The sequence below is a fragment of the Oncorhynchus mykiss genome, chromosome 30 (assembly GCF_013265735.2).
Source record: "Oncorhynchus mykiss isolate Arlee chromosome 30, USDA_OmykA_1.1, whole genome shotgun sequence".
NCBI classification, from domain to species: domain Eukaryota; kingdom Metazoa; phylum Chordata; class Actinopteri; order Salmoniformes; family Salmonidae; genus Oncorhynchus; species Oncorhynchus mykiss.
In genome coordinates, this window is record NC_050570.1 from 12,794,666 (window position 1) to 13,076,644 (window position 281,979).

General features: G+C 42.2%; 5 protein-coding genes across 15 annotated transcripts in view; 4 read left to right on the top strand and 1 right to left on the bottom strand.

Moving 5' to 3' along the window:
* Nucleotides 1-95,732, top strand: part of cadps2 (Ca++-dependent secretion activator 2) — a 268,064-nt gene extending 172,332 nt beyond the window's left edge. Inside the window, exons 14-30 of one of the 9 annotated variants that reach the window (XM_036969262.1) lie at nt 69-170; nt 3,930-3,993; nt 4,167-4,290; nt 4,497-4,597; nt 16,222-16,230; nt 22,898-23,054; nt 29,638-29,779; nt 30,070-30,174; nt 31,970-32,125; nt 32,323-32,470; nt 41,907-41,921; nt 43,734-43,808; nt 44,823-44,906; nt 45,036-45,068; nt 52,050-52,157; nt 91,243-91,347; nt 94,638-95,732. In XM_036969262.1, the coding sequence (XP_036825157.1) occupies nt 69-170; nt 3,930-3,993; nt 4,167-4,290; nt 4,497-4,597; nt 16,222-16,230; nt 22,898-23,054; nt 29,638-29,779; nt 30,070-30,174; nt 31,970-32,125; nt 32,323-32,470; nt 41,907-41,921; nt 43,734-43,808; nt 44,823-44,906; nt 45,036-45,068; nt 52,050-52,157; nt 91,243-91,347; nt 94,638-94,808 (1,699 nt within the window). In that variant the 3' untranslated portion in view covers nt 94,809-95,732. Of the gene's footprint in view, nt 1-68; nt 171-3,929; nt 3,994-4,166; nt 4,291-4,496; nt 4,598-16,221; nt 16,231-22,897; nt 23,055-29,637; nt 29,780-30,069; nt 30,304-31,969; nt 32,126-32,322; nt 32,471-41,906; nt 41,922-43,733; nt 43,809-44,822; nt 44,907-45,035; nt 45,069-52,049; nt 52,158-91,242; nt 91,348-94,637 lie in introns of all 9 variants that reach the window. The other 8 variants (XM_036969263.1, XM_036969265.1, XM_036969260.1 and 5 more) reach the window with 8 other exon arrangements.
* A 2,922-nt stretch (nt 95,733-98,654) lies between these two features.
* On the top strand, nt 98,655-102,132 carry LOC110521342 (fez family zinc finger protein 1-like). Its single transcript, XM_021598838.2, has 4 exons — nt 98,655-99,847; nt 99,952-100,086; nt 100,424-100,556; nt 100,843-102,132. The coding sequence occupies exons 1-4, from the start codon at nt 99,053-99,055 to the stop codon at nt 101,094-101,096; spliced, it is 1,317 nt and encodes a 438-aa protein (XP_021454513.1). The 5' UTR covers nt 98,655-99,052; the 3' UTR covers nt 101,097-102,132.
* A 9,351-nt stretch (nt 102,133-111,483) lies between these two features.
* Nucleotides 111,484-126,651, top strand: aass (aminoadipate-semialdehyde synthase; the record flags this gene model as incomplete). Its single annotated transcript, NM_001124530.1, is given in 24 exon segments — nt 111,484-111,554; nt 112,355-112,585; nt 113,016-113,192; nt 113,707-113,791; nt 114,154-114,221; nt 114,302-114,448; nt 114,611-114,689; nt 114,828-114,955; nt 115,448-115,596; nt 115,847-115,969; nt 116,360-116,471; nt 116,952-117,011; nt 117,429-117,496; nt 119,705-119,826; nt 120,081-120,210; nt 120,326-120,436; nt 120,740-120,848; nt 121,123-121,263; nt 121,385-121,552; nt 121,687-121,782; nt 121,872-121,987; nt 124,760-124,848; nt 125,070-125,246; nt 125,407-126,651. Coding segments are annotated over 23 exon segments (2,793 nt in total). The 3' UTR covers nt 125,526-126,651.
* Nucleotides 126,652-133,658: 7,007 nt separating this feature from the next.
* Nucleotides 133,659-227,991, bottom strand: LOC110521343 (receptor-type tyrosine-protein phosphatase zeta). Of its 2 annotated transcripts, XM_021598842.2 has the most exons (30): nt 227,745-227,991; nt 205,416-205,496; nt 184,690-184,869; nt 184,061-184,212; nt 172,500-172,595; nt 171,259-171,325; nt 169,316-169,473; nt 166,275-166,425; nt 162,246-162,430; nt 161,635-161,761; nt 159,977-160,017; nt 159,203-159,803; nt 156,564-156,702; nt 151,539-151,630; nt 150,740-150,825; nt 149,589-149,609; nt 149,340-149,436; nt 149,171-149,253; nt 148,859-148,993; nt 148,577-148,711; nt 148,193-148,356; nt 147,710-147,845; nt 147,324-147,470; nt 145,197-145,290; nt 144,676-144,752; nt 144,386-144,514; nt 144,132-144,284; nt 139,487-139,629; nt 135,189-135,324; nt 133,659-135,079 (listed from the first exon to the last, which is right to left on the bottom strand). In XM_021598842.2, exons 1-30 carry the CDS (start codon nt 227,806-227,808, stop codon nt 134,936-134,938), a joined length of 4,014 nt encoding a protein of 1,337 aa, XP_021454517.2. In that variant the 5' UTR covers nt 227,809-227,991; the 3' UTR covers nt 133,659-134,935. The 2 variants fall into 2 exon arrangements, with proteins under 2 accessions (XP_021454517.2, XP_021454518.2); XM_021598843.2 differs by lacking the exon at nt 149,589-149,609.
* A 34,373-nt stretch (nt 227,992-262,364) lies between these two features.
* On the top strand, nt 262,365-279,219 carry LOC110521345 (dihydrolipoyl dehydrogenase, mitochondrial). Of its 2 annotated transcripts, XM_036968933.1 has the most exons (15): nt 262,365-262,609; nt 262,840-262,991; nt 266,453-266,525; nt 267,177-267,256; nt 269,544-269,612; nt 269,733-269,802; nt 269,940-270,040; nt 270,652-270,795; nt 270,900-271,001; nt 272,193-272,383; nt 276,613-276,783; nt 277,666-277,855; nt 278,130-278,267; nt 278,360-278,449; nt 278,567-279,219. In XM_036968933.1, exons 2-15 carry the CDS (start codon nt 262,953-262,955, stop codon nt 278,630-278,632), a joined length of 1,524 nt encoding a protein of 507 aa, XP_036824828.1. In that variant the 5' UTR covers nt 262,365-262,609; nt 262,840-262,952; the 3' UTR covers nt 278,633-279,219. The 2 variants fall into 2 exon arrangements, with proteins under 2 accessions (XP_036824828.1, XP_021454519.1); XM_021598844.2 differs by lacking the exon at nt 262,365-262,609 and having other exon boundaries at nt 262,678-262,991.
* The last annotated feature ends 2,760 nt before the right edge of the window (nt 279,220-281,979 follow it).

The window sequence follows — 281,979 nt, forward strand, 5'->3', positions numbered from 1 at the left end:
TGTTGTTTGAACTGCAGATTTCCCCTATAATGAAATGCTCATCAAATATTTGCGTGGTTTTTTTTCAGGCCGGATGGGATAGGCACAGTCACTGAGGAAGAGAGAGAACAGTTTGAGGACATAAGAAGCCGTCTCCTGAGTCTATTGGACAACCAGATCATCCATTTTAGGTACTACTTCCTCTACAATTGACATGATTACAAACAATGGTATGTAGGCTTCATTTGTCAGTAATACACTAGTAACTGAGTATAATAAAAACCTTCCAAACATTTAACCCCCTAAGGTCTAATTAGCATAATAAAGAATCCCTATAAATATGTCAGTTTAAGCTAGAGATATGTTTTTTCACAAAATCACAATCGTCTCTAGCGTCCGAATGGTTTAGTCTATAAACCATTCTGACCCCTCTATGGAAAGCGTCTTGGGACTTGTCTGAAGTTGGTGCAGCCGATCTGCCAACTTCTGTCTGTAGCGTCCAAACAATTTGGGCTACACACTACAGTACATGTCGGTTGTTTTGCTCTAGAACGCCCACAGGCCTCAACACTTGTCTGAAGGTCCCTTGGTACCAGTTGAAAAGATTTATGGAAGTATATATGGAGACTGTTTAGTGTCAAAAATAAGGGGTTAAATACACATCAAAAATAATGTTTCCTGATCTTATATCTAAGCTATATAGTACCAGTCAAAAGTTTGGACACACCTACTCATTAAAGGGTTTTTCTTTATCTTTACTATTTTCTACATTGTAGAATAATAGTGAAGACATCAAAACTATGACAATAACACATATGGAATCATGTAGTAACCAAAAAAGCGTTAAACAAAGCAAAATATGTATTATATTTGAGATTCTTCAAAGTAGCCACCATTTGCGTTGACAGCTTTGCACACTCTTAGCATTCTCTCAACCAGCTTCATGAGGTAGTCACCTGGAATGCATTTCATTAACAGCTGTGCCTTGTTAAAAGTTCATTTGTGGAGTTTCTTTCATTAATGCATTTGAATCAGTTGTGTTGTGACAGGGTAGGGGTGGTATACAGAAGATATCCCTATTTGGTAAAAGACCATATTAGGGCAAGAACAGCTCAAGAACAGCTCAAAAAAGCAAAAAGAAACAACAATCCATCATAACTTTAAGACATGAAGGTCAGTCAATGCGGAATATTTAAAGAACTTTGAAAGTTTCTTCAAGTGCAGTCGTGAAAATCATCAAGTGCTATGATGAAGCTGGCTCTCATGAGGACCGCCACAGGAAAGGAAGACCCAGAGTTACCTCTGCTGTCGAGGATAAGTTCATTAGAGTTACCAGCCTCAGCAATTGCAGCCCAAAAAAATGCTTCACAGAGTTCAAGTAACAGACACATCTCAACATCAACTGTTCAGAGGAGACTGCGTGAATCAGGCCTTCATGGTTGAATTGCTGCAAAGAAATGACTACTAAAGGACACCAGTAAGAAGAAAAGACTTGCTTGGGCCAAGAAACATGAGCAATGGACATTAGACTGGTGGAATCTGTCCTCTGGTCTGATCAGTACAAATTTGAGATTTTTGGTTTCCAACTGCTGTGTCTTTGTGAGATGCAGAGTAGGTGAACAAATGATCTCTGCATGTGTGGTTCCCATCGTGAAGCATGGAGGAGGCGGTGTGATGGTGTGGGGTGCTTTTCTGTTGACACTGTCAGGGATTTATTTAGAATTCAAGGCACACGTAACCAGCATGGCTACTACAGCATTCTGCAACAATATGCCATCCCATCTGGTTTGAGCTTAGTGGGACTGTCATTTTGTTTTTCAACAGGACAATGACCCAACACACCTCCAGGCTGTATAAGGCTATTTGACCAAGAAGGGGAGTGATGGAGTGCTGCATCAGATGACCTGGACTCCACAATCTCCCGACCTCAACCCAATTGAGATGGTTTGGGATGAGTTGGATTGCAGAGTGAAGGAAAAGCAGTCAAGACAGTTGGAAAAGCATTCCAGGTGAAGCTGGTTGAGAGAATGCCAAGAGTGTGCAAAGCTGTTATCAAGGCAAAGGGTGGCTACTTTGAAGAATCTCAAATATAAACAATATTTTGATTTGTTTAACACTTTTTTGACTACATGATTCCATATGTGTTATTTCATAGTTTTGATGCTTTCACTATTATTCTACAATGTAGAACATTTTTGTTTTAAATAAAGAAAAATCCTTCAATGAGTAGGTGTGTCCAAACTTTTGACTGGATGTGTAGGACAGACACTTCAGAACAAACTTCCTTAATATGTTTTTATGTGGGACTATCTGTTATTCAATGCGTTTGTAAGTGCTAATAGCAGTAAGGCTAAATAAACATTTCAATCTAATAATTTTGTTCTATATTTTAATGGGGTTCTTCATGGAGTCTTACAATTCTAAATCGAACTGCAAAATGACCCTTGGTATGACCTTAAAACATTTCCAATTAGCTTAGTAGAACCCCTCCAGGGCTTAGACTGTTTAGTGCCAAAAATAAGGGGTAAAATACAACAACAACAAATGTTTCCTCATCTTTCTTATTTCTCTAAGATATAGGACAGACACTTCAGAACAAACTTCCTTTAGATGTTTTGGGGGGACTACCTATTGTTGCCATGTAGTGAATCATTATTCAATGTGTTTGTATGGGCTAATAGCAGTAAGGCCAAAAATAATTTTTCATCAAATAACCCCTCCCCTGGCTTAGACATTGCTTAGACTCTTATGGGTTAAACAGGTGCAAAATGGTGTATATTGGATTCTTGGTCCTCCCTACATCTGTGAGCTGCTATTCACCATTATTGCCTTGTATGGCCTTATTGTCAGGGCCATTGACACAGATCCAGACCTTGAAGGATGGTTTTTTTCAATGAACTTGCCCCATTCATATCCCTGAACTTTGGCATTTCAAACCCCTTCATCCCTGTGAAGGGCCCTCCATCTGGCCCCAAGGAGGAGAGAGGGTGAATGGGGACACGGAGTCTGTAGAGGGCTGTTGAAAGCAGCGGGAGTCATTAACAACACTCCTCAACGAGAGGCTAATGGCAGTAAACAATAGCCAAGACAATTTTGGGATTATGCTGATCAGCAGCAAACAGGAGCAGGGTGCGTGTAGTTTGTTCAGGATTAAAGGGGAACACAGCGAAGTTGTATAAGGGCTATAAGAGTTGTTTGGTAATTCCTCACCGTGTACTAAGAAGAGACATGTTTGACGGCGAACACCTCAAATCCACTTAAAATATGATATCAAATAAAATGTTCAAATCAAATTTATGTATATAGCCCTTCTTACATCAGCTGATATCTCAAAAGTGTTGTACAGAAACCCAGCCTAAAACTCCAAACAGCAAGCCATGCAGGTGTAGAAGCATATCCACATTTAGGAGAGATGTTGTCCGGTAGTTCAGCTTGTTACCAGTCAAGAGGACCAGAGTCCCCAGAGAATGTGTGGTCATGGGCATGGGGTATTTATTGGTAATGTATGTATTGGCTGGTGCAATCAAATTTAATTTCCCTCTCGGGGTTAATAAAACACTATCTTCATTTATCCTATTTGCTTCCCACTTCTGACCTCTACTTTGTTGAGGCTTCATCACCCACAGTTTAATCTATATATTTGTGCCGATCAGTGTTTTATCTGTAGTCAATAGATGGCTGTCCTGCATTATGAAGTGCAATGGCTTCCTTTCATACATTAAAGGACAAATCCACCCAAAAACTATATTTTGCTATTTGTTTCATTAGTTCATTGTTGACATAGCCCCAACATATTTTGCTTGTCAGCAATCAAGTTTTCAAAATACAGAAATCATCCCCGGATGATGCATCATTTGATGCAAAACACAGTTAAGCATTCCCACAGAATCATCCTTGTTCTTAAAAAATGATGGTGTAGATGCACTGTCCGATCACACTTGTGTCCACAGGTACTGTTTTCCTTTTGGCCGACCAGATGGTGCACTCAAAGCCACACTCTCCCTGCTAGAAAGGGTATGTTTTGCTGAAAAAGTTGGGCTATTGTTATTCTTTGAGTCTACAAGTCTCTGCATTCCATTATTCATACTGCAGACAATAATGTGTTGGGTTATCCTTGTGGTCTTCCACTAAAATCAGGTTTTGAGTCACTCTTATGAGGAACAAGAAGTCTGTTTTCTGGATTCTAGGTGTTGATGAAGGACATTACCACTCCGATTCCTCCTGAGGAGATGAAGAAGATGGTCAAAAAATGTCTGGAGAAAGCTGCCCTTATCAACTACTCCCAGCTGACCCAATACGCTCAGATCGAGGGTGTGTGCAAGCCTGGCTCACACGTGGTGATATTACTGTGTCGTATTTCACTGTCATGTCTCTGTGTCTGGGCTTTGTTCAAGTATATGCACATGATGTTGGTTTGTCAGTGTTCTTAATAGAATATACTGGGTGGCGGTAGTGTTTTAGTGTATCTGTGTGCTGGTGTCACAGTGCTGGCATGTTTGTGTGTGCTAATATTACAGCAGATGCTCAGGCTGCCCCGGAGAAGAGATTGGAGGACATGATGCGACTGGGAGAACTTTGTATTGAGGTCCTGCAGCAGAATGATGAGCACCATTCCGAGGTAGGACCATTCTGCCATACCAATGGTGTCACCCCTACCACACACACACACACACTATCACCGTTACAAACTCAATGTGTACTAGGGTTGGGATCGATTCTGAATTGAGTTGCGAATTTTTCAGTATTCTAATTCAGGTCTTGAATTTGAAATTAATTGGCCACATCTCATAGGACACGTACTTTGAATTAAAGGAGGTAGAATCTTATTTAATTCAATTCTAATGGCATATTTATTCTATCAGCATAGTAATGTTTTTGACATTGTGTATGTTTACCACCACCATGTAGCATAAGGTTGAAACATTTCATTTTCATGAAACACTCATTATCTTCATGATTCTCTCATTCTCCTAATTTTAAATAATGACAGTGATCTGGAAATATTCTAAGATCATGTTGTGGGTTGTCATTAATAGTTAATATACCACAGCATTGTTAAATACTTGTTTCTGATTGGCTAGAAGGGCATCCTGAGTGACACAGCGGTCTAAGGCACTGTATCTCAGTGCAAGAGGCATCACTATAGTCCCTGGTTCAATTCCAGGCTGTATCACATCCGGCCGTGAGTGGGAGCCTCATAGGGCGGCGCACAATTGGCCCAGCTTCGTCCGGGTTTGGCCGAGGTAGGCCGTCATTGTAAATAGGAATTTGTTCTTAATTGACTTACCTAGTTAAATAATAGTTACATTTTAAAAATACAAAATAATTCTAGAGTTTGCATTACATTTAGGTATGTTTTTAAATCAGATGTATTTATTTTTTCCTAGAATGCTTTAGATCAAACACTGCAGTATGGAAGGGAACAATCGAACATCTCATGATGAAGTAAAAATACTGTTTGACATCTTTGAGTTATAATCAAACTAATATTTGAAATGGTATGTGTATGATGTGACATATCCTTTTGATAAAATATTTGTCAAATGAATGAGACTCAGTTGAATTCTACTTCAGTTCCAATTCTGCTTCCTATGAGATGTGGTCAATTAAAATGTTAAATTCAGAAATTCCGAATTGACTCCAACCCTGATGTGCACAGAGCTGTTACATCACAACACTTCGAATACTGTGATTGAGTACAGTGTTCTAAGTCACAAAACATATACAGATCAGAAATAAAGTATTTTAAGAATAGTTGCAGTATTTCCTTCATGAAAACTGTCACTAATCATGCAAATGTCACTAATCTTAGCAAAGCGTGCCTTTCAAGATTTCAGAATACCTTTATTGCTGTCAGTATATTCAGTATATTCCTCCTCAAAACCACAACTTAACTCTTGTCATAGATAAATATTTCACTTTAAAGTTTTTTTCGTTTTTTTTAAATCAAATAAAAAATGTCACATGCGCCGAATACAATTAGTGTAGACGTTACTGTGAAATACTTACTTACAAGCCCTTAACCAACAATGCAGTTCAAGAAAGAGTTAAGAAAATATTTACAAAATAAACTAAAGTAAAAAATAATAAAAAGTAACACAGTAAAATAACAATAGCGAGGCTATATACTAGGAGTGCCGGTACAATGTGCGGGGGTACAGGATAGTCGAAGTCATTTGTAGGTATGGGTAAAGTGACTGCGTAGATAATAGACAGTGCGTGGCAGCAGTGAAGAAACTAATTGGGAGGGTGGGGGACATTGTAAGTAGTCCGGGTGGCCATTTGATTAATTGTTCAGCCGTCTTATGGATTGGGGGTAGAAGCTGTTAAGGAGCCTTTTGGTCCTGGACTTGGCGCTCCGGTACTGCTTGCCGTGCTGTAGCAGAGAGAACAGTCTATGACTTGGGTGACTGGAGTCTTTGACAATTCTTTGGGCCTTTCTCTGACACCACCTATTATATAGGTCCTGGATGGCTGGAAGCTTGACCCCAGTGATGCACTGGGCTGTACGCACTTCCCTCTGTAGTGCCTTACGGTCAGATGCCGAGCAGTTACAATACCAGGCGGTGATGCAACCGGTCAGGATGCTCTCAATGGTGCAGCTGTAGACATTTTTGAGGATCTGGGGACCCATGCCAAATATTTTTCCTGAGGGGAAAAAAAGTGTTGTCGTGCCCTCTTCACAACTGTGTTGGTGTGTTTGGACCATGATAGTTAATTGGTGAAACAGCCTATAGGCCTATACTGTTGTATCGTCAGCAAACTTAATGATGTTGTTGTAGTCGCGTTTGACCACACAGTCGTGGGTTAACAGGGAGTACAGGAGGGGACTAAGCACTCACCCCTGAGGTTGCCCCAGTGTTGAGGATCATCGTGGCAGATGTGTTGTTGCAGAGGGATGTGTTTAGTCCCAGGGTCCTTAGCTTAGTGATGAGCTTTGTGGGCACTGGGCACTATGGTGTTGAACGCTGAGCTGTGTCAATGAACAGCATTCTCACATAGGTGTTCCTTTTGTCCAGTTGGGAAAGGGCAGTGTGGATTGAGATTGCATCGTCTGTGGATCTGTTGGGGTGGTATGCGAATTGGTGTGGGTTTAGGCTTTCCGGGATGATGGTGTTGTGAGCCATGACCAGCCTTTCAAAGCACTTCATGGCTACCGATGTGAGTGCTATGGCGCGGTAATCATTTTGGCAGGTTACCTTCGCTTCCTTGGGCACAGGGACTATGGTCCCCATTGACTACAGAGAGTGTGATCACATAGTTGTCGGGGAACAGCTGGTGCTCTCATGCATGCTTCAGTGTTGCTTGCATCGAAGCGAGCAAAAAAAGCATTTAGCTGGTCTGGTAGACTCGTGTCACTGGGCAGCTTGCGGCTGGGTTTCCCTTTGTAGTCCGTAATCGTTTTCAAACACTGCCACATCCGACGAGCGCCAGAGCCGGTGTAGTAGGATTAAATCTTTATCCTATATTGACACCTTGCCTGTTTGATGGTTCCTCTGATGGCATAGCGGGATTTCTTATAAGCGTCCGGAATAGTGTCCAGCTCCTTGGAAGCTGCAGCGCAAGCCTTTAGCTAGATGCGGCTGTTGCCTGTAATCCATGGCTTCTGGTTGGGATATGTACGTATGGTCACTGAGGGAACGATGCACTTATTGAAGAAGCCAGTGACTGAGATGGTATACTCCTCAATGCCATTGGATGAATTCCTGAACATATTCCAGTCTGTGCCTACAAAACAGTCCTGTAGCGTAGCATCCACGTCATCTCACCACCTCCATATTAAGCTGGTCTAGAGTTTTTTTTCCTCTGGTTGGTAATGTGACATGCTGATAGAAATGAGGTAAAACGGATTTAAGTTTGCCTGCATTAAAGTCCCCAGCCACTAGGAGTGCCGCATCTGGATGATCATTTTCTTATTTGCTTATGGCCTTATACAGCTTGTTGAGTGCGGTCTTAGTGCCAGCATTGGTTTGTGGTGGTAAATAGACAGCTACGAATAATGTGGATGAGAACTCTTGGTAGATCTACAGTTTATCATTAGGTACTCTTCCTCAGGCGAGCAATACCTCGAGACTTCTTTAATATTAGACATTGCACACCCGCTGTTATTGACAAATAGACACATATCCCCGCCCCTCGTCTTACTAGACGTAGGAATGATGATTCCTGCCTGTGCCACACAAGAAGGCGTTGATCTAATAACTTTAAACCACTTTATTTATTTTGTACCTTTATTTGACTAGGCAAGACAGTTCAGAACAAATTCTTATTTACAATGATGACAAAAGGCAAAAGGCCACCTGCGGGGACGGGGGATGAGATTAAAAATATTGGACAAAACACTCATCACGACATGTGACACCACAACACTACATAAAAAGAGACCTAAGACGACAACAACAGCATGGCAGCAATGCAACATCACAACAATATGGTAGCAGCACAACATGTTAGCAGCACAAAACATGGCTCAAACATTATTAGGCACAGACAACAGCACAAAGGGCAATAAGGTAGAGACAACAATACATCATGTGAAGCAGCCACAACTGGCTGTAAGAGTGGTCATGATTGAGTCTTTGAATGAAGAGATGTCGATAAAACCAGTTTGAGTGTTTGTTGCAGCTCGTTCCAGTCACTAGCTGCAGCGAACTGAGAAGAGGAGTGACCTAGGGATGTGTGTGCTTTGGGGACCTTTAACAGAATGTGACTGGCAGAACGGGTGTTGAATGTGGAGGATGAGGGCTGCAGCAGGCATCTCAGATAGGGGGGAGTGAGGCCTAAGAGGGTTTTATAAATAAGCATCCACCTGTGGGTCTTGAATTGGGTATATAGAGATGACCAGTTTACAGAGTATAGAGTGCAGTGATGTGGCCTGTAAGGAGCATTAGTGGCAAATCTGATGGCCGAATGGTAAAGAACATCTAGTTGCTCAAGAGCGATCTATAAATTACGTCTCCATAATCTAGCATGGGTAGGATGGTCATCTGAATCAGGGTTACTTTGGCAGCTGGGGTGAAAGAGGAACGATTACAATAGAGGAAACCAAGTCTAGATCTAACTTTGATATGTGCTGGGAGAAGGATGTTGTACCGTCTAGCCGTACTTGTATCAGGTGACTACCTCAAGCTCTAGACCCTCAGAAGTAGTAATCACACCGGTGGGGAGAGGGTCATTCTTCTTACCAAACCACATTAACTTTGTTTTGGAGGTGTTCAGAACAATGTTAAGGGCAGAGAAAGCTTGTTGGACACTAAGAAAGTTTTGCTGTAGAGCTTTTAACACAAAATCCAGGGTGGGGTCAGCTGAGTATGAAATTGTATCATCTGCATATAAATGGATGAGAGAGCTTCCTACTGCCTGAGATATGTTGTTGATGTAATTTGAGAAGCGCGTGGGGCCTAGGATCAAGCCTTGGGGTACTCCCTTGGTGATAGGCAGTGGCTGAAACAGCAGATGTTCTGAATTTATACACTGCACTCTTTGAGAGGGTAGAGCTGTTTGTTTCTATCCTGGGTCTGTGTTGGCAGCTGTGCTCCAAAATGGAAGATGACACATCAAGTGCCAACACTGTAGTAAAGTCTTGGCGGGCAGAGATGAAAACAACGCCCACAGCTCATACGCACAGGTCGCTCTTATGGTACAGTGTAAAACTGCTCAATCGTAGGTGTTGAAGACATCCACAAACAACACATATACAGTGCATTCAGGAAGTATTCAGACCCCTTGACTTTTTCCACCATTTGTTTACGTTACAGACCTATTCTAAAATGTATTAAATTAATTGTTTCCCTCATCAATCTACACACAATACCCCCAAAATGACAAAGCAAAAATGAGCTCAGTTGCATCCTGTTTCCATTGATCATCCTTGAGATGTTTATACAACTTGAATTTACCACGGGTGCGCTCTAATCAATTGATCTGACATGACTTGGAAAGGCACACACCTGTCTATATAAGGTCCCACAGTTGACAGTGCATGTCTATAGAATAACTATCTTCAAAGTAATGACTCGGGATGTCGGGTTTGAATTGACAGCTTCTTTTAGTAATAATACTTGTTCACGTTACATTTAACAACTTTAGATTCTACAGAACAATAAAAGTAAGTTGTTAGCGAAAAGTCCTCTCTACTTCCTGTCGCAAGGCATTCTGGAACTTGCAGTCAAAAGCGTAATTCAATACTAACCAATACAACAAAATATGTATGTAGTTCTCTCAATCTCCAACACACAAATTCTAAGACAATTACATATGTAAATAACTGTAAAGAAAATATCTTTAGATACAGCTCAATGAATTAACTTAAACATCAACTCTGTAACCCATTAAAGTTACAACATCCTCCCCCTCCGATGAACAACTGTGTTCATCTAAATCTCTAGGCAGTATATCAACTGAATAGGTCTCCTCAACAAAGTCCGTGAAGCAGTACCAACTGAACATGACCTAACTAGGCCATCTCGGTCTGGAAACAGTTCCTCAGTCTTTCCTAGTTTCCAGGTTTGTCTGGGTGTGTTATCTTCTCCAATGAGTACAAAGTCACTCGCTTTCAGTTGGGTGGGCTGTGGTGTGTCACAGCGGTGTGCTGACTTTAGATCCAGCAAATAGTCTCTTCGACAACTGTTCCAGAAGCTGGTCACAAGTCTCTGCCTGTACTTCCATCTGCGTGTCAGTTCCTCCTTGTTTAGCGTTGGGTGCTGAGTGTCAGCTGGAAATGGCTTTGGAGGCAAAGAGTTTAGTCTTTTACCCACCAGGAAGTGTGCTATAGTCAGGGGTTGTGGTTTATCCACTTCATTGTGCATGAAGGTCAGAGGCCTAGAATTTAGGATAGCTTCAACCTCTGTCAGGACCGTGCACATTTCTTCAAAGTTGAGTGAAGCTCTCCCAAGAACCTTTCGCAGGCATGTTTTCACTGACCTGACAAGTCTTTCCCAGAATCCGCCTCACCAGGCTGCTCGCTTGACAATTAACCTCCAGGTGATGCCCCTTTCTGAGAAGAATGCCAAGATTTGGGGCTCTTCGATTGCCTTCCACAGCTCTTTCAAGTCCTGATCAGCTCTCGTGAACGTTTTTGCATTGTCTAAGTAGATTACCTTGCATAATCTTCTCCTTGAGATGAATCTTTTTTAGAGCTAACAGGAATGTCTCTGTTGACTGATCTGAGACCAGTTCCAAATGCACTGCTCTGGTTACAGCACAAGTGAACAGTGCAATGTATGACTTCTTCACAGAACCATTGTCTTTCACATAGAGCGGTCCTGCAAAATCCACACCTGTTACTTCGAATGGTGGCGATTCAGTTATTCTGTCTTTTGGTAAAGGCACAGTGACCTGCTGTCCGGCCCTTGCCTTGAATTTCTTGCACCCTATACATCTTGCCACTGTGCTCTTGACTAGCTGCCTAGAACGCAAGATCCAGTATCGCTCTCTGATTTGTACTAGAGTGTCTCTTGCTCCAGAATGCATCACCTTCTCATGGTGGTACTGTATCAGCATTTCTGAGTATCTGTTTTTGTTGGGCAGAACCCATGGGTGCTGCTCTCTGAATGTGAAGTTGGACTGTTGCAGTCTTCCTCCTACACTGAGTAGTTTGTGTTCGTCCAGGAACGGTTTCAGTTCTCTGATTTTAGTCATTGTTTAGGCTTTTTCCTGCCTTCAGTAGTTTAATCTCCTGTCCAAAACTCTGATGTTGTGTTACCTTAATCCAGTACCTTTCTGCATCGAACAGTTCGTCAGCAGTCAGTTCACCTTGCATCTTTATGGTTGTACGAGCATTGGCTTTGAATCTCTTTATCCAGGCGGTGACTCTGAACACTTTTCAGTTTGCTGTACCTTTCAAGCTCCAACACAGATTACAGTACAGTAACCTGGCAACTGGACTTGAGTTCTGTATTTACCTCTTCTGGAACCTTGTTATCATCAGTCTCCTCGGACTGATTGGGTGATGTCAGAATTCTGGGTCCATTCCACCATAGCTCGCTCTGTGTCAAGTTTCGAACAGTTTGTCCTCTTGTAGGGAGGTCAGCTGGATTAGTTTTCCCTTCAATATGTGACCATGACTCTGGATTGGTCAAGGACTGGATCTCCGTCACTCTGTTCGCAACAAACTGTTTCCGTTTCTGAGCTGAGCTGCAAATCCAATGCAGCACGATCATCGAGTCTGTCCACATTTTGATCTGTTTTTCTTCCATTTTCAGTGTGGTCATCAGGTTGTTTGCTAGTCTCGCTCCAATCACAGCTCCCATGAGCTCCAGGCGTGGCAGCGTTCTTTTCTTGAGTGGGGCTACCCTGACTTGGATGCGACTAGACTTGTTGTTTCCCTGTCTTGTGATTCACCTTGCAAGTAAGCTACTGCACTGTAAGCCCTTTCACTTGCCACACAGAACACATGTAGTTTCAGGGTGTGGCTATTCTGTGGCCGTATGTCTGTTCTGTACCACCTTGGTATGATGAGCTGGTGTAACTGGGGTAGTTCTAAAAACCACTGTTGCCATTCTCGTGTCAAATCTGGTGGTAATCCTTCATCCCAGCTGAGTCCCCTCTCCCACATTTCCTGGAACATGCACTTGATCCTGATGGTGAAGGGGGTCAGGAAACCAAGAGGGTCGAAGATACGTGCAGACGACTGCAGAACACTTCTCTTTGTGTTTTCCTTTTGCTTTAGAATGCTCAGTAGCGGCCTGAGGTCAAACACAAAGTCATCTGTTTCCGGTCTCCATACTAAACCGAAAACATTCAGAACTTATCCTTGTGTTTCTAGCGTCAACGGTGGTCAGTTGTCGTACTCTCCTCCCATTTTGTTTTCAATTCAGGAGAATTGGTCATCCACTTGCAGAGGTCCATGCCTGCAATTGACAGCATTCACTTTGCAGTTGTTGTCACAAGGTAAGCCTCTTCAACATTGCGTGAACTTGCAATGAAGTCATCTCCATAGAGTGACTCTCTCAGTATCTCTACAACTTCTGGTTGTTCTGTTTTCATATTGTTTCAGGTGCTTCCTGATTGTAGCTGCCAGCAAGAATGGACTTGGGGAAGCTCCAAATACCACCCTTTTCATCCTCAGCACACGCAGCGCCTCTTCATTTTCTCCCCTTGGTGGGCCTGTGAGCCATAGAAATCTCATGGCGTCGCTGTCTCTCTCTGCTAGGGATATCTGCAGGAAAGCTTTCTTGATGTCTGCCATGAATGCGATCTCATGTAGTCCGAACTTTATCAGAACGCTGAGCAGATCCGGATTCAGGTTCGTTCCTATGAGTTGACAGTCATTGAGGGATGGACATCCATCTTCATGGGACGAGGCATCAAACACCACACTGTTTTGTTGTCACCATATTTTCTCAGAGTACTGCATGGTGAGGTAAGTAGTATTTTACGTTGTCTGCGCTTGATGCGTTGTCCTTTGGCACGTCCTCTGCCATATCCTGTAGTAAGTAGTCCTCTACTACTTCATTGTATCTGCTGTACAATGTCACATCCTTCTTCAGTCTTTTCTTCAGACCTTCAAACCGTTTCTTGGCGATTCTATAGTTGTCTTGGAGTTCTGGCATTTCTCGTTTCCATGGCAACTCCACGTATCGCCCATCTTTGAAGGTGGTTGTTTCCTCGAACCTCTGTAGAGCCTCGTTTTCCTCTGGGTTCTGTGTTTTCTTGCTTATAATACCCAGAGACTCAAGCTCCCAGAATGCACACAGTTGTTTGGATTGAGCTCATGTTGAATCTGTTCACCAGGAACCTTCATCACAGCTGTGCACACTTGTGGGGTTTTAATGGCCTCTATCTCTATTCTCTGCTGTTTTTCCCAGACATTCTCCAAGATGACTTTCACTGTGTTGCGTTGGGACGTTGCTGGGGCAGAGGAGCCAAACGTGTGAAGAGTGAGTGCCTCTTGTCTGATTACTGGTAGCTTCAAGCCCTTCACAAGTTTTTCATGTATGAAGCTTCTCTGACTGCCTCCATCTAGTAAGCAACAAGCTATCTTTCTGCCCGATGGGCCTTCTAGCCATGCCTTTGCCTTTTGTAGCAACAGTGTTCTATCCATCTGGTTTCATCTTCACTGAATGGGGAATAACTGAGGAAACAACAGCATCCGCAGAAACAGTAGGGGGTTGCACCTCACTCTTACCGGTACACACAGCAATGTGATGTCTGCTTCCACATGTTGCACATGTGGTCTGCATCTTTGACTTTGACTTTTGCTATGTGTTTCTGTCCTAAACATACAAAGAAAGCATCTTCCCATTTTCTTTAGTTTCTCTTTGCGTGTAGAAGTATTGTGGTCAGGGCAGTTTTCTGATTTGTGGTCTGCACTGTCACAGAATAGACCGTTTTGTTCCTACTGGCTGGCTGTATGCAGTGCAGCAGCAGATGGCATGTTGGGTCTTCTTGTTTTCATTTCATTGGAGGAGTATGACTTGTTCCATGGTTTGCTCTCTTTCTGTTGGTTGCATGATCTTGTCATTTGTAGTGCTCTCTCCCTGCTCTGAACCTCCTTCTGTAGGAAACTGACGATCTCAGTCACTTTCCATTCATCAAGGCATTCTGGAACTTGCAGTCAAAAGCATAATTCAATACTAACCAATACAACAAAATATGTATGTAGTTCTCTCAATCTCCAACACACAAATGCAAATACAATTACATATGTAAATAACTGTAAAGAAAATAACTTTAGATACAGCTCAATGAATTAACTTAAACATTAACTCTGTAACCCATTAAAGTTACAACAATGTCAGAGCAAAAACCAAGCCATGAGGTCGAAGGAATTGTCCGTAGAGCTCAGACAGGATTGTATCGAGGCACACATGTGGGGAAGGGTACCAAAAATGTCTGCAGCATTGAAGGTCCCCAAGAACACAGTGGCCTCCATCTGTCTTAAATGGAAGAAGTTTGGAACCACCAAGACTCTTCCTAGAGCTGGCCGCCTGGCCAAACTGAGCAATCAGAGGAGAAGGGCCTTGGTCAGGGAGGTGACCAAGAACCCCATGGTCACTCTGACAGAGCTCCAGAGTTCCTCTGTGGAGATGGGAGAACCTTCCAGATGGACAACCATCTCTACAGCACTCCACCAATCAGGCATTTATGGTAGTGGCCAAACGGAAGCCACTCTTCAGTAAAATGCACATGACAGCCCGCTTGGAGTTTGCCAAAACGCACCTAAAGTCTCTCAGACCATGAAAAACAAGATTCTCTGGTCTGATGAAACCAAGATTAAACTCTTTGCCTTGAATGCCAAGCGTCATGTCTGGAAGGAAACCTGGCACCATCCCTACATTGAAGCATGGTGGTGGCAGCATCATGCTGTGGGGATGTTTTTCAGCAGCAGGGCCTGGGAGACTATTCAGTATCGAGGGAAAGATGAACGGAGCAAAGTACAGAGAGATTCTTGATGAAAACCTGCTCCAGAGCACTCTGGACCTCAGACTGGGGCGAAGGTTCAACTTCCAACTGGACAATGACCCTAAGCACACAGCCAAGACAACGCAGGAGTGGCTTTGGGACAAGTCTCTGAATGTCCTTGAGTGGCCCAGCCAGAGCCCGGACTTATACCCAATCTAACATATCTGGAGGGACCTGAAAATAGCTGTGCAGCGACGCTCCCCATCTAACCTGACAGAGCTTGAGAGGATCTGCAGAGAAGAATTGTAGAAACTCCCCAAATACAGGTGTGTCCAGCTTGTGGTGTCATACCCAAGAAGACTTGATGCTGTAATTGCTGCCGAAGGTAAAGGGTCTGAATAGTTATGTAAAATTTGAAAAAATGTGTAAAAGCCTGTTTTTGCCATGTCGTTATGGGGATTGTGTGTAGATTGATTTGGGGGGAAAATACACTTTAATCAATTTGAGAATCAGGCTGTAACATAACAAAATGTGGAAAAAGTCAAGGAGTCTGAAAACTATCCGCATGCACTGTACTTGTCTAATAAGTGGCTTCAGACATTTGTTTCTAGGTGACAGCGTTATTTATAAGTGGCTGAAAATCTTTGGCTGTCATCACCACAAATGAGACATGGTCCTTTTGTAGTTGGAGGCTGGCGCTGGAGTTTTAGCGGGAGGACGGTCACATTAGCGCATCCAACACGCTGTCAAATGTATAATGTTTCCATGTTTTCAGCATGTGTGGAAATCAAATGACCCTTTTTAGTATTTTATACCAAGTGAAAAATGTTAAGAGACCCTCACTTTCTCTATTTTCTGTCTTTCACTTTCCCTCTTCTTCTGATATGAATTGGAAAGGGAAGAGAGGTAAGTGTTTATTTCGGAAACTCTAGCTGTGTGTCTGTCATGTCCATCAAATAGTGTTACGTCCCAAAGCCTGTCAATATCAATCTTGACTCATACCCTGTCAAGCTCTGTTCATGGTTTTCATTGAGGAGATGGTTAATACTGAGCCATCAACAGTTATTAAGGTGCAATGTGGTGGATCCACGACAGGTTGTGGTCCTGGTGGACTGCTGAAAATTTGTTTCCCATGATACCAAATTATGCCCTTTGGGTATCTAAGGATTCAGGTTTTGGAGGGATTATTGTACCCAGTTGTTGCTACAATTCAGTGTTTCTTGACATGCATTTGTATCGTTTGCCCTTGCAAAGTCATACACCTTACATTTGTATTCCTCCATCTTTCTCTGAATCTCACTTAGAGACAGCATTTTATGAGTTCATTCATGCAGTTATGTGAGGACGCCTGTTGGTGTGAATTGAGGGGGTTGGCGATAGGTAACGAATCGTGTGGCGCAAAGGCACTATTTTTAATTGTGTTGATTTGCACAGGGAGCTGAAAAGGCACATCTGAAAAGGATGATGACAACGGCCCTCAAGGCCAGGTATAGCGATGGGACATACACCTTCTCTGACCGCCAGACTAGTGTTTTATCTGCCGCAAGTGCCCACTAACACACACAGACGGACACACACACACAGACAGATGGACTCACACGGACACGCACACAGGAACAACGACCTTCAATCAATCCGTCACCCCCCCCCCCCCCCCCATGCTTCATTGGGCTCTTTGCACTTTTCTCTCTCCTCACATGGCGACCACTGAGTAGGGTAGAAGCATCTCTTTTGGGTGGGCACGTAGACAATGGAGTCATGAAAAGCAACTGCAGCCCTGCTAAATGTCCCATTGACTTAGAACCAAGAACATGACTTTGTCAATCTCCTATACTAACCTCCTGGATATGACCTCAAATCTCCTATACTAACTTCGTAGATATGACCTAAAATCTCCTATACTAACTTCCTTTATAGATGGTGTCGTACACAATATTGACACCAACAAACATACCGTATGTAGTCACATTGTAGTCACATTGACACACACATTGACACATAGTCAAGGACCAGTCAGAACTTTAAGCAAATATTTTACTCAATAATCACTGTAAATGATTGGGTTTGTAACTACAGCACATGTACAGTGCCTTGCAAAAGTATTCGGCCCCCTTGAACTTTGCGACCTTTTGCCACTTTTCAGGCTTCAAACATAAAGATATAAAACTGTATTTTTTTGTGAAGAATCAACAACAAGTGGGACACAATCATGAAGTGGAACAACATTTATTGGATATTTCAAACTTTTTTAACAAATCAAAAACTGAAAAATTGGGCGTGCAAAATTATTCAGCCCCCTTAAGTTAATACTTTGTAGCGCCACCTTTTGCTGCGATTACAGCTGTAAGTCGCTTGGGGTATGTCTCTATCAGTTTTGCACATCGAGAGACTGACATTTTTTCCCATTCCTCCTTGCAAAACAGCTCGAGCTCAGTGAGGTTGGAGGGAGAGCATTGGTGAACAGCAGTTTTCAGTTCTTTCCACAGATTCTCGATTGGATTCAGGTCTGGACTTTGACTTGGCCATTCTAACACCTGGATATGTTTATTTTTGAACCATTCCATTGTAGATTTTGCTTTATGTTTTGGATCATTGTCTTGTTGGAAGACAAATCTCCGTCCCAGTCTCAGGTCTTTTGCAGACTCCATCAGGTTTTCTTCCAGAATGGTCCTGTATTTGGCTCCATCCATCTTCCCATCAATTTTAACCATCTTCCCTGTCCCTGCTGAAGAAAAGCAGGCCCAAACCATGATGCTGCCACCACCATGTTTGACAGTGGGGATGGTGTGTTCAGCTGTGTTGCTTTTACGCCAAACATAACATTTTGCATGGTTGCCAAGAAGTTCAATTTTGGTTTCATCTAACCAGAGCACCTTCTTCCACATGTTTGGTGTGTCCTCCAGGTGGCTTGTGGCAAACTTTAACCAACACTTTTTATGGATATCTTTAAGAAATGGCTTTCTTCTTGCCACTCTTCCATAAAGGCCAGATTTGTGCAATATACGACTGATTGTTGTCCTATGGACAGAGTCTCCCACCTCAGCTGTAGATCTCTGCAGTTCATCCAGAGTGATCATGGGCCTCTTGGCTGCATCTCTGATCAGTCTTCTCCTTGTATGAGCTGAAAGTTTAGAGGGACGGCCAGGTCTTGGTAGATTTGCAGTGGTCTGATACTCCTTCCATTTCAATATTATCGCTTGCACAGTGCTCCTTGGGATGTTTAAAGCTTGGGAAATCTTTTTGTATCCAAATCCGGCTTTAAACTTCTTCACAACAGTATCTCGGACCTGCCTGGTGTGTTCCTTGTTCTTCATGATGCTCTCTGCGCTTTTAACGGACCTCTGAGACTATCACAGTGCAGGTGCATTTATACGGAGACTTGATTACACACAGGTGGATTGTATTTATCATCATTAGTCATTTAGGTCAACATTGGATCATTCAGAGATCCTCACTCACCAATAAATGTCGTTCCACTTCATGAATGTGTCCCACTTGTTGTTGATTCTTCACAAAAAAATACAGTTTTATATCTTTATGTTTGAAGCCTGAAATGTGGCAAAAGGTCGCAAAGTTCAAGGGGGCCGAATACTTTCGCAAGGCACTGTATAATGGCTAGTCCCAAGACATGAAAAGAGAGTTTGAGTGCACATCCATCTGTTCAACCTTTTCTTCTTTTGTGTACACTGAACAAATATGTAAAGGCAACATGTAAAGTGTTGGACCCTGTTTCATGAGCTGAAATAAAACAACCCAGAAGTTTCCATACACACAAAAAGCTTATTTCTCAAAAATGTTGTGCAGAAATGTGTTTACATCCCTGTTAGTGAGCATTTATTTTTTTGCCAAGATAATCCATTCACCTGGCAGGTGTGGCATATGAATAAGCTGATTAAACATCATGATCCTTACACAGGTTCAACTTGTACAGGGGACAAGAAAGAACACTCTAAAATGTGCTGTTTTGTCAGACAACACAATGCCACAGATGTCTCAAGTTTTGAGGGAGTGTGTAATTGGCATGCTGACTGCAGGAATGTCCACCAGAGCTGTTGCCAGAGAATTGAACGTTAAGCTGCCTCCAATGTCGTTATAGAGAATTTGACAGTACGTCCAACCGACCTCACAACCCCAGACCAGGTATAACCATGCCAGACCAGGTCCTCCACATCTGGCTTCTTCACCTGCGGGATCATCCGAGAACAGCCACCTGGACAGCTGATGAAACTGTGGGTTTGCACAACCAAAGAGTTTCTGCACAAACTGTCAGATACCGTCTCAGGGAAGCTCATCTGCGTGGTTGTCGTCCTCACCAGGGTCTTGACCTGACTGCAGTTTGGTGTCGTAACAGACTTCAGTGGGAAAATGCTCACCTTTGATGGCCACTGGCAAGCTGGAGAAGTGTGCTCTTCATGGATGAATCCCAGTTCCAACTGTACCGGGCAGATGGCAGACAGCATGTATGGCGTTGTGTGGGCGAGCGGATTGCTGATGTCGGCGTTGTGAACAGAGTGCCTGCTCCGTGGGGGTGGGGTTAACTTATTGGGCAGGCGTAATCTAGGGACAATGAACACAATTGCATTTTATAGATGACAATTTGAATGCACAGAGATATCCTGAGGCCCATTGTTGTGCCATTCATCTGCCGCCATCACCTCATGTTTCAGCATGATAATGCACGGCACCATGCCGCAAGGATCTGTACCCAATTCCTGGAATCTGAAAATGTCCCAGTTCTTCCATGGCCTGCATACTTACCAGACATGTCACAATTGAGCATGTTTGGAATGCTCTGGATTGAAGTGTGCGACAGCATGTTCCAGTTCCTGGAAATATCCAGCAACTTCGCACAGCCATTGAAGAGGAGTGGGACAACATTCTACAGACCACAATCAACAGCTTGATCAACTCTGTGAAGTAGATGTCACACTGCATGATGCAAATGGTGGTCACAACAGATACGGGCTGGTTTTTTGATCCAATGTATCTGTCACCAACTGATGCATATCTGTATTCCCTATCATGTGCAATCCATAGATTTAGGGCCCTAATACCTTTATACTGAACAAATATTCAACGATTTTACAGAGTTACATTTCATATAAGGAAATCTGTCAATTTAAATAAATCAATTAGACCCTAATCTATAGATTTCACATAATTGGGCGGGGGCGCAGCCATGGGTGGGCCTGGGAGGTCATAGGCCCACCACTGGCGAGCCAGGCCCAGCCAATCAGAATGAGTTTTTCCCCACCAAAGGGCCTTATTACAGACATAAATACTACAGTTTCATCAGCTTGTCCCAGATGTTCCTGCAGGTAAAGAAGCCAGATGTGGAGGCCATGGGTTGGCGTAGTCACACATGATTTGCTGTTGTGAGGCTTGGTTGGACGTACGGCCTAATTCTCTAAAACGATGTTGGAGGTGGCTTATGGTAGAGAAATGAGCATTCAATTATCTGACAGTTCTGGTGGACATTCCTGCATCCAGCATGCCAATTGCACGCTCCCTCAAAACGTGAGACATCTGTGGCATTGTGACAAAACTGCACATTTTAGTGGCATTTTATTGTCCCCAGCACAAGGTGCACCGGTGTAATGATCATACTGTTTAATCAGCTTCTTGATATATGCCACACCTGTCAGATGGATTAATTATCTGGGCAAAGGAGAAATGCTCACCAACAGGGATGTAAACAAATTTGTGCACAAAATTTGAGAGAAATAAAACTTTTTGTGCTTATGGAACATTTTTGGGATATTTTATTCCAGCTGATGAAACATGGGACCAACACTTTACATGTTGCGTTTATATTTTTGTTCAGTATATTTCAATTGGCGGATTTCCTTATGAACTGTAACTCAGTAAAATCTTGGAAATTGTTTCATGTTGCGTTTATTTTTGTTCAGTGTAGATCAAACCTCTAGTGCAAATGACGTGTGTCCTATGCAGGAAAAGTATATTTTATTATTTGAAGGGAATGGACAGGCAGCTGACTGGCATTAGAGACCATCCAACAATTCCAGTATTGGGTTCAATTCCAGTCAATTCAGGAATTTAATCACATTGCTTTGGAGAAATTCCATGTCTAATTGGAATTGACCTCTATTCTTGATAACTCACCAACATATGCAGACATACTGTACTATAGTTTATTAGGTACACCATCCCGGTTCATGAAAAATATTTGTTCCTACAGTGAGTCACATGGCTGTGGCTTGCTATATAAATCAGGCAGACTGGCATCGAGGCATTCAGTTACTATTCGCTTGAACGTTGGAATGGGCAAAACAAGTGACCTAAGAGACTTTAAGCGTGGCAGTGTCAGGTGTGCCTGTTCCAGTATCTCAAAGGTTAGGCCTTCTGGGCTTTTACCGAGAATTGTGCGACAATCCAAAAAACATCCAGTCAGCGGCAGTCCTGTTTTGGCGAAAACAGCTCGTTGATGAGAGGTCGAAGGAGAATGTCAAGAAGCATGGTCGAAGGAGAATGGCAAGAATTGTGTAAGCTAGCAGGCGGGCCACAAACTGGCAAATAACGGCGCAATACAACAGTGGTGTGCAGAACGGCATCTCAGAACGCACAACTCATTGGTCCTTGTCATAGATGGACTTTTGCAGCAGACGACCACACCGAGTTTCACTCCTATCAGGTAAAAACAAGAGGAAGCAGCTCCAGTGGACACGCGATCACCAACACTGGACAATTGAGGAGTGGAAAAACATTGCCTCGTCTGACGAATCCCGTTTCCAGAGTCAGGATTTGGCTTAAGCAGCATGAGTCCATGGCCCCACCCTGCCTGGTGTCAACCGTACAGGCTGGTGATATTATGGTGTGGGAATGTTCAATGGCACGCATTAGGTCCCTTGATACCAATTGAGCAATGTTCCCATGCCCCAAGGAATTCAGTCTCTTCTGGGGGCAATGGGGTTTCCGACCGGGTACTAGATGGGTGTACCTAATAAACTGGCCATATAGTCACACTATTACTTTTTGGGGGGCTTTTATAGATGCTGTTTCTGATAGTATGACCTCTAAATAATAAGTTATTGCTGTTCTCAGATGAGCTTTGTATTTATTCCGCTCTGAACATTGCAGGTTAAAAACACATATCTGTCTGTGCCTTTTTAATAACTTTTTATAGCCTCACCTTGGAGATTGAAGCGCCACATTGGAAGCATAATGTAATAACCAATATGTGATTCATATTTTTTAGTGTTGGAGTCCATTGTGCGCTCAAGGTCCCTTCTTTATGCTACCCATCACCCATTTGGCTGTTTCTCTCTTGGTTTCATTCATTAGATTGTTTTGATTTTTTTTTTAATCTTATTTTTCAGAGCAGTCTTTTCTCTATCCATCTGTCACTACTTTCCATCTTGCTCTGATTGTGTCATTTTACATTGTATGTCCAACTATTCTTCACCAGAGTAAACTAGAGATAGTGGTTTGTGATGACTTGACCTTTTTTAATGTATTATTTTATTTATTTTGCCTTCTCCCCCTTTGTTTATTTTTTGTTCTCTTTCTCGCTATCTCCTTCCCTCTGCTCTCTCTCCTTCCCGCTCTTTTCTAGGCATTCTCGTGGTGGCCGGAGATGATGGCGGAGCACGCAGAGACCTTCCTGTCTCTCTACACCGTCGACATGGATGGTGCTCTACAAGTCCAGCCCGTTGACTCATGGGATAGCTTTCCCTTATTCCAGCTGCTTAACAACTTCCTGCGTTGTGACCGTGAGTTCTCAGTTCTCTCTGTGTCCCCCTTCTTCTACCTCTGACCCTATGCTTAACCTCCCAAAACTGATTTAAAGTGTAGCCTACAACGCATCACTGATTCATGAGCACAGTTCAACAACTTCCAGTTCAGTAACTGTGAGTGGCGTATTTCCCTGTAGTGTTCCCTCTAGTTCTTTTGTCACCTGACACTCCATTTTGTCCCTGTCCCTATTTAAAGCATGGCCTACGGCACCTCCACGTCCTGAGCTGTCTTCAAAACACATCCCGTATTTATCGTAGCATGTTCATGCCACTAAGAGTCCTAATTAACACCAGCGGTGCAAAACAAGACTCGTTAGGAGAAGTTATTAACTGTGCTTAGAGCTCCCGCCCTTGCGTGGGCTTCACAATAATTAACGTCACTGAGGTAACGGTGAGAAATGAATAGCAGATAAAACAATCGTAACGGATGTCGAAACACGATCGTAAAGTCAGGGGGCTGTCATCTGTCAGCTAAAGACTCTACCTGTCACCTCCTGTAGAGCGAGGAGCAGTATCACACAGACAGGAGAGTATTAGTACGGTTTGAGGCACCTGTCTCACCAGGCTGTCCTCCATTTGGATTTCTTTGCTCACTGATCAGGGAACAAAGGTTTGTAGTTTTCCCTTTTTTCCAACATACCTGGCCACTCGTAAACATGCAATGGTTACTCTGATAACATTTGTCTCATTTAGTTCTAATTATTTGCCCAGTAGTGCTGAGCAATTAGTGCTTTTTGAGGTCATTCCGGTTCAATTATACATTTTTTATAATGGATTTACATTTCAATTATTTTTTTAAACATTAAATGCACTATGCATTATTTGGGTTGAATGCTGATACAACACAGAATAAAACAATTAATGAAAGTCCCATGATGGTAGTGACTGCCCATTACTATTGACCATAATTTATTCACTTTACTTTAATAAAATATTGAAGTTGTTGGGTATAATACATTTGTTTTATTTGATGACTTTATTTGTCAAGTCATCGTCTCATCTCTATAGAGCTGCTGTTTATGCTGTATTACAAAATCACTATTTTAATAGTTCTTCAAAGTTAATAAGGCATACTTTTATGACTGCTGAATGCCAACTATCAATCACGTTGATCATGTATTTTCAGGTAGATATACCTTTGCGAAGCAACTGCTCACTATCCCTCTGGATCGTGTGTCTTCTGTCTTTTCTCTCCTGTCTTTTCTCTCCATGTCGACCCACACAGACCGGACAAATAGGCGCACAATGGATTATGGTCACTGTAGTTAATTAACACGTTTTCTACGCTAAATTATGTATAATTCTGGCCTGTTACAACTCCCTATTACATTGCACAGTTTGGGTTTGATCTAATTTCTCTCTAGAGAAACTGCTCATTGAGCTCATAGGAAAAACGAACAAAATGGAATTATACAAATTTAACTGACATGTTTTGTTAATCGCTCAGTACTATTGACCTGCTTCCACCATGTGTAATACTTATTTTAATTCCATGAGTGTAAAGTCCATGTGGCATCCAGGTGTTTGCCCTTGTGTGTACTATCAAACTCTCTCTCTCTCCCACTTTCTCTCTCTCATACTTTCTCCCTCTCTCTTCTCCCTTATCCACTCTTAGCTCTGAGCCTTTGTTTCATTGCCAAGTGAGAGTTGGCTACATCTGAAGTGTTGTTTTACATTGTCTATGTAAGCCTCACCTAGAGCAGAAAGACAGGCAGCTCAAGGGCAATTACATTGAAAAATAAAATTCAAATTATGTAAGGAGTAGGCAAAATATCATTTGTGTTTTTCCTCCTCCATTTTCTGTTATTACCATTCTCCATTAATCTTGCAATTATTTCAACTGTCATAACAATTACTGGATTTGAAGAGTAACGTAATGAGGAACATTTTCGTTTTGACTTAATGCAGATGAGGACCCTGTTTTTGAGTAATGATGCCTTTCGTGAATGAGATAAAATAGTTGTAAAATGTCTAAGCTGATGATATTGTTAGGATAAAAGAAAAAAGGCTGAAATTCCACTTGTGAGTTTTTATTTTTTCATAGTTGCTTAGCTATAGACCTGCAAGGTCAAGTCTGCCTTTTAGGATTTGTCCCCCGACAGTTCCGACATCATTCAGGATCTCCTGTTGTCAATGTTGTCAAATGCTGTTGTCTGATACTTGCCTCAAACACAAATATATATATTTTTACATATGCGAATAATAATACACATGTACAGAAAGGTGAAAAGAGGCTATGTTGATACTGTGTGATAAATGAACAAATACATAGTCAGAATTGAAGCATTATTGTTTGTAATACCACGTTTTAATGATTGTTTTGTGGTGTGAACAAAACATATTTCATTTATCACACCAGGTCTTTATATCCACGTGTACTAAGGATTAACTAAATGCTCACTTTAGTGTCTGCATGTGTTGCGTGATGCAGGAACTTGTTGGGAGAAGAGCCGTGGGCTCTCAGGAGGGTAAAAAGGCAAGTGTTAATCATGAAGGAACAGAATAATGGGAAATGAAGGAACAGAGTGATGGGAAATTAGGACTAATGAAGCCCTGAGAGACCAACAGGAGTCCTATGTGCTCTCTTCCTTTGTCTCCTCTCCTCTCTCCTCTCTCCTCTCTCTCTCTCTCTCTCTCTCGCTCTCTCTCTCTCTCTCTCTCTCTCTCTCTCTCTCTCTCTCTCTCTCTCTCTCTCTCTCTCTCTCTCTCTCTCTCTCTCTCTCTCTCTCTCTCTCTCTCTCTCTCTCTCTCTCTCTCTCTCTCTCTCTCTCTCTCTCTCTCTCTCTCTCTCTCTCTCTCTCTCTCTCTGAATCTCTCTCTCTCTGAATCTCTCTCTCTCTGAATCTCTCTCTCTCTGAATCTCTCTCTCTCTCTCTGAATCTCTCTCTCTCTCTCTCTCTCTCTGAATCTCTCTCTCTCTGGGCTCTATTTTCGGCTGGCGCCAAGGTGGCGCAAGTGTCAAACGCAAAAAAAAAAAGCTCGCTTGCGCTGAGGTGTGTCCTTAAAAACCAGCGCAAAAGTGACAATTTAATTCCGCACAAAGGAGGTCTTAGCGGTAATGCGGTTGGTTATAGCATTGATTTTGACACCGGAACCACAGCCTATCCAGCTGCAGCTCAGTGCACATGGAACAAGAGAGATGTACTTTTTGTGCCTGCAAACCTCATATTTAGCAACATATAAAAAACAAATGTTTTTTCCCATTAAGTTTTATTTGATTAAAGACCAAGCACAGCCTCCCCTCTTCTCAATAAAGGCTGTTTTTTTTTGTCCTGCCCAATAGATTTGCTAAGTAGCCAAGACTGTCCATAAAGGTTTGAGCTCGTGACTTTTGAAATAATTTTTTAATTACCAAAGCTTTTATGAAACATGTTATTAAAAATAAAAATAAATCTTTATTAAAATATCACTTTTTGGAGCAGCAAAACAGTGAGTCCCTTTTTCATCAGTGTGTTGTACATTATTTTAGCCAGCGCCTGTTATTTTGGATGTGTGTAAAACCCCCTCCATACAGTGCATTTGGAAAGTATTCAGACCCCTTGACTTTTTCCACATTTTGTTACACTACGGCCTTGTTCTAAAATGTATTAAATAGTTTTTTCCCTCATCAATCTACACACAATACCCTACAATGACAAAGCAGAAACAGGTTTTTAATGATGCAGAGATGGTTGTCCAGCAGAGACCGTTCCAATCAAGTTGTAGAAACATCTCAAGGATGATCAATGGAAACAGGATGCTCCTGAGCTCAATTTTGAGTCTCATAGCAGGATTTGAATAGTTATGTAAATAAGCTATTTCTGTTTATTTTTTAATACACTTGTAAAAATGTCAAAAACCTGTTTTCACTTTGTCATGTGGTATATTGTGTGTAGATTGAGTTTTTTTTTAAATGCATTTTAGAATAAGGCTGTAACGTAACAAAATATGGAAAAAGTGAAGGGGTATGGAGGCTACATATCTAAATGCCCATAATGGAACAAGAGATGAGATGATGCCAGAGACCCTTGTATATTCCTCTAACAATTGATTGTTTTCCATTTCATTTGATTAAAAACAAATCCCTCAGTAGGCTACCCTTACCCTACCTACTCTAACGAACGTGGGTTCAACACCAATGTCTTTCTTATCCTGGCCATGCATTAGCCAACTACCATGTCAAATCAAAATGTCTAATAAAATGTTATTTGTCACATGCTTCGTAAACAACAGGTGTAGACTAACAGTAAAATGCTTACGGGTCAATTTCCAACCGTGCAGTATTAAAGGTGATAAGATATGAAATAAATACAAAAAAATATATATTTTTTATCAATAGCAGGTTTTTAAATGGTGTACTCATGAGACTTACCGTCATGCTTTTCACAATTTACATGGTCCTATAATATTCAAATTACTCAGTCCTAGAATGCTCCTCTGAACATATCTAAATGATTCAGTCCTATAATGCTCCTCTTAACACATTCAAATTACTCAGTCCTATAATGCTCCTCTGAACACATTCAAATTACTCAGTCCTATAATGCTCCTCTGAACACATTCAAATTACTCAGTCCTATAATGCTCCTCTGAACACATTCAAATTACTCAGTCCTATAATGCTCCTCTTAACACATTCAAATTATTCAGTCCTATAATGCTCCTCTGAACATATTCAAATGACTCAGTCCATCCTGTTACTGATGATGCGAATTCTCGCAGCTTTTCGCAACTTTTTGTTAAAAATCGTGCAACATTTCAACGTCCTGCTACTCATGCCAGGAATATAATATATGCATATGATAAGTATGTGTGTATAGAAAACACTCTGAAGTTTCTAAAACTGGTTAAATCATGTCTGTGGCTATAACAGAACGTGTTCAGGAGTAAAAATCCCAGGGAGAACTGTTCACCAAAAACACAAAAAAAATATTCATCCGCCAGTCTTTGAATTGTCTAAGGCAATAGAAAATAGATGAGGTTCCGTTTACAACTCCTACAGCTTCCACACGATGTCGCCAATTCTGGCATTTCATTGCAAGTTTATCCTTGGTGGGATGACGTATAGGCACTTCCTGTCTTGGGGTGCACCCAGGAAATTATGAAAGTGAAAAAAATGGACGATGATTTCAAGACGTGCTGCTATTGAATACAGATCGCCCCGTGATCAATTTGATCGATTATTAACGTTTATTAATACCTAAAGTTGATTTACAAAAGTAGTTTGAAGTGATTTGTAAAAGTTTATAGGCAACTTTTTTAATTTTAAAAAGTGACGTTGCGTCTTGTAAAGGTGAATTTTCCTTGGATCAGACGGCCTTCATAAATGGACATTTTGGGCATACTTTGACGTATTTAATCGGGAAAAAGACCCAATTGTGATGTTTATGGGACATATAGGAGTGCCAACAAAGAAGCTCGTCAAAGGTAATGAATGTTTTATATTTTATTTCTGCGTTTTGTGTAGCGCCGGCTACCGCTAAATCTTTTGTTTAGGTCTCGTTCAGGTATTTTGGGGGGTGCATGCTATCAGATAATAGCTTCTCATGCTTTCGCCGAAAAGCATTTTACAAATCTGACATGTTGGCTAGATTTACAATGAGTGTAGCTTTAATTGAGTATCTTGCGTGTGTGTTTTAATGAAAGTTTGAGTTTTATCGAGTACTATAGGTGGCGCTCTGAAATTTCCGCTGATTTGGTTCCTGTGCAGGAACCAACATCCGTAACAGGTTTTAATGCTCCTCTGAACATATTCAAATGACTCAGTCCTATAATGCTCCTCTGAACACATTCAAATGACTCAGTCCTATAATGCTCCTCTGAATGGTACATAGGCCTATATCTTCCTTATTATGAACATGCCTCACACACATTTTAAAGGGGGGCTAGTATACATTTTTTTTAGGACAAATGCATAAAGACATGTATGGCCTTTAAGCCTACTCATTGAAACCAACACTCCAAATATATTACAAAAACTGGATGCATTTTCCTGTTGCTATTATTCATTACTGTAACCTATGCTATTTAATAAACGGTATCAATATATAATGGACTAGGGTGAGAATATTCTGTGCCCCCCAGCCAAATTGGAGTTGATGATAATGCAAACACTGTCAATAACATACACAACTTGAGATAACCACATGCAGTATTAAGCCATCGAACATGTTGATTGGCCTGTGAATGGTCAAGCCCTCATCACACCTACAACTTATTTATTAATCAAAACCCAGCCCTTTCGCGACACAGACAGCTATTGCGCCCATAATTCCCCCTGTGAAAATATCAAAACACCCCTGGACATAAGATTTACAATCGCATTAGGTTTGTTCAAATAGAGTTCTTTGTCTTGACTTTCTGAGCATCTTTCTCTTCTATCTTTCCTCTTCTTTCTCCTACTTCCTTTGCATATCAGGATTGTGAAAAGATGGAATTTGTATGCAAATATCATAATGTGGACTGTGGGAGGGAAGGGCCGTGATTTAACTAGTCTAGGATTTGAACTGTATAAAGACATTCAAGCTGACATTCAAAACCTTTGAATTTATTTTGTACTTCCTTCCTCATTCCCCCCCAGCTCACCTGTGCAATGGCATGTTCCACAAGCACCTGCAGGACCTGTTCATCCCGCTGGTGGTGCGTTACATAGACCTTATGGAGTCCTCCATCGCCCAGTCCATCCACCGCGGCTTCCAGCAGGAAACCTGGCAGTCCGTCAAGTAAGAACCCCCCCCCCAATGTTGTCATTAGTTGCATTCTGTTGTGCTATTTAAAGCTCAGAGATGTGCTTTACATCAGGAACAGTAGCAAGCCTAGAATACTTCTGTCTGCATTTTTATGTCTACAGAAAAGTGTGTGTAGTGTAGGTTAGAATACATCCACCGACCAGGCACAAAACCACATGGAATCTGGAGCATCAACACTCAGTGGGATCTCTCTGTTGTCTTTTGTCTCTGTCGCATCTTTCTTTGTTGTCGTTTGGTTTGGTTTGCCGTTCATTTCTTTTCAGGACAATAACCAACAACCTACCGAGCGTGCCTCTGCCCAAAGTCAATCTCCCACAGATGCCGAGCTTCTCAGCACCCTCCTGGATGGGCCCGCTGTGTGACAGCACGTGTGTATGGGCTGCCGCAAGACCTAGTGGGGCACTGTGGCATGGACTGTGCTGTGGTTGTCTTGTCATTGTCAAACTTCTCCAATTCAAGAACACTATTTCGCATTCTATTACTTCCCTTTGCCAATGGTATGCCATTAACTATTGAACCAGCTTAAAGCATTTTGTAGAAGTGTGAAACTTGAAAATCTGCCCTCACATTTAAATGTTAATAGTAAGACCAGTATGTCTACTACTACTACTGAGGCTTTTAACTGTGCAATTCACGTGGCCCAGATATTCCTGGGATTGGTTGCCCCTTTTGATGACCTCAGACTGATACCTTCTTTGGTATCAAGATAAAAGCATGTTTTTGTTGTCTTGTGAGTGTTGTGTTATGTGGTGCAGCATGGCAAATGTTTTGTGGCACAGCAGCATCTCTTTTTTGAAATGTATGTTGTGGCTCCTTGATCAGGAACAGCTGTGGCATGTTTTTTGTGCACACATCCAACATATTTCAGGTATTTTTATTGTATATTGGATAGTATCAGAGACACTTGTTTAACTGTGATGTTACTGTATGCTGGTCAATTCTCAGCTCAGTTAAGCACTGAGTTGTGAAGTATATCATGCCAAATGAATGTTAAATAAGAAATGGGATTCTTATTTCAGCTTGCAAGGAATTAATTTACCGGACATTTTGTAAGTAGGCATAGCCATTTTGCAGATTTCAGTGAATATGTTTCTTCGAAACCTCAATGCTGGTCTTTGGGACTGTTATGAAACTGTTTTCAGCACTTGTCAAGTGACCATTTTCTCCTCAAACCTTTGTCATAAATGAGCAGTCAAGATCCCCCACAAGCAAAATTATTAAGGGCTTTTCACGTATGGAATTCGGTACCCTGGTTCGATTTCCTGAAGCGTTTGTGAGAATTCTACAGACTACGTAGACCTGAAAATAAAAATGTCAGGGTCTGATTAGCACATTCTACATGATGTAAACAACCTAGCTCGTTAACAACAGGCAAAAAAGTTCCACGCAACTCTGCCTTATCACAATACAAGTTGACTTCTGAGGGCCCAGTAGAAACAGTGGAGACTCAAACCACCCACCCACCTACCCTTGCCTCACTAAAGAAAAAAAAAACTGGCACTTCGTTAGCGAGCACAGACGGGCGTGGGGGATCGTTCCATTCCCCCGGGAGAGGGGACGTTCGGAGAAGAGATCCTAATTAGTCATGAGGGGGGGATATGAGCGAGCATTTAATTGCAACACGGATTTCGCTCAAATGATTTATTCCCACTTGTGAAGGTAAGTCTTTTAAAGGCGAAGTGAGAAAAGTGAGTGAGTGTGCTTCACCACCGCTCACCCTCTGTCTCTCTCCCTCGCTCGCTCTGGTTCCCTGTACACTTCGATGCTGGTTACAGCCACCGGTTGCCATGTGTTGCGGTGTAGACACCGGAGAGAAGGTGGCGATGGAGACCCATCTGTCTATGTGCTGAGAGTCTCCTTAGTAACAGTCAGTTTGACAGCAGGGTGTGTTCAGTCACTGTAGAACATGTTCAGGAACTGTTGGGTGTGTCTTAAGAACATGTCATATGCAACTCTGACATGTTAAACTGTGATCCATGTAAATTGGCAAACGTGTTCAGTTATTGAGCAGTAATACAAAAAACATCCGTACTTCACTTAAAACCCTCGAGCACAACACTCCAGACTTTGTAACTCAGTTTTCATTTGTTCATGTTTAACTGACAGAAGTTCCATGAAGCTTGGCAAAGATAATCTTTGGCTTCTTCCCTCCCCGACCCCTAGTAACGGCTCAGCAACCTCAGAGGACCTCTTCTGGAAGTTGGACGCACTCCAGATGTTTGTCCTGGACCTGCACTGGCCCGAGCCAGAGTTTGCCAAACACCTGGAGCAGAGGCTGAAGCTCATGGCCAGCGACATGATGGAGGCTTGCGTCAAAAGGTCAGAGGTCAGGAGGACGTCACCACCTGTGATGGGTTGGGGGTTAAGCATTTACCACTGCATACCTGGTTTATAACTGAGATATTACTGAGGATAATGAGGAAGAGTTTAGTGATGTGGTTTTGAACAGTGTTTTCCATAGCCCCTAGGAATTAACCATATCATAACACCTTTCAATTGTCTTTTTATACCCAAAGAACGAAAGCCGCCTTTGACTCCAAGATGCAGAAGGCCAGCAAGGCAACGGACTTCCGGGTGTCGCTGTCGGTGTGCACCATGTTCAACATGCTAATGGACGCCAAGAAGCAGTGCGCCAAACTCTGTGTGCTGGACTCCGGTCAAGAGGTACGACCACACCCAACCTCTATTGTCTGTTCTTTGACCGCACAAACTGATCACAAATTTCCAGTATTGCATGCAAAACCATCACGTACTTGACTAACGTAAATCCAGGATGTTTCGTTATTTAACTAACTAGTGTAGCGAACAATGGATATACTGTAGTTAACAGAATGGTCAGAGCCTCATTCATATGTTTAAACCTACAAGCCTACATGCCCTCAGCAGTTATAAGCAATGATCCCTCTAAGCTCCCCCGGGCCTGCTGTGCAGAAGAAATATCAGCCCACAGAGAGCAGCATGAGATTGAACTTCACTCACAACTTTCTAGTTTTCCCTGTTAGTTAACACTATCAACATTTCCCTTTACTGTGGCAATTGTGGTTGAATCAACACAATATTAGACACTTTCAATGCAACATACCAAAACAAAGTGAACTATGCAAGATTTAGTATGCAAAACTAACTATGCAAAAGATTTTATTGAAGGCAGAATGCATTGGAGTAGGATTGTATAGCATTGACCAGCATGACTCAGCCCGTACTCTACACAGACCGGTTCGCATAACCAATCAGTAGGCCTACATGAAAATAGACCATTGCCATATATGGATCTGTGCCATTCACTTTGAACTGGACTGTGTTTACAGCATGAGTGGTCGTGAGTAGATGCGCTTGTTTTGAGATCAAAGCGGGAGCTGCATGTAGCCACGTGTGCACATTTTGTTCCAATCCTTTGCTAGTTAATGAGTTTTTTCACCCCTTTTTTCTCCCCAATTTCGTGGTATCCAATTGGTAGTAGTTAAAGTCTTGTCTCATCGCTGCAACTCCCGTATGGACTCGGGAGAGACGAAGGTCGAGAGCCATGCATCCTCCCAAACACAACCCAACCAAGCCTCACTGCTTCTAGACACAATGCCCATCCAACTCGGAAGCCAGCCGCACTAATGTGTTGGAGGAAACACTGTACACCAGGCGACCGTGTCAGCGTGCCTCTTAAAGAGGCAGTGTGGTATTTTGACAGGCTTGAATAAGCTAAGTAGCCAATAGGCAGAGGATAACATCATTTGTCTGATTCTGTAATAGTGGTATGGGAATGATAATGCATTTTGTTTTGTAAAGTGGGTTCTTGCATCAAACACAACAACATTTTGGATGAACAGGTTAAAGTCTAGCCCTGCATGTTTTTTTCAAAAGTCTAATCGAATGTAGGCCTACATTGAACACCCCACATTGGCTGCTACTCTAGGCTGAACAGCAATTTCCATGTAAAAATGTTATGGGATGCATTTTCTCCATTTTTGTTTATGGTAGGCCACTCTGATAGGCCTACATTATAATCAAATAGCCACAGCAGCCTACTTGGCCACTGGTAAACCTCTTACTTAAAGCGGGTACAGCCTCAGTGTTCAAAGAAAACACACACTGGAAGTTGCACATAATTTTCACAACATTCAAGTTTGCGCTCAGCAGACCTCAAATTTGCTCTGTGCCCCCCCCCCCCTCCCAAATTGAGGGAACATTAGTGCAATGTACCACCACAACAGTATCAAATATTGTTCCCTACCTTACCTGAGTTTCCCTCAAGAGCACAAGAACTAAAGTTTCCTTTGGTCTGTAACAGATTCAGTAATCTTCATATCACCTTGACTGCCTTGCAGCCAAAACATTCATTGCAATGGGCGCATTTATATCACGTCCAGATCAGTGGTAACGTGCAGCAGCTGCTCTAAATCGATGTGGATGAATGAGCTCTCGATCTCTCCATTACAGCATTTCACCCTGCTAAAGGCTAACCCTCCGCTACCCGGCAACTATTTACACAGTGTCTCTACAGAGAGCTAAGCTCACTGTCCCCTTAACCTTCAGCTCCATTCTCCTCAAGTCCCTGAGGATGTTGATTCATAGCTGAACAGATGCACTCAGGTTTGTACACTCAGTGTACACTACTGATTCCAATTTAGATTCCAACTCCATGGTCATTATTGCCCTAATTGAATGAATGTATTAATTATGGAGGTGATTATGATATGGCAAGATGTTGTTTCACCTGTGCTAAATACTGTCCAAGATCATTATCTATACAGTGTCTGAACCATTGATGATTTACGGGTGTGGGATCTTAATTTGACCAGTTCCATTACAGGAGTAAAATAATCCTACAGCAGGAGGATTTGATTATTCATAAAATATGCATGTATGTATGTATGTATGTACAGTGGGGCAAAAAAGTATTTACTCAGCCACCAATTGTGCAAGTTCTCCCACTTAAAAATATGAGAGAGGCCTGTAATTTTCATCATAGGTACACTTAAACTATGACAGACAAAATGAGAAAAAAAATCCAGAGAATTACATTGTAGGATTTTTAATGAATGTATTTGCAAATTATGGTGGAAAATACGTATTTGGTCAATAACAAAAGTTTATCTCAATACTTTGTTATATACCCTTTGTTGGCAATGACAGAGGTCAAACGTTTTCTGTAAGTCTTCAAAAGGTTTTCACACACTGTTGCTGGTATTTTGGCCCATTCCTCCATGCAGATCTCCTCTAGAGCAGTGATGTTTTGGGGCTGTTGCTGGGCAACACGGACTTTCAACTCCCTCCAAAGATTTTCTATGGGGTTGAGATCTGGAGACTGGCTAGGCCACTCCAGGACCTTGAAATGCTTCTTATGAAGCCACTCCTTCGTTGCCCGAGCGGTGTGTTTGGGATCATTTTCATGCTGAAAGACCCAGCCACGTTTCATCTTCAATGCCCTTGCTGATGGAAGAAGGTTTTCACTCAAAATCTCACGATATATGGCCCCCCATTCATTCTTTCCTTTACACGGATCAGTCGTCATGGTCCCTTTGCAGAAAAACAGCCCCAAAGCATGATGTTTCCACCCCCATGCTTCACAGTAGGTATGGTGTTCTTTGTCCTCCATACACAACGAGTTGAGTTTTTACCAAAAAGTTATATTTTGGTCTCCTGGGTGGCGCAGTGGTTAAGGGCGCTGTACTGCAGCGCCAGCTGTGCCATCAGAGTCCCTGGGTTGCTCTGTCGTAACCGGCAGCGACCGGGAGGTCCGTGGGGCGACGCACAATTGGCCTAGCGTCGTCCGGGTTAGGGAGGGCTTGGTCGGTAGGGATGTCCTTGTCTCATCGTGCACCAGTGACTCCTGTGGCGGGCTGGGCGCAGTGTGCGCTAACCAAGGTGGCCAGGTGCATGGTGTTTCCTCCGACGCATTGGTGCGGCTGGCTTCCAGGTTGGATGCGCGCTGTGTTAAGAAGCAGTGCGGCTTGGTTGGGTTGTGTATCGGAGGACGTATGACTTTCAACCTTCGTCTCTCCCGAGCCCGTACGGGAGTTGTAGCGATGAGACAAGATAGTAGCTACTACAACAATTGGATACCACGAAATATGGGAGAAAATGGGGTAAAAAAAAAAAAAAAGTTATATTTTGGTTTCATCAGACCATATGACATTCTCTCAATCTTCTTCTGGATCATCCAAATGCTCTCTAGCAAACTTCAGATGGGCCTGGACATGTACTGGCTTAAGCAGGGGGACACGTCTGGCACTGCAGGATTTGAGTCCCTGGTGGAGTAGTGTGTTACTGATGGTAGGCTTTGTTACTTTGGTCCCAGCTCTCTGCAGGTCATTCACTAGGTCCCCCCGTGTGGTTCTGGGATTTTTGCTCACCATTCTTGTGATCATTTTGACCCCACGGGGTGAGATCTTGCGTGGGAGCCCCATATCGAGGGAGATTATCAGTGGTCTTGTATGTCTTCTATTTCCTAATAATTGCTCCCACAGTTGATTTCTTCAAACCAAGCTGCTTACCTATTGCAGATTCAGTCTTCCCAGCCTGGTGCAGGTCTACAATTTTGTTTTTGGTGTCCTTTGACAGCTCTTTGGTCTTGGCCATAGTGGAGTTTGGAGTGTGACTGTTTGAGGTTGTGGACAGGTGTCTTTTATACTGATAACAAGTTCAAACAGGTGCCATTAATACAGGTAACGAGTGGAGGACAGAGGAGCCTCTTAAAGAAGAAGTTACAGGTCTGTGAGAGCCAGAAATCTTGCTTGTTTGTAGGTGACCAAATAAATTGCAAATAAATTCATTAAAAATCCTACAATGTGATTTTCTGGATTTTTTGTCATAGTTGAAGTGTACCTATGATGAAAATTACAGGCCTCTCTCATATTTTTAAGTGGGAGAACTTGCACAATTGGTGGCTGACTAAATACTTTTTGCCCCACTATGTATGTATGTATGTATGTATGTTTTTGTGGATTCTGCTATTTTTGCCACACTCTTTGCTGACAGGTGTATTAAATCGAGCACACAGCCATGCAAAATCCATAGATAAACATTAGCAGTTGAATGGCCTTACTGAAGAGCTCAGTGACTTTCAACATGGCACAGTCATAGGACGCCACCTTTCCAACAAGTCAGTTTGTGAGATTTTTGCCCTGCTAGAGCTGCCCTGGTCAACTGTAAGTGCTATTATTGTGGAAACGTCTAAGTGCAACAACTGCTCAGCCACGAAGTGGTAGACTACACAAGCTCACAGAACGGGACTGTTGAGTGCTGAAGCGCGTAGCGTTTTAAAATTGTCTGTCCTCAGTTGCAACTCTCACTACCGAGTTCCAAACAGCCTCTGGAAGCAATGACAGCACAATAACTGTTCGTCGGGAGATTAATTAAATGGGTTTCCATGGCTGTGCAGCCGCACACAAGCCCAAGATTACCATGCGCAATGCCAAGCATTGGTTGGTGTGATGTAAAGCTCGCCGCAATTGGACTCTGGAACAATGGAAACAAGTTCTCTGGAGTGGTAAATCACACTTCACCATCTGGCAGTCCAGCGGATGAATCTTTTTTTTTTTGCGGAAGCCAGGAAAACGCTACCTGCCCCAATGCATAGTTTGGTGGAAGAGGGAAAATAGTTCATGGTTTTCATGGTTCGGTCTAGGCCCCTTAGTTCCAGTGAAGGGAAACCTTAACGCTACAGCATACGATCGCAATGTTCCAACATCTAGCTTTCCCAGAAAAGTGGAGGCTGTTATCGCAGCAAAGGGGGACCAACTCCATATTAATGCCAGTGATTTTGGAATGAGATGTTCGACGAGCAGGTGTCCACATACTTTTGGCCATATAGTGTATGTAGCTTAGCAAATAAACATTGTATTTCTGATCTACTTATGGTATGCAAAATAGGATATAACCATTCACCTTGGATAATTAACAAGAAATGTGTTCAATTCTTCTTGTTTCTCGGATTACTGTTTTTTGAAGATTGTTTGCACATTGAAAGCATTATATTTCACAGTAAAATTATTTTGAGGATATTCTTTTTTCATTGCCTTTTGCTAGGATGTTGCGAAACTCCTCAAGGTAAAGATATATACATTATTCTGCTTTTATTATTTTCATAGGAAATCATTTATTTTTCAAATTATGCCTTTGTGATGTTCTAAGTGCTTTTAACACACAGTGCTGTTGTTTTTAACCGGTGTGCCTCGGGACACTAGTGTGTCCTGAGGGACTCATAAGTGTGCCGTGAAACTTTTTACGAATCTTTATATCTTTTGGATATATTCACTTATAAACATGACCTGTGGAATGAACATGGAATATAATTCAGTGCAGTCAAAGTATTCTGACCCCTTCACTTTTTCCACATTTTGTGACATTATAGCGTTATTCTAAAATTGTAAATTGGTCAGTTAGTGACGCTAGAGGCGTTCGAATCCAGGCTGTATCACAACCCGGCCGTGATTGGTAGTCCCATAGGGCGGCACACAATTGGCCCAGCATCGTCCGGGTTTGACCGGTGTAGGCCGTCATTGTAAATAAGAATTTGTTCTTTACTGACTTGCCTAGTTAAATAAAAAATAGAAATAAGAGCCATCTGGTCACAATAAGTGACCATCGGGTCACTCTGACAGGGCTCCAGAGTTCCTCTGTCGAGATTGGAGAAACATCAAGAAAGACAACCATCTCTGCAGCACTCCACCAATCAGGCCTTCATGGTAAAATGGCCAGACGGAAGCCAATCTTCAGTAAAGAGCACATGACAGCCCGCTTGAAGTTTTCCAAAAGGATTCTCAGACCTTGACAAACAAGAACACTTTGGCCTGAATGCCAAGCGTCACGTCTGGAGGAAACCTGGCACCATCCCTACAGTGAAGCGTGGTGGCAGCATCATGCTGTGAGGATGTTTTTCAACGGCTGGGACTGGGAGACAGAGAGAACCTTGATGAAAACCTGCTCCAGAGAGCTCAGGACCTCAGACTGCAGTGAAGGTTCACCTTCCAACAGGACAACGACCCTAAGCACACAGCCAAGACAATGCAGCAGTGGCTTTGGGACAAGTCTCTGAATGTCCTTGAGTGGCCCAGCCAGAGCCCGGACTTGAACCCGATCCAAAATCTCTGGAGAGACCTGAAAAGAGCTCTGCAGCGACGCTCCCCATCCAACCTGACAGAGCTTAAGAGGATCTGCAGAGAAGAATGGAAGAAACTCCCCAAATACAGGTGTGCCAGACTTGTTGCGTCGTACCCAAGAAGACCCCAGGCTGTAATCTCTGCCAAAGGTGCTTCAACAAAGTACTGGGTAAACAGTCTGAATACTTATGTAAATGTGATAGTTCAGTTGTTGTTTTTTTGACATTTGCAAAAATGTCTAAAAGCCTGTTTTTGCTTTGTCATTATGGGGTATTATGTGTAGATTGATGAAGGAAAAACAACAATTTAATCCATTTTAATCCAAAATGTATTTAGTCAATTTCAAAATAACGCTGTAACGTAACAACATTTGAAAAAGTGAAGGGGTCTGAATACTTTCCGAATGCACTCTAAATCTGTATCATTGTTTCAAGTCCGATGAGCTGGAGCTACTCTTACTTTTGTGTCATTTGAGGGGAGAGCATCACTAGCAAAGTAATTTGTGTAATTGTGACCGACCGCCTTACCTTTTTTACATTGGATAAAATGGCACTCCTGTGAAGTAGTGACCCGCCTAGTTTCCTGAAACGAGTCACAATTTTACTTTGCGTGTGAGAACCATTAGCACAGGCAAGTCTGATTGGGCTTTGCAGTACAACAGCTTCTGCTATAGAACAAACTGAGCATGGCTTTATGTCTGTGGTTTACGATGCAAAAAAAACGCTAATCTCTAGACCTTTACGCTTAAAAATAAAAACCTGTACCCATTGGAGATTGACTGCCCCCTCTTATTGAAGCCACGGAAGTTCAAGGCCGACAGCGTTATTGCAGGCGTTGTTTGCAGAAAATAGGATCCCCAATTTAGTGAATGTAAAAATGGCACTTTTCGTGGTGAATCTTTGTGGAAATAAAAACATTTTTGAAAGACAATCATGGCACCAATAATTGCTTCTAATACTCCAAATGTATGTTCTTGAACCGATCATTTTTAAATCGCACACAAAAGAACTGAAAGGATAATTGAGTTGCTAATGGCAGCCTGCAGTACCCCGGTCAGCCTTCAACTTGATTTATTCAATGAGAGGGGGCAACATTGAGCTAGCCTGCAACATCACTTCCTGGAGTAGTTCACATTGTGCATGCACTATTGAGTCTTCACATTGGAATGAATGGTGTCAAGGGATTGATAGATTTGTCCATTCATATACAGTCATTGATTTTACCGGAGCTACATTTATTTTTATTTTTAATAAACACTATTTAATCTACGACATCTCTGTCAGAAAAAAAATTATGATTTCCAGTTTGGTTCAGATGAGATGGAGGTCATTGCCACTAAATCAACTGTTAGTAAGAGAATGTGTTCCGCAGAAGAAAAAAAATATCCAGTCAATGTGTGCCACGGTTCAAAAAAGGTTGGGAATCACTGTGTTAATGGACATCTTCACTGCAAATTGCATACTTATCAATCCTTTTTCCACTTTCTACAGAAATGTATGTTAATAGTTAAAATTGACATGTACATGTATCAAACAATGTAGTTATACCTGACACAGATTAAGTATTCGGCCATAAATAACTTTCAATGGCGATTCTCCATTTAGCATTATTTTCAGTTCGGTAGTAAATTAAGTCTAATCCAGGTTCGGCAAACCAGCCCATTATGTACAGTACCAGTCAAATGTTTGGACACACCTACTCATTCAAGAGTTTTCCTTTATTTTTACTATTTTCTACATTGTACAATAATAGTGAAGACATCAAAACTATGAAATAACACATATGTAGTAACCGAAAAAGTGTTAAACAAATCTAAATATATTTTATATTATTCAATGTCGCCACCCTTTGCCGAGATGACAGCTTTGCGCACTCTTGGCATTCTCTCAACCAGCTTCACCTGGAATGCTTTTCCAACAGTCTTGAAGGAGTTCCCACATATGCTGAGCTCTTGTTGGCTGCTTTTCCTTCCCTCTGCGTTCCAACTCATCCCAAATCAGATGGGATGGTGTATCGCTGCAGAATGCTGTGGTAGACATGCTTGTTAAGTGTGCCTTGAATTCTAAATTAATCACAGATGGCGTCACCAGCAAAGCACCATCACACCACCTCATCCATGCTTCACAGTGGAAGCCACACATGCAGAGATCATCCGTTCACCTATTCTGCGTCTCACAAAGACACGCCGGGTTGGAACCAAAAATCTCACATTGATTGGATTCATGTTTCTAGTGGTCTAGTGTCCATTGCTCATGCTTCTTGGTCCAAGCAAGTATCTTCTTCTTATTGATGTCCTTTAGTAGTTGTTTATTTGCAGCAATTGGACCATGAAGGCCTGGTTCACGCAGTCTCCTCTGAACAGATGATGTTGAGATGTGTCTGTTAGTTGAACTCCGAAGCGTTTATTTGGGCTGCAATCTGAGGTTGAGTTAACTCTAAATAACTTATCCTCTGCAGCAGAGGTAACTCTGGGTCTTCCCTTCCTGTGGCGGTCCTCATGAGAGCCACTTACATCTTAGCACTTGATGGTTTTTGAGACTACACTTAAAGAAACTTTCAAAGTTCTTGAAATTTTCCGCATTGACTATCCTTCATGTCTTACAGTAATGATGGACTGTCGTTTCTCTTTGCTTAATTGAAAATATTTAGTTACTACATGATTCCATATGTGTTATTTCATAGTTTTGATATCTTCACTGTTATTCTGCAATGTAGAAAATTGTAAAAATAAAGAAAAACCCTTGAATGAGTAGGTGTGTCCAAACTTTTGACTGGTACTTTAAATGCAGAGATATTAAACATTTCCTGGGAGTGTTAAATTGTTTTTATTTTGTATCATACACGCATACTGCATAATCAAATAATTAAATGAAATGATTGTGTGCAAGCTGTTTACTGTAATCATCTAATGCTATTGAATTTCAGGTGATGATTTTGCTTGTTTCTTTCTTTCATTTCCTTGGTTTCATTTTCATACATCCTGCACGTCATTGTTTGAATCCAAGATTGACAAACAATGGGTAAGTGTTTTTCATCCCTTTTGTAGAATCTTAAACCACCTTCAGCTTTCTTTGTTAGTCCCCTCCTTATCACCCTCACACCTACTGAAAACATTTGCATTTTAATTAGCAGAAGCTCTTATCCAGAGCGACTTACAGGAGCGATTAGGGGTAGATGCCTTGTTCAAGGGCACATCGGCAGATTTAATCACCTAGTCATCTTGGGGATTCGACTGGCTCAACGCTCTTAACCACTAGGCTACCTGCCGCTACAGATCTTTTTATTATATTCGTTTTTTTAATGGAATGGAACAATGGTGGAACAGAGCACATTCATATATGCAAACAAATGTAACTTCCTCTGGTCCTTGTCTCAAAGGGACCTCAATTTGAACTAAATCCAAACACTATGTTTCACATTCACCAGAGAATGTCTTTGTGCATAGCGGTCTATGCCAGAGTGCTCGCTTCTGATCGACACAAAAGAGATCCTGGCATTTCAGATGTTTGTGCGCTGAATGGCGTCTGCCATTGCCAGCTCATCATACTTCCTATTCAAACTGCTGAATGGAGAAGTCGTCTAAACTTTTAGGAGATCAGAAATGATTTTTTTTCTCAAAGTACAGGTTGGCTGAGGTAGGAGACTTCAATAGAACGGAGGAATGTCCCCCTTTGTGATTTTCCACTTCATAGATAGCTCTGCCCCGAAATCATTCCCCAGCGAATGCTTAATCGAATATCTTCATCAAAAGCGTCTCTGCAAATTGGGACTGTCTTGCTGTACACCAATATATCACCAGGATCATCATGTCTAAAGAAATGATCAGTTAACTATGTTGTTGTTATTGTCATTGGAATGGGAAGCTTACATTTGGAAATGCCAGTTGCACCTTAGAATAAGAAAACTCGGGCTCTTAACAGTTTTCTACCAGATAAGTTTTAAAAATAAATTGTTATTTTGCATGTGGTGCACACATTTTAAAAGACCTCACAATTTAATATTCTCTAATGTGGCCTCCTCTGTAAAATAAAAAGCAAACACAGCAGTGTTATTTGAGGTAAAAAAATAAAAAGTCCTTAAGATTCGCTTGAAATTCTGTTTATGAAAGAAGCTGCCATTTCGTGGGATGAAGAAAAAGGTGAAAAGAAAATGAGGGCTGCCGATGGTGACCTCCATGCACCCTCAATTTGTCACCGATCTGCAGGCTTTGTTGATTGAAATTTTTAATTTGGGTGTTCTTTAGACGCGTCATGAAAGGGCATTGTCGCCAAGAGATGAACTCCCTGGCTGCCGTGCGAGCTTCGAAGGCAGCCATTCAACACCGCAAATGGAGGCTCTCCCGCCCTCTTCTATCCCCCATCTCACTCTTCTCTCTCTCTCTCTCACTCCTTTCTATCCCTCCCTCTTTTTGGCTGTGACGTGTTTTTTTTGGGAGGGTAAAAAATACTCATGAATATAGGGGTTATGAGACATGAAATGGCGGATTAATTGAATCTAGTGTGAGCCTTTGGTCTCCGCAGCTGGACCGGTGCTTTAGAGGAACACAAGGCTGCTCTAATTGTGGGGAAGCACAAAAAGTATCCTTCGAATTCCTTTGCCTTCCAATGAGAGCGGGAATGCCATTCAGCCACATAATGGCCCTATTAGCTGCTTAACTCACCGGTGCTACATGGGAAGATTTTCTCTGCTGAATGTTTTGGGTAGGGAGTCAGGATAGAGAGAGAGTGTGTGCGTGCGTGCGCGTTTGTGCATGCCAAAATGAAGGAATCATTTTTACCTTATCTCCCTCATCATAGATCTTAAAACTGTTTGTCTCCCTACCCCCTCCTCAGCAACAGTACCATTCGAAAATCGATGTCCTGATCGATGATGCGTTTAAAGACATGATTTCCTCCATGGTCACAAAGGTATGTTACTGCACATCCTCCACAGACCCAATGACTACATCCTGCATAGTGTTGCAAAGCTACCAGTAATTTACCAAATTACTGGAATCTTCAGTCATTTTGGAGTATAACCTGAAAATCTATGGCAATCTACCTTAACTGTTGGTAATTTAAACTTGAATAACATTATTATATATTTGTTTTATATAGTATTCATTTATCATATTTGTGTCCATATTGTCCATGGGTTTCTAGTAGATATGGTTCAATAGAAAATAGCCTAATTAATGAGAAAAAAAAAACATCTTATCAACAATTGCATTATTTTCAATTAACTCTTCAAAAATGTAATTTTTTCACAAATGCCACCAGTTTGGCATTAAAACATTAAAAACAAATAGATATTGACATAGTAATATAAATAAAGGTTTGTGCAGAAAAGAAGAAAAAAATAGATATATCAATAAAGTATATTTCATGCTGAAACCCTCATATTAAACACCAATGGTATTCACTAAATTGCTGGTTTATATTTGGGTTAATAATCTCTTGCCCACACCGAGGTTATTACAGACATCTGTGATTCTCTGAAGTATCTAAAAGGGCCACTAGATGTATTGTGATAGATTTCATAAAATCCTTGAAAGATACCAAAATAGATACCTGGTAGTTTACTGGTTTCCAGTAATATACCGTCCCTTTGCAACCCTAATCCTGCATATAGATACTGTATGTTTCAGCCCTTCGCCACCTCAAATCCAATGCCGATTTTATTAAGAAACACTTTCTTAGTTCTATTTTAATAAGGTGTGATATAACCCAGTTATATCACACCTGTTAATTGTTCTCATATTCTATGCAAAATATGATAGAATATGTTATAACCAAAAGAAGAGCGGAAAGCATACACAAAAAAATGTGAAGAGAAGAAAGTCATTCAGGCAGTACATTCATACCCCCCCCCCCCCCCCCCCCCCCCCCCTTCTTTTTACAAATGGCAACTAACATGTCGGATTTTCTTGTTTCCCCTGGCAGTTTGCTGGAGTTTTAGACGGTGTTCTCTCCAAACTCTCCAGATATGACGAAGGGACATTCTTTTCTTCTATCCTATCTTTCACGGTAAGCTTTTCTGTTCCACTCCAGAGAATGCGGACCCTTTGCGTTCAGTCCTTAGAAAAGCAACATGTCATTTGTTGTAACCGAATCTGCTCAATTGAACTTTTTTTGTATCTTTTCTTTGCCTCAAAGGTGAAAGCAGCTGCCAAGTATGTGGATGTGCCTGTGAGTATTATTTCTCCTTCATTTCTAACAATGTCATACTTGCTCATATGAACATGTTTGTTTGCACACACACATATTTCTGTCTCAAAAAGAAAAGCTTTCTGAGGAAAGACGACATTGAGCAAAGATCATATTTGTTAGATGTTTATCATCAGACTCTGATGTTAAATGTGGGTGAAATATTTTAACATTTTGCCTCGAAGCACCGTTGTGTCAGAGTATTTGAGGTTGTGATGGCATGCAGGACTAATTATTGGCACCGTTGGCTAATGAAAATGTTTTTTTGAGCGATTTGCCAAGGTGTTGGTCATGGGCGGTCACTACATGCCGCATCAACACTATTGAGCGACAGCACCATGGCAGGAAGCAGGAGCTCAATCAGCCGACAGAAAGATGGCAAATACAGCGATGAGGAAGCCCTCTAATTACCCAAAGAGAGACGCAGTGACACATCCTGAATTATGGGGGGCCCAGGGGGGATCTCAGACCCCCTAAATGCAACAAAGTCAAACTTTGGGGGGGGGGTGACTTGAAATAATGCTAATTTAATAATTCTCCTATTTGTTTAAAATGCCATTTGTACTGAGTGGTAAATATGTTTTGTGTGTGGCAGCACTTGTCATCCCGGGACAGTCTCGTATCTCAGCCCCTTTTCAGGTGTCCCAGCTTGTCTTACTACAAAAAAGCTAAAAGTGTAGACCCAATGACAATTACAAAATTTTGTTTTGTAACAGATGTCTCTTTTCATTCATCCAATGGCGCGAGTGCACAGTACACTGTTTGGGTGCTGGAAATTATTCATTAATTTTAAAATGTCACGGTATAATTTGCATTCTGGGCAGGCACATTCCGCCGACTCTCCATTGGTCAGGGATTGCAAGGCTAAGTCTCTGATTCACTAAATGTGAAAGCAGGGCCAGGGTGTTATTACTTGGTCAGTTTAGCCACTTCATTGTGACATACTCTTGTTCTTAAGCCATCAAAAGATTTGCCCTGGTGGTCTAGTGGTAAGGGTTCAGTCCACTCACCAGTAGGCAGCGCTCCATTTATGGTTAGGGAGGCCTGTTTCGACCCACAAATCCAACTTTTAACCCAAAGCAAGAGGTGGTTTCACTCTATCGTAACCAAGCACACTCTGACACCCTTTTCAGCATCCATGAGTGGGACTGTTGATAAAGCCAGCCAAGCCTTTGTCCTTCTCTTCAAACCTCCCCCTCCCGCCTGTCCTTGACTCAGCGAATCCCACGTGTCCCATTGACACTGGTTCCCAGAGCTCTGAGCCTGCCAAATCTGCTCTCCTCCTCCTCCCTTCACCTGAAATTATAATGTAACCACCTTGCGCTTTTGTGTGGAGGGAACCGAAAGCTGTTAAGCCCCTCTTACAGGTGAGCTAAAGAGATGGGAGAGTGGAGGAGGGTTGTGTCGCTGGGGCATTTAGCAGAAAACTCTTTTGGGTCCTTGTCACGAAAGGTTAAGATCCCTCCCACACACACACACACACACACACACACACACACACACACACACACACACACACACACACACACACACACACACACACACACACACACACACAACTAGCTGCACCTGGGGGAAACAGATCCGGGCCAGGAAACCAGACTGGCAGCAGTGTATAATTAGCAGCAATCCCTCTCTCTCTTGCTCTTCCTTTCTCTATCTCCACAGCTTTCAGCGCTTATCCCCCTCAGGTTAACCAGTCATTGCTGCCCCACACCACCTACACCAACACCACTACGCCACCACCATTACGCCACCACCACTACGCCACCACACCACCAACACCACTACACCACCAACACCACTACACCACCACCACCACTATACCACCACCACCACTATACCACCAACACCACCTACACCAACACCACCTACACCACCACCACTACTACACCACCAACACCACTACACCAACACCAACACCACCACCACCACTACACCACCACCACCACCACCACTACACCACCACCACCACTACACCACCAACACCACTACACCACCAACACCACTACACCACCAACACCACTACACCACCACTACACCACCACCACCACTACACCACCACCACCACATTTCTACATTTTAGTCATTTAGCAGACACTCTTATCCAGAGCACCTTACAGTTATTGCATTCATCTTAAGATAGCTAGGTGAGACAACCACATATCACAGTCAAAGCAAGTACATTTTTGCTCAAAGTAGTTATCAGTAGAGTCAACTCCACCACCACCTCTGGCAATTCCACCACCAACTCCACCACCACACACCTTTTTTCCATCTGCCTCCTTTTGACATGATTTGATTTCACACTAGATTGTTGACAGTCTGGAATAGCCTCTGTGTGTGGTTGTGTGTCTAGCATGTTTGGCTACAAGTCAAGTACAGAACTGAGGCTCATTCTTTGAAAGAGGGCAGAGCGTGACAGAGGGCGGCCCGTGTGTATTCTGTTTTGGCCCCAATCTAGAGTGTAGTTATGTTGGAACCTGGTCCATGCCTCCGTCTCTTTCGCCATCTCCTCCTCCATGTCTCCATCTCTTTCTCTATCGTTCTCTATGCCTTCCTCTCTTTCTCCATCTCATTCTCTATGCCTTCATCTCTTTCTCTATTTCTCCATCTCTTTCTCCATCTATTTCTCCATCTCTTTCTCTATCTCCTCCATGCCTCCATCTAAACTCAGCAAAAAAAGAAGTCCCTTTTTCAGGACCCTGTCTTTCAAAGATAAGTCGTAAAAATCCAAATAACTTCACAGATCTTCATTGTAAAGGTTTTAAACACTGTCTCCCATGCTTGTCCAATGAACCATAAGCAATTAATGAACATGCACCTGTGGAACGGTCGTTATGGGGCGGCAGGATAGTCTAGTGGTTAGAGTGTTCAAACCCCCGAGCTGACAAGGTACAAATCTGTCGTTCTGCCCCTGAACAGGCAGTTAACCCACTGTTCCTAGGCCGTCATTGAAAATAAGAATTTGTTAAAAAAAATGTAAACCTTTAAAAAAGACACTAAAAGCCTACAGACGGTAGGCAGAATAGGTCACAGTTATGTAAACTTAGGGCACTAAAGAGGCCTTTCTACTGAAAAACACCAAAGAAAGATACCCAGGGTCCCTGCTCATCTGTGTGAACGTGCCTTAGGCATGAGGACTGCAGATGTGGCCAGGGCAATAAATTGCAATGTCCATAGTGTGAGACGCCTTAGACAGCACTACAGGGAGACAGGATGGACAGCTGCATTGGCAGACCATGTGTAACAACACCTGCACAGAATCGGTACATCCGAACATCACACTTAAGGGACAGGTACAGGATGGCAACATCAACTGCCCGAGTTACACCAGGAATGCACAATCCCTCCATCAGTGCTCAGACTGTCTGCAATAGGCTGAGAGAGGCTGGACTGAGGGCTTGTAGGCCTGTTGTAAAGGCAGGTCCTCGCCAGAGGTGGTGTGGTGGGGGGATTGATTCCCTTGTGACAACAGGGACAGTGATACAGTGCCTTGCGAAAGTATTCGGCCCCCTTGAACTTTGCGACCTTTTGCCACTTTTCAGGCTTCAAACATAAAGATATAAAACTGTATTTTTTTGTGAAGAATCAACAACAAGTGGGACACAATCATGAAGTGGAACGACATTTATTGGATATTTCAAACTTTTTTAACAAATCAAAAACTGAAAAATTGGGCGTGCAAAATTATTCAGCCCCCTTAAGTTAATACTTTGTAGCGCCACCTTTTGCTGCGATTACAGCTGTAAGTCGCTTGGGGTATGTCTCTATCAGTTTTGCACATCGAGAGACTGACATTTTTTCCCATTCCTCCTTGCAAAACAGCTCGAGCTCAGTGAGGTTGGATGGAGAGCATTTGTGAACAGCAGTTTTCAGTTCTTTCCACAGATTTTCGATTGGATTCAGGTCTGGACTTTGACTTGGCCATTCTAACACCTGGATATGTTTATTTTTGAACCATTCCATTGTAGATTTTGCTTTATGTTTTGGATCATTGTCTTGTTGGAAGACAAATCTCTGTCCCAGTCTCAGGTCTTTTGCAGACTCCATCAGGTTTTCTTCCAGAATGGTCCTGTATTTGGCTCCATCCATCTTCCCTGTCCCTGCTGAAGAAAAGCAGGCCCAAACCATGATGCTGCCACCACCATGTTTGACAGTGGGGATGGTGTGTTCAGCTGTGTTGCTTTTACGCCAAACATAACGTTTTGCATTGTTGCCAAAAAGTTCAATTTTGGTTTCATCTGACCAGAGCACCTTCTTCCACATGTGTGGTGTGTCTCCCAGGTGGCTTGTGGCAAACTTTAAACAACACTTTTTATGGATATCTTTAAGAAATGGCTTTCTTCTTGCCACTCTTCCATAAAGGCCAGATTTATGCAATATACGACTGATTGTTGTCCTATGGACAGAGTCTCCCACATCAGCTGTAGATCTCTGCAGTTCATCCAGAGTGATCATGGGCCTCTTGGCTGCATCTCTGATCAGTCTTCTCCTTGTATGAGCTGAAAGTTTATAGGGACGGCCAGGTCTTGGTAGATTTGCAGTGGTCTGATACTCCTTCCATTTCAATATTATCGCTTGCACAGTGCTCCTTGGGATGTTTAAAGCTTGGGAAATCTTTTTGTATCCAAATCCGGCTTTAAACTTCTTCACAACAGTATCTCGGACCTGCCTGGTGTGTTCCTTGTTCTTCATGATGCTCTCTGCGCTTTTAACGGACCTCTGAGACTATCACAGTGCAGGTGCATTTATACGGAGACTTGATTACACACAGGTGGATTGTATTTATCATCATTAGTCATTTAGGTCAACATTGGATCATTCAGAGATCCTCACTGAACTTCTGGAGAGAGTTTGCTGCACTGAAAGTAAATGGGCTGAATAATTTTTGCACGCCCAATTTTTCAGTTTTTGATTTGTTAAAAAAGTTTGAAATATCCAATAAATGTCGTTCCACTTCATGATTGTGTCCCACTTGTTGTTGATTCTTCACAAAAAAACACAGTTTTATATCTTTATGTTTGAAGCCTGAAATGTGGCAAAAGGTTGCAAAGTTCAAGGGGGCCGAATACTTTCGCAAGGCACTGTATATTGCCAATGATCCTGACATATACACACACATACACACAAACGCCCCCCGCCCTCCCACACACACGGACACACACAAACACACCACCCCCCATACACACACCACCCTACACACACACACACGCACGCACGCACACACACCACCCCACACCTGTCCAATCCATACTGTCACTCACTGCAGCTCAGGAAGTGGTGGATTAAACGTCTGCACCCACTGGATTACAGTTTTCTGACAGGCCTGTCAATCATCGGACACAACCCCCCTGACCCTAACCCCACAGCTCACCCCCCTCGCCCTTACATCCCTGTAGCAGGGTCCCCCTTACTGTACTTTAACCCCATGACACTGAGGTGCAGGTCATCAAACGTCCATATGAATTATTGGGAACTGCATGTCACCTTCGATTAAATACATTCATGTCACTTTGTATTATATCATTTTATTTTAAATGTCTTTATGAGAAACACATTTCTACACTTTGTATTAATGCGGTATTTTATGCATTAAGGAACAGCATGGATAAAAAATATATATTTTTGCTGCATGAACTATAAAGAAGTTCTACCCATCGTTCCAGGTTTATTTCGGTAGTATTTGTACAATAGAGGTAATATTTTGAGGGGAAATATGAGAGTCAGAGTTTATTTTGAACACATTTTAGAATGGCTGTTATGCTGCTAGGCAACTAACATTCAGCCATTCAGTCAAGCACAATGAGTTCAGTTGTGGCAATGAGTGAACAACATCTTTCTTTGAAATATACAGGATATGATGCTTTCCTGGTTTGAAATGAGATGTGTTTGTGCATCGTTTGATCTAAGTTTTTATTGATTGTCTCATAATATGTGATTATTTTACATTGGTTATGGCTTATCAGTGTAGGGCCATGGAATTAATTAGAATTACCTCTTATGAAGTTCACACACATCCCGACTGTGACCTAGACAGTGGGTGACGACTACGCCAAGTTTGAAATGTGTTATTTTTAGAGTAATTACACGACAGTGATTCAGGGTCACAACCACTTCTGACTCATCAGGGTCATTTCCATCATGTCAGAGTCACCTCCGTTATGGCAGCGTCACCTCCGTTACGTCAATGCACCTGTTTACATGCTCCCAGCTCTAGTGACTACCTCAACCTAAGGTAAGGAAGGCCACACACACACAAAGGCCTATCACACCAGTGTGTCAGTTACCCACCTTCCTCTTCAGTTGCTATAATGACAGTTTGTAATCACAGTCCTCTCTTCCGTCTCTCTGGAAAAACATCAGGAGAAGGGGTTTTCCGCGTCAATTTTTTTAAATCGGCACATAGCTCTGTTTCCTTGTTTTCCACAGGGGAGTTGGCGTGCCATGTTCAGAACTGTAGCAGGACATCGGGCCCTGGGGGCCATCTAAGGCCCTGTGAAATGGGTGTGAAAGATGTCAAAGCAATTACAATAGCATTACAGTGTAATCTCCCACTGACACAGAGAGTGTGAATGGAAGAGGACTAACCCTCCTTTCTGCCTCTGGCCTCTCTCCTCTGGCGAAACGATTGCTTTGACATTGCCTAAATGTTTAGCTGTTAACAGCTCCACCACTTGTTATTCTGACAGTGATTGTGGTGTGCGTTTTGTGTTTTTATTTATTATTTTTTACATGTCTCGAAGAGAAGGGGATTTGTTAGCATGCAACAGTTAAAATTCAGTGTCCATCGAAAATAAAACTTAAGTCAGTGAATATGGACCTTCTCTGATGAATTGTTATGGACTAATACTGTCTTTCTCAACTGAACTTACCTATTACACTTCCCTGTGTTTAATCCTATCTCCCTCCTTGTGTTTTTCCATCTCTCCCCTTCTCCTCCCTCTCTCTCTTTGCTCTCAGAAGCCAGGGATGGACCTGGCTGATACCTATATCACGTTTGTGCGGCAGAACCAGGACATTCTGCGAGATCGCGTCAACGAGGAGATGTACATTGAGAAGCTGTTTGACGTGAGTGTGTCGACCTTGACGTGGACTCACACGTGCACCTTGTGTGTGTTCACTTTTTCCAGCAGCTTTTGTCATACAATCACATAGAATAGGTAGATATCTGTCACTTTTACAACACTATGATAAAATCTATAACTGATTCATTGGATTGAAAACAATAGGAATGGGAACCAGTGGACAATATCTCTGTGGGTTGTGATGCCAGTACAGTACAGATATAGTATCTTAATTTGATCACCCTGTTGCAGGAGAACTTTCCTGCAATGTAGGAAATGTTTAACTTGTAGTGTATTGGACATTTTGAAAAAGCTTCTGAAGATTGTAGGATCCAGAATGAATTTTAAATTTTCCCTTACCAAAAATCTTATCAACCCCTACAAAAATTGCCATTAATTATAATCCACATGATAACTTTCATGTCCTGTTGCTGCAGGATTATTTTCCTGCTGTAGCAAACTGGCTCAAAATAAGATCCTACGCCTGTATATGAAGGTGTTGCATGAAGGTCACAGCATGAAGAAGAAAAAAGACCCACCCACTGTAACTCTGTATTTCTCCTATTCTGAGATTAATGATTGTGAGGTCAAACAGTGTATCTGTGAGAGGTCACAATGATCTCAGCCTCCTCCCAATAAGGTGACCCTGGAGTTTGTCAGAGATTCAATCAAAACCAAAATGTGCAAGTGAACACAGACTCTATCTTTCTCCCTCTCGCAGTTCAATTCAAGGTGCTTTATTGGCATGGGAAACATATGCACACCATTGCCAAAGCAAGGGAAGTAGATAATATACAAAAATGAAATAAACAATAAAAATGAACAGTAAACATTACACTCACAGAAGTTCCAAAAGAATAAAGACATTTCAAATGTCCTATTATGTGTGTGTGTGTGTGTGTGTATATATACAGTGGGGCAAAAAAGTATTTAGTCAGCCACCTATTGTGCAAGTTCTCCCACTTAAAAAGATGAGAGGCCTGTAATTTTCATCATAGGTACACTTCAACTAGAAAATCACATTGTAGGATTGTTAATGAATTTATTTGCAAATCATGGTGGAAAATACGTATTTGGTCAATAACAAAAGTTTATCTCAATACTTTGTTATATACCCTTTGTTGGCAATGACAGAGGTCAAACGTGGTATTTTGGCCCATTCCTCCATGCAGATCTCCTCTAGAGTAGTGATGTTTTGGGGCTGTTGCTGGGCAACACGGACTTTCAACTCCCTCCAAAGATTTTCTATGGGGTTGAGATCTGGAGACTGGCTAGGCCACTCCAGGACCTTGAAATACTTCTTACGAAGCCACTCCTTCGTTGCCCGGGCAGTGTGTTTGGGATCATTGTCATGCTGAAAGACCCAGCCACGTTTCATCTTCAATGCCCTTGCTGATGGAAGGAGGTTTTCAGTCAAAATCTCACGATACATGGCCCCATTCATTTTTTTCCTTTACACGGATCAGTCGTCCTGGTCCCTTTGCAGAAAAACAGCCCCAAAGCATGATGTTTCCACCCCCATGCTTCACAGTAGGTATGGTGTTCTTTGGATGCAACTCAGCATTCTTTGTCCTCCAAACACAACGAGTTGAGTTTTTACCAAAAAGTTATATTTTGGTTTCATCTGACCATATGACATTCTCCCAAACTTCTTCTGGATCATCCAAATGCTCTCTAGCAAACTTCAGACTGGCCTGGACATGTACTGGCTTAAGCAGGGGGACACGTCTGGCACTGCAGGATTTGAGTCCCTGGCGGCGTAGTGTGTTACTGATGGTAGGCTTTGTTACTTTGGTTCCAGCTCTCTGCAGGTCATTCACTAGGTCCCCCTGTGTGGTTCTGGGATTTTTGCTCACCGTTCTTGTGATCATTTTGACCCCACAGGGTGAGGTCTTGCATGGAGCCCCAGATCGAGGGAGATTATCAGTGGTCTTGTATGTCTTCCATTTCCTAATAATTGCTCCCACAGTTGATTTCTTCAAACCAAGCTGCTTACCTATTGCAGATTCAGTCTTCCCAGCCTGGTGCAGGTCTACAATTTTGTTTCTGGTGTCCTTTGACAGCTCGTTGGTCTTGGCCATAGTGGAGTTTGGAGTGTGACTGTTTGAGGTTGTGGACAGGTGTCTTTTATACTGATAACAAGTTCAAACAGGTGCCATTAATACAGGTAACGAGTGGAGGACAGAGGAGCCTCTTAAAGAAGTTACAGGTCTGTGAGAGCCAGAAATCTTGCTTTTTTGTAGGTGACCAAATACTTATTTTCCACCATAATTTGCAAATAAATAAATTAAAAATCCTACAATGTGATTTTCTGGATTTTTTTCTCATTTTGTCTGTCATAGTTGATTGAAGTGTACCTATGATGGCAATTACAGGCCTCTTTAATCTTTTTAAGTGGGAGAACTTGCCCAATTGGTGGCTGACTAAATACTTTTTTGTCCCACTGTATAGACACAAAGTGTTGTAACTATGTGCAAATGGTTCAAGTACAAAAGGGAAAATAAATAAACAAAAATATGGGTTGTATTTACAATGGTGTTTGTTCTTCACTGGTTGCCCTTTTCTTATGGCAACAGGCCACAAATATTGCTGCTGTGATGGCACACTGGTATTTCACCCAGTGGTTTGTTTTTTAAATCTTTGTCGATCTGTGTAATCTGAGGGAAATATGTGTCTCTAATATGGTCATACATTTGGCAGAAGATTAGAAAGTGCAACTCAGTTTCCACCTCAGTTTGTGGGCAGTGTGCACATAGCCTGTCTTCTCTTGAGAGCAAGGTCTGCCTACAGCGGCCTTTCTCAATAGCAAGGCTGTGCACAATGAGTCTGTACATAGTCAAAGCTTTCCTTACGTTTGAGTCAGTCACAGTGGTCAGGTATTCTGCCACTGTGTACTCTCTGTTTAGGGCCAAATAGCATTCTAGTTTCTCTGTTTTTTTTTTTGTTAATTACTTGACACATTGGAAATAATTATATTTTTGTTTTCTCATGATTTGGTTGGGTGTAATTGTGTTTCTGTCCTGGGGCTCTGTGGGGTCTATTTGTGAACAGAGCCCCAGGATCAGCTTGCTTAGGGTGTTCTTCTCCAGGTTCATCTCTCTGTAGCTGATGGATTTGTTATAGAAGGTTTGGGAATCGCTTCCTTTTAGGTGGTTGTAGAATTTAGCAGCTCTCTTCTGGATTTTGATAATTAGCGGGTATCGGCCTAATTCTGCTTTGCATTTCCTTTTGAATTTCGAGCCAAATGTAACATGTTCCTGTTTTGGTTAATTTAATAGAGTGAGTTAGGTCTGCTCTATAACAAATTAGCATAACCCCTGAGTCCCTTCCCTGTTTCACACCTGGTAGTTTGGTGGATGGTACTACCAGCTCTCTGTAACCTAGAGGGCAACCAGTGGGTCCGTCTCCTCCATGTTTCTTGTTGGATGACGATGTCTGTATTTCTGGTACCTGCTCTTTAGGCCATAGGCAGATGACCTCAGGCCTTAGATATTCCAGGATGAGATATATATAAGGCTTTCTGTTCCATAGAGTGTCCAATGTTGTTGGTCCTGTGGTTTGGCCTCAGGCCAGTAAGTGTAAGCAGAGCCTGCTGAGCATCTGGTACATTCCATTGGCTTGGGTTAGTGTAAGAGTGGGGATTGGGCATGTTTGCCTGCTCACGGCCTGGGCCCATGTGTGACTTCCATGTTGAGGCCCTCTTTGTGGGAGTGGAGGGGCATGGGGTGGGCAGGAGGGGCATACGTCTGATCTGAGGGGGCCTAAATGGGGTGTGGGCATGGTTGACTTGGGGGGTTGTCGATTGGTTGGGGTGGGGGTGTAGATGTGGTGTTGTGGTCTGGATGTAGGTCATCTCGGCGTGGGTCCTCTATGTATAGGTCCCGGGGTCCCGCAGGTCTGGGAGTGTGTCTTGCTGGTCTGGGCGGGGTGTCTATTAATCTGTAGCTCCTGTGTGAAGTGTTGGGACTGCGTTTGAGAGCGTTGTCCTTTAGGGTCCGGGCGAAGGTTAGCACTGCTGCCTTGTATAGGTGGACCTGGTCGTAAAGGCTGTTCAATTCCAGGGTGGAGTGGTGGGCCAGGAAAACATTTGGTTTTGAGGCACAGTCACGGGAAATACTTGCGTTTACCCATTGCATGGTAGCAGGGTGGAAGTCTTCGTGGTATCATGGTGGGGAAAGTAGAATAACTTTTTCAATCACTCATTTGAGTGCTGTGGCCACCCTATCCTGCTGTGCACTCAGGTCGTTTGTGCCTGTGTGTGTTATTATGTGGCTGGATGACCCTAGTTGGTCCTGTTTTTTTTTTCTTGTATATATATTTCCCGTTTGAGTCTATAAGGAGTACAATCTGTGTCTTGTGTATGTCCTCAGTGGGTGTGGGGGGGTTGTAAGAAGGGCTATCAGGGTGGCTTAGAGGGGTTGGGATCCCCTGGGTTTGGGCTTCATTTGTCTGTCCCGCTGTGATGTCGACGCTACGGTCAAGGCCTGGGGTAGACTGCTGTGGTATCGAGACTTTTGTCGGGAGCTGAGGTGGGCTGTTCTGCTGGCTTCTCTGCTGGGGTGGCCACCTCTCTAGTGGGTTGTTCTCTGTCACACGCCATCCCCCTCACCCTCTCCTCCGTCCCCCTCACGCTCTCCTCCACCAGCAGTCTGATCCTCTCCTCTAGTGCTTTGTTCTTCTCCTGCTCTTTCTCCTGTAGATGTTGTCTCACTACAGTCCAGAATGCAGATGTGTCTTTCTCCACTTCCAGCTCTCCAGGTCTAGTTAAGGGGGTGTTGTTGTGCTGGACTGTTGTCTGGGTCTGTGCTGACTGGGGTGTAATCACCTGCTGTTCCAGCTCCACCTGCCTTACCTCCAGCTGGGTGAATTTATCCCTCATTTCAATGAGGGTGTAGTATTCTGTGCTGGGAGGTTGACTTTCCGCTTGGGGTTGCTCGTCTGTGGGTTTATGTAATGAAGAGGTCTGGTCTGACCTGCTTGGGGAGGGGGTATCTTTCTCAAGGAAGAGCTTCTCCTGCTGAGCTATTTCTTTGATTAGGTGAAAGTGAAAGTTTGCGGTGGCCCTGTACCAATACTGTTGTAGACTTCTAGAGATTTATATTAGCTGACTCAGAGTCCTCGTTGTCTAGTATTGTGAGTGTCCACCCATCGGTAACACCCCCCCCCCCTTACCAGAGGGGTAGTGTGTTAATATAGCACTGTGCCATGCCAGGGGATGGTCTGTGTGGAAGATGAGGTTGCTGATGTTCCCATTTTTATTATAATCAGCAAAAAGTGTCTCTTGATTTTCCATAAGGAGCTTCATTTTGTACTCTTTTTGTGTCTTATTATTCTTTACATACAGAGGCTACTGTATTTTAATTACCTCTGAACAGCGGGAGGGTGCTTCTAAGGCCTCTCCATTTGGTTGGGGCTCTCCTGCCATTGTTGGGATTAAGGGCTTTGACACCTCTCACTTGACACATCAGTGTTAATTGAAGTTGTATCAAGCTTGGTAGCTTTAATTTAGCATTCAGTCCTTATAAATAAAAACAATATATCATTGTAAAGTATTTTTCTTCTTGGCTTTTGGAAATAAAATATAGCTTCAAACTAAACATTACTCACTCAGTTCCAGGTTGGATGGTGTTTTCAGGTCTCTGTTTGTTTACCAGAGTTTGGGAATAATAATCTTTGGTAGTTGTAAGCCTTCTAGGTAATTCCGTCCAAAATCAGGTTGTAGGTTTTGATTTTTAATTTGGAGTGAAGGTTATGTTGTGGAGGGTTGTATCCTGTATATGTTCTTGCTGAAAAATCCAAGTTTACATAACTCTAAATCTATCTTTTTTAAAGAACATGCTGAAAAATATAGGAGCTCATCTGCTCGTGACCACTCTCTCTATTTCTCTCTCTCTCTCTCTCTATCTCTCTCTCTCTCTCTCTCTCTCTCTCTCTCTCTCTCTCTCTCTCTCTCTCTCTCTCTCTCTCTCTCTCTCTCTCTCTCTCTCTCTCTCTCTCTCTCTCTCTCTCTCTCTCTCTCTCCCCCCTCTCTCTCTCCCCTCTCTCTTTCCCTCTTTTTCCCTCTTTTTCCCTTTCACTCATAGATTTATACGTATGTTGAAGAGTGTGGGGCTCAAACTGCATCCCTGTCTTACCCCATGGCCATCAGGAAAGAAATCTGTGTTTTTTGACCATTTTAACTACACACCACTCACTCACTCACTCACTCACTCACTCATACACTACCGGTCACTTAGAAATATCCTTGTTTTTTTTAAATAATGCTTTTTTTACCATTAAAATAACATCAAATTGACCAGAAATACAGTGTAGACCTTGTTAATGTTGTAAATTACTATTGTAACTGGAAACTGCATTTTTTTAAATGTAATATCTACATAGGCGTACAGAGGCCCATTATCAGCAACCATCACGCCTGTGTGCGAATGGTGCCATGTTAGCTAATCCAAGTTTATCATTTTAAAAGGCTAATTGATCATAAGAAAACCCTTTTGTTGTTCTGATTTAAAGAAGCAATAAAACTGTCCTTATTTAGACTAGTTGAGCATGTGGAGCATCATCATTTGTGGTTTCCATTATAGGCTCAAAATGGCCAGAAACAAACACCTTTCTTCTGAAATTCGTCAGTCTATTCTTTTTCTGAGAAATGAAGGCTATTCCTTGTGAGAAAATGCCAAGAAACTGAAGATCTGGTACAACACTGTGTACTACTCCCTTCACAGAAAGGCACAAACTGGCTCTGACCAGAATAGAAAGAGGGGTGGGAGGCCACAGTGCACAACTGAGCAAGAGGACAAGTACATTCGAGTGTCTAGTTCGAGAAACAGACGCCTCACAAGTCCTCAACTGGCAGCTTCATTTAATAGTACCCGCAAAACACCAGTCTCAACATCAACAGCGAAGAGGAGACGCTTCACTGTTGGGAAGATGCTGGCCTTCTAGGCAGAGTTCCTCTGTCCAGTGTCTGTTTTCTTTTGCCCATCTTAATCTTATTTTTATTGTCCAGTCCGAGATATGGCTTTTTCTTTGCAACTCTGCCTAGAAGGCCATAATCCCGGAGTCGCCTCTTCACTGTTGATGTTGAGACTGCGCATCTGTTGGCCCAAGCAAGTCTCTTCTTATTGGTGTCCTTAAGTAGTGGTATCTTTGCAGCAATTCGACCAAGGCCTGTTTCACGCAGTCGTCTTTTACTTGAAATCTGTGAAGCATTTATTTGTGCTGCAATCGGAGGCTGGTAACTCTAATGAACTTATCCTCTGCAGCAGAGGTAACTCTGGGTCTTCCTTTCCTGTGGCGGTGCTCATGAGAGACAGTTTCATCATAGAGCTTGAAGAAACTGCACTTGAAGAAACTTTCACAGTTCTTGAAATGTTCTGCATTGACTGGCCTGCATGTCTTAAAGTAATGGACTGTCTCTTTGCTTATTTGAGCTGTTCTTGACATAATATGGACTTGGTCTTTTACCAAATAGGGCTATCTTCTGTATACCAACCCTACCTTGTCACAACACAACTGATTGTCTCAAATGCAAGAAATACATTCCACAAATTAACTTTTAACAAGGCACACCTGTTAATTGAAATGCATTCCAGGTGACTACCTCATGAAGCTGGTTGAGAGAATGCCAAGCATGTGCAAAGCTGTCATCAAGGCAAAGGGTGGCTACTTTGAAGAATCTCAAACATGAAATATATTTGGATTAGTTTAACACTTTTTTGTTTACTACATGATTCCATGTGTGTTATTTCATACTGTGTCTTCCCTATTATTCTACAATGTAGAAAATGGTACAAATAAATAAAAACCCTGGAATGAGTAGGTGTGTGCAAACTTTTGATAGATATATATATACATTAAAAATTAGGCTGTAATGAAAGAGGGTGGAAAATGTCAAGGAGTCTGAATAATTTCCAAAAGCACTGTATGTCAATGAATTGGCGAGATTACTAAAACAGTCTACAGCACCCGGCCTCACCCTACTGGACTCTGAAATCAAATGTCTGCTGTTTGCAGATGATCTGATGCTTCTGTCCCTAACCAAGGAGGGCCTACAGCAGCACCTAGATCTTCTGCACAGATTCTGTCAGACTTGGGCCCTGACAGTGAATCCAAGTAAGACAAAAATAATGGTGTTCCAAAAAAGGTCCAGTAGCCAATTCAACAAATTATTTCTTGACACTGTTGCCCTAGAGTACAAGAACAATTATACCTACCTCTGCGTTAACATCAACACCTCAAGTAACTTCCTGTGAACGATCTAAGAGACAAGGCAAGAAGGGCCTTCTATAAAACTTCCCAATTAGGATTTTGCTAAAAATTCACAAAATCGGACAAACACCTAATTCAGACTGCATGCAGAATTCTGCAAAAATACACTTTGTGTACAACGCAAAACCCCAAACAATGCATGCAGAGCAGAATTAGGACCATACACACTAGTTATCAAAATCCAGAAAATAGTTGTTAAATTCTACAACCGCCTAAAAGGAAGTGATGCCCAGATATTCCACCACAAAGCCGTCACCTACAGAGAGATGAACCTAGAGAAGAGTCCCCTCAGCTAGCTGGTTCTGGGGCTCTGTTCACAAATACAAACACACCCCACAGAGCCCCAGGACCGAAACATTTACAATTGTCTCATTCATCCCCCTCCTCTCCCCTGTAACTATTCCCCAGGTCGTTGCTGCAAATGAGAATGTATTCTCAGTCAACTTCTCTGGTAAAGTAACTGTAAAAAATAAAAATAAAAAAATAATTTAGACCCAACAAAATCCTTGAATATGTACTGACTCAGTGAGCATAGACTTTCTATTGAGAGAGGCTGCCATAGGCAGACCTGGCTCTTGAGAGAAGACAGGCTATGTGCCCACTGCCCACAAAATGAGGTAGAAACTGAGCTGCACTTCCTAACCTCCTGGCAAATGTATGACCACATTAGAGAGACATATTTTTCCCACAGATCACACAGACCCACAAATAATTTGAAAACAAATCAAACATTGATAAACTCCCATATCTCTTAGGCAAAATGCAGCAGCGTGCAAACACAGCGGCAAGATGTGTGGCCTGTTGCCATGAGAAAAGCGCAACCCATAAACAGCATTGTAAATCTAACCTATACATTTATATTTATTTATACTTAAACTATTTGCACATTGTTACAACACTGTACATAGCCAATATAATAACATTTGAAATGTCAATTTTTTTTAAACTTTTGTGAGTGTAATGTTTACTGATTTGTTTATTCCTTCTTGTTTATTTCCCTTTTGTTTGTTGTCTATTCCACTCGCTTTGGCAATGTAAATATATATGTTTCCCATGCCAATAAAGCACTTTGGAGAGAGGAAGAGGTAATCCCATTGTGACTACTTCCAGGGCCCAAGCTACCCCCCTCTGGGTTTTGGTTGACCTGTTTTCTATTGCCGAGAGGTGTTGTGTCTCCCTGTTTGCCCCCCTACTTCCTCTATCTATCCTGCAGTCGCAGTGTGTCACTGAGTACCTTCAGACACGAGATGAGACGCATACACACAGGGGGCACATACACATTTCCACGCATGCAGTGAGGAACACATACATACACAATCCATATTATGCAATGTGCACACACACACACACACACACACACACATATATATATATATATATATATATATATATATATATATATATATATATATATATATATATAAACACACCCCTCTTCATTGCTTCCCTCTAAGATTGGGTTTGTAAACTTGAGGTGGAAGCTGAGATTGGAGTAAATCAGTGTTGATTTGTTGGGCCTTCGCTGGTGCTGGGGAGACTGGGAGGGGGTTAGATGGGAGAAGGAGGAGGCAGGCACAGCTCTAATGGACCCGACACACCCATAGTCATGCACCAGGAGGAGAGACAACGGCAGGGTCTCACCATGTCACCACACACACACAGTTATGCACCGCCGCCTGTGGTTGTTTGTGTTGGGAAATGTCATTATCTTTGCATATGTGTTCATGTGCACAAATCTGTCTGTTTATGTGTGAGTGTAAGCGTATGTACTATGTAAATATACAGCATGTGTGTGCTTGCATCGCCAGCAGCTTGTATTGGTCAGCGTGTGTGTGTGTGTGCGCGCATGCGGAGCAGCCAAGATAGGGTTGAGCCTTCTGTGTTGATGTAGAGGCTAATGCATGCCCTTGCAGGCGGCCAGTCCTTCTCGTCCTCCACATTAGTGGACAAATCACCCTGATTAAGCCACTGATAAAGCCTTCCGACAGGGACCACACAACCTAGCCCTCCCTTTCAGCCAGCCCCCAAGTGTGGCCCTGCTTTCTCCACTCTGCCCTTAACCATATCAATCGAGGTACACTTAAGTATGTCATTACCGTCACGCCGTCAGAAATGCCACAAAGACATGCTCAGCTCCGAAACCACATTAACAATGTTCCAAGAGAACTAATGACAACAAACGACCTGACGTTCACTCATTTTCACTTGTCTAGGTAACGCTTTCTCGTCCCCTCCATCTGTTTTCCCCTTCTTCCGCTAATCGGCTCAATTAAAGAGCATCTCCATTTTCAATTTCCTGCTCGTTCTGTTGAGTGCCAGGGGGCGGCTAGCCTATTATCGAGTAGGCTGGCTCCCGTTGTAGGTATTCATGTTTCTATTGGCTGTTGTGGAGCCAAGGCTGGCGATATTCAAAGTGAACGGAGATAGAATTTTCTCCTTTAATATATCCAAGAGGACGGGCTGTCCACTGGTGTTCCGTCCAATTAATGTCTCATGCTCTTTGTCAGAAGTCCTCACTTGAGAAGACATTGATAGAAAATCAGGTGCTTTCTGGAAACAACATCCCACTAGTGATTTCTTTACTGTTCGATGAGAAGGGATCTCAATGTAGGGTATTGCAGGGTAATGTAGTGTATTGTGGGGAAATGCATGGTAATGTAGTGTGTTGCATCTTCAAATGGAGTGAGGCACATTTGCTCCAAATAGGCACTGACACGCTGTACTGTAATGTTCCTGAACTCAGTTGTTTTTTGTTCCCTAAACTACCAAGCCTCATGACATCAAAAAGTACATCTAACTTCTAAGTCAACATTCTATACTATCTATACACCTATACTATCTGTTCTATACACCTATACTATCTGCTCTGTACACCTATACTATCTGCTCTGTACACCTATACTATCTGTTCTATACACCTATACTATCTGCTCTGTACACCTATACTATCTGCTCTGTACACCTATACTATCTGCTCTGTACACCTATACTATCTGCTCTATACACCTATACTATCTGCTTTGTACACATATACTATCTATACACCTATACTATCTATACACCTATACTATCTGCTCTGTACAACTATACTATCTGCTCTGTACACCTATACTATCTGCTCTATACACCTATACTATCTGCTCTGTGCACCTATACTATCTGCTCTATACACCTATACTATCTGCTCTGTACACCTATACTATCTGCTCTGTACACCTATACTATCTATACACCTATACTATCTGCTCTGTACACCTATACTATCTGCTCTGTACACCTATACTATCTGCTCTGTACACCTATACTATCTGCTCTGTACGCCTGTACTATCTACTATCTATACGCCTGTACTACCTACTATCTGTACTACCTACTATCTATACGCCCGTACTATCTATACGCCCGTACTATCTATACGCCCGTACTATCTATACGCCCGTACTATCTATACGCCCGTACTATCTATACGCCCGTACTATCTATACACCCTTACTATTTCAAGTTTTCATAACAGTCGGAAATCAGTATTTTTGGACGCAGATTATATATATATATATATAATCTGCGTCCAAAAATACTGATTTCCGACTGTTATGAAAACTTGAAATAGTAAGGGTATATATATATATATATATATATATATATATATATATATATATATATATATTTTTTTTTTTTTTACACCTTTATTTAACTAGGCAAGTCAGTTTAGAACACATTCGTATTTTCAATGACGGCCTAGGAACGGTGGGTTAACTTCCTCGTTCAGGGGCAGAACGACAGATTTTCACCTTGTCAGCTCGGGGGATTCAACCTTGCACCCTTACAGTTAACTAGCCAATGCTCTAACCACCTGTCTCTCATTGCACTCCGCGAGGAGCCTGCCTGTTACGCGAATGCAGTAAGCCAAGGTAAGTTGCTAGCTAGCATTAAACTTATCGTATAAAAAACAATCAATCAATCATAATCACTAGTTAACTACACATGGTTGATGATATTACTAGTTTATCTAGTGTGTCCTGTGTTGCATATAATTGATGCGATGCGTATCGTTGCTCCAATGTGTACCTAACCATGAACATCAATGCCTTTGTTAAAATCAATTCACAGAAGTATGTATTTTTAAACCTGCATATTTAGCTAAAATGAATCCAGGTTAGCAGGCAATATTAACCAGGTGAAATTGTGTCACTTCTCTTGCGTTCATTGCACGCAGAGTCGGTATATATGCAACAGTTTGGGCTGCCTAATTTGCCAGAATTTTACGTAAAAATGACATAACATTGAAGGTTGTGCGATGTAACAGGAATATTTAGACTAATATTTAGACTAATGGATGCCACCCCTTAGATAAAATATGGAGCGATGGTAGGCACCAGCAGGCTCATAAGCATCCATTCAAACAGAACTTTTGTGCGTTTTGCCAGGAGCTCTTCGTTGTGTGTCAAGCATTGCGCTGTTTTATGACTTCAAGCCTATCAACTCCCGAGATTAGGCTCGTGTAACCGATGTGAAATGGCTAGCTAGTTAGCGTGGTACGCACTAATAGCATTTCAAACGTCACTCGCTCTGAGACTTGGAGTAGTTGTTCCCCTTGCTCTGCATGGGTAACGCTGCTTCGAGGGTGGCTGTTGTCGTTGTGTTCCCAGTTCGAGCCCAGGGAGGAGCGAGGAGAGGGACGGAAGCTATACTGTTACACTGGCAACACTAAAGTGCCTATAAGAACATCCAATAGTCAAAGGTTAATGAAATACAAATGGTATAGAGAGAAATAGTCCTATACAACCTAAAACTTCTTACCTGGGAATATTGAAGACTCATGTTAAAAGGAACCACCAGCTTTCATATGTTCTCATGTTCTGAGCAAGGAACTTAAACGTTAGCTTTCTTACATGGCACATATTGCACTTTTACTTACTTCTCCAACACTTTGTTTATGCATTATTTAAACCAAATTGAACATGTTTCATTATTTATGTGAGGCTAAATTGATTTTATTGATGTATTATATTAAGTTAAAATAAGTGTTCATTCAGTATTGTTGTAATTGTCATTATTACAAATACATTTAAAAGTTGGCCATTTAATCGGTATCAACTTTTTTTGGTCCTCCAAAAATCGGTATCGGTATCGGCGTTGAAATATCATAATCGGTTGACCTCTACCATCTATACGCCTAGACTATCTATACGCCTATACTATCTACTGTAAACGTCTGTACAATCTAAACACCTATACTATGTACACACCCATATTGTCTATTGTAATCATCTATATAAACTATACACCATTACTATCAATACACCATTACTAACTATACACCTGCACTGTCTAAACAGCTATGCTATCTATACACGTTTACTTTCTACTGTATACACCTATTCACTCTACACACCTATATTATCTATTGTAAACATCTATACTAAGTATACACCGTTACTAACTGTACACCTGTACTGTCTATACAGCTATGCTATCTACTGTATACACCTATACAATCTACTGTAAATACCTGTACTATATATACACCTATACTATCTACTGTAAACACCTATACTACCTATGTCTAGACTATAAGCCAAAACTATCTATACGCCTATATCTACTGTAAACGTCTGTATACACCTATAATATCTACTGTATACACCTACAGTAACTATACTCCTATAATATCTCCTATAACTCCTTTATTCTCTATACACCTATGCTATCTACTGTAAACATATATACTATCTATACACCCGTTGAATCTATACACCTATACTATCTATACACCTGCACTATCTATACACCTATACTATTTAGTGCGTACACCTATATTATCTACTGTATACACCTATTTCATCTATATACCTATACTAACTATACGCCTATACTATATATACTCCTTTGCTATCTATACACCTATACTATCTACTGTAAATATCTATACTATCTATACACCTGCACTATCTATACACCTATACTATTTAGTGCGTACACCTATATTATCTACTGTATACACCTATTTCATCTATATACCTATACTAACTATACGCCTATACTATATATACTCCTTTGCTATCTATACACCTATACTATCTACTGTAAATATCTATACTATCTATACACCTGTACTCTTTATACACCTATACTATCTCCACACCTATACTGTCTCTACACCTCTATTGTATACACCTCTACTGTATACACCTATACTATCTAATATATACACCTATACTATCTACACACCTATACTATCTACTGTAAACACCTATACTATCTATACACCTATACTATCTGTTCTATACACCTATACTATCTGCTCTGTACACCTATACTATCTGCTCTGTACACCTATACTATCTGTTCTATACACCTATACTATCTGCTCTGTACACCTATACTATCTGCTCTGTACACCTATACTATCTGCTCTGTACACCTATACTATCTGCTCTATACACCTATACTATCTGCTTTGTACACATATACTATCTATACACCTATACTATCTATACACCTATACTATCTGCTCTGTACAACTATACTATCTGCTCTGTACACCTATACTATCTGCTCTGTACAACTATACTATCTGCTCTATACACCTATACTATCTGCTTTGTACACATATACTATCTATACACCTATACTATCTATACACCTATACTATCTGCTCTGTACAACTATACTATCTGCTCTGTACACCTATACTATCTGCTCTGTACAACTATACTATCTGCTCTGTACACCTATACTATCTGCTCTATACACCTATACTATCTGCTCTGTGCACCTATACTATCTGCTCTATACACCTATACTATCTGCTCTGTACACCTATACTATCTGCTCTGTACACCTATACTATCTATACACCTATACTATCTGCTCTGTACACCTATACTATCTGCTTTGTACACATATACTATCTATACACCTATACTATCTATACACCTATACTATCTGCTCTGTACAACTATACTATCTGCTCTGTACACCTATACTATCTGCTCTGTACACCTATACTATCTGCTCTATACACCTATACTATCTGCTTTGTACACATATACTATCTATACACCTATACTATCTATACACCTATACTATCTGCTCTGTACAACTATACTATCTGCTCTGTACACCTATACTATCTGCTCTGTACAACTATACTATCTGCTCTGTACACCTATACTATCTGCTCTATACACCTATACTATCTGCTCTGTGCACCTATACTATCTGCTCTATACACCTATACTATCTGCTCTGTACACCTATACTATCTGCTCTGTACACCTATACTATCTATACACCTATACTATCTGCTCTGTACACCTATACTATCTGCTCTGTACACCTATACTATCTGCTCTGTACACCTATACTATCTGCTCTGTACGCCTGTACTATCTACTATCTATACGCCTGTACTACCTACTATCTGTACTACCTACTATCTATACGCCCGTACTATCTATACGCCCGTACTATCTATACGCCCGTACTATCTATACGCCCGTACTATCTATACACCCTTACTATTTCAAGTTTTCATAACAGTCGGAAATCAGTATTTTTGGACGCAGATTATATATATATATATATATTGTTTTTTTTACACCTTTATTTAACCTTTATTTAACTAGGCAAGTCAGTTTAGAACACATTCTTATTTTCAATGACGGCCTAGGAACGGTGGGTTAACTTCCTCGTTCAGGGGCAGAACGACAGATTTTCACCTTGTCAGCTCGGGGGATTCAACCTTGCACCCTTACAGTTAACTAGCCAATGCTCTAACCACCTGTCTCTCATTGCACTCCGCGAGGAGCCTGCCTGTTACGCGAATGCAGTAAGCCAAGGTAAGTTGCTAGCTAGCATTAAACTTATCTTATAAAAAACAATCAATCAATCATAATCACTAGTTAACTACACATGGTTGATGATATTACTAGTTTATCTAGTGTGTCCTGTGTTGCATATAATTGATGCGATGCGTATCGTTGCTCCAATGTGTACCTAACCATGAACATCAATGCCTTTGTTAAAATCAATTCACAGAAGTATGTATTTTTAAACCTGCATATTTAGCTAAAATGAATCCAGGTTAGCAGGCAATATTAACCAGGTGAAATTGTGTCACTTCTCTTGCGTTCATTGCACGCAGAGTCGGTATATATGCAACAGTTTGGGCCGCCTAATTTGCCAGAATTTTACGTAAAAATGACATAACATTGAAGGTTGTGCGATGTAACAGGAATATTTAGACTAATATTTAGACTAATGGATGCCACCCCTTAGATAAAATATGGAGCGATGGTAGGCACCAGCAGGCTCATAAGCATCCATTCAAACAGAACTTTTGTGCGTTTTGCCAGGAGCTCTTTGTTGTGTGTCAAGCATTGCGCTGTTTTATGACTTCAAGCCTATCAACTCCCGAGATTAGGCTCGTGTAACCGATGTGAAATGGCTAGCTAGTTAGCGTGGTACGCACTAATAGCATTTCAAACGTCACTCGCTCTGAGACTTGGAGTAGTTGTTCCCCTTGCTCTGCATGGGTAACGCTGCTTCGAGGGTGGCTGTTGTCGTTGTGTTCCCAGTTCGAGCCCAGGGAGGAGCGAGGAGAGGGACGGAAGCTATACTGTTACACTGGCAACACTAAAGTGCCTATAAGAACATCCAATAGTCAAAGGTTAATGAAATACAAATGGTATAGAGAGAAATAGTCCTATACAACCTAAAACTTCTTACCTGGGAATATTGAAGACTCATGTTAAAAGGAACCACCAGCTTTCATATGTTCTCATGTTCTGAGCAAGGAACTGAAACGTTAGCTTTCTTACATGGCACATATTGCACTTTTACTTACTTCTCCAACACTTTGTTTATGCATTATTTAAACCAAATTGAACATGTTTCATTATTTATTTGAGGCTAAATTGATTTTATTGATGTATTATATTAAGTTAAAATAAGTGTTCATTCAGTATTGTTGTAATTGTCATTATTACAAATACATTTAAAAGTTGGCCATTTAATCGGTATCAACTTTTTTTGGTCCTCCAAAAATCGGTATCGGTATCGGCGTTGAAATATCATAATCGGTTGACCTCTACCATCTATACGCCTAGACTATCTATACGCCTATACTATCTACTGTAAACGTCTGTACAATCTAAACACCTATGCTATGTACACACCCATATTGTCTATTGTAATCATCTATATAAACTATACACCATTACTATCAATACACCATTACTAACTATACACCTGCACTGTCTAAACAGCTATGCTATCTATACACGTTTACTTTCTACTGTATACACCTATTCACTCTACACACCTATATTATCTATTGTAAACATCTATACTAAGTATACACCGTTACTAACTGTACACCTGTACTGTCTATACAGCTATGCTATCTACTGTATACACCTATACAATCTACTGTAAATACCTGTACTATATATACACCTATACTATCTACTGTAAACACCTATACTACCTATGTCTAGACTATAAGCCAAAACTATCTATACGCCTATATCTACTGTAAACGTCTGTATACACCTATAATATCTACTGTATACACCTACAGTAACTATACTCCTATAATATCTCCTATAACTCCTTTATTCTCTATACACCTATGCTATCTACTGTAAACATATATACTATCTATACACCCGTTGAATCTATACACCTATACTATCTATACACCTGCACTATCTATACACCTATACTATTTAGTGCGTACACCTATATTATCTACTGTATACACCTATTTCATCTATATACCTATACTAACTATACGCCTATACTATATATACTCCTTTGCTATCTATACACCTATACTATCTACTGTAAATATCTATACTATCTATACACCTGCACTATCTATACACCTATACTATTTAGTGCGTACACCTATATTATCTACTGTATACACCTATTTCATCTATATACCTATACTAACTATACGCCTATACTATATATACTCCTTTGCTATCTATACACCTATACTATCTACTGTAAATATCTATACTATCTATACACCTGTACTCTTTATACACCTATACTATCTCCACACCTATACTGTCTCTACACCTCTATTGTATACACCTCTACTGTATACACCTATACTATCTAATATATACACCTATACTATCTACACACCTATACTATCTACTGTAAACACCTATACTATCTATACACCTGTACTATCTATACAACTATACACTACCTTTCAAAAGTTTGGGGTCACTTATGTATTTGTTTTTGAAAGGAAATCACATTTTCTGTCCATTAAAATAACATCAAATTGATCAAAAATACAGCGTAGACATTGTTAGTGTTGTAAATGACTATTGTAGATGGAAACTTATGATTGTACGCCTACGTAGATATTACAGAGGCCCATTATCAGCAACCATCACTCCTGTGTTCCAATGGCACGTTGTGGTAGCTAATCCAAGTTTATCGTTTTAAAAGGCTAATTGATAATTAGAAAACCATATTTTAATTATGTTAGCACAGCTGAAAACTGTTGTGTTGGTTAATTAAGAAGGAATTAAACTGGCCTTCTTTCGACTAGTTGAGTATCTGGATCATCAGCATTTGTGGGTTTGATTACAGGCTCAAAATGGCCAGAAAGCAAGAACTTTCTTCAGAAACTCGTCAGTCTATTCCATGCGAGAAATTGCAATGTATTCGATGCTTAAGTACTCTAAAGTCTTACATTGCTAACTCAAAACAGCAGTACAGTGTTTCTTCATCAACATCTTTATGCCTTCTTTAATAAAATAACTTGGAAAAAAGGACATTCAAATGTGTATGTTTATATTTCACTTAATTTCCATTTGGGTATTGTTTAGACAAGAATTAAAAAATTATGGGACAGAAATATTATGCTCTTTAGTGTAACCTTTATTTAACTAGGCAAGTCCATTATGAACAAATTCTAATTTACAAGGAGAGCCTACTTCTTCCTCCCCAATAGGGATTTGAACCCCATTCTACCACGTGCCCCGCATTCTGTAGTACAGGCATGGCCTGCTCTCCCTTATGTAAGGAATTAGGCACTTTCCCATGTTTACTACAATATGTATTGTAGACTGCATAGTAGCCTAATAAACAAATAACCACATTTCGTTAATAAAATAATGATAAAAAATACTCTTTCAAAATGCAGTTGTACAGCGCCATATTTTCCATTCCATTCTAACGGAAAACCTGAGGGTTTCATTTTTCATGGAATAGAAACACCATAATATTATTCAAATGTATTTAAGCAAGTACCAGTCAAAAGATTGGAGACACCTACTCATTCCAGGATTTGTCTTTTTTACTACACTGCTCAAAAAAATAAAGGGAACACTAAAATAACACATCCTAGATCTGAATACTTTTTTATTTTCATAGTTGAATGTGCTGACAACAAAATCACAAAAAATGATCAATTGAAATCAAATTTATCAACCCATGGAGGCATGGATTTGGAGTCGCACTCAAAATTAAAGTGGAAAACCACACTACAGGCTGATCCAACTTTGATGTAATGTCCTTAAAACAATTCAAAATGAGGCTCAGTAGTGTGTGTGGCCTCCACATGCCTGTATGACCTCCCTACAATGCCTGGGCATGCTCCTGATGAGGTGGCGGATGGTCTCCTAAGGGATCTCCTCCCAGACCTGGACTAAAGCATCCGCCAACTCCTGGACAGTCTGTGGTGCAACGTGGCATTGGTGGATGGAGCGAGACATGATGTCCCAGATGTGCTCAATTGGATTCAGGTCTGGGGAACGGGCGGGCCAGTCCATAGCATCAATGCCTTCCTCTTGCAGGAACTGCTGACACACTCCAGCCACATGAGGTCTAGCATTGTCTTGCATTAGGAGGAACCCAGGGCCAACCGCACCAGCATATGGTCTCACAAGGGGTCTGAGGAAAGAAGCATTTCAAGGTCCTGGAGTGGCCTAGCCAGTCTCCAGATCTCAACCCCATAGAAAATCTTTGGAGGGAGTTGAAAGTCTGTGTTGCCCAGCAACAGCCCCAAAACATCACTGCTCTAGAGGAGATCTGCATGGAGGAATGGGCCAAAATACCAGCAACAGTGTGTGAAAACCTTGTGAAGACTTACAGAAAACGTTTGACCGTTTGATAAACTTTTGTTATTGACCAAATACGTATTTTCCACCATAATTTGCAAATAAATTCATTAAAAATCCTACAATGTGATTTTCTAGTTGAAGTGTACCTATGATGAAAATTACAGGCCTCTCATCTTTTTAAGTGGGAGAACTTGCACAATTGGTGGCTGACTAAATACTTTTTTGCCCCACTGTATATAGTCGTTGACAAAGTTTTGAGAATGACAAATATTACATTTCACAAAGTCTGCTGCCTCAGTTTGAATGATGGCAATTTGCATATACTCCAGAATGTTATGAAGAGTGATCAGATGAATTGCAATTAATTGCAAAGTCCCTCTTTGCCATGCAAATTAACTGAATCTCCCCTAAAAATTCCACTGCATTCCAGCCCCTCCACAAAAGGACCAACTGACACCATGTCAGTGATACTCTCGTTAACACAGGTGTGAATGTTCATGAGGACAAGGCTGGAGATCACTCTGTCATGCTGATTGAGTTTTAATAACATAACATGGAAGCTTCAAAAGGAGGGTGGTGCTCGAAATCATTGTTCTTCCTCTGTCAATCATGGTTGCCTGCAAGCAGACATGTGCCGTCATCATTGCTTTGCACAAAAAGGGCTTCACAGGCAAGGATATTGCTGCCAGTAAGATTTCACCTAAATCACCATTTATCGGATCATTAAGAACTTCAGGAGAGCGGTTTAATTCTTGTGAAGAAGGCTTCAGGGCGCCCAAGAAAGTCCAGCAAGCGCCAGGACTGTCTCCTAAAGTTGATTCAGCTGTGGGATCGGGGCACCACCAGTACAGAGCTTGCTCGGGAATGGCAGCAGGCAGGTGTGAGTGCATCTGCACGCACAGTGAGGAGAAGACTTTTGGAGGATGACCTGGTGTCAAGAAGGGCAGCAAAGAAGCCACTTCTCTAAAGGAAAAACATCAGGGACAGACTGATATTCCGCAAAAGGTACAGGGATTGGACTGCTGAGGACTTGGGTAAAGTCATTTTGTCTGATGAATTCCCTTTCTGATTGTTTGGGGCATCCGGAAAAAAGGTGACAAGGTGAGCGCTACCATCAGTCCTGTGTCATGCCAACAGTAAAGCATCCTGAGACCATTCATGTGTGGGGTTGCTTCTCAGCCAAGGGAGTGGGCTCACTCACAATTTTGCCCAAGAACACAGCCATGAATAAAGAATGGTACCAACACATGCTCCGAGAGCAACTTCTCCCAACCATCCAGGAACAGTTTAGTGACAAACAATGCCTTTTCCGGCATGATGGAGCACCTTGCCATAAGGCAAAAGTGATGACTAAGTGGCTCTGGGAAAAAAACATAAATATTTTGGGTCCATAACCAGGAAACTCCCCAGACCTTAATCCCATTGAGAACGACGCTGTATCAACAAAAAATGGATTGCAACTTGCTAAACATACGGGAAGAAAATTACAGACGGAGGCGCAACGATTTCAGAACTTTGTTCGACATTTGAAGCTGCACAAAGAACAGTAAGTCGTGGCTAATGTAGCCGACAGCTATATATTTTATTACTTTACTAGTGTATCATGTAGGTAACGTTAAATCAATGAGCCTCCACATAGTCAGTCAGTGCGGGAACGTGATCGTTGCACCCAGATTGAGCTACAACTGGCTAGGCGGTTGGTAGCCTGAATCCTGCCTGATGTTACTGCTGTTCCTAAAACCATTGACATGTGTTAGCCTACTGTAACCACACACTCTGTGTGTGTGTGTGTGTGTGTGTGTGTGTGTGTGTGTGTGTGTGTGTGTGTGTGTGTGTGTGTGTGTGTGTTAAGGTTGGGTGATTGTGTACAAGCCTATATCGCCCGATTGCGCACCATAGCGATAGTCGATCACGATCTTTCTCATGGCTACCCATGTATTTCCATGGAAATATGTTTATTTGGAAAGTAATACATATAGAGATATTTTTAAAAGCATCCATGATTTGCATAAATGTAATATACTAACTATTACTCTTGTTAAAAATATGAAATGTTATTACATTTGATGAAGAGTACATTATGACTTGTTTAGGACTCGAAACTCAAAGTTTAGGACTTGAGACTTGTCTGGATACTTGACGGTCTTGACTTGAGACTTGACTCGGACTTGCCTGTCTTGACTTCGGACTTGAGTGCTAAGACTTGAGACTTACTTGTGACTTGTAAAACAATGACTTGGTCCCACCTCTGATAAATAGTATAGGTATATAGATTGTATAGATACTATAGATGTTTACAGTAGATAGTATATGTGTGTAGATATACTATCTACTGTAAACATCTATACTAACTATACACCTATACGATCTACACACCTATACTATCTACTGTATACACCTATACTATCTACTGTATACACCTATACTATCTACTGTTTACACCTATACTATCTACTGTAAACATCTAACTATACACCTGTACTAACTACAGTATCTACAGTATACACCTACACTATCTACACACTTATACGATCTACTGTAAAAAAATATACACCTATACCATTACTGTATACAGCCTTATCTACTGTTTACACCTATGCTATCTAATGTATACACCTGTACTATCTACACACCTATGCTATCTATTGTAAACATCTATACTATCTATACACCTGTGCTAACTATACTGCTATACTATCTACTGTATACACCTATACTATCTACACACTTATACTATCTTTACACCTATACCATCTACTGTAAACAGCCTTATCTACTGTACACACCTATACGATCTACTGTATACACCTATACCATCTACTGTATACACCTATACTATCTACTGTATACACCTATACTAACTATACACCTATACCATCTACTGTATACACCTGTATTTACTGTGTACACCTAGACTATCTACTGTACACACCTAGACGATCTACTGTACACACCTAGACGATCTACTGTACACACCTAGACGATCTGCTGTACACACCTAGACGATCTACTGTACACACCTAGACGATCTACTGTACACACCTAGACAATCTACTGTACACACCTAGACAATCTACTGTACACACCTATATTATCTACTGTACTAAACTCATCAAAAAAAAAAGAAACATCCTCTCAACTGTGTTTATTTTCAGCAAAGTTAACATGTGTAAATATGTGTATGAACATAACAAGATTAAACAACTGAGACATAAACTGAACAAGTTCCACAGACATGTGACTAACAGAAATGGAATAATGTGTCCCTGAACAAAGGGAGGGTCAAAATTAAAAGTAACAGTCAGTATCTGGTGTGCCCACCAGCTGCATTAAGTACTACAGTGCATCTCCTCCTCATGGACTGCAGCAGATTTACCAGTTCTTGCTGTGAGATGTTACCCCACTTTTCCACCAAGGCACCTGCAAGTTCCTGGACATTTCTGGGGGAAATGGCCCTTGCCCTCACAGGTCCCAGACTTGCTCAATGGGATTGAGATCCGGGCTCTTCGCTGGCCATGGCAGAACACTGAAATTTCTGTCTTGCAGGAAATCACGCACAGAACGAGCAGTATGGTGGCATTGTCATGCTGGAGGGTCATGTCAGGATGAGCCTGCAGGAAGGGTACCAAGAGGGAGGAGGATGTCTTCCCTGTAACACACTGCGTTGAGATTGCCTGCAATGACAACAAGCTCAGTCCAATGATGCTGTGACACACCGCCTCAGACCATGACGGACCCTCCACCTCCAAATCGTTCCCGCTCCAGAGTAAAGGCCGGTGTAACGCTCATTCCTTCGATGATAAACGCAAATCCGACCATCACCCCTGGTGAGACAAAACCGCGACTCGTCAGTGAAGAGCACTTTTTGCCAGTCCTGTCTGGTCCAGGAATGGTGGGTTTGTGCCCAAAGGCGATGGTGTTGCCGGTGATGTCTGGTGAGGACCTGCCTTACAACAGGCCTACAAACCCTCAGTCCAGCCTCTCTCAGCCTATTGCGGACAGTCTGAATGCTGATGGATTGTGCGTTTCTGGTGTAACTTGGGCAGTTGGTGTTGTCATCCTGTACCTGTCCTGCAGGTGTGATGTTCTGATGTTCTGATCCTGTGCAGATGTTGTTACACGTGTTGTGCCACTGCGAGGACGATCAGCTGTCCATCCTGTCTCCCTGTAGCGCTGTTTTAGGTGTCTCACAGTACGGACATTGCAATTTATTGCCCTGGCCACAACTGGAGTCCTCATGCCTCCTTGCAGCATGCTTAAGGCACATTCACGCAGATGAGCAGGGACCCTGGCCATCTTTATTTTGGTGTTTTTCAGAGTCAGTAGAAAGGCCTCTTTAGTGTTCTCTTAAGTTTTCATAACTGTGACCTTAATTGCCTACTGTCTGTAAGCTGTTAGTGTCTTAACGACCATTCCACAGGTGCATGTTCATTAATTGTTCATGGGTCATTGAACAAGCATGGGAAACAGTGTTTAAACCCTTTACAATGAACATCTGTTAAGTTATTTTCACTTTTATCTTTGAACGACGGGGTCTTGACATTTATTTTTTTATTGTGTTTATCTACACACCTATACTATCTACTGTATACACCTATACTATCTACACACCTATACTATCTACTGTAAACACCTATACTATCTACTGTATACACCTATACTATCTACACACCTATACTATCTACTGTAAACACCTATACTATCTACTGTATACACCTATACTATCTACACACCTATACTATCTACTGTAAACACCTATACTATCTACTGTAAACACCTATACTATCTACTGTAAACACCTATACTATCTACTGTATACACCTATACTATCTACACACCTATACTATCTACTGTATACACCTATACTATCTACTGTATACACCTATACTATCTACTGTAAACACCTATACTATCTACTGTAAACACCTATACTATCTACTGTAAACACCTATACTATCTACTGTATACACCTATACTATCTACACACCTATACTATCTACTGTATACACCTATACTATCTACACACCTATACTATCTACTGTAAACACCTATACTATCTACTGTAAACACCTATACTATCTACTGTAAACACCTATACTATCTACTGTATACACCTATACTATCTACACACCTATACTATCTACTGTAAACACCTATACTATCTACTGTAAACACCTATACTATCTACTGTAAACACCTATACTATCTACACACCTATACTATCTACTGTAAACACCTATACTATCTACACACCTATACTATCTACTGTAAACACCTATACTATCTACACACCTATACTATCTACTGTAAACACCTATACTATCTACTGTATACACCTATACTATCTACTGTAAACACCTATACTATCTACTGTAAACACCTATACTATCTACACACCTATACTATCTACTGTAAACACCTATACTATCTACACACCTATACTATCTACTGTAAACACCTATACTATCTACACACCTATACTATCTACTGTAAACACCTATACTATCTACTGTAAACACCTATACTATCTACACACCTATACTATCTACTGTAAACACCTATACTATCTACACACCTATACTATCTACTGTAAACACCTATACTATCTACACACCTATACTATCTACTGTAAACACCTATACTATCTACACACCTATACTATCTACTGTAAACACCTATACTATCTACTGTAAACACCTATACTATCTACTGTAAACACCTATACTATCTACACACCTATACTATCTACTGTAAACATCTATACTTACTATACACCTATGCTAACTATACATCTGTTCTAACTATACAGCTATACTATCTACTGTAAACACCTATACTATCTACACACCTATACTATCTACTGTAAACACCTATACTATCTACACACCTATACTATCTACTGTAAACACCTATACTATCTACACACCTATACTATCTACTGTAAACACCTATACTATCTACTGTAAACACCTATACTATCTACTGTAAACACCTATACTATCTACACACCTATACTATCTACTGTAAACATCTATACTTACTATACACCTATGCTAACTATACATCTGTTCTAACTATACAGCTATACTATCTACTGTATACACCTATACTATCTACACACCTATACTATCTACTGTAAACATCTATACTTACTATACACCTATGCTAACTATACATCTGTTCTAACTATACAGCTATACTATCTACTGTATACACCTATACTATCTACACACCTATACTATCTACTGTAAACATCTATACTTACTATACACCTATGCTAACTATACATCTGTTCTAACTATACAGCTATACTATCTACTGTATACACCTATACTATCTACACACCTATACTATCTACTGTAAACATCTATACTTACTATACACCTATGCTAACTATACATCTGTTCTAACTATACAGCTATACTATCTACTGTAAACACCTATACTATCTACACACCTATACTATCTACTGTAAACACCTATACTATCTACACACCTATACTATCTACTGTAAACACCTATACTATCTACACACCTATACTATCTACTGTAAACACCTATACTATCTACTGTAAACACCTATACTATCTACTGTAAACACCTATACTATCTACACACCTATACTATCTACTGTAAACATCTATACTTACTATACACCTATGCTAACTATACATCTGTTCTAACTATACAGCTATACTATCTACTGTATACACCTATACTATCTACACACCTATACTATCTACTGTAAACATCTATACTTACTATACACCTATGCTAACTATACATCTGTTCTAACTATACAGCTATACTATCTACTGTATACACCTATACTATCTACACACCTATACTATCTACTGTAAACATCTATACTTACTATACACCTATGCTAACTATACATCTGTTCTAACTATACAGCTATACTATCTACTGTATACACCTATACTATCTACACACCTATACTATCTACTGTAAACATCTATACTTACTATACACCTATGCTAACTATACATCTGTTCTAACTATACAGCTATACTATCTACTGTATACACCTATACTATCTACACACCTATACTATCTACTGTAAACATCTATACTTACTATACACCTATGCTAACTATACATCTGTTCTAACTATACAGCTATACTATCTACTGTATACACCTATACTATCTACACACCTATACTATCTACTGTAAACATCTATACTTACTATACACCTATGCTAACTATACATCTGTTCTAACTATACAGCTATACTATCTACTGTATACACCTATACTATCTACACACCTATACTATCTACTGTAAACATCTATACTTACTATACACCTATGCTAACTATACATCTGTTCTAACTATACAGCTATACTATCTACTGTATACACCTATACTATCTACACACCTATACTATCTACTGTAAACATCTATACTTACTATACACCTATGCTAACTATACATCTGTTCTAACTATACAGCTATACTATCTACTGTATACACCTATACTATCTACACACTTATACTATCTACTGTAAACATCTATACTTACTATACACCTATGCTAACTATACATCTGTTCTAACTATACAGCTATACTATCTACTGTATACACCTATACTATCTACACACTTATACTATCTACTGTATACACCTATACTGTCTACTGTGAACATCAATACTATATATACACCTGTAAATCTATACACTGATACTATCTATGGTATACACCTGTACTGTCTACTGTATACACCTGTACTGTCTACTGTATACATCTGTACTGTCTACTGTACACACCTATACTGTCTACTGTGAACATCAATACTATCTATACACCTGTAAATCTATACACTTATACTATCTACGGTATACTGTCTACTGTATCTACTGTATACACCTGTACTATCTACTGTATACACCTATACTATCTACTGTATACACCTATACTATCTACTGTATACACCTATACTATCTACTGTATACACCTATAATATCTACAGTGGCAAGAAAAAGGGAACCCTTTGAAATGACCTGGATTTCTGAATAAATTGGTCATGAGATTTGATCTGATCTTCATCTAAGTCACAACAATAGACTAACATAGTGTGCTTACACTAAATTGTGTGTTATTAGTTTATGTTTCTTGTCTATATTGAATACATAATTTAAACATTCACAGTGTAGGTTTGTTTAGTTCACAGTGTAGGTTTGTTTAGTTCACAGTGTAGGTTTGTTTAGTAAGTGAACGCCAAGGCTAATGCTTCTCCAAAAGCGAATTGGAGTCAGGAGTCAGCTAACCTGGAGTCAAGTCAATGAAACTAGATTGGAGATGTTGGTTAGGGCTGCCTTGCCCAATAAAGAACTCACATAATTTGAGTTTGCTATAGACAAATTGTCTATAAATGGAGAACGTTCATCATTGTTGCTACTCTCCCTAGGAGTGGCCGTCCTGCAAAGATGTGCAAGAGCACAACGCAAAATTCTCAATGAGGTAAGAAGAATCAGAGAGTCAGCTAAAGACTTACAGAAATCACTGGAACATGCATAACATCTCTGTTGATGAGTCTACGATATGTAAAACACTAAACAAGACTGGTGTTAATGGAGGACACCACGGAAGAAGCCACTGCAGTTTTGCACACTATTGGCATTCTCTCAACCAGCGTCACCTGGAATGCTTTTCCAACAATCTTAGAGTTCCCACATATGCTGAGTACTTGTTGGCTGATTTTCAATTACTCTGCAGTCCAACTCATCCCAAACCATCTCAATTTGGTTGAGGTTGGGTGATTGTGGAGGACAGGTCATCTGATGCAGCACTCAATCACTCTTGTTCTTGGTCAAATAGCCCTTTCACAGCCTGGAAGTGTTTTGGGTCATTGTCCTGTTGAAAAACAAATGATATCCCATCTGGTTTGAGCTAAGTGGGACTGGCGTATCACCGCAGAATGCTGTGGTAGCCAAACTGGTTAAGTGTGCCTGGAATTCTAAATAAATCATAGACAGTGTCACCAGCAAAGCACCTCCACACCATCACACCACCTCCTCCATGCTTTACGGTGGGAAATACACATGTGGAGATCATCCGTTCACCCACACCGTGTTTCTCAAAGACATGGCGGTTGGAACCAAAAATCTCCAATTTGGACTCATCTGACCAAAGGACAGATTTCCACCGGTCTAATGTCCATTGCTCATGCTTCTTGGCCCAAGCAAGTATCTTCTTCTTATTGATGTCCTTTAGTAGTTGTTTATTTGCAGCAATTCGACCATGAAGGTCTGATTCACGAAGTCTCCTCTGAACACTTGATGTTGAGATGTGACTGTTACTTGAACTCTGAAGTATTTACTTGGGCTGCAATTTCTAGTGCTGGTAACTCTAATGAACTTATCCTCTGCAGCAGAGGTAACTCTGGGTCTTCCTTTCCTGTGGTGGTCCTCATGAGAGACAGTTTCATCATAGCGCTTGATGGTTTTTGCTACTGCAGTTGAAGAAACTTTGAAAGTTCTTGAAGTATTCCATATTGACTGACCTTAAAGTAATGATGAACTGTAGTTTCTCTTTGCTTATTTGAGCTGTTCTTGCCATAATATGTCAAGAACAGGTTTTTGTTTTATTGACCTTGTCTTTGGAATCTTTGCTGATGCTTGTGGTGATCAAACAATTTTTCAAGTTGGGATCAATAAATGACTTTACTCTGTAGAAGTGTGATCTGAATTCTAAAATTCTATAGGATGAGTTTGCTGCATGGTTTACATTTCTGTTGGTGATCCACACTGATGGTTTGTACATCTTATTCAATTTGTTTATTGCTATATTTCTTTAAATCCCCTTTCAATCACATTTTTAAAGACACTTCAGAACATTGCCCTCAGGCCACTTTGTATAGAAGATTAATATTTTCACACAAGGTCAATGGATTCAAAGGATAACAGTGTGCAAAATAAGCCATCATACATTCAAAAACGGCAATTACTGAAGAACACCTGAATGTGTGGGTCAGATGAGGTTCACGTCCTTGCTTTGAAATCAGAATACATAACGATGTGTTTGTAAATGTCTTTGTAGTTTTATTACAAGGCCTCTTACACATCTCTCCTGGCCACAAAGAATGACAATGTTTCTTCTTCTATTCTTATTTATGCAAATAATCTCATACAAGGTTAATTCAATTAATTCTCTGGTATATTATACTGGTGTAGTTTACAGTGGCTTCTGAAAGTATTCACACCCCTAGACTTTTTCCAATTTGTGTTGTGCAAGTGCCTGAATATAAAATGGATTCAATTGTGATTTTGTGTCACTGACCTACACACAATAACCCATCATGTCAAAGTGCAATTAGGTTTTTCAAATTATTTTTTTTACAAATTAATTAAAAATTAAAAGCTGAATTGTCTTGAGTCAATAAGTATTCAACCCCTTAAGCCTAAATAAGTTCAGGAGTAAAAATGTTCTTAACAAGTCACATAATAAGTTGCAATAGTGTTTAACACACACCAATTATCTTTAAGGTCCCTTGGTCGAGCATTGAATATCAAACACAGATTCAACAACATAGACCAGGGAGGTTTTCCAATGCCTCGCAAAGAAGGGCACCTATTGGAAGATGGCAACAACAACAAAAAAGCAAACATTGAATATCCCTTTGACCATGGTGAAGTTATTCATTATGGATGGTGTATCAATACACTCAGTCACTACAAAGATACAGACAGGCGTTCTTCCTCACTCAGGCGTTCTTCCTCACTCAGGGGATTTCACCATGAGGCCAATGGTGAGTTTAATTCCTGTGATGGGAGAAAACTGAGAATGGATTTTTTAAAAATTGTAGTTACTCCACAATACGAACCTAAATGACAGTGTGAAAAGAAGGAAGCCTGCACAGAATACAAAGCAATGAACTTTTTGTCCTGAATACAAAGCGTTGTGTTTATGTTTGGGGCAAATCTAATATATTACTGAGAACCGCTCTCCATATTTTCAAGCATGGTAGTGGCTGCATCATGTTATGGGTATGCTTTGTAATCATTATGGAATGGGGAATTTTTTTCACGATAAAAGACTAGAGGAATTCCTGGTTCCATCTGATTTCCTCCAGACACTGGGAGATTAATTCACCTTTCAGCAGGACAATAACTTAAAACACAAGGCAAAATATACACTGGAGGTAGTTACCAAGAAGAAAGTGAATGTTGCCGAGTTACAGTTTTGACTTAAATTTGCTTGATAATATATGGCAAGACATGAAAATGGTTGTCAATGATCAACAACCAATTTGCCAGAGCTAGAATAATATTGTACAATCCAGGTGTGCAAAGCACTGAGACTTACCCAGAAAGATTCACAATTGTAATCTCTGCCGAAGGTGATTCTAATGTGTATTTATTCCGTGCTGTGAATACTTCTGTAAATTAGATATTTCTGTATTTCATTTTCAGTACATTTGCGAAAATCTCTAAAAACGTGTTTTCACTTTGTCATTATGGGGTATTGTGTGTCAATGGGTGAGAGGAAAAAAATTATTAAATACATTTTGAATTCATCTGTAACAACAAAATGTGGATTAAGTCACAGGGTATGAATACTTTCTGAAGGCACTGTAGATACATACGTAGATAGTGTAGGTGTATAGTTAGTAGGTGTATAGTTAGTATAGGTGTATGAATAGTAAAGGTTAATGCACTAGATAGTGTAGGTTTAAAGATAGTACAGGTCTATAGTTGGTATAGGTGTTTAAAGTAGATAGTCTAAGTGTATAGATAGTATAGGTGTGCACAGTAGATAGTATAGGCGTATATACAGTGCCTTGCGAAAGTATTCAACCCCCCTTGGCATTTTTCCTATTTTGTTGCATTACAACCTGTAATTTAAATTGATGTTTATTCAGATTTCATGTAATGGACATGCACAAAATAGCCTGAATTGGTGAAGTGAAATTATATATATTTTTTATATACAAAACGTAAAAGTGTTGCGTGCATATGTATTTTGCTATGAAGCCCCTAAATAAGATTTGGTGCGACCAATTACCTTCAGAAGTCACATAGTTAGTTAGATTGCACACAGATGGACTTTATTTAAGTGTCACATGATCTCAGTATATATACACCTGTTCTATAATGCCCCAGTCTGCAACACCACTAAGCAAGGGGCACCACCAAGCAAGCTCCACCATGAAGACCAAGGAGTTCGCCAAACAGGTCAGAGACAAAGTTGTGGAGCACCATTAAATCCATTATTTAAAAATGGAAAGAATATGGCACCAGAACAAACCTGCTAAGAGAGGGCCACCCACCAAAACTCACAGACCTGGCAAGGAGGGCATTATTCAGAGAGGCAACAAAGAGACCAAAGATAACCCTGAAGGAGCTGCAAAGCTCCACAGCAGAGATTGGAGTATCTGTCCGTAGGACCACTTTAAGCTGTACACTCCACAGAGCTGGGCTTTACGGAGGAGTGTCCAGAAAAAAAGCCATTGCTTAAAGAAAAAAATAAGCAAACACGTTTGGTATTTGCCAAAAGACATGTTGGAGGCTCCCCAAACATATTGAAGAAGGTACTCTGGTTAGATGAGAAATACAGAGAAATTATTGAGGGAAACCTGTTTGTCTTCAAGAGATTTGAGACTGGGACGGAGGTTCACCTTCCAGCAGGACAATGACCCTAAGCATACTGCTAAAGCAACACTCGAGTGGTTTAAGGGGAAACATTTAAATGTCTTGAATGGCCTAGTCAAAGCTCAGACCTCAATCCAATTGAGAATCTGTGGTATGACTTAAAGATTGCAGTCAACCAGCAGAACCCATCCAACTTGAAGGAGCTGAAGCAGTTTTGGCTTGAAAAATGGGCCTTTGAAGAAAAGTGTGTGTGTATATATAGTATAGATGTATACAGTAGATAGTATAGGCGTGTAGATACTATATGTGTATATGTGTTTACAGTAGTTAGTATAGGTAAAGGTGTATACAGTAGATATAAGAATATAGATAGTACAGCTGTATAGGTGTGTATGTAGGTAGTATAGATGTTTACAGTAGATATTATTGGTATAGGTGTATAGATAGTATAGATGTTTACAGTAATTAGTATAGGTAAAGGTGTATACAGTAGATATAAGCATATAGATAGTACAGCTGTATCGATAGTATCGGTGTGTAGGTAGTATAGATGTTTACAGTAGATATTATTGGTATAGGTGTATAGATAGTATAGGTGTATACAGTATATTTTATAGGAATAGGTGTATAGGTATATAGAGAGTATATGAGTATAGATAGTATAAGCGTATAGCTGTATAGATAGTATAGGTGTGCAGATAGTATAGGTGTGTAGATGGTAAAGGTGTTTACAGTAGGTAATATAGGTGTACAGATAGTGTAAGTGTTTACAGTAGATAATATAGGTATATAGATGTTTACAGTAGACAGTATAGGTGTATAGATTGTAAAAGAGTATAGGTGTATAGATGTTTACAGTAGATAGTACAGCTGTGTACATAGTACATAGGTGTATACAGTAGATATTATAGGTATAAGTGTATAGATTGTATTGGTGTATAGGTATAGCTAGTATGGGTGTATACAGTAGGTACAGGTGTATAGAGTGTATAACTAGTATATGTGTATACAGTGGATGGTATAGGTGTATTGATTTTCCAGGTGTACAGTTAGTATTGGTGTATAGGTGTTTACAGTAGTTAGTACAGGCGTGTAGATAGTACAGGTGTATAGATAGTATAGCTGTATAAGTGTATACAGTAGATAGTATAGGTGTATACAGTAGATAATGTAGGTGTATAGATTATATCGGCATAAAGATATTAAAGCTGTATAGGTGTATAGATAGTAAAGCTGTATAGATTCTATTGGTGTGTAGATTGTATAGGTGTTTACAGTACATAGTGTATGTGTTTAGATAGTATAATTGTTTACAGTAGATAGTATTGGTGTATAGATAGTATATGCGTATGGATAGTATAGGTATATAAAATCAGCGTGAAAAGAAACGTCCTCTCATTTTCAACTGCGTTTATTTTCAGCAATCTTAACGTGTAAATATTTGCATGAACATAAGATTCAACAACTGAGACATGAACTGAACAAGTTCCACAGACATGTGACTAACAGAAATGGAATAATGTGTCCCTGAATTAAAAGAGGGTCAAAATCAAAAGTAACAGTCAGTATCTGGTGTGGCCACCAGCTGCATTAAGTACTACAGTGCATCTCCTCCTCATTGACTGCACCAGAATTGCCCATTATTGCTGTGAGATGTTACCCCACTCTAACACCAAGGCACCTGCAAGTTCCTGGACATTTCTGGGGGGAGTGGCCCTTGCCCTCACCCTCCGAACCAACAGGTTCCAGACTTGCTCAATGTGATTGAGATCCGGGCTCTTCGCTGGCCATGGCAGAACACTGACATTCCTGTCTTGCAGGAAATCACGCACAGAACGAGCAGTATGGCTGGTGGCATTGTCATGCTGAAGGGTCATGTCAGGATGAGCCTGCAGGAAGGGTACCACGAGGGAGGAGGATGTCTTCCCTGTAACGCACAGCGTTGAGATTGCCTGCAATGACAACAAGCTCAGTCCGATGATGCTGTGACACACTGCCCCAGACCATGACACACCCTCCATATCGATCCCGCTCCAGAGTACAGGCCCCGGTGTAATGCTCATTCCTTCGAAGATAAACGCGACCATCATCCCTCGTGAGACAAAACTGCGACTAGTCAGTGACGAGCATTTTTGGCCAGTCCTGTCTGGTCCAGCGATGGTTGGTTTGTGCCTATAGGTGAAGTTGTTGCCGGTGATATCTGGTGATGACCTGCCTTACAACAGGCATACAAGCCCTCAGTCCAGCCTCTCTCAGCCTATTGCGGACAGTCTGAGCACTGATGGAGGGATTGTGCGTTTCTGGTGTAACTCGGGCAGTTGGTGTTGTCATCCTGTACCTGTCCCGTAGGTGTGATGTTCGGATGTACCAATCCTGTGCAGATGTTGTTACACGTGGTCTGCCACTGCGAGGACGATCAGCTGTCCATCCTGTCTCCCTGTTGTGCTCTCTTAGGCGTCTCACACTATGGACATTGCAATTTATTACCCTGGCCACATCTGCAGTCCTCATGCCTCCTTGCAGCATGCCTAAGGCACATTCACGCAGATGAGCAGGGACCCTGGGCATCTTTCTTTTGGTGTTTTTCCAGAGTCAGTAGAAAGGCCTCTTTCGTGTCCTAAGTTTTCATAACTGTGATCTTAATTGCCTACCGTCTGTAAGCTGTTAGTGTCTTAACGACCGTTCCACAGGTGCATGTTCATTAATTGTTTAATGGGAAACAGTGTTTAAACCATTTACAATGAAGATCTGTGAAGTTATTTTGATTTTTACGAATTATCTTGGAAAGACAGGGTCCTGAAAAGGGGACATTTCTTTTTTTGCTGAGTTCAGTTAGTATTGGTGTATACAGTAGATAATATAGGTGTATAGATAGTATAGGCGTATAGACAGTGTAGGTGTATCGATGGTATATGTGTTTACAGTAGATAGTATAGGTGTTTACAGTAGATAGTATAGTATATAGTTAGTATAGGTGTATACAGTATATAATATAGGTGTTTAGATAGTATAGGTGTATGGATAGTATAGGTGTAAACAGTAGATAATATGATTTTTTTTTTTTTTTTTTTTTTTTTTTTTTTTTTTTTTTTTTTTTTTTTTTTTTTTTTTTTTTTTTTTTTTTTTTTTTTTTTTTTTTTTTTTTTTTTTTTTTTTTTTACCTTTATTTAACCAGGCAAGTCAGTTAAGAACAAATTCTTATTTTCAATGACGGCCTGGGAACAATGGGTTAACTGCCTGTTCAGGGGCAGAACGACAGATTTGTACCTTGTCAGCTCGGGGGTTTGAACTCGCAACCTTCCGGTTACTAGTCCAACGCTCTAACCACTAGGCTACCCTGCCGCCGATTTGGTTAGCATTGGTGTATACATTAGATAATATAGATTGTTGTCACGCCCTGACCATAGAGAGCTGTTTCTTCTCTGTGTTGGTTGGGGCGTGACAGTGACTAGGGTGGGTTATCTAGGTGATTAATGATCTATGTTGGCCTGGTATGGTTCGTGACCCGGACCCTCCCCTATTGAGTCAGGTTTTGCGGTCGGAGTCACTCCGAAACAGAGAGCTGTTTATTCTCTATGTTGGTTGGGGCGTGACAGTGACTAGGGTGGGTTATCTAGGCGATTTAATGATCTCTGTTGGCCGGAAAAGGTTCCCAATAAGAGGCAGCTGTTTATTGTTGTCTCTGATTGGGGATCATATTTAGGTAGCCATTTCCCCATTGTGTTTTGTGGGATCTTGTCTAGGTATAGTTGCCTGCGAGCACTTCATTGAGCTTCACGTTTCATTTTACGCTTTGTTTTTTCTTTGTCTTTTCCTAATAAAGAGGATGGAAACATAACACACTGCATCTTGGTCCACTCCTTATAACGATCGACAATTGTGTAGGTGTATAGGTGTTTACAGTAGATAGTATAGGTGTATAGCTAGTATAGTTGTTTACATTAGATAGTATAGGTTTGTACAATAGATAGTATAGGTGTATAGATAGTATGGCACACAGATAGTATAGGTGTATAGCTAGTATGGGTATAGATAGTATAGGTGTGTAGATAGTATTGGTGTGTAGATAGTGTCGGTATATAGATAGTACACCTGTATGGGATGTGAACCCTTTTGTTAATACCTGGATTTCTGCATAAATTGTTCTTCATCTAGGTGACAGCAATAGACAAACACAGTCTGCTTAAACTGATAACACTAACAATTATACGTTTTCATGTCTTTATTGAGCACACCTTGTCAACATTCACAGTGCAGGGTGGAACAAGTATGTGAACCCTTGGATTTAATAACTGGTTGACCCTCTGGCAGCAATAACCTCAACCAAATGTTTTCTGTAGTCAGGAGGAATTTCAGACCATTCCTCTTTACAAAACTGCTTCAGAACAGCAATATTCTTAGGATGTCTGGTGTGAACTGCTCTCTCGAGGTCATGCCACAGCATCTCAATCGGGTTTAGGTCAGGACTGGGTCACTCCAGAAGTCGTATTTTCTTCTGTTAAAGCCATTCTGTTGTTGATTTACTTCTGTGTTTTGGGTCGTTGTCCTGTTGCATCACCCAACTTCTGCTGAGCTTCAGTTGGCTGGCAGATAGCCTAACATTCTCTTGCAAAATATCTTTATAAACTTGGAAATTCATTTTTCTGGCAATGATAGCAAGCTGTCCAGACCCTGAGGCAGCAACGCAGCCCCAAACCATGATGCTCCCTCAACCATACTTTCTAGCTTGGATGACATTTTGATGTTGGTGTGCTGTGCCTTTTTTTCTCCACACATAATGTTGTGTGTTCCCTCCAAACAACTCAACTGTAGTTTCATCTGTCCACAGAATATTTTGCCAGTGGCGCTGTGGAACATCCAGGTGCACTTTTGCAAACTTCAGACGTGCAGCAATGTTTTTTCCGAGGTGTCGTCCCATGAACACCATTCTTGTTAAGTGTTTTACATATTGTAGACTCTTTAACAATGTTAGCATGTTACAGAGATTTCTGTAAGTCTTCAGCTGACACTCTAGGATTATTTGTAACTTCATTGAGCATTCTGCGCTGTGCTCTTACAGTCATCTTTGCAGGACAGCCACTCCTAGGGAGAGTAGCAACAGTGCTGAACTTTCTCCATTTATGGACAATTTGTCTTACTGTGGACTGATGAACATCAAGGCCTTTAGAGATACTTTTGTAACCCTTTCCAGCTTTATGCACGTCAATAATTATTAATCTTAGGTCTTCTGAGATCGCTTTTGTTCAAGGCATGGTTCACATCAGACAATGCTTCTTGTGAATAGTAAACTCAAATTTTGTGAGTTTTTTATAGGGCAGGGCAGCTCTAACCAACATCTCCAATCTCGTCTCATTGATTGGACCCCAGGTTAGCTGACTCCAATTAGCTTTTGGAGAAGTCATTAGCCTAGGGGTTTACATACTTTTTCCAACCTACACTGTGAATGTTTAAATGACGTATTCAATATAGACAAGAAAAATACAATCATTTGTGTGTTAGTTTAAGCACACTATGTTTGTCTATTGTTGTGACTTCAAGGAAGATCAGATCAAATTTGATGACCAATTTATGCAAAAATCCAGGTAATTCCAATGGGTTCACAAACTTTTTCTTGCCACTGTATAAAATATATATAACACTTTTTTGGCTACTATATGATTCCATATGTGTTGTTTCATAGTTTTGATGTCTTCATTATTATTCTACAATGTAGAAAATTGTACCAATTAAGAAAAACCCTTGAATGAGTTGGCGTGTCCAAACTTTTGACTGGTACTGTGTATATATATATATATGTATATATTATGTTCCACCCACTTATAAAACCAAAGCTGCGCCACTGCTATTTCCTGTTGTAATAACAACCCTTAACACATTCCAGACAACCATTAGCGCATCCCTAGCCATCTATCTTATCTAAATTACATTCGCTAACTTTTGTTACTTCATGGTTCATTCTTACATCCACATATTTGCCTTATGACAGATAGCGTATAGAATTATTGGACCTTGACATGTTGCTTTATCCACTGTGTACCTCAGTTCAAATAGATGTATATGCTGACTATTTTTGTGTGTGTCTGTGTGTGTGTGTGTGTGTGTGCACAGCAATGGTACACCAGCTCCATGAAGGGGGTGTGTGCGTGGCTGACAGACAGACTGGACCTTCAGCTCCACATGTACCAGCTGAAAACACTCATCAAGATTGTCAAGGTAACGCTCATTGTTGTGGTGTGAGTGTACACTGTCAACATTCACAGTAAGCTGTAGCCCTAATCGAGACTGTCATTTTTCTTTTCTTTTTTTTCTTCCTTAAAATTTTTTTTACCCCTTTTTCTCCCCAATTTTGTGGTGTCCAATTGTTAGTAGCTACTATCTTGTCTCATCGCTACAACTCCCGTACGGGCTCGGGAGAGATGAAGGTTGAAACTTATGCGTCCTCCGATACACAACCCAACCAAGCCGCACTGCTTCTTAACACAGCACGCATCCAACCCGGAAGCCAGCCGCACCAATGTGTCGGAGGAAACACCGTGCACCTGGCAACCTTGGTTAGCGTGCACTGCGCCCGGCCCGCCACAGGAGTCGCTGGTGCGCGATGAGACAAGGATATCCCTACCGGCCAAACCCTCCCTAACCCGGACGACGCTAGGCCAATTGTGCGTCGCCCCACAGACCTCCCGGTCGCAGCCGGTTACGACAGAGCCTGGGCGCGAACCCAGAGTCTCTGGTGGCACAGCTGGCGCTGCAGTACAGCGCCCTTAACCACTGCCCGAGACTGTCATTTTTCATGTTGGACATGAGGTATATGGAATCATGTGCTTTGTGAATAATGTTATTAATAATTACTTGGGAAATGATCTGCTTTATTTTTTTATATATCTGATTCTGAACATTTAGTCTAGTCAGCACCAGATTAATACAGAGGCTTAAATGAGCTGAGGCCTAGGGGGCCCTAAAATAAATAAATAAGCAAATATATACTGTAGGTACACTGAGTATACAAAACAATAGAAACACCTTCCTAATATTGAGTTGCACCTCCTTTTGCCCTCAGAATAGCCTTAATTCTTCGGAGCATGGACTCTACAAGGCGTCAAAAGCGTTCCACAGGGATGCTGGCCAATGTTGACTCTGATGCTTCCCACAATTGTGTCAAGTTGGCTGGATGTCACTTGGGTGGTGGACCATTATTGATACACAGGAAACTGTATAGCGTGAAAAGTTGCAGTTCTTCTCGGTGTGCCTGGCATCTACTACTATACCCCGTTTAATGGCACTTAAATCTTTTGTCTTGCCCATTCACCCTCTGAATGGCACACATAAACAATCCATGTCTCAAGGCTGACTTCTTTAAACTGTCTCCTTCCCTTAATCTACACTGATTTTAAGTGGATTTAACAAGTGACATCAATAAGGGTTTCATAGCTTTCACATGGTCTGTTTATGTCATGAAAAGAGCAGAGGTTCCATATTTTGTATACACTCAGTGTATTAAATAAGTAGTATAAAAAAAGATATATATTTGACTACAACCTCCAACCACAGGAGGACTCAGGAGCCCGCTCTCAATGAGTGTCGACAGCCTGCTGCCGCTCTGCTAATCATCAGATGGGGGAGGAAAGGAGGTAGGGGGCCCATGTGGGTAACTAGGGGGGCCTGCCTTGGATGGGTAACTGATTCAGGGCCGGCCCTAGCCTTTTGGGGACCTAAAGCGAGCAAAACATTTTAGTCGCCCCCTTTTGAGCGCAGAGAGAAAGTTAATTTTCTGCAACTCTAAACATTTTGCCATGGGGTGTAGAGAAAACATGTTGCAGTTTTATTAAAGTCCGTTTTTAGCAGTTCTAAACATTTTGCCATAGGGTGGAGAGTCATTTTTGAAGTTTTAAAATTATTTACCTGCAATTCTAAACATTTTGCCATGACTTATGTCATGTTAATGATATCTGAGTGAGAGTGACTAACAAATTCAATGGGGGCCATGTGTGCCCGGTTGGTATTCGGGCCAGGATTACTACAAGTTTAGCTAGCTGGCTAGACCAACTTAAATAACAACACCTTTGATGGAAACCAGGTAGTTTCAGTACAATTTTATAAATGCAGACAGATAATTTGTTCATTCGAAATGGTGGGATCTTTTTGTGTCGGTAAAATTAATATTGCGAGAAATGTTGGTGGAAATATTGATTTATAAATATTGACATAATAACGATAGAATCGACGTAAACTTGGAGTCACACAATGATGTGCTGTGTTGTCCTCCCACTGAGAAACCATGCATTATATTAGGCAACAGATGACACAGTTATGATGAACTTCACTGGGTGGTAAAGTGCACGGTGATGAGCTTCATGCTCCTTTCCAGTAAGTATCGAGGGCCTTATTTTTGGTGATATGATTGATGCTTGACTGCAGTTTTACAAATAAAATATTATTTCCATAATAATCATATTTTATAGACTAGCCTACCTGCACAGCCTACCCGCACTAGATCTGTGAGCTGTTGGCTAGAGCAGGGTTTTCCCGGTGCATCATCACACACTGACTCTGTTTGGTGGAAACACCAATGATGGGGAAATTAGATTATTTTTTTAATGCCAATTTTTTAATATTCACATGAAAATCTGTTGCCAATTGGATGGAATTGTGTATCCTACTCTGAGCAGTAAGTAGTGACCCCGACTGAGTCCCCCCCCCCCCCCCCCCAACAGTACTCCTCACTGCATTCCCAGAAAGTTGGTTGGCCCTCTATGATGTCACGTAGGTTAATACATTGCTATGTTTTCAATTACAGTGCATTCGGAAAGTATTCAGTCCCCTTGACTTTTTCCACATTTTGTTACTGAATACTTTACCGAATGCACAGTATAAAGCCCTTTTACAAAACTCCCACTGTACCTGTCATTACTAACCTTTAGAGATATGAGTTACCACACCTGGTCTCAGGGATGGATAACTGGTCTCTACTGAGTTAGTTAAATCAGATTACATTTTTTTGCACTGAATTTGTGGAACAATCTTCAAATTGTTGTTAAATGTGATGTTTCAGAAAGCTGATTGAGGACCTTATTACTGATGAATGTGTTTTTTATGACCCTGTTTTATTCTGCTTGCATTTTGTATTTACATTTTGATGTGTATATTTTGTGTAATTTGTGTAGTTCAGGGCTCATCTGTTTAAAAAAAAAAGACCTTGGTCTCAGTATGACTGGTAAAAAAAAATAAGTATATTTACATTTTAAATAAACAGTTATTGGCATCTAGATTGAGTACACTCAGACATTGGAGCCCAATTTGGATGGACCTATTGAAGAAGACCACAGTGGCCTTGAATCTGGCCTTTGTCCAAATCTGTTCAGTTCCACTATTCAGCACACAACAGGCTATTGTTCTACCATTCAAACCTGACAGTCTATTCTGTTCTGACCATTCACACTCAGTCTCTGTTTCACATTGAGAGACGCCTCCATGTTCTGTGTTTTTCTGTTTGGTTTCACCCACAGAAGACCTACCGAGACTTCCGGCTCCAAGGAGTCCTGGATGGAACCCTGAACAACAAGAGCTATGAGACCGTCTACAACCGCCTCACTGTAGAGGAGGCCACCATGGCTGTCAAGGCCGGCGACGGTCTCCAAGGCATCACCATGAGGGACAGTGATGAGGAAGATGGGTGAACCTCTCCCTATAGCGCCAAGTCTGGTGGCCCTCGAATATAGACTGAAATGGGAAGTGTGCATGTGTGTGTACAGGAGATGGAAGGGGTGGAGATTACGTGTGTGTGTGTGTGTGTGTGCAACAGAAGGAGATGGAGGACTTGTAGAACACACACTTAAGTCTATGATAAAAACATCCATCGTTGTGATCCCCCCCCCCCTCCCCTCCCCCACTTACTCCAGTAGTGGCTACCTTCACAGCCATAATGATAATGATGTCAGTACAGCTCAGTGGTCACCAACTGGTGGCCTTCAGTGCAGTTTCCATTTATTTAATTTGTTTGTTGGTTTCTTTGTACTTTATTTTAATAGTGATGTAGATCAAGAAAAAAATAAACAAGTTGTGCTCTTATGGTTACCTAGATACAATCATGCCAATTGAAACAGGTTTCAGAGGTCTCGCCAATTGCAGGTCCATTCTGTGGTAAATGTACAAAGTGCATTATGAGGACATTATGAGTACATTTCAGGGTGCTTATGAGGACATTGAGGTTGTTCTTACATAATCACCCTGAAAGAGCGATGATACAGCCAATAAACATATGTTTATGCTCTACTGTATGAATGTAATGCATTGGCTAAAGTGCTACATTGTAATTTAATGTATTTAGGCTATGCTTGAGTGTATTATCCCTCACAAGAGTTAGACACAATATACATTCAAAGCTGTGTCCAGTAGGCTAAAGCTGATTGATAGAGTGCATTATGTTTTGAATCTGAATTGATGTCTTAACTGTGATACTTCAATCAGTTTGTGTCAGTGGAGTTCAAAGACAAAACAAATGGGACAAAATATAGGAAATCTATTTCTATTGTCTTCTGTGCACCTGTTTTTATTCAGGTGTGAATGTTCTAAGTGTTAGAATTAAAGTGTTTTTAAAGCAATCATGGTGTCCTGAATTTCTCCATAAACTATGTTAACAGCCCAATCTGTAAGAAGGACCCTTTTATTGTTAAGGTTGCTGGGGACAGAGCTGGGGAAATCTAACACTCTCAAATTAGTAAATGGAGCTATACATATTGTAAAGCTATACATTGTTTGCTAAAATACTTAAATCACAACAAAAACAAACAATTGAGTAATGCAAAATATATAAACATTTAAGTTGTGTTCTTCAAAAATCATATACCCTTACCTAATATACAAATTGTGAAGTTCTTACAAATTGTGACAAACTACTTGCCATCAGTTTATAGTTTTGTTAGTATAGGGCTTAATATTGAATAAAGCCTAATAGCTATTTTGTTTTGTTCTCAAAATTATCTGAATTTCAGAACTGGTAAATGTATTGCGACATGACAACTTAATTTCAACGAATCATCTGTTCAATTTTATCATGGCCAGACTATACAACATGACACACACACAGTGTGTTTTCGTTGAGTTTACATCTTTTCAAAATAAATGCAAGTGATGGGCAGAAGTGAGCATCATGCAACCTCTGCCCACGTCCGTCTATGTCTCCTCTAGCATCACGTCGTTCTGCCGAGGATTTAACCAATCAGAATATTAATCAATCAGAATATCCCCGAATATATGTAGGCTATTCATTACTGACAAAATCTAATTACACATTAGTTAATGGTCGGTTAGTTGATGATTGAGGCAGTGTTTTTTTTTTTGCTAAAAATAATCATAAGACAATATGAATTGGGCTACACTGCTACATTATAGGAAAGACTATAAGCAATATGGGTTAATTTTCAAATTCACCCATATTGGAGTCTACCGAAGGAGGGTTTTTTATTTTTAAATAGGCCTATAGGCTAGTATTGGTCCGGAGCATTGCATTTCCACAACAGAAACGATTTTTTTCCCATATTAAAAAGAAAGGTACTCCTGCAGTTATACCTATTCATTTTCGTTACACATCTGATAATAATTTGGCTTTCAGCATATAGGTCTAACCTTACATTATATTGGTGAAGTGTCATTTATTTTAGCAATGATTCAGTAACGTTTAGCGTAACAGGAAAGGTAAATAATATCTAATATATGCTATTTTTAATCATACTTATGCATTGAGATTAATAATAGGCCTAATGATAAACCATGTAGGCCTATAGGCTGAAAACATGTATCGGCTATACTTAGACTTATTATTCTTGTTGTTATTATTGTTAGTAGTAGTATTATTACTAGCCTGTTATTATTAGTCTATTATTATACATCACTGTTTATACCTGAGCTGCGTCCTCATTGATTTACCTAAATGATCCTTGCAATAGAAGTGAGCAGTATCGTATTCTCTTCATGCCATAGACTAAGAATTTAAGGAAAATAAAACACGGGATTAACGCAAGTTTAAACCCAAATTTGGTGTAATTATACAAGATTTAAACGTCATTCAACTGATGACGCAAAATGTATAATTCTATGAAAGATGTATGGGTCTAAATCCCACCGCATTAATGAATAGCAAGCCAAGCCATATGGGTTTCAGTCAGGTCTCCACAATATTAAACAGAAAGAAATTCGAGCAGCAATGCATCCCGCTAAATCTCTTAAAGCTATAGGCTATTTAACACCAAACAGATAGCTTTTTAACCAAGAAATCAACTTAAAATATAGTCACTTATGAATTTCGACAATATTGTATATATTTTTAATAACACTAATCATTACTCCAATAATTATGCAATAATAATAATGTATTGTTACTTTTAGTGCTACTTAAATTAGAAGAAAAAACGTATATTTTATTGTATATCTATTTATAGGCCGATCTCTTATAGTCGGTGAAATTCCTTCATTCATTTCTCAATGTAGCCTATATTTTTTTATTTCAACTGAAAGAAATCAAACACTGTAGACCTAAGTCTGAATAAAGATTGCTGTCACTGAAGAAATGTTCAATCAATGCGCATATTTACCTTTTCTTATTGTCATGATTGTCATTGAGCATCCGTCTGGATACGCCCAGATGAAACGTTCCACCGTATTACCAATGTGACTTCGCCCGGAACAGGGTACAAGCTTTCATTACTCTATATTTGCTAGAGTAGTCATTGCTCTGATACAAAGTAGGGTACACCTCTCTTGATTGCTCAAACTCTCTATAGTCCTTGAGGCACTTATGGAGCTCACCACTCACGGCGTGCACACTCCCGCAGTCACACCAGCTTTGGTGGGTTTGGTATAGCACACAGGACACCGTTCTCACCATAGAATTAGAACAATTATTAATTTAATAAGATCTCTATGGCTCACCTTGAGCTCCCTCGTGTATACTTGCGGACTGCCTAAAAAATGAATAGTTCTACTTAAATTAACTTTGTGTTTTATGTAAATACTGAAGTCTATATTCAGTACCCAAAATGTAACGGCCTATAATTTAAGACAAGCACCAAAGGCCCTTGATCACAGCATGTAGCGTTGTATCCTAGCCTTTTGTCAAAATTGATCGACTATAATTAAGATTAGATAGTAATGTGTTCTTAATAGTAGTTTGTCTTATTAGTGAATTGCTATGGAGGTTTGGACACCAACTGTTTTATTTGGATGTATGTACTATTGAGGTATTGTAGGCCTATAGAGAGTATAATTCTACTACTGTCTAATCTATTATTAAATACATGTCCTTGAATAGCCTATATGATTAGCATAATATGGATAAGCCCATATTGCAATCCCCCATTTGTAAAAACCAATGCCTACTATTTTATATTGTTGCATGCGTAAAATAGCATACAGGTAATCACACATACTGTATATGATGAGCGAAAAAATATGTCAAATTCTGACATCCTCTGACCCCACACAGCGCCCGTCGTCTTGTGCGATTTCAAATGATGTCACATGAAGCCACAAGGGGACCTCAGATTTGCCAAACACTTTACAGTTGAACAAGACTGGCCACTAAAGAACACCTCATTCGCGACGCGGGTGACACACGCACCCATAGCAGTAGTAGAGGGGCCACAAGTGGAGAATTGATGGAAGAGAATTTAGCAATTATCTACTTTTTCTTCTTAGATGGTAACGATTGGTGAGGTTTTGGCTGTATTGACTCAACACGACATATTGAGCAGTCCCGCAAGACATAAGTGCTGATTGTCCAGAATCAACGGGAACAGTGAGGGGGCTTGCGTCGACCCAGAGTGCGCCGAATGATGTCCTTTCTAGCGGGGCAGTGAGAAGGAATCAAAGGTATCTACAAAAGGAGCTGTAACCTGGCTTTCCAAAAGGTGTCGTTTTGAAAGTCATGGACAGTGCGCTCTACCACTCAGCGGGAATTTTCGGCTCCCCCTCGGCTTCTGAAAACTTGACTGCAGGCGGAAAGATGATCACCCCCACCAAGCCTCTCGCTTTTTCGATCGAACGGATTATGGCCAGGACGCCCGAGCCAAAGTCGATACCTTTCCCCAACCTATTCCATCACACTCCGGTGGGTAGGCCTGAAGCAGACCCGAAGCAAGCGCTCAACATGACTTCATCATCACTACATTGCATGATACCATTCGTGCCACTGGCATACGAACCGGGTCATAAACTAAATATTAATGGATTGGATACGAGTCAATTTGAGGCTTCCTCATATAATTCAAATGAGTTGGTGGGCATTGGTTTGAACTATAAGAACGAACAACCAGATGTGAGCCCGTCGGTGGGACAATACAAACTCTTTCGACCCCGGGTGGTGAACCAGTCGTCTTTTCATGCCATGGGGGCCGTCTGCTACCTGAACTGCGGGGAGAGTGCGTGCCCACCCCCAGCCAGCATCGTAAACATCCACCCCATGGCCTCCTACTTTCTCAACACGCCGCTGCAACATGCACGCCAGAGAGCTTTTCTCGCGGAGAAAAATAAAGTGTCTCACTGCACAGACAGATACCCATCCGGAGTTGCATTTAAAGACATTTCCCAAACTCAACTCCATCACTACATGAAAGAGAGTGCACAGATTATATCCGACAAACTATTCAAGGGCTCTTCCAAATTGAACAGTGCTTGCGCAAGCGGCAAACCCAAAGTATTCACCTGCGAGGTTTGCGGAAAGGTAAGAACATACATTTCGTACATGTGGTGGTCTCTGCCTTACGGGCCTGCTTGATTAAAAAAAAAATATTGTAATTGTATAATTATATATATTTCTATTCACAGGTGTTCAATGCCCACTACAATTTAACGCGCCACATGCCCGTGCACACCGGAGCGAGACCATTCGTCTGCAAAGTATGCGGCAAGGGATTTCGACAAGCAAGCACCCTTTGTCGCCACAAAATTATTCATACTCAGGTATTCTATTCAATCATCATCATCATCATCATCATCATACCCAAAGCCGTTCACAATTACGCAATGTTCTATTTGTTTAAGCTATAGAAAAACCACAAAATAGGGCTACATCTTTGGAAAATGTTATAGAACAACGCATCAATGCCATGATTGTATTTCAGGATATATTCATATTGTGGCCTGGTGTTGAACTGTATAGTATTTTTAGCGTTCACTTGTAGGCCTATATACACAATCTTATTGAAAAGTATATAGCGTTGTTTATTCTATTTACCAATTGTACTGTACAGTTTTCGTTGGATCCCAAATAATACGTTTCTACATATGCCCTTCACAGGAAAAGCCTCATAAATGCAACCAGTGTGGAAAAGCGTTCAACCGGAGTTCAACTCTTAACACACACACACGAATCCATGCAGGTTACAAACCCTTCATCTGTGAGTTCTGCGGTAAAGGATTTCATCAAAAAGGTGAGAAAGAATGTTAATCTATTCAAGTGTTTTGGATTATGTGATTATTTATATTATGCGATTATTTCTTTGCAATATCTGGATGTAATATGATTTATTCTGCTTTGAGGAAAATATATTGATTCCGTTCAGAATTAAATGTATGTTGCTCATTTCAACAGACTAAATATACAATGAATGTATGGCTTAATGGATGACTTGGCTTAAAACGGGATTGACAACTAACTGTGGCACTGACTTTACAATATTGTTGACATCCACGTTCTTTTTGACATTGCTTTTCAAGGTAACTACAAGAACCACAAATTGACGCATAGCGGCGAGAAACAGTTCAAGTGTAACATCTGCAACAAGGCCTTCCACCAAGTGTACAACCTGACGTTCCACATGCACACGCACAATGACAAGAAGCCATTCACGTGCCCGACTTGCGGCAAGGGATTCTGCCGGAACTTTGACCTGAAAAAGCACATCCGAAAACTACATGATCTCTCTGGCTCCAAATCCCCTGCCACTCTCGTCACAAGCGAAACACACTAAAAAGTTCCGGAGCTAAAACGCCAGCGGTTGCGCCTTTACGCTTATTTGCTCAAATCTGGAAATAAGCGCGCGAGTTTAGAAGATGTTGTGGACATTTACATTTTAGTCATTTAGCAGACGCTCTTATCCAGAGCGATTTACAGGACCATTCTATTAGTACATATTTTCCTTGAATTTTACATTATAATGTCATTATTCTGTTGTTTTCTTTCAATCTCAGGATTACTGTAAAATGTCAATATTTATTTGAAATTGTAACACAAATAATTTAAGAGAATAATTGAAGACTATATACAAATTATTTTTTGTTGTGATGAGTGTGGTAGCCTACCCCATTTTGTATGATGCCCTTGCTAAAGTTACATGATTTGCCAACATTTGTGTATATGCAAAGTTTTCAGTGTTGGGGAATAGCGAATTTCATGTAGTTCAACTAGTTAACTACATTTTGCATAAGCTTGGTGGTAGTTGACCTAAATTCAAATCTAGGTAGTGTTTTAAGTAGTTAATTACTTATTTTTTTGTGCCATATAGCGGTGTAGCTAACTACTGGAACTACACACTACATTTTTTGCTAAAATAAAATATGGTTGAAGTAGGCAATCATTTCCTTTTTTTGCCAACAGATCGGTTTAAGTCTCACTTGAAACCTCGTTTTTGTGTTTAATAGGCTAAATTACACATTTTGTTAACCCCAATGTGATCACTTCTTGCAATTTGTAGTGCATGACATGCATTTCAGATTTACATATGATAGTTTTTCACAAAGTAGGTTGGATGTAGTGAACTACTTTTTCAAAGTAACTTCAGTTAAGTAAACTATATTTATCTTAAGGGCAGCTTTAGTGTAGCTTAACTTAAGTAATTGGTAGCTTGGTAAACTATATTTTCTGACTAGCTTCCCCAACACTGAAAGTTTTGCAAAAAAAACTACGTCTTTGACACGTATAGGCTACATTGTTAAGCAGGTGCACATACTAAATAATGTAAGTTATGAAATGAAAATAATGACAATAAAATGAAACTGTGTATATGTCATATTGTGTCTGACATGTTTAAGAAAAAGGAATTCCATAAAACATTATTTAGAAATGGACATACATGGGCCAAACGATTCCCGTGATGGTAAAGGGAAGTATTTTGATAATAATAATCATCATCATCCGTTTAATTTTTTTTGCCTTTGACTAAGGATCTTACCATAATTGTGAGGTGTAAATGTAGGAAAACACTTCTATAGCCTCAGGGGTGTAGGCTTCCATGCAAGGTTATGCATGTCGGCTAGGAAAGCTATAGCCTTAATCTTTAGGACAGCTACCCCCTCTTGTGGACAGTATTGAGAAATACGAGTCTACCTGTTGACCCTTGTAGCCAAATAGGCTACAATGAAACAAAATTCTTCTTCAAATACGAGTCAACTGCGAACATCTTGGCAAAATGTTAAACTTTGTTTTATTAGGAAAAAGTTCTCATTTGCATTGCACTGAGAGTCAACATTACCTGACCTTGCCTCTCACTAACAATCCAAAGTAATGCAGGCGCAGGATTCCAACCTGAAACGACTTCCATGCATTCAGGTTAACAGTGCATTCGGAAAGTAGTCAGACCCCTTGACTTTTTCCACATTTTGTTACGTTACAGACTTATTCTAAAATGGATTGAATAAAAAAAATCCTCATCAATTTATACACAATACCCCATGATGACAAAGTGAAAACAGTTTTTAAGAAATGTTTGCAAATGTATATACCTTTAAAAAAAACATATTTTTAATATACCTTATTTACATAAGTATTCAGACCCTTTGCTATGAGACTCGAACTTGAGCTCAGGTGCATCCTGTTTCCATTGATCATCCTTTAGATGTTTTTACAACATGATTCAAGCCCACCTTTGGTAAATTCAATTGATTGGACATGATTTGGAAATGCACACACCTGTCTATATAAAGTCCCACATAACCAAGCCATGAGGTGGAAGGAAATGTCCGTAGAGCTCCGAGACAGGATTGTGTCGAGGCACAGATCTGGGAAAATGTCTGCAGCATTGAAGGTCCCCAAGAACACATCATTCTTAAATTGAAGAACATTTGGAACCACCAAGACATTTTGAGCAAACTGAATATTTCGGGGAGAAGCGCCTTGGTTAGGGAGGTGACCATGGTCACTCTGACATCGCTCCAGAGTTACTCTTCCAAGTTCTAGGAAGAGTCTTGGTGGTTCCAAACTTCTTCCATTTAAGAATGATGGAGGTCACTGTGTTCTTGGGGACCTTCAATGCTGCAGACATTTTGAGCAAGCTGAGCAATTGGGGGAAAAGGGCCTTGGTTAGGGAGAAGACCAAGAACCTGATGGTCCTTCTGACAGCTCTCCAGAGTTCCACTATGGAGATGGGAGAACCTTCCAAAATGACAACCATCTCCTTAGCACTCCACTAATCAGGCCTTTATGGTGAAGTGGCTAGAAAGAAGCCACTCCTTAGTAAAAGGCACATGACAGCCCGTTTGGAGTTTGCCAAGGGAAACAAGATTCTCTGGTCTGATGAAACCAAGATTGAGCTCTGAATGTCCTTGAGTGGACCAGCCAGAGCCCGGACTTGAACCCGATCGAACATCTCTGGAGAGACCTGAAAATAGCTGTGCAGCGACGCTCACCATCCAAGCTGACAGAGCTTGAGAGGATCTGCAGAGAAGAAAGGGAGAAATTCTCCAAATACAGGTGTGCCAAGAAGACTCAAGGCTGTAATCCCTGCTGAAGTTGCTTCAACAATGTACTGAGTAAAGGGTCTGAATACTTATGTAAATGTGATATTTCAGTTTTATTTTTAATATGTTTTTGCTTTGTCATTATGGGGTATTGTGTGTAGATTGATAAAGGGAAAAAACGATCTAATCAATTTTAGAATAAGACTGTAACGTGAAGAAAGTGAAGGAGTTTGAATACATTCCGAATGCACTGTATGTCCAGGTTTGATCTCCCAGGCTATAGCTTTTAATTCTATGCAACTGATCTTCAATTTGTTTATGGATCATAGGTTATTCTTCAGTTAGGATATTCACCATATTATAAAGAAGAATTAGGAAAAGGTGGGGCATAATTCAATTAGGCCTATCAGTGAATGGGCCAATGTTTTTACTTTTTGTTTTGAGAGAATGTGACATGTCTGTATGGCATTTTCGATAAATATATCATGACATGTAGCCTAAGCCTGCCTCATGCAACAAAAAGGTCACACACACACACACACACACACACACACGACTAGGACTAGGCTACCACTTCATTTGTGGGCAAGTGTGTCATGAATTGTGAAAAAAATGTCTGTCAATATCACTGACTTAGTCTGTTACCAGATATAGCCCTAAAGGTGGACAGTGAATGATCCTATACAAACCACTGCCGTTGTGCCCTTAATCAAGGCATTTAACCCCAAATTGCTCTCTATCCAGCATGTGCCTCTCAACACTTGTGTTTCTCGGGATGTAAGAGGAAAGGCAGAAATTAAAGTAATTACGGTTCTAACCAAATGGACTACAAAGGAAATGCTCTATTTTATTTTAAAAACTGGGTGCATCGAGCCCTGGATACTGATTGGCTGACTGCTGTGGTATATCAGATCATATACCACTGGAAAGACTAAATATTTATTTTCCCTGCTCTAATTATGTTGGTAACCAGTTTATAATAGCAATAAGGAACCTCTGGGGTTTGTGATATATGGCCAATATACCACGGCTAAGGGCTGTGTCCAGGCACTCTGCGTAGCGTCATGGATAAGAACAGCTCTTAGCTGTGGTATGTTGGCCATATACCACACCCCCTTAGGTCTTATTGCTTAAATATTCTTGTTATTGACTAATATATTTATTTTCATATTTCATATAATTTGAAAGGCCTACCATCAGTTATATTAATGGAGAAGTTAAATAATATACACTACCGTTCAAAAGTTTGGGGTCACTTAGAAATGTCCTTGTTTTTGAAAGAAAAGCAAAAAAATAACATAAAATTGATCAGAAATACAGTGTAGACATTGTTAATTTTGTAAATGACTATTGTAGCTAGAAATGGCCGATTTTTTTTGTGGAATATCAACATAGGCGTACAGAGGCCCATTATCAGCAAGCATCCCTTGTGTGTTCCAATGGCACGTTGTGTTAGCTAATCCAAGTTTATCAATTTAAAAGGCTAATTGATCATGAGAAAACCCTTTTGCAATTATGTTAGCACAACTGAAAAATGGTGTTCTGACTAAAGAAGCAATAAAACTGGCCTTCTTTAGACTAGTTGAGTATCTGGAGCATCAGCATTTGTTGGTTCGATTACAGGCTCAAAATGGCCAGAAACAAAGTACTTTCTAATGAGGTCCATCACTTGGGGGGAATGGCCAAGTGATGGAAAATCTGATAGAAATGAAAGATCTGGTGTGCCTGAATGATGGATTGATGTAGCCACAATGAAAGAGTTTGACTTGGACCTCACTCTGGTATCTAGCTAAGGTGCAAAGCACTTAAGTAGTACTTGAAAGTATTTTTACTTAATTTTTTTTGGGGGGGTATCTGTACTTTACTTTACTACTTATATTTTTGACAACTTTGACTTTTACTTCACTACATTCCTAAAGAAAATGATGTACTTTTTACTCCATACATTTTCCATGACAGCCAAAAGTACTTCAAATCAAATTGTATTAGTCACATGCGCTGAATACAACAGGTGTAGTAGACCTTACACTGAAATGCTTACTTACAAGCCCCTAACCAACAATGCAGTTAAAAAAAAATCTGAATAAGAAATAAATGTAACAGGTACTTAAAGTGCAGCAGTAAAATACCAATAGTAAGACTATTTACAGGGGGGTACCGGTACAGAGTCAACCTGTTAGTTGAGGTAATATGTACAGTGGGGAGAACAAGTATTTGATACACTGCCGATTTTGCAGGTTTCCCTATTACAAAGCATGTAGAGGTCTGTAATTTTTATCATAGGTACACTTCAACTGTGAATGACGGAATCTAAAAATCTAAAAATCTAAAAATCCAGAAAATCACATTGTATGATTTTTAAGTAATTAATTGCATAAATGCATTTTATTGCATGACATAAGTGTTTGATCACCTACCATCCAGTAAGAATTCCGGCTCTCACAGTCCTGTTAGTTTTTCTTTAAGAAGCCCTCCTGTTCTCCACTCATTACCTGTATTATCTGCACCTGTTTGAACTCGTTACTTGTATACCTGTATAAAAGACACCTGTCCAGACTCTCAATCAAACAGACTCCAACCTCTCCACAATGACCAAGACCAGAGAGCTGTGTAAGGACATCAGGGATACAATTGTAGACCTGCACAAGGCTGGGATGGGCTACAGGACAATAGGCAAGCAGCTTGGTGAGAAGGCAACAACTGTTGGCGCAATTATTAGAAAATGGAGGAAATTCAAGATGACGGTCAATCACCCTCGGGCCGGGGCTCCATGCAAGATCTCACCTCGTGGGGCATCAATGATCATGAGGAAGGTGAGGGATCAGCCCAGAACTACACGGCAGGACCTGGTCAATGACCTGAAGAGAGCTGGGACCACAGTCTCAAAGAAAACCATTAGTAACACACTATGCCGTCATGGATTAAAATCCTGCAGCGCACGCAAGGTCCCCCTGCTCAAGCCAGCGCATGTCCAGGCCCGTCTGAAGTTTGCCAATGACCATTTGGATGATCCAGAGGAGGAATGGGAGGTCATGTGGTCTGATGAGACAGAAATAGAGCTTTTTGGTCTGAATTCCACTCGCCGTGTTTGGAGAAAGAAGAAGGATGAGTACAACCTCAAGAACACCATCACAACTGTGAAGCATGGAGGTGGGAACATCATTCTTTGGGGATGCTTTTCTGTAAAGGGGACAGGACGACAGCACTGTATTGAGGGGAGGATGGATGGATGGATGGGGCCATGTATCGCGAGATCTTGACCAACAACCTCCTTCTCTCAGTAAGAGCATTGAAGATGGGTCGTGGCTGGGTCTTCCAGCATGACAAAGACCCGAAACACACAGCCAGGGAAATTAAGGAGTGGCTCCGTAAGAAGCATCTCAAGGTTCTGGAGTGGCCTAGCCAGTCTCCAGACTTGAACCCAATAAAAAAATCTTTGGAGGGAGCTGAAAGTCCGTATTGCCCAGCGACAGCCCCGAAACCTGAAGGATCTGGAAGCCATTTGATTAGATGTTTAGGAGTCTTAGAAGGTAGAAGCTGTTTAGAAGCCTTTTGGACCTAGACTTGGTGCTCCGGTACCGCTTGCCATGCGGTAGAAGGGAGAACAGTCTATGACTAGGTTGGCTGGAGTCTTTGACTATTTTTAGGGCCTTCCTCTGACACCGCCTGGTATAGTGGTCCTGGATGGCAGGCAACTTAGCCCCAGTGATGTACTGGGCCGTTCGCACTACCCTCTGTAGTGCCTTGCGGTCGGAGGCCGAGCAGTTGTCATACCAGGCAGTGATGCAACCAGTCAGGATGCTCTCGATGGTGCAGCTGTAGAACCTTTTGAGGATCTGAAGACCCATGCCAAATCTTTTTAGTGTCCTGAGGGGGAATAGGCTTTGTCGTGCCCTCTTCACGACTGTCTTGGTGTGCTTGGACCATGTTAGTTTGTTGGTGATGTGGACACCAAGGAACTTGAAGCTCTCAACCTGCTCCACTACAGCCCCGACGATGAGAATGGGGGCGTGCTCGGTCCTATTTTTCCTGTAGTCCACAATCATCTCCTTTGTCTTGATCACATTGAGGGAGAGGTTGTTGTTCTGGCACCACATGGCCAGGTCTCTGACCTCCTCCCTATTGCTGTCTTGTTGTTGTCGGTGACCATCTACTTTGGTAGATTACTTTTTTTTAAAGCATTCTGAGGATTATGTCCTGAATTTTTTGTTTCACTGTTGTGTCACCGGCAAACTTAATGATGCTGTTGGAGTCTTGCCTGGCCGTGCAGTCATGAGTGAACAGGGAGTACAGGAGGGGACTGAGCACACACCCCTGAGGGTCCCCTGTGTTGAGGATCAATGTGGCGGATGTGTTGTTACCTACCCTCACCACCTGGGGGCGGCCCCTCAGGAAGTCCAGGATCCAGTTGCAGTGTTTAGTCCCAGGGTCCTTAGCTTATTGATTAGTTTTGAGGGCACTATGGTGTTGAATGCTGAGCTGTAGTCAATTAATAGCATTCTCAAATAGGTGTTCCTTTTCTCCAGGTGGGAAAGGGCAGTGTGGAGTGCAGTAGAGATTACACCATCTGTGGATTTGTTAGGGCGGTATGCAAATTGGAGTGGGTCTAGGGTTTCTGGGATGATGGTGTTGATGTGACACATGACCAGCCTTTCAAAGCACTTCGTGGCTACAGACGTGAGTGCTACGAGTCGGTAGTGTTGTAAAACACAGTGTGGGAGGAGGGGAAACTACCAGGCAGTTGGAAGGAGGCAGTAGTGGTACCAATCCGGAAGCCAAGGAAGGACCCAATGAGGCCAACAAGCTATTGGCCAATAGCTTTAACATCATATGTATGTAAGATTATGGAACGTGATTACGGAGAGGCTAACTTACTTCCCGGAGAGCAGGGGACTAGTATCGCCACATCAGAGTGGGTTCAGGAACGGTAGAGGAACTATGGACCCACTACTCTGCTTAGAAGCAGAGGTCAGGAAGGCTCAGGTGAAGGATGAGACTGTTGTAGCTGTCTTTTTTGATGTGGAGAAGGTGTATGATATGATGTGGAAGGAGGGATTGTTAATCAAGCTTGATATTATGGGGGTAGGAGGAAGAACATACAACTGGATAAAAGATTTCCTGTTTGGAAGGTTTATCCAGGTGAGGGTGGGGAAGTCTCTATCAGGCTGGTGCATAATGACATACCACAGGGGAGCGTTATTAGTCCTCTGTTGTTCTCAATCATGATCAATGATGTTTACTTTCAGGTTACATACCGATATTGGGAGGTCGATATTTGCAGATGATGGGCCCTTATGGAAGAAATGTGCCATACATAGTCATGAAGGTACAGGAAGCAATTGATGAGGTAGAGTGGTGGTCATTCATGTGGGGATTCAGGTTCTCTGTAAAGAAAACTCAGACAGTGTTCTTTACCAGGGGGAAGGTGGGAGATGAGGTATGCTTGAGGTTATATGGAAGAAACTTGGAGAGGGTGAGGGCCTTCAGGTTCCTTGGGGTATACTTTGACGCTAGACTAACCTGGGTAGAACACATTGAGAGAGTGTTGGGAAAATGTAAGAAGGTGCTAAATGTGATGCGCTGTCTGACTGGGAAGGAGTGGGGGGGCTGGGCGTTCCTCATTGAGGACCATGTATGTTGCATTGATCTGCTCTGTAATAGACTATGGCATTATAGCGTATGGTTCGGCTGCCCGGACATCATTGGAAAGGCTAGATGTCATACAGGGACAAGGACTCCGAATATGTAGTGGGGTGTTTCGGACGTCCCCAGTGGCTGCACTACAGGTGGAGGTGGGGGATATGCCATTGCAGATTAGGAGACAACAGCTGGCAATTAATTATTGGGTCAGCCTACAGGGACATGGGGTGTCACATCCTGAAAAATAGATTTTACAGGCATGCTGGGAACATGAGCGAAGACAGAACACAAGCTTTGAGTGGGTGGGTAATACCCAGGTGAAGGAGATGGGACTGTGTGGAAGGGAGTTTAGTCTAATGGTAGCTATTCCTGTGAACACACTATGGCTATTCCCACCTCCAGTAGTTGATCTAGAAGTGTAGAGAGACTACAGAAAGAGAGGGAGGGTGTTGATCCATCTCATATGTTTAAGAGATGTCTGGATTCTGGGTATCAGGATTTTGTGGCCATTTGCACAGATGGTTCAAAAGATCCAAGGACAGGACGTACTGGGTCAGCATTTGTAGTGCAGGATATATATACAGCAGATCATCTGGCTTTAAATACAGCAGAGCTGATGACCATACTGTTGGCCTTGCAGTGGATGGAGGAAGTCAAGCCAGACAGAGTAGTTATTTGCTCTGATTCATGTGCAGTGTTGATGAGTCTCCAGTCCTTTAGGTCACGTAGCAGACAAGACCTGCTATATGAGGTGCTACAAACCCATGACAGGATTAGACAGATGGATACACAGTTAAGATTTATTTGGGTCCCAGCCCATGTGGGGGTGGAGGGGAATGAGACAGTTGATGTTCTTGCTAAAGAAGCACTTGGAAGTGGGGATGTTGATGTTGTAGTTTCAATGAGCAAGGCAGAGGCAAAAAGCCTGATATGGACAGTGATTGTGCAGAGATGGCAGGAGCTGTGGAATAGAGATACTAGGGGCAGGTATATACTTCAAGTACAGAGGAAAGTCAGGGAGGATGGCAGGAAGGGACAGAAGATTTTTACAAGATTAAGGATGGGACACAGCCAGTTGAATAAGTCCTTAATTTTGAAAGGAAAGCATCCAACAGGAAATTGTGATTATTGCCAGGAAACAGAGACCGTGTAGCATGTACTGTATTGCTACAGTGTGGGCTGTATCAGAAGGAAAGAGAGAGGCTGAGATCTAGTGAGGGAGAAGGGGATACAGGAAATGAGTTTAAAGAGTATTGTAATGACCTGGCTAGATCATAAATGAACAAATGTCCAGACATGGCTAGATCATAAATGAACAAATGTCCAGACAGAGGATTGAGTTTATGAATTCACGGTTTATTAACCCAACTCAATACAGGCTACTGTTTGGCCATTGCCTACACCAAATAAATCAAGGATCACAGTGTAAAACAACAGTGACCATCTCTTGTTAAGACCAAACGTAAGAGAGGGAACAATGGCTAAGCATGGTCTTAAACTTGCAGTGCTCCTCTCCCCAAATTAACAGCATAACTCATAACACACAGCTGTCTCTGTGGGTTGCTACAGTATATTGAGTAGAACGTCATTAGATATAGTCTCAAGTATTTTGTTATATTTTTTAAGAGCAACGGGGCTGGCTGGTAGGATTTAGTTTCTCCCTGTCTCTTGCCCACACTCCAGTACAGTAGGTGGCGGTAATGCACGGTAACATTGGATGCCAACCGCCGATAAACCCCACCGAAGAAGAAGTTAAGCACAAGGACAAGAGGCCGATCCTTTGCGTTGCGATGGGATTGGTGGGAGCAATCTGGGGAGATTCAGCAGTTACCCCCTCCCCTCGCAGATCATCCATTACACTGACTGGTAAGGCATGGCCACTGTCATTATAACCTCATCTGATTGATATATATCTACGAATTCCGCAGGCCACAGCCTACATCGCAATATTCTTGTCACCTCTGAACGACACCGTAGGCTACCTTTGTGCACCTAGAAAGACTTCCGCCACATTGCATATCGGACATCTGTTTGCGAAAGTAACTGTTAGCTAGTTATAGAAAGGTGGGTTAGATATACTTGCCATTTGTTTACACTTTCCTCGAGTATTCGAGGTGAGTAAATATGCTATGTGTAGTTTGTCTCACGATGTTTACTACAGTATCCAATGCCTTTTACTTAGTTTAGCGAACTATCAGTCGAGTTAGACCCGATGCCATTAGTCTAAATGTGCTTATGGACATTTTGCCTACGAGAGTGCTGTGCGGATAGGCCTGTTGACGATATAGATGTATCGTTTTGATAAGGTTTTAGTGCTCATTACACATCAGAAAATCCATGTATATCATTTTAGTGTGTTTTGGCTCCCATCGTGCAATTGCAATTGTAATAGCTAACGTTCTCTCTCCATGTTGTCTGGCGGTAGTGTTGGCATGCTAGATTATTGTTTTGTGTCCTTTAGGTTTCTCCTCTGATGGGCTAGCCTACTGCAGGTTACTTACGCAAAAAGTGCAGTCTGCCAATTTCATAGCCCTCATGGGTGAGGTGGCTGTCTATAGGCCTGTGTAATTGTCTAATCTATCAATCAAACCTTTTGAAAAATCATGTAATGTGGTTAAGGTGCCTTGCAGAAATCAGACTTAATTATTTGATGGGTGACAAGAGTATTCAATCAGCATTGTGTGTGGCTGTCGTTCAAATCTTCTAGCCTTTCCGAACTAAACCAAGCGTTTCCGCTGGCTGTTGTGCAACCTGCCTCCTAGCAGACTAAACCAGACATTTGACATGGCCTCTGTTTGAAGGGCTCCTCTATTTGGATGCAGTGAATGTCATACTTTGTCTGATTAATTTTGTGTCAGATCATTTATCACTGAATTGTTGACTGGCTCGTCCCTCTCACTCTTGTCTAAAGCAGTGGGGTATAGCCATGTTGCGACTCCTAAGACACCAGGCTAGAGGGACGAGGAGCTGCCTCTGTGGCCAGAGGCGCTATGAGCATCACAAGAGCGTCATGGCCATCCGGCGTGAGGACATCAACGTGTGGGAGAGACGGGCGCCCCTGGCTCCGCGCCACGTTAAAGAGATCGTCCATGCTGGCCACAAGGTCCTCGTCCAGCCTTCCAACCGAAGGGCCATCCACGAGAATGTGAGTGAACACTGTTGTTGGGTAAAACATACACACATCCAATGGCTGGTGTTCACTGCCGTTGAATAAACATGCTCACAGCCAATGGTTGGAGATCAAAGGAGGCCTATGTTCAGCAAAAATAGGAGAAAAAACTGCACAACGTGATCTATAAATGAGGTTTATGTGATGTGTCTCTGGTTACTATAGGAGGACCTCCCCAATGTCTAGTAAACAACATGTAACATATTATTGTTTGAAATTAAGGTTAAGATAAAAGTATTTGACTATCAAAGGACTGCTGTATGAACTTTTACGCAACTGAATAAAACAAAACAGTGTATTGAATGACAAATGTAACAATTTGGTTAGGTGTTGGCAACTGGCATTGGAAAAGGTCTTCTGAACTAGCTTCTAAACGATTTTGACCTTTTTGTATGTTTCATTTCAGTATTATGAGAAAGCGGGGGCCATCATTTCCGAGGACATTTCCGAGGCCTCGTTGATCATTGGCGTCAAGAGTCCTCCGGAGGAGAAACTTTATCCCAGAAAGACCTACGCCTTCTTCTCTCACACCATCAAAGCACAGGAAGCTAACATGGGTCTACTGGATGACCTGCTCAAAAAGGTAAGGCCGTTGTTGCTCTATCCAAGTACGACCTTAAACTAAGAGTCAGACAGTTGTTCTGGGTCAATGGGTATTGTTCCCTAGCCTAAACAAAAAGCATGTTCACATAATGGTTTGGATGCACCTGCTGTGCCTCATCCATTCATAGTGATGGGGGCGGGGGGCATTTATGCAGTTATATATCAGGATATTATTTTTGACGATATCTTATGGTTTTGAAAATATTGCAATATTATTTTTGCGCTTGTTGTCTGTACCTGCACCAAAACTTACTTTTTTATAGCTTGTTCTCCATCTTCTTTTATAAATAGGCAGCCAATTTGTTTTCAACATTTTTTTAAAATGTCCATCACTGATCAAAACTTGTCTCTTGTCCCTCTGCAGCAGACATATAGGTAGCAATATGTTTGGAACATCCAATCACAATAAAATCACAGTATCGAAACGCAATACGTATCGTGAGGTCCCTGGCAATTCCCAGTACTAGTTCATTCACATCCTCTGGTCTTTCTAGGAAGTGCGTCTCATCGACTATGAGAAGATGGTCGACGCCAATGGCTTCCGCATCGTGGCATTCGGACAGTGGGCTGGCGTTGCAGGTATACTTTTGTCCGACAACCCAAGAATACAGGTGTCAGTCACCCGATGTGTTTCTAATTCCAAAGATCGTGTAGAACACCTCAATTTCTTTTTGCCTCGTGCTTTTGCGTTGTTTACACACCAAACCTGTTCTCAGAGATGATTAGCTCTTGAGGTTCCACTAGTCCGTACTGATCTTGGTAAATCTACATTTTGTATTGTTGTCCTGAGGGCACCATTGTAAATAATAAAATATTAACACTAGCTGAATTTACCCATTTTACCCGTATGTATCCCTATTTTCAAATGCCCTTTTGTCCAACATCTATTATCAAAGCAGTGTTCCTACTTTGTTTCCCTTTTTCTAAATTCTTCCTTACAGGAATGATCAATATTTTGCATGGTTTGGGACTTCGTTTTCTGGCGTTGGGACACCACACTCCTTTTATGGTAAGGATTTGACCCAGTGGAGTCCATGTAATTTCAATGCTTCCTCCACTGAACCTTTGCCATCACTTCCTGTGTCACAGCACATCGGTATGGCCCATAACTACAGGAATGTCAGCCAGGCCATCCAGGCAGTGAGGGATTGTGGGTACGAGATCTCCATGGGCCTCATGCCCAAGTCCATCGGCCCAGTGACTTTTGTCTTCACCGGAACAGGCAATGTCTCCAAGGTAGGTAGACCTAGTGTAACCCAAGACAAACTATGACTAAACCATCACCAAACACAACCTGTTCATACAAGTAGATAAAGGTGTTAGGAAGGTCAGTGATAAGTGAATTCTACAACATGGGAATGCATACCTTATCTTCAACTACTTTCTCCTATAATGTAGGGTGCACAAGATATCATCAATGAGCTTCCTGTAGAATACGTGGAGCCTCATGAGCTAAAAGACGTGTCTCAAACTGGAGGTACTACATCCCCATTTCTGATGGGGTGCATTTGCATATTCTATATTTCATGCATATGATATGTATTATCATATTAATTAATGTGTTCTGTTTAATGTTCACTGTGTGACACTGCTATCTCCGTCTCTCTGGTTTCAGACATGTCCCGAGTGTACGCCACCGTTCTGAGTCGTCACCACCATCTGATGAGGAAGAGTGATGGTGTTTATGACCCCCTGGAGTACGAGTATCACCCGGAACTGTACACATCGCACTTTAGAACCAGTGTGAGTCTGCCTCTGCCTTTCTGTCGCAACCAGTTCAGTAAGTTCACCTGTTCCTGCTGCTCAGCCAGGAGCTGCGAGCCCTTTGACACAGTCACACTGCTCTGTCTGAAGCCTGAGCTGATTGGCTCACTAAGCACTCATAGGGGAAATGGGGGGCCCAGCATTTTCTCCTATTGCAAAACACAGGTTATATTGGCTTCTAGTCTGTCAGTGGGTGACCACCCTGAACAAGATGAGATGTCAAATATGATTATGTAGATGGTAGGTTGTTGAACTGGGTTTGTTAATGTCTTGTCAATATGTTTTGCAGATATGTGGAAGACTAGTTGTCAGTGGTGGTAGAATTGGTTTAGGTTGATGTGGTAGCAGCTGCGGCAACAGCCATAGCGGTGGCGGCAGCGGCCATAGTGGTAGCAGTGGCAGTGTGGGAGAAGTAGTGGAAACAATTGCATTGACAATGACTCTGCCTGCTTTTTGTCCTCCTGGCCTCAGGTGGCGCCCTACACCACGTGCCTGATCAACGGCATCTACTGGGACCCCCAGACACCGCGGCTCCTCAGGCGGCTGGACGCCCAGAGGCTCCTGACGCACGTCAAGCCCTCCGCCGCCGCTACGGAGGGATGGCCAGAGCTACCACACAAGTAAGTTCCAGGTAATCAGCTGAGCAATTGGATTTGCGATAAGGACGGGGACTATCTTAGTCAGAAGCCCGCTATAGGTGTTTGCGGTCAAAAGTCAATGCTTATCTTCAATAATGTTTACGTTCTATGGGAACTCAACCAAAGAGTGTGGAGTGCAGTCACCGTGACCCGACTGGCTGATTAAATCTGATATGGACTCTACCTCTTTTCTTATCTTCCCTCATTACTTCCTGTCTTTCTTTTTCCTCAGGCTCCTGGCGATCTGTGACATATCTGCCGACATGGGCGGCTCTATTGAGTTCATGACTGAGTGCACCTCCATCGATAAGCCCTTCTGTATGTACGATGCGGACCAGCACATAGACCACGACAGGTACAGACCAGGGGAGAATGACTGCCCCCTCTCATTGACGCCATGGAAGTTAAAGGCCGACCGCGGTACATTTATAGTGAAGGGGAAAATGTCAATCTTCGTGTGAATTTAAATTTTTAAAGACAATGGTGGTACAAATAATTGCTTCTAATACACCAGATGTATGTCCTTGAACTGGAGTAGCTCAAACTGCATGTTAGGTCTCCATGAAAGGCCATCTTAAGACTTAATTTGGCTTCAATGCACTATTGAGTCTTCACATAGGAATGAATGTCCTGTGATCGATGGCATTGTCCATTCACATACAGTCATTGGTACAAACACCCATACATAATGTACTCCCACCAGGCCTTGCATATTATCTGATCATCTTTGATTGTGTCTTTCCAGCGTGGAGGGCACAGGTATCCTCATGTGCTCTATTGATAACCTTCCTGCCCAGCTCCCCATTGAAGCCACTGAGTATTTCGGAGACCGCCTCTTTCCCTACATTTGGGAGATGGTAAGACCAGCTGCTGGGGTAAGGTGCACTGCTCCGTTAGTTTGTTTGGGGAGAGGGTTGTCTAAGTGTGGAATGCAGCCATACAAGCACACAACAGCATCTCAGGTTAAGCTTGTCCGTTCCAGCTTACCGCACTGTAGCTGCCACTGATTACTTGTCGCTAGTTACCACGGCCACAAAAATGTAAATGGTCTCTATTGTACAAGTGTATGAAAACAAAAATGTGCTTTTTTTGTTCTTAATTTAAGGTTAGGCATAAGGTAAGCAGTGTGGTTTACGTTAGGGTTGGTTTTGCGTTTAAAATCAGATTTTAAGAAGAAATTGTAGAAATAGGCAGGGTTTAGCCATAATTCAGACTTTGTGGCTGTGGTAACTAGTGACGACCCCACACTGTAGCTGCCACTGCTTGCCAGTGATGGCTGCTTATGGGGAATTCTGTTCTTTGCAGAATTAACTACTTCCCGGTTCTGTCTTCCTCAGCTGCTCTCCGATGCCACCAGACCTCTTGAAGAAGAGGACTTCTCACCTCAAGTTAGGGATGTGAGTATCTCACACACACACACACACACACACACATCCCTCTTACTCAATCATTTTTGCATCATGAACGAAAAGGCTATGGTCTTGAAACCTAGATGCAGCTTTACCGGAAACTAGTTATGAAAAGATTTGCTCTTGCATTGCGATAATAGCTAACCGAGATCTTGTTGTTGGCTGCATTGTGTGTTTTACGCTGAAGTATGTTGATTTCAGGAGCGTTTACAATCTCTAAACATGTTTTTCATTTGACCTTTTGGACTACAGTTGTCATGTGACGTGCTGTAGTCGCGCAATAGACACAAACTTGTTTTGTCAGACATTTATTATGTTGGTCAGTTATGGCATATTTGTACATTTTTATTTATTTTTTAAGACATTGGACTTTAAAATGTTTTGTTAATCTTTCCTCCATTGAAGGCTGTGATAACGTCAGAAGGAAAGCTTACCCCAAAGTTTGAGTACATTGAAGATCTTCGTCAACGAAGGTAAGATTGCATGTCAATATATCTAGTGGTTTGAGAATGGATTTCTTGTTTAAATGTCTTGTGTGTTTTCAGGATGATTTTGTGTGGCTGTTATAACAAAACCGATTTTACTGTTGAAGCCCTTGAGATTTGAATGTGCTTTCTTTAATGTTATAACAGTTAAACAGCATTTATGTTAACTGATCTGAGAATGCAGTTTCTGTACAATTGAATGCTAGTTCGGTAAGCTTCATGTTGTTGGCTTTGTGTTTTCTAATAAATAAATCGGAAATTGCTTTGGTAAATATGCTTGTCACATGGAGGTAATGATGCCAATCTAAGAAAGACATCTCTAAAGATTCCTTTACAGGTAAAACATTCAGTAGGTGTAAAATTTGACATCTGCTACAAACTGTAGTCTACGACATAGCATTAGCATAGCATACCTAGTGAGCAACATAATAGACGCATTATGTGCTTAATAGCTGCTATTTGTAGCTTTCCCCCTCCCTCATTGTCGAGCTCAGGCTTTAGGGTATAATGTCTTCCACCCAGCAGGGAAAGCTCTATCTTGCCCCAGACTCAGGGCATTTCGCTACAAGCCATCATGTGCCATCTGCCGGAGTTTCCACTAACCCTCACCTTGTTGTTCTGTCCTTGCACAGTGCTCTCACGGTGTGCTGGTGTGTACCAGTCTACCCCCGCCCTAACACCTTGCATGGCTAACATGCCGCTGCAGCCACTTCTACTGAGGTGCAGGAGTTCTCTCTCTCACTGAGGGGCTCTTTCGTGGGTAGACAAGTCTCTTCTCATTCTAAAACACCCCCCTCTGTCCTGTCCCTTCATTTTGTCATGCAAACAAGAAAATCATCCCATTTCCGTTCATTGTTCCCTCTGTTTGCGAAATTTGAAAATCTTCCACCATCAATCATATTAACTTATGTTTTTAACCAAAATATTTGTTTACTAATCAAATATAAACTTGCATGCAAAAAGAGGACTCTTATCTCCCTTGTTCTTTTCACATAGACTTTGCTTTCTTAAACATTGTAGCTCTTTTCTAAAGAAGCTTTCTTAGACTACTGTATTCATGTATTGTGCCCTTTTCAAGGTTGTCTTAACAAGTAGCTAGAGAAAGATGGTTTGCTCTGGTCTGAGAATTTGTTCATGGTTTATCTTCACACTGACATAGTTTCACCCTGACTGAACCATGACCCAGATGAGCACCTTGTGTTCAAAATGATCACTCAAAGGCCACCACGCTCAAGCCTCTTCAAGCATGGTCAGTCCTGGAGAGAGAGTACAACTAGAAATGGTGGCAATCCCTTCTTCATAATGATGATACTAAGAGCAAGGCTTCCGTTTCATACCATTTTGAGTGGTTTTTGGTTGATGCGTTGACCTTACACATTCACCTCTCTAGACAAGCCATGTCTCAGGATCTTAAGTCTTTGAATCCCTCTGATTGGGTATTGCTCTTAAGATATGTACACTTGAGGCAAATATGCTCCTGAGGGGAATCCCCCGTCTATTTTTTAATTAGAGGCCACCCTCTCCATTGTCAGTGGATGGCTTGCCGGACCACGTGCCGGCTCTACGTACTCTTGTGCACATTTACAGTGTCACGTCCAATTAGGCTGAGGCTGCCAATTGGATTCTGTGGGGGAGGGGGTATTGGGGGAGAGAGTGCTGCTGATTCTGCAGGTTACTGTTTGATAGAAGAGGCTGCCATGGTGACCTTTGGACTGTATGGTGGCCAGTAGTGGAATCATCCGGTTTTAATTTTAATTTCATGTCTGTGTTTGAATCACATTTTGCTGAGTATTTGCTGATCACCCTGTTTTTTAAAATTTAAATACATTTCATTGATTGAATCCCATTTTAGTTTTGATTTTAATATACTTCACCACAGTGCATCAGCTTGGTTTACAAAAAAATCTTAGTCTTTCATTTTTAGTGTGTGATGTGGTTGGGGGAACTCCCTCTTGTAATATTTTGTCCCCCCCCCTCCCCCGATTGGTTGTTAAGTAGTAATTTCTTATGAGGATGCAATTAAAACTGTGGATGATTTATATTAAATTAATTTTATTGCCCACCCACATCCCCATCTCTGCTTGGTAAGCACATCACTGGTTCTAACTCTGAGCAAGATTGCTTCAGCTAATCATTATGTGTGTGAGAAATAAACTTTATTCTGTGCTCACACTGTATAACCCCACATCCCCTCAGTGAGCAAGCCAAGATCATGAAGAGGAGTGGAATGAAGCGAGTGCTACTACTGGGTTCAGGTTACGTGTCGGGCCCTGTCATTGAGTACCTCACCCGGGACCCAGGGACTCAAATCACTGTTGGTAAGCCTCTGAAAAGGAAATGTTACACTGTTCCCACTATATTCACAAATACCCAGCTGATGATGAATTCATTATTTAAATGTTTAACTAGATGCAATCTATTCTGTGTACATCTCCAATTACTTACTTAAATGTAAAGGGTGCCTCGGCTCAAGCCCTGGCCCCTTTTTTTTTGTTTTCAGCTTTAAATTTCACTCATCTTTCACTCCTCCCATCTATCTCACAGCTGTTGTCCATGTCTTTTTGTGTTTTAGCATCAGTGTTGTTGACCCAGGCAGAGGAGCTGGCAGGGAAATACCCCAACACGATCCCTGTCATGCTGGATGTCACCAGTCAGGAGGGTCATCTGGAGTCCCTGGTCAAAGACCATGACCTAGTAATTAGGTACACACACACACACACACACACACACACACACACACACACACACACACACACCTGAGGTGAATGTGCAGTGAGTGTGTCATTGTCACATGTACTGTGCTGTTTATGCCCTCAGTATGCTGCCGTACGGGTATCATCCTGTGATCGCCAAACACTGCATCAACAAGAAGGTAAACATGGTGACAGCCAGCTACCTGAGTCCAGCCATGAAGGACCTCCAACAGAGGTAGGGGAGAAGAGGAGATTCCTCTGGGTTTTAAAGTATGAGCGAGAGGGGTGGTGTTAGGGAAAACATATCTATGTAGAAGTGGAGATTTAATGGTAAAATGTGTTTTTATCTTGTCTTGATGCTAACAGTGGGCTATTTGATACTCAGTTGACATAATGTAAACTACAGGCAGGCAGGCACCAAGACACTTGACCTAATTACTTGGCATGGCATTAGCCCGGATAATCTAGTAGTCAAGTGTATTGGCTCCATGTGGGGCCGGTGTGGCTGAATGGGTTTTTTGTGTGTGTTTCCCTTCAGTGCTGAGGAAGCTGGCATCACCATAGTGAATGAGATGGGCCTGGACCCTGGCATCGACCACATGCTGGCTATGGAGTGCATCGACCAAGCCAAGGCGGACGGCTGCACTGTAAGTGAAACGTGAGGAAGATTGTGACAGAAGCTATATGTTTGAGTGGTTTGTGATTTTGAGAGGAAGTGTTTGGGTGATTGTGGGGCTGTACATAATGATTGATTGAGCGTATGTCAGTTTCCTTGGCAACATTATTGATTGCGGGCCCAACAGATTGAAACGGTGTCTTTGATTTGTACATTGTTTGATGTAAATATGACCGTGTTGACAACATTGGGTAGATGTCTATGTGTAAATTATGTTGTAAAGCCATTTACGTGTATCTCCTTAGATTGAGTCATACAGTTCATTCTGTGGTGGACTCCCTGCACCAGAATGCTCAGACAATCCTCTGCGCTACAAATTCAGCTGGAGTCCATATGGAGTCCTCCTCAATACCATCAGCCCTGCCATCTTCCTCAAGGACAACGAGGTACAGTGGCCATCTAGAATCAGCTTATCCTCCCCAAAAACTTAACCTGAACCATAAGGGTTAGTGACGCAAAGCTGACCTTAGATCAGTGTTCTGGGGTAACTTCATCCTCTGTTCCCAGGTGGTGAGCATCCCAGCGGGCGGCACTCTGATGGAATCCACTTCTCCCATGGACTTCCTGCCCGGCTTCAACCTAGAGGGCTTCCCCAACCGCGACAGCACCAAATACTCAGAACAGTACGGCATCGAGTCAGCCCACACACTCATCAGAGGAACACTCCGCTTCAAGGTAGGTACTGCCACTGACCTCTACAACAATGTGGTTCTAATTGGTTGGAGCATGGTGCTGCTAACATTGCAACACTGCTATTCTTTCCTCCTGTCTGATTCAGTGGTCAGTAAATTCTGTGTCTTGTCCACCAGGGTTTCTCCAAGGCCATGAGTGGCTTTGTGAAGCTGGGTCTTATCAACACTGACCCCTGCCCCATGCTGAAGCACACCTCCGCTCCTGTCTCCTGGGTAAGAATCCTGCTTATAACAACTTTATTACCAGCTCATGCCTCTTGGGCGGTTCTTTACCCATATTCTGTCTTTTCCCTGTACAACAGAAAGAGCTGCTGTGTAACCAGATTGGCCTGCACCCCTCCACCTCTGACAAGGCCTTCGAGGGAGCTGTTTACGACCGCATCGGCCAAGACCCCTTCAAAATGGAAACACTCAAATGGTGAGGCCCTTGTCCTCACCATAGCCATACACTGTATATGCATGACATCCATATCATCACACATGCCCTACCCCCCCTAGATACTACACATCCCCTACCCCCCCTAGATACTACACATCCCCTACCCCCCCTAGATACTATACATCCCCTACCTCCCCCTAGATACTATACATCTCCTACCTCCCCCCTAGATACTATACATCTCCTACCTCCCCCCTAGATACTATACACCCCCTACCCCCCCTAGATACTATACATCCCCTACCCCCCCTAGATACTACACACCCCCCCCCCCCCCCCCCCCCCCCCCCCCCCCCCCCCCCCCCCCCAGGTGTACGACACATCCCTTAGGTACCACACATCCCCTACCCTACCCCCCTAGATACTTACACTACATGACCAAAAGTATGTGAACATCTCATTCCAAAATCATGGTCATTAATATGGAGTTGGTCCCCCCTTTGCTACTATAACAGCCTCCCTTCTTCTGGGAAGGCTTTCCACTAATGTTGGAACATTGCTGTGGAGACTTGATTAAATTCAGCCACAAGAGCATTAGAGGTCGGGCACTGATGTTGGGATATTAGGCCTGGCTCACAGTCGGCCCAATTTATCCCAAAGGTGTTCGATGGGGTTGAGGTCAGTGCTCTGTACAGGCCAGTAAAGTTCTTACACACCAATCTCAACAAACCATTTCTGTATGGACCTCGCTTTGTGCACAGGACATTGTCATGCTGAAACAGGAAAGGGCCTTCCCAAACTGTTACCACACAATTGGAAGCACAGAATTGTCTAAAATGTCATTGTATGCTGTAGCATTAAGTTTTCCCTTCAATTGGAACTAAAGGGCCTAGCCCAAACCATGAAAAACAGCCCCAGACGATTATTCCTCCTACACCAAACTTTATAGTTGGCACTATGCATTGGGGCACGTAGCGTTCTCCTAGCATTCGCCAAACTCAGATTCGTCAGTCGGACTGCCAGATGGTGAAGTGTGATTCATCACTCCAGAGAACGCGATTCCACTGTTCCAGAGTCCAATTGCGGTGAGCTTTACACCACTCCAGCCAACACCTGGCGATATGCATGGTGATCTTAGGCTTGTGCGGCTGCTCGGACATGGAAATCCATTTCATGATGCTCCCGACGAACAGTTCTTGTGCTGACGTTGCTTCCAGAGGCAATTTGGAACTCGGTAGTAAGTGTTGCAGACGAGCTATGCGCTTGAGCACTCGCCGATCCTGTTCTGTGAGCTTGTGTGGCCTACCACTTTGCGGCTGAGCCGTTGTTGCTCCTAGATGTTTCCACTTCACAATAATAGCGCTTACAGTTGAGCAGGGTATAAATTTGACGAACTGACTTGTTGGATGGTGCCACGTTGAAAGTCATTGAGCTCTTCAGTAAGGCCATTCTACTGCCAATGTTTGTCTATGGCGATGGCAGTGTGCTCTATTTTATAAACCTGTCAGCAATTGGTGTGGTTGAAGTAGCTGAATCCACTCATTCGAAAGGGTGTTCACATACTTTTGTATATACCGTGTATCAGCCACTCCCCCCCCCCCCCCCCATAGCATTGCCTTTTTAAATTGTTTAACTTGGGTCAAATGTTTCGGGTAGCCTTCCACAAGCTTCCCACAATAAGTTGGGTGAATTTTGGGCCATTCCGACTGACAGAGCTGATGTAACTGAGTCAGGTTTGTAGGCCTCCTTGCTCACACACGCTTTATCAGTTCTGCCCACACATTTTCTGTAGGATTGAGCAGTGGCTTCTTCCTTGCTGAGCGGCCTTTCAGGTTATGTCGATATAGGACTCATTTTAATGTGGATATAGATACTTTTGTACCTGTTTCCTCCAGCATATTCACAAGGTCCTTTGCTGTTGTTCTGGGATTGATTTGCACTTTTCGCACCAAAGTACGTTCATCTCAAGGAGACAGAACGCGTCTCCTTCCTGAGCGGTATGACGGCTGCGTGGTTCCATGGTGTTTATACTTGGTGACTATTGTTTGTACAAATGAACGTGGTACCTTCAGGCATTTGGAAATTGCTCCCAAGGTAGGCCTTGAAATACATCCACAGGTACACCTCCAATTGACTGAAATTATGTCAATTAGCTTATCAGAAGCTTCCAAAGAAAGCCATGACATTTTCTGGAATTTTCCAAGCTGTTTAAAGGCACAGTCAACTTAGTGTATGTAAACTTCTGGCCCACTGGAATTGTGATACAGTGAAATAATCTGTATGTAAACAGTTGTTGGAAAAATTACTTGTGTCATGCACAAAGTAGATGTCCTAACCGACTTGCCAAAACAATAGTTTCTTAACAAGAAATGTGTGGAGTGGTTGAAAAACGGGGTTTAATGACTCCAACCTAAGTGTTTGTAAACTTCTGATTTCAACTATATCAGCTCCTAGATACTACACATCCCTTACACCCCCTAGATACTTATCAGCTCCTAGTCCCCTAGATACTACACATCCCTTACCCCCCCTAGGTACTACACATCCCTTACCCCCCCTAGATACTTATCAGCCCCTAGTCCCCTAGATACTATACATCCCCTACCCCACCTAGATACTACATCCTTTACCCCCCCCCCCTAGATACTTATCAGTCTCTAGTCCCCTAGATACTACACATCCCTTACCCCCCCTAGATACTTCAGGTAGATATAGGATTCAATAAGCATATTGGTATAGCCTGATTGTTTAGTTGCATGGACTTTGTACTCACATCTTTGCCATATAGTTCTTAATTGTGTGTGTGTTCAGGTTTGGGATGCTGAGTAAGGAGGCTGTTCCCCATGCAGAGACTGTGCTGGCGTCACTGGCTAAGCACTTAGAGGCCAGGCTCTCCTTTGGTAAGAGAAGAAATGTCACTACTACCTTCTTCTTTACCCAATTTAGATTTTTTTTTTCTCCAGTTGGTCTCTTGACCAATCACATCAGCTCTGAGAAATATCTGATGTGATTGGTCAAAATTAGTGTAAAAAATATTACAATTGGGCTGGCTGTGTAAACACAGCCATAGTAATTATTTCTCTCTACTTTCTATTACTGTGTCCTTTATCCTCTCCTTCAGATGAAGGTGAGCGGGACATGATTATCATGAGGAACGACGTGGGCCTGCGTCACTCTACAGGCGAGCTGGAGACCAAGCACATCAGCCTGGTGGTCTATGGAGACTCCAACGGCTTCTCTGCCATGGCCAAGACCGTGGGTTACCCTGCAGCCATCGCTGCTCGCATGGTGCTGGACGGTCAGTAGTGTATTATTCTTATTGCATGTGTCATGCCCGAGTTGTTGATTAGGCTTTACTGAGTATGACACACTTATTCCACCACCAGAGAACCTGTCATTTTGCTAAAGATAAATGTACAACCCTAACATGTAAGTTTGAACTGACTTTCAATCTGCAGGAGAAATCCGTACGAAGGGACTGGTGGTGCCAATGACTAAGGACATCTATGGACCGGCACTGAAGAGACTGCAGGAGGAGGGCCTCAAGTTCACCTCGAAAAGCACCATCCAAGAGTAGTAACTCATGAGTCATCGGCAGTGTCCCAATAGTGTTTGTTTCCTTTCCTGGCATCCTCCTCCATCTGCACTGATCCCCAAAAAAGACCCCACATTTTTTATTCTTCATTTCAATTCTTACAGAACAGTGCAGTTAAAGGGAAGGAGATGAAGAAAGGAAGCTATTTTAGTCGTAACGCAACACCATGTGATATACAGCCAATCAGTGGCTGGGTACCAGGCTACAGAGAAACGGGATGCATCTCAATAGTCTCAAGTTACTTTCTTCGTTTGTCTCCTGTCTTTCATCTGTGCTGATCTGAGAAGGCAGGGTGGGGGAAGGCAATATGGTAGAAATCCTCAGGAGGACAGGATATGAGGGGAAGCTAGTTGTGGCTATTGAGATGCACCCTGAATTCTGGATGCTTTTGAAACAAGCAATCTACTTTGTGTCAAATAGAACCATTAGGTTGTATGTGAACAGTTTCCAAGCACTTTGCTGCTTTTTAATTAAGGCCATACCATTCTTTACCTGGAGAACCACAACTCCCTGAGTGTCGTTATAACACAACGATCCTGTAATCTGCACAGACCTTCTAAGCTAAAGCGTCTCGTCTGTCCTTGACCGTAACGTATGCTTTTCCTGATGTTGATCAGCTGCTGCACAGTTCTGCTGATCTTTACATATTGATTTGGTTATCTGCTCATTGTAGATGACACTCAAGACAATCAAGATGCTAGAAATATCAGGAGTGTACAGTACCTGCTCAAAGAAAGACCAGTGAATAAGTTTGCGAGTGAACAGCACTAATATAATACCGTAGCCTGGACAGCTTGCTCATAAGAACAAGTAGTTCTAGTAACTCACCAAGAGCCTCTGAATTAAAAAAGAACTGTTTTACTTTTTTACTCAATGACCTGCATCACCGGTCAACCATACCTACCATGTCTCATTTTCGGGCAATAGTTTTAAATCAATCTACTGTATTTGTGTAAAATTCATTTTAAGTAGTGTGCAGATATATTTTAAGAACAAAAAAGATTTATGTTGAATCCTATTTAAAGATCCCAAACACTATTTGTTGAGTAAAATATCCAAGTGTATTTATTTTCTGGATTGGATATAAATGGTCTCCAGTGCTGCAACATATTGTTTCTGCGTAATTACATGGTTGAAATGTAAGATTGAGATGCCTATTTAAGCAAATAGATTATATTGACCAATATAATCTATCATTCTATTGATACAGATAAACAAGTACAGAGTCAGTGGCCAGTTTATTAGGTACACCTATCTATAAAAAAAAAAGTTATTTAACCAGGTAGGCCAGTTGAGAACAAGTTCTCATTTACAGCTGTGACCTGCCCAAGATGAAGCAAAGCAGTGCGACAGAAACAAGAGTTACACATAAACACAAGTACAGTCAATAACACTATACAGTGGGGCAAAAAAGTATTTAGTCAGCCACCAATTGTGCAAGTTCTCCCACTTAAAAAGATGTGAGGCCTGTAATTTTCATCATAGGTACACTTCAACTATGACAGACAAAATGAGAAAACAAATTCAGAAAATCACATTGTAGGATTTTTTATGAATATATTTGCAAATTATGGTGGAAAATAAGTATTTGGTCAATAACAAAAGTTTATCTCAATACTTTGTTATATACCCTTTGTTGGCAATGACAGAGGTCAAACGTTTTCTGTAAGTCTTCACAAGGTTTTCACACACTGTTGCTGGTATTTTGGCCCATTCCTCCATGCAGATCTCCTCTAGAGCAGTGATGTTTTGGGGCTGTTGCTGGGCAACACGGACTTTCAACTCCCTCCAAAGATTTTCTATGGGGTTGAGATCTGGAGACTGGCTAGGCCACTCCAGGACCTTGAAATGCCTCTTACGAAGCCACTCCTTCGTTGCGGTGTGTTTGGGATCATTGTCATGCTGAAAGACCCAGCCACGTTTCATCTACAATGCCCTTGCTGATGGTAGGCTTTGTTACTTTGGTCCCAGCTCTCTGCAGGTCATTCACTAGGTCCCCCCCGTGTGGTTCTGGGATTTTTGCTCACCGTTCTTGTGATCATTTTGACCCCACAGGGTGAGATCTTGCGTGAAGCCCCAGATCGAGGGAGATTATCAGTGGTCTTGTATGTCTTCCATTTCCTAATAATTGCTCCCACAGTTGATTTCTTCAAACCAAGCTGCTTACCTATTGCAGATTCAGTCTTCTCAGCCTGGTGCAGGTCTACAATTTTGTTTCTGGTGGCCTTTGACAGCTCGTTGGTCTTGGCCATAGTGGAGTTTGGAGTGTGACTGTTTGAGGTTGTGGACAGTTCAAACAGGTGCCATTAATACAGGTAACGAGTGGAGGACAGAGGAGCCTCTTAAAGAAGAAGTTACAGTTCTGTGAGAGCCAGAAATCTTGCTTGTTTGTAGGTGACCAAATACTTATTTTCCACCATAATTTGCAAATAAATTCATAAAAAATCCTACAATGCGATTTTCTGGATTTTTTTTTTCTTTCTAATTTTGTCTGTCATAGTTGAAGTGTACCTATGATGAAAATTACAGGCCTCTCATCTTTTTAAGTGGGAGAACTTGCCCAATTGGTGGCTGACTAAATACTTTTTTGCCCCTGTATGTATGCGTGTGTATATATACATATGTATGTATAGAAAAATCAATGTACAGGGTGTGGGAAATGTAGGGAGGTAAGGCAATAGATAGGCCATAGAGGGGAAATTATTACAATATAGTACTGGGTCAGACCCAATTTTGACTCCAGAACAGGCAGAATTTTTCAGGGAATGGATTCTACCAGGTGTGGTGGTCAGACGCTCAATTGGTAGCAAGGGACCTAACGTGTGCCAGGAAAACATTACCCACACCAGTACACCGCCACCAGCCTCTACTGTTGACACCAGGCAGGAAGGGGGCCATGGACCCATACTGCTTACACCAAATCCAGAATCTGCCATCAGTGTGACGGAATTGGGATTCCTCGGACCCGGCAATGTTTTTCCACTCCTCAATTGACCAATGTTGGTGATTGGTCGTCTGCAGCAATACCTCTCTGTGACAAGGACTGACGAGTTGTGCGTTCCGAGATGCCGTTCTGCACACCACTGTTATTTTCTAGTTTGTATAGCTCGCTTGTTTGCTTGCATGATCTTTGCCATTCTCTTTTGACCTCTCATCAACGAGCTGTTTTTGCCTACAGGACTATGTTTTTTTGTTTGTCGCACCATTCTCTGTAAAAACCCTAGACACTGTTGCGTGAAAAGCCCAGGAGGCCGGCTGTTTCTAAGATACTGGAACCAGCGCGCCTGGCACTGGCGACGATACTATGCTCAAAGTTGCTTAGGTCACTTGTTTTGCTCATTCTAACATTCAATCGAACAGTAACTGACTGCCTCAATGCCTGTCTGCCTGCTTTATAGCGCGTCACGTGGCCGTGGTTTGCTATGTCTGTAGAAATTTAAAAAATGTGTGAACAGGGTGGTGTACCAAAAACTGTCCACTGAGTTTATATCTGCTCGCAGAACATATTGGGGTTTTCTTGTGAGATTAAACTCTTAGCAGTTGTTCCACCGTTTGTGTATTTCATAGAAAAATAAAAGGAAAAGTGATGTGTGGAAGTTGTGTGGCTTTGATGAAATTGATTGGTGGCATTCATTCTCAAGTACCTACAGAACACGGAAGGTTGTGACTGCATTCAACATTTTATCTAAACTATTTTAATCTTGAATAAGGGGTTCATTTTCAGTTCAGGTCTGTATTATTGTGGAGCAGCTTTTAACGTCCTTTCATTTCAAAAGTTTAACGGGTCAATCGTCATTTACTAACACTTTACATGGTTGTGGGAAATGTTTAAAGAACAAAAATTCTTAAGAAAATGTCAATCCAATTTTCATTAGGATAAATTGCTTTCCTTAACATAAGCGTTAGGTAAGGTTTCTAAAGAGATTTCTTTGACTTGACATGCAGCACCAATTACCAATAAGGTGTGCCTTTTGATATTTATAAATATGCATCCATTGTGTTTCAATGGATATTACTGAGTCAACTCATAGCCTCTGAATAAACAATCAGCTTTTCCTTCCATTCAATGTAGGCCCGCCCATGCAAACTAGGCCACCAAGCCAGGGATAATTGGGCATGCAATTATTAAAAGTCAAAAAATGCAAATTGAGGTATGGATACAGCTGCTGGTCAAGACGGTGTCTGGACACTTGACCTATTTTCCCCTGAAAAGGCGCATTTCTTTTGGAGTCTTAGACGGGATTAGAACATGAAAATCAATTGGAATAACCAATTCTCCACAGGGATTATACCATAACTCCATAGAGTCGCATCACTGTCACCGGGAATCCATAATCCAATGTCTAAGATGGATCTGTTTCTTCAAGCCACCCGTTTGTCTTCTTCCAGCACATATTGTTTAACAGCTTATCGGGCCTTCCGAAAGGTCATTCTATCATAGCAAATGGCGGAAAAACATTCAAGTTGGTTTAACTAGATGGCGTGGTCATCTCTGCTTGCTGTAAGCAACAAAGTAATACAGACCCACCACAAAGCCCCCTGATAATATTTGGGGGAAGGTTTCAAGAAAGGGTTAGACAATGAACACCATGTGACAGTTATAGTATTTTTTAAATTCTTTCTTTTATGACTTGCACAACAACTAGGCAGACAGTAAGTTCTTATTGTTTTTGACAGCATTATCTGGTTGAAATTTTTGTATTTTTATTTTTTTCTCCTTATGAAGTGTTTAGGAAAGTTGGACTCGTTATGAGTGAATGCAACACATTTCATATTTTCTCATATTTTTTTACTCTATTGTAATGTTTTTATTGAGAGATGACATTTCTATTGTTGTTGACAGATCATACCTTTTTTGATTGTTAAGGTTTAGCCTAGCTGCCTTACTATGAAATGATGTGTTATTTCAAACAACTGCTTACTAATCTGATGTGATGGGGTCAAATGGACTGTATTAGGAGGCAATAATAACTTCTGACTTAAGTTGATTACGCGTAAATAAAACGTAATTCCCTTTACATGCATGTTTCTCTCAGCCCGTATTCTGACCTTGAATTTAAGCACGAGAATAGGATGCTATTCACCCGCTTTTCATTTGGGGTGGAGATCAAAGAAAGGAAGGTGTGGCGGAGCAGCCCGGTCTCAAACTAGACATAACATAGTAAACAAATCTGGGACATGCAAATTGGTATGATATGTTAAGTTTGGTATGGTTACATTAAGGCAAAAACAAATGTAGGCTGGTTAGTCTGGGTGGACATATAACGCAAACGTCTAGCAACCTAAAGGTTGCGAGTTCGAATCTCATCATGGACAACTTTAGCAACTTTTCAACTACTTAGCATGGTACCTAACCCTTCCCCTCACCATTTGAGCTAACCCTTCCCCTAACCTTAACCCTAACCACTAGCCTTGCTAAAGTTAGCGAGCTAGCTAACGTTAAGACCTAGCTAGAATCCATAACATATGGTATATTTTTGCAAATTCACAGATACTATGAAAAGTTATTTGTAACAAATCATACGCAATGGGTGATGGACAGCCACAAATGAATACATACCATACGAAACGTAACATATCATACTAAATGGAGTGTGTTGTATTTAGATACAGAATAATAAGAAATGCTCTGAGACCAGGTTGGGTGGAGGTGTGTCTACAGATGTGCTGTATTCTGACCTTGACAAAGACCTAGATTCAATCAGATCAAGCGTTAACCGGCGATAGCAAACATCCGCATAGTGGATGTTTTAGAGGTGGAACTGCATTGAAGCCCAAATCATTGAGCAGCTGCTCTTGCAATCATTGTCTGGAAGCCACACCCGGCCCAACCATGTTAGAAGTTCAGAATGAGAAAGTGTAGGCTATATAGAAATAATTATGCTCAAATTGCAAAAATCATTAAACAAAATAAAGATGATTTCTAATCATGCTAATTGAGGTGTAGATTACATATTGCATTCCAGTGTTCGAACTTGTAAAACAAGGATGTTAAACGGACTCCGTGCAGCCAATGGCAATGTCCGCTTTAGGTATAAGGCAGAGAGTCACTTCTGGATTTGACAGCTCTAACATAGTTCCACCAAGACAACTGATATGCTGATCTCAGCTAAAAAAGGATCTGAATGAATAGAGCCCTTAATTCTCTCTTAATTCCATCATCTTTACGCGTGAGGAAACCATGAATAAGGTTGAGCGAACCTGTCGGTTCCAAGTGGAAAAAGCATCTGCTTTATCTTTTCAGATAGAAATAACGGCATTCTCCATGCACTGTCATTTATACATTGATAAGAACTATTTATAAGACCTAGGTAAATGAGTAATCCGTTTGGAGAAGGGGATTGTAAATACACAATAGCAATTGTTTTAGATGATTCTCTTATAAGGGAGACGAATGTCAAACCAATCATGGAAGCAAACTGAAAATCATATCAACATGACATGTATTGGGGCCCCTTTTCCACAGTGAAGAAGGCTATAAAAAAACAGTGCCGTTATTCAGAATTCTAATTGTATGCCCTCATATTGTGTGAATGAAATTGGACCATCCAAGCTATAGGCTTCTGTAGGGCCCAACCTGCCAAGTGGATGTATGCGCTTTAGAGTGGTTTAATTATTCATTTACAAGCTCTGAGCATTTTTTTATCTAACAGTTGGTGCTAAAATGAACACGATTATGTATATATTTAGATGGCTTTCTTTCATAATGACACTACATTATTTTCCATCCATTTCTATGGTCACAAAATGATCTGATACACAACCAAAAAAATAGAAAATGCATCCAACAAGTTTGTAATTGCTTTGCCACATTCTTTGTAGTATTACTTTAGTGCCTTGTTGCAAATAGGATGCATGTTTTGGAGTATTTTTATTCTGTACAGGCTTCCTTCTTTTCACTCGTTAGAATTGTTGAGTAACTACAATGTTGTTGATCCATCCTCAGTTTTCTCCTATCACAGTGTCAGGTTCCCCTAGGGGTCATGAAAAGGGTTGTACCAAAATGTTTGATATATTAGAATAATTGATTATTCTTATGTAGTATTAATAGAAGGGGAGGGATGAAAAGACCCCTCCCTCCTTACATTTATAGGGTCCTAGACTACAGATTAACAATATATATTCATTGTAGAGGTTTCGTATTCCACAATTGTTTTTTAATTCTCTCTTTCTTATAAAAAGGCCTCTCTGTGAATGTGTGACTGTGAAGAAGGAGCTCTGCAGGGGAGTGGAGGAGATAAGACTAAAATAATTAGCTTTGGGGAGTGGACGTTTACTGCTAAGTTTTAGATAACACTAAAAGCCATTGTTTATATAGGGATTTGGTCTCAGGAGTAAAAAGGTAATGACGTAGGTAGTGACATCACCAGGATAGACTAAGGGTGTAACAAAACAACTGGAGACTTTTTGTTTGATGCAGAACTTTCTCAGAAACATGCAATTGCATAATAAAGGTTTTTGAATGATTTAATTAAAGATATTGTCATAATGCTAATTTCATCAATGAACCAATGATTGACAAGGACGTAAGGAAGGAACCCCAACAACAGCCATTAAATGTTGTAACTGTTTTAAAGTCACCATTGGCCTCATGGTGAAATCCCTGAGCAGTTTCCTTCCTCTCTGGCAACTGAGTTAGGAAGGACGCCTGTATCTTTGTAATGACTGGGTTTATTGATACACCATCCAAAGTGTAATTAAGAACTTCACCATGCTCAAAGGGATATTTTTTTTAACCCATCTACCAATAGGTGCCCTTCTTTGTGAGGCATTGGAAAACATCCCTGGTCTTTGTGGTTGAATCTGTGTTTTAAATTCACTCCTCGACTTAGGGACCTTACAGACAATTGTATGTGTGGGGTACAGAGATGAGGTAGTCATTCAAAAATCATGTTAAACACTATTACTGCACACATAGTGAGTTCAGGCAACTTGTGACTTGTTATGCAAATGTTTACTCCTGAACTTATTTAGGCATGCCATAACAAAGGGGTTGAATACTTATTGACTCAAGACATTTCAGCTTTTCATTTTTGATTAATTTGTAAACATTTCTAAAAAAAAATATTCCACTTTGACATTATGGGCTGTTGTGTGTAGGCCAGTGTGAAACAAAATCTAAACGTAATCCATTTTAAATTCGGGCTGTAACAAAATGTGGAAAAAGTCAAGGGGTGTGAATACTTTCTGAAGGCACTGTAGATGGATCCCTGACAAAGGCCATTGCAGCCGAAACGCGCCAGAGTAAAAAAAGAAAATAAATCGTTGTTCCATTGAACATGCCCTACAAATAAAGGCATTTTAATTATATGAAGAGGGCCTTGGTCCTCCTTTCTTTATGTTGGCCAATTTACCAAAGAGCACCTTCTATTTACAAAGACCTACTATTGTGTACTCTATCAGCGCTCCCCTTTTTTTCTACAAACTCTTCATTGTACAGAACACTACAAAAGAAATACAGAACACTACAAAAACTCATTCCTTGAATTTTCTTTCACTTGTTTAATCCTGTCTAATCCTCTAGCAATGTTTAATGTACAGCTAAAAAGTGTCAATACCCCATGCTTCATATTTAGTATGTTACAAAATACAGAACACTAATATTAAAACATAAAAAATATTTTGACTAAGTTATTTTTAGAATGCAGCCATACATAAAAAATTGACAAAAATTGTAGTAAAATATAAAAATCTAGAAGTATAAATAGAAATTTGGTCCATTGACTTGGTTGCTATAATATTATTTACATATTAGATGTATTATTTCATACCATTATGCATTTTCGACTTCAAAAGCTCACTGTTGCTACAAACAAAATAGCATATTCAATGTTAGACGGAAGAATTAGTTGCTCAATGCATTGACTCAACAAAAAAATAGGCTAACAAAACATGTTTAACGTAAAAAGTAGCATGTTCCCTTTTTTTTTTTGCTTACTGAAAATAAATATGAAACAGAGTAAAGCAAATATCTCAAGACAGCAGTATCAACAAAACATCAGAAAAGTTGACTTCAATTGTATGAGAGCCATTACAAGTAGGCTACAAGATGAATATACAAAGGCACACATTACAAGGTCAAAGGGTATCATGTCCAGCGGTCTGGAAAATGCATTCAAAGACGGAGAACAGAAGAGAGGGTAAACAGGTAAGGCTGCAGTTTTTAAAAACAGAAAACTGTGAGATAGGCGAGAATACATACTGACAAGTTAGGGGCCCTGTTGCCATAGGGCGGCAGGTAGCCTAGCTGTTAAGAGCGTTGGGCCAGTAACCAAAAGGTCTCTGGTTCGAATCCTCAAGCCGACAGGGTGACAAAATCTGTCAATGTGCCCTTGAGCAAGGCACTTAACCCTAATTGCTCCTATTCTGCTAAGTGACTAAAATGTAAATGGTTACACCAGGGACTCAAGGCTCTCTGCTGTGCTGGCGGTGCCTCCTGGGACTGTTCCGTTGTTGTCTGAGGACTGGAGCATCCTCTCATCCTCCTGTGTGCCCACCAGACTCAGCATGGCTGTGTATAGGAACTGATACTGCTCCTGAATGAGAAATGGAATAGAGAAACTGTGCTGTTGAAGGGAGAATGTTGAGACACAAAATGGTCACAGTGCATCAAACAGGTACAGTCGGTGCTTCAGATTGACTTACAACATCAGTGAAGGTCCTGGGCCTCATGAGGTTGAACATCTTGGCCACCTGGTACACGTCCACAGAGCTCTCCGCCTCTAGTTGGCGCACCAGAGTAGACAGGGCACAGAAGGTTCCCGCAGTAACACCGCCAACCCTGCAAAATCAGACCCACGCCTTGAAGTGGTGGTAAAACTGACCTTATGTCCAACTAAAAACTATTTTCAAAAATAATATGTCCATTGTGTAGATACTCCTCAAAAGTTATTGGTATTTCTACCCTTGTAGGCTAATGTGGCTAAATCAATGGAGGACAGAAAAAGAAAGTGGTAAAAAAAAGTTAAATTGCATCGCATCAGCTAGGCTGGATTCTGTGCAAGAATTAAGGCTACTGGCTACCTGACAGGCTCACTTTCCCGTTGCACTTGTAATCTTCTCGAATCCGCAGGACATAAAACAATATAAGATAGACATCCACTTTGAGACATGTATTTTCATATTTTAGTAATAGATTTTCCTATTCATTCAAAATCTCTGTTATTTTTCGAAGATTGATCACAAAAAAAAAAATATCTATGAAATACTGAGCATGTGCCAAGCTTTTTATTTTCAAATCCTTTTACATTTAATTCAGCTTGTCATGCTAATTTAGCTTTTTGCGACCGGCGGAAACATCTTTGAAGACAAGGACCACAAAATGTAAAATCCTCAAGTCGTTACGAGAAACCTGCTCTACTATGTCAACAGATATGTCAAATGATCGGTCTGAAAGGCTCCTTAACAGCTTCTACCCCCAAGCCATAAGACTCCTGAACAGCTACTTGGCTACCTGGACTATGTGCATTGACCCCCCTCACCCCCATTTTTACACTGCTGCTACTGTATGTTTATTATCTATGTATAGTCACTTTACCTCTACCTACATGTAGATGTTACCTTGACTATCCTGTGCCTCCCCCTCCCAATAGCATCGCTACTGTTATTTTATTGTTATTTTATTTTATATATTTTCTTCAAATTTTTACTTCAATTTATTTTAGTAAATAATTTATGAACACTTTTTTTAATTACATTGTTGGTTAAGGGCTTGTAAGTAAGCATTTCACTGTAAGGTCTACACAGGTTGTATTTGACGCATGTGACAAATACAATTTGATTTGATTTGAAAAGAGGTCGGTGCTTATTATCCAACATATTAGGTTATGAAATCCGAATTCTTGGATATAATGTTAATGATATGTTAGAGAAAGACCCCACTGAATGATTCAGAACATGAATAATCCTATTTGCCTTGGTAAAATGTATTTTGTAACAATAGGAAATTAAAATTAATTTCCAAAGTGTGTCGTCACCCATTATGGGCAGAGTGGGTGAAGCCCTACCTTGTATATCTTAAGGGCTCCCGAGTGGCGCAGTGGTCTAAGGCACTGCATCTCAGTGCTAGAGGAAATCCAAAATTCACTACAGACCCTGGTTTGATTCCAGGCTATATCACAGCCGGACGTGATTGGGAGACTACAGTGCATTCGGAAAGTATTCAGACCCCTTCACTTTGTCCACATTTTGTTATGTTACAGCCTTATTCTAAAATTGATTACATTGTTTTTTTTCTCTCATCAATCTACACACACAATACCCCATAATGGCAAAGCAAAAACATTTTTTTGAATTTTTTGCAAATTTATTCAACAACAAAAAAATGCAAAGATCACATTTATATAAGTATTCAGACCCTTTACTCAGTACTTTGTTGAAGCACCCTTGGCAGCGATTACAGCCTCAAGCCTTCTTGGCACATCTGTATTTGGGGAGTTTCTCCCATTCTTCTCTGCAGATCCTCTCAAGCTCTGTCACAGGTTGGATGGAGAGTGTTGCTGCACAGCTATTTTCAGGTCTCTCCAGAGATGTTCAATCGGGTTCAAGTCCAGGCTCTGGCTTGGCCACTCAAGGACATTCAGAGACTTGTCCCGAAGCCACCCCAGCATTGTCTTGGCTGTGTGCTTAGGGTCGTTGTCCTGTTTGAAGGTGAACCTTCGCCCCAGTCAGGTCCTGAGCACTCTGGAGTAGGTTTTCAGCAAGGATCTCTCAGTACTTCGTTCTGTTCATCTTTTCCTCGAATCCTGACTAGTCTCCCAGTCCCTGCCGCTGAAAGACATCCCCACAGCATGATGCTGCCACCACCATGCTTCACCGTAGGGATGGTGCCAGGTTTCCTCCAGATGTGCACTTGGCATTCAGGCCAAGATAATCTTATTTATCATGGAATGAGAATCTTTAGTTGCCTTTTGGCAACCTGGAAGGTTGAAGGTGGAAGGTTCTCCCATTGCCACAGAGGAATTCTAAAGCTCTGTCAAAGTGACCATCGGGTCACCTCCCTGACCAAGGTCCTTCTCCCCTGATTGCTCAGTTTGGCCGGGCGGCCAGCTCTACGAAGAGTCTTGGTGGTTCCAAAATCTTCCATTTAAGAATGATGGAAGCTACTGTGTTCTTGGGAACATTCAATGCTGCAGACATTTTTTGGTACCCTTCCCCAGATCTGTGCCTCGACACAATCCTGTCTCGGAGCTCTACGGACATTTCCTTCCACCTCATGGCTTGGTTTTTGCTCTGACATGCACTGTCAACTGTGGGACCTTAAATAGACAGGTGTGTGCCTTTCCAAATCCTGTCCCATCAATTGAATTTGCCAAAGGTGGACTTGAATCATGTTGTAAAAACATCTAAAGGATGATCAATGGAAACAGGATGCACCTGAGCTCAAGTTCGAGTCTCATAGCAAAGGGTCTGAATACTTATGTAAATAAGGTATCTGTTTTTTAAATATTTAATACATTTGCAAAAATGTCTAAAAACCTCTTTTTCCTTTGTCATTATGGGGTATTGTGTGTAGACTGCTGAGGATTTGTATTTATTTAATCCATTTTAGAAAAAGGCTGTAACGTAACAAAATGTGGATAAAGTCAAGATGTCTGAATACTTTCTGAAGGCACTGTTTGTAGCTTTTTGGGTGACCCGACCAAATTCACATAGAAATGTGAGTTATAGATATTTCATTCTCATTGACAGCAAGTCTAAGATGCGGTAGATATGTTCTTTGTGATCTAGTTCTTTGCTTCCCTTTCTCAAGTTCCATTTTCTTTGCATCTTTTACTTTGGGTTTTGTACACCATCTTCAAACAGCTGAAAATACAATATTTTGGGTTATGGAAAATATATTTCACAGCGGTTTAGATGGTACAATGATTCTCTACATAATGACTGACTGTTTTATCCATTGTCCATTATCACTAGCTTTGACTTAATACCATTTCTTTAAAGGTGTACTATGCAGAAATAGCTCCGCCATTTCCTGGTTGCTAAATTAGAATAGAATAGAATATTAATAGAATAATTTCAGTTTATGTGACAAATATTGTCATCTGATTTTTTTGGTCTGATAAAATTCATTTCAAATCCCTATCATTATTCACTATCTGCTTGTTATATTCTATTTGTTTCACAATCAAATCAAATAGTTTCCTAGGAACGCGAAGCGAGGCGACCATCTCTGTCAGCGCCGGAAGTTGAACATTCATGTCATGTCAATTTACTGGTATTCTTATCATATCATATAAACTGTAAACGCCTTAATTTACATGCATTCTCATATTTTAACACACACATTGATCATATATAATTAATACTTTATATCAGTCCTCATTTAACTAGGCCTTTCTTCCATTATGAGTAAATGAAGCCGACATAATGTAAATTCAAGTATCATATATTTAGATGATTTAAACAGTCTATCCAAATTCCAATACAACATTTGTTTACTTTAATTGGGAAACTCAACCGGCTGGTTGAGATATTTGTGATGCATTATCTAGTTGTCTAGTTATCTTGTTGTCATGCAACAAATTCAAAAACAAATGCAACAAATTCTTAATTTATACCCTATACTGAGGATAGATACACATACAATCCTTTTTATGAATTGTTTTTATTGGTGTGCAAATCTTAAGACAGGATTGTCTAAATAGGCCTGGATCAGTACAGTGTTTCAGTTCCAATAAATATTAAGAGTATTGCACATTTGGACATATCTTCTTATCCTCTTAGGTTAAGGTCTCAGAGTGGATCATCTTGAATGTATTAACAGAAAAGAGAGGGAAAAATAGTGTTTCAAGAGTATTGAGATAGCTCAAGATAGAGTACATACCTGAGTGCCAAATAGTTGGGGGTTGCACTTTTGGGACTGTTCCATTTGTTCCAGGTTTGGAGTGGAGATGACCTTATTTCACAGATACATAATCAGTAAATCAATAGAGAGGTCTTACTGGTCGTGGACCACCGTGGGGCCCTCCTTGGAGGAGCTCTCCTCCTTCACCAGACTGAGCAGCTCAAAGGTGCTGCTGATGGGGCTGTCCGGGTTGGGCCAGTGAGGCGCCCGGTAGTGCCTCACTTCCAGAACATAGTCATCCTGGCCCAGAGGGAGACAACAACACACAATCAGAGAGAGGGCTAGAGAGAGAGAGAAAGTGTTTGTATGTTCTAGGGTTGCACATGTTGGAGAAAATTCTGAAGTGGAAACTTTCCGTGGGAATAAACGGGAATATATGGGAATTAATGCAAATTAATATTAATACCATTTAAATGTAGATGTTTTTTGCATTGGATATATTTACCATATCATATGGAGACAGAAACATAAACCTTTTACCTTAAGTAGAGATAATTGCAAATAATTAAATCCTTCCAATAGAAATAAAAACTATTTAGTTATGAATTGAACTTTAATTAAATGAGTTGACTCTTCACATGGGACGATTTTACTGAACAACAAAAGGGGAATATTGAATGATCCGCAATGATCCATCGCATCTCCCAAAAACATTATCAACATACATCTGTAAAATGATAGAAACTAGAAACTAAAGCTTTGGTTGTCTTCCTCTCAGGCTTCCATGTCTCCTCCCTGGACCTCCTCAATGTCCACCTCTTGAACATCAGTCTCTGAGGCCTCATCTTCACTGTTACTTTCCAACCTTGATGAGGACGTTGCGATGTCGCCGAAGACCCGGGCCGCTAGCTTTCTAAGCGCCATGTCTCCCCGTGTTATTGAAAGAGTCCAGGGGCATCAGCTGTGTAGCCGAGTGATCATAGGGTTCAAAGAACAGCAATAGTGCTTTCCTCACCATCAAAGAACAGCATAGTGCTTTCCTCACCATCAAAGAACAGCATAGTGCTTTCCTCACCATCAAAGAACAGCATAGTGCTTTCCTCACCATCAAAGAACAGCATAGTGCTTTCCTCACCATCAAAGAACAGCAATAGTGCTTTCCTCACCATCAAAGAACAGCATAGTGCTTTCCTCACCATCAAAGAACAGCAAAGTGCTTTCCTCACCATCAAAGAACAGCAAAGTGCTTTCCTCACCATCAAAGAACAGCAATAGTGCTTTCCTCACCATCAAAGAACAGCAATAGTGCTTTCCTCACCATCAAAGAACAGCAATAGTGCTTTCCTCACCATCAAAGAACAGCAAAGTGCTTTCCTCACCATCAAAGAACAGCAAAGTGCTTTCCTCACCATCAAAGAACAGCAAAGTGCTTTCCTCACCATCAAAGAACAGCAATAGTGCTTTCCTCACCATCAAAGAACAGCAATAGTGCTTTCCTCACCATCAAATAACATCAAAGTGCTTTCCTCACCATCTTAAATAAGCATGCCCCATTAAAAAAATGTAGAACTAAGAACAGATATAGCCCTTGGTTCACTCCAGACCTGACTGCCCTTGACTAGCACAAAAACATACTGTGGTGTACTGCATTAGCATCGAATAGCCCCCGCGATATGCAACTTTTCAGGGAAGTTAGGAACCAATATACACAGTCAGTTAGGAAAGCAAAGCTTTTTCAAACAGAGATTTGCATCCTGTAGCACAAATTTCCAAAGGGTTTGAGACACTGTAAAGTCCATGGAGAATAAGAGCACCTCCTCCCAGCTGCCCACTGCACTGAGGTTAGAAAACACTGTCATCACTGATAAATCCAATAAGCATTTTTAACGGCTGGCCATGCTTTCCACCTGGCTACCCCTACCACGGCCAACAGCACTTCACCCCCTGCAGCAACTTGCACAAGCAAATTAGATGCAGTCTATCACAGTGCCATCTGTTTAGTCACCGAAGCCCCATATACTACCCACCACTGCGACCTGTATGCTCTCGTTGGCTGGCCCTAACTACATATTCGTCGCCAAACCCACTGACTCCAGGTCATCTATAAGTCTTTGCTAGGTAAAGCCCTGCCTTATCTCAGCTCACTGGTCACCATTGCAACACCCACCCCTAGCACGTGCTCCAGCAGGTTTATTTCACTGGTCATCCCCAAAGCCAACTCCTCCTTTGGCCACCTTTCCTTCCAGTTCTCTGCTGCCAATGACTGGAACGAATTGCAAAAATCACTGAAGCTGGAGACTCATATCTCCCTCACTAACTTTAAGCATCAGCTGTCAGAGCAGCTTACCGATCACTACACCTGTACACAGCCCATCTGTAAATAGCCCACCCAACTTCCTCATCCCCCATATGTTTATTTCTTTTTGCTATTTTGCACCCCAGTATCTCTACTTGCACATCATCATCTGCACATCTATCACTCCAGTGTTAATGCTAAATTGTAATCATTTCGCCACTACAGCCTATTTATTGCCTTACCTCCTAATCTTACTACATTTGCACACACTGTATATAGATGTTTCTATTGTGTTATTGACTGTACGTTTGTCTATCCCATGTGTAACTCTGTGTTGTTGTTTTTGTCGCACTGCTTTGCTTTATCTTGGCCAGGTCGCAGTTGTAAATGAGAACTTGTTCTCAACTGGCCTACCTGGTTAAATAAAGGTGAAATAAAAAAATGAATAAATAATACATGTTCCAACATCTAGTGGAAAACCTTCCTAGAAGAGTGGAGGCTGTTATAGCAGCAAAAGGGGGATCAACTCCATATTAATGCCCATGATTTTGGAATGGAATGTTCAATGAGCAGGTGTCCACATACTTTTGGTAATGTAGTGCATGTGTGCGCCTGTGTGCGCGTGTGCGCCTGTGTGCGCGTGTGCACCTGTGTGCGTGTGCGCCTGTTTGTGTGTGTGCCTGTGTGTTAGTGCGCCTGTGTGCGTGTGCGCCTGTGTGCGTGTGTGTGCCTGTGTGTGTGTGCGCCTGTGTGCGTGAGTGTGTGTTGAAAGTGTTCCAGTGATTAGTGGTGCAGATGTCCGGGTCTAAACTGTGTGAAAAATAACAGCTGTGCTCCATTGAGGCATGGAGAATATGTATTGAATTTCCACTCTTCTCACTGGCCATTTGGTTTCACCATGGGATAAGATCCAGGAAGAGATAAGCAGAACAACTCCATGGAATAAGCATTTCCTTGTTGCTATATATTACCTCTGTGTATCAATTCAGTGGTTTAATGGTTGTTTGGGTATAGACACAGTGTTAACATTTGATGACCAATAGCGACTGGTCCATAGTGTCTGGTGCATAGTGACTGGTGCATAGTGTCTGGTGCATAGTGACTGGTCCATAGTGTCTGGTGCATAGTGTCTGGTGCATAGTGACTGGTGCATAGTGACTGGTGCATAGTGTCTGGTGCATAGTGACTGGTGCATAGTGACTGGTGCATAGTGTCTGGTCCATAGTGTCTGGTCCATAGTGTCTGGTCCATAGTGTCTGGTGCATAGTGACTGGTCCATAGTGTCTGGTCCATAGTGTCTGGTCCATAGTGTCTGGTCCATAGTGTCTGGTGCATAGTGTCTGGTCCATAGTGTCTGGTCCATAGTGTCTGGTGCATAGTGTCTGGTCCATAGTGTCTGGTGCATAGTGTCTGGTCCATAGTGTCTGGTGCATAGTGTCTGGTCCATAGTGTCTGGTCCATAGTGTCTGGTCCATAGTGTCTGGTCCATAGTGTCTGGTGCATAGTGTCTGGTCCATAATGTCTGGTCCATAGTGTCTGGTCCATAGTGTCTGGTGCATAGTGACTGGTCCATAGTGCCTGGTGCATAGTGTCTGGTCCATAGTGTCTGGTGCATAGTGACTGGTTCATAGTGTCTGGTCCATAGTGTCTGGTCCATAGTGTCTGGTGCATAGTGACTGGTCCATAGTGTCTGGTGCATAGTGACTGGTCCATAGTGCCTGGTCCATAGTGTCTGGTCCATAGTGTCTGGTGCATAGTGTCTGGTCCATAGTGTCTGGTGCATAGTGACTGGTTCATAGTGCCTGGTCCATAGTGTCTGGTCCATAGTGTCTGGTGCATAGTGACTGGTTCATAGTGTCTGGTCCATAGTGTCTGGTGCATAGTGACTGGTCCATAGTGTCTGGTCCATAGTGTCTGGTGCATAGTGTCTGGTCCATAGTGTCTGGTGCATAGTGACTGGTCCATAGTGTCTGGTCCATAGTGACTGGTCCATAGTGTCTGGTCCATAGTGTCTGGTGCATAGTGACTGGTCCATAGTGTCTGGTGCATAGTGACTGGTGCATAGTGTCTGGTCCATAGTGACTGGTCCATAGTGACTGGTGCATAGTGTCTGGTCCATAGTGACTGGTCCATAGTGTCTGGTCCATAGTGTCTGGTGCATAGTGACTGGTCCATTCTACGAAGCTGATATTTTAGTTATGATCCCACAGTCTGTGGCCAATGTAGTTAGTCTGTTCTATGTAGTTGATCATGTTAGTGGGACTTATCTTACTTATCAAGCTGATCTCCATGGTTTTACTGATCACCCTCAGCTGATCTCCCTGGTCTTACTGATCTCCCTCAGCTGATCTCCCTGGTCTTACTGATCTCCCCGGTCTGAGCTGATCTCCCTCGGCTGATCTCCCTGGTCTGAGCTGATCTCCCTCAGCTGATCTCCCTGGTCTTGCTGATCTCCATGGTCTTGCTGATCTCCCTGGTCTTGCTGATCTCCCTCAGCTGATCTCACCTGTGTAGCCTCAAGGACGTAGTGCTGCACCACCAGCATCTCCTCGTTGGCCAGACACATGTGGTTCTCGCTCTGCAGGGTCACTGTGAACGCCTCATAGCTGATTGGCTGCTCCTTGCGGGGCCAGTACACATATGGCTCCTCCCCCTCTGCCTGAGAACACAGATGTGGTAAGGACTTCCTGTTTGAGGCACAATATGGCTGCCATGCATACATCAGAGGTTTTGAGTCCAGGACGACAGATAGATACCCACCAGGCTTGGTGTTCCCGGCAGTGTGACTATGACCTGAGCGTTGTGATCCCAGATCATCCTCCAGAAGTCTGTCACTGTGCCGGCCAGCGGGTTTTGGGTCACGATGAACTCAGTGCTCTGCCGGTACCCCTGGGGAACACAACCGGTGGTAGAACATTGAGACCTGAATCCGATCGCCAATATGGACAGGAAACCAAAAGTAAAATTTACTGAAAATGTGTTACTATGTGTAACTATGTAGTTAGTATCTGTCACCGTGACTCTTCTATCTAGAATGGTTGGGTTCTTACCGTGAGGTATGAGGCGTTGATGTAGTCTGATGTAGTTTCTCCAGCCACTGTGGACAGACAAACCCGTGACCTTTCACCTGGAGACAAAGCCACGCGTTGTTAAACTTCCTCATAAGGTATACAGAATATAATTTTGTAGAATATAACTTTTAGAATGGTTAGCTTTATCAGAGCGGCATTACTAAACCATTATCATTGCTTTACCTATATAACATGATTTTGTCAAACAAAAACAAAATGTGCTTCAAGGTCCATGCTCTCAAATAACTTCTTTGCTTTTATTTTTTTAGTACAGTTTTAGTTAGGAGGGGTTAAAGTGTGCGGGCATTTTGCTAAATGTTCTATTGAAAGTGACAATGTTGAGGTTGAGTGCTGGTAGAAATCCAACCTGAAATGTAAAAAAGGTCTCGTTGTCTAAACTGTTCACAGTCGTGGTGGATGCTATTCCAAGGTCAAGAGGAGAGGAGGTTTTCAAAGTGCTGGAACCTTTCAACGTATGAACAAACCTGTCTGTAACTCACCGGGTATTAAAGAGGAGTTTCTGTTCTTCTCTCTGTTACACTCTTTCAGGGCTGCTGAGTAGTCACACTGTATGGCATTGGACGAGGATATCAGCTGCAATCACATTGGAACCAAGGAGCAGATTTTATTTTATTTGATTTTATTAGGATCTCTTTTAGTCCCCATTTGGACTAATCTTCCAAGAGTCCTTAACATTAAAATACAATTTATAATACAAACACACTTTCACATATAACACACTATTACAAACATACATAATACACTAGCATAATGACCCAATAAATACTCAATCTAAAAAAATATTGATTCTTCATCTACTATAGTCCCACAACATTTATATATACTATATTTAAATTGTTTTTAAATAATGTTTAAACTTATATATTGAAAGGTTTCTAGTTTGCTCAGTTAATTTATTCCATGTCTTTATTGCTCTAAATCGAAATGTTCTTTTGCCCATTTTTTTTTCTGTCTGGATAACGCATAGATGGTGGACAATCTATTCCTAGTATTTACGGAATGTCTGTCTCTTACCAACTGAATACCATTGTGAATAGAACTTGGCCGTTTTAAATGATGTATATTATAAAATAAGATAAGCATGTTTTTTTTCAATTATCTTGTCGATTGATGACCAACCAAGAACACTGCGCATGACTGCAACAGAAGAACCATATCTCCACCTTAAAACAATCCTTGCTGCTTTGTTCTGTGCATTCTGCAGCCTCCTAACTTCACTAGATGATGCATTTCCCCAGACCACCGAACAATAGTTCACTTGACTCTCAACCAATGCCTGTGTTATTTGCTGAAGGATTTTCCCTGGTAAATATTTAGCTATCCTTCTGATTATGCATGCTGTTTTAATATATATTTTTTTACATAGATTAGTTATTTGAGACGACCATGATAAGCAGTTGTCTAGCTGCACTCCCAATAGTTTGGTTTCTGCCACTTCTTCAATTTGTACTCCTCCCATACTTAATTGTATCCCATGCTGTTTTGGCCTTTTCCTAGTTGAACAGACCAACATAACTTTGGTTTTCTTGGTGTTTAAAGCAAGTTTGTTTTGGCAAACCCATTTCCTGATAATCTCCAAATCTCCTTGCAAAGCTTGCTGTACCTGTTGAACCGATTGTCTTGCTGCATAAATTGTAGTATCATCTGCAAATATAGTAGCTTGAGTTTCAACCAAGGCATAGGGAAGGTCGTTGGTGTATATTAAGTAGAGAAGTGGCCCAAGGCAGCTGCCCTGCGGTATTCCACAGTTTAACACATTAGGGGAAGAAAATGAACCATTGATATAGGAGGACTGTTTCCTGTCAGTTAGATAAGACTGTACCCAATTCAATGCTACCTCCTTAAAACCATAATGCATTAATTTTGTCAAAATAATTTCATGATCCACTAAATCAAATGCTGCACTGAAATCTAAAAATAGTACACCTAGTCTACTCATAATACCCTCTAATATCTTACTGAGTGTAGGGAGTAGACTAATTGGTCGACTATTGGCAGGAGTAATGGGTTCTTTGCAGTCTTTCAGAATAGGACACAGTTTTGCATGCTTCCATACATTTGCAAACAACCCCTTTTCCAGTGAACAATTAAATATGTATCTCAGTGGAACTGCAATCTGGGGAGCGGCACAGCGAAGCAAAACATTGTCCATAAGACCATAACCTGTAGATTTACCATCAGGTAATGACTTCAATAGGTTTAACACCTCCTCCACCGACACCGTTTGTAGACTAAAAGAGCAGATCTTATTGCTCATAATATGATCATCAATCCATTGGACAATAGCTTGTTTGGAAGAATGTATGTCTACATTGTTGCTTAGTAATTTAATTTTCTGTGTAAAAAAAATCTGCAAAATGATTGGCAATATCAACTGGTTTTGTTATTATTAACTGTTATTATTTAAAAATGTGCCAGTGGTTGTACCTGCTCTTTTCAGAAGACAAAGAAAGACAACCGATAGACTTATTGTTCTCCAAATGTACGTTTTACTTTTAGTTCTGCCCTTTATGCCCTACTGGAGTTCTTATGGAAAGTTTACCATTGTAAATCTACAGTAAATGTAAATACTAGCACTATGACTTGTTAATAGCATATGTCCTTACCTTAAACTGTTTCTCTAGCTGTGTCCTTCCGGAGGGCCCTAGGGTCAGGAGGTCGTTGACGTAGCTGTGGATGCGACTGGAGGGAACCTCCGTCTCCTTGCCCAAGATGGCCTCCACTAGAGCATCGTGGATGAACACATACTGCTCCTGAATGCACAGGGAAAGTAGGGGTTGAAAGCCTTAGTTGGGTGTTGACATTCGTACTGTTCTGGTAAGGTGACAGGACAACTAATCTTACTGTAGTGGATCCACTGTTTTCTTGTTGGTATCAGACCTGGGTTCAAATAGTATTCTTTCAAATGATTTAGACGCATTTGATGGAGCTTTCCATTTGATGGAGCACAACCCAAAAGTGCAAACCCCGCCCATCTGGACTGAGCACTCACCTCTGTCTGTACCAGGTAGTTTCTCTGTGTGCGGATGTGTTTGAGGAAGCCCATGATGTTGACCGTGCCCTCTTCTTTGATCTGCTTCAGCATGCTATCCAACACTATGTAGGTTCCAGTCCTGCCAACCCCTGCACTGGAAACACACACACAAGAGACGTTCACAATATATTCTGAATCCTGGTACTTTAGTTCATTATGAAATAACATTCCATGTTGAACTTATCAGCTGGACAAGGTGAAAGTGGCTGTTAAGTGATATAATGGAGGACCATGTCCATTCTATTCTATTTCTATGCGGGTCGGAATGTAAATGTACTTCCTGAATTGAAACATTCACGTATAGAAGAAGATACATATTTTTATTGACTGAATTTAAATGGAATTTCAGTTGAAACAAATGGCCTTGATCTTAAAGCTGTGCTATACATTCTACATATCTATGCATATATACATGTTCATTCTATATCTATGGCCTCCTACCTGCAGTGCACGACGATAGGCCCCATGTCATCTGTCCTGGCTTTGGAGGACTTCTGGACGAAGGTGAGCACGGGCAGAGTGTACTCGGGCACGCCCATGTCCGGCCACTGAGTGTAGTGGTACTGGGTCACGGTTCGCTCGTTAATCCGCCCCTTCAGAGAAACCTGGGGGTTGGTGGGAGGAAACATGAAGTGGTAAGCAGGATGGGACACAAAATGGTTAATGTGACACTTGGGATTCGTAGTTCCATAATAAATGTAGTAATGAGGCAGCGCTTCAACTAACTTGGAGGGGAGGTGCAACCGAGGTAGATGATACAGTGAGGAAGTAGAGGTTAAACTATTAATGAGAGGTAAATGTGATGTAAATAGTGTGACCTCTGACCTTTTTGACCTTGGTGTTCCTGAGGGTGAAGGTTCTCTGGGTGTAGTGGGCCAGAACCTTACTTCTCTTCACCGTCACCAGGAAACCACCATACTCTTCCTGGCTATCCAGGGGCCAGTACTGGTCACACTTCCTCTGACATACATGACCAAATACTTTAGAATAATTTCATGAATAAACATTAATAAACTATTTGTGAACTATTACTAAATATGTTCAAGCATTACAACACTTCAGCATTTACAGCATGTATAAGCAGTTATAATGGCCCTGGTTTCTCACCCGTCCCTTCTCTACCAAGTTGGTAATCATGATGATGACGCCCACGTTCTGTTCCCACACCATCCTCCAGAAGTCCTCGGTGCTGGACTTGAGAGGGCCCTGGGCTGCGATGTAGGCCCTGGACTTGTTGAAACCCTGTGGAGGGTAGGGAGAGAGGGAGGGAGGGAAAGCGTGAACAACAGATTAGCTACTGATACATCAACAAGACATTTGCCCTCATATCAAATCAAATTGTATTTGTCACTTGTGAAATGCTTACTTAAAGTTCCTTTTCTGCTATTGTGCACAGACAAATGCAAGAGAATTGCTTACGTCAACGTAGTTTGCGTTAATGTAATCTCCACTCTTCCCATCTTTGTCAGCCTGGGTTGAGAGTCTTACTCGGCTGTGGTCATCTAGGAGTAGAGGAGGAAAGATAAGCTGGGTGCATTCAAGAATGTATGTGTGTGTACATGTGTTTGAAGGTGCATGTTTGACTAACAGGCCAGGATATTAACGTATCGGTTCTTGTTCTTGTTGTCTGGATGGTTGGAGCCGTCTGTGGTGATACCCAGGTCCACCGGGCACGCCTGCACCTCCTAAAAGAAAACACATGACCTTACATCCTTTTACTACGCAGTCAAACTAAAATGTGTCATCATGCACAACAAAAACGTCAACATGGGCAGCTGGAAATGTGGCGAACATCTACACGTGACTACTTCAGAAGAAAAAGGGAGACGTAGCTTACCTCATAACACTCTTTCAATATCTAACGGGGAGGGGGAATGCAAAAAGCACAGCAATGAAATTTCATGACACATGGTTAGCAAAAAAACGTGCAAATAAATAACAAGAAAACAGTTTATGGGCAAATCTCAACTTCAAGACACTGTTTATGCGATCAACAGGATTCAGTCCATGTACCATGTTAATGTCCTTAGCTTTGACTTACAAACCTATGTTTGTGTTATTGACAACATTTACACGTGTATGCATTTATACAGTACTGATAAAATGCCAAGCTAGGATTTATATGGTAAGCAATGGTAAATATGTAGTTTAACATGAGCAATCACTGCATAGTGTATTTTATTGATCCCTTATTTTACCAGGTAAGTTGACTGAGAACACATTCTAATTTACAGCAACGACCTGGGGAATAATTACAGGGGGAGGAGGGGGATGAATGAGCCTATTGGAAGCTGGGGATGATTAGGTTGTATGAGGGCCAGATTGGGAATTTAGCCAGGACAACTGGGTTAACACCCCTACTCATATAAGTGCCATGGGTTCTTTAGTGACCACAGAGAGTCAGGACACCAGTTTAACGTCCCATCTGAAAGACAGCACCCTACACTGTGCAATGTCCCCAATCACTGCCCTGGGGCATTAGGATATTATTTTTTCCATCAGAGGAAAAAGTGCCTCCTACTGGCCAGTCAACACCACTTCCAGCAGTATCTGGTTTCCCATCCAGGGACCGACCTGGACCAACTCTGCTTAGCTTCAGAGGCAAGCCAGCAGTGGGATGCAGGGTGGTATGCTGCTGGTGTATAATGTGATATATTTGTAAGTCTCAGTGGTAAGGACAATAGACATGACTCCTCAGATGAATCTGGGCCCGAGACATACAATATCATGTAGCATGAGACAGAGAGAGAGTGTGAGTTTGAATGGCCATCACAGTGCAAAGCCTCCCACAGGTCTTCTGCATGCTTACCTTAAAATAATAACAGCCGCCGTGTAACATCGCAAATGACACATAACAGTTTTACAAGAAGGCTACATACAGAAAAGCTAAATTAAAACATGCTGCCAATTAATACTAATAATACTATTACAAATTTCTGTCATAAACCATATCCTGTGAGGGAATTGAAGAAGAATTTGACAGCACACCTCAAACTCTCTGGAGAATGCATTGGTGTGGTGGAGCTCTGTCACATGCTTGACAAACTGCTTCACTGGAAGGGCTTCTTGTTTATCTAAAGGCAGAGAGAAAGGGTTTTATTGATATCATCCACAAAAGTATTTTATCAGAACAAAAGTTTGAAACTTCCTACTCTGGCAGAAGCAGATGTTGAGTAAGTGAGTGTTAATGAAAGAGCTAAGCTTGGTGAAGATGGTGGACAGATGGAAAGAACACCTGTCCATATGTCTCTGTGCTTGTTAACACTTATCTTATGCCAACTCTACTGAATTCTAGTTGATCCCATGGAAAAGGTGTGCGTGCGTGTGTGTGTGTGTGTGTCTGTGTGTGTGTGTGAAAGTGTGTACGACCTAGATTCAATCAGATCAAGCGTTAACCGGCGATAGCCAACACCCACATAGCTGATGTTTTCGTGGTGTCGGAGGTGTAGCTGCGTTGGAGCTGACAAATAGGTGAGCAGCTGCTCTTGATCACCCGTCCCACTCATGTTAGAAGTTCAGAAGGAGAAAGTGTATGCTATATAGAAGTAATTATGCTCAAATTGAACTTCATTCAACTAAATAATAAGGGTTTCTATCATCCTAATGGAGGTGTAGATTCCATTTCACATTCCAGTGTTCCAACTTGACAATGGCAATGTCCACTTTAGGTATAATGCCAGGAGTTCTAACTCAGTTCCTCCTCCGACACCGCCAAAACAACTGCTATGCGGATGTCGGATAAAGCGGATCTGATTAAATAGAGCCCTTTGTCTCATAGAATGGTTACCTGTATCTGTACGCATGGATGTGGGTGAAACAGATATGACTCTGGGGGATGTGTTGTCCTCTATGTAGAAATGGGCAATCTGGAAACACTTCCTGTGGAAACAAATGTACGATGGATGATACAAGTTAATCAACAACACTCTTGTATAACTGCAGGTGTTGCCAGTTTCTTCTGTCTTTGTGACATATTGCCAATGCTATTATACTTTTGGTACAAAAAATGTTGCTTTTTCCATCTAATTTATCACAAATGAGGGATTTGTACGCATTGTTCTCATTTGGTGAAAAATGTGTTAAATTCTGTGTGACAAAAACAAGAATAATATTGGAGTAATGCTTATGTAAATGTAATACAACAACTGTAGATATATTTTTAAGACATAAAAAAATACAGCAGGCCTAAAAATGCTGCTGTTGTCGTTTTTGAAGATAAAAAGCCAACCACCGATGTTGGAGAACATGGTAATCTGTCCTCAACACAGGAAAAAAAGATGTTCCTTCTAATCCGGAACAGGTTTTTAACAGGATCACCACTGCATGTCTTTCTGATGAACCTGCGCCCGGCTAACCAAAAATGGACATCACCACACAGATTACTCTGGACGTAAAAAAAACAGCAGAGAGATGTCCCCGGTAGATTACATGTGTGCGTTTCTAAAAGACATCTCCACTTTGCTAACCCCAAATGCCCAGCTGTGGGGTGGCCAAATGAGCACTGTGTCACCGGAGGACGAGCAAGGACGCGACACAGAGGAGATTACAGCATTTCAGCCTCACGCCACTCATTTTACAAGACGCTGACACGAAAGCCTTCATGTCGGACATAATGAGGCGCAGGCGCTTTCCCCTCTCCTACCCCACCCGAGCCCCCGTTCTTCCTACCTACCCCACCAGATGCCCTGTTCCCCCTCCTACCCCACCCGAGGCCCTGCCTGTTCCCCCTCCTACCCCACCCGAGGCCTGCCTGTTCCCCCCCCTAACCCACCCGAGGCCTGCCTGTTCCCACCCCCTAACCCACCCGAGGCCTGCCTGTTCCCCCCCCTAACCCACCCGAGGCCTGCCTGTTCCCCCCCCTAACCCACCCGAGGCCTGCCTGTTCCCCCCCCTAACCCACCCGAGGCCTGCCTGTTCCCCCCCCTAACCCACCCGAGGCCTGCCTGTTCCCCCCCCTAACCCACCCGAGGCCCTGCCTGTTCCCCCTCCTACCCCGCCCGAGGCCCTGCCTGTTCCCCCCCCTAACCCGCCCGAGGCCTGCCTGTTCCCCCCCCTAACCCACCCGAGGCCTGCCTGTTCCCCCCCCTAACCCACCCGAGGCCTGCCTGTTCCCCCCCCCCTAACCCACCCGAGGCCTGCCTGTTCCCCCCCCTAACCCACCCGAGGCCTGCCTGTTCCCCCCCCCCTAACCCACCCGAGGCCCTGCCTGTTCCCCCTCCTACCCCACCCGAGGCCCTGTCCCCCCCCCCTACCCCACCCGAGGCCCTGCCTGTTCCCCCTCCTACCCCACCCGAGGCCCTGCCTGTTCCCCCTCCTACCCCACCCGAGGCCCTGCCTGTTCCCCCTCCTACCCCACCCGAGGCCCTGCCTGTTCCCCCTCCTACCCCACCCGAGGCCCTGCCTGTTCCCCCCTCCTACCCCACCCGAGGCCCTGTTCCCTAACCACTGTATGACCCCGAGCCCCAAGCTCAACGCTCTACACTCTGAGTGAGGCACATCTCTTAGCTTTAATCCCTCATCGGCACCAAGATTATTACAGATTTAAAATGAAATACAATAACAGGGCAGAAAACATGAACAATATGTCACGTCTCCAGCCCAGTGGATGAGAAATGTACAGTCTTATGCGGCTTAAGTGTTTACATTTCTGACAAAGTGTCCTTGATCGGATTGCCGAAGTTGGTTATTTAACTGTCCAACCGGTCAGTTTGCCACCACAGTGAAAAGTTGTATTTTTCTATGATCTCACAGTATGGGCATAATGTGTTTATAACTAGAGACGGGCAACTCTGAATGATGGCACCTATGTGTAAGTGAATCTACCCAGACACATCAAAGCTAAATGTGAAAACCCAGACCTCAAACCGAAGCCATGTTGAAGATATTGGATGTGTCATGGGGAAGTGTGTGAGAGTGAGAAAGAAATTGGGCCCATGTCAGAGGAGATTAGGTCTCACAGTGAGACAGACAAATATGTGGTTCTTAAGGTCAACCTCGCTCCCCCTCTGCCACCCCCCGCCTCGCTCCACCCGTGCCCCCTGATGTCTGGGGCGGCAGTGCCCCGTGTCTGGGGACAAAACAGACCCACTCCTCTGAGACAGATGAATAACAATATGACAGGTATCAGCCCTGCGGCAGTTCCACACAGCTGTCCCACAGGGAGGCAGAAGGCTTAATGGTGTCAGTATGTGTGTGGAGCCTATCAATGCAGAAAGAAAGCTGTTGTTCATGTAGCTTAGCTGTCAGGTTAAACAGATGATGGATGGGTTCAGGGGGAATCGATGGGAGAGGATTTCTCAACATCATCACCATAATACTAATCATCATCATTATGGATCTATAACAATCATCATTATGGATCTATAATAATCATCATTATGGATCTATAACAATCATCATTATGGATCTATAACAATCATCATTATGGATCTATAATAATCATCATTATGGATCTATAACAATCATCATTATGGATCTATAATAATCATCATTATGGATCTATAACAATCATCATTATGGATCTATAATAATCATCATTATGGATCTATAATAATCATCATTATGGATCTATAACAATCATCATTATGGATCTATAACAATCATCATTATGGATCTATAACAATCATCATTATGGATTATATAACAATCATCATTATGGATCTGTAACAATCATCATTATGGATTATATAACAATCATCATTATGGATCTATAACAATCATCATATGGATCTATAACAATCATCATTATGGATCTATAACAATCATCATATGGATCTATAACAATCATCATTATGGATCTATAACAATCATCATTATGGATCTATAACAATCATCATATGGATCTATAACAATCATCATTATGGATCTATAACAATCATCATTATGGATCTATAACAATCATCATATGGATCTATAACAATCATCATTATGGATCTATAACAATCATCATTATGGATCTATAACAATCATCATATGGATCTATAACAATCATCATTATGGATCTATAACAATCATCATTATGGATCTATAACAATCATCATTATGGATCTATAACAATCATCATATGGATCTATAACAATCATCATTATGGATCTATAACAATCATCATTATGGATCTATAACAATCATCATTATGGATCTATAATAATCATCATTATGGATCTATAACAATCATCATTATGGATCTATAACAATCATCATTATGGATCTATAACAATCATCATATGGATCTATAACAATCATCATTATGGATCTATAATAATCATCATTATGGATCTATAACAATCATCATTATGGATCTATAACAATCATCATTATGGATCTATAATAATCATCATTTTGGATCTATAACAATCATCATTATGGATCTATAACAATCATCATTATGGATCTATAACAATCATCATTATGTATCTATAATAATCATCATTATGGATCTATAATAATCATCATTTTGGATCTATAACAATCATCATTATGGATCTATAACAATCATCATTATGGATCTATAACAATCATCATTATGGATCTATAACAATCATCATTATGGATCTATAATAATCATCATTTTGGATCTATAACAATCATCATTATGGATCTATAACAATCATCATTATGGATCTATAATAATCATCATTATGGATCTATAATAATCATCATTTTGGATCTATAACAATCATCATTATGGATCTATAACAATCATCATTATGGATCTATAACAATCATCATTATGGATCTATAACAATCATCATTATGGATCTATAATAATCATCATTATGGATCTATAATAATCATCATTATGGATCTATAACAATCATCATTATGGATCTATAACAATCATCATTATGGATCTATAATAATCATTATGGATCTATAATAATCATCATTATGGATCTATAACAATCATCATTATGGATCTATAACAATCATCATATGGATCTATAACAATCATCATTATGGATCTATAATAATCATCATTATGGATCTATAATAATCATCCTTATGGATCTATAACAATCATTATTATGGATCTATAACAATCATCATTATGGATCTATAATAATCATCATTATGGATCTATAATAATCATCCTTATGGATCTATAATAATCATCATTATGGATCTATAATAATCATCATTATGGATCTATAACAATCATCATATGGATCTATAACAATCATCATTATGGATCTATAATAATCATCATTATGGATCTATAACAATCATCATTATGGATCTATAACAATCATCATTATGGATTATATAACAATCCTCATTATGGATCTATAACAATCATCATTATGGATCTATAATAATCATCATTATGGATCTATAATAATCATCATTATGGATCTATAACAATCATCATTATGGATCTATAATAATCATCATTATGGATCTATAACAATCATCATTATGGATCTATAACAATCATCATTATGGATCTATAATAATCATCATTATGGATCTATAACAATCATCATTATGGATCTATAACAATCATCATTATGGATCTATAACAATCATCATTATGGATCTATAATAATCATCATTATGGATCTATAATAATCATCATTATGGATCTATAATAATCATCATTATGGATCTATAACAATCATCATTATGGATTATATAACAATCATCATTATGGATCTATAATAATCATCATTATGGATCTATAACAATCATCATATGGATATTATCTTCCTCCTCTACCTTCTCCACCTCCTTCACTTCTTCCTCCATATCCATCTCCTCATCCTCCAAACTCCATCTTCTTCCTCCATATCCACCGCCTTCTCCTCCCTCTTACCTCCAGTAGATGAGGATTCCCACCAGGACGATCAGTCCCAGGAAGGTGAGGGTGGAGATCACTGCCAGAGGGACCATGGCCCTCCTCTCTCTCTCCCTGGCCAGACCCACCCTGGACTCATGGCTGCTGTTACTGGCCTCTGTAAGTGGTGGGAAGAGGGAAGAACAGACGAGACACACAACACAACTCAGAAAACGTGGCATTCACTCATTCAACTACAACACATTGACTGGCAAACACGTCAACAGTAAATCAATCCACATACTCATCCAATGTACCTTCCAGTTCTAACACAGAGCTCCTCCTTGAACTACGGAACCTTGTTCATTTACATTTTAAACGCTACAGTAGACCTTCGCTTTAACATCTTCATACCCATTCAGCTAACAAATCTAAACCTATTGCTACTTCTCTAACCCATATACAATTGCGACAATGATACATACGGATGAAAGTGAACACGAATGCTTTCACAAAGTTAAAGTGCACTACAGGTTAGTTCATGACAATGGCTCAATGCTTGATGCACACAATGGCTTAAATCTATGGGACTCTTAATGAGCGGAGACCAAAAAAGCCTATTGGCAAAACTGTGCTTCTATTGCCAAGGCTTGAATGCAGATGGACATTCTATGAATTTGTTTTCTTGTCTACGGTCTGGATGTGGACAGATATATGGGATATTATAAAGGATTTTCAAGGTTACACATCACAAAAGATTTGCGAGGGGCCCTGAGACTGTCTCAATGATTTGTCAATTACATTGACTGTATAAAGGGACATTAGACCATAAGTGGTCTGCTAAGGCAAAAAAACATTTGGGTGCGATTTGGGATTAGGAAGAGATCTGCTGCCCTCTGCTGGAGATGAAGTGCTATAACCAATGGAGTTCTTCACGTGATGTTACAATACACAATTGAGACAAAGGCATGTGCATGTTAATGTTAACGAATATAACACAAAACACGTAACAAAGAACACTGAAATGATGATGACTGTGGACTTGATCATGAAAATGTTATAGAAAGCAGAAAGGCCATGACGGTGAATACACACACAGGAGTTTAGTTGTCACAGAAAGGTGGTGTGTTAGGTGATGTGTCTCCTAAATCCCAGAGTATTTCCTGTTCCATTGGCATCATCGGAGCTGTAGTTTTCCCCAATCCGACAGTGCCAGCACTGTGCCTTGCCTTGATGTACGGGGAGATGTTGCCCCCTGGTGGATGGTTCTTTACCTGCAACTGGCTCCTCCTCCTCAGAGTCTCTCTCTGTGCGCTCGGTGATAGTGAAGTCTGATGACGTCTCGTTGTCGTACAGGCTCTCGCCCTGCCCCGAGCCACTCTCTACCTCCCCACCTAGCGACCAGGGCGCCGCCGCAGTCACCCCAGATACTGTTGCCGTGCTGCCCGCTGTATCGTTGGTGACGGCACTGCCGTTCTCGCTCTCAAAGTAGAACGATGAGGAGAGTTCTTCTGTGTCGATGTTGGGAGTGGCGGCGGCTTCAGAGGTGAGTGAGGGGGTAAAGGTGAGGTTGTAAGGGAGCGCGCCCTCCCCCGAGGCTGAACTCTGAACCCTGTCCCACTCCTCATCTAGCTCCTTCTGTGCTTCTCCAAACAGGGTCGAGCCAGAGGCACTACTGTCTACCGTCTGCAGTTCAGGGGGGAGGGTGGGAGTGAGGGGGGAGGCCGAGTAGGAAGAGGAGGGGGCCGAGGTTCGGAGGGCCGAGACCCAGTAGTCCTTGGAGCCGGACGGTGTGGCTGTAACAGAAACGAGCAGGTCACTATGGAATCCTGAGAGAGGAGGATGAGGAGGAACAGGGGGAGAGGAGAAGGAAGAGAAGAGAGGCTGACCTCCAGATGGGTTGGGGGAGCCTCCCAGAGATGAATGGAGGAGATGGTCTAGATCGCTACCGGAGGAATAGAGCGCTAGGCTAGCCGTCCCCCAGTCAGACGTGGGCAGGGGGAGGTGAGGAGAGGCATGCAACCAGGAGGACAAGAAGCCATCCAGAGAGCAGGTACACAACGACTCCACGCCATCGCTAGCTACCGTGAATCCAACATCACCACCACCACCGACGACGACACCCACCAGACAAGACTCTACTACACGGCCTGTAGTGTAACTAGAGTCCCCCAGCCCACCAGATACGGAGCCAGTAAGGCCAGGGGTGGCCCCGAACAGAGAGAAGTCACTAGAGAGGAGAAGAGAAGGCTGCAGGGAGAGAGAGGTTGCAGGGAGAGGTCTGAAGGCTAGCTCAGTGGGGGAGTCAGGTAAGGTTTGAAGGGGGTGAGTGTCACTAAACATTGGTGGGTCACCTGAGGCCAGAGACGAAGAACCAGACAACATATCACCATCACCACTATCATCATCACCAAAACCATGAGAGACGACTGTCTCCCAACCATGTGAGGGGTGAAGGAGGAGAGACAGGGTGGGGGAGGTTGTGAGGTACGAGTCACCACTAGACAACAGTGCTGTAGCTGCATGCAGGGAGTCCAGAGCAGGAGGGGTCACAGACGACAGGGGTCTAAACGGGAGAGGGGCATGCAGGCAGGCGGTGGGGTCGTTGTTAGGGGTGGAGTTGGGGTTGCCAGGGGTCGACGTGTCACACACAGGGAGGGTGGAGGGGAGTGGCTCACCGTTGAACACCGGCTGCGTGGTCTGCAAGAGTGCCCCGGCGAAAGAGGAGGCAGTGGATGAAAACAAGGGCATGCTGGGACTTGTAGGCCATGGTGGTTCTCCCTGAGAGAGGGAGGAGGCGGAAGTGGCCACGGTCCGGCTTTCCGGGAGCGGGGTGGCCATGGAAACACTGCTGCCTTTTCCGCTTGGGACGGTCACAGGATACGCCACCCCTCTGCCCTTCTCGGTCTTGGTTGATGAAGTGTTGATGACATCAGTGCGTGATTGCGGAGTGGTCACTGTAGTGGTATACTTCTGGGTTCTTCCCCTGCCTCTGCTGCCTGCTGAGACGGCACCCTCTGCTGGTGCTCTGGTTGTACTACGATACCTCTCACTCTGCTCTGTGGAAGTCTGTGCTCGGTTGGGTTGAGTGGTCCTGGATGGAGTGCCTGGTGTGGGGGTTCTCCTCTGGACAAATGGGGTGGTGGTTCTGATAGCAGGCAAGGGGAGGCTGGGTGGGGCAGTGGTTGAAGTGGGCCTGGTTCTCGTAGTGCTTTGGGTTGTCCAGTCCATGTTATTGTCCAGTTCTTCACCTGGTTTAGCCCAGGGTCCATAGTCCTCCTGGTGGGGAAATACATTCAGAGTGCATGGGAAAATACTGAAGTCTTGTCATGAGACACTGCTCCTCGTACTATATCCTACGTTTAAATGAATGCTTTTCTTGCAGTACGCTACTGACAGTGTTATCACATTGCATTATGAAATAAGCTACATTTATGCAATATTATACTTACTTCCCCTTCAAATTCAGTAGAATCTGGATAAGGTGTTACCTCTGAAAAGAATCACAGATGATAGCGTTAGAGACCGAGTCGTGGGATTTCGTACTTAATAATGTACCTTCCCTACGAGCAAAGGACGCTGAAAATAGATTACTGTACAGATGTAGGATCTTAATTTGAGCAGGGTGATCAATTAAGATCGTACATCTGTAAACATGTTCATACGAATATCAAAGACAGTGTGGCAATCGAAGAAAACAGCCTAGACATTGTTATGTGTGATTTGTTTTTCTTCAATTTAGTTACAACTTTGACAATTATTAACAATGGCATTATAATCTAAGATATTGGTCCCATTGACAAACCCAACGACGTTGTAACAGACAAGCACTTTACTTGAAACGTACATCAAAATGTGACAGAGAAAATATCTATAAAGTATCTGCCAAAAACACACATACAAACATTGTGAGCCAATACGTGAAAACCATTCTGATGAAAAACTGAAGAGGCTTGATATCCACTAAGGTCACATCTTTCAATGGGTCCACAGTATATGAAGCGAAAACTCATGCGCACACACACACACACACACACACACACACACACACACACACACACACACACACACACACACACACACACACACACACACACACACACACACACCCCCTCTTACCTGGCTTGGGCTAAATTACATATGGAGGCCTCAGGCCTGATCAGAATGGGTTTGGGAAGCAGGAGGTGGGTTTATAAAGAGTTAAGTGGAAAAGGAAGGAATGAATGAATGAGTGCACAACCAGACCTCACAAAGGAGTTGTTTTGTCACCACAACTGTCACAGTGCATTCGGTCACACAATTGTATCAAGTCATTTGGATGAGTGTTGAATGAATGCACATTGAAATATGATGCAGAGGATTTTTAGCAACAATAAATTAGTTTATTATCAACTTCAGCAGATACAGAGTTCCCATCATTTCATACAAATGACAAATGCTGCCCATAAGCAAACATTCTCTCACTGTGACCGGAGGAAATGGTGCCATTTCAAAATGTTTTGTCGTTTGTGTGACATAGGACACATGGAATAACCTTTGACCTCAACCAAACAGATTGAGGGGGATATTCCTCGCCTTAGAAATATAGAAAAGCACATTTTAAGTAAGTACATAGACAGAAGAGGACATGAAAAATAAACAGCTTTCACCCAGAGCCAGAACACACTAGAAACAGCAGTAGAACATAGAGGAACTGGTGTATGTTAAAATGAACAGGACTGGACAGAAAGAAGACAGAGAGTGGATGTCATACAGGGTTCATGATGTGCTGGGAAACAGAAGTGTCTCTGGAAACCTGTTACAGTTTGGTAGGTGTGACATATGTAAAAGGTGTGGACACCAATCAGAATATCAGAAACCACGATAGAACTATATCTTTACTTCCTCTGAATTCCTCAACACAATCCATTAATGCCTAGTTAATAAGTCTATCTGAGAAGCCTTCACAGCATATTAATTGCAAACTGACTGACTACCATTAAAGAGACACAATAAAGGGAACTGGTTTGCAAATGGTCAACCATCTAGGTTTGGTCACTACTCTTCATGTAATCAGAATGCTACGTACGGTCTGTGTAGAGGTATTTGCGGTCGCGGTCGTCAGTCTTACCGGGGTCTTCGAAGGGCATGTCGACGGACAGCTGCTCGCTCATGTGACCGTACAGACCGTTGGTGCACACGGCCACCACCTGCACCACATAGCTAGTATTGGCTATCAGGTCCTGCAGCATGGCCCCCTGGGGAACAACAGGGAGAAGTGAGTACAGGGGATTTAGGGTCATGGTGGTGGAGAAGGTGGTGGTGTTGGTGGAGGAGGAGGAGGTGGTGAAGGTTGTGGTGGTGAAGGTAGAGGAGATGGTGATGGTGGTGGAGAAGGTGGTGGTGGTGGAGAAGGTGGTGGAGGTGAAGGTGGTGGTGGAAGAAGTGAAGATGGTGGTGGAGGAGGAGGTTGTGGTGGTGAAGGTAGAGGAGATGGTGATGGTGGTGGAGAAGGTGGTGGTGGTGGTGGAGGAGGAGGAGGTGAAGGTGGTGGTGGTGGAGGTGGTTATAGCATCTGCTCTTGCATTCAATCACACTATGGTTCTTTAGTTTATTAATTTGTTTCTTCATTCACTCCTTCATTAATTTATTAATTCCTGCAAACCTTCTGAAATGTGATTGACCGGGTTTGGTCATCTGTGTGTGTTAGTCCACCACCACCACTTCATAAAGGATGCTCACCACATCCTGGTCTCCGTCAGTCAGGTACTGGAAGGTTGCAGAGTCCTCTCCTTGGGCCAGCCTGTAGGTGACTGAGTACTTCTCTATCCCGGCGTCGTACACCGCCCTCGGCCGCTCCCACATCACCAGCAGGCTGGTCAGGTTATGGGGGTCAGCCTGCACATTCTCCGGCTCTGAACTACAGACTGACAAAGAAAGAAGGGAGAGAGAGAAATAGAGAGGGAGAGAGACAGAGAGAGAGAAATAGAGAGGGAGAGAGACAGAGAGAAAGGGAGAGAGAGAAATAGAGAGGGAGAGAGACAGAGAGAAAGGGAGAGAGCGAAATAGAGAGGGAGAGAGACAGAGAGAAAGGGAGAGAGAGAAATAGAGAGGGAGAGAGACAGCGAGAAAGGGAGAGAGAGAGACAAGAGAAAAAAAAAATATATATTAGAATTAATATAGATTACTAAGAATCAAATATAAGAGAATCAGCCTCAACTGGGTGTTTGTCCTTCCTAATTGGTCCCATCACAGATTAGCGCTCCAGTACTAACGCAGATCACAGACACATTGAGACCCTGGAATTAATACAGATTACGGGAGTAGGGAGAGATTAAAGTCAATCGAAATGAGACCTGAGACAATGGCCAGGTACAATGACTAAACCGTTGACACATTTCCTACATGATCTATGCTAAAATCTGCACTTCAGTTTACCTACGGATTCATCCTCGGCCCAGGGGGGTTGGTGGAGGGGTGAATAGATTTATTTCATGTTTTTAATGATGGTGAGGGATTTCAGAAAGGGAGACTTACAGTTGTACAAACCCCATGTTCAACACAAGAGAAAAGCAAAGGAACAACAGAGTCTTTTCCTAACTACTCGCAAAGCAAATCACAACAAAAGCACAAAAATAATTGCCATTTCTATTTTGTTGTGAAAAGCATCTCACTCTGGTAAACAAATGGTATGTCGAAATACAACAGGGAAGCAAGATACATTTCACACCTATTCATGTACATTATATCATATTCAATGCACTCTATCCATTTTTCAAAGACGTTTGAAAAGTCCTCTGTGAAAGTGAGGAGGCAGCCACAGACTCTGAGCAGGTAACCTAGCAACTACCTGGTCTAAAAAAAACAGAGACTATTATCAACGCAGACATGACACATTAAGTAGTGAGAGACAGAGAGAGAGAGGGTCTGTCCCTGGCTTAGCATATTAGCCTGGTGCCTAAGCATCCACAACAATTACATTCTCCCTTTAAGGTTAGAATTTATTTAACCTTTATTTAACTAGGTAAGTCAGTTAACAATGTGTTCTTATTTACAATGACGGCCTACTTGTAAAGCCAGCGCGTGAGAGTCTGGGTATGATTAAGGAGGCACACAAACATGCTGTCTGAATATTAATGCCTGCCAGGCTTCCAGCATCCATGTGCTAGTTAAAGTCCTGATTATGTTGAAAACACACACCAAACTACTGCAATCACTTCTTTAGTAGGGTAAGGGACGCCCAAAATAGGGCACGGTAGTGGTGACAGGCAGGCAGGTTCACAGTTGGGTTACCAGTGCTTGCCTCCTATGACATTTTAATAGGCCACCAACAGTGTCATCAAATATATTTTGGACATTTGATATTGGTGTGTTGCTATTTGCTGTTCAGATTTTAATATTCGATGAAAATGTAGGCATGCTTGCAGATGCCCATAGATTTCCAGTCATTGCGCTAATGCTAGTGAGCATTGGCTCGCAAAACTACCTCTAACTTCCTTCATACTGGGCACAGAGACATACATCATCAAGACCATGATTAGTTGAATCGGGTGTTAGTACCAAGAACCAGGAGTGGATACAAGAGATTCATTCTGTAGCTAGAGAACTCATGATATCTCCAGGAGTGACAAGAGTCATATTTTTGCTAGGACCAATCTACTTTACGATTTTCCCTCTTACTATCTCCGACTTTGCTACTTTGAGGAAAAAATATACTTACTATGACTGTGAAATGTGGTTGCCCCATAGCTATCTTAAGATTCACACACTAACTGTAACTCGCTCTGGATAGGAGAGCTGGTGTAACTGAGTCAGGTTTGTAGGCCTCCTTGCTCACACACGCTTCTTCAGTTCTGCCCACAAATGTTCTATAGGATTGAGGTCAGGCCACTCCATGGCCACTCCAATACCTTGACTTTGTCGTCCTTAAGCCATTTTGACAACTTTGGAAGTATGCTTGGGGTCATTGTCCATTCGGAGACCCATTTGCGACCAAGCTTTAACTTCCTGACTGATGTCTTGAGATGTTGCTTCAATATATCCACATAATTTTCCTCCCTCGTGATGCCATATATTTTGTGAAGTGCACCAGTCTCTCCTGCAGCAAAGCACCCCCACAACCTAATGCTGCCACCCTTGTGCTTCACGGTTGGGATGATGTTCTTCGGCTTGCAAGCCTCCCCCTTTTTCCTCCAAACACAACAATGGTCATCATGGCCAAACAGTTCTACTTTTGTTTCATCAGACCAGAGGACATTCCTCCAAAAAGTACGATCTATGTTCCCTTGTGCAGCTGCAAACCGCAGTCTGGCTTTTTTTTATGGTGGTTTTGGAGCAGTGGCTTCTTCCTTGCTGTGCGGCCTTTCGGGTTATGTCAATACAGGACTTGTTTTACTGTGGATATAGATACTTTTGTACCTGTTTCCTCCAGCATCTTCACAAGGTCCTTTGCTGTTGTTCTGGGATTGATTTGCACTTTTCGCACCAAAGTACATTTATCTCTAGGAGACAGAACGAGTCTCCTTCCTGAGTGGTATGACGGCTGTGTGGTCCCATGGTGTTTATACTTGCATACTATTGTTTGTACAGATGAAGGTGGTACCTTCAAGTGTTTGAAAATTGCTTCCAAAGATGAACCAGACTTGTGGAGGTCTACAATTTGTTTTCTGAGGTCTTGGCTGATTTCTTTTGATTTTCCCATGATGTCAAGCAAAGAGGCACTGATTTTGAAGGTAGGCCTTGTAATATATCCACATGTGCACCTCCAATTGACTCAAATGATGTCCATTAGCCTATCAGAAGCTTATAAAGCCATGACATAATTTTCTGGAATTTTCCAAGTTGTTTAAAGGCACAGTTAACGTAGTGTATGTAAACTTCTGGAATTGTGATACAGTGAACTATAAGTGAAATAATCTGTCTGTAAACAATTATTGGAAAAATTACTTGTGTCATGCACAAAGTAGACAACCGACTTGGCAAAACTATAGTTTGTTAACAAGAAATGTGTGGAGTGGTTGAAAAACAAGTTTGAATGACTCCAACCTAAGTATATGTAAACTTCCCGACTTCAAATGTACATACTGGGAGTGAGGACCTCCTCTGACAGACAGACAGACAGGTACATACTGGGAGTGAGGACCTCCTCTGACAGACTGACAGGTACATACTGGGAGTGAGGACCGCCTCTGACAGACAGACAGGTACGTAGTGGGGGTGAGGACCTCCTCTGACAGACAGACAGACAGGTATGTACTGGGAGTGAGGACCTCCTCTGACAGACAGACAGACAGACAGACAGGTATGTACTGGGAGTGAGGACCTCCTCTGACAGACAGACAGGTACATACTGGGAGTGAGGACCGCCTCTGACAGACAGACAGGTACGTAGTGGGGGTGAGGACCTCCTCTGACAGACAGACAGACAGGTATGTACTGGGAGTGAGGACCTCCTCAGACAGACAGACAGACAGACAGACAGACAGACAGACAGACAGACAGGTACGTATTGGGAGTGAGAACCTCCTCTGACAGACAGACAGACAGGTAGGTACAGGGAGTGAGGACCTCCTCTGTCAGACAGACAGGTGCGTACTGGGAGTGAGGACCTCCTCTGACTGACAGACAGACAGACAGACAGGTACGTACAGGGAGTGAGGACCTCCTCTGACAGACAGACAGGTACGTACAGGGAGTGAGGACCTCCTCTGACAGACAGACAGGTACGTACAGGGAGTGAGGACCTCCTCTGACAGACAGACAGGTACGTACTGGGAGTGAGGACCTCCTCTGTGCCGGTATAGGAGGAGAAGACCTGTCCCATGAACTGCTGCTGCTGCTCCCTGAAGTTGTTCTGCAGGTAGTCCATCAACATCACATAGCCTGCCTGCTGCATGGTCATCACCTCACAGAACATCTCCAGCTACAACACAATACAACCAACACGTTCATCAACACATTATTACACATTAGTGCTTGTTATTGCATGGTGATTTCACATTGTGTCCTTGGGCACAATGACACACAAGGAGAGAGTACATAAAGATCATTGGGAAATGATGGTTGTATTACTATTAGCATTTTTCACATAGACCTAAACAACTGGTTCAAACAGTATTCAGTCCTCTCACACCCTAACACACACACGTGCTACACACAAGCATGCATGTACAGTGCCTTGCGAAAGTATTCGGCCCCCTTGAACTTTGCGACCTTTTGCCACATTTCAGGCTTCAAACACAATCATGAAGTGGAACGACATTTATTGGATATTTCAAACTTTTTTAACAAATCAAAAACTGAAAAATTGGGCGTGCAAAATTATTCAGCCCCTTTACTTTCAGTGCAGCAAACTCTCTCCAGTTCAGTGAGGATCTCTGAATGATCCAATGTTGACCTAAATGACGAATGATGATAAATACAATCCACCTGTGTGTAATCAAGTCTCCGTATAAATGCACCTGCACTGTGATAGTCTCAGAGGTCCGTTAAAAGCGCAGAGAGCATCATGAAGAACAAGGAACACACCAGGCAGGTCCGAGATACTGTTGTGAAGAAGTTTAAGGCCGGATTTGGATACAAAAAGATTTCCCAAGCTTTAAACATCCCAAGGAGCACTGTGCAAGCGATGATATTGAAATGGAAGGAGTATCAGACCACTGCAAATCTATCAAGACCTGGCCGTCCCTCTAAACTTTCAGCTCATACAAGGAGAAGACTGATCAGAGATGCAGCCAAGAGGCCCATGATCACTCTGGATGAACTGCAGAGATCTACAGCTGAGGTGGGAGACTCTGTCCATAGGACAACAATCAGTCGTATATTGCACAAATCTGGCCTTTATGGAAGAGTGGCAAGAAGAAATCCATTTCTTAAAGATATCCATAAAAAGTGTAGTTTAAAGTTTGCCACAAGCCACCTGGGAGACACACCAAACATGTGGAAGAAGGTGCTCTGGTCAGATGAAACCAAAATTGAACTTTTTGGCAACAATGCAAAACGTTATGTTTGGCGTAAAAGCAACACAGCTCATCACCCTGAACACACCATCCCCACTGTCAAACATGGTGGTGGCAGCATCATGGTTTGGGCCTGCTTTTCTTCAGCAGGGACGGGGAAGATGGTTAAAATTGATGGTAAAATGGATGGAGCCAAATACAGGACCATTCTGGAAGAAAACCTGATGGAGTCTGCAAAAGACCTGAGACTGGGACGGAGATTTGTCTTCCAACAAGACAATGATCCAAAACATAAAGCAAAATCTACAATGGAATGGTTCAAAAATAAACATATCCAGGTGTTAGAATGGCCAAGTCAAAGTCCAGACCTGAATCCAATCGAGAATCTGTGGAAAGAACTGAAAACTGCTGTTCACAAATGCTCTCCATCCAACCTCACTGAGCTCGAGCTGTTTTGCAAGGAGGAATGGGAAAAAAATTCAGTCTCTCGATGTGCAAAACTGATAGAGACATACCCCAAGCGACTTACAGCTGTAATCGCAGCAAAAGGTGGCGCTACAAAGTATTAACTTAAGGGGGCTGAATAATTTTGCACGCCCAATTTTTCAGTTTTTGATTTGTTAAAAAAGTTTGAAATATCCAATAAATGTCGTTCCACTTCATGATTGTGTCCCACTTGTTGTTGAATCTTCACAAAAAAATACAGTTTTATATCTTTATGTTTGAAGCCTGAAATGTGGCAAAAGGTTGCAAAGTTCAAGGGGGGCGAAAACTTTCACAAGGCACTGTATATCATATACACCTCTTGTACAGTCTATTGTGTAACACTATATATTCAGTGCATTCAGAAAGTATTCAGACATCTTCCCTTTTTCCACATTTAGATCAATTACAGCCTTATTCTAAAATTGATTAAATAAAACATGTTCCTCATCAATCTAAATGAAATACCCCGTAATGACACAGCGAAAACAGTTTTTTTGACATTTTTTCAAATGTATTAAAATTTAAAAACAGATAACTTATTTACACAAGTATACAGACCCTTTACTATGAGACTCGAAACTGAGTTTATATTGATCATCCTTGAGATGTTTCTACAACTTGATTGGAGTTTACCTGTGGTAAATTCAATTGATTGGACATGATTTGGAAAGGCACACACCTGGTCACCCCTCATAGCCTGGTTCCTCTCTAGGTTTCTTCCTAGGTTCTGGCCTTTCTAGGGAGTTTTTCCTAGCCACCGTGCTTCTACACCCGCATTGCTTTCTGGTTGGGGTTTTAGACTGGGTTTCTGTACAGCACTTTGAGATATCAGCTGATGTAAGAAGGGGTTTATAAATACATTTGATTTGATCAAATGAGTGAGAGAGTGTGTGTGTGTGTGTCTTTCCTGTAGCCCTCAGGGTATTTGTGATTGACAGGTGTTACCTGAGGTGTACACAAGCGGTCATTAAATCCAAGAAATATAGACAGAGGCCTTCACTCCGCTTAAAATGAAACACATGGTACTGACACACACACACACACACACACACACACTTGATACCTTATCAAAAAGGGTCTCTCACACACACACACACACACACACAAAGAAACAGACACACAGAGCTACAACCAATTATGAATAGCGACTTGAAGGAGCATATGTTAAGCTCCCACCCAACCAATTCATACTATAAAAAAACAACTGTCATCTGACAGGGGACAAATAGGGAGATGAGGAGGCGCCCAGCACTCTCGCGCTCCCTTTCTCTTCTTTACTAACAAAAACAATATTTCCTTACACACTCTCTGCTTTTATTCACACACACACACACACACACACACACACACACACACACACACACACACCTGCCTGTCGGAGATGGCCACAGTGTTCTTGAAGACAATCCACTCCACGGTATCAGTGCAGGGTGGGGTGGTGAGGGAGCCATTGTAGGTGAAGTACTTATCTGTTGAGTTGGGCAGGAGGCCACGGAGAGAGAAGGGACCCACCATCCCACTCTTACCTTGAGAAAAGGAGGGTAGAGGAGAAAAGAGGGGGACATCTGTAAGATGAAAATGCACGGAAGGCTAAATAAAGTAGTGAGAGAGAAAGAGAGGATAGATGACAAACATCAAATGTTCATTATCATGACACAGTGAGATAGTAGGTGTATGACTGTGGGGTAAAGTGGAACTTTAAATCTGTACAAAGAAGTTTGTACAACTAGCTTTCATAAGAGCTTGACATTACCCACAACAATGAGCTGATGCACTGAAGTCCTCTGTAACGCCTACTTGCATGACAAACTTCAACTGCCATTAGCATGAATTACTACACTTAAGCCATAAGGCACGAGGAGGTGTGGTATATGGCCAATATATTACATAGCTCAGGGCTGTTCTAACGCACGATGCAACGCAGTGTGCGTGGATACAGCCCTTAACTGTGCTATATCGGCCATATACCACAAACTCTGAGGTGCCTTATTATATAAACTGGTTACAAAGGTAATTAGAACAGTAAAAATAAATGTTTTGTCATACCTTTCAGCCAATCAGCATTCAGGACTTGAACCACCCAGTTTCTAATAGCCCAGGCTATGCAGACTTTCAATTAGTACTGTGCAGTAATACATCTATAATGAAACGCAAACTAGGGGTTTATAGCTACGCTTGGATAAGGTGGCTTTGTGTTTGGTTAACTTAGTGTGGCGCCCCAGGTGGTGTGGCCGGGGAATGCCACTATTTGGGGAGTCAGCCAGACACCACAACCAGCAGATTAGGGTGCAGCAAGCTAGGTTGCAGTGCCACGCCCTGCACCTGAAGCCACTCCACATCGTTAAGGTGTCCGCATACATAGGTTCGGTTTGCTCTTAGCAGAACTCGACTAGGCGAAGTAAACATCTCGTTTCACATAGTCCCTAAAGACCCTCGCTTGAAAAACTAGAAAAAAGCTGCAATATTAATGTTGTTTGTTCCTCTTGAGATGCCATATCAACAACATACCCAGTAACACTTCCTCAACATAGTTTGAATCAAAGTTAAATCAAGGAATCTGTCATTAATTTTTACATTTTTGCCAAGGAGGTCTTAGGTAGTGCAATTTTAAATTAACTAAGATGTTTGGTGCAGTATTTTTCAAGGGAAAAAATGTGCATGAAAAGTAGTTGTCTAGTTGAAAGACAAACTTTTAATTGAAAAATCCCTACTGTTGACCAATCACTGACGAAGAGGCGTAGACTTCGGCTACGAACTTAGGTTTGCCTCAAGAAATAATTGTGTGTGCTAAAACCCTACCAACCCCCAAAACAAACAAAACAACGTCATAAAATGTAGTCGCAATATATGTGCAAACTGTTTTGACTGGGAAGTATACACTAAGCTTTAGGCTGCTGCACAGTGGACTCATTTAAGGTGCTGGTTCAGTTCCACAGGGGAGGAGCTCCTTGCTGGATGCCGGAGGCTGAGCTCTACAGACATTTGGAGGAAGCCCGTGCACATGGACTTTCCACAGGAAGAAAAAACTGGAAAGAACAAATCGGCTGGTAAGCTGGATAGCAGCCCAGCTATTTAGTCTCTTAAGTTAATTTCCAGTCTAAGTTAAATTTATCCCCTGTGTGTGGGAGTGGTTTTGAGTGACATTTTTTGACCATCCTTTTTGTGAACCCATTTATTTGAATAAATACGCCATTGTTCTTGTCAATGTTCCTCATAATTGACATCCTACCAGCCATGCCTAGCGAGTCGTTACATTAAATACACTATTTTAAGGTATGAGTATAAGGTTACTGGAGGTCAGGTTGGTATACCGAATCGGCTGACACTGTTGACTCCGTCGATAATGGCCATGTAGTTGTCATTGTCTTCGATGCCTGTCTGTAAAAAGGGAATAGAAACAGGTTAGTCAGACCTCTCAAAAGTCTACAATGGCTTCCTCTCCTCTCCTTCACTTTTTTGTGTCTCTATATTTTTAGGCTGCTGTGACCCACTAAACTGAAGCTAACACTGATGCTAAACTAAGCTGAAGCTAACAATGATGCTAAACTAAACTGAAGCTAACACTGATGCTAAACTAAACTGAAGCTAACACTGATGCTAAACTAAGCTGAAGCTAACAATGATGCTAAACTAAACTGAAGCTAACAATGATGCTAAACTAAACTGAAGCTAACACTGATGCTAAACTAAGCTGAAGCTAACAATGATGCTAAACTGAAGCTCACACTGATGCAAGCTAATAGCTAGAGATTGTATAATCCACAGCTGAACCCAAACTCTATAATGCATGTCTAATCTGTGGTCAGTCTGATACTGTGGTGGGTAATCAGTTCCACTATCCTGTCCCTTTTGATTTCAGGGTCGGTCGCGGAGTGTAGCATAATCTATGGGCCTCATGTGGAATAATTGTACAAAAAATAATAATATTACTAGCATAGTTTTTTTCTAAATTATGCTAGCTCACGAGGAACCTTGATGAGCCAATTGCCTCTTCTACCTAATGGTAAGTCATGCCATTGCAAGTAGATATGTCATCCCTCATCGACTATGAAAAACCTTGCTGGTATGGGTGCAAAATGATCCACTACACACTCTTGACACAGGTCATGCACACACACATGCATGAACACACACACGCGCTCAAACACACATCCACACAAACGCATAAACACAGACAGCGCAAATACACTCTTCCTGTCAGTGTCGACAGCTAATCTACCTAGAGTATCTACCTGCCTGAACCCCCCCAGGAACCCCCGCTCCACCCAATCTACTTACAGTACCTACCTACCTGAACCCCCTCAGGAACACCCGCTCCACCCAATCTACTTACAGTACCGACCTTCCTGAACCCCCTCAGGAACACCAACTCCACCCAATCTACCTATAGTACCTACCTATCTGAACCCCCCACCAGGAAAATCCGCTCCACCCAATCTACCTAGAATACCTACCTACCTGAACCACCCCCCGTTGGAGCAACACTTAACACACTATTTGCTCCAGACATGTATTACATGGTCATAGCAAGTCACAACATACAAACACACACCTCTAACAGCACAGAGAGAGCTGTGATCCTGCCCCCGTCCTTGATGGCCTGGTCTATGGACTCAAAGTGAAGCGCTTCATAACAGTAGATCTGCATCTGGAACAGACAGAGATAAGGTACAGGAGATGGTTGATATCCTATGTACTGTCATTGAACACTACAGTCGTGGCCAAAAGTTTTGAGAATGACAAAAATATAGATTTTGACAAATCAAATCAAATTTATTTATATAGCCCTTCGTACATCAGCTGATATCTCAAAGTGCTGTACAGAAACCCAGCCTAAAACCCCAAACAGCAAGCAATGCAGGTGTAGAAGCACAAAGTCTGCTGCCTCAGTGTCTTTAGATATTTTTGTCAGATGTTACAATGGAATACTGAAGTATAATTACAAGCATTTCATACGTTTCAAAGGCTTTTATTGACAAATACATGAAGTTGATGCAAAGAGTCAATATTTGCAGAGTTGACCCTTCTTTTTCAAGACCTCTGCAATCCACCCTGGCATGCTGTAACTTAAATTCTGGGCCACATCCTGACTGATGGCAGCCCATTCTTGCATAATCAATGCTTGGAGTTTGTCAGAATTGATGGGTTTTTGTTTGTCCACCCGCCTCTTGAGGATTGACCACAAGTTCTCAATGGGATTAAGGTCTGGGGAGTTTCCTGGCCATAGACCCAAAATATCCATCATGCTGGAAAAGGCATTGTTCGTCACCAAACTGTTCCTGGATGGTTGGGAGAAGTTGCTCTCGGAGGATGTGTTGATATCATTCTTTATTCATGGCTGTGTTCTTAGGCAAAATTTTGAGTGAGCCCACTCCCTTGGCTAAGAAGCAACCCGGGTGCCCCTATTCAATCGGGAAGGGGATTCATCAGAGAAAATGACTTCACCCCAGTCCTCAGCAGTCCAATCACTGTACCTTTTGCAGAATATCAGTTTGTCCCTGATGTTTTTCCTAGAGAAAAGTGGCTTCTTTGCTGCCCTTCTTGACACCAGGCCATCCTCCAAAAGTCTTCTCCTCACTGTGCGTGCAAATGCACTCACACCTGCATTTCTGAGCAAGCTTTGTACTGGTGGTGCCCCGATCCCGCAGCTGAATCTGTCATGTATTGTCATGTTGTGTCCTGTTCCTGTTCTTTCTCTTCACCCTGTCTCCCTCTGCTGGTCGTATTAGGTTACCTTTTCTTCCCCTCTTTCCCCCAGCTGTTCCTTGTCTTCTTTAACTACCTCGTTCACCCCTTTTCCCACCTGTTCCCTTTTTCCCTCTGATTAGGTCTCTATATCTCTCTCTGTTTCTGCTTCTGTCTTTGTCGGATTCTCGTTTGTGTTACTCATGCCTGAACCAGACTATCGTCGTGTTTGCTGCAACCTTGTCCTGTCCTGTCGGAATCTGCCTGTTCATCTAACCTTGTCCTGTCCTGTCGGAATCGGCCTGTCCATCTGAGCCTACGTGTGTTTCATCATTAAAGAAACTCTGTTTTGTTAATTCGCTTTTGGGTCCTCATTCACGCACCTGACAGAAGAATCCGACCAAGAATGGACCCAGCGACTTCAGATCCTCTCCACTCAGCCGTCGAGATCCAGGGAGCGATGCTAGGCAGACACGAGCAGGAATTGTCTGCTGCTCGACATGCTGTTGAGACCCTGGCCACCCAAGTCTCCAACCTCACAGAACAGGTTCACCATCTCCGCCTCGATCCACCGGCCACTTCCAGGGCTTTCGAATCTCCGGAGCCCAGAATCAATAACCCGCCGTGTTACTCTGGGGAGCCCACTGAATGCCGCTCGTTCCTCACCCAGTGTGATATTGTGTTTTCTCTCCAGCCCAACACTTACTCCAGGAGCACTGCTCGTATCGCCTACGTCATATCTCTCCTTACTGGACGGGCTCGTGAGTGGGGCACGGCAATCTGGGAGGCAAGGGCTGAGTGTACTAACCAGTATCAGGACTTTAAGGAGGAGATGATACAGGTTTTTGATCGATCTGTTTTTGGGGAGGAGGCTTCCAGGGTCCTGTCTTCCCTATGTCAAGGTAATCGATCCATAACAGACTACTCTATTGAGTTTCGCACTCTTGCTGCCTCCAGTGACTGGAACGAGCCGGCTTTGCTCGCTCGTTTTCTGGAGGGTCTCCGCGCAGAGGTAAAGGATGAGATTCTCTCCCGGGAGGTTCCTTCCAGCGTGGATTCCTTGATTGAACTCGCTATTCGCATAGAGCGACGGGTTGATCTTCGTCACCGAGCTCGTGGCAAGGAGCTCGCGTTCTCCATTGCCCCCCTCTCCGCATCACTACCATCTTCCTCTGCCGGCTCGGGTGCTGAGCCTATGCAGCTGGGAGGTATCCGCATCTCGACTAAGGAGAGGGAACGGAGAATCACCAACCGCCTCTGTCTCTATTGCGGTTCCGCTGGTCATTTTGTCACTTCATGTCCAGTAAAAGCCAGAGCTCATCAGTAAGCGGAGGGCTACTGGTGAGCGCTACTACTCCTGTCTCTCCTTCAAGATCCTGCACTACCTTGTCGGCCCATCTACGCTGGACCGGTTCGTCAGCTTCCTGCAGTGCCTTAATAGACTCTGGGGCGGAGGGCTGTTTTATGGACGAGACCTGGGCTCGGGAACATGACATTCCTCTCAGACAGTTAAGGGAGCCCACGGCCTTGTTCGCTTTGGATGGTAGTCCTCTCCCCAGGATTCAGCGTGAGACGCTACCTTTAACCCTCACTGTCTCTGGTAATCATAGCGAAACCATTTCTTTTTTAATTTTTCGTTCACCTTTTACACCTGTTGTTTTGGGCCATCCCTGGCTAGTTTGTCATAATCCTTATATTAATTGGTCTAGTAATTCTATCCTCTCCTGGAACGTCTCTTGTCATGTGAAATGTTTAATGTCTGCTATCCCTCCTGTTTCCTCTGTCTCTTCTTCACAGGAGGAGCCTGGTGATTTGACAGGGGTGCCGGAGGAATATCACGATCTGCGCACGGTGTTCAGTCGGTCCAGGGCCAATTCTCTTCCTCCACACCGGTCGTATGATTGTAGTATTGATCTCCTTCCGGGAACCACTCCCCCCCGGGGTAGACTATACTCTCTGTCGGCTCCCGAACGTAAGGCTCTCGAAGATTATTTGTCTGTAGCTCTTGACGCCGGTACCATAGTCCCCTCCTCCTCTCCCGCCGGAGCGGGGGTTTTTTTTGTCAAGAAGAAGGACGGGTCTCTGCGCCCCTGCATAGATTATCGAGGGCTGAATGACATAACAGTGAAGAATCGTTATCCGCTTCCTCTTATGTCTTCAGCCTTCGAGATCCTGCAGGGAGCCAGGTTTTTCACTAAGTTGGACCTTCGTAACGCTTACCATCTCGTGCGCATCAGGGAGGGGGACGAGTGGAAGACGGCGTTTAACACTCCGTTAGGGCACTTTGAATACCGGGTTCTTCCTTTCGGCCTCGCTAACGCTCCAGCTGTCTTTCAGGCATTAGTCAATGATGTCCTGAGAGACATGCTGAACATCTTTGTCTTCGTTTACCTTGACGATATCCTGATTTTTTCACCGTCACTCCAGATTCATGTTCAGCACGTTCGACGTGTCCTCCAGCGCCTTTTAGAGAATTGTCTTTTTGTGAAGGCTGAGAAGTGCACTTTTCATGCCTCCTCCGTCACATTTCTCGGTTCTGTTATTTCCGCTGAGGGCATTAAGATGGATCCCGCTAAGGTCCAAGCTGTCATTGATTGGCCCGTCCCTAAGTCACGCGTCGAGCTGCAGCGCTTTCTCGGCTTCGCGAACTTCTATCGTCGTTTCATCCGTAATTTCGGTCAGGTGGCAGCTCCTCTCACAGCCCTTACTTCTGTCAAGACGTGCTTTAAGTGGTCCGTTTCCGCCCAGGGAGCTTTTGATCTCCTCAAGAATCGTTTTACATCCGCACCTATCCTTGTTACACCTGACGTCTCTAGACAGTTCGTTGTCGAGGTTGACGCGTCAGAGGTGGGCGTGGGAGCCATTCTTTCTCAGCGCTCCCTCTCTGACGACAAGGTCCACCCTTGCGCGTATTTTTCTCATCGCCTGTCGCCGTCGGAACGTAACTATGATGTGGGAAACCGCGAACTGCTCGCCATCCGCTTAGCCCTAGGCGAATGGCGACAGTGGTTGGAGGGGGCGACCGTTCCTTTTGTCGTTTGGACTGACCATAGGAACCTTGAGTACATCCGTTCTGCCAAACGACTTAATGCGCGTCAGGCTCGTTGGGCGCTGTTTTTCGCTCGTTTCGAGTTCGTGATTTCTTATCGTCCGGGCTCTAAGAACACCAAGCCTGATGCTTTATCTCGTCTCTTCAGTTCTTCAGTAGCCTCCACTGACCCCGAGGGGATTCTCCCTGAGGGGCGTGTTGTCGGGTTGACTGTCTGGGGAATTGAGAGGCAGGTAAAGCAAGCACTCACTCACACTCCGTCGCCGCGCGCTTGTCCTAGGAACCTTCTTTTCGTTCCCGTTCCTACTCGTCTGGCCGTTCTTCAGTGGGCTCACTCTGCCAAGTTAGCCGGCCACCCTGGCGTTCGGGGTACGCTTGCTTCCATTCGCCAGCGTTTTTGGTGGCCCACCCGGGAGCATGACACGCGTCGTTTCGTGGCTGCTTGTTCGGTCTGCGCGCAGACTAAGTCCGGTAACTCCCCTCCTGCCGGCCGTCTCAGGCCACTTCCCATTCCCTCTCGACCGTGGTCCCACATCGCCTTAGATTTTATCACCGGACTGCCTTCGTCAGCGGGGAAGACTGTTATTCTTACGGTTGTCGATAGGTTCTCTAAGGCGGCTCATTTTATTCCCCTTGCTAAGCTTCCTTCTGCTAAAGAGACGGCACAAGTCATCATCGAGAATGTTTTCAGAATTCATGGCCTTCCGTCAGACGTCGTTTCGGACAGGGGTCCGCAATTCACGTCTCAATTTTGGAGGGAGTTTTGCCGTTTGATTGGGGCTTCCGTCAGTCTCTCTTCCGGCTTTCACCCCCAGTCTAACGGTCAAGCAGAACGGGCCAATCAGACTATTGGTCGCATCTTACGCAGTCTTTCTTTTCGCAACCCTGCGTCTTGGTCAGAACAGCTCCCCTGGGCAGAATACGCCCACAACTCGCTTCCTTCGTCTGCGACCGGGCTATCTCCTTTTCAGAGTAGCCTCGGGTACCAGCCTCCGCTGTTCTCATCTCAGTTCGCCGAGTCCAGCGTCCCCTCCGCTCAGGCTTTTGTCCAACGTTGCGAGCGCACCTGGAAGAGGGTCAGGTCTGCACTTTGCCGTTAAAGGGCGCAGACTGTGAGAGCTGCTAATAAGCGTAGAACTAAGAGTCCTAGATATTGTCGCGGTCAGAGAGTTTGGCTCTCCACTCAGAACCTTCCCCTTAAGACAGCTTCTCGCAAGTTGACCCCGCGGTTCATTGGTCCGTTCCGTATTTCTCTGATCATTAATCCTGTCGCAGTGCGACTTCTTCTTCCGCGATATCTTCGTCGCGTCCACCCGGTCTTCCATGTCTCCTGTGTTAAGCCCGTTCTTCGCGCCCCCGCTCGTCTTCCCCCCCCCCCCCCCCCCCCCCCCATCCTTGTCGAGGGCGCACCTATCTACAGGGTCCGTAAGATTTTGGACATGCGTCCTCGGGGCCGTGGTCACCAGTACCTAGTGGATTGGGAGGGGTACGGTCCTGAGGAGAGGAGTTGGGTTCCCTCTCGGGACGTGCTGGACCGTTCGCTGATCGATGATTTCCTCCGTTGCCGCCAGGTTTCCTCCTCGAGTGCGCCAGGAGGCGCTCGGTGAGTGGGGGGGTACTGTCATGTATTGTCATGTTGTGTCCTGTTCCTGTTCTTTCTCTTCACCCTGTCTCCCTCTGCTGGTCGTATTAGGTTACCTTTTCTTCCCCTCTTTCCCCCAGCTGTTCCTTGTCTTCTTTAACTACCTCGTTCACCCCTTTTCCCACCTGTTCCCTTTTTCCCTCTGATTAGGTCTCTATATCTCTCTCTGTTTCTGCTTCTGTCTTTGTCGGATTCTCGTTTGTGTTACTCATGCCTGAACCAGACTATCGTCGTGTTTGCTGCAACCTTGTCCTGTCCTGTCGGAATCTGCCTGTTCATCTAACCTTGTCCTGTCCTGTCGGAATCGGCCTGTCCATCTGAGCCTACGTGTGTTTCATCATTAAAGAAACTCTGTTTTGTTAATTCGCTTTTGGGTCCTCATTCACGCACCTGACAGAATCAACTGTAGGAGACAATCCTGGCGCTTGCTGGACTTTCTTGGGTGCCCTGAAGCCTTCCTCACAACAATTGAACTGCTCTCCTTGAAGTCTTTTATTTTATTAATTTTTTATTTCACCTTTATTTAACCAGGTAGGCTAGTTGAGAACAAGTTTGCAACTGCGACCTGGCCAAGATAAAGCGTAGCAAATTGACACATACAACAACACAGAGTTACACATTTCCGGTCACAACTTGCAGACTTGTTTACGTGTTGCTGTGCGTTTTGTTGCCAACCTTACTTTGCTACCTGACAACTTTACGGTTTTTACTTTTTACTTACCGTTTATATTTTGGGTTTTTCCCTCACTTAACTTTTTTTCATTCAACTTTTTCACTCCGGACGCTTTATCTGGACATGGTTCATCAGGATCTCCAACAGCCGAAGCTAAGTAGTAACATTAACATGATGCCTTCTAACTGCAGTCGCTGTACTCATAATATACAGGAGAACGATCGCCTTACGGCGAGGATAGCTGTGCTACAAGTCCAGATTCAGACGCAATCGCTAGGGAAGGGTAATTTGAGTGTAGGAAAGGATGAAACAGTGTCTGCGCCACCAGTAAGTACAGAGTAGAGCCTTCTCTTGTCTCTACTCCTCCCGTTACGGGGTCTGAGACGCCGAAGCGTCCCACCATTAGCTCTGACAAATTGAAAACTCTAGTCATTGGCGACTCCATTACCCACAGTATTAGACTTAAAACGAATCATCCAGCGATCATCCACTGTTTACCAGGGGGCAGGGCTACCGACGTTAAGGCTAATCTGAAGATGGTGCTGGCTAAAGCTAAAACTGGCGAGTGTAGAGAGTATAGAGATATTGTTATCCACGTCGGCACCAACAATGTTAAGATGAAACAGTCAGAGGTCATCAAGCGCAACATAGATTCAGCGTGTAAATCAGCTAGAAAGATGTGTCGGCATCGAGTAATTGTCTCTGGCCCCCTCCCAGTTAGGGGGAGTTATCAGCTCTACAGCAGAGTCTCACAACTCAATCGCTGGTTGAAAACTGTTTTCTGCCCCTCCCAACAGATAGAATTTTTAGATAATTGGCCCTCTTTCTGGGACTCACCCACAAACAGGACCAATCCTGGCCTGCTGAGGAGTGACGGACTCCATCCTAGCTGGACGGGTGCTCTCATCTTATCTATGAACATAGACAGGGCTCTAACTCCTCTAGCTCCACAATGAGATCGCCTGCAGCCTGACCTGCACCCTGTTAGCCACCCTGCCAGCTTAGTGGAGTCTGCCATTAGCATAGTCAGAGTAGTCAGCTCAGCTATCCCCATTGAGACCGTGTGTGTGCATCAATCTAGGTTGCGTAAAACTAAACATGGCGGTGTTCGCATTAGCAATCTCACTGGAATAAAGACCTCCTCCATTCCTGTCATTACTGAAAGAGATTGTGATCTCTCACATCTCAAAATAGGGCTACTTAATGTTAGATCCCTCACTTCCAAGGCAGTTAGTTATAGTCAATGAACCAATCACTGATCAAAATCTTGTGATTGGCCTGACTGAAACATGGCTTAAGCCTGATAAATTTACTGTGTTAAATGAGGCCTCTCCTCCTGGTTACACTAGTGACCATATCCCTGCGCATCCCGCAAAGGCTTAGGTGTTGCTAACATTTACGATAGCAAATTTCAATTTTCAAAAAATGACTGCGTTTTCATATTTTGAGCTTCTTGTCATGAAATCTATACAGCCTACTCAATCACTTTTTAGAGCTTCTGTTCACCCTAGATGAAGTCGCACCCCTAAAAACAAAAAACATTTGTCATAAGAAACTAGCTCCCTGATATACAGAAAATACCAGAGCCCTGAAGCAAGCTTCCAGAAAATTGGAACGGAAATGACGCTACACCAAACTGGAAGTCTTCCGACTAGCTAGACAGTACAGAAGAGCCCTCACTGCTGCTCGATCATCCTATTTTTCCAACTTAATTAAGGAGAATAAGAACAATCCAAAATGTATTTTTGATGCTGTCGCAAAGCTAACTAAAAAGCAGTATTCCCCAAGAGAGGATGCCTTTCACTTCAGCAGTGATAAATTCATAAACTTTGAGGAAAAGATCATGATCACTAGAAAGCAAATTACAGACTCCTCTTTAAATCTCAGTTGTCCTGAGTCTGCACAACACTGCCAGGACCTAGGATTAAGGGAGACATCCAAGTTTTTTAATGCTATCTCTTTTGACACATTGATGAAAATTGTCTTGGCCTCTAAACCTTCAATCTGCATACTGGACCCTATTCCAACTAAACTACTGAAAGAGCTGCTTCCTGTGCTTGGCCCTCCTATGTTGAAAATAATAAACAGCTCCCTATCCACGGATGTGTACCAAACTCACTAAAAGTGGCAATAACAAAGCCTCTCTTGAAAAAGCCAAACCTTGACCCAGAAAATATAAAAAAACTAATCTGCCTCTATCGAATCTCCCATTCCTCTCAAAAATGTTAGAAAAAGCTATTGCGCAGCAACTCACTGCCTTCCTGAAGACAATCAATGTATACGAAACACTTCAGTCTGGTTTTTGATCAAAGCACTGAGACTGCACTCGTGAAGGTGGTAAATGACCTTTTAATGGCGTCAGACCAAGGCTCTGCATCTGTCCTCGTGCTCCGAGACCTTAGTGCTGCTTTTGATACCATCGATCAGCACATTCTTTTGGAGAGATCTGGCCTGATTTAGATCTTATCTGTCAGAAAGATATCAGTTTGTCTCTGTGGATGGTTTGTCTTCTGACAAATCAACTGTACATTTCAGTGTTCCTCAAGGTTCCGTTTCAGGACCACTATTGTTTTCACTATACATTTTATCTCTTGGTGGGGTCATTCGGAAACCTAATGTTAACTTTCACTGCTATGCGGACGATACACAGCTTTACATTTCGATGAAACATGGTGAAGCCCCAAAATTGCCCTCCCTGGAAGCCTGTGTTTCAGACATGAGGAAGTGGATGGCGGCAATTTTTAAAACTTTTAAACTCAGACAAAAGAGATATGCTGTCTGTTTCTAGGTCCCAAGAAACAGATCTTCTGTTGGATGTGACAATTCATCTTGATGGTTGTACAGTCATCTCAAATAAAACTGTGAAGGACCTCTGCGTTACTCTGGACCCTGATCTCTCTTTTGACGAACATATCAATAATATTTCAAGGACAGCTTTTTTGCAACTTCGTAAAACATTTCAAAAATCTGAAACTTTCTGTCCAACAATTATGCAATTTTTTAAAATCCATGCTTTTGTCACTTCTAGATTAGACTATGGCAATGCCCTACTTTACGGCTACCCATAAAAAAGCACAAAATAAACTTCAGTTAGTGCTAAACACAGCTGCTAGAATCTTCACTAGAACCCCAAAAATTTGATCATATTACTCCAGTGCTAGCCTCTCTACACTGGATTCCTGTTAAGGCTCGGGCTGATTTCAAGGTTGTCCTGCTAGCCTACAAAGCATTACATGGGCTTGCTCCTACCTATCTTTCCGATTTGGTCTTGTCGTACATACCTACACGTACGCTATGGTCACGAGACGCAGAACTCCTTAATGTCCCTAGAATTTCTAAGAAAACAGCTGGAGGCAGGGCTTTCTCCTACAGAGCTCAATTTTTATGGAATGGTCTGCCTAGCCATGTGAGACTTGCAGACTCGGTCTCGACCTTTAAGTCTTTATTGAAGACTCATCTCTTAAGTAGGTCCTATGATTGAGTGTAGTCTGGTCCAGGGGTGTGAAGGTGAACGGAAAGGCACTGGAGCAATGAACTGCCCTTGCTGTCTCTGCCTGGCCGGTCTGCCTGGCTGGTTCCCCTCTCTCCACTGGGATTCTCTGCCTCTAACCCTATTACAGGGGCTGAGTCACTGGCTTTCTGGTGCTCTTCCATGCTGTCCCTAGGAGGGGTGTGTCACTTGAGTGGGTTGAGTCACTGACGTGATCTTTCTGTCCGGGTTAGCGCCTACCTCGGTTTTGTGGTGGAGATCTTCGGGGGCTATACTTGGGCTTGTTTCAGGGTAGTAGGTTGGTGGTTGAAGATATCCCTCTAGTGGTGTGGGGGCTGTGCTTTGGCAAAGTGGGTGGGGTTATATCCTGCCTGTTTGGCCCTGTCCGGGGGTATCGTCATACAGGGTCACAGTGTCTCCCGATCCCTCCTGTCTCAGCCTCCAGTATTTATGTTGCAATAGTTTATGTGTTGGGGGCTAGGGTAAGTCTGTTATATCTGGAGTATTTATCCTGTCTTATCCTGTGTGCATTTAAGTATGCTCGCTCTAATTCTCTCTCTCTATCTCTTCTCTTGGAGGGCCTGAGCCCTAGGACCATGCCTCAGGACTACCTGGCTTGATGACTCCTTGCTGTCCCCAGTCCACCTGGTCATGCTGCTGCTCCAGTTTCAAATGTTCTGCCTGCGGCTTTGGAACCCTTGCCTATCACTGGATGTGCTACCTTGTCCCGGACCTGCTGTTTTGGACTCTCTCTCTACCGCACCTGCTGTCTCCAACTCTGAATGATTGGCTATGAAAAGCCAACAGACATTTAGTCCTGAGGTGCTGACCTGTTGCACCCTCTACAACCACTGTTATTATTATTATTATTATTATCTGACCCTGCTGGTCATCTATGAACGTTTTAACATCTTGGCCATGTTCTGTTATAATCTCCACCCGGCACAACCTGAAGAGGACTGGCCACACCTTAGAGCCTGGTTCCTCTCTAGGTTTCTTCCTAGGTTCCGGCCTTTCTAGGGAGTTTTTCCTAGCCACCGTGCTTCTACATCTGCATTGCTTGCTGTCTGGGGTTTTAGGCTGGGTTTCTGTACAGCACTTTGTGACATCGGCTGATGTAAAAAGGGCTTTATAAATACATTTGATTGATAATAGGGATCCATAATAAATACACATTTTATTTAACTAGGCAAATCAGATAAGAACACAGTCTTATTTTCAACTGCCTGTTCAGGGGCAGAACGACAGATTTGTACCTTGTACCTTGGTTTGAACTTGCAACCTTCCGGTTACTAGTCCAACGCTCTAACCACTAGGCTACCCTGCCATCCTGTGTACTGTCATTGGGAGTAGGCTGGGTGATATACGTATACTATTTTAAGGTATACTGGAATGGATCCACATACCGGTATGGATTTTTATAATAGCGTTTATTACAATATATTTTGATACAGTGCTAAATAAATGAAAAGTTCTACAAATTGGACTACTTAACTGTTAACTTTATCCTAGTTTGGTTGACTATAAAACAATCAATCAGAATGGAGAAATAATGAGTGAGTGTCAGGTCTTACCTCCAGGGGGTATTTGACCCCACTGAGACTGTGCTCGGAGCCCTCTGAGGAAGCCTTACAGAGGCCCCAGTGGAAGGTGATTCTCCCCACCTTAAACCTGCCCCTCAGCCCCCCTCCACTCACATAGAAGTCCCCCTCTGGGTTCACCGCCACTGGAGAGAACACACACAGAGCATTATTTGAACCCATTAACCAATATACACATACACCCACACATAGTATATTGATGCGGCCTGAAGCCTGCCAATGGAGAACACACGTGTACATGCACATACGCGCACATTCACACACATATTTACATTCACAGCATGAGGGTATTATATTTCATGCCAATGTCATACCAAGAAAGGGAAAAACACCTTCAATCATCTCCCCACCAGAACCAAGTAATTGCACCATCAGTTTAAAAAGTGCCATAAGTATACACTATAACAACAGTGCTCAATATTTGTATGTATTATAATTAGACTGTAATTAAGACCCAGACCACCAGGCTCAGAGACAGGCAGTGTGGCTACTGAATAGCTAGCTGACTTAATGGCTGATTATTTTATTGTATTACTTCAGCTTTTCAGTTTCATTACTGGCTGGTTTTATGATGAGACTTCTGGTGACCTGAGAGCTCATACCGGTCTTGCCGTCATTCTTGATGGTGGTCCTATCAGACATCGCCTCCTCCCAGCCCTCAAACTCCAGCTTTTGGAACTGAACTTTGACCTGTGTCAGCTCCTCCTCGATGTTGATGGGCGACTGTCTAGCATTGCTGCATGATGGGTACTTGTTGGCCCAGTTGTTTTGGTTTAGAGTCCCTGCCGGGAGAGAGTTGAAATGTGTTTAATGCATAGTAGAAACATATTTGGTGGTGCCTCAGCTATATGAACTTGCCCAAAACAAGTACATATGCAGTTATCCATTACAAAACACAACCGATTTGTTTTCCCTTTTTCGGTAGTTTACTCGGGTTTCTTCCTCTCTAATCACGCACTAACTGGTTGCAGGTGTGCTCCTGTGGGGGAGCTAATGAGCTAATCACCTTCAGGTGTGTCTGCTTTGATGGGATTTCACTGGGGTGATAGAGGGTAGTGCCCACTGCCCATAGACTGTTCACTCTGCTGTTGCAGTCTGGACCCAACAGTACCCTGAACAGCTTCTGCAAGCAATAAGAATGCTAAATAGTTAGTTAAATAGTTACCCGGACTATCTGCATTTACCCTTTGTGCACAAACTTTTTTGACCAATCACATATACCTGGTCACTTTATTCCTTGTTATATGTACATATCTACCTCAATTAACTCGTACCACTGCACATGGACTCAGTACTGGTGCCCCTTGCATATAGCCAAGTTATCGTTGCTTTTATTATTATGTTTCTATTATTTCTCTATTTTCTTGTATCTCTGCGTTGATGGGAAGGGCCCATAAGTAAGAATTTCACTGTTAGTCTACACCTGTTGTTTACAAAACAAGTGACAAATAAAATTAGATTTGAAACTTGATTTAGAACTGTGGAGTTTCTCAAGCCATTCCTGGGGGACCCACAGGGTGTGCAGATGTTGTTTTTATCCCAGCACCGATACCTGATTCAAGTTATCGTGGATTGGATGATTTGTTGTGCAGTTGAATCGAGTCCAATCCAATTATTTCAGATCAACATGAAAAGCTTAGGGGAAAGGGCTAGCGTTGATCTGGGGTTGTGCATAGCACTGATGTGCCTATTCCACATGAGAGAACAACTTCATGCAATGCCAATGTTTCATGTTAGGACTAATATGTTGGTAAATACTTAAATTAACTTTCATTCAACGTCTGCTCTTGGTTATTCTTTGCTTTGAATGTTCCAACTGGAATCAACTAAGGGGCTAGCAATATCGTCTTGAGTGTAAATCAAATTTTATTTGTCACACGTGCCGAATACAACAAGTGTAGACCTTCCCATGAAAAACTTACAAGCCCTTCACCAACAGTGCAGTTCAAGAAGATTTAAGAAAAGATTTGCCAAATAAACTAAAATAATAAAATAAAGTAAAATATAATAAAAAGTAACAATAATAGTGAGGCTGGCCTCCCGGGTGGCGCAGTGGTTAAGGGTGCTGTACTGCAGCGCCAGCTGTGCCATCAGAGTCCCTGAGTTCGCGCCCAGGCTCTGTCGTAACCGGCCGCGACCGGGAGGTCCGTGGGGCGATACACAATTGGCCTAGCGTCTTCCGGGTTAGGCAGGGATTGGTCGGTAGGGATCTCCTTGTCTCATCGCGCACCAGCGACTCCTGTGCGCGCTAGCCAAGGTTGCCAGGTGCACGGTGTAGACTCCTACACATTGGTGCGGCTGGCTTCCGGGTTGGATGCGCGCTGTGTTAAGAAGCAGTACGGCTGGTTGGGTTGTGTATCGGAGGACGCATGACATTCAGCCTTCGTCTCTCCCGAGCCCGTATGGGAGTTGTAGCAATGAGACAAGATAGTAGCTACTACAACAATTGGATACCACGAAATTGGGGAGAAAAAGGGGTCAAATAAATAAATAAATAATTATAATAAAAATATTTAAAAAATAACGAGGCTATTTACCTGTACCTGTACCAAGTCATTGTGCAGGGGTACAGGTTAGCAGAGAAAACAGTCTGACTTGGGCGACTGGAGTCTCTGACAATTTTATGGGCTTTCCTCTGACCACGCCTATTATATAGTTCCTGGATGGCAGGAAGCTTAGCCCCAGTGATGTACTAGGCCGTACGCACTACCCTCTGTAGCGCCTTACGGTCAGATGCCGAGCAGTTGCCATACCAGGCGGTGATGCAACCTGTCGGGATGCTCTCGATGGAGTATGTAAACATACTTACTGCACACACACCTTCTGAAGGGATCAGACACACACGCACACTTCATTTCTTCTACATTTTTGTCTCAGCATTGTTGGGAAGGGTCCGTAAATAAGCATTTCACTGTTAGTCTACACGTGTTAACAAAGCACATTAACAAAGCAATTTGATTTGATTTACTAGCAGCATTTTATTTCCTTTTCTAACTGAATGTACTGTAAGTCCTGGGGTCCACATACTGCAGACAACCGCCAGAGGACAATGTGGCTGAATGAGGTCATACTGGGTTCTGGGTCAGACCATTAGCATGTCAATGGCTACACACACAGCAGCAGCAGAGGGGACAGGATGCAACAGTCTATTCTTCATCATCTTTCTGTTGTGGGCAATTTAAGTTGCTGCTGGTGTGTGTGTGTGTGTGTGTGCGTGTGTGAGGGAGAGACCCTTTTCGACAAAGTATCAAATGAGGCCACACCAATACAAGTAGCGATTGCACAGTTTAAAAGCTTGTGTCACAACATTGTAGATATTTGGATGTTGGAAAAAAAATGTTATTGAACATCACATAAAAGTTTTATAGAATGCTATGTGAAAAACAAATAAATTCAAGTTATGAGAGGGAGGCTTCACACCACTCTCTCAGTTTAGTATCTTAGTTATTTTCAGATGATCTCATTGTACTCTTTTGTAGATGTCAACTACGTGTGTGTGTTTTCTATCCCTGTTGGCTCCTCTCCCTGTAGGTTTTACAGATGCTCCCAACCCCGTAGCTGCAACCCTTCTAATTTAGTGTACCATGGGCGCACAACCCATGTGGAATTCCTGGGGTCCGGCAACATTTGGAACTGCCAATATGCGGCCAACAAGGCTAATGCCAGTTAACAACCTTCAAACTTCTAGCAGAGACATAAAATGGTATTCACGAGTCCTTCAGACTAAGGGGAATGGCTCACCACTCATCATACTAGGCAACTTCAACCTCCCGATGTCTGCCTTTGATTAATTTCGTTCCACCTCTTTCTTTCCATTCCTTTTCTCTTTTGACCTCACTCTTTCCCAGTCCCCTCCCACTCACAATGCAGGCAAAGCACTTGACCTCATCTTTAATAGAGGCTGTTCACCTACTAATCTCACTGCAACCACCACCCCCCAGGTCTCTAATCACTACTTTGTTTATTCTTCTCTCTGTCTCTCCTCCAAGCCTACCCACTCAGCCCCTACCCAGCTGCCTCTTCGACCCTCCTCTCCTCCCTTTCCACATCCCTTGACTCTCACTGTCCCCTTTCCTCATGGAAGGCTCAACCCTCCCCTCGCTCCGTGACTCTCACTGTCCCCTTTCCTCATAGCAGGCTCAACCCTCCTCTCGCTCCGTGACTCTCACTGTCCCCTTTCCTCATCGCAGGCTCAACCCTCCCCTCGCTCCGTGGCTGAGTTACTCACTATCTGCTCACAGAGCAGGGCTGCGGGCAGCTGAGCGGCAATGGAGCAAAATTTAATTTCCAGAGGGCCTATTTAGTAATTTAGTATTTATTAGGATCCCCAATTAGATTACTCTTCCTGGGGTCCAAACAGGAAACAACACAACCAATAAAATACATAAATAGCACCACATTTACATTAGAATTGAGCCATTCAGCAGACAACAGCCAGTGCATTCATCTTAAGATAGCCAGGCGAGACAACCACATATCACAATCGTATCCTAACCAAACATCACATACATAACAGTACATAATACAATCCAAAATGCATAAAAATGTCTGTGTGTCTCCACAGTCCCTAAGACATTCTTTAATCAGTTTTTTAATTGAGTTACTTGGGGTGGCAGAGTGTCCTATTTAGTCATGGCTTTATTTAATACTGTGTTTCCCTGCCTCTGTTCTGGACAAGGGGACTGTGAAGAGACCTCTTGTTGCATGTCTTGTGTGATAATGACGCATGTCCAAACTGTGTGCCAACTGCTTGAACAGACAGTTCGGTACCTTCAACACAAACACCTCACACAAAGACCAATAGTGATGCAGTCAATCTCTTCTCAAATTTGAGGAGAGACTGACATGCAAGTCATTAACACTCACCCTCCGTGTACTGTACATCTAAGTGCAACGTGTGTTGCTCTATTTTGGATCAACTGCAATTTTCCTACGTCCTTTGTCACACATGACCACACACCTGGACAGTAGTTCAGGTGCGACAAAACTAGGGCCTGTAGGACCTGTCTGGTTGACTGAGATATCACAAAAGCAGAGCAACGCTTTATCATGGGCAGACCTCTTACCATTTTAGTAGCCAATGAGTTTATATGTGTAGACCATTATAGTTTGCTATCTAGGGTGACACCCAGCGGTTTAGTCTCTTCAACATGTTCAATAGATAGATTGTAGATTGCTAGAGTATGGAGACGTAATTTATAGATCGGCAGGTAAGGGTGCTCTCGAGCGGCTAGATGTTCTTCACCATTTGGCCATCAGCTTTGCCACCAATGCTCCTTATAGGACACGTCACTGGACTCTATACTCTTCGGTAAACTGGTGATCTCTGTATACCCTCTGTATACCTGCTTATTTATAAAACCATCTTAGGCTTCACTCCCCCGTATCTGAGATATCTACTGCAGCTCTCATCCTCCACATACAACACCCGTTCTGCCAGTCACATTCTGTTAAAGGTCCCCAAAGTGCGCACATCCCTGGGTTGCTCCTCTTTCCAGTTTCCTGTGGAACGAGCTGCAACAAACACTCAAACTCGACAGTTTATCTCAATCTCTTCATTCAAAGACTCAATCATGGACACTCTTACTGACAGTTGTGGCTGCTTTACGTGATACATGGTTGTATCTACCTTCTTACCCTTTGTGCTGTTGTCTGTGCCCAATAATATTTGTACCCTGTTTTGTGCTGCTACCATGTTGTGTTGCCACCATGTTGTTGTCATGTTGTGTTGCCATGTGTTGCTGCCATGCTATGTTGTTGTCTTAGGTCTCTCTTTTTTTATTTTTTTATTACAAAAAAGACAAGGAATGTGTAACATTAAAGTATTAGAACATGAAGGACAAACAATACAGCATCAAGACACTATCAAACATGTATCAGTCTTTCCGCAACAGAGCCATCCTTGTGTGTGAGGGTGCGTGTGCATGATAGTGATATAAAATACATGTCATAGTTTCCTTTTTCATGACCACAATCTTGTGAAACTCGAACCCTCCAAGATCCCCCCCACAGTTCCCCAATAGCTATCCCTCAACCATTCAAGACCCCTCCCACAATCCCCCCCCCCCCACCCCCAATAACCCCCCCAATGCACCAACAACCAAGAGAATGAACTAAAGAGAAAAAAGGAAAAGACAGAAGAAAACAGCAAACAACAATGCAATTTTTAAAAAGTTTTATAATACATTTAAAACAAAGGACATCAAGGACAACTGAAATCATAACAGCAATGCCAACTGTATATGTTTGTGTGCATGTCTGGCACTATTACATGTATGTGTGTGTTCTTGGGTCTCTCTTTATGTAGTGCTGTGTTGTCTCTGTTGTGGTGATGTGTGTTTTGTCCTATATTTTTATTTGATTTATTTTTAATCCCAGCCCCTGTCCCCACAGGAGGCCTTTTGGTAGGCCGTCATTGTAAATAAGAATGTGTTAACTGACTTGCCTAGTTAAATAAAGGTTAAATAAACATTTTAAATACATAAAAAGACACGTTATTCAATAATAGATCCAGATAAGGTGTAGGGTTGAGTGAGGGACCCAAAAATGATGCTATTAGTTTGAGATATTTAGCACCAGACTATTGCTAGTTACCCATTCTAAAACTGACTGCAGCCGACGTGTAAACTGTTGAGTCGTCAGTGTGTATGGATACACAGTCTTTATTAAAGGTCAGTCAAAGGTCATTAGTAAAACACAGAAAACAATAATGGTCCAAGCTGGCTACCCTGTGGTGCATCACACCGAATTTGTATAAGTGAGGCTTCCATTAAAGAAAACCCTTTGTGTTCTATTGGTAAGGTAACTGTCCATGATATCGCAGAGGATGTTAATCCATAACATCAAAGTTTTTCACACAAAGTTTTTCACTTAATATGTTATGATCAATGACATTAAAAGCTGCACTCATGTCTAACAAAACAGCTCCCACAATCTTCTTATCAATTTCTTTCAGCCAATCATTAGTAATTTGTGTCAGTCCCAAGCATGTTGAGAGTCTGAACGTCTGTTAATTTGTTCTGCAATTTCATTACGCTTTTTTGCAGATGTTTACTGACACAGGCCATATTCAACCGGTGTTGTACACATTTGCTTAAGACATGTAGCTAGCTAGCTAGGTAAACAATGTGTAAGATCACACACGTCATGTAACGTTAGCTACCGAGCCAGCCAGCTAACATTAGCTAGTTAAACAATAATGAACAGTGCCAAATCATGCCGTTACTACCCTGCATGATGATGCTGGAAGCTAACCAACCAGGTTCAATGTTAGCTAGCTAACATTAGGCTCTAACTAGCAAAGCAAACAGCTCTGGGATACAACTAATAATGTCAGCTAGGGAGCCAGTCAGCTAACGTTAGATAGCTAGCAGTACACTTTAGCTTGAAATGAAACCACATTGTCAAAATCAGAAATATGTTTATATCTGAAAATGTAGCTAGCTAATGCTACCTGCTAGCTAATGCTATCTTACCTGTATACATAATCATGCATGTCTCCCTGTCACGGATGCCATGCCACGGTTTCCCTTAGTTTGAAGATATAATCCGGAGACAGGTGTTTTCGCCATCATACTCTAATTCCATTGATTTAAAAAATAACTACAAAAAAAATTAAAAATTCAAATGGCTCTCTCTTGTGACTTAAAAAAAAAAACTGGTCACAAATAAGTAAATGATATCAATGAGAGAATTGTCAGATTAAATCTAAATTAGCAGTACAGAAGGCACTCTTTTGCTAAGTGCTCGAGGAAGTCTCAAGGTTTTGCTCGCCTGAGGTAGAGTACCTCATGATAAGCTGTAGACAACACTATTTACCAAGATAGTTTATCTATATTTTTCGTAGCTGTCTATTTACAACCACAAACCGATGCTGGCACTAAGATTGCACTCAACGAGCTGTATAAGACCAACAACAAAAAACCAAGAGAATGCTCACCCAGAAGCAGCACTCCTAGTGGCCAGGGACTTTAATGCAGAATAACTTAAATCCATTTTACCTAATTTCTACCAGCATGTTACATGTGCAACCAGTGGAAAAAAAACTGAAGACCACCTTTACTCCACACACAGAAATGCGTACAAAGCTCTCCCTTGCCCTCCATTTGGCACATCTGACCACAATTCTATCCACCTGATTACAAACAAAAACTAAAGCAGAAAGTACCACTCAATATGGAACTGGTCAGATGAGGTGGGTGCTAAGATACAGGACTGTTTTGCTAGCACAGACTGGAATATGTTCCGAGATTCATCAGCTGCCATTGAGGAATATACCACATCACTCAACGGCTTCATCAATAGGTGCATTGATGACATCGTCCCCACAGTGACTGTACGTACATATCCCAACCAGAAGCCATGGATTACAGGCAACATCCGCGCTGAGCTAAAGACTAGAGCTGCAGCTTTCAAGGAGCGAGACACTCATAAGGATGCTTACAAGAAATCCCGCTACGACCTCCGACGAGCCATCAAACAGACAAACCGTCAATACAGGATTAAGATCGAATCCTACTACCCCGGCTCTGACGCAAACGATCATGGATTACAAAGGGAAACCCAGCCGCGAGCTGCCCAGTGATGCAAACCTACCAGACACGCTAAATGCCTTCTGTGATCGCTTCAAGGCAAGTAAAGCTGAGCCATGCATGAGAGGACTAGCTTTTCCAGATGACTATGTGATCACGCTCCCCTTAGCCGATGTAAGACCTTTAAACAGGTTAACATTCAGGCGGATTACCAGGACGCGTACTCAGAGCATGCGCTGACCAGCTGGCAAGTGTCTTCACTGACATTTTCAACCTCTCCCTGATCCAGTCTGTAAAACCTACATGTTTCAAGTAGACCACCATAGTCCCTGTACCCAAGAACGCAAAGTTCACCTGCCTAAATGACTATCGCCGCATAGCACTCACATCTGTAGGCATGAAATGTATTGAAAGGCTGGTCATGGCTCACAACACCATCATCCCATACCCACTTCAATTTGCATACCGCCCCAACAGATCCACAGATGACGCCATCTCTATTCCACTCCTCACTTACCTCTCCCATCTGGACAAGAGGAACGCCTATGTGAGAATGTTGTTCATTATCTACAGCTCAGCATTCAACACCATAGTGCTGAACGCTACAAATATTAAATAGTAAAGCTTTAAACCTTTCACTCATACATAAATTATACTTAAACCCAAAATGGTTCTCCAGTAGATTAAGAAATGGCCTTTTTGCCTTTACAACTTCTCATTTCCGACTCATTTAAAATAAAATGTTGTTTAAAGTATCACCCTTTCTTAAACAAGCCATACAAAGCTGGTTACAATTTCAGTTTTATCCTCCAGAAAAGATAGAACAAATATTACAACAAATGTTATGGTTGAACTCAAATATACTGAATAATAATTTAAAAAAACATTCTTTAAGGACAAAATGTTTAAAAATAATTATATGTGTTAATTATATTATGAATAGAAACGGAGGAGTTATGTCACATATGCAGTTATCGAAACTATATGGGAATATCTGCTCAATCCAAATTTACAACCAACTGATTGCAGCACTATCCCAAACATGGAGGAGGCAATTGGAGAAGGGAGAAGGTAGGGAACTTGTTTGCCTGCCATATATTAAAGATACAAATTGGCTCATTTGAGGACAAAAATGTTGACAGCTGCGCCATACATGTTATAAAATAAATGGGAAGAGATTTTCGATGTACCAATTCCATGGCATATGGTACAAAAAAACTACACTTTATTCAACACTTAGTTTTTCAATTTAAATTATTAGATAAACTTCTTGCCACCAACAGAATGTTATACAGTATGTATGGGGCATACAACAATCTCAGCTCTGTAGATTTTGCTGCGAAGAGACAGAATCAATAGATAATTTATTATTGTATTGCCCCTAATGTAGCTCGTTTCTGGTCACAGGTTCAGGAAGGGTTAAAGAAATCACAACATGCACTTAACATTAACGTTACAAATAGCAGCGTTGGGCGATTTGGAAAGCCATAGCCAGTCAATAAATAATAATACTCGTAGGAAAGGTTTTCATCTTTAGCTCACAATCTGTGGACACTATGCGATTAGAAAATGTTAAAAAATGATGTAAAACACAAAAAAATACATGGAAACCAAACGAGGGTGGTCTATGGTGATAGTAGGTGGGATGGGCTGAGAGTGGCTGAGGGGTGGGATTAAAGAGCTGAGGTCTATGGTGATAGTAGGTGGGATGGGCTGAGAGTGGCTGAGGGGTGGGATTAAAGAGCTGAGGTCTATGGTGATAGGTGGGATGGGCTGAGAGTGGCTGAGGGGTGGGATTAAAGAGCTGAGGTCTATGGTGATAGGTGGGATGGGCTGAGAGTGGCTGAGGGGTTGAATTAAAGAGCTGAGGTCTATGGTGATAAGTGGGATGGGCTGAGAGTGGCTGAGGGGTGGGATTAAAGAGCTGAGGTCTATGGTGATAGGTGGGATGGGCTGAGAGTGGCTGAGGGGTGGGATTAAAGAGCTGAGGTCTATGGTGATAGGTGGGATGGGCTGAGAGTGGCTGAGGGGTGGGATTAAAGAGCTGAGGTCTATGGTGATAGGTGGGATGGGCTGAGAGTGGCTGAGGGGTGGGATTAAAGAGCTGAGGTCTATGGTGATAGGTGGGATGGGCTGAGAGTGGCTGAGGGGTGGGATTAAAGAGCTGAGGTCTATGGTGATAGGTGGGATGGGCTGAGAGTGGCTGAGGGGTGGGATTAAAGAGCTGAGGTCTATGGTGATAGGTGGGATGGGCTGAGAGTGGCTGAGGGGTGGGATTAAAGAGCTGAGGTCTATGGTGATAGGTGGGATGGGCTGAGAGTGGCTGAGGGGTGGGATTAAAGAGCTGAGGTCTATGGTGATAGGTGGGATGGGCTGAGAGTGGCTGAGGGGTTGAATTAAAGAGCTGAGGTCTATGGTGATAAGTGGGATGGGCTGAGAGTGGCTGAGGGGTGGGATTAAAGAGCTGAGGTCTATGGTGATAGGTGGGATGGGCTGAGAGTGGCTGAGGGGTGGGATTAAAGAGCTGAGGTCTATGGTGATAGGTGGGATGGGCTGAGAGTGGCTGAGGGGTGGGATTAAAGAGCTGAGGTCTATGGTGATAGGTGGGATGGGCTGAGAGTGGCTGAGGGGTGGGATTAAAGAGCTGAGGTCTATGGTGATAGGTGGGATGGGCTGAGAGTGGCTGAGGGGTGGGATTAAATAGTTTATGTTTGGTAATGTATTATTGTTATGTGACTGATTTATATAAAAGTACCATGTATGCAAAATGTGCATGTAAAATGTGTATGTAAAATGTGTATGTAAAAGTTATGTATATGTAGCAAAAAAGCCATCAGACTGCCATCAGATTGTTAAAAGGCCATCACTAACATTTAGTGGCATCTGCCAACATAGACTCAATCTCTAGCAACTTTTATAATTAACATTTGGATGTAATAAATGTATGTTAATATATAATGTTTACATACTCTACATTACTAATTTCATATGAATATACTGTACTCTATACCATCTACTGCATCTTGCCTATGCCACGTGGCCATCGCTCATCCATATATTTATATGTACATATTCTCATTCATTCCTTTACACTTGTGTGTATAAGGTAGTTGTTGTGAAATTGTTAGATTACTTGTTAGATATTACTGCATGGTTGGAACTAGAAGCACAAGCATTTCACTACACTCGCATTAACATCTGCTAACCATCTGTATGTGACCAATAAAATTTGATTTGAAGATGTAAAAAAAACAAAAATATATTTGTCCTCCGAAGAGGGGGGGTGGTGGAGGGGTTAATAGTATATATATATAAAACAAAAACACCAGTGCCCTCCAAGCTCATCACTAAGCTAAGGACCCTGGGACGAAACACCTCCCTATGCAACTGGATCCTGGACTTACTTATGGGCTGCCCCCAGGCAACAACACATCCACCATGCTGACCCTCAACGTGGGGGCCCTGCAGGGGTGCGTGCTTAGTCTCGTCCTGTACTCCCTGTTCACCCACAACTGTGTGGCTACACATGACTCCAACACCCTCAACTTTGCTGACGACATGACGGTGGTAGGCCTGATCACCAACAACACCTATAGGGAGGAGGTCAGAGACCTGGCAGCGGTGCCAGGACAACATCTCCCTCAATGCCAGCAAGACAAAGGAACTGATCATGGACTACAGAAAACAGAGGGCCGAGAACGCCCCCATCACATTGACTGGGTTGTAGTGGAGTGGTTCGAGAGCTTTACGTTCCTCTGTGTCCACATCGCTAAGAATCTATCATGGTCCACACACACCAACACAGTTGTGAAGAGGGAACAACAATGCTTCTTCCCCCTCAAGAGGCTACAGCTGCACCATGTTGAGCATCTTGACTGGTTGCATCACCGCCTGGTATTCAGCCAGTATGCAGCCTTTCAAATTCGAGGAATAAAACTCATATATTGATTGCACCCTACTCAGCTGTCTCTCGTTGCCTCTTTGGTCGTTGCCTCCCTGACATATGGTGGCAGCAGTGGGATGATCAGCAGAGTAGCGGTTGCTTAGCTTAGGTTAATTTGTTTTATCTTTTTGTTTTTAAAAACAAGAGGACCAAACATTGGACCAATGCGGTACAAAGAAAAACCAGGACAGGGCTGAAGGAAGAGGGCCCATACCAGACGATCCAGGGGTGACCTCATTGGAGGAGATGGCCCTACTGTTCAGGAGCAGCCTTATGTCTTGCAGCAGGCGTAAGACATCAGGCTGGAGTGGGAGGCTGAACAACAGGAGCGACAGTGGAAGGCGATGCAACACCTTTTCAGGGTTCTGCAGCACGAGATCAAAACTATTCGACCCCTGTCCCTGACCACTCCCTATGTGGCTCTTCCAACACCAATGGCATGGACATTGGCCTAGAGGCTGCAGGCTCCCTCCACGGCTAGGCTCTGGGCCCCAATGACCTTGACCCTCATCAAAATAACCCTTACCATTCCCCATATGGCCCCAATCCAGATCCAGGTCCACGTATAGGTCCGTATCGGGTCCAAGAGCCAAGGTTAGAGCAGTTAAATGACAATGGCAACATTGAACATTATCTGGGATCTCTTTTAATGTTAGTTATTCAAGGGTCAGTGTAGCGTTCATAGGGCCATTGGACCAGCACTGTCAATGTTATTTATGCAATAGGCCTATAGATCAAAGTTTATCAAGGACAGTCGGGCAGGGGCGTGGGGGAGGGGCAGGGGCATCTTTAAGCTGGCATTGACAGTCGGGATGTGGGGTGTCCCCATCTGCTTGCCCCCCTGGCCCCATAATGCCCCCATTGTTGTGCCAGTCTCGTGTGTCAAGCAGATTCAGTTTGTTGTGACACTGAGCGAGACGAGAGGGGAGGTATGGGAGAGCTGTGTGGTAAAGAGAGCAAAAGGGAAGCAGGAGAGAGAGAGAGTTGGGAGAGGGTTAGGGGGAAGTCTAGACAGCGACAGAGAGAGCGAGAGAGGGGAGAACAGAGTGATAGAGAGGGGGAAGAAAGGATATTTTTCCTTGTCATATCTAGTGAAAGACCGCGAGATAGATGGGGAAGAAAGATAGATGATTGTGTGCCACTGTCTGAGGGGCATAGTAAATATTCATAGTAAATTCCCATGCAAAATTATACATCGCTTTTGTAGAATATGCTTTATTACTCACTCTTTGGCAACTCTGCATATAATATTATCATGTCAATATTATAAACTGTATCTACTGTAATTGAAGAGAAATACACATATTTTTACTACACATCATACAGTCTATGCTGTAATGGCTACTCGTAACCCATGTCATGTCTCATCCAAAACAGATCAGACAAGCACCGCTAGGCTCCCAACCAGGAGCTCAATGTGCCCTACTTTCCGAATATGGGTCCCAGAGACTAGCACAGGGAATTCTCCATGGCTGAAAAAAACTAAAGCAGAGTCCCTCGAGAAGAAAGTCCCAAGTGTCCCGGGGGTTGTGTGTGTCAGTAGAGGCTGCTGAGAGGAGGACAGAATAATGGCTGGAATGGAGTCAATAGAATGGTATCAACCACATCAAACACAAGGTTTCCATGTGGTTGACACCATTCCACCAAATCCATTCCAGTCATTATTAAAAGCTGTCCTCTCCTCAGCAGCCTCCACTGGTGTGTGTGTGTGTGTATGTGTGTGTGTGTGTGTGTGTGTTTTAAACTGTGTAAGAGATAGTGTATTACGACCACACCAATATGCTATCTCTTACACAGTTTAACAGTTTGTGTCACAGTATTGTGCATATTTTTTAGATGCTGTCAAAATTAGTTGAAAAGAAATTGAGGGCCATATTCTGACCTGAACTTTAGTGTCACCTCCCCATCTGATAGGCCAATATGCCTACTTCTTCATTTAAAGCATTTCAGTTTAAACTTGTCCAGTCTTCTCACCTACCAGTGGTCATGTAGAAAAGGAGAGAGAGGCCATGCCATTTCCTATTGGAACGAGGCCCTAAATGGCCCCCAATGATAACCAATACATTTCCTGGTTTCTTTCTCCACACACAATACCAAACCACTCTGTCAAACATCTTAGGATTCATGAAGATCAAATTAATTAAACATACTCAAATGCAAATCCCCAAATGAGACCGAGGACACTGGAATGGGTTCAGAAGATTTTCAAATAGGACATTAATTCCCAGGTACATTCAGCGTCCCTGTTTAAAAAGCTATTTATGAAACCAAACTAGTCACTATGTCACACCCTGACCTTAGAGATTATTTTTATTCTCTATTTTGGTTAGGTCAGGGTGTGACTAGGGTGGGTAGTCTAGTTTTTTCATTTCTTGGTTGGCCTGGTATGGTTCCCAATCAGAGTCAGCTGTCTATCGTTGTCTCTGATTGGGGATCATATTTAGGCAGCCTTTTCCCACTGCCTGTGAGCACTCCATTACTTCACGTTTCGTTTGTTTCTGTATTGTTTCGGTGAGTTTCTATAATTAAACATGTGGAACTCTACGCACGCTGCACCGTGGTCCATTTATTCTAACAACGATCGTGACACACTGACTTGCATAGAAAGCAACGGAAGCTAACTCTGCCTTGGCTTGTTGGCCAAAGACTATGGGGGAATTCATATTGGGGGGGGGGGGGGGGGGGGGGGGGGGGTGTTGGATAAATGCTGAAAATCGACCTATCGACCTTTGGAGATCTTCTACGTTTTGTTCTATGTGAATTTTCAGCAACTAATGTCATTTTTTGTGAATTTAAGCATTTATGTAATCGAAATAAGCATATAAAGTGCATAAAGGATTCAGAACTCATAAAAGTCATGTTGACTGACTGATATTATCTCATTGAACAAAACGTAGAAGATCTCCTTTTTTCTGGAGGCAAGCCGAAGTTTGGAGACAAATTCTATGCCCCTTCGTCGTGATTGGTTAACAGTAGGGATTCTTCAATAAAGTTTGTCATTCAACGAGAGCTGTATTCATGCACATTTTAAAATGTAGAAATACTGCACTAAACATCTTAGTTAGACAAAAATATCCTCTGTAAAAACGTTACAATTCATGACAGATTTCTAGAGTAATGTTACATTAATTCACTCTCTCCGTGGTTCTGTTATTTTATTACTCACACACATGCAAGACAGCCACCAGCAACTATTAGTCTTAATTCTTTTTTGTTTGATTTATTTAACTTCTTATGGTATAGGGGACGCTTGAATCCCACTTGGCCAAAAACCAGGGAAAATGCAGTGCGGCAAATTAAAATAAAATTATATAAAAATCAAACTTTAATTAAATCACACATGAAAAGATACTCAATTAAAGCTACACATAAGACAGTAAACAGTAAACAAAGAGGGTAGCATATTTCAACCCTGCAGGCGCTACACAAAACGCAGAAATAAAATATAAAAACATGCCTTACCTTTGACGAGCTTCTTTTGTTGGCACTCCAATATGTCCCATAAACATCACAATTGGTCCTTTTGTTTGATTAATTCTGTCCATATATATCCAAAATGTCAATTTATTTGCCGCGTTTGATCCAGAAGAAAACAGCTTCCAAAATGCGCAACGTCACTACAAAATATTTCAAAAGTTGCCTATAAACTTTGCCAAAATATTTCAAACTACTTTTGTAATACACCTTTAGGTATTTTTAAACGTTAATAATCGATCAAATTGAAGACGGGTCTATCTCTGTTCAATACAGGAACACAACAAACCAAGCTACTTTTCAAGTCTTGCGCAGCTCTCAACAGTGTTACGCAGTTCCTAGTTGGCCCTACTTCTTCATTGCACAAATGAATAACCTCAACCAAATTCCAAAGACTGGTGACATCCAGTGGAAGCAGTAGGAACTGAAAACAATATCGTTTGCCAATGAGAAATCAGTGAACAGACAGAGACCTCAAAACAAAAAATCAGAACGGTTAGTCCTCTGAGTTTTGCCTGCTACATAAGTTCTGTTATACTCACAGACATGATTCAAACAGTTTTAGAAACTTCAGAATGTTTTCTATCCAAATCTACTAATAATATGCATATCTTATATTCTTGGCAGATTAGCAGGAAGTTGAAATTGGGCACGCTATTTATCCAAAAGTGAAAATGCTGCCCCCTATACCTTAAGAAGTTAACCAGGTAAGCTAGTTGAGAACAAGTTCTCATTTACAACTGCGACCTGGCCAAGATAAAGCAAAACAGTGTGAAAGAAACAAGAGTTACACATGGAATATACAAGCGTACAGTCAATAACACAATAGAAAAAAAATAAAGTCTATATACAGTGTGTGCAAATGGCATGAGGTGGTAAGGCAATAAATATGCCATAGTAGCAAAGTAATTACAATTTAGCAGATTAACACTGGAGTGATAGATGAGCAGATGATGATGATCAGATGATGGTGTGTTAGTAGTGATACTGGTGTGCAAAAGAGCAGCAAAGTAAAGAAAAACAATATGGGGATGAGGTAGGTAGTTTGAGTGGGCTATTTACAGATGGACTATGTACAGCTGCAGCGATCGCTCAGCTGCTCAGATAGCTGATATTTAAAGTTAGTGATGAAAATGTAAGTCTCCAGCTTCAGCGATTTTGGAATTCGTTCCAGTCACTGGCAGCAGAGAACTGGAAGGAAAGGCGGTCAAAGGAGGGCTTTGGGGATGACCAGTGAGATATACCTGCTGGAGAGTGAGCAAGGAGGCCTACAAACCTGACTCCGTTACACCAGCCATGTCAGGAGGAATGGGCCAAAATTCAACCAACTTATTGTGGGAGGCTTGTGGAAGGCTAGCCGAAACATTTGACCCAAGTTAAACAATTTAAATGCAATGCTACCAAATACTAATTGAGTGTGTGTAAACTTCTGACCCACTGGGAATGTGACGAAAATAAATAAAAGCTGAAATTAATCATCTATTATTCTGACATTTAACATTCTTAAAATAAAGTCGTGATCCTAACTGACCTAAGACAGGTAATTTTACTAGGATTACATGTCAGGAATTGTGAAAAACTCAGTTTAAATATTATTTGGCTAAGGTGTATGTAAACTTCCGACTTCAACTGTATAGCCTACAAACTACTGACCTTTGTAACATCTACATTAAAAAATTATAATAAATCAATTTAATATAGCCTACACCATCACAATAAAGCCATTATTTATTTTAGACAGGTCTAAAGAAACATTATATGAAGAAAATGTAGTCTATTTCAGAAGAACAGAATAGCATAGTCTGAGTTGTTAGGCCCTCTCTCGCTATGCCATATGGCTGTGGGCTGCACTAGTTCATTTAGCAGACAAGATTTTCTTAAAATTCTGTAGCATTATATTATTTTATGGTATGAAGAAAACAATTGCACATAGCTGAATAAAATATGAATAATTTCTCCAAATGATCTCTTAGGGAGTGCGCACATGCTATTCTGTGTTGAGCGGTTAACAAAGAAACAGATACTCCTATATGCTTCATTTAGAGTTATTTATGTAACTTTAGTTGTGATAAAATGTTGGCCTATACGTTTTATGCCTCCTTTTTCTTATGTTTGGATTTTTAATACATTCTAAGGCTGCATGATGCAACTCTAATGACGATTTGAAAAAAAGATGCATGAAAAGGCATGAGCTCTGCTTTGTTTCTTGTGCAGGCTGCACACTTCAGTCTATCATTCACAATTTGACAAGCTTCTCACCAGGATTTCTCGAATCTCCCGGTGGCATCCCTCTTGTGCCCTATTTTTGTGTGTAAGGGAAAATGTATGGAGTAAAAAGTTAATTATTTTCTTTAGGAATGTAGTGAAGTAAAAGTTGTCAAAAATATAAATAGTAAAGTAATGAAGATACCCCCCAAAAAGTACTTAAGTAGTACTTTCAAGTATTTTTACTTAAGTACTTTACACCACTGGCTCTCATGAAGTATTCAATTAGATTTTCGATTACATTCAATTACAGAGTGATTAGAGTGTGTCATAGCTGAATCATTAGTTAGGTAACATAGATAAATAAGATGTTTTATTTACTTTCATAATATGCTTATGTGAGATACTTGTCATTAGAATGTCTCTTCTGGACTATACTGTCATCAGTTGCATTTTTCTTTTCTTCTCTAGGGAAAAGTCACTTTGGGCCCAGAGAGGGGAGAGGCCCGAATGGAACATTGTCTTCATATGTGAATGTATCTGTTAAACCATGTGTCGTGTCTTTACTATCATTAAATTGAAACTTTGTTTTTATCAAAGATTCTCTGTAATTAGTATTACGCGATCAAATTGACTAATCATGTAACTGTAATTAACTAGGAAGTCGGGGCACCAAGGAAAATATTCAGATTACAAGGTTGTAATTTACTAATATAACCTTTCAGATATTTTCATATCTGATCCATAGTCTTCCGATTAATGAATTATTTACTTTACCTCACGTTAGTCTCATTCCAAACGTAAATGGTTGGTTATCTGCACGAACCCAGTCTTCACTATGAGTCATCCATACATCAATTGTCTTAAAACATTTATTTATTACCAACTAAGTCATTCACAGAAATGCATATACAAACAAACAAGGTAAATATGGTTACAAGAAATGATAGGGGAATGTGCCCTAGTGGGCTAAACTGGCATCGCTGCTTGTTAGACAAAAGGGGAAGTGGAGGTCAACTGAGATGAGATATTATAAAGTTGATCATTATAACAATTGAAATGCTAATCCTTTGCACATGAACGCTCACTCATTCGGGAACAATTGCAATCAATCAATATATTTACGCTCAGTGTGTCGTCGGGATCTTTGTTGAAAAGTTTGTTTCTGTTGGAGAGTTTTGTCCGTCTCTCCGTCTTGGTTAGAGGGGATAGTTCAGAGCGACATTCATTCATGGTTTTGTAGAAGAGATGTTTCGGCAGTTGTCGTTCTTCGCGTTCAATGATACCGAATTCCTAGCTGCAGACTAGTAATTAATATCAAAGACTTGTTCTTATTCTGTCGGTATCGATAGTCTAAGAGTTTAACCACGTGGTATGGTTAAAAGATTCAGCAATGGTCTGCAAACTTTGTACTTCCGTGATTGAGAGAAACATGGTCTGGTGATAATTTCTCAAAGTTGGGTTTTATTCAGAATTGCAGAAAAGGGGTTGTCCCAGGATGCCTGACCCTAACTGGGCTCAGGGGCAGTCCAGGAGGTCTGACCCTAACTGGGCTCAGGGGCAGTCCAGGAGGTCTGACCCTAACTGGGCTCAGGGGCGGTCCTCTGATTTAGTTCAAATCAAAAAGGGAATTGGATTTTCCTTCATTAAACAGTCCACAATCATATTACACAATTTTACAAACAGTATCATACTTACTCATTCATCTTATACAACAATTAGATGTAAACCTCATATCTGAGGCTATTATATAAACAGCGTTATGGTAATGTGGCCACACCGTCTCCCATGAGCTTCCCCAAGTTGTAACAAATGGACCAGTTCGTAGCTAGATTCTTCACTGATCTTTTATACTTTCTCCGGAACATGACATTTTTTCGGACCTCGAGTTCTTGTTCGGATCTCTATACTGTGTGGCCATGTGGCAGGAATTTACGACCTCTCTCTGACCACAGCAGCCTAGTTGAAGGAGGAAAGGGGGAGGCAGGGAGAGGGGGATGGGGTTGCTTTACCCAAAGAGGGCAACGTCATGAAACATGTGATGGGGAGATGTCGTGGAAAATTGCGAGATTATGTGATAGTGCTTGTACGATTATTTTATAATCTTTCTATTGCATTAGAATGGTTTTTTTTCCCGACAGAATAGAATCTGTCGAATATTGTGTGTGTGTGTTCCACTGAGGATGGGCCTTTGAGATAGCACTGACAGAGGAGATTTACAATGTCTTTGGCCAATAAAGCCTAAAGAGCATTCCAGATAGTGAGGTAATGTTTTGGTACTATGAAGTACCAGAAACGAGATTAGAATCTCGTTTTAGAGACCAAACTGAATGATAATTTATAGCTAATACTATCTGGCTATGGGATACTCCTCTCTCAAGTAAAAGGCCCTTTGTGAAGTTTCTGAGATCTGTGGTTCGTCATGTGAGTTGAGAGGTGTGTATCTTGCCTATAAAAGATACTAGAATTATTTTGTAAGCACTCTCAGAATTCATTTATAGACACTGAATTGATCTGAGAGTCAAAGGGCTATGGTGAAGCTCATATGATTAAAGATGAAGTTTAAATATAGCTGACTTGTGTGTGGTTTGTAAACTCTCCTCATTTAGTAATACAGGAAATTACCAACGACAAGTGACAATAGAGTGCTGAGTACCAGCCAGAATAGCAAGTTTGGTAGGCTACTAATGACCATCAGCAGCTTCAGAACTTGGAGAAGCCTAGTTACTGTGACTAAATGGTCACAAGGAATTTGACTGCGGTCATGACTCGTGACCGCCGGTGTGGCGGTAATATGGTCACCATAACAAGCCCTAGCCAGGACCATTCACAGTTGAGCTCACTCGGTTTAGCTCAATGCTGATTAGGTATTATTATTCTTTTTAAAAATGTACCTGGCTTCCTTTGCATTCATTGCTGCGGGTGGCAACAATGTCATACTATTTTGGACAAGACAGCATCAGATAGATGGCCTACACATACAGAAGGGCTTTGTTTCGCTTGCTCTGATGCTTTTTCCAGTGAGATACAGTCAGCCTCTAGCGAATTGAAGGAAAATGATGAAACACAGAGAGACAAAAGATACATTTGCTCTACATCTTGTATTTATTCTAAGGCTTCCCATTGAGAGAGACATTGAAAATTAAACCAAACTCGTGGTCCACTCCACACTCACCCGCATAGGACCAGTCGATGTCATCAGCGAATTTGCGCTGGGCAGCCTGGGCCCGGTGTCCGTATCCTTGCACAGGTTCAGCTGCAACAGAAATCAACTCTTTCTCAAAAACAGCTCTGTTTAAGGCCTCAATGACCAAAAATGTGATTTCATTAAAATCAGCCATTACCATTATCATGGAATCAGAATTATCATACATTCACACAGCCTCTCAATCCTCCTGAGTTGGTCTGGTTTTATTTGAGAATTGAAAGACATCCATATCCCTTTGAGGGATCAAACTCATGATACACTCATTCCAAAAGATCATTGGAAAAACAAACAATTTGTTATTACACATTATAATATTGCAAATAGGCCATTATGGGTAGTGCAACATTGAGAAAATCTCAGCAAAAGAAACGCTCTCTGAGCTTGTACAATAAAAACAGTCAGTTATGTTTTCCTTCTGAAGAAATTTCCTCCAGTTCGGGAATAATGAGTAAGTCTCAGATCTACAGGACATAGACTTAACGTAATGCACTCTGGGGGACGTCTGTGGAGTACATCTATGTGTGTTTGTTTACTTGTCTCTAAAAACCACACACACACACACACACACAAATCCCTGCTTTTCACTGTCATTTGAACTAGTGCTATAGAATGATGAGGAGGTGATAGTGTATCATTATGATGCCCTACTAGTCCTGTCTGGGTAATGAATTGGAGCCAGAGCTCTCAGGGCCACACTGCCAGGTCATTATGGAAGAGTTACTGTCTGTCAGAACCAAAATGCCTCATTAGCATAGCTAGCACAAAGCAACTGCTCACTAAAGCAAAGGGAAACCAAATACACCAAACGTTCTCCTGCAGCATTAATAACTCCAAATGTTTCCAAAATGCAGGAAGTGACTGAAACAGCACCCAATGTTCTGGAACATCACTGTGAATGTTGCTGAATAAAACCAGGACAACTGACTAGAAGAGAGGGTGGATTACCTGCTTCACCTTTTGCAACCATAATCAACCTTAAAAACAACATTCCTCCATGCTTCAGCATCGTCAAAATATTCTCATCTAGGGGATAAAATAAACTTGTTTTCCTCTATGACAAACAAATTCACTTAAAGTGATACTTCGCAATTTTCCCCCAGAATCAGATGGACTCGTTGATACCATGTTTATGTCTCTGTGTCCAGTATGAAGAAAGTTAGAGGTACTATAGTGAGCCAATGCTAACTAGCATTAGCACAATGACTGAAAATATATGGGTACCTGCTAGCATCTGACTCTGGGGAAGTAGATATAGGGCCTTATTGACAAAATCCCAAAGTGTACCTTTAAAAATGCACTCAGTACTCGAAACGTCTATGTAAAAAAACATAGTATGGTTGGGGTCAGCACAATAGTCTTAAAAGGGCCTTAAACCATGAAAAAGTCTTGGCCTGATCCGACTCTGGTTGGATGAAGATAAAGAGGCCATGCTGTGTTTGACTATTTTCATGTTCGCCTGGGATAAATTGTCAATCTAATCCAGGATTAAATGTCTCCGAGTACCAGAAACAAGCTGTCCCTCTCGCAGGGCAGAAATGTGTGGTTTATGACCAAGCAAAAGTCTCCTTCACTCATAATATTCCCAAAGTACCATACAGTAACTCTTGATTTAAAAAGTGATCATTGAGGATATCATCCAAAAGGTGCAAACGGTTATAGTCTTGCATAAAATAATATTACTTCGGAAACTAGAATAAAGTAATAAATAGCTCTTTCCTTTTCTCATACTCATTTTCAGCTCTATCTGGTGGTCTTCCTCACATTTCTGGACCTCAGTTGTCCATGCCTGTTTAACACCGTGGTCAGCCAAGGGTCGTAGAGCGCCTTAAACCAAAGTGTTTTCTTTCCAACACAGGGATATCGCTATCATGGCTTCCCATCTTCCTCTCCTCTCCCTGATCTGAGAGATATGAGAGTCTAAGGTATTTGGCTTTTGCCTGTCCTATTCTTTCAACTTTTCATTTTATTTGACACATCCTATTCTTTATATTTTTTTTCAATTTTCCTCTCCAGTTGGTAGTTACAGTCTTCTCTCAACTCCTGTATGGAGAGGCGAAGGTTTGAGAGCCAGGCGTCCCCCGAAACACGACCTTGCCAAGCCGCACTGCTTCTTGACACAATGCCCACTTAACCATGAAGCCAGCCTCTAGGAGGAAACACCGTACACTGTCAGCGTGCACTTACCCGGACCAAGCTGGGCCTCCCATTGGTCTCCCGGTCGCGGCCGGCTGTGACAGAGCCTGGACTCGAACCCAGAATCTCTAGTGGCACAGCTAGCACTGCGATGCAGTGCCTTAGACCACTGCGCCACTCGGGAGGCAACATGTCCTATTCGTTTACCTGTCCTATTTGTTTACCTGTCTTATTCTTTCAGTTCAGTGCGGATGAGGGAAAGGGTACAAGGACAGGATGCATGTTATGACCATTGAGATACATCCCCAGTGTCCCTGTCTTGCTCACCTTCTGACACAGACTATACAGAAAGGAATGCTAGCCAGCAATTATGTTTTCCACTACTGTGACGCAAATCAGCCAATTAATGACGCTGTATTCCCCCCCCCCCCCCCCCCCCCCCCCAGGTTGGACATAGGGAGCTCAGTAGATGTAGATCTTACTATGTCCATCTCCTCCTACAACTACTGAACTCCCTCTCTCCATCTCTCTCTCTCTCACTCTGAATAAAAGAGAAAGGAAGCTGCTAAATTATGGACCCTCTCTTCAGGGGGAAATGGACTATAGAGTGTGTAAACAATTGCTTTGACATGAAACACCTGTCCATTTCCAGCACCAGTTCGTTCAATAAGTGCGATTCTATTACACAATGTGTGTGTGTGTGTGCATGCAAGTCTGCTTGACTACATATGTGTGTTTGTGTGTGTTGTACACTTGGCGGTGTGTTTGCGCGTGTGTGTGTGAGGTCAAGGGCACCATTCATCTCCCTATTTCCTTTCAACAGAGGATTACAGTCTGGCTCATCTTACACTTGCTTTGTCTGATGATTGTCCTTGACCATGACGAATGGCATTACCTTTCCTTTTTAAGGATCACTGGTGCATCTGTGACTGAAAGGGAACAGGTAAGCTTTCTTACACTGACAACGTTGGGTGATTAACTAATTGTGGCCCAACGCCTCCATCTGTGGCTGTTATGCATAAAAACTACAATTGGCTCGACAAACATTGAGTATCTTTCAAAAATGCATTGTGAGAAAACACTCAATGATGTAAAAAAGGAGATTTGATAGTGAACATCTATTTTAAATGACTTGTACAGTGCTACATCTCATCTACATGTTTTTCTTTATTTGTACTATTTTCTACATTGTAGAATAACAGTGAAGACATCAAAACTGCGGAATAACACATTAGGAATCATGTAGTAAAGAAAGTGTAAAACAAATCAAAATATATGTTATATTTGAGATTCTTCAAAGTTGCCACCCTTTGCTGTGATGACAGCTTTGCACACTCTTGGCATTCAACCAGCTTCATGAGGATGTCACCTGAAATGCATTTCAATTAACAGGTGTGCCTTTTTAAAAGTTCATTTGTGGAATTTCATTCCTTCATAATGCGTGTATAGTAGGTATGTCCAATCTTTTGACTGGTACTGTAGCTAGCTATCACAAGAGGTCCGTGCCAAGTAACTGAGAGCTACACTCCCAGACAGGCAGGTATCCTAGTGGTTAGAGCATTGGGTCAGTAACTGAGAACTACAATCTCCGAAGAGGGAGGTAGCCTAGCAGTTGGAGCATTGGGTCAGTAACTGAGAGCTACACTCCCAGACAGGCAGGTAGCCTAGCGGTTAGAGCATTGGGTCTGTAACTGAGAGCTACACTCCCAGATAGGCAGGTAGCTTAGCGGTTGTGGCGTTGGGTCAGTAACAGAGCTACACTCCAGAGCATTGAGTCAGTAACTGAGAGCTACACTCCCAGACATGCAGGTAGCCTAGTGGTTAGAGCATTGGGTCAGTATCTGAGAACTACACTCCCAGAGAGGGTGGTAGCCTAGCAGTTAGAGCGCTGGGTCAGTAACTGAGAGCTACACTCCCAGACAGGCAGGTAGCTTAGCGGTTGTGGCGTTGGGTCAGTAACAGAGCTACACTCCCAGATAAGCAGGTAGCCTAGTGGTTAGAGCATTGGGTCAGTAACTGAGAGCTACACTCCCAGACAGGTAGGTAGCCTAGCAGTTAGAGCGTTGGGTCAGTAACTGAGAGCTACACTCCCAGACAGGTAGGCTCCCAAACATTGGCCGTGGTGAAGGAGAGCCCGCAGGTTTTGGTAGCGGGTCATGTCAGTGGCACTGTATTGTCCTCAAAGCAAGCAAAGAAGTTGTTTAATTTGTCTGGGAGCAAGACGTCGGGGGTCCACGACGGGGCTGGTTTTCATTTTGTAATCCATGATTGACTGTAGAACCTGCAACATACGTCTCGTGTCTGAGCCATTGAATTGCGACTCTACATTGTCTCTTGTCCCTGGTAAGGGCCGGACTAAACAACTCTGTTATGCACCTCCACTATTGAACTGAATTGCTCCTGGTGTATTCATGTATGTACAGTGCTGGCTCATGTCCAGACTGTGGATGATTCTACACTGATTCCACAGTCTATAGAGTACTGGTTCATGTCACCATGAGATGGGTCAATTGGCATTGTGGGACTGTGTGGGCACAGGCTGTGTGCCTGGCATCCTGCTGGGACTGGCAGCCTGTCATTGTGCCTCGTTTTAAGTGGCTCTGGAGAGTGCCTGTCGATGGCCGGGCGGCACGAGGACATGGCACAGTGTGTGCCTGAGGGGAGGAGTATGAAATAAGAAGAAGTGTGTGGTCACACTTTTAATTCCATTCTGATCTCTCTGGCCTGAATTCTCCATCAACAGGTCCTCTGTACTGGGGTGATAAGCCTGAGTGTGTGTTTGTGTGTGTCTGTGCGTGCATGCAATTAGGAGTATGTGTGCATGTGATAAAGAACAGATGAGGGAAATAAATAACGTGTGTGTGTTGATGCGTATGCTCCTTCCTGCCTCTACATAATGACCCATCCAGAGAGCCTGTCTGATGGAGGATGCATAATGACTCCAGACGTTTAAGGTCTCCATCATTATCCCCTCTGGACTCGGGCCAAACACACAGTGCAGGGATGTTTGTTTATACAGCCTTTCTAATGAGTCATCCTAACGCTCCCCTGCTCAACATAACTGCAGTAGTGTGAGGGAGGCCTGGTACAGTAGCCAGCCATATTCAGAGGTCTTGGTCTTGTGGTCATCTGGTCAGAGCAAATCAGCGTGCAGAAAACACGAGGCCCAACTCCCTAGAAAACAAGTCGACCTCTTTATGGCCACCGGCCACAGTGACTTTGCCTGGTCTCCCACACATTGCTATGGTCACAGATTAAGCCTGTTTCCTCACACTGCCGGTCTTGGTGAGGATGTATACAGTATGGATACACTACAGAGAGGCTATAGTCTAGCACTTTGTCTGTATCTCTGTCTCTCTATCATCTCTGTCTCTATCACACTCTCTCCGTTATGAAAACAATGATCATGTTGCGTCATTCAGACAGTCTTTCTTCAGGGGAGAAATATTGTCTATTTTTTCACTTTGTCATTACTTCCTGGCCAAAAGTCTCTAAACATTTAGAGTGGGATAGTGGATGTTTTAAACAAGGGGGTTCCACTTAGCCCAGCTTGTTTAGAGGAAGAGAGAGAGATTTACAGGGATCAAAAAGGGGAGAGTTCTATAATAACAATCTCAGAAGACTTATTTATATATTTATTTTTAGAATACCATAAATGATTATGTACAGGGTGTGATTTAAGGACCAAGAGCCATTTGAAAGCATTGAAAAATGTATTTATGGCTACATGACAGTGTATTTGGTCAATTGCTCCTTCACTAACTACGGCCTCCATACGGTTTCCATATGGTACCCTGTGCCAACTGGGAAAGTATTCACACTAGGCTTGGCCAGCATGCCATATATACCGTATACCGGGTTATTTGGAAATAGCCACAGGATAGTTTTTCAATATCGTTCTTCAATAAATTGTAATATTTGTAGCTACTTTTTAAGTAAATACCTGCAGTCAACTTGTGCAGTACGTTAGGAGATGAACAACGTGATCTGCTTATTTCCCATCACATCCTTTTACATTATGAAGCTTACCGTAGTTCCACAGATCAGTTGAGCCAGTCATATGTTTGTTTGTAAATAGCACAATGGGAGAAAGCGGGAGCAGGTCCAGCTGTTTATTGAAAGTCAAGTGTATTTTCGCTTCAATAGACTGATCAGGGACGTGCAACTATAGTTTTCCTTCACAGAAAAGACATTAGTGCAATACATTCGGTTCATTTTCATTAGATGACAAGAGAAGTGCAACGGTTACACTGAGAAAAGTACCAGAGAAAAAGTAGCCGTCTGCTGATAGAATGCCTGTTTGTGAACAGCAACTGAAGCAACAACTTAGTCTGATGCAGAGCAGAAATTGCAAAAAGCATCTTAGATCTGCGTTAACAAAACGCAGCAAGAGATTTCTTATGCATTTTATATATTTTTCCTGTGTGAAAAATCTAGAATTCTGCGTTAACGCGACGGCTAAGTTTAACTTGCTAGTTATCTAAGTAAGTAACTTAAGTTGGCGGGGCTTCATATTGTGTACGCTTTCTACCGCGTTTGAGAAGTCAAAGCACTTTGGTTGAGTTCTGTACAGCTGTCACTGCTATCTTTTGATTTCCTTGCGTTGATTTCCAATCTATTTTTTATTTATTTATTTTATTGAACCTTTATTTCACCAGGTAGGTCAGTTGAGAACAAGTTCTTATTTACAACTGCAACCTGGCCAAGATAAAGCAAAGCAGTGCGACACATACAACAACACAGAGTTACACAGGGAATAAACAAACATACAGTCAATAATATAATAGAGAATGAATACAGTGTGTGCAAATGAGGTAGGATAAGGGGGGTAAAGGGAATAAATAGGCCATAGTGGCGAAATTATTACACCCCATAGAGACTGCCAGAGGTCCGTACAACAGGCCCTCCGATTTGACACACTGAACTGTCAGAGAAGTAGTTGGTGAACCAGGTGAGGCAGTCATTTGAGAAACCAAGGCTGTTGAGTCTGCCGATAAGAATGTGATGATTGACAAAGTCGAAAGCCTTGGCTAGGTTGATGAAAAGAGCTGCACAGTATTGTCTCTTATCGATGGTGGTTATGATATCATTTAGGACCTTGAGCGTGGCTGAGGTGCACCCATGACCAGCTCGGAAACCAAATTGCATGCATAGAAGGTACAGTGGGATTCAAAATGGTTGGTGATCTGTTTGTTAACTTGGCTTTCGAAGACCTTAGAAAGGCAGGGTAGGATAGATATAGGTCTGTAGCAGTTTGGGTCTAGAGTGTCTCCCCCTTTGAAGAGGGGGATGACCGCGGCAGCATTCCAATCTTTGGGGATCTCAGACCATACGAAACAGAGGTTGAACAAGCTAGTAATAGGGGTTGCAACAATTTCAGCGGATCATTTTAGGAAGAGAGGGTCCAGATTGTCTAGCCCTTGCTGATTTGTAGGGGTCCAGATTTTGCAGCTCTTTCAGCCAGTCTGCCCCTCCTCCATCTTCTCTGAGCAGAGCAGGCAGGCTGGTTGCTCTAATGACTCCAGACAGACACATCATGTACACATGCTTCTTCAAATGAGACAAGCATGCGTCAAAACCTTTGAAGGTATTTGGTGGACTTCTAGTCAGACTCAGGAGGCGTGCACACCATCCACCGCTTCTGAGTATATTACTCGCTCATGTTCAGTCCCCGGACAATAAAGTAGACGTGCTCAGGGCGAAGATCTCCTTCCAGAGAGACATCAGGGATTGTAACATACTCTGTTTCATGGGATCATGGTTCTCTCCGGATATACTGTCCCTGTCCATACAGCCAGCTGAGTTCTCAGTACATCATGTTGACAGGAATAAAGACCTCTTCGGGAAGAAGAAAGGTGAAGGTGTGTACACTACCGGTCAAAAGTTTTAGAACACCTACTCATTCAAGGAATTCTTTATTTGTACAATTTTCTACATTGTAGAATAATACTGAAGACATCATTACTATGAAATAACACATATGGAATCATGTAGTAACCAAAAAGAAGTGTTACACAAATCAAAATATATTTTATATTTGAGATTCTTCAAAGTTGCCACCCTTTGCCGACTTGATGACAGCTTGGCACACTCTTGGCATTCTCTCAATCAGCTTCATGAGGTAGTCCCCTGCCTTTCAATTAACAGGTGTGCCTTGTTAAAAGTTCATTTGTTGAATTTCTTTCCTTCTTCATGCGTTTGAGCCAATCTGCTGTGTTGTGACAAGGTAGGGGTGGTATACAGAAGATAGCCCTATTTGGTAAAATACCAAGTCCATATTATGGCAAGAACAGCTCAAATAAGCAAAGAACGACAGTCCATCATTACTTTAAGACATGAGTCAGTCAATACGGAAAATGTCAAGATCTTTGGAAGTTTCTTCAAGTGCAGTCGCAAAAACCATCAAGTTTTTTCAACTGTCATGAAACTGTCTCTCAGGAGTACCGCCACAGGAAAGGAAGACCTAGAGTTACATCTGCTGCAAAGGATAAGTTCATTAGATTTAACTGCACTTCAGATTGCTGCCCAAATAAATGCTTCACAGAGTTCAAGTAATAGACACATCGCAACATCAACTATTCAGAGGAGACTGCGTGAAATCAGGTCTTCATGGTCAAATTCCTGCAAAGAAACCACTACTAAAGGACACCATTAAGAAGAAGAGACTTGCTTGGGCCAATAAACATGAGCAATGGACATTAGACCTGTGGAAATCTGTCCTTTGGTCTGATGAGTCCAAATTTCAGATTTTTGGTTCCAACCAAAAATGTATTTGTGAGACGCAGTAGGTGCTCGGATGATCTCTGCATGGGTAGATCCCATCATGAAGCATGGAGGAGGAGGTGTGATGGTGCTTTGCTGGTGACACTGGCAGTGATTTAGAATTCAAGGCACATTTAAACAGCATGGCTACCACAGCATTCTGCAGCGATACGCCATCCCATCTGGTTTGCGCTTAGTGGGACAATCAATTGTTATCAACATGACAATGACCCAACACACCTCCAGGCTGTGTAAGGGCTATTTGACCAGGAAGGAGAGTGATGGAGTGCTACATCAGATGACCTGGCCTCCACAATCACTGGACCTCAACCCAATTGTGATGGTTTGGGATGAGTTGGAACACAGAGTGAAGGAAAAGCAGCCAACAAGAGCTAAGCATATGTGGGAACTCCTTCAAAACTGTTAGAAAAGCATTCCAGGTGAAGCTGGTTGAGAAAATGCCAAGAGTGTGCAAAGCTGTCATCTCGGCAAAGAGTGGCTACTTTGAAGACTATATAATATATTTTGATTTGTTTAACACTTTTTCGGTTACTACATGATTCGATATGTGTTATTTCATAGTTTTGATGTCTTCACTATTATTCTACAATGTAGAAAATAGTAAAAATAAAGAAAAACCCTTGAATGAGTAGGTGTGTCCAAACTTTTGACTGGTACTGTATATTCCCCCTCAAGCCAATACCACGGTCCTCAAGGAACTACACTGGACTTTTTTGCAAACTGGAAACCACATATCCCGAGGCCGCATTTATTGTAGCTGGGGACCTTAAAGAAAATTGAGAAGAAAAAAACGCTACCAAAGTTTTATCAACACATAAATGTTGATAAAAGCCTGTAGTACACACGCTTCAAAAACTCTCGACCACTGCTACTCTCCCTTCCGGGATTGCTACAAGGCCCTCCCACACCCTCCCTTCCTTCTGCAAATCAGATCACAATTCCATTCTGCTTCTCCCTTACTATAGGCAGAAACTCAAGCAGAAAGTACCCATTCTAAGGTCTATTCAATGCTGGTCTGACCAATCGGAATTCTTCTCCTGCTTTGAGGCTAACACAGTGCCACCAACGTGGGTAAGACATTTAAGCATGTTAACCGTTGCCGGCCCAGACAGCATCCCGAGACGCGTCCTCAGAGCATGCACAGACCAGCTGGCTGGTGTGTTTACTGACATATTCAATCTCTCCCTATCCGAATCTGCTATCCCCACTTGCTTAAACATGTCCACCATCGTTCCTGTAACCAAGAAAGCAAAAAGGTAACTGAAGTAAATGACTATCGCCCCATAGCACTCACTTATGTCATCATTAAGTTTTCTTTATGTATTTATTTGTTATTTTACCAGGTACTGTAAGTTGACTGAGAACACATTCTCATTTGCAGCAACAACCTGGGGAATAGTTACAGGGGAGAGGAGGGGGATTAATGAGCCAATTGTAAACTGGGGATTATTAGGTGACCGTGATGGTTTGAGAGCCAGATTGGGAATTTAGCCAGGACACCGGGGTTAACACCCCTACTCTTACGATAAGTGCCATGGGATCTGTAATGACCTCAGAGAGTCAGGACACCTGTTTAACGTCCCATCCGAAAGACAGCACCCTACACGGTCCAATGCCACAGGCATTGGGATATTTTTCTAGACCAGAGGAAAGTGTGCCTCCTACTGGCCCTCCAACACCACTTGCAGCAGCATCTGGTCTCCCATCCAGGAACTGACCAGGACCAACCCTGCTTAACTTCAGAAGCAAGTATGCAGGGTGGTATGCTGCTGGTGAAGTGTTTTGAAGTGCCTACAGCTACAGCTGACTACAGCTCAGCCTTCAACACCATAGTACCCTCCAAACTCATCATTAAGCTTGGGGCCCTAGGTCTGTGCAACTGGGTCCTGGACTTTCTGACAGGCTTTTCCCAGGTGGTGAAGGTAGGAAACGACACATCCACTATGCTGATTATCAACACAGGGGCCCCACAAGGGTGCATGCTCAGCCCCCTCCTCTACTCGCTGTTCACCCATGAATGCGTGGCCACGCTTGCCTCCAACTCAATCATCAAGTTTGCAGATGACAAAACAGTAGTAGGCCTGATTACCAACAATGACGAGACAGCCTACAGGGAAGAGGTCACGCAATTAGAAACATTTAATCATTCGATGAGCAACAGTCGTCACATGAACTAATACAACGTCACGACACATGGAATCACTGGTCACTTGAATAAAGTTTGCATACTGTTTTACTGATTTCCAGAGGGTGGTGCTATCTGCCCAACGCATCACCGGGGGCACAGTGCATTCCCTCCAGGACACCTACATCACCTGATGTCACAGGAAGGCCAAAAAGATCATCAAGGACATTAACCACCCGAGCCACGGCCTGTTCACCCTGCTATCATCCAGAAGGTGAGGATGATAGCAGGGATTGTCAGTGATGTGTATGCTGAGGAACATGAAGCTCTGAAGCTCACCTCCTCCCTGTAGGGAGCTCCCGAGTGGCGCAGCAGTCTAAGGCACTGCATCTCAGTGCTAGAGGAGTAACTACAAACCCTGGTTCAATTCCAGGCTGTATCACAACAGGCCGTGATTGGGAGTCCCATAGGGCAGTGCACAATAGGTCCAGGTTGGGCCGGGGTAGGCCGTTATTGTAAATACTAATTTGTTCTTAATTTGGCTTGCCTAGTTAAATATAAATCAAATATCATATGTAAAGTTGAAGTCAGAAGTTTAAAAACAGTTAGGTTGGAGTCATTAAAACTTATTTTTTTCAACCACTCCACAAATTTCTTGTTAACAAACTATAGATTTGGCAAGTTGGTTAGTATCAAGGCACAAGGAGAGCCCAGATGCAGACACAGGAGGCAGATGGTTGGAGTCTTACAACATTTATTAATCCAAAGGGTTAGGCAAGAGAATGGTCATGGTCATGGACAGGCAAAAAGGTCCAAATCAGATCAGAGTCCAATAGGTACAGAAGGGCAGGCAGAATCAAGGTCAGGGCAGGCAGGAAAGTAGTCAAGAGTCAAGCAGGGGTCATAACCGAGAGGACTATTTTTATTTATTTTTTATTTTACCTTTATTTAACCAGGCAAGTCAGTTAAGAACAAATTCTTATTTTCAATGACGGCCTGGGAACAGTGGGTTAACTGCCTGTTCAGGGGCAGAACGACAGATTTGTACCTTGTCAGCTCGGGGGTTTGAACTCACAACCTTCCGGTTACTAGTCCAACACTCTAACCACTAGGCTACCCTAAAAGAGGATCGAAAAGGAATATGGGAAAAACACGCTGGTTGAGTTGACAAAACATACAATATGAACTGGCACAGAGAGAAAGGAAACACAGGGATAAATACAATAGGCTAATTGACATCATTTGAGTCAATTGGAGGTGTACCTGTGGATGTATTTCAAGGCCTACCTTCAAACTCCGTGCCTCTATTTTTGACATCATGAGAATATCTAAAGAAATCAGCCAAGACCTCAGGAAAAAAAATTGTAGACGTCCACAAGTCTGGTTCATCCTTAGGAGCAGTTTCCAAACACCTGAATGTACCAAGTTCATCTGTACAAACAATAGTACGGAAGTATAAACACCATGGGACCACGCAGCCGTTATACCGCTCAGGAAGGAGACGCGTTCTGTGTCCTAGAGATGGACACTGGTGCGACAAGTGCAAATCAGTCCCAGAACAGCAGCAAAGGACCTTGTGAAGATGCTGGAGGAAACAGGTACAAAATAATCTATATCCACAGTAAAATGAGTCCTATAGCAACATAACCTGAAAGGCCGCTCAGTTAAGGAAGAAACCACTGCTCCAGAACCACCATAAAAAAAGCCAGACTGCAGTTTGCAGCTGCACGAGGGAACAAAGATTGGACTTTTTGGAAAAATGTCCTCTGTTCTAATGAAACAAAACTAGAACTGTTTGGCCATGAAGACCATCGTTATGTTTGGAGCAAAAAGGGGGAGGCTTGCAAGCCGAACACCACCATCCCACCCGTGAAGCACGGGGGTGGCAGCATCATATTTGTGGGGGTGCTTTGCTGCAGGAGGGACTGGTGCACTTCACAAAATAGATGGCATCATGAGGCAGGAAAATGGTGTGGATATATTGAAGCAACATCTCAAGACATCAGTCAGGAAGTTAAAGCTTGGTGGCAAATGGGTCTTCCAAACGGACAATAACCCCAAGCATACTTCCAAAGTTGTGGCAAAATGGCTTAAGGACAACAAAGTCAAGGTATTGGAGTGGCCATCACAAAGCCATGACCTCAATCCTATAGAAAATGTGTGGGCAGAACTGAAGAAGTGTGTGCAAGCAAGGAGGCCTACAAACCTGACTCAGTTACACCAGCTTTGTCAGGAGGAATGGGCCAAAATTCACCCAACTTATTGTGGGAAGCTTGTGGAAGGCTACCTGAAACGTTTGACCCAAGTGAAACAATTTAAAGGCAACGGTACCAAATACTAATTGAGTGTGTAAACTTCTGTCCCACTGGGATTGTGACGAAAGAAAGAAGCTGAAATAAAAATCACTTCTACTATTATTCTGCACATGTCACGTTCTTAAAATCAAGTGGTGATCCTAACTGACCTATGGCAGGGAATTCTTACTAGGATTAAATGTCAGGAATTGTGAAAAACTGAGTTTAAATGTATTTGGCTGGTGTATGTAAACTTCCGACTTCAACTGTATATACAGTGCCTTGCGAAAGTATTCGGCCCCCTTGAACTTTGCGACCTTTTGCCACATTTCAGGCTTCAAACATAAAGATATAAAACTGTATTTTTTTGTGAAGAATCAACAACAAGTGGGACACAATCATGAAGTGGAACGACATTTATTGGATATTTCAAACTTTTTTAACAAATCAAAAAACTGAAATATTGGGCGTGCAAAATTATTCAGCCCCTTTACTTTCAGTGCAGCAAACTCTCTCCAGAAGTTCAGTGAGGATCTCTGAATGATCCAATGTTGACCTAAATGACTAATGATGATAAATACAATCCACCTGTGTGTAATCAAGTCTCCGTATAAATGCACCTGCACTGTGATAGTCTCAGAGGTCCGTTAAAAGCGCAGAGAGCATCATGAAGAACAAGGAACACACCAGGCAGGTCCGAGATACTGTTGTGAAGGTCGCAAAGTTCAAGGGGGCCGAATACTTTCGCAAGGCACTGTACTATATTCTACTGTATTTTAGTCAATGCCACTCTGACCTTGCTCGTCCTAATATTTATATATTTTCTTAATTCCATTATTTTAATTTGAGATGTGTGTATTGTTAGTTAATTTTTAGTTAGTTAATTTTATACAAATAATGGAACATGAGTAATGACAGCTTCTGTGCTAATTTGTAATAATTGTTATGGAAAGGGTTGGGATCATGCTTGTTAGGGGGCACAGAGGGCGGTTACACAATCATCCTAATTGTTTACACGGTCCCATTCATTGACGTCATTACGCAATATGAGGAGAGCATTGAACATGATTGTCTCAGTAGTCTGGCTCAGGAGATACAATCTGTGTGTGTGTGTGTGTGTCCAGAAATGCAGGACAGGGAAGATGCCAGAGCTTACATGACCAGTCCATCCTGAATCGTCAATCTGAACCATCTCTCTCCTCAAGGATCGCACTACTATACAGAAGCCCCTGTGATTATTCATAAAGCAACAAGGCTTAGATAGGCGTTGAAAGCTAAGCACACAGCTAAGTAAGTTAGTGAGGATGGAAGAAAAAACATAATTGACGTTTCATGAAATTACAAATATAAATAATTGCCTCTATAAAAAGCAGTGGACAAGACACTGTGTTCCCAATTCTAACGGAACCCATGACAGAGATAAAAAGTTGATGAGGCTTTCCTACTCCACAGAAGAGATGCTTTCGGCAACTGTGGCAAATCGTTTTAACTAGATTTCCACATGCATAAAGGATTCGTTCTGATGATGGAGGCTGGTGGGGCTGTTTTGGCATGGGCTCGTCTAGACATGGACCTAATCTAAATCGGCCACATGGAGCCTGATCAACGTTCTCCAAAAAAGGACAACAGAAATAGAGGAGCAACTAAACCACATATCAGCTGGATGGGTGCACTCTTTGCCAATGTTGTATCTAGATTGTCCCGAATGTGTGAGTGGGAGGGTGGGTGGGTCTGTGAGCAGTTGTATGGGGACTCCTCTCTGCTGCCTGCTTTCATGTTATTTCTAATGAGCTGATTGAATTTTGTTAGATGAGAGAGAAAGAGTATTTTATGGCCTCCTATCTCTCGTGTCTTTACTGCTAGAGAAGCACCTGATCATAGGATGAATAGAGACAGCTAAAACAATGATGCAGGGATGATCATAGAAATGCTCTCAAAGAAACAACAGCTATAGAAGATTTGAAAAATGCTCTCACTAAGAGCAATGAATGGTTTGTTCTCTCCGTTGTGTTATTGTGTAAGGCGCAGTGACAATTTAAAGACCGACAGCTGACACAATGGCTCGAGAGTAAAACACTTCAGTTTGTGAGTGTACATATGACTACAGCACTCCCATTACGTTCCGTGCCTCACACTGAACATGCGGACACCAGAGGATGCACAGCCTCATCCGAGTAGAGTGACTGATCTACATCAGAGAAACCCCCTTCCTTCTTGTGCCCTGACAGTAGACACATGGGGCGACCAACAGACAAGAGGATTAGGGCTGTGACGGTCATGGAATTTTGAATGATGGTTATTGGTCAGTCAAATGTTATAGTTGTTTGAAAAGCAACAATAACACCACCACCTTGCTTGTTTTAGCAAGGACTAAGTTCATCAAGTTGTGAAGAGTCCATGTTAACACAGAAACAGACTCAACCACACAAATACCTGGCCGCCCCCGCTTCAGTAAGCTGTTCGTTCCACAAACAAAAAAACGGTTATGACGGTTATTTTATCTTCATGAAGGTCTTTACCCATAAATCAAATTTAACTGGTGACACACAAATTTAGCAGATGTTATTGTGGGTGTAGCTAAATGCTTGTGTTCCTAGCTCCAACAGTGCAGTAGTATCTAACAATTCACAACAATAAACACAAATCTTGAAGTAAAAGAATGGAATAAAGAAATATATAAATGTTAGGTTGAGCAATGTCAAAGTGGAATTTGCTTAAATACAGTAGAATAAAATACAATATATACATATGAGATGAGTAAAGCTGTATGTAAACATTATTTAAACATTATTAAAAGTGACTAGTCTTCCATTAAGTGGCCAGTGATTCCAAGTCTATGTATATGGGGCAGCAGCCCCTAAGGTGCAGGGTTGCGTAACCGGGTGGTAGCCGGCTAGTGATGGCTATTTAACAGTCTGATGGCCTTGAGATATAAGATGTTTTTCAGTCTCTCAGTCCCACCTCGCCTTCTGGATGATAGCGGGGTGAACAGGCCGTGGCTCGGGTGGCTAATGTCCTTGATGATCTTTTTGGCTTTCCTGTGACATCGGGTGCTGTAGGTGTCCTGGAGGGCGGGTAGTTTGCCCCCGGTGATGCATTGGGCAGACCGCACCACCCACTGGAGAGCCCTGCGGTTGCGGGCGGTTTCAGTTGCTGTACATACTGGATGGTGATACACCCCGACAGGATGCATCTCTAAAAGTTTGTGAGGGTCTCCTGAGGTTAGCACACACCCTTGTGGGGGCCCTGTGTTGAGGATCAGCGATGTGGATGTGTTGTTTCCTACCTTCACCACCTGGGGGCGGTCCATCAGGAAGTCCAGGACCCAGACGGACCGCACCCAGGTTACACAATCATACAGTAATTGTGCCAACCCTAGATATCACATCTTTACAACATGCTGCTTGCTCATCCAGGCTCTGGGCCATCCTCCACTCTCTGCCCTCCTCTGTAACCATATTTCTCTGTATGGAGTGATCCTTTCTAGTCTTCATGCAATATCCGTCTTTATGAGCTACTATCAATCTTTTGTTTTTCACAAGTCATAAAGCTCAAGGATTCTTCTATTGGAACATCGCTGCAGAAAAAGTCCTCCCACAGGTTTCATTGTCAAAGGGTAATCACATAAAGATGGCAGTATTATAAACCACTAGCCTGAAGGAGCTCAGCTCAGGGTCACATCAGCACAGAGCTCTATAGAAGATGACAGTTCTATAAACCACTAGACTGAAGGAGCTCAGCTCAGGGTATCACATCAACACAGAGCTCTATAGAAGATGACAGTACTATAAACTACTAGCCTGAAGGTGCTCAATAGTAGAGGTCCCGTGTGGCTCAGCACGGCCCTTGCAACGCCAAGGTTGTGGGTTCGATTCCCACATGGGACCAGTGAGAAAAAGTAAGAAAATGTGCACACTCACTTCTGTAAGTCACTCTGGATAATAGTGTTTGCTAAATGACCAAAAAAAAAAGTCACATGTAGTAGGTACCACAAAGCCACTCAGCAGGGGTTAGACTACATACTAATTGCTTTTCACCTGCATTAATATACTCTGTCCCTTGACCATCCATCAAGGTTAGAGTGAGTGCAATTACCAACTCATTAACAATCACCCAGTATTTCCATGGTGGCCCGGGGGACCAACGTCTGTAACTATTTTGAGTGATACGCTAATTGAAAATGTAGGGGCTCAGGGATGGGGGAAGACGTAGTGACAAGCAGGGGAGAGATATGGATAACTCTTTAGAAAGGCATTGCCCTTGACTGGTCCTGATCCACTTCACAAGGTGCAGACAACCAGCTTTTTGTCTCTGATAGTCTTTTATTTTCAGGTTTGACTTATCAGTAACCTGAGATGTCATTCACCAAAGCTTTTTGAGGTTCCACTGATGGCCTACTTTTGAGTGGTATCGTTCATCACCAATAGATTTTTGTCACCAAGGATGAAAGTTCAGTTTCAACATTTCGATCTGTAAACTCCTTAGATATGGGGCTACAACTCAGATTGAGTTGTACCCGGACTAGGCTCTGGACCCCTGATGGAAGCATTAGCAATGTTCACCACCAGCTATGACCAGCTTCTACGCTCCACTAAAGACTGCCAGTCAATCAGCAGAAATGGGTATCATGGTGGCATATAGAGCAGGATATTGTACTCATTTTGTTCTAGTGAAGTAAGTGATTCTATGAATATGGTGCCAACATTGAAATGCCAGCAGGCACAATCAGAGGTCTCTGATCTCCTCCATGGGTGGTGGTGTGGAAATAATGATCATGGTTTTGAGCACACCTGACTTTCACCAGACCCACAGTAACTAACTTGATTCGCTGCGGTTCGCAAACATTTTGAGCGGCTACTTCTAATTGGGAGTCCAAAGACAAAGATCTGGTATAATAAAAGTGATTTAAAAAATATATATATATATAGTCAGTGTGGGCAACTGTTATAATGGGGTTTCAATACTTGCTTTTCAATATCACATCAGGGACTCCCTCAAACCCTGGTTGTCGCTGGAATAATACCAAACCTCTGTGTCTTGGTATGTGTCTCTGTGCCGTGGGTCTTCTTCTAAACAATGCAAGGAACCAGTTTGACTGAAAGCTATATACCTTGGGGTAAACAGCTGCTGACTTCAAGGGCTTGACAATAAAAGGTCATACTGACAGACAAGTCCTAAAACACGCACCTAGGATCAGGTTTCCAGGTTTCCTTCTCCAAATCTTCAACTCAAAGTGTTTACAAAGAAATACTGTCAAACACTTGACCGACGTGGTTTGAGTGAAATAGTCCCCTGTACAGCCTTTGGCTCAGCACTGCCAAAATATTATTCAATTGATCAAAGTCCCAGTTATTTGCATAACTACACAGGCATGTCATACTACACACCTTTTTAAAATTGTTCACATTATGATTTCTGTCATAACTGAATACTGCCCAGACTGCATTCTACGCCAGGTTAAACTTTGTTGCAAAACAATTTGTCACCATCCTGTTAAAATCTTATTCCTGTAAGCACTTACATTTAATTTGTACCTTACTGGTATTTTATGTAAATTAAAAGAGCATGGACCTTTGGGGGAGTGTTATGTGCAGTCATATTAGTCCCAACACATCTACTTATTCCATTATGGGTGTCACATTGAGAATTAGAACTAAAAGTAAGATTCAAAATAAAGGGGAGGGGGGGATCACCCCCTAGCACTTTGACCAACAGTGTTGCTCACACAAGCTTGCTGGCCTTTATCTTAGTCACTTTGGGATTTCTATTCAGCATCAAAAGACAAGAGCCATCGATATAGAGTACAGTTAAGAGACCACACACTAACAGGCAGCCGAAGAGAAGAGGGAGAGAAATCAATGGATCTCTACGAGATTCTTCCTGTTCTCCCCAATGGTCCCAGAGTGAGCAGACCCTTTTCAGTTGCAAGACGGGCCACCCGGATCTGCCCTGTCCTCCATTAAGTGGCCAGTGGTAGGCATCAAGTAACCGGCTGGCAGAACACCAGTGGGAAAACAGCAGAGCTTGACTGTCACGCTAGACAAGATGGTTGGCCAAACCAAAGAGTCCACAGGGACAGAGAGACAAATGAGGAGGAGAATAAGTTGAGGGAAGAGATGGTGGGAAAGAGACAAGAGGACGAAAGGAGGGAGAGAAGAATGAGACAGGGGGGGTTGATGAGAGGAGGAGAAATGAGAAGAGAAAGATGAGAGATGGAGGATGATGAGGGAGAGAAAAAGTTGAACAAATAGATGGGACAAAAAGGAGATGAGAATAATGCATGTGAAAGTGTGAGATAAAGAGAGAGCATGAAAAGGGGGGGAAGTCTGGAACAAGACTAATGAATGTTCAAGTGCTGTTGAAACCTCAACTCCATCGCACTCCTAGCTTGGGGGGGGGGGGGGGGGGGGGGGGACACTGAGGTGTCAAGGAGGGGGGCTTGGGAGCCAGAGCGTCAGAGCGTTGCCGTGACGCTCCTGTGACGGTTGTAACATGCTGCACTCTCGCACTTCCCCTCTAGTCTCGCAGCATGATAGCCTCCTGCTCCAACGCCGCCACTGCCTCTGGGACAAATTGGCGATCCATCGAGTGTCACGGTTACAATGGTCTCCCTCGCTGTGCGCCCCTTAATACCGTCCCCCTCTGCCAGCTTCTCCCCCACCCATACAAAACCAACCACTCTTCTGACAGCATCATTCGGGGAGGTCTTGGGAAGATTGGGGATATGGAGGAGAGTCCTGGGCACCACTATGGAGGCTTGGCTGGGATGTACCCCCACATAACCCCAGTCCTATTCAGTCATGGCCTGGGTGAGAGAGAGGGGTGACTCAGAGGATTCAGTGTCGCCCCTGTGCATGCTTGAGCGAATGTCGTTGAGCCTAACACCGACTAATCTGGTCGTCAAATAGCACTGCTGCTGCCGATTGGAAATCTGCTTGGCTTTTTACCAACAACCAGGGGATGGCTAAGAGGACCAGTGTGCCAAGCTGCTCTGGGTACGGTATCCCGCAGCTCCCTCTGAGAAAGAGGGAGAGAAGGAGAAATATAAAAAGAATGGGAGGAGAAGGTAGGAAAATGAGAAGAGTGGGTAGAAAGAAAGAGGGCAAGGTGGCATGGAGAAAAAGCTATTCATCTGTGCCAAAGGAGGAGAGAAGCGGCGTTTCAATTTCTATTGGTAATAAGTAATGATTTGGAGCTGTTAACAACAGTCGTAATCAGACAATGTTTGACTCATACACAATAATTGTTTTCCAGATTATGCAAATACACTCTATGCAAATAAACTCTTAAGTTGTGTACTCTGCAAGTGTAGTTTATTGTGCTCCTCAGTGTGATAACAACTACATGGGCAACCTGAAGGTATGAACTGGCAGTGGAACACTTCCCTCATGTACCAGTAAGCTACATCTGAAACTGGGTTAAGCATTGGACCACCAACCTTTGACACGCGGCTCTCAGGTGGTCATCCAAGAGGCACGAGGAAGGGGTGTGGCCTCTGGATCCCCACCAAACGACCAACCATCCGCCTGAATGACAGACTAACTATGACTGCCATCTGTCATGAGTCAGGACCACCCTGCGCCAAAACAACAAGCATAGAGACTTCCTCATCCGAGAGAGAGGGGCACTGTGGGTGATGCCCAGTGTAAATGTCCTATCTATAGCCCACCACGTTGGGAATACAGATGGCACAGGGTCTGCATTGCATTCAGTTCACTTGTGTCTTATTTCTTCCATCAATTCCTCTGCTGCCTTTCCAACAGCCACTTTCTTTGTGACCCACATTTCATCAAAGAGTCATTTAAACCACTCAACTGAAAGAGGCAAAAAAAGAGGTGGGGAGTGGTGGCAGAGGGGTGCATGTGGTAAAGCATTCAGCAGGTACCAAAACATTTGCTATACCAGTTCACAAGGCCTATCATAAAAGGCTCCTAAAATGAAATCTTAAGCAAACTGGCTTTAGCCAGCTTTTTTCAAATATTTGTTTAATGACTCAACCAAAGGATTAAACCAAGCATATCAGTCTCCTCCTTGGCACTGTACGTGTGTGCCATATTGAAACGGAACGGCTGAGACCAATTGGGCAAATTAAGAAAACACTCCTTTCACTCAGTTCTGAGGAGACATGTAAACCATCTGTTTATTGAAATATTTACTAATAATATTGGTAACACCAATTATTTATAAGCATACGACTGTCCTATAATAAAGCTAACAACACATTATGTATTTATTCAGGACCATTATGAGATATAAGATACAGCGGCATAGCGCAGTTTTGCGGGCCCCGCGCAAGACCCTTGGTATTGTACACATTTTGCCATAAAAATGTTGCTGTTTTAGAGCTCAGGGATTCTTGAAAGCCAGGACAATCGCAACCTTTTCCCCACAAATAGTTGTCTTAATATTAACAACATTTTAAATATATATTTTGATAGACCAAAGTATCAACTATCACGCCATGTAAAGGAACAAACTCATTTCGAAAAAACTGTACATAGCCTGTCTTTTTACTGTTGTTTTATTTCTTTACTTACCTATTGTTCACATAACACCTTTTTTGCACTATTGGTTAGAGCCTATAAGTAAGTATTTCACTGTACTTTCCACTTATTTTCTGGACAACAACATGATTCTACTGTAGGCTACTCCAAAGACGCACAACGCTTGTGCATCATGATTGTCGAGAGTATTTAATATAGGCTGAAAAACAATGATTACGTTTAGGTTTAAAATCTAATCAGTAAAAAGGATCCATGATGCATACAATGAAGGTTGTAAAGGGTAGGCTTGTAAAAACAAGCGAAGTTGATTTGAACCTGAACTTCACGCGCACTGCATTCTTGTGGAGAGAAAAACACATAGCCAACAGAATCAACTATCATCAAGTAAAAAAATAAATAAAAAGCTTTTAAATGTACTAATAATGAGAAAACACTAGATTAAATATCAAGTTCTTACCTAATTGACAGACGAGCAAGAGCTGAGTGAGCAATAGGAAACATCTTGAAGCAGCCGTTTCCATATTTCAACCTCACCAGCCTCGGTGGAGACAATAAAAAGGTAATGTCTGGTTCTGGGAAAGATACTCCCGGCAAGCGTGACGGTTTCACTATTGTTTCATGGTGGGAGTTGTGTGGTCCCAGTTTCTCTTCTATTCGGTATCTCCGGGGCGACTGTTCTACACGGAGATGTGTTTGAGAGCGTGCGCCTCCCACAGACCATAACAACGCACGAGCTCTATCTTGTTCAAGGGAGTTGAAGATAGTTTGTTTAAGCCTCCATTCATTTATTTATTGATTCAATTAATTGATTATGAATTGTGATGATTCCATGGAGCTCAGTTGCAACAGTTGTTTTGGTTACTTTTTATATGTATGCATAATATTTTCAACCACAAACTATAGGCTAAGGATAGGATGGTTGACCAAACTCCACCTCTACACATGAAATGGCAACGTTTATTGAAAACTTTTGGTTCACACATTTAATTTCACATGGATAGATTTTTTTCAGAGGACCTCTCTAGACATCTGTGTTGCCGCACTCAGCGGTCCCATTCTGTGAGCTTGTGTGGTCTACCACTTTGCGACTGAGCCATTGTTGCTCCTAGAAGTTTACACTTCACAATAACAGCTCTTATAGTTGACCAGGGCAGAACTTTAATGAACTGACTTATTCAAAAGGTGGCATTCTATGATAGTGCCAAGTTGAAAGTCACTGAGCTCTTCAGTAAGGCAATTCTACTGCCAATGTTTGTCTATGGAGATTGCGTTACACCTGTCAGCAAAGGGTGTGGCTGAAATAGCCGATTCCACTCATTTGAAAGGGTGTCCACATACTTTTGTACATACAGTGTATTTTCAAGCTTGCATGTTTCTTGCATGGGTCGTAGGATGGTCCATCACAAGTGATTCTCAACTCCAATGCTACTTGCTCACAGAGCCGGTTCACACATTTCTGATTTGGAGATGGAAGGAGTTTGTAACTGAACAACAAAACTTGTTGGAAAGCACCAGATATGACATAACTGGCAGGTACTCTGAGTCTGGGCCCAAGAAACACATATTTGTTTTAATAAATTAATTTAAAAAATAATCTTTTATATATATAACAATATATATATACACACGTGTATGCATATATATATGTGTTTATATTTACATATACACACACATACACATATATATGTGTAAATATATATATGTGTATGTATATATATATATATATATATACAGTGCCTTGCGAAAGTATTCGGCCCCCTTGAACTTTGCAACCTTTTGCCACATTTCAGGATTCAAACATAAAGATATAAAACTGTATTTTTTTGTGAAGAATCAACAACAAGTGGGACACAATCATGAAGTGGAACGACATTTATTGGATATTTCAAACTTTTTTAACAAATCAAAAACTGAAAAATTGGGCGTGCAAAATTATTCTGCCCCCTTAAGTTAATACTTTGTAGCGCCACCTTTAGCTGCGATTACAGCTGTAAGTCGCTTGGGGTATGTCTCTATCAGTTTTGCACATCGAGAGACTAAATGTTTTCCCATTCCTCCTTGCAAAACAGCTCGAGCTCAGTGAGGTTGGATGGAGAGCATTTGTGAACAGCAGTTTTCAGTTCTTTCCACAGATTCTCGATTGGATTCAGGTCTGGACTTTGACTTGGCCATTCTAACACCTGGATAGGTTTATTTTTGAACCATTCCATTGTAGATTTTGCTTTATGTTTTGGATCATTGTCTTGTTGGAAGACAAATCTCCGTCCCAGTCTCAGGTCTTTTGCAGACTCCATCAGGTTTTCTTCCAGAATGGTCCTGTATTTGGCTCCATCCATCTTCCCATCAATTTTAACCATCTTCCCTGTCCCTGCTGAAGAAAAGCAGGCCCAAACCATGATGCTGCCACCACCATGTTTGACAGTGGGGATGGTGTGTTCAGCTGTGTTGCTTTTACGCCAAACATAACGTTTTGCATTGTTGCCAAAAAGTTCAATTTTGGTTTCATCTGACCAGAGCACCTTCTTCCACATGTTTGGTGTGTCTCCCAGGTGGCTTGTGGCAAACTTTAAACGACACTTTTTATGGATATCTTTAAGAAATGGCTTTCTTCTTGCCTCTCTTCCATAAAGGCCAGATTTGTGCAATATACGACTGATTGTTGTCCTATGGACAGAGTCTCCCACCTCAGCTGTAGAGCTCTGCAGTTCATCCAGAGTGAACATGGGCCTCTTGGCTGCATCTCTGATCAGTCTTCTCCTTGTACGAGCTGAAAGTTTAGAGGGACGGCCAGGTCTTGGTAGATTTGCAGTGGTCTGATACTCCTTCCATTTCAATATTATCGCTTGCACAGTGCTCCTTGGGATGTTTAAAGCTTGGGAAATATTTTTGTATCCAAATCCGGCTTTAAACTTCTTCACAACAGTATCTCGGACCTGCCTGGTGTGTTCCTTGTTCTTCATGATGCTCTCTGCGCTTTTAACTGACCTCTGAGACTATCACAGTGCAGGTGCATTTATACGGAGACTTGATTACACACAGGTGGATTGTATTTATCATCATTAGTCATTTAGGTCAACATTGGATCATTCAGAGATCCTCACTGAACTTCTGGAGAGAGTTTGCTGCACTGAAAGTAAAGGGGCTGAATAATTTTGCACGCCCAATTTTTCAGTTTTTGATTTGTTAAAAAAGTTTGAAATATCCAATAAATGTCGTTCCACTTCATGATTGTGTCCCACTTGTTGTTGATTATTCACAAAAAAAGACAGTTTTATATCTTTATGTTTGAAGCCTGAAATGTGGCAAAAGGTCGCAAAGTTCAAAGGGGCCGAATACTTTCGCAAGGCACTGTATGTATGTGTATGTAAATACATATACATTTGATACACTGCCGATTTTCCTACTTACAAAGCATGTAGATTTTGTCATTTTTATCATAGGTACACTTCAACTGTGAGAGACGGAATCTAAAACAAAAATCCAGAAAATCACATTGTATGGTTTTTAAGTCATTAATTTGCATTTTATTGCATGACATAAGTATTTGATCACCTACCAACCAGTAAGAATTCCGGCTCTCACAGACCTGTTAGTTTTTCTTTAAGAAGACCTCCTGTTCTCCACTCATTACCTGTATTAACTGCACCTGTTTGAACTCGTTACCTGCATAAAATACACCTGTCCACACACTCAATCAAACAGACTCCAACCTCTCCACAATGGCCAAGACCAGAGAGCTATGTAAGGACATAAGGGATAAATTGTAGACCTGTACAAGGCTGGGATGGGCTACAGGACAATAGGCAAGCAGCTTGGTGAGAAGACAACAACTGTTGGCGCAATTATTAGAAAATGGAAGAAGTTCAAGATGACGGTCAATCACCCTCGGTCTGGGACTGATATGTGACACATAATGCCAAAATAACATGCAAAACAGGCAACATATATATATATATATATATATATATATAGTTTGTTGTTGCCTGTTTTGCATGTTATTTTGGCATTATGTGTCACATATCAGTTTTCTAAGAATGTAAAAAAAATATATACATGTATATTGAGGTAATAAAGCCGCATACAAACATGGCCTCTTTTTTTATTTTCTTGAGTAAGGCAGCTCCTAAATGCAGGTGTTTCAGCCTAGCTCAGTGCTTTCTTTGGTGGAGGGGTAGCCAGCAGAAAATACAGAGCGTAGAGGTTGGTAATCTTCTCTAGTTGCGCCGTGATTGGCTCAGTGTTCTGTCACTCATGGGGGCACTATGTTATCGCAACATCTACAGGGAGAGATAAAAAAGTTCAAGCCCCTTTGGGTGCTGCCTTTGATTGGACTGATCATGTCAACATCATACTTTCAAATTCTTAGCTAGCAAGCAGTCATCATCATGAATCATCGACAATCTACTGGCAAATCCTTTTTAATCGTCATTCAATATGAAGAGAAAATATAGATAAAACGTATCGGTGCTTATCTTCCATTAGACATAAACATTACACAACAAGTTGGAAATTGCAAATCAACAATGAGTGGTTTGGAAGAAATCAGTGAGTAATTGCAAGCGTTGCACAGCAATCACTATTTTTCTTCCCCTGCCTGCTATTCAGGTGGAGTGGGTGTGTGGTCCAAGTCTGGGTTTAAGGGTCTCTTTTCCAAGCTTAAAAGGATAAATATTAATACGCAACACCGTGGGCCAGAAAAGGTTGAGTACTTTGGCCATGCCGTCAATCCAGCATGACTTCTGGCATTTTCTGGAAATTCGGGACTGGGAAAACTAGCTGCAACTGGGAAAATATATTTTGAATGGTCATCCAACTCGGAATTCCAAGTCAGGAACTCGGGCCTCTTTCTAGAGCTCCGACGTGAAGATCACTAACGTCATGATTCAACCTTGTTTTTCTCCAGAGTTCCCGGTTGTATGACAAAATTTGCCCACACGAAGGACCGCTGCACCACTTTCCTGTTCAAGTGAGCACAGCACAACAATGGTGAGGCCAAAAATGTATTGTATGCTGCTGCATAAATTATATTATATGCCAGGGAGATTTGTAAACTGTAGCTAAGAAAGTAACAAAATGTGTAACAGTCGTGGCCAAAAGTTTTGAGAATGACACAAATATTAATTTTCACAGTCTGCTGCCTAAGTTTGTATGATGGCAATTTGCATATACTCCAGAATGTTATGAAGAGTGATCAGATGAATTGCAATGAATTGCAAAGTCCCTCTTTTCCATGCAAATGAACTGAATCCCCCCCCCCAAAAAATTCCACTGCATTTCAGCCCTGCCACAAAAGGACCAGCTGACATCATGTCAGTGATTCTCTCGTTAACACAGGTGTGAGTGTTGACGAGGACAAGGCTGGAGATCACTCTGTCATGCTGATTGAGTTCGAATAACAGACTGGAAGCTTCAAAATCAGGGTGGTGCTTGGAATCATTGTTCTTCCTCTGTCAACCATGGTTACCTGCAAGGAAACACGTGCCGTCATCATTGCTTTAAACAAAAAGGGCTTCACAGGGAAGGATATTGCTGCCAGTAAGATTGCATCTAAATCAACCATTTATCAGATCATCAAGAACTTCAAGGAGAGAGGTTCAATTGTTGTGAAGAAGGTTTCAGGGCGCCCAAGAAAATCCAGCAAGCACCAGGACCGTCTCCTAAAGTTGATTGATCGGGGCACCAAGAGTACAGAGCTTGCTCAGGAATGGCAGCAGGCAGGTGTGAGTGCATCTGCACGCACAGTGAGGCAAAGACTTTTGGAGGATGGCCTGGTGTCAAGAGGGGCAGCAAAGAAGTCACTTCTCTCCAGGAAAAACATCAGGGACAGACTGATATTCTGCTAAAGGTACAGGGATTGGACTGCTGAGGACTGGGGTATCATTTTCTCTGATGAATCCCCTTTCCGATTGTTTGGGGCATACAGAAAAAAGCTTGTCCGGAGAAGACAAGGTGAGTGCTACCACCAGTCCTGTGTCATGCCAACAGTAAAGCATTCTGAGACCATTCATGTGTAGGGCTGCTTCTCAGCCAAGTTAGTGGGCTCACTCACAATTTTGCCTAAGAACACAGTCATGAATAAAGAATGGTATCAACACATCCTCGGAGAGCAACTTCTCCCAACCATCCAGGAACAGTTTGGTGATGAACAATGCCTTTTCCAGCATGATGGAGCACCTTGCCTTAAGGCAAAAGTGAGAACTAAGTGGCTCGGGGAACAAAACATCAATATTTTGGGTCCATGGCCAGGAAACTCCCCAGACCTTAATCCCATTGAGAACTTGTGGGCAATCCTCAAAAACCCACAGATTCTGACAAACTCCAAGCATTGATTATGCAAGAATGGGCTGCCATCAGTCAGGATGTGGCCCAGAAGTTAATTGACAGCATACCAGGGCGGATTGCAGAGGTTTTGAAAAAGAAGGGTCAACACTGCAAATATTGACTCTTTGCATAGGCTTCATGAAATTGTCAATAAAAGCCTTTGACATGTATGAAATGCTTGTAATTATACTTCAGTATTCCATAGTAACATCTGACAAAAATATATAAAGACACTGAAGCAGCAAACTTTGTGTAAATAAATATTTGTGTCATTCTCAAAACTTTTGGCCACGACTGTATGTTGTGTAGTAAGCTGTTAGTAGACCATGTGCCTCACCCTAATAACTTGGTCCCTTTCCCCCTCATAACTTAGCCTACTGTTCTGATTTAGTGGTGCACATGTAGCCTATAGCCTGTTTTTAGAGAAATGTCATCATCAAATATTGTAAGAGCTTTAGCTGTCTGCTTATATGCCCCCTTTATTTATCGTACAGTTCTGACTTGGTGGACAGAGAGAATTCTGTAAGAACGGCGCATGTTCTGAATTCTGTCGCTGTACATTTCAAAAGTGCTGAACAAATAGTTATATTGACTACGTCCATCTTAGCTCGCTCATTTATGTCTTCATTTCAATTAGGGATTTTTTTGCCAATGTATTACCACGTGAGAAGCTTGTGTTATGTGCAAACATTTTCAACAGTCGTCATTGGGGCGGCAGGGTAGCCTAGTGGTTAGAGCGTTGGACTAGTAACCGGAAGGTTGAAAGTTCAAACCCCCGAGCTGACAAGGTACAAATCTGTCATTCTGCCCCTGAACAGGCAGTTAACCCACTGTTCCTAGGCCGTCATTGAAAATAAGAATTTGTTCTTAACTGACTTGCCTGGTTAAATAAAATAAAATTGACTTTATAAAATGTTCTATAACTTCTCCTCCAATGTCATCTTAGAACATTGTCAAACCAGAAGATAATGCATTCCTTAAAAAAATCATACTATCCAGAAAAGTAAGAAAACTATTTCCCCAGATGTTGCCCTTTAGAATTGGAATTGTAGCAGTGATATTAGAACAACAAAGATGTTACTTCAAAACAACAAACACAGTTTATTTTTTTTCCTTCCTTTTTTCCTTCATTGCACATTATTCCACGCTCGATAGAACAGCAGAGTATGTGCTACTTTTTGTTTAGCTTGATGCTGGAGCTCCTCTTCGCTGTTTAATAAACAATACATAAACAATAGCAAATGCGCCTTGGGCAGCCAGTGGTACTGTTTTGCCTAATCTCAAATTCAAAAGAACTGGGCCTGGCAGGTCAGTGGAGAGAAACCACCAATGAGTAACCATCTCTACTGATCAATACAGGAAGTGGAGTGGATGACGCAAACTCATTAGGACTTATGGAAATATACATGTGTACAGCAGTATTGGAGAGGATGGTTCATAGATGAATGGTAGGCCTATTGTTAGGACAGCACTAAGCAAACCATAACATGTAGAAATAGAGAAATTATTTAAAAAATATGCAGTACCAGTCAAAAGTTTGGACACATCTACTCATTCAAGGGTTTTTCTTTATTTTTACTATTTTCTACATTGTAGAATAATAGTGAAGACAACAAAATTATGAAATAACACCTATGGAATCATGTAGTACCCCAAAAAGAGAGATTATTCAAAGAAGCCACTGTTTGCCTTGATGACAGCTTTGCACACTCTTGGCATTCTCTCAACCAGCTTCATGCGGTAGTCATCTGGAATGCATTTCAATTAACAGGTATGCTTTGTTAAAAGTTAATTTGTGGAATTTCTTACCTTCCTAATGCATTTGAGTTAATCAGTTGTGTTGTGACAAGGTAGGGGTAGTATACAGAAGATGGTATTTTACCAAATAGGGCTAAGTCCATATCATGGCAAGAACAGCTCAAATAAGAAAATAGAAACAACAGTCCATCATTACTTTAAGACATGAAGGTCAGTCAATCCCGAAAATGTCAAGAACTTTGAAAGTTTCTTCAAGTGCAGTCGCTAAAACCATCAAGCACTATGATGAAACTGGCTCTCAGGAGTACCGCCACAGGAAAGGAAGACCCAGAGTTACATCTGCTGCAGTGGATAAGTTCATTAGAGTTAACTGCACTTCAGATTGCATCCCAAATAAATGCGTCAGTGTTCAAGTAACAGACACATCTCAACGTCAACTGTTTAGAGGAGACTGCGTGAATCAGGCCTTCATGGTCGAATTGCTGCAAAGAAACCACTACTAAAGGACAAAAATAATAAGAAGAGACTTGTTTGGGCCAAGAAACATGAGCAATGGACATTAGACCTGTGGAAATCTGCCCTTTGGTCTGATGAGTCCAAATTTGAGATTTTTGGTTCTAACCACCTTGTCTTTGTGAGACGCAGAGTAGATGAACGGATGAACTCTGCATGTGTAGTTCCCACCATGAAGCATGGAGGGGGAGGTGTGATGGTGCTTTGCTGGTGACACTGTCGGTGATTTATTTAGAATTCAAGGCACACTTAACCAGCATGGCTACACCTCCAGGCTGTGTAAGGGATTTTTGACCAATAAGGAGAGTGATGGAGTGCTGCATCAGATGACTTGGCCTCCACAATCACCGGACCTCAACCCAATTGAGATGTTTTGGGATGAGTTGGAACACAGAGCAAAGGAAAGTCAGCCAACAAGTGCTCAGCATATGTGGGAATTCCTTCAAGACTCTTGGAAAAGCATTCCTCATGAATCTGGTTGAGAGAATGCCAAGAGTGTGCAAAGCTGTCATCAAGGCAAAGGGTAGCTACTTTGAAGAATCTAAAATCTAAAATATATTTAGATTTGTTTAAAACTTTTTTTTGTTTTTGGTTACTACATGATTCCATATGTGTTATTTCATTGTTTGATGTCTTCACTATTATTCTACAGTGTAGAAAATGAAAATAAAGAAAACCCATTGAATGAGTAGTTGTGTCCAAACTTTGGACTGGTACTGTATATATTGTTCAGTTTACAGGTCAATACTGCTACCAAACATCCTGTTCAGATGCCTAAGTTCCACCCATGGATAATGTTACATGGGAAAAAGCAACAGGCATAGAAACATATCAACAGCAACAATTCCCCAAGGTGTTTGACTGAGAGTTTTTCAGGACATCAGATAAGCCTCCATTATTGGAAAAATATAATTGTCTAATGCTCATGCTGTATCATTGAATTTCCATGCGATGGAGAGCTGGCCGTCCATATAACATTGCTAAAAAACACTGACAGAAATCGATGATTATTTTACTCCAATGAGTACTTTGAGTTTCTGTTTGTAAAAATGTTGTTCAGTCCAGCTAAAGTAGTAATCCTTAGGATGAGGAAATAAATGTCTACCTTCAAAGGAAGGATGAGAAGAGAGGGGTGGACGAGGGTTGATATTGGGGATGGACCAGTTCCAGAGTCCTCCTGTCCCAGATTCAACTGTCCCACAAACTAAGGGAAATTGGACAAGATCTGAGGCTGCCAGGAAAGGCCTGTCCACAGAAGATGAACTATCTGTGTCCAATCCACTCGCAGGGAGCTTCAACAGCAGCCAATCAACTGACTTCAGGCCAAAAGGGAATTTGAAGCCCCGGATTGACTACTTTGAGATGACTCTTCAAAAGAGGTCAAACCAGAGGTGGAAAATTGATTATCTCTAGTCATTCTTCCATTCTTTTCCCTTAGCACTGAACATAATTATAAGAAATATAGAGGTAGTGCCTCATTTCAAATCCCATTTGACAGCAAGAGAACCAAGGACATGGAATAGAAGGTTGTGGCATATCTACCAAGTAACCCTATTAGTGCCGTTATTTTGTTGTATTCTCGTGTTTTGACAAGACCTACCTTTGTGTGTGTGGCATATTGGAAGTCATAGTTGTTATTGCTACTCTATAAATACTTTGAACTGTAGATGAGTTTGAAAAATAGCATAAATTCCTATTCCTTTTTCTCACTACATGACAGTTCTACACGTTTTTCAATTATCCTCTGGTGTTGCTTTAACGCCACACCCCCCTTAGGGATTAAAGTAATGAGGTCACATTACAAATCACAGAAAGGGTTTAAAGATATCATCCTCCCTCATTTATTTGGTTCACTGCCTTGGCACATGGTTTCCATGACACTAGGGGTTTGTTGAATGACACCAGCAATGTTATCGTCAACCAACTGCCAATAATGTGGGCAGGCAAACCGCACTGATAGTCATCGATCCTCAGTCTGTCACTGTTGATCATGGTAGGAGATGTCAGTGCAGCAGTCTTGGTCCTACCCCATTACCATTCTTCATCACCATTCAGTTCTATGGTTAGGGTTCCAGTGATGTAACCTTGAAGCATTTATTATCAAGTTGTGATTTTAGTTGTTCACTATTTTCCCTCATACATCATGGCCTCAGAAATTACTTTTAAAATATTTTAGCGTGCCTCACAAATGGCGCAGAGGTCTAAGGCACTGCATCGCAGTGCTTGAGGTGTCTGTTTACATTCAAGATGGCGTAGCAGTCAGACATCTTCGTCTTGTCACATGTATATATCTTTTTTCTTTGCATATTTTAAAAATATTTTTCTTAACCTCAACATACAATATGCCTCACCCAATATGGTATGGATCTGCTATTTTTTTTACTTCAGAACCGGAACCCCCAACAGAAGCTAGTCAGCTAACTAGCTACTAGCTACTAGCTAGTAGTCAGCTAGCCACTGCTAGCAGCCATCAGCTAACCTTTAGCCCGGACAACTCTTGCCAGTCTGCTCAGTGCGATTCAAACCAGAGCATATCGGACTTATTTTTCTCCATATCTCCAGATTCCTATCACAAGCTCTGAACTTTTTCACCTAGATCGTCGCAGCTAGCTAGCTGCTATCCGAGTGGCCACTCCTGGCTAACGTCTATGTCCCGAAGCAAGCACCAATTAGCCTTGAGCTAGCCTATGCTAGGCCCATCTCCCGGCTAGCTGAAGAGGTCCATCAGCCACTCTTTAGGCTACAATACCTATTTTGCCAATTGGCCTGGACCCCTTTTACTGCCGATACGGAGCCCCGTCGATACATCACGACTGGACTACCGACGTAATCTGCCCGAGGGGGGTTTTCAATAGGCTCCTCTGTCACGACGTCCCCTGAATACCCATCTGCAAGCCTGCTAGCTGTCTAGAGCATATCGGACTGTTCGCTGAAGAGGCCCATCGGCCAATTTTTTGGGCCACTATACCTATTTTGCCAATTGGCCTGAACCCTTTTATTACACAGAGCCCTGCTGGATCCACCACAACTGGTCAGCCGACATAACTGCACCTGGGGGCTACAACAGACATCTTCCGTCATGACGTCCCTCTAAGGCCCCTCTGCTAGCTTGCTAGCCCCGGCCCGCTAGATGTCTGAATCGCTATGTCTCCATCCCACCTAGCTACTCACTGGACCCCTATGATCACTCGGCTACGCATGCTTCTCCCTAATGTCAATATGCCTTGTCCATTGCTGTTTTGGTTAGTGATTATTGTTTATTTTTGTTATTATTTCACTGTAGAGCCTCTAGCCCTGCTCAATAAGCCTTAGCTAACCCTTTAGTTCCACCTCCCACACATACGGTGACCTCACCTCGTTTAAATCAAGTTTCTAGAGACAATATCTCTCTCATCGTCACTCACTGCCTAGGTTTACCTCCACTGTATTCACATCCTACCATACCTTTGTCTGTATATTATATTATCTATTCTACCGTGCCCAGAAACCTGCTCCTTTTACTCTCTGTTCCGATCGTACTAGACGACCAGTTCTTATAGCCTTTAGCCGTACCCTTATACTACTCCTCCTCTGTTCCTCTGGTGATGTAGAGGTTAATCTAGGCCCTGCAGTGCCTAGCTCCACTCCCATTCCCCAGGCGCTCTCATTTGTTGACTTCTTTAACTGTACAAGCCTTGGTTTCACGCATGTTAACATTAGAAGCCTCCTCCCTAAGTTTGTTTTATTCACTGCTTTAGCACACTCTGTCAACCCGGAGGTCCTAGCCGTGTCTGAATCCTGGCTTAGGAAGACCACCAAAAACCCTGACATTTCCATCCCTAACTATAACATTTTCTGACAAGATAGAACTGCCAAAGGGGGCGGAGTTGCAATCAACTGCAGAGATAGCCTATAGAGTTCTGTCTTACTATCAAGGTCTGTGCCCAAACAATTTGAGCTTCTACTAAAAATCCACCTTTCCAGAAACAGGTCTCTCACCGTTGACGCATGCTATAGACCACCCTCTGCCCCCAGCTGTGCCCTGGACACCATATGTGAATTGATTGCCTGATCTTCAGAGCTCGTGCTGTTAGGTGACCTAAACTTGGACATGCTTAACACTCCGGCCATCCTACAATCTAAGCTTGATGCCCTCAGTCTCACACAAATTATCAATGAACCTACCAGGTACAACCCCAAATGCATAAACGAGGGCACTCTCATAGATATCATCCTCACCAACCTGCCCTCCAAATGCACCTCTGCTGTCTTCAACTAGGATCTCAGCGATCACTGCCTCATTGCCTGTGTCTGTAATGGGTCTGCAGTCAAATGACCACCCCTCATCACTGTGAAACGCTCCCTAAAACATTTCAGCGAGCAGGCCTTTCTAATCGACCTGGGCCGGGTATCCTGGAAGGAAATTGAACACATCACATGAGTAGAGGATGCCTGGTTATTCTTTAAAAGTGCTTTCCTCACCATCTTAAATAAGCATACCCCATTCAAATAAATGTAGAACCAGGAACAAATATAGCCCTTGGTTCACTCCGGACCTGACTGCCCTTGACCAGCAGTAAAACATCCTGTAGCGTACTGCATTAGCATTGAATAGCCCCCGCGATATGCAACTTTTCAGGGAATTTAGGAACCAATATAGACAGGCAGTTAGGAAAGCAAAGGCTAGCTTTTTCAAACAGAAATTTGCATCCTGTAGCACAAATTCAAAAAAGTTCTGGGACATTGAAAAGTCCATGGAGAATAAGAGCACCTCCTCCCAGCTGCCCACTGCACTGAGACTAGGAAACACTGTCACCACTGATACATCCACAATAATTGAGCATTTCTCTACGGCTGGCCATGCTTTCCAACTGGCTACCCCTACCCCGGGAAACCGCCCTGCACCCCCCACAGCAACTTGCCCAAGCCTCCCCCATTTCTCCTTCACCCAAATCCAGGTAGCTGATGTTCTGAAAGAGCTGCAAAATCTGGACCCCTACAAATCAGCCGGGCTAGACAATCTGGACCCTCTCTTTTTCTAAAATGATCTTCCCAAATTGTTGCAACCCCTATTACTAGCTTGTTCAACCTCTCTTTTGTATCGTCTGAGATACAAACATTGGAAAGCTGCCGCGGTCATCCCCCTCTTCAAAGGGGGAGACACCCTAGACCCAAACTACTACAGACCTATATCTATCCTACCCTGCCTTTCTAAGGTCTTCGAAAGCCAAGTTGACAAACAGATCACCGACCATTTTGAATCCCACCGTACCTTCTCCGCTATGCAATCTGGTTTCCGAGCTGGTCATGGGTGTACCTCAGCCACGCTCAAGGTCCTAAATGATATCATAACCACCATCGATAAGAGACAATACTGTGCAGCTCTTTTCATCAACCTAGCCAAGGCTTTCGACTCTGTCAATCATCACATTCTTATCGGCAGACTCAACAGCCTTGGTTCCTCAAATGACTGCCTCACCTGATTCACCAACTACTTCTTAGGTGAATTTCAGTGTCAAATCGGAGGGCCTGTTGTCCGGACTTCTGGCAATCTCTATGGGGGTGCCACAGGGTTCAATTCTCAGGCCGACTCTTTTCTCTGTATACATCAATGATGTCGCTCTTGCTGCTTGCGATTCTCTGATCCACCTTTATGCAGACGACACCATTCTGTAAACTTCTGGCCCTTCTTTGGACACTGTGTTAACTAACCTCCAGACGAGCTTCAATGCCGTACAACTCTCCTTCCGCGACCTCCAACTGCTTTTAAATGTAAGTAAAACTAAATGCATGCTCTTCAACCGATCGCTGCCCACACCTACCCACCCATCCAGCATCACTACTCGGTTCTGGACGGTTCTGACTTAGAATATGTAGACAACTACAAATACCTAAGTGTTTGGTTAGACCTTAAACTCTCCTTCCAGAATCACATTAACCTGTTTACGATATTGGTTCCCAATTGGGAATCAACCCTCCCACGTGCAGCTGAAACGGTGGCGCATGGAACGCAAAAATATTCTTAAAAATATTTAACCTCCACACATTAACAAGTCCAATAGCTCAAATGAAAGATAAACATCTTGTTCATTTAGCCAGCAAGTCAGATTTCTAAAATGTTTTACGGCGAAAACATAGCACATATATATGTAAAACCACCACCAGACACAGCTCATTTCAATAGCCAAAACATGCAATCAACAAACGCAGGATTAAAAAATAAATCGCTCACTAACCTTTTGAAAATCTTCATCAGATGACAGTAATATGACATATTACACAGTACATATTTTTTTTTTTCAATAATATGCCATTTATATCCATAAATGTCCATTTACAGTGAGTTCACCTTCAGAAATTACTCAAAAATGCCCGCAGGAAATCTATGTAGCGCGGCAAGATAACGTAAATAGACATCATAAACTTTGACTAAATATACATGTTCTACATATAGTTAGAAAGATACACTGCTTCTTTATGCAACCGCTGTGTTAGATTTATTTTTAACGTTACAGAAATCGCACACTATTCCATATTGTGAGACAGCGCTCAGTTCCAAGCTACATTTCCACGTAATGTTGGAGTCAACAGAAACACAGATTTAAGCATAAATATTCCCTTACCTTCGATGGTCTTCGTTCAGAATGTTCTGGAAGGCTTCATACTTACCCAATACATCGTTTGGTTTCAAGTCTTGCGTCTTTGTATTAGCTACTGCTAATAACATCAGCTGAAATGCACCCAAAACGTCCTCTGGTCCGGATAAGTTGCGCATCAAAACTTCAAAATTACACATTATATGTCGACTAAACAGGTCAAACTAAGTGCAGAAGCAAGCTTTATGATGTTTTAGACGTGCAAAACAAACTTCAATTCAATCGGCCATCGTCTGCCCTTCTCTTCACTGCTGGAAACAAAGGAATGGCTGTGACCAATTCGCGCCCATACGCACAGCCTATTCTCTCGTGGCACGCACTAATTTCACTCCCATAGGGTCAATTCTCGCGCGATTTGAACGGTTTGAAGCTCTAATGAAAGAGGACATCTAGCGGAAGAGATAGAAAGTGTCCGCAGAATCATAGCTGGTTGGGAAGGGTGGGGGCCATGACGTCAAAGTTGCTCCAACTTTCATGGCCACAAAAACTAGTTTGGAAGAATGCCTGCCCTGTGAGTTCTGCTATACTTACATACATAATTCCAACGGTTTTAGAATCTTTAGAGTGTTTTCTATCCAATAATAATTTTTATTTGCATATATTAACAATTTTTGACAGATTTTTTTTCCAGTTTACTAGGGGTACCCAATCTCTCCAAAGGGGGCGTATGTCTGCCATATCCTCAACAGGTTTTAAGCATCTCCAATCCAAAATTAAATCTAGAATTGGCTTCCTATTTTGATCTGTATGCTCTCATTGGCTGGCCCTCATTTCATATTCAATGCCAAACCCACTGGTTCTAGGTCATCTATAAGTCTTTGATAGGTAAAGCCCCGCCTTATCTCAGCTCACTGGTCACCATAGCAGCACCCACCCGTAGCACATGCTCCAGCAGGTATATTTCACTGGTCACCCCCAAAACCAATTCTTCCTTTGGCCGCCTTTCCTTCCAGTTCTCTGCTGCCAATGGCTGGAACGAACTGCAAAAATCACTGAAGCTGGAGACTCATATCTCCCTCACTAGCTTTAATCACCAGCTGTCAGAGCAGCTCACAGATCACTGTACCTGTGCATAGCCCATCTGTAAATAGCCCATCCAACTACCTCATCTCCATACAGTTATTTATTTTGCTTCTTTGCACCCCAGTATCTCTACTTGCACACTCATCTTTTGCACATCTATAACTCCAGTGTTTAATTGCTATATTGTAATTATTTTGCTACTATGGCCTATTTATTGCCTTACCTCCATTATCTTACCTCATTTGCACACATTGTATATAGACTTTTTCTATTGTATTATTGACTGTATGTTTGTTTATTCCATTTATAACTGTGTTGTTGTTTGTGTCGCACTGCTTTGCTTCATCTTGGCCAGGTCGTAGTTGTAAATGAGAACTTGTTCTCAACTAGCCTACCTGATTAAATAAAGGTGAAATAAAAAATAAAATAAATACAGACCCGGGTTCGATCCCAGGCTGTGTCACAACTAACCATGACCGGGAGTCCCATAGGGAAGCGCACAATTGGCCCAGCGTTGTCTGGTTTAGGGCAGGGTTCATCGCACTCTAGCAACTTCTTGTGGCGGGTCAGATACCTGCAGGCTGACGTCAGTTGAGCGGTTTCCTCTGACACATGGGTGCCGCTGTCTTCCAGGTTAAGTGGGCGGGTGTTAAGGAGAATGCAGAGGGGCAGGTCATGTTTCAGAGGACGCATGACTTGACCTTCACCTCTCCCGAGCCCATTGGGGAGTTGCAGTGATGAGACATTATCATAATTAGATATCACAAAATTATAATACAAAAACAAAAAAAGCTTTTAGCAGTTCAATATGAACAAGCTGAATGTTAACTATGCACATCCCAACATTTTTGCAACTGTTTGTTATGGTAACCTATCCTATCATATTTCCTTTCCAACTTATGTTGGCATATTTTATTTAGTTACACAATTGATCATGTGAATTTGGAATGAATGTTGTGCCTTTCAAGAAACAAACACATTTTAGGCCATGGTAACCATTCAGGTTTTTATGAAGATTAACTGTTATTATGGAGTTCTGTGTGATTGCGAGTGCCTTCTTTCTCCAGGTTAGGTTCAAGGCCTGGGAGCTGTGGCTACAGCAACGAGGAGCTTTCTACATACCACAACAGAACAAAATGCTCCTTCAGTCACTCAAATGGAGAGCTTTAAATCAAAATGGGTTCAGGTCCACCCCCCCCCCCCCCCCCCCCCCCCCGCCACACACACACACACACAACTGGGTTCCCTGAATATTATCCCAAGAGAAAAGAGTAGGAGGGTACTAAGAGTGCTCTGAACTGAACCTCTCAACCCTGTACAGGGAGAGATGAGGTGTGACACACACACACACACACAATGTGCAAACATACTTTTTTTAGGGCAGACAAGGTCAAGCCACAGATCATATTAATAAAGAGGAATCTGCTGAGGCTCTTCAAATGAGCTGGCATTCAAGTTATTTTTTGCTGTGATGCACGTACACACACACATTTGTGAAAGAGAACAATGTGTGTATATATATATAAACAATGTTTGTGTGTGTGTGTGTGTATGTATATATATTTATACACACATTGTTCTCTTTCACAAAGTCGCAGACCACTCACTTTTTCTACTAATGAGTTGGCATTCAAGTACCCAATTGCAATACACAACATGTTCAATTACACATCTATACAGCATGTCCATGGCCCACAGAACAGTCACATCAACTAAATATATCCTGAAATACAAACAATGTAAATTAGTGGAGAAGAGTATACAGGACTGTACTCTGTTTCACATAAAAAAAATAGGGGACATAAGTGTGTGAAAGATAATGGCGTTCCATTTTCCTGGTTATGAAACAGATTGAAGCTCTAATGATCTTTATGGATCCACCGTAGGCAGTAGGCAAAGCCTGTACACTCCAGCTAATTAGGGAATATTGATTGTTGATCTTTTTCTAGACAGCTACACAGAGGCCAAGTTAATTACAATGGCATGTGGGCCCTATTCAAATATGAGTGTAACCTTAATTTCTGGATTGTCGATATTATATCAAATTTCCTCCGGAGGACTATTGGGTCTTATAACTCACAGTTACAATTGGTAAAGTACTTTATCTTGTATTAGTTCTCTGATAACAAGAACACAGCCAAGTAAAGTAGCAATTCTATCAACATCCGAAACTTTTCTCTTTCCCTCTCAACATGCGCATGTGATTCTGTGAATAATTAAGTGCTTCACAATAAAAGTCTTAATGGAGTACTGTCAGTAATAATGACAATATAGTTTCAGAATAAAAGTATGATACAAACACCTAGGCTACATAAGATAAATATCTAATTCTTCCTCCTCACGGATTTAAGGTTTATGAGGCAGAGGTTGGTCCATTTATGCGGCGAATGCAGGGCTTACTTAGCCCTTTCCCAACAATGCAGAGTTAAGATGTATGAGAAGATTAGGAAATATGAAAATAAGTAACAATAATGACGCTATAAACGAGGAGTACCGAGTCTATGTGCAGTGGTACGAGGTTGTTGAGGTAATTAAGGTAATATGTATGCTACCGTTCAAAAGTTTGGGATCACAGTTTGGGATCACTTAGAAATGTCATTGTTTTTGAAAGAAAAGCTATTTTTGTGTCTATTAAAATAACATCAAATTGAACATAAATACAGTGTAGACATTGTTGTAAACGACTATTGTAGCTGTTGTAGCTGTTGTAGATGGAAACTAATGGAAAATCTACATAGCTGTACACAGGCTCATTATCAGCAACCTTCACTCTTGTGTCCAATGGCACGTTGTGTTAGCTAATCCAAGTTTATCAGTTTAAAAGGCTAATTTATCATTGGAAAAGGATGCTGGTCTTCTAGGCAGAGTTCCTCTGTCTGTGTTCTTTTTGCCCATCTTAATCTTTTATTTTTATTGGCCAGTCTGAGATATGGCTTTTTCTTTGCAATTCTGTCTAGACTTTTGAACGGTAGTGTACATGTAGGTAGGGATAAAAGTGATTAGGCAATCAGGATAGATAATAAACAGAGTAGCAGCATTGTATGTGGCAAGTGTGTGTGTGTGTGTGTGTGTGTGTGTGTGTGTGTGTGTGTGTGTGTGTGTGTGTGTGTGTGTGTGTGTGTGTGTGTGTGTGTGTGTGTGTGTGTGTGTGTGTGTGTGTGTGTGTGTGTGTGTGTGTGTGTGTGTGTGTGTGTGTGTGTCGTCAATATGCGTGTGTGTGTTTTGTAAGTGTGGGTTGGAGTGTCAGTGTAGTATTTGTGAGTGTGTGGGTAGAGTTCAGTGAGTGTGCATAGAGTCAGTGCAATAATGTCAGTGCCCTCTCCAAAAAAGGGGGTCAATGCAAATAGTCTGGGTAGCCATTTGATTAACTGTTGGGGGTAGAAGCTGTTCAAGAGCCCTTTGGTCTCAGACTTGGTGCTCTGGTACCACTTGTCGCCTATGACTTAGGTGGTTGGAGACTTTGACAATTTTTAGGGCCTTCCCTTATGGAAAAAACACATGAATTTCATATGTGATCATGTGATTTAATGTGAGGTTAATGTGACAACATGTGAAGCAACATTTGACAACATGTGAGAACATGATTTCATGTGAAATGAATGTGACAACATGGGGATACAAATGTCAACATGTGAGAACATGAAACTGCACGTGACATGTGAACACCTGTGAAAAAACAATCTCATGTGAAATAAATGTGACAAAATTGCCCGATGGTCACTCTGACAGAGCTCCAGAGTTCCTCTGTGGAGATGGGAGAACCTTCCAGAAGGACAACCATCTCCACCAATCAGGCCTTTGTGGTAGAGTGGCCAAATGGAAGCCACTCCTCAGTAAAAGGCACATGACAGCCCGCTTGGAGTTTGCCAAAAGGCACCTAAAGGACTCTCAGATCATGAGAAACAAGATTCTCTGGTCTGATGAAACCAAGATTGAACTCTTTGGCCTGAATACCAAGCGTCACATCTCGATGAAATCTGGCGCCGTCTCTACGGTGCAGCATGGTGGTGGCAGCATCATGCTGTGGGGATGTTTTTCAGCAGCAGGGACTGAGAGACTAGTCAGGGAGGGAGAGAGGAACAGAGCAAAGTAAAGAGTAATCCTGGATGAAAACCTGCGCCTGTAACGGCTCTCGTTGGTAGAAGGAGACCAAGGTGCAGCGTGGTAGGCGTACATCATATTTTATTGATGACACCAAACAAAATAACAAAGACAAAAACGAAAGCGAACAGTTCTGTCAGGCACAGACACTAAACAGAAAACAATATCCCACAAAACAGCAAAAGGATATATCCCCAATCAGAGACAACTATAGACAGCTGCCTCTGATTAAGAACCAGATTCAGCCAAAAACAAAGAAATAGAAAACATAGACTTTCCCACCCGAGTCACACCCTGACCTCACCAAACACAGAGAATAATAAGGATCTCTAAGGTCAGGGCGTGAGAGCTCCAGAGTGAAGATTCACCTTCCACCAGGACAATGACCCTAAGCACATAGCCAAGACAACGCACGAGTGGCTTCGGGACAAGTCTCTGAATGTCCTTGAATGGCCCAGCCAGAGACGGGACTTGAACCCAATCTAACATCTCTGGAGAGACCTGAACATAGCTGTGCAGCAACACTCCCCATCCAACCTGACAGAGCTTGAGAGGATCTGCAGAGAAAAATGTGAGAAACTCCAAGCTTGTAGCATCATAACCAAGAAGACTCAAGGCTGTAATCGCTGCCAAAGGTGCTTTAACAAAGTACCTGATAAAGGGTCTGAATACTTATGTAAATGTGATATTTCCAGGGGTTTTGGTACTTTTACCCCTTTTTCTCCCAAATTGGAATTCACAGTCTTGTCCCATCACTGCAACTCCCCTCCGGACTTAGGAGTGGCGAAGGTTGAGAGCCATGTGTCCTCCGAAATACAACCCTGCCAAGCCGCACTATTTCTTGACACACTGCTCGCTTAACCCGGAAGCCAGCCGCACCAATGTGTCGGAGGAAACACCGTCCAGCTGGGAACCATAGGCCGCTTGCACGCGCCCGGCCCGCCACAAGGAGTCCCTAGAGCTCGATGGGACAAGGAAATCCCGATCGGCCAAACCCTCCCCTAACCCCGATGATGCTGGGCCAATTGTGCGCCGCCTCATGGGTCTCCCGGTCATGGCCGGCTGTGACACATGCTGGGATCAAACCCTGGTCTGTAGTGACTCCTCAAGCACTTAGACCGCTGCACCACATGGGAGGCCTCAGTTTTTTATATTTAATACATTTGCAAAAATTTCTAAAAACCTGTTTTTGGTTTCTCATTATGGGGTATTGTGGGTAGATTGATGAGGAGGAAAAAACATATTTGGGGGCGTGGTTAAATGTATGTGTATTTGTGACAACCGTCAGTGGAAGTGTTGGAGCAGTTTAAGTGTTTGATAGTTATGCCAGTACAAGTAATGCATTTGACACTGTACTGCAAAATTAGCAAGAGATTGTGATAGTAATGAGCTGCACTGTAAAGTGCTTATTGTGCATTTTCCAGTAATATAATGGTAACTTGTTGCTGTGAATTTCTGTGCCTTCACTGATATTTGTGTTGACATGTACATCACTTGCTGATTGGCAGCATACTGTAGCAGCCTATCAGAATATTGCAGGAGAGGCTTATTCATTCGGGACATTGCTTTCAGCTAGTTCTTCTGGTCTCCCATGAAAGGTAACGTCATCCCAATTAATGTGTTCTGTTGTATTCTGTTCATAAATATTTAGCTTGTATACTGTCACATCTGCAGCTGTGTTATAGGCTGACATAAGTGCATGTGATACCAAACAGCCATATGATATTTCATTCATAGCTAGTCAGTTGTGAAAGAAGAACCCAATTGTCATTCTTGAGGAACAGTGAAGATACCTTAATAGAATATTAATGAAGTAAAAGTAAAAAAGTCACCCAGTAAATACTACTTGAGTAAAAATCAAAGGTAAATGTAATTGCTAAAATATACTTAAGTATCGGAAGTAAAATTATAAATGCTGTAAAATTCCTTATATGAAGAAAATCAGAAGCCATTTTCTTTTCTTTTTTATTTATGAGTAGCCAGGGGCACTTTTACAACACTCAGACATAATTTACAAAAAAGTATTTGTGTTTAGTGAGTACGCCAGATCAGAGGCAGTAAGGATGACCAGGGATCTTCTCCTGATGAGAACATGAATTGGACCATTTTCCTGTACTGCTAAGCATTTAAAAATGTACTTTTGGGTGTCAGGGAAAATGTACGGCGCAAAAAGTAAAAAAAAATATTCAGGAATTAAATAAAAGTTGACAACAATATAAATAGTAAAGTACAGATACCGAAAAAATAAACTTAAATAGTACTTTAAAGTATTTTTACTTAAATACTTTACAATACTGTAGCTAGTTCCCATATTATTGTAACACTCACTTACCTACCAGGTACCAACTAGTTGATAGTAAGTTACTGAAAATTAAACATTAACTTCCTGTGAACCAGCTGCCATTAAGCTTTTGGAAGAAAGACGGTAACTTATTAACAGTGCAGTTCTTGATTGTCACAAGGACTTACAAATAGTGCAGAACTGACAGTGTCAAAAGAGATGCTCGACCTTCAACATAATGATAAAACCACTTAAATTGGTACAAAACTTCTACTGAAGGTTGGCACAAATACAACATATTTCAGAACATGCCCCCAAATGATCTAATGAGCCCCCGACAGCACATTGCCCCTACCTACATTTCAAAGTGCAGTAATGATTGTACCTAATCCTGCATTTGTGGGCAGTGGGAATTTACCACATACGACTGGGAAAAATACACTTGAAGGACCCTCCAACTGGTAAATATTAGTCGGAAATGCATCTACCATCCCTGAGCACTGACTTCCCCCACATGCTGATATCAGCTACTAAATTACCTTGAGAACAGCATTTGTCAGTTAAGCCAAAAATGCAAACTATTAATATGGTTTTAAAACTCCATAATTTGTTTACAAGCATGATAGCTGTACTTTTAGTTTATGGTTGATGCACATGAATATATCGAACTGGTATTTATTTACGACTTCACTGGTAAATTCCCACCTCCAACATGGTTACGAATGTCAAGAGTCTCTGAACTACTTTTTCGTTGGTATTGTCAGATAATTGCACGATTATTAACTTGATTCCGAGCAACTTTTAGAAAAGTGCAGAAACTTATTATTGCCAATAAATCTGTGGCCAACCTCTGTTTGGAAATTCAGGTTCCTGGCATCCAAGGGGTTGTGAGTTCAAATCCTAGGTGTGGTTGCATCCCAAGTATGCTGACCAATGTTGAGGTCAATTCAATTTAAGTTTCAGTCAAATCAGAAAGTGAACCAAATTCCAAATGCTCCAGTATTGAAAATGATTGGAATTAGAATTCATTTTTCCCTTCTGAATACAGTTTGTCGTTGTACAGTATATGTAATGTAAAAATACAGTTCAGCTGCAGAAATACATTAAAAGTTGTTTCCACTATTTTCACCGTGACTCAGTAGCCGGTAACTTACGATAAAAGTACAGTTTAAAAAAAATACAGTTTGTGCCATAAAGCACAAGTGAACAAGTATTCTATAAGATTAAAGGAAAAATCCACCCAAAACCACTCATTCAAGTTGTAATGTCACATGCACAAGTACAGTGAAATGCATTTATTGCAAGCTCTAACCCCAACAATGCAGTAATCAATAACAATGTAATACTAAAAATAACAAGGTAAATCAAAAACACACAATATATAAAAATGAGAAAAACACTATAAAGTAAGCAAGCATAATATATACAGGATCAGTTCCAGTACCATATTTACAATGCGAAGGGATACTGGATAGATAGAGGTAGATACAGTGCCTTCAGAATGTATTCATACCACTTGACTAATTCCACATTTTGTTGTGTTACTACCTGAATTCAAATTGGATTAAATAAATAAAAATTCTCACCCATCTACCCCATAATTTATTTAACCAGGTAAGTTGACTGAGAACACATTCTCATTTACAGCAATAAATGGGGAATAGTTACAGGTGAGAGTAGGGGGATGAATCAGCCAATTGTAAGCAGGGGATGATTAGGGGGCCATGATATTACAAAGGATAGATGGGGAATTTAGCCAGGACACTGGGGTTAACACCCCTACTCTTACAATAAGTGCCATGGGATCTTTAGTGACCACTGAGTGTAAGGACACCCGTTTAACGTCCCATCCAAAAGACAGCACCCTACACAGGGCAATGTCCCCAATTTCTGCCATTTTTAGACCAGAAGAAAGCATGCCTCCTACTGGCCCTCCAACACCACTTCCTGCAGAACCTGGTCTCCCATCCAAAGACTGACAAGGACCAACCCTGCTTAGCTTCAGAAGCAAGCAAGCAGTGGTATGCAGGGTAGTATGATGCTGTCTAATGACAAAGTGAAAACATATTCTTAGAAATGTTTGAAAATATCTAATTTACATTCAGTAAGTATTCACACTTTTGAGTCAATACATGTTAGAATCATCTTTGGCAATGATAACAGCTGGGTAAGTCTCGGAGCTTTGCACACCAGGATTGTACAATATTTGCCCATTATTCTTTAGGAAATTGTCCAAGCTCTGTCAAATTGGTCGTTGATCATCGCTAGACAACCTTTTTCAAGTCTTGCCATAGATTTGCATGTAGATTTAAGTCAAAAGTGTATCTCGGCCACTCAGGAACATTCACTGTCTTCTTGGTAAGAAACTCCAGTGTAGATTTGGCCTTGTGTTTTAGGTTATTGTCCTGCTGAATGGTGAATTCATGTCCCAGTGTCTGGTGGAAAGCAGACTGAACCAGGTTTTCCTCTACGATTTTGAATGTGGGTAGCTTTCATTCCGTTTATTATTTTATCCTTAAAAACTCCCCAGTCCTTAACGATTACAAGCATACCCATAACATGATGCATCCACCACGATGCTTGAAAATATGGAGTGTGGTAATGTGTTGTATTGGATTTGCCCCAAACATAACATTTTGTACTCAGGACAAAATGTTAATTGCAATTGCCATACTTTTTTTTACTCTGTCAATTAATTTAGTATTGTGGAGTAACTACAATGCTGTTGATCCATCCTCAGTTTTCTCCTATCACAGCCATTAAACTCTGTAACTGTTTTAAAGTCACCATTGGCCTCGTGGAAAATCCCTGAGCAGTTTCCTTCCTCTCCGGCAACTGAGTTAGGAAGGATATTCATTGTCTGTTTTTTGTTTTTTTGCCATCTACCAGTAAGTGCCCTTCTTTGTGAGTCATTCGACAACGGAGCTGGTCTTTGTGGTTGAATCTGTGTTTGAAATTCACTGCTCGACTGAGGGACCTTACAGATAATTCTATGTGTAGGGTACAGAGATGAGGTAGTCATTAAAAAATTATGTTAAACCCTATTATTGCACACAGAGTGAGTCCATGCAACTTAAGGTGTACTCCTGAACTTGTTTAGGCTTGCCATAGGTTGAATAATTATTGACTCAAGACCTTTCAGCTGCGACCGGGAGACCCATGGAGCGGTGCACAATTGGCCCAGCGCCCTCCGGGTTAGGGGAGGGTTTGGCTGGCAGGGATGTCCTTGTCACATCGTGCACTAATGACTCCTGTGGCGGGCCAGGCGCAGTGCACGCAGACTAATATTTGAGAACAATATTTTTTGTCATTATAATAAGGTTGGTAACAATGTGAAAATCTGTTGCAGCTTAAATCGACTACAAAACCCACAATGTTACGCTCTCTCTATGGGTTGGCTGGCTACCTAGCTAGCAAACAAACATAGCTCCACACATTAATACCAAAGTCATTATCAGCATTTGAAGTAGCTAGTTAGCTGTAAAATTACCTAAACAAATGCATTTAGGAGTCTACAGTCTCACCATGTTCAACCTGCAGATCGATGTGCCTCACAGAGTGGAGTCTGACATTCGCAAAGTCATGATGCAGTGCACCCTGGAATGAAGACAAATAGGAGAAATGTGTTAGACCCTCTCTTAAATTACACATTTCTCGAGCTAGGAATATCGCAAAAATATGATCAATGGTTCATTTGTGAGAAGACCACCTTCCACATCGTCCAGTATTGAAATCTTACATGTATGAAAGACGTTTTACCGATCTAGAAGTCATATTTCTATTAACTTACAGTGTAGTGAGAGCGGCTATATCGCAATGCTATGTCATACCGGCTGAATTTCTGCCTGCTTGAACAGCAATAGCTCAGATACACATGAAAATATTAAATGACCAAGGGAATCGATAGAACGTCGCTCAGATATGCACAAAAACAATAAAACATTTCAAATGTGAATCTTTACTTTAAATGTAATTGCATTTGAGGAGTGCCAGTTAAATTTGCAGGACGGGCCAAAAAGCACCCAAGTGCATTGCTATTCACAGTAAATATAAAGCAAAACACTTTTACTGTAGAAATGTACCGTAAAATGACAAAAATGTACCTAAAAATGTACAGCAATGACTAACAGTGTAGTTTCATGTCATCACATGTTGAACCACATGATATTACATGTGGAAAAATCACATGATTTCACACCACATATGAAAACTTTTTTTTGTAACACATCACGCAAAATCATGTGAAAACACATGTTTTTGGAACACCTCACAGTGATGAGGCCTACCACCCCTGCGTAGTCAGCAAACTTAATGATGGTGTTGGAGTCGTGCGTGGCCACACAGTTGTGGATGAACAGGAGCTACCGGAGGAGACTAAGCACACACCCCTGAGGGGCCCCCGTGTTGAAGGTTAGCGTGGTGTATGTGTTGTTGTCTGCCCTCACCACCTGGGGCGGCCCATCAGGAAGTCGAGGATACAGTTGCAGAGGGAGATGTTTAATGCCAGGCTCCTTAGTTTAGTGATGAGCTTGGACTATGGTGTTAAACGCTGCGCTATAGTCAATGAGTGGTGCGTGACATCAAGGAGCCAAACAATTTGCACTAAAAGGAATAATAAGTATTTCTTAATGAGATTAAATTCCCAATTCAATAAATGTGGATGTTGGCTCTTCTGAAACATTCACAGTAGATGAAAGAGATGTTTGCTTGGTACTTAAGGCACAACAGAACCACAAAACAGTGCTGCCAACTGCTTACACAGTCTTCAGAAAGCTGGTTGGCTGATCATTTTGCTTTTATACATGCTGTCTCCAATTGAGGAAGCTGTGAACGTTAGCCAGGCTAGTCCAGAAAGAAAGCGCCAGTGCAACTTCAAACAGTGTCCCATGGTTTCCTAGCAACACTAAGTGAGAGAGATTCTGGGCTGAGATGAAAATGAACTAAGAAGTTCTGAGTTCAGTTAACTATATTGATTGCGATTCAGAGAGAAGTTTCTTTAAGTGTCAAGTCCTTATTGAACTTCTTCTGAAAAACATTTTGTTACTCTTTGGGCTCTCTTGATGTGGTTCGGCATCCGTGTGATCAAGTGACACACATTTTTATACTCCATAATGTGTAAAGTAATGTTGTGTTTTTCAGTGCTTGTTGTAACATATGTATCCATTATGTTGTTTTTTACTCTCCCTCTCTGTAACCTGTTGAATCTAAAGATAAAACAACTCACACATCTCTATTTCACCCTCTCTAAAAATGAAACTAAAGAACATATGCATAAATAACACAGTGTAGCTGCATTTTTAATTGTTGTTAATCTTCAAAGATTCCCAGTAGTATTGTCCCATGATTGGGCTGGCTGCTTCCGATGCCATTCCCTCATTCAGAGGGCTAGACCTGAGGAGAAGCACCGGCAGACAACAGCTCCAATACTCTTTCTCAAGTTGTCTGCACTCACAATGGACTTTCTCAGAATCAAACAAAAGAGCCCGGAGCATAAAAAACGTCCAGTTTCAATGACATTCCTTCCCACAATCCATGGCTAGAATATGGGCTTTTCTCTGTTCTCTATCCCCCCTCAGTAATATATATATTTTTTAAAGTAAGACATTTCATAAAACATTTTATTAAAACAAACCGAAAGGTGAGATTGTATGAGGAAATAACTACAAATGTATGAAAACAACAACAATGATGCAGTAACGCCAGTATCATTCTCATTTCATGGAAGGAAGATTTTACAGTAGCAAACTAGGATGCTGTGATGAATCGTCAAATAACTACCTACCCTGCTTACAAGCAGGGTTTTTGCATACAAGCAAAAATTTAAGCAGGAAGCACCAGTGAATAGATCAATAAAAAAAGTGGTCAGATGAAGCAGATGCTAAGCGACTGGACTGTTTTGCTAGCACAGACTGGAATGCGTTCTGGGATTCCTCCAATGGCATTGGAGTACACCACATCTGTCATTGGCTTCTTCAATAAGTGCATCGATGACGTTGTCCCCATAGTGACCGTACGTACATACCCCAACCAGAAACAATGGATTACAGGCAGCATCCGCACTTAGCTAAAGGCTAGAGCTGCGCTTTCAAGGAGTGGGACTCTAACCCGGAAGCTTATAAGAAATCCCGCTATGCCCTCCGACGAACCATCAAACAGGCAAAGCATCAATACAGGACCAAGATCGAGTCGTAGTACACCGGCTCTGACGCTCGTCGGATTTGGCAGGGCCTGCAAACCATCACAGACTACAAAGGGAAGCACAGCTGAGAGCTGCCCAGTGACACAAGTCTACCAGATGAGCTAAACTACTTCTATGCTCGCTTCGAGGCAAATGACACTGAAACATGCATGAGAGCACCAGCTGTTCCGGAAGACTGTGTGATCACGCTCTCCATAGCCGATGTGAGTAAGACCTTTAGACAGGTCAACATTCACAAGGACGCAGGGCCAGATGGATTACCAGGACGTGTACTGAGAGCATGCGCTGACCAACTAGCACGTGTCTTCACTGACATTTTCAACCTCTCCCTGTCGGAGTCTGTAATACCAACATGTTTTAAGCAGATCACCATAGAGCCTGTGCCCAAGAACACTAAGGTAACCTGCCTAAATGACTACCGACCCGTAGCACTCACGTCTGTAGCCATGAAGTGCTTTGAAAGGCTGGTCATGGCTCACATCAACACCATCATCCCAGAAACCCTAGACCCACTCCAATTTGCATACCACACCAACAGATCCACAGATGATGCAGCCTCTATTGCACTCCACACTGCCCTTTCCCACCTGGACAAAAGGAAAACCTATGTGAGAATGCTATTCATTGACTACAGCTCAGCGTTCAACACCATCGTGCCCTCAAAGCTTATCAATAAGCTAAGGACCCTGGGACTAAACACCTCCCTCTGCAACTGGATCCTGGACTTCCTGACGGACTGCCCCCAGGTGGTAAGGGTAGGTAACAACACATCCGCCACACTGATCCTCAACACAGGGGGCCCTCAGGGGTGTATGCTCAGCCCCCTCCTCTACTCCCTGTTCACTCATGACTGCACGGCCAGGCACGACTCCAACACCATCATTACATTTTCCGACAACAGTGGTAGGCCTGATCACCGACAACAACGAGACAGCCTATAGGTAGGAGGTCAGAGGCCGGGCCATGTGGTGTCAGGACAACAGCCTCTCCCTCAACGTGATCAAGACAAAGGAGATGATTGTGGACTATAGGAAAAAGAGGACCGAGCACGCCCCCCTTCTCATAGACGGGGCTGTAGTGGAGCAGGTTGAGGGCTTCAAGTTCCTTGGTGTCCACACCACAAACAAACTAACATGGTCCAAGCACACCATGACAGTCGTGAAGCGGGAACAACAAAACCTATTCCCCCCCTCAGGAGACTGAAAAGATTTGGCATGGGTCCTCAGATCCTCAAAAGGTTCTGCAGCTACACCATCGAGAGCATCCTGACTGGTTGCATTACTGCCTGGTATGGCAACTGCTCGGCCTCCAACCGCAAGGCACTACACAGGGAAGTGTGAACGGCCCAGTACATAACTGGGGCCAAGCTTCTTGCCATCCAGGACCTCTATACCAGGCGGTGTCAGAGGAAGGCCCTAAAAATTGTCAAAGACTCCAGCCACCCTAGTCATAGACTGTTCTCTCTGCTACCACACGGCAAGCGGTGCTGGTGCACCAAGGCTAGGTCCAAAAGGCTTCTGAACAGCTTCTACCCCCAAGCCATGAGACTGCTGAACATCGTCACTTTAACGTCACTTTAATTAACTTTAATTAACTCTACCTACATACTACCTCAACTAACCGGTGCCCCCACACATTGACTCTGTACCGGCACCCCCCTGTATATATTGTTATTTTTTACTGCTCCTCTTTAATTATTTGTTACTTTTATCTCTTATTCTTATCTGTATTTTTTGAAACTGCACTGTCGGGTAGGGGCTCGTAAGTAAGCATTTCACTGCCTGTTGTATTCGGCGCATGTGACTATTAAAATTGGATTTGATTACCCCTTCCCCTCCACATACACACACACACACACTCATCCCTCCTACCCACCCCACCCTGTGCCTCGCATGGGGTGACATTAGCTCCCCTATCACATCCTCAGTCTAGGCTGGGGGGTGAACTATTGTCACACTGTGCAACGGGCCCCACTGGCAAGCCAGCAGCTTACCAGCCCAAGGCTGCTCGGCAACAATGGGGGGGTTTGGAATGGGTAAAAAGGGGAGTCACATAGTCCTAGGGCCTAATCCCTTTGCCCCGTACATCTGCACAGGGCTGTTTTGCACCAGGAATTAAAAGACACCCCCTTTGAATCAGACCTCTTTTACTTTTATTATATATCAGAGAACAATACAGGCTGTAGTAGAATAGGGGCCTTTAGTGTAACCAAGACACCAGCGGCAGCCTTTTGCCAAATGGATGGCTCTAGAAGGCTCGTTTTACTCATGTCGTGTTTGAAGTGGACTTATTTTGGGCTTGGTGGTTGTTTTGGAGAGCACGTGAAAAGACTTGATACAAGACACGAATGCTGGCTCTTGAAATTCACACAATTTACTTTAAAAGCAGCCTTCTCTGTGTGTTTGGGTGTGTCTTTGAGCGTGTTGTTGGTGTTGTTCATCTGCATTTCAGATGATAAAGGCATTATTAACATTCCTTGACAGGGGTAGTTGAAAGCCATCAAAAACACTTAAATAAACACTTTGGCTTTGGGTGTTCTGTGTGTTGGAAAGAGCATGATTCTTGCAACACCAAAGTTGTTGGTTCAAGACCTGTAAGGATCACGAGGTAGAATTAGTTGGCTCTCCTTGAAGTGTAACTTTTCAAGAACTGATAATTATAATCAACACACAAACAGCAGTAGGTAGCACATGGTCTTTAATAATTAATAACTTCTTGGAACCAAACTCTTGCATAATTTATACTTTTGGCAAAGGGAAGTGGAAAATTGATAGTTGAGATGTTTCAGTCAATTTTGACCTAGATATAGTTTTTTAGACAATATTTTGAGAGAAAAAAACTGCAGCGTATTGGCAAAACACTCCAACATTGAATAGACCCACAGGCCAAAAGGCTCAGCTGCCATAATATTTACAAGGAGATATGAAAAATATTCAAAATGGTTGTACACATTTTTGCAAATCTGTCCCACTTTCCCCCAACTCACTCTCCTTGGGGTCCAAGCGTCGAATGATGAGAAGATGTTTTACAGTACAGTACATCAGTTTTAGGGCTGTATCTCTATGTATACAAGTAGTGCCATCTAGTGGTCACTTTACAAAAATACAATTTGAGGCCAATCAAGGCTAACATACTGCATTACTATGGCAATGTTCAAAACTACATTTAGGCCAAAAATAAATATGTATCTAGATATAACACTGGTACATAATCATACATCACTGTGGCATAAAAATTATAATCAATGAGAACTCAATTAGGCTAAAAATGTAGTTTTACAAAGATGATATCTTGTATAGCGAATGCATCTTCACTTAAAAATAATTGCTATGAGGTCTTCTGACAGTGACACAGAGTATAACTGAATCCATGGCAACAGAACTTCAGTCCCATTTACTGTCAACTGCCTACATTCAAACACACACAACCACCACCGCTGGGCCCACGGCAACCTTTAAAACAGGTTCTGCTGAGTTAATCTGAGTTTGGGGAGTACTCCTGCTGCGCCCCATTCAGGCCTAGTCAGCACCCCGCTAGATAGACCCTTTTCTCTGGACAGTCTAGTTGGTGGCGGTAATGCAACATTTATTGGATGCCAACTGCCGTTAAACCTCATCGAAGAAGACACCATTGCATTTGACTTCAGGGTCTTCCTAGAACAGCTCTGCATTCACAACCAGTGTTGGGGATTAGTGAACTACATTTAGTTCAACCAGTAATTCAACTAAATTTTGCAGTAGCTTGGTGGTAGTTGAACTATATTAAAATATTGGTAGTGTTTTCAGTAGTTAATTACTTTCTTGCAATGTAGCGGTGTATCTAACTACTGGAACTACACACTACTGTTTTACCATGTAGCAGTGTAGCTAACTACTGGAACTACACACTACTGTTTCTCCATGTAGCGGTGTAGATAACTACTAGAACTACACACTACTGTTTCTCCATGTAGCGGTGTAGCTAACTACTGGAACTACACACTACTGTTTCTCCATGTAGCGGTGTAGCTAACTACTGGAACTACACACTACTGTTTCTCCATGTAGCGGTGTAGCTAACTACTGTAACTACACACTACTGTTTTACCATGTAGCGGTGTAGCTAACTACACACTATTTATTTGGCAAAAGTAAAGTAGGTAAGAATTTATTTTTTCAGCATCAGACCTGCATAATACGCACTTCAAACAGTTGTGTTTAATAGGCTACATTACTAATTGTGTTAACATCTGACTCCATAGTGATCTGTTTTTGCAATTTGTACTGTGTTCTATGATATTTAAGATTGACATAATTGTTCACAAAGTAGTTGAGGTAGTGAACTACTTTTTCAAAGTAACTTTAGCTACTTTAAGTTTAGCTACTTTATGTGTAGCTTAACTTATTTCAGTATGAAGTAATTGGTAGCTTGATAAACAACATTTTCAGAGTAGCTTCCCACAACACTGTTCACAACACGTTCTACCACCAAAGCCAGGCTTACAGGAACACTGGCCACAGCCGTGGACAAAATACAACCGTATTAGAAATGTGTCAGTAATGGGTTCACACACAGTTACATTAAGAACCTTCATGAGTGACTGCAAAACAATGACATTTCAAGGCCTTTTGTCTAAAATACTATCTAGGGTAGACAATATTCTATGCGAGGTAGCTAATATGCTTATTGCATTAACACTCTGATATGTAAGTTACATTCATGTTTAAGACCAGTGGTGGAAAAAGTACCCAATTGTCACACTTGAGTAAAAGAAAGAGAAAGTTACTCAAGTAAAAGTGAAAGTCACCCAGTAAAATACTACTTGAATAAAAGTATTTGCTTCTAAATATACTTAAGTACCAAAAGTAAAAGTAGAAATAATTTCAAATTCCTTATATCAAGCAAAGCAGATGGCACAATTTTATTGATTTTAAAATGTATGGATAGCCAGGGGTACACTCCAACACTCAGACATAATTTACAAACAATGCATTTGTGTTTAGTGAGTTTGCCATGTCAGAGGCAGTAGAGATAACCACGCTTTCTCTTGATAAGTGGGTGAATTGGACCATTTTCATGTTCTGTCCTGCTAAGCAACTCAACATGTAACGAGTACTTTGGGTGTCAGGGAAAATGTAGAGTAAAAAGTACATTATTTTCTTTTGAAATGTAGTGAAGTAAAAGTTGTCAAAAAATAGAAATAGTAAAGTACAGATACCCCCCAAAACTACTTAAGTAATACTTTACAGCTGTTTAAGACACAAATCGGCAACTGTCCAAACACTTAAAAGGCACACCCTATCCCCTCAGCCCTCAAATTAAGTGGACACTTCTGATGAAATATCATGACGTCTGACGAGTATACACTTGGGCAAGGGAGGGCAAGGGAGGAAGGAATCATTATTAAATGGACCGCACTTTCCTGGAAATTCGTCACTCATTCATCCCGAGATGATTGTGTTTTCAGCTACTGGTAGCTTGTGGGTGCTTTAAATGCACTCCAGTCAATTATGATTTCATGTCTACTTATATTGACTATATAATTATTAATATAGGCCTACTGTATGATAGCTAACAAATAAATTAGCCTGCCTAGCTGGAACATCTGAAGAAGGAAAACATTTTATTTCTCCAATTTCCAAAAGCTTAAAAAACTAAAACATTTACTTTTATGAGACGTGTTTGTGCCATCAAGTGCATTAGTAGCACAATTTCTAACCTGTTTACATTAGTTTTTACTTACACTTGTATGTTGACATCTCCATTGATGTTGTTTTTAAGTTTTGGCGGACTTTTCTTAGCCGATATAAAATCGTTGCAAAAAAAATGTATACATTTTTTCCCCCCTTTATTTAACCAGGTAGGCTAGTTGAGAACAAGTTCTCATTTACAACTGCGACCTGGCCAAAGCAGTGCGACACAAACAACAACACAGAGTTACACATGGAATAAACAAACATAGTCAATAATACAATAGAAAAAAGTATATATACAGTGTGTGCAAATGAGGTAGGATAAGGGAATGAATGAAATAGGTCATAGTTGCGAAATAATTACAATATAGCAATTAAACACTGGAGTGATAGATGTGCAGAAGATGAGTGGAGTGTGCAAGTAGAGATACTGGGGTGCAAAGGAGCAAAATAAATAACAGTATGGAGATGTTGGTAGTTGGGTGGGCTATGTCCAGGTGCAGTGATCTGTTCTGACAGCTGGTGCTTAAAGTTAATGAGGGAGATATGAGTCTCCAGCTTCAGTGATTTTTGCAGTTTGTTCCAGTCATTGGCAGCAGAGAACTGGAAGGAAAGGCGGCCAAAGGAGGAATTGGCTTTGGGGGTGACCAGTGAATTACGGGGAGTTTCAGGCCCTGGAGTGAACATAATTGGAGACTCGCAAACTCGACTAAAAACGAGGGCTGAAAAGCTCACATGGCAAACTTCTCTTGCTTGGCTAGTCATTTGGACCGGCCCCCAAGATGGTGACGGGGATTCCCTCAAGGGCCTAAAGCGAGAGTAAGTGGACGAGGGTGTGTCTTTTAGTTGTTTGAACAGCAGCCTGTCTAATTTATTTGTTTTATTCTGTGATATAATGGCGGCCGCTAACCAACGTTAAAGCTGCATCCCGCCACCTACTGTGCTGGAGTGTGTAGTCAATCACGGTTTACAACATTTCTAAGTCCTCCTACCTAACTCGGTACTATTTTATTTTTTATGGGTGAAATATTTCTATAACGCTTGTTTAGACGACCGGCAGTATTTGCGTTTCCTGGATTGTTAGTGCGCAAGCGCAATCCCGTGAGTCCTTGGATGATCCGCCTGCTGTAGGTTACGCAGCCTGCAAAGGGACACCGACAAAATGCAGAGCTGGAATCAAGTATATCGCACTCTGGCAACGGTAAGGAAAAAATAATGACATGCCAATTAGTAGTTCAAGTTGTCCGAAATAAATATAACTGAAAGCGACAACTTGTAGAGTTACCTTGGTAGTTTTTCAACGTGATTTATGGAGTCCAGGCCTTGCTAGTTGAACCCCTCCATTACTTCATTAGCTAGCTAGCCTATCCTTAGGAGTACTAGAACTCTAAATTGGCTAGCAGTGTTCGCTCTTTCTAGCCCGCCCAAGCGAGCCTTGGTGTGTGGAATGTGCTTACATTGCTGCTGGTTAGGTTTAAATTGCTTTCATAAGCTAATGTCATTACGAAATCTTACATTTCCAATCAAGCTAACGTTACTGTAACGTTAGCTAGCTACCTAAGTACCATTAGCCAACAAGCATCCCATCGCGAATGTCGAAGGTGTCATCATGCCCGACTGACTGGCTGTCAAGCTCGCGGGCTTGTTTGTGGATGTAAAAACACCCTCTGCTTTGACTGCATCCAATGGTACATCAGTGACTCAAACTGCGCATGCAACCTGATTTGTAAAGTTATTTGATTCATTATGTAGCTATTCAAATTAGATTTGAGCACTGTTGTTAGCTAACTAACGCAGTACATTTAGCTAGAGTTGAAGTCGGAAGTTTGCAAGCACCTTAGCCAATTACATTTAACCTCAGTTTCACAATTCCTGACATTTTAAGCCTGGGTAAAATTCACTGTCTTTGTCAGTTAGGATCACCACTTTATTTTAAGAATGTGAAATGTCAGAATAATAGTAGAGTGATTTATTTCAGCATGTATTTCTTTCAACACATTCCCAGTGGGTCAGAAGTTTACATACACTCAATTAGTATTTGGTAGCATTGCCTTTCAATTGTTTAACTTGGGTCAAACATTTCGGGTAGCTTTTTTCCACAATAAATTGGGTGAATTTTGGCCAATTCCTCCTGACAGAGCTGGTGTAACTAAGTCAGGTTTGTAGGTCTCCTTGCTCGCACACGCTTCTTCAGTTCTGCCCACAAATGTTCTATAGGATTGAGGTCAGGGTTGTGATGGCCACTCCAATACCTTGACTTTGTTGTCCTTAAGGTTTTTTTGCCATAACTTTGGAAGTATGCTTGGGGACATTGTCCATTTGGAAGATACATTTGTGACCAAGTTTTAACTTCCTGACTGATGTCTTGAGATGTTGCTTCAATATATCCACATAATTTTCCTGCCTCATGATTAGAGGTAGACCGATTATGATTTTTCAACACCGATACCGATTATTGGAGGACCAAAAAAGCCGATACCGATTAATCGGCCGATTTTAAAATAAATAAAAATTGAAGAAGAAAAAAATATATGTGTGTGTGTGTGTGTAATAATGACAATTACAACAATACTGAATGAACACTTGTTTTAACTTAATATAATACATCAATAAAATCAATTTAGCCTCAAATAAATAATGAAACATGTTCAATTTGGTTTAAATAATGCAAAAATAAAGTGTTGGAGAAGAAAGTAAAAGTGCAATATGTGCTATGTAAGAAAGCTAACGTTTCAGTTCCTTGCTCAGAACATGAGAACATATAAAAGCTGGTGGTTCCTTTTAACATGAGTCTTCAATATTCCCAGGTAAGAAGTTTTAGGTTGTAGTTATTATAGGACTATTTCCCTCTATACCATTTGTATTTCATTAATCTTTGACTATTGGATGTTCTTATAGGCACTTAAGTATTGCCAGTGTAACAGTATTGCTTCCGTCCCTCTCCTCGCTCCTCGCTGGGCTCGAACCAGCAACACAATGACAACAGCCATCATCGAAGCAGCGTTACCCATACAGAACAAGGGGAACAACTACTAGAAGGCTCTGCGCAAGTGACGTTTGAAACGCTATTAGCGCACGCTAACTAGCTAGCCATTTAACTTCGGTTACACAAGCCTCATCTCGGGAGTTGATAGGCTTGAAGTCATAAACAGCGCAATGTTGATGCACAACGAAGAGCTGCTGGCAAAACGCACAAAATTGCTGTTTGAATGAATGTTTACGTGCCTGCTTCTGCCTACCACTGCTCAGTCAGATACTTAGATACTTGTAGGCTCAGTCAGATTATATGCAACACAGGACACGCTAGATAATATCTGCTAATATTAACAACCATGTGTAGTTAACTAGTGATTATGATTGTTTTTTATGAGATAAGTTTAATGCTAGCTAGCAACTTACCTTGGCTTACTGCATTCGCGTAACAGGCAGTCTCCCTTGTGGAGTGCAACGAGAGAGAGGCAGGTCGTTATTGCTTTGGACTAGTTAACTGTAAGGTTGCTAGATTGTTCACCTTGTCAGCTCGGGGGATTCAATCTGTCGTTTTGCCCCTGAACAAGGCAGATAACCCACCGTTCCTAGGCCGTCGTTGAAAATAAGAATGTGTTCATAACTGACTTGCCTAGTTAAATAAAGGTATTTAAAAAAATTGGCGCCCAAAAATAACAATTTACGATTGTTATGAAAACTTGAAATCTGCCCTAATTAATCAGCCATTCCGACTTGTTTGGACGACCTATACTCATGATGCCATCTATTTTGTGAAGTGCACCAGTCCCTCCTGCAGCAAAGCACCCCCACAACATGATGCTGCCATCCCCGTGCTTCATGGTTGGGATGGTGTTCTTCGGCTTGCAAGCCGCCCCCTTTTTCCTACAAACATAACGATGGTCATTATGGCCAAACAGTTCTATTTTTGTTTCATTAGACCAGAGGACATTTCTCCAAAAAGTACGATCTTTGTGCAGTTGCAAAAAAAAGTCAGACTACTGTTATGGCGGTTTTGAAGCAGTGGCTTCTTCCTTGCTGAGTGGCCTTTTAGGTTATGTCGATATAGGACTCGTTTTACTGTGGAGATAGATACTTTTGTACCTGTTTCCTCCAGCATCTTCACAAGGTCCTTTGCTGTTCTGGGATTGATTTGCAATTTTTGCACCAAAGTACGTTCATCTCTAGGAGACAGAATGCGTCTCCTTCCTGAGCAGAATGACGGCTGCATGGTCCCATGGTGTTTATACTTGCGTACTATTGTTTGTACAGATGAACATGGTACTTTCAGACGTTTGGAAATTGCTCAAGGATGGAGCAGACTTGTGGAGGTCTACAATTTTTTTCTGAGATCTTGGTTGATTTCTTTTGATTTTCCCATGATGTCAAGCAAAGAGGCACTGAGTTTGAAGGTAGGCCTTGAAATACAGGTACACCTCCAATTGACTCAAATTATGTCAATTAGCCTATTAGAAGCTTCTAAAGCCATGACATCATTTTCTGGAATTTTCCAAGTTGTTTAAAGGCACAGTCAACTTAGTGCATGCAAACGTCTGACCCACTGGAATTGTGATACAGTGACATCTGTCTGTAAACAATTTTTAGAAAATGTATAATGCTGACATTATAGCAAAATCTTTCTGATTGTCCCCATTTATCCTCTCCTAACACATACAGCGTAGCCACCAACTCCCGAATAGGCTCCAGGGTGCAATTGTCTCTGTCAGAACATACTCTGACAAAGCACAAAGTAAGTCAACTTTTATCACTACCATGTCTTGCCTGGAAACCTAATGTTGAATTGCATAGAATTTTACATCTGGCAGAAATTAGCGTTTGAATCAGGAAAGTTTCCGCTCTCGACGTCTACAAGTTAGAATGTTAAATAAAATTATATTTTAATGTACTTCACTGGTTGTTCATGTGGTTAGTCCTTTTTGCGGTAGGAATCTGAGACAATATATCCACAGAAAAGTATCATTACATAAATGTTTGAAAGCGCTGATAGCACTTTCAGATTTCTATCACCTGAAGCACTACCTGCGCTTTCAAACATTGATGTAATTATACTTTCCTGTGGATATATTGTCTCACATTCCTACTGCCAAAAGGACTATCCACATAGACAATCGGTAAAGTACGTTAAAATATCATTTTATTCAACATTCAGGCTTGTAGCGGTCGTGAGAGAACTTCACTGATTCAAACGCTAATTTCTTCCTGATGTAATATTCTATGCAATTCAATGTCGGGTTTCCAGGCAATCCAATGTCCAATTAGATAATTTGCTGCACTGCACTTATCAAACTGTATGCAAACATATTCACAATGTGAATGCAATACCAGAATGTGCCTCTAACTTGTTGCCACTCTGATAAACATGTTCTTTGCTCTCCTGCAGTTGATGCTGATGTCACAGTGGTGGGCTCTGGTCCTGGTGGATATGTTGCCGCAATCAAAGCAGCCCAGCTTGGTTTCAAGGTAAAGCTAACTCTAAACTATTTCTATCAGCATGTTAAATGTGCAACCAGAGGAAAAATAACTCTGGGCCACCTATACTCCAAACATAGAGACGCATACAAAGCTGTTCCTCGTCCTACATTTGGCAAATATGACCATAATTCTATCCTCCTGATTCCTGCTTACAAGCAAAAGTTAAAGCAGGAAGCACCAGTGACGAGATCAATAAAGAAGTGGTCAGAGGAAGCAGATGCTAAGCTACAGGACTGTTTTGCACACACAGACTGGAATATGTTCCGGGGTTCCTCCGATGGCATTGAGGAAGGAGTACACCACATTAGTCATTGGATTCATCAATAAGTGCATTGACGATGTCGTCCCCACAGTGACTGTACGTACATACCCCAACCAGAAGCCTTGGATTACAGGCAGCATCCACACTGAGCTAAAGGCTAGAGTTGCCGCTTTCAAGGAGCGGGACTCTAACCCAGAAGCTTATAAGAAATCCCGCTATTCCCTCCGACGAACCGTTAAACAGGCAAAGCATCAATACAGGACTAAGATCGTATCATACTACACCAGCTCTGACTCTCGTCGGCCGTGGTAGGGCTTGCAAACCATCACAGATTAGAAAGGGAAGCACAGCCGAAAGATGCCCAGTAGTATGAACTTACCAGACGAGCTAAACTACTTCTGTGCTCACTTCGAGGCAAATAACACTGAAACATGCATGAGAACACCAGCTGTTCCAGAAGACCGTGATCACGCTCTCCGCAGCCGACGTCCACCATAGTGCCTGTGCACATGAACACTAAGGTAATCTGGCTAAATGACTAGCGACCCGTAGCACTCACATCTGTAGCCATGAAGTGCTTTGAAAGGCCGGTCATGGCTCACATCAACACCATCATCCCAGAAACCCTAGACCCACTCCAATTTGCATACCGCCCCAACAGATCCACAAATTATGCAATCTCTATTGCACTCCACACTGCCCTTTCCCACCTGGACAAAAGGAACACCTATGTGAGAATGCTATTCGTTGACTACAGTTCAGCGTTCAACACCATCGTGCCTTCAAAGCTCATCACTAAGCTAAGGACCTTGGGACTAACCACCTCCCTCTGCAACTGGATCCTGGACTTCCTGGCGGGCCGCTCCCCCAGGTGGAGTAGGAGTAGGTAACAACACATCCGCCATACTGATCCTCAACACAGGGGATCCTCGGGGGTGCGTGCTCAGTCCCCTCCTGTACTCCCTGTTCACTCATGACTTTACGGCCAGGAACGACTCCAACACCATCAAGTTTGCCAATGGCACAACAGTGGTAGGCCTGATCAACAACGAGACCACCTATAGGGAGGACGTCAGAGACCTGGCCGTGTGGTGCCACAACCTCTCCCTAAACATGATCAAGCACACCAAGACCGTTGTGAAGAGGGCACCACAAAGCCTATTCCCCTTCAGGAGATTGAAAATATTTGGCATGGGTCCTCAGAAGGTTCTAGAGCTGCACCATCGAGAGCATCCTGATTGGTTGCATCACTGCCTGGTATGGCAACTGCTCAGCTTCCGACCGCAAGGCACTACAGAGGGTAGTGCGAACGGCCCAGTACATAACTGGGGCCAAGCTTTCTGCCATCCAGGACCTCTATACCAGGCGGTGTCAGAGGAAGGCCTTAAAAATTGTCAAAGACTCCATCCACCCTAGTCATAGACTGTTCTCTCTGCTACCGCACGGCAAGTGGTACCGGAACGCCAAGTCTAGTTCCAATAGGCTTCTAAACAGCTTCTACCCCCAAGCAAGAGACTTCTGAACAGCTAGTCAAATAGCTACCCAGACTATTTGCATTGCCCCCCCCCCCCTTTACACCACTGCTACTCTCTGTTGTCATCTATGCATAGTCACTTTAATAATTCTACTTACATGTACATACTACCTCAAATAACCGGTGCCCCTGTACATTGACTCTGTATTGGCTATCCCCCTATGTATAGTCTTACTATTGTTATTTTACTGCTGCTCTTTAATTACGTGTTACTTTTATCTCTTATTCATATCCATATTTTTTAGAAACTGCGTTGTTGGCTAGGGGCTCGTTAGTAAGCATTAGTAAGCATTTCACTGTAAGTATCCTGTTGTATTCGGCGCACGTGACTAATACAATTTGGTTTTAACTAGGCTAACCATTCATTCTGATCTCTATCGAGTGAACGAAGCGCAAGGAGTAAATTTAGGTTTATGCCTATTTAATAGTGATGCCCATCTTGTGAGAATTGTTTAACAACTACGTTTTCTACTTTCCAGACGGTGTGTGTGGAAAAGAATCCCACTCTAGGCGGGACCTGTTTGAATGTCGGCTGTATCCCTTCAAAGGTAAACATTGTCAATCAGGAATTTATATAGCTTTTACTGGGTGTTAATGTGCAACACTGCACAACTTCGTCTGTGTTGAGGATAAATGTAGAACGTCTGTTTTCTCCTGTCACGTTCTAGGCCCTGCTGAACAACTCCTACCTGTACCATCAGGCCAATGGCAAGGACTTTGAAAGCAGAGGCATTGAAAGTAAGAGCTAACTAACATTGGCTTGACCCAAGCAGTGGTCACCACCAGCCCGGGGCCTAGAGAGCTGAAGGGTGTACAGGCTTTTGACTTTTAGGGATGCCAGTTATGAACTTCACTTGTCTCTCTGTCTGTGCCAGTCTCGGGGATCACATTGAACCTGGAGAAGATGATGTCACAGAAGAGCGGGGCAGTCAAAGCACTGACTGGAGGCATTGCACATTTATTCAAACAGAACAAGGTGAGGCCTTACCTACAGTCAGTCCCTCCCTACTTACATTGTTAATGATAGACCTAGTTCACAAATTATACAAATTTAGCTCACTTTTTGGATAAATGGCAACTAATATAGGGATCCTGCCAGTCAGCATCAGATGAGTTAGTCAGTGTGGTATTAGTATGGGTCCGAGTATGTATGTGTTGTTAGCTTATGCAAAACAATGGGAGTGGTAGAACCTGTCAGCGGGCTCCAAATAGCATGCTGAAATCAACTCCATTTCAAGTTCAACCCATGTTCTATCCTTTTATAACCACCAAAAGCCCTGACAGCAAGAGTGTATGACTAAGCTCCTTCAGCTTTGAGCCAAGAGATTTTGCCTCGGCAGGATAAGCTTGAAACAGCTATAATCTATCTTCTTTGAATGGACGCTACCTTCTATGGGTATTACATTGTCAATGGACGTGTCCTTTGTCTTAAACCCACTTGTAATTTGAATCCATCAATTTGATACCAAAGCAGGCTGTTTTGATGCTTCCCGCTGTATTTTTTTATGTTACTACAGGGTCAGTAGTGATCTTGACCACGTCTTTAATTGATGTAACTGATGATGTAATGTGGCGGTTTCTCCTCAGGTGACACACGTGAACGGCTATGGGAAGATAACGGGCAAGAACCAGGTGACGGCCACGGCCGAGGACGGCAGCATGCAGGTCATCAACAGCAAGAACATCCTCATTGCCACTGGCTCCGAGGTCACGCCCTTTCCGGGGATCGAGGTATGTTACTGTACTCTTTTAGTAGTAGTTTGTAGCAGGCGACCAGATGTTAGTAGTCCTTGGCAAAGCCGTGTCCTAACTCTCCTAACCTCCTGTGCTGTCAGGTTGATGAGGAGACGGTGGTGTCCTCCACGGGAGCCCTGGACCTGAAGAAGGTGCCTGAGCATCTCATCGTCATCGGAGCCGGAGTCATCGGGGTGGAGCTGGTGAGGGACCACACACACACACAGGATTACAGCAAGGATCCATACAATAATTGCTTTATTTGTCCATTTGCACTGATCAAATCAAATCAAATGTATTTATATAGCCCTTCGTACATCAGCTGATATCTCAAAGTGCTGTACAGAAACCCAGCCTAAAACCCCAAACAGCAAGCAATGCAGGTGTAGAAGCACGGTGGCTAGGAAAAACTCCCTAGAAAGGCCAAAACCTAGGAAGAAACCTAGAGAGGAACCAGGCTATGTGGGGTGGCCAGTCCTCTTCTGGCTGTGCCGGGTGGAGATTATAACAAAACATGGTCAAGATGTTCAAATGTTCATAAATGACCAACATGGTCGAATAATAATAAGGCAGAATAGTTGAAACTGGAGCAGCAGCACAGTCAGGTGGACTGGGGACAGCAAGGAGTCATCATGTCAGGTATTCCTGGGGCATGGTCCTAGGGCTCAGGTCCTCCGAGAGAGAGAAAGAAAGAGAGAATTAGAGAGAGCATATGTGGGATGGCCAGTCCTCTTCTGGCTGTGCCGGGTGGAGATTATAACAGAACATGGCCAAGATGTTCAAATGTTCATAAATGACCAGCATGGTCGAATAATAATAAGGCAGAACAGTTGAAACTGGAGCAGCAGCACAGCCAGGTGGACTGGGGACAGCAAGGAGTCATCATGTCAGGTAGTCCTGGGGCATGGTCCTAGGGCTCAGGTCCTCCGAGAGAGAGAAGGAGAGAATTAGAGAACGCACACTTAGATTCACACAGGACACCAAATAGGACAGGAGAAGTACTCCAGATATAACAAACTGACCCTAGCCCCCCGACACATAAACTACTGCAGCATAAATACTGGAGGCTGAGACAGGAGGGGTCAGGAGACACTGTGGCCCACTCCGAGGACACCCCCGGACAGGGCCAAACAGGAAGGGGTGATGTTCTTAAGTGTTTTGCTGTCTCAGTACCCAACCTGACACACATCACAGGCTGCGGCAGAGCAACGCCCCTGGAGCACTTAGAGGTGGTGTCTTTACTCAAGGGCACAATGGTAGTAGGTAGTATACAGGGATGTTGAAGCCAGTAACCCTCCAGCTGCCAGATCACTCCGTGCAGATTTCCCCACAGGCATCTCTTAGGGAATATCCAGGGTCCAGTCTAACATCCTGTTTGGCCTCCTGTTCACCAGGGGTCAGTGTGGCAGCGTCTGGGCTCCAAAGTGACAGCGGTGGAGTTCCTGGGCCACGTGGGCGGCTTGGGCATCGACATGGAGATCTCCAAGAACTTCCAACGCATCCTTCAGAAGCAAGGCATAAAGTTCAAGCTGGGCACCAAGGTCATGGGCGCCACCAAGAGGCCCGACGGCCAGATCGACGTGGCGTGAGTTCCATCCCCCAGTGGAGTGTGTTTGTGTGTGGATCTGAATGAACTAAGTCACTGAAATGAATGTGCTTGCAAGTTTTTGGTTAAACATTAGGTTTAAACGGCTGACCCCATTTAGTCGACTGTTCCATTGTTTGGTCCATAGGCTGTTTGTCGACCAAGATTATTTTTTTGTTGATTAGTGGCAAATATATTTTAAACAATTATGGCATACGAGACACCTGTCTGAGTGGACTAATCCATTATGGAGGCTGCAGGGATGGCACAACAGTATCACCAGTAGTAGATTTATCATAATTTCTAATCAACAATGCTTGTTTGGTGACAGTAAATGTTATTAATGCAGTAAATATATTATTAATAAAGCCTTACCATTGTCATTGTAGGAGTGAATATGTTTGCAGATCTCAAAACCTAGGCTAAAAGTTTGTTTATTTAATTCCATTTACGAGTTGTCAATTTATTTATTGTCTTTTGTTTGGCGCGCTCCTGTCAATCTTGAGTAAGGACACACAGTGATTACGAATAGTCTACCTGGCCTGCGCACAAATGTAGTCTTATAAATGTGCCCATTTGGGGATCTGATACTATTTCTGACTGTCTCAACTCAACATCACTGTGGCGCTTCTCAAAGAAAGTTTTTCTTTGCCTCAAACAGTCTGTTTTTACATCCATTGAGAATGACAATAGTTCCTCAACAAATCCTACTTGAAAAATCTTTCTAGCTCGCTCTTCCTTTTCGATTACCACTCAGCCTGAAGAGGGGAAAAATGTTGTGCTCTGATCCGGTGGAAACGTCATAAAATAGGCCTATCTGATTAGTTCTTATCCCTTACACAAAATAGCCCACAGCTGTGTCTGTCAATGTGATTTGTAGGATATTTTTATCAGAATATTTTCTGGCTGCAATGTTTTTATTTGGCTATTGTAGGCTATTTTTACATATTGGCAATAGAAGCTACTTATAAATTTGTTTCATGTAGAATTTTGATTAACCACATGACATTGATTTTGAGATATGAAGACTTTATTATAAATTAAATTGTTCCACAAAGAACGTGCATATAAATATCATAACTGGCATGCAGATCATTACAAATGGTAGGATAAATTTGTGCTCCAAATGGAAAAGGTTGCCGACCACTGGTGTAGCCTATTACCGGCAACTTCAGGCTCTTATAACAGCAAGAATCTGAAAAGGCAGGCAGGTCCAGAACAGGGTTTTTTTATTTTGGTTAGGTTGTTGATCTCTGGCTTTAGTCATTTGTGTCTTCATTTTTAATCACAGTGCTTAAAGCATCAGACAAGCTCAGTAGCCTACATATAGTTGATTGTATTCAAACATTTACATACATACACACAGTTGAAGTCGGAAGTTTACATACACCTTAGCCAAATACATTTAAACTCAGTTTTTCACAATTCCTGACATTTAATCCTAGTAAAAAAATGTTTAGGTCAGTTAGGATCACCACTTTATTTTAAGAATGTAAAATGTCAATAATAGTAGATAATTATTTATTTGAACTTTTATTTCTTTCATCACATTCCCAGTGGGTCAGAAGTTTACATACTCAATTAGGATTTGGTAGCATTGCCTTTAAATTGTTTAATTTGGGTCAAACGTTTCGGGGTAGCCTTCCACAAGCTTCCCACAATAAGTTGGGCAAATTTCTCCTGACAGTGCTGGTGTAACTAAGTCAGGTTTGTAGGTCAGGGCTTTGTGATGGCCGCTTCAATACCTTGACTTTGTTGCCATTTTGCCAGAACTTTGGAAGTATGCTTGGGGTCAAAAAGTACGATCTTTGTGCAGTTGCAAAAAAAGTCAGACTACTGTTATGGCTGTTTTGGAGCAGTGGCTTCTTCCTTGCTGAGCGGTCTTTCAGGTTATGTCGATATAGGACTCATTTTACTGTGGATATAGATACTTTTGTACCCGTTTCCTCCAGCATCTTCACAAGGTCCTTTGCTGCTGTTCTGGGATTGATTTGCACTTTTCACACCAAAGTACGTTCATCTCTAGGAGACAGAACGCGTCTCCTTCCTGAGCGGTATGACGGCTGCGTGGTCCCATGGTGTTTATACTTGCGTACTATTTTTTGTACAGATGAAGGTGGTACCTTCAGGCATTTGAAAATTGCTCCCAAGGATGGAGCAGACTTGTGGAGGTCTAAAAAAATATATATAAATTTCCCTATTGAAGGTAGGCCTTGAAATACATCCACAGGTACACCTCCAATTGACTCAAATGGTGTCAATTAGCCTATCAGAAGCTTTTAAAGCAATGACATAATTTCCCAAGCTGTTTAAAGGCACAGTCAACTTAGTATATGTAACCTTCTGACCCACTGGAATTGTGATAGTGAATTAAGTGAAAATCTCTAAACAATTGTTGGAAAAATTACTTGGGTCATGCACGAAGTAGATGTCTTAACCGACTTGCCAAAACTATAGTTTTGAAAGTTAAACTAATAGTTTAACTTTGTAGAGTGGTTGAAATACGATTTTTAATGACTCCAACCTAAGTGCATGTAAACTTCCGACCGGCTAAAATATACACTGCTCAAAAAGATAAAGGGAACACTAAAATAACACATCCTAGATCTGAATGAATGAAATATTCTTATTAAATACTTTTTTCTTTACATAGTTGAATGTGCTGACAACAAAATCACACAAATTATCAATGGCAATCAAATTTATCAACCCGTGGAGGTCTGGATTTGGAGTCACAGTCAAAATTAAAGTGGAAAACCAAACTACAGGCTGATCCAACTTTGTTGTAATGTCCTTAAAACAAGTCCAAATGAGGCTCAGTAGTGTGTGTGGCCTCCACGTGCCTGTATGACCTCCCTACAACGCCTGGGAATGCTCCTGATGAGGTGGCGGATGGTCTCCTGAGGGATCTCCTCCCAGACCTGGAATAAAGCATCCGCTAACTCCTAGACAGTCTGTGGTGCAACTGATGGAGCCAGACATGATGTCCCAGATGTGCTCAATTGGATTCAGGTCTGGGGAACGGGCGGGCCAGTCCATAGCATCAATGCCTTCCTCTTGCAGGAACTGCTGACACACTCCAGCCACATGAGGTCTAGCATTGTCTTGCATTAGGAGGAACCCAGGGCCAACCGCACCAGCATATGGTCTCACAAGGGGTCTGAGGATCTCATCTCGGTACCTAATGGCAGTCAGGCTATCTCTGGCGAGCACATGGAGGGCTGTGCGGCCCCCCAAAGAAATGCCACCCTACACCATGACTGACCCACCACCAAACCGGTCATGCTGGAGGATGTTGCAGGCAGCAGAACGTTCTCCACGGCGTCTCCAGACTCTGTCACATCTGTCATGTGCTCAGTGTGAACCTGATTTCATCTGTGAAGAGCACAGGGCGCCAGTGTGCGAATTTGCCAATCTTGGTGTTCTCTGGCAAATGCCAAACGTCCTGCACGGTGTTGGGCTGTAAGCACAACCCCCACCTGTGGACGTCGGGCCCTCGTACCACCCTCATGGAGTCTGTTTCTGACCATTTGAGCAGACTCATGCACATTTGTGGCCTGCTGGAGGTCATTTTGCAGGTCTCTGGCAGTGCTCCTCCTGCTCCTCCTTGCACAAAGGCGGAGGTAGCGGTCCTGCTGCTGGGTTGTTGCCCTCCTACGGCCTCCTCCACGTCTCCTGATGTACTGGCCTGTCTCCTGGTAGCGCCTCCATGCTCTGGACACTACGCTGACAGACACAGCAAACCTTCTTGCCACAGCTCGCATTGATGTGCTATCCTGGATGAGCTGCACTACCTGAGCCACTTGTGTGGGTTGTAGACTCCGTCTCATGCTACCACTAGAGTGAAAGCATCGCCAGCATTCAAAAGTGACCAAAACATCAGCCAGGAAGCATAGGAACTGAGAAGTGGTCTGTGGTTATCACCTGCAGATCCACTCCTTTATTGGGGGTGTCTTGCTAATTGCCTATAATTTCCACCTGTTGTCTATTCCATTTGCACAACAGCATGTGACATTTATTGTCAATCAGTGTTGCTTCCTAAGTGGACAGTTTGATTTCACAGAAGTGTGATTGACTTGGAGTTACATTGTGTTGTTTAAGTGTTCCCATTATTTTTTTGAGCAGTGTATCGATTGGTTGAAAGAACAAATGACTCCTGTCGACCCAAGATGTACTTTGTTCGGGGACAGCCCTAATGACCAAGACCTAACCGTGTGTGTTGTCTCCAGTGTCGAGGCGGCAGCCGGAGGGAAGAACGAGACTCTGACGTGTGACGTGCTGCTGGTGTGTATCGGCAGACGGCCCTTCACCAGGAACCTGGGCCTGGATACCGTGGGCCTGGAGCTGGACAACAGGGGACGCATACCAGTCAACAACCGCTTCCAGACCAAAGTACCCAGGTAGACCTAAATTAGCGCACCACACGTCTGTAATATACAACATCCCCAAGATGGAGGGGTGTAGTGGGAGTTTCGATCTATGTAATATACAACATCCCCAAGAGAGAGGGAGTTTGTCTATGTAATATATACTGAGTGTATAAAACATTAGGAACACTTTCCTAATATTGAGTTGCACCCCCTTTTGCCCTCAGAATAGCCTCAATTAGTCGGGGCATAGGCTCTACGAGGTGTCAACTGTTCCACATGGATGCTGCCCCATGTTGTGTCAAGTTAGGGATCCCGAGTGGCACAGCGTTCTAAGGCAATGCATCTCAGTGCAGTCCCTGGTTTGAATCCAGGCTGCATCACATCTGGCTGTGATTGGGAGTCCTGTAGGGCGGCGCACAATTGGCCCAGCGTCATCCGGGGTAGGCTGTCATTGTAATTAAGAACTGGTTCTTAACTGACTTGCCTAGTTAAACGTTTTTTAAAAAGTTGTCTGGAAACTGTTGCGTGTGAAAAACTCAGCAGCGTTGCAGTTCTTGACAAACCGGTGTGCCTGTCACCTACTACCATACCCTGTTCAAAGGCACTTAAATATTTTGGCTTGCCCATTCACCCTCTAAATGGCACACAATCCATGTCTCAAGGCTTAAAAATCCTTCTTTAACTTGTCTCCTCTTCATCTACACTGATGTGAAGTGGATTTAACAAGTGACATCAATAAGGGATCATAGCTTTCACCTGGTCAGTCTGTCATGGAAAGAGACGTTCCTAATGTTTTGTACACTGTTCAATGCCTGCTTTTTCAATATACACCTACTACTCCAACCGCCTCTCACCAAGATCTCTTTCAAAAAGGACTAAACGTTATCTCTTTCCCTTCTAATCTCTTTCTAGTATCTATGCCATTGGTGACGTGATCGCCGGGCCCATGCTGGCACACAAGGCAGAGGACGAGGGCATCATCTGTGTGGAAGGCATGGCCGGGGGCGCCGTGCACATCGACTACAACTGTGTCCCCTCTGTAGTCTACACACACCCCGAGGTGGCATGGGTGGGGAAGACAGAGGAGCAGCTCAAAGAGGAGGTGGACACTAACGCCACCACATAAACACTAATTTTTACCAAATTAAGTAGTGGACATGGCTTTTTATATATAATGATAAATGACTTGTTTGGATTTCAGTTGCTAAAATGTTGCTACATTGAAATCCCTTCAGGTTTAAGAGTTAGCTACAGGGTGGCGAGATACCTTCCCCAAAATGGTTGACCTCCTAAAGGAGACAAAGTATTGCACATGTCGTATCAACACTGAAAGGTGACAGTAAAACAGAACTTTAACCTCCAACTCTATTTCCCAGGGCATCCCATACAAGGTGGGAAAGTTCCCGTTTGCCGCCAACAGCCGAGCCAAAACCAACGCAGACACCGATGGCCTGGTGAAGATCCTCGGCCACAAGGAGACCGACAGGATATTGGGCGCTCACATCCTGGGCTCTGTGAGTCATGCCACCTCAGGCTCCTTAGCAGAGAGAATTTGGGCTATAACGTATGGAGTTGTATGCTAACCATGGTTGACCCTTGTGTTTAGGGGGCAGGAGAGATAATCAACGAGGCGGCGCTCGCCATGGAGTATGGCGCGTCCTGCGAGGACGTTGCCAGAGTTTGCCACGCCCATCCTGTGAGTTACACACTGTCATATCGTAGAAGTTCAACCACACCACCCAACTGTCAGAAGATGCGAGTCAATCTAACCTCTTCTCCCTATCCCCTCTTTTCCCATCTACCTCTCTTCCAGACTGTGTCCGAGGCCTTCAGAGAAGCTAACCTTGCAGCCTCCTTCGGGAAAGCTATCAACTTTTAACAACTGTCTTTGCCCGCACAGCTATGTACATAACATAACCGTTTTGTCTCCAACAATCAACGCACACATAATGTACCGTGACACCCTCAAGGGGATACTCTAGATACATAAAGACAAACCGTGTACTACACTTAAATATGGTATGTAAATGTTCTCAATAAAGGGGGTTTGGGTGGTAAAAACAGACTGGAGATTAGTCTTGACTTTCTACTTGGAATGGTTCGCTGCTATATAAATTAGTCGCAGGATATCTAGCATTTTCCCAACACCACTTTCTTAGTGCAGTGCTCAGATGTATATTATTCATGGTTTCAGAGAATGACCGTGGGTTGGCTGGACTACTGCTGTATTTACCAATAAGAGATAAGCCATGACTCAAGTTTTATTTATTTTTTAAGACTGAAGCATAACGAAACACCTTTTCAAAGGGTGACGGGAAGGCAGTTGTAAAGGCCCAAGCAGCAACTGGCTTGTATGAATTGCAATACTTGAATGTAAATATGGCTGTGCACTGTGTGTGTGTGTACAATTTTGCTTAATTCTGATCTCTGCAAATAAAATAAATGCAGTAGTGATTCAGAACTCCAGAGATGTGTGACGCATTGGCTTCCTGTGTTCAGTGCAACAAAAGGAGCTTAAAGGGTTTAATCAGTCATGTGAGGATTTTTTTGCATGGAGGTCAATGAGTGTCGAATTTGGTCGCTACGTGAGGCTTATTAGATTGAATATAAGTTTCAGGTTGTTACGAATGCATTGGAATAAGTGGATATGTGGAATGTCTGAGTTTTGCCTGTTCAAACGGGTATCTGCCCTGTCATTGGCTAGAATGGTCCAACCTGAGGGGTATCCTAAAAAGCAAGCTACATTGAACAATAATATAAATGCAGCAATTTACAGTTACCCAGGAAATGAGAAAAAAGTCAGTATCTGGTGTGACCACCATTTGCATAGAGTTGATCAGGCTGATTGTAGAATGAATCCCACGCCTCTTCAATGGCTGTGCGAAGTTGGTTGATATAGGCGGGAACTGGAACACGCCCGTCGATCCAGAGCATCCCAAACATGCTCAATGGGTGACACGTCTGTGAATGCAGGCCATGGAAGAACTGGAACATTTTCAGCTTCCAGGAATCGTGTACAGATCCTTGCGATATGGGGCTGTGCATTATCATGCAGCAACATGATGGTGGTGGATGAATGGCACAACAATAGGCCTCTGGATCTCGACACGGTATCTCTGTGCACTCAAATTGCCATCAATAAAGTGTAATTGTGTCCATAGCTTATGCCTGCCCATACCATAACCCCGCCACGGGGCACTCTTGACATCAGCAAACCGAGATTCATCTGTGAAGAGCACACTTTTCCAGTGGCTATCAAAGGTGAGCATTTGCCCACTGCAGACAGGATGACCAACTTCCCTGGGACAGTTTCTGATAGTTTGTGCAAACCCAGTTTCCTCAGCTTGTCTGGGTGGCTGGTCTCAGATGATCCCGCAGGTAAAGAAGCTGGATGTGGAGGTCCTAGGCTGGCTCGGTCTGCAGTTGAGGCCGGTTGGAAGCACTGGCAAATTCTCTAAAAGGACGGTTGTGGCTTATGGTAGAGAAAAGAACATTCAATTCTCTAGCAACAGCTCTGGTGGACATTCTGGCATTCAGCATGCCAATTGCATGCTCCTTCAAAACTTGTGTGAGAACTGCACATTTTAGTGGCCCTTTGTCCCCAGTGTAATGATCATGCTGTTTAATCAGCTTCTTGATATACCACACCTGTCAGGTGGATGGATTATCTTGGCAAAGGAGAAATGCTCTCAAACAGAAATAAGCTTTTTGCTACATCTGCGACCAATATAACTAGATTTGACATTTTTTGTTCAGCATAGATCTACTCAGGGTTTCTAAAGCGAACCAGCTTCAGTTAGCTTCACATTCCAGCTCATCTGCCTGCTGCTAACTCTAGCAGGCTTTTAACTGTGCGTGCGTGTCGCACATGGTTAGTCGAAAGTAGGAGGTTGACTGATTTTATGATTTTTCAACTCCGATAACGATTAATCAGTCATTAAAAAAATGACTTACGACAATACTGAATTAACTTTCATTTTAACTTAATACAATCCATTTTTAGTCTCATAATGAAACATGTTAAATTTGGAGAAGAGTGCAATGTGCCATGTAAATAGCTAACGTATAAGTTCTTTGCTCAGAACACATGAAAGCTGGTGGTTCAATATTACCAGTTCAGATGTTTTAGGTTGTAGTTATTATGACGAGTCAACTTTCTCTCTATACCATATGTATTTCATATACCTTTTGACTGTTGGGTGTTCTTATAGGCTTTTCAGGGAAGTTGGGAAAGCATAGGCTAGCTTTTTTTAAACAAATTTGCATCCTGTAGCACAAAATAAAAAATGTTCTGGGACTCTAAAGTCCATGGAGACTAAGAGCACCTCCTCCCAGCTGCCCACTGCACTGAGGCTAGGAAACACTATCACCACTGATAAATCCAATTTCAATAATAATTTTTCTACAGCTGGCCATGCTTTCCACCTGGTTACCCCTGCACCCCCCACAGCAACTTGCCCAAGCCTCCCCCATTTCTCCTTCACCCAAATCCAGATAGCTGATGTTCTGAAAGAGCTGCAAAATCTGGACCCCTACAAATCAGCTGGGCAAGACAATCTGGACCTTTTCTTTTTCTAAAATGATCTGCCCAATTTTTCCCCTATTACTAGCCTGTTCAACCTCTCTTTTGTATCGTCTGAGATCCCCAAAGATTGGAAAGCTGCCGCAGTCATTCCCCTCTTCAAAGGGGGAGACACTCTAGACCCAAACTGCTACAGATCTATATATATCCTACCCTGCCTTTCTAAGGTCTTTGAAAGCCAAGTTAACAAACAGATCACCGACCAATTTGAATCCCACTGTACCTTCTCCGCTATGCAAGCTGGTTTCCGAGCTAGTCATGGGTGCACTTCAGCCACGCACAAGGTCCTAAACGATATCGTAACTGCCATTGATAAGAGACCATACTGTGCAGCTTTATTCATTGACCTGGCCAGAGGCTTTCGACTCTGTCAATCATCACAATCTTATTGGCAGACTCGACAGCCTTGGTTTCTCAAATGATTGCCTCTCCTGGTTCACCAACTACTTCTGATAGAGTTCAGTGTGTCAATTCGGAGGGCTTGTTGTCCGGACCTCTTGCAGTCTATGGGGCTGCCACAGGGTTCAATTCTCGGGCCGACTCTTCTCTGTATACATCAATGTCGCTCTTGCTGCTGGTGATTCTCTGATCCACCTCTACGCAGACGACACGATTCTGTACACTTCTGGCCCTTTTTTGGACAC

Bases quoted from the DNA above. Each gene is read 5' to 3' on its own strand.
- LOC110521342 (XM_021598838.2), top strand. From the start codon at position 99,053: ATGGACAGTGCGCTCTACCACTCAGCGGGAATTTTCGGCTCCCCCTCG. The intron at 99,848-99,951 runs GTAAGAACATAC...TTCTATTCACAG, and splicing joins CCTGCGAGGTTTGCGGAAAG to GTGTTCAATGCCCACTACAA. The intron at 100,557-100,842 runs GTGAGAAAGAAT...TTGCTTTTCAAG, and splicing joins TAAAGGATTTCATCAAAAAG to GTAACTACAAGAACCACAAA.
- LOC110521343 (XM_021598842.2), bottom strand. From the start codon at position 227,808: ATGGAAACGGCTGCTTCAAGATGTTTCCTATTGCTCACTCAGCTCTTG. The intron at 149,254-149,339 runs GTTAGTCAAACA...CTCTACTCCTAG, and splicing joins ATACGTTAATATCCTGGCCT to ATGACCACAGCCGAGTAAGA. The intron at 135,325-139,486 runs GTAAGACCTCTC...CTGATTTTGCAG, and splicing joins CCCACGGTGGTCCACGACCA to GGTTGGCGGTGTTACTGCGG.
- LOC110521345 (XM_036968933.1), top strand. From the start codon at position 262,953: ATGCAGAGCTGGAATCAAGTATATCGCACTCTGGCAACG. The intron at 267,257-269,543 runs GTAAAGCTAACT...TCTACTTTCCAG, and splicing joins CAGCCCAGCTTGGTTTCAAG to ACGGTGTGTGTGGAAAAGAA. The intron at 269,803-269,939 runs GTAAGAGCTAAC...TGTCTGTGCCAG, and splicing joins TGAAAGCAGAGGCATTGAAA to TCTCGGGGATCACATTGAAC.